This window comes from Phocoena sinus, chromosome X, assembly GCF_008692025.1.
Source record: "Phocoena sinus isolate mPhoSin1 chromosome X, mPhoSin1.pri, whole genome shotgun sequence".
NCBI lineage: Eukaryota > Metazoa > Chordata > Mammalia > Artiodactyla > Phocoenidae > Phocoena > Phocoena sinus.
Window position 1 is genome coordinate 36,055,985 of NC_045784.1, and position 238,335 is coordinate 36,294,319.

The window sequence follows — 238,335 nt, forward strand, 5'->3', positions numbered from 1 at the left end:
CTCAGACCCCTGCTCTCACACGCTCAGATCTTCAATGGGCAATTTATAGCATGGGCATTGCGAGTCACTTATCTCTGGTAATGGGTCTGCCTTTGCGTCAGTTGAGTATAGAGGATTTATGGACAGGTACTTTATCCCACTGTGGCCATCCTCCCCCACACCCCCAGATACATGGGCAGATGATAAAGCTGGTACAGTGTGCTAAGGATGCTCTAAAGTAGATTACTGGAAAGATGAGCCATAAGACACGCCAGGTTTCTCACTGCCCCATATGTCACACACTATTCAACCTTTACAGTCAGTCCTGCTGAATTACCATGGGACCATCCAACAAGAATGGTCTCAGCTGTCTCCACACAGATAAATAAGTATGATGTCTGAATACCATTCTGTCTGTGACTATATTTCACTTAGTTTTACCCTATGAGTTAGTCTTTGCAAAGACTTGTGGGGTTAAGCCAAGGGTGGGTGCTGCTGCTAGAAGAATTAATGACCGCAGAGTGCAGTTAGGTCAGTGTGGAATTGTCCGGTTGATCAATGGTAAAATACCCCTCTCAGTTATTACTTGAGAAAGACAGATGAATAGAAATGTGTCCTTCAGAGTCACTGGTGTTGATTTTTCAGACTCACGAGGATTCCTCAAAGCTGTAAGGATGGAAGCAATAACTTTTCAGTCACTGAAAATATACCCAGTATTTTACTTGGGTACTTCCCAAGAATACTACTGCAAAACAGTTTGTCACAGTCCAGATTTCCTGGGAAATCACCCAGAGACTGAGATTTGCATGCAGGAAGTTTACTGAGCAGTGCTCTCAGGATCTCCACCTGAGGGGCATGAGGGATGCAGAACTGGGCAGAGGAAATTTAACCGTGATGGTTGGTTGCAACCAAGGCCCAGAAGATCCCATGGGGAGCTCTGAAGCTGGGATGGTTCTTCAGAATTATTCCAGATTGAGATGAGGGAGGCAGGGCTTTGTATTTCCACATCGACTGGTCATTGGATATGGGCTTGCCCCTGGGAAGGGAACATGAGATAGGTATTTTCAGCTGAAGGCAGTCCCCAGTGAGGGAAAGCGGACAGCTGTTAGCTGCCAGCACTCCCAGCAGCAGAGGGGATGAGTGCTTCAGTGCCAAAGTGGGACGTTTGGGCATTGTGACATGGCACCCGCTACAGTCTACCCCTCGTGCCACTCAGATCCACTTGCTTCATAGTTGCTCCAAGTTGGGGAGCAACTCCAAGATTCAGGTGGGCTTTATTTCCTGGAAAAAACTTACCAGAAGAAGGTTAGTGAGACGAACTGCAGACCCAGGTACAGCAACTGACCCCAAGGTCTCAACTGATATTCACTGTCTCCTTTCTCCACTACCTATTCTAGATTCTCTGCATGCTTTGAGAGCAACTCTGTCAGTGTAGGTGACTCGTCTGTTAACATGATGGAGTCTCATCCCTGAGGGGTCTGAGCCCTGGTCACTATGCCCTTTTTAGGCCAGGGTGGCTACGTTTGTCCATATCCTATCAAAATTGGCCAAGGAAGTACCAAGAAGTACCCAAGATTATCATCTGAATGCCAAATATAATCCTCCCTGTCTCTGTTGTGTAACACAGCCCTACCTCCTCTTGAAGATCAAGGGCAATTAAACCTACCAGGAAAGTGACTCTTCTTGTTACCTACTTTCCTGTATGTCTCTAATTTTTTTAATTCCTCAATTCCTCTATTACTGCTTTCTTGCATATCAAATGGATATTTTCTAGTGTACCACTTAAATTCCCTTGTCATTTCTTACACTACATATTTTTGTTATTTTCTTAGCAACTGCCCTGGGGATTACAATTAACATGTTAAATTTATAACAACCCAGTATAGATCAATGCCAACTTAATTTCAATAGTACAGAAAAACTTTTCTCTGTAGAATTCCGATCCCCTTATATCGTTATTGTCACAAAGTACATAGTTATATACGATGTGCCCGTCAATATAGTCAGTAGATTTATAATTACTGTTTTATGCAGATGTCTTTTAAATCAGATAGGAAAAAGAGGAGTTACAAATACAAAATACATGGATAAACAACAAGGTCCTACTGTATAGTACAGGGAACTATATTCAATATCCTGTAATAAGCCATAATGGAAAAGAATATGAAAAAGAATATATATGTGTATAACTGAAAAAATACATTAATACGCACTGTTATATTAACACATTATTGACCGGAGACATATTAATACATCTGTTGTTACCCGAACTTTATTGACTGGAGACGTATCAATACATTTTTAGAGAGTGATACAATTAACATCACTGTGCAGAGTTGTTAGAGCTTAAAATTGAGCAAGGGTTCATTATAGAACTTATGATTGTTGTCGTCATTCACATTTTGCTCCGTTAGGTTTTTGTTCCAACCTTGTGTATATTATAAACATAAAATTTTCGGAAATGATGCATCATTAGGGACTTCCCTGGTGGTGCAGTGGTTAAGAATCCGCCTGCCAATGCAGGGGACACGGGTTCGAGCCCTGGTCCGGGAAGATCCCACATGCCACGGAGCAACTAAGCCTGTGCGCCACAACTACTGAGCCTGCACTCTAGAGCCCGTGAGCCACAACTACTGAGCCCACGTGCCACAACTGCTGAAGCCCACGTGCCTAGAGCCTGTGCTCTGCAACAAGAGAAGCCACTGCAATGAGAAGCCTGCACACCGCAACGAAGACCCCATGCCGCCAAAATAAATAAATAAATAACTAAATTTTTAAAAACTATGCCTTGTGAAATTTTGAGTGAAGAAGAATTTTTCGGTGAATTTTAGGCAGATACTTTCTCTGATTGTCCAAGCGATATGTATACATATACACTAGTGTCTCAGAAGGTGACAGTTCTTCAGAACATAGTTCTGATTCAGACGATGTGAATGTTAGACCAACAAAAGACAGAAAACCTTAGTGATTGATTCTGATATGGAAAGTGAAAACGAAACTCATGGTGCTGGAGAATGGTCCTTTGCTTCTACAGAAGAGTGGATTGAAGACAACATTTCACGAAAATTAGAAGACTTTACAGGTGTGGCAGGTGTAACTATTGAATGCAATAACCCACAAAGTGTTACTGAAATAACAGAATTAATTTTTGGCTGGCCAAAATAAAAATTGCTAGGCACAGGCGTTACTTTCCGCAAAAATCCCCTGGTCCATAATGAGTTAATTTGTATAGTTATCTTTACCACTATTCTTACTTCTTTGTGTGGATTTGAGTTACTGCTAGTGTCCTTTCATTTCAACCTGAAGGACTCCTTTTAGCATTTCTTGTAGGACAGGTCTCCTAGTGACAAACTCACTCAGCTTTTGTTTATCAGGGAGTATCTTAATTTCTCCATCATTAAAAAATTATATCAATTATTTTTATTCTTCTTCACAAGAATTTATTTTGGAAGAAATTTAGAGCACTAATTTTTTTTTCTTTTTCTTTTTTCTTTTTTTTTTTTGTGGTACGCGGGCCTCTCACTGTTGTGGCCTCTCCCGTTGCGGAGCACAGGCTCCGGACGCGCAGGCTCAGCGGCCATGGCTCATGTGCCCAGCCGCTCCACGGCATGTGGGATCTTCCCGGACCGGGGCACGAACCCGTGCCCCTGCATCAGCAGGCGGACTCTCAACCACTGCGCCACCAGGGAAGCCCTAGAGCACTAATTTTTGAGTATAAATTCTATTTATGAGAGAAAACACAGAATTCAGGTAGGCTTGGAATGCCCTTCGTTTTTGAAGGATAGTTTTGGTGGATATGGAATTCTTGTTTGGTAGTTTTTTTCTTTCTGTACTTTGAATGTGAATGTGCCATCTCACTGCCTTCTGGCTTCCATGGTTTCTGATGAGAAGTCAGCTGTTAATCTATGTCTTAGTGCATTTGGGCTGCTATAACAGAATGCCATAGATTGGGTGGCTTATAAACAACAGAAATTTATTTCTCACAGTTCTGGAGTCTGGGAAGTCCAAGGTCAAGGTGCCAGTGGATTCAGCACCCAGTGAGGGCCTATTCCTTCTTCATAGTCAGATGTCTTTTCACTTTTTCCACTTATGGTAGAGATGTGAGGGAGCTCTCTGGGGTCTCTTATAAGGACACCAATCCCATTCATGAGGGTTCCACTCTCATGACCTAATCATCTCCAAAAGCCCCAGCTCTAATACCATCACCTTGAGGGCTAGGATTTCAACATGTGAATTTCAGGGGGACACAAGCATTCAGACCACAGTAATCTTATTGAAGATTCCTTGTACATGATGAGTTTCTTCTCTCTTGCTGTTATCAAAAACTCTCTCTTTGTCTTTCAACAATTTGATTATTATGTGTCTATGTGTGGATATCTTTAAGTTTATCCTACTTGGAGTTTGTTTTGTTTCTTGGATGTGTATAGTAATGATTTTCATCAAATTTGGGAAGTTTGGGCATTATTTCTCCAAATATTCTTTCTGCCTCTTTCTCTATCTCCTCTCCTTCTTGGACTTCCATTATGCATGTTAGTATACTTGATGATGTCCCAATTTTCTCTTAAGCTTTATTGATTTTTATTTAGTCTTTTATTCTTTCTGTTCCTCAGACTAGGCAATCTGAATTGACACATTTTTACGTTTGCTGATCCTTTCTTCCACCTGCTTGAATCTGCTGTTAAGCCCCTTAGTAAATTTTCATTTCAGTTATTGTGCTTTTCAACTGTAGAATTTTTATTTGATTCCTTTTTATAATTTCTCTTTATTGACATTCTTTTTTTTTTTGTGAGACGTTTTTTCATGGTTTCCTTTAGTTCTTTAGACATATTTAAACTAGCTGATTTAAAATCTGTGTCTGGTAAGTCCAATGTCAGGGCTTCCTTAGGAACTGTTTCTATTATTGCTTTTTTTCTGTGTATGGGTTATACTTTTTGTTTCTTTACATGCCTCATAAATTTTTTTTTTTTTTTTTTTTTTTTTTTTTTGCAGTACGCAGGCCTCTCACTGCTGTGGCCTCTCCCGTTGCGGAGCACAGGCTCCGCATACTCAGTGGCCATGGCTCATGGGCCTAGCCGCTCCGCGGCATGTGGGATCTTCCCGGACCAGGGCACGAACCCATGACCCCTGCATCGGCAGGCGGACTCTCAACCACTGCGCCACCAGGGAAGCCCGCCTCATAAATTTTTGTTAAAAACTGGACATTTTGAACATTATAATGTGGCGACTCTGAAATTAGACTCTCTTTCACCCTGGGATTTTTGGTTGCTGCTTGTAGTAGTAGGTAGTAGTTGTTTGCTTCTTTACAGCCTTTTTTGAACTAATTTTTTAAAGTCTGTATACTTTGCTGTGTGTGGCCACTGAAGTCACTGTTCCATTAGCTTAGTTGTCAACTAGAATTGGAGAAAGATTTCTTTAAATTCCTAGAACCAAGAAACCAATAAAAGGGAAAAAAAAAAAGCTCTGTGTGTATGTTGGAGTACACTTTCAACACTCAGCCAGGTATCAGTAGTTTACAACTCTGCCTTAGCCTTCACTTCCGGCTTGCACAGAGCCTGAAGGTCACTCAGAGATCAGAGCTTAGAGCCTTCGTAGGTCTTTCCTGAGCATGCATACAGCCCTGGGCAGGCATGTGGCCTTCTAGCATCCTAGGAATACGTCAGAGCTTTTCAAAGCCCTTACTCCCAAAGCACCTCATTACACAACTTTTTCCTCCCAGGCTTTTTAGTTAGTCTGTTGTTTGTTTGCCCCAACTGTTATCTGTTGCCCCAGGCAGCAGTGACTAACGTAGCTGCCTGTAAATGTTTTCAACAAATGCCTCTGGTAGTCATCTCAACAGTGGGAGAGTTCTGAGTTAGATGAGATAAAGGCAAGCCCTTTGAGCTGGTCCTCCAGGAAGCCATCAGACAGGTCAAAATAAACAACCACAGTTCTTTGTGAGTAAGGTCCATTCTTCTGCCTCCAGTACCAACACTAATACTGGAATGTAGGCTGTTATCATCAAGGCCACTGCCATAATGGAGAGTAGGTGATAGGACCGGGGTTAGTTAAAATGTCACAAAGCTCACTGTTCTTATTGAGATTCAACCTGTTTTTCTTGACTAAGCATTCCCCTCGTTGCTACAATGTTTTTTTTTTTTTTTTTTTTAATTTGTAGCAGTACTTAGTGTCCAACAGAAACCACTCCATCTGTTAAACAACATCTGACTGCAAAAGCTTCTCTTACTGTCGGTTGATAGATAATGACATGGCACAGCCATTATCACCGTGGCAACAGTAATCGGAAACTATCAGAGGAAAATTGCACATGGTACTGCTGTCCCTTGAGCAGCCATGCCTCAGCTTCCTCTGGAGAATGCTTTCTCTGCAAGTCTGGTGTGCTCTAGGGTACCACCAACCCAGCACCGCTCCAAGACTACAGACCTACAATGTTTTGATTACTTTCCAGAGTTCTGAAAAAGTTGATTATGACAGTTTTTTTTCATTGCTTTCATGGAAGGATGGACTGTTGGCATTTGTTACTTTGCCATTTTTGCTAGCATTAGCCTTTAATATGGAGAAGTAGGCCACTTCTGAAGGCCCTGAGGGTTTAGGGGTATATGGCAGGTTAAGGTTTTGTTGATTGCACTGATCCATATGTCCCTATTTTATATCTCAGGGTCCCGCTCCTTCCCAGTCAGGGCCATGATCTTGGTACAGCACACCTGGAGTTGAGAATTTTACTTTCTCTAGAGCTCTGCTACTTTTATAATTAAGTCCTGGGACTGCTCTCAGCTTTTTCTATCTGGTGGCTGCAGGAGATAAGAGTCTCTTTTAATGCAGTTGGGATGGGACACTGATGGAAAGGAATTCATTGGCCTGGTGCAATGTCGCAGACATTTAAGACATACAGGGGAAATAATAATTATAAAGACTATAGAATTGAAAGGATATTTCTGAGAGCAATTGATTCATTGGAGAAAAACAATAAAACGTTGTGGATGACAAATCACCAATTAAAAGCAAAAAGTAAAAGCTATATATAATGATGCTAATAAATACAATAATACTAAAAACTACCAAAGTATTTCAAATGAAGTCACAAAAGGAGAGAAAAGGAAGTACAGAACTTGCAGAACAAATAGAATGTCTTCAGCAAATGATAGACTTAAAATTAAACATATCATTAATTATATTACATGTAAAGTAACTATATATATACACATATCCACCAAAGGAAAGAAGATGTAACTATATTCTCAAAGAAATAAGCTTTATGGGAAAAAGTATTACTAGAGATAGAAGAAATTTTATAAAGAATTTTTAAATGTTTGATTCACCAAGAAGATATACCAGTTTTAAGTGTGTATGCTTCTGATCAGAAGGCCCCCAAATAAAGCAAATCATAATTACAGAGGGAAAGCCCAAACCTTGATCATAGTGGGAAATTTTAACATACTTCTCTTAGTAACTGCTTAGTACATTGCAGACAAAAATATCAGTGAAGATACAGAACATTTGTAGAACTCAATTATCAAACATGACCTAGTAGACATATAAGGAACAATGTACCCAACAACTATAGAAAATAGCTTCTTTGTCAGCTCCAATGAAACAGTTGCAAAAATTGACTAGACTGGGCCATAAGGCAAGTTTCAACACATTTCAAGAAAGGGAGTATGTTCTCTGGCCATAATGCTTATAAGCTAGAACTCAATAATAAAAAGGTAACTTAAAATCCTCACAAGTTTGGATTAAGAAATATACTTCTAAATGACTAGATAAGACATTAGCGTGAAAATAAAACTATATTTTGAACTGAATGATAATGCTATATACCAAAACTTGGGAGACACAGCTAAAGCAGTACTAAAGCTAAGAAATGTAGAACCTTAAATACATATATTAATAAAGGAGAAAGCCTGAAAATTAATGAGCTGAGCACCCATATCAGGAAGCTAGAAAAAGAACAGCAAATTTCAACCAAAGAGAGTAGAAAAATGAAATAATAAAGATAAGAGCAGAAATCAATGAAATAAAAAGTAAAGATATAATAGAGGCATTCAACAAAACCAAGTGCTGGCTCTCTGAAAAGATTAATGAAATTGATAAATCCATGTCAAGGTTGACCAAGAAAAAATGAGAAAAGACACACATTATCAATATCAGGAATGAAAAAAAAAGGCTCACTATACATCCTTTAGATATTACAAAGATAATAAAAGGATATTATGAACAATTTTATGCCAATAAAATAAAAATTTTAGATTAAGTGTACAAATTACTAGAAAAATAAAATGTGTCAAAGGGATGCAAGAAGAAATAGAAAATCTGAATATTTTCATAACTATTGAATGAATTGAGTCTTTTAAAACTTTCCCATACCCCCCACTCTCCCCCGCCTCAACTCCAGGCCTAGGTGACTTCATCCAAGAATTCTACCATACATTTAGAGAAGAGATAATCCAACATTACAAAACTCTTCCAGATAGTAGAAAAAGATGTATCATTCCTATACTCCTCTGGTAAAGGCAACATTACCTAGATAACAAAATGCAACAAGAACATGATAAAAAAAGAAAATTTACAGACCTATCTTTCTCAAGAACATAGATGCAAACTATCCTAACCAAATATTAGCAAACTGAACCTAGCAATATAACAGGAGGGAGGACTTCCCTGGCAGTCGTGGGTGGGACTCCACGCTTCCACTACAGGGGGGCCTGGGTTTGATCCCCCGTCAGGGAACTAGGATCCTAGATGCTGCATGGCATGGCCAAAGGGGGAATATAAGAGGGAAATAAAAGGATAATGTACCTCGGGGCTTCCCTGGTGGCACAGTGGTTGAGAGTCTGCCTGCTAATGCAGGGGACACGGGTTCGAGCCCTGGTCTGGGAGGATCCCACATGCTGCGGAGCAACTGGGCCTGTGAGCCACAACTACTGAGCCTGCGCGTCTGGAGCCTGTGCTCTGCTATGAGAGGTCAGGACAGTGAGAGGCCCGTGCACCGCGATGAAGAGTGGCCCCCGCTCGCCGCAACTGGAGAAAGCCGTCGCACAGAAACGAAGACCCAACACATCCCAAAATAATAAATTAATTAAAAAAAAGGATAATGTACCTTAACCACATAAGATTTAATCCAGAAATGCAGTTATTATGATAATAGAATATCAGCCAGTAAAATTTACCACATTAACAGAAAAAGGAAAGGAAATCACACAATCTATTCTATAAATGAAGAAAAAATGATAAAATGCAACATTCATTTATTGATAAGAACTCTTAGCAAACTTTCTCATTTTGATAAACACGATATATAAAAACTTTATAGCGAAAATTATGCTTAGTGGTGAGATGTAGAAAGCTTTCCTTTGAGATCGGGAAAAGGATAAGTGTCCTTATAATGGTTCTAGCCATTGCAGCAAAGCAAGAAAAATAAATAAAAGGTATAAGAACTAGAAAAGAAGAAGTAAAACTGTAATTATGTGTAGATGATGTTACTGGGTACACAGAGTAGGAAATCCAAAATATTTCACAGATAAACTATTAAAGTTAATAATTAGCAAACTGCTGTGTACAGGGTCAATATAAAAATCAATTGTACTTATGTATACTAGCCAAAACCAGAAACTGAAGTTTGATGCCATTTACAGTAGCATCAAAGAAGATCAAGTACGTAGGAAAAAAGTTGTTTAAAAGGAGCGTAAGATGTCCTGCAGAAAACTATTAAACGTTACTAAGAGAAATTAAAGAGAAAAAAACTAAATAAAAGAAATATACCATGTTCTAGAACTGGATGGTTCAATACTATAGAGATGTCAGTACTCCCCAAACTGATCTTCATATTCAATGAAATTATAATTTCAAAATCCCAACAGGTGTTTTTGTTTGTCTGTTTGTTTTGTGGATCTTGAAAAATTGGTACTAAAATTTTATGAATATTCAAGGAGTCAAGAAGAGCTGTGGCATGCTTGAAGAACAGAGTGGGAAGACTTGTTCTACTGCATATCAAGACTTATTATAAATTGACAGTCATTAAGACAGCATGCAATTAGTAACAAGATAGAAAATAAACAAATATGACATAATAGAGGGCCCAGAAACAAATCTTTGCAAATATGGACATGATTTATGACAAAAGCAACATTGTAGAACAGCGAGACAAGGATGGTCTTTTTCAATAAATGGTCCAAGAGCAAATGAATAGCTATATTTATGAAAATGAAACTTGATCCCTACCTCACACCATGCACAACAATCAATTCCAGGCAGATTAAATACCTGAATGTAAAAGGCTAAACAATAAAGCTTTGGAAGATAACATATGAGAATGTCTTCTTGACCTTGGGGTAGGGAAATATTTTTTTAAATGGTACACAAAAAGGATTAATCATGAAAGGAAAAGGTTGATAAATGTGACCACATTAAAATTAAGATTTTCTCTTCATTAGAAGACACCATTACAAGACTGATAGGCAAGCCACAGGATGGGGGAGGATATTTGCAATTCACATATCTGACAAAAACCTCTGACTGAAGATATATAAAGAACTTCTACAAATCAATAAGCAAAAGACAGAAAAGCACAGTAGAAAAGTAGGCAAGAGATTTGAACAAGTGTTTCACAAAAGAGTGCAAATAAACGTTTGAAAAGGGGCTTAATCTTATTAGTAGTCAAGGAAATGGAAAATAAAACCACAAGGAAATACTACGACATACCCATCAGAATAGCTAAAATTTAAGAATGACAATCCTAAGTCTTTGCAAGGACATAGAACAATAGGAACTTTCATACACTACTAGGGGGGAGTATAAGATATAGCATTTTCAAAAATAATGTAACATCATCTACCCAAGTAGTTAATTATGTATTTTTAATGACCTTATTGAGGTATAATTCACATACTATACAATTCACCCATTTGAAGTGTACAATTCAGTGGGTTTTGGCATATTACATTATTACTGTTTTTGGAATTGTGGTAAGATATAAATAACAAAATTTACTGTTTTAACCATTTTTGAGTATACAATTCAGTGGCGTTATTTACACTCACAAGTTTATGTAACCATCATTGTCTATTTCCGACCTTTTTAAAAAGACTTTGTTTGTTTTAAAGCAGTTTTAGATTCACAGCAAACTTGAGAGGAAGGTGCAGAGATTTCTCATATCGCCCCTGCCCCGACATATGCAGAGCCTCCTCCATAATCAACATGCCCCATAGAGTGGTACGTTTGTTGCAATTGATGAACCTACACTGACACATCATCATCACCCAAAGTCCATAGTTTACATTGGGGTCCACTCTTGGTGTTGTACATTCTATGGGTTTGGACAAATGTATAATGACATGAATCTACCATTACTATATCATACAGAGTGGTTTCACTGCCCTAAAAATCCTCTATGCTCTGCCTATTCATTCCCACCCCTCCCCCAATCCCTAGCAACTACTGATCTCTTTACCGTCTCCATAGTTTTGCCTTTACAAGAATGCCATGGTGTTGGAATCCTACAGTATGTAGCCTTTTCAAATGGGCTTCTTTCACTTCATGAATATGGTAATATGGATTTAAGATTCCTCCATGTCTTTTCATTGCTTGCTACCTCATTTCTTTTTAGTGCTTAATATTATTCCATTGTTGGGATGTACCACAGCTTTATCCATTCATCTACTAAAGGACATATTGGTTGTTTCCAAGTTTTGGCAATTATGAATAAAGCTGCTATAAACATTCATGCACAGGTTTTTGTGTGGACATAAGTTTTCAACTCCTTCGAATAAATACCAAGGAGTATGATTGCTGGATCATGTGGTAAGAGTATGTTTAGTTTTGTAAGAAATTGCCAGGCTGTATTCCAAAGCGGCTGCACCATTTTGCATTCTCACTAGCAATAAATGAGAGTTCCTGCTGCTCCACATCCTTGTCAACACTTGGTGTTATCAGGTTCTGGATTCTGGCCATTCTTTTTATTTTCATTTTTTAATTTAATTTAATTTAATTTTTTTTACTGAAGTATAGTTGATTTACAATGTTTCAGGTGTACAGCAAAGTGATTCTGTTATATGTATGTGTGTATATATATACATATATATACACATATATTCTTTTTCACATTCTTTTCCATTATAGGTCATTACAGGACATTGAATAAATTTCTCTGTGCTATACAGTAGGTCCTTGTTGTTTATTTGATATATAGTAGTGTATATCTGTTAATCCCATACTCCTAACTTATCCTTCCCCTTCCCCTTTCCCCCTTGGTAACCATAAGTTTGTTTTCTGTCTGTGAGTCTATTTCTGTTTTGTAAATAAGTTTATTTGTATCATTTTTTTTTAGATTCCACATATAAGCAATATCATATGATATTACTCTTTCTCTGATTCTGGCCATTCTAATGGGTGTATGGTGGTATCTTGTTCTTTTAATTTGCATTTTCATGGTGACATATGATATGGAGCATCCTTTCATATGCTTATTTGCCATCTGTACATCTTCTTTGGTGAGTTGTCTGTTAAGGTCTTTGGCTCATTTTTAAATCTGGTTGTTGATTTTCTTATTGTTGAGTTTTGAGTTCTTTGTATATTTTTGCGTAACAGTGCTTTATCAGATGTGTATTTTTGTAAATATTTTCTCCCAGTCTGCAGCTTGTCTTATCATTCCCTTCACATTGTCTTTCGCAGAGCAGATGTTTGTGATTTTAGTGAAGTCCAGCCTATCAATTATTTCTTTCATGAACTGCACCTTTGATATTATATCTAAAAAGGCATTGCCATGCCCAAGGTCATAATAAAACTCTCTCATCACACCAAACCGAAACTCCGTACCTATTTAGCACTGATTCTCCATTCTTCCATCTCCTTAGCCCCTGATGACCTCTATGCTACTTTCTGCATCCGTGAATTTGCCTGTTCTAGATACATCATATAAGTAGAATCGTACAATATTTGTCCTTTTGTGTCTGGCTTATTTCACTTAGCATAGTGTTTTCAAGACTTATCCATGTTGTAGCAGGTTATCAGAATTTTAATTCCTTTGTACAACTGAATAATATTCCATTGTATAGATATACCAAATATTATTTATTCCTTAATCCATTGGTAGACACTTGTGTTGTTTCCAACTTTTGGTTATGGCGAATATGTGCTGTGAACATTGTAGCACAATGTCGGCATACTCTATTTGAGTCCTTGCTTTTAATTCCTTTGGGTATGTAGCCAGGAGTGGAATTGCTGGGTCATACGAGTACATTAATGTTTCAAGCACTTTTTACGTGCTTTACGTTTCACAATGAAAAGGAAAGCGAGAGGGGTGAGAAGACAAAAAGGAGACAACAAGCATAGACAAGTCTTGAATATTCTGCCTCCTCAAGGAAGCAGAGAAATGGGGCGGTAGCTGTAAGAGGAAGTAGGCTCAGGGGAAAGTTCTTTAGGATGGGAAAGATCAGAAACATTTGTATGCTAATGAGAGTGATGTAGTGATGTAAGAATAATTAATGCAGCAGAAATAAAGAAGAGAAGCCCCATCCTTGTGTGGATGAGAGGGCGTGGTGTTGGCTTGAGCCAGGAGCAGGGGACGGTCCATCCCAAGCGGCCGGGCCGATGCCGCAGACGTGGTCGCAAGGGCGATGTGGCGGAGGCCACACAAGTCCTCTTCCATTGCTTCAGTCTGCCCCATGAGCCGGGAAGCAAGGCCATCGGCTTTGAGTCAGGATGTCAGAGGAAGTATTAGAGATGGGAGGACAGCGCAGAAGGTGGGACCTTGTTACCTAGGAAGGTAGGAGGGCGGATGGACTGGGAAAGTATGGGATGATTGCTGGGCAGCATTTAGGGCACAGATGAAGTTCATGGTCATTAACTTAAAGTGGGTCCAGTCAGCCTGCTTGGAAGTTTTCTCCACGTGGGTGCATCTAGAATAGGTGTAGAGCTGCATGTGACTGGTTTGGTGTGGTGAGCACCATGAGGCCAGAGAGAGGTAGAAGCGGAGGGTTCTGCCCGGGAGTGATCGGAGTCATCAGTCATGGCGTCTGAACAGTGTAAGGAGGGGACAGGGACCATCCAGCGGAGGAGGGACAGTGGAAAGGTGGAGGGTCAATGACAATGGCAGTCAGGAGGCCTTAGTCAGAAAGAAGGATGCATGATGTTGAGGTGAGGAGGAGCTGCAGTTTTCGGGGATGAGACCTAATGTTCGGCTGGGGCAGTGAGGGAGGATGGGGACAAGAGCAGTGGAGGCGAGGAGGTCAGAAAATGGGGAGGCCAGGCTGGTGGAAGCTTCATCTACCTGTAGATGGACCTGGCTCCCTCTTGAATGAACACCCGTTTCCCCATACTGTCTTCAACGGCATCGACAGAGGTTAAGGGGAAGACCTGTGTATTTTGCCTCCCCCAGTAGGGGTTAGAGGGGGCTATGAGCCTGGGGCAAAGATCACACACTACCCCCACCTCCCAGCCCCTGCCCCCAGCCTTCTACCCCACTCTCGTCACCAGGGATCGAGAGGGGCCATCGAGGGTCACGTATTTATTGAGTACCACTGATACCTACTGTTTACTTACTATGTGGCAGGCATGGCGCTGAGTACTTCACATTTCTCCTCTCATTTAACCCTTTTAATAACTGAGGAAAATATGGTTCATTTGCCCATTTTACAGCTGAGAAAATGCAGACTCAGAAGATTTAAACCCTGGTCTGCTGATTCCAGCATCTGAAAACTTGAATCTGCTGGCTCCCCTGGTGGGCGATCTGGAGATGAACCAGCTCCAGCCCTTGATCTCGGGCGTGGAAACAAGTCATTGAACTCCGCTCTGCACGTTTATTCTTTCGCTCCACGTCCCCCAGGGCCTCCTCTCCCTTCTTGTACGTCCAGATCCCACTTTCTCCCTGTCCCTGAAACTAGGGTAACCCACGTCCAGTTTTGCCCCGGACTGAGGGTTTCCTGGGCTGTGAGACTTTGAGCGATAAAATCTGAAATGGGGACATTTCCGGGCAAGCTGGGATGGTTCAGTCTCCCTGGCTGCGGCTCACCCTCTGGCTGCTCCCCTCCCCCCCTTTTTTTCTTCTCCAGTGGTCTTGAAACCGCAGAACTCAGATTGGGACTTGAACCCACTATCTTTTAATTGAGATCACACACCTGGCCCCAGGACTCGCTGAAGTTCAGGTTCTTTATGTCTTACTGCAGAAGGAATTCAGTGAAAGGCCAAGTGATAGGTAAGAAGTAGATTTATTGAGAGAGATACACACTCCATAGACAGAGCGTGGGCCGTCTCAGAAGTCGAGAGCGGCCCCGAAATATGGGGTGCTTAGTTTTTGTGGGCTGGGTAATTTCACAGGCTAATAAGTGGGAGGATTATTCCAACTGTTTTGGGGAGGGGGCGGGGATTTCCAGAAACAGGGCCACCGCCCACTTTTTGGCCTTTCATGGTTGGCCTTGAAACTGTCATGGTGCCTGTGGGCGTGTCATTTAGCATATGCTAATATATTACAATGAGCATATAATGAGGCTCAAGGTCCACTGGAAGTCCATTCTTCTGCCATCTTGGACCTAGCTATTTCTAACCAGTTTATGTCGTATCCTCAAGGGCTGTGTCATTTTTTTTAAAGGTTGTGCCCTGCCCCCTTCCCTCCTGTTTCAGTTTTGCTCATTTCGTGCATGGCATTTGCTTGCCCGCCACTCTCTCCTTGGGGGCCACGAGTGCTTCCAGGCACCCTTTGGGAGCCCAGCACCCTGGCAGGGGGAGACTAGAAGTGCAGTGAGGGCCTAGAATGGGCATTTCTTGAACAGGGTCCATAAATGCCCTTTGGGTGCCCATAGTCGACCTGAATATCACCCCCAAACAGACACATCAATAAGCTAGAACATTCTGGGCTCAGCTGACACCTGGGGAGAAAAAAAAAGGGCAATCTCTCAGGTAGTTTCCCCATTCAACTCATTCATTCATTCATCAAATGCTTATTGAGCACCTACTATGTGCCAAGTTCTGCTCCAGGCAGCAGTGAACAAGCCGGGTAGAATCCCTGGCTTATGTTCCCTGGTTTTCCCAAAGCATTTGTCTCCCTGCCTGTCTCCTCAGTTAAAAAAAAAAGTGCCCAAGTGTTCCATATCCTTCAATTCCCAACACCTAGTACGGGATCTGTTACAGAGATGAGGTTCCATAAATGTTACATGAATGGCTGTTTGAATGAATGATTGAATGAATGAATGAGTGAGTGATGTAAGGTTCTCACATTAATGCCTTAAGTTCCATCCTGAGAGGTCCACTAACTTTGATAAGGTCTCTCCATGTTGAAGGCGGGTGTCCACGGGAGGGATAGTGGCCAACTGTGCTTAGTGGGTCTGGGAGGGGCTGAGGTGCAATGTCAAGGCGAAGGGGACTTCAGGGAAGCCTAGGGGGGCTGGACTTGCATGCAGCTCCCAGTCCCCCAACCCCTCGGAGGGTTGTTCTAAGGATCCTCTAGGGCAGTGGTTCCCAGAGAGGTCTCCTGACCATCCGCATCACCTGGGAATTGGTTAGAAATGCAAACTCTTGGGCAGCCCCAGACGGGCTGACTCAGAAACCCAATGGCTTTAACAAGCCTCTAGGGAATTCCGATGTGCTCAAAAGTTTGCGAAACACCGTGCTGGGTCAGCACTGGAAGAAAACCTTTGTAAGCGAGAAATTCTTTCTCTGCCCCGAGCACAGAATCAGGGGAGCGGGTTTCACGCCTGCCCGCTGGGTGCACAGTAGAATCACCTGGCCTCTTCCCAGACCAATTACATCAGACTCCTTGAGGGTGGGGGAGGCAGGCATCAGCAGCTTTTAAAACTCCCCAGCTGATTCCAAGCGCAGCCAGGTAGCCTATCAGAAGCCCCTAGAGGGCTTGTTAAAGCACAGCGTGCCAGCCCCCACCCCCAGAGCACCCGATTCCCTAGGTGTGTGCCGGGGCCTGGGGAATTCGAATTTCGAACAAGCTGCCAGGTGATGCACATTGTGAGATCCACTGCCCAGAGGGTTTAGATCAGAATAGAGATGTGTGGGAGGTGAGGGGGTTTGGGGAGAAATCCCAGCTTTCTCCCCGCCCTCCCCCCCCCCCCCCCCCACTGAATTAAACATAGGACAGTTTGGTCTGAACTTTGCTTGTAAGTGTATTTTCATTACACTTTGTCTGCGGGGGAGGGATGAGGTTGGTTGACATTTGTGGAGTAGCTGAATTGTGGTGTGAGCCACCCTCAGAGAAAGCAGGGATAATCGCCACCATCTCGGGAGATGCCCAGGAAAATCAGTGAAGAGGAATCGCCTTGACTAGGGTCTCTAGGGCAGCGTGTGGAGAAACCTCCCTGACTCCCTTACCTCCATCCCGGGCCTGGCCTCCCTGCCAGCGTTCTTTTAGGAGCAGATGCTTTCTTTCGTGATTTGATTCCACTGCTGCTTGCTCCCAAGCTCCTCTAGTCGGGAGGAGGAATAGGGAGTCAAGAGGCTCCCTATCTGGTGGGTTTTTCAGTTACTCTGAGCTCATTCATTCAACAAATGTACGTGGCAGCTCTCCAAGAGGGTACAGGGAGTTGTGTCTGTTTTGAGTTTCCTGCACCGAATGAAATAAAGCACTGCGAATACCGCCGGACGCTTCCTGAGCGCACCTCCCGTCTCTACTCCAGAGGTAACCAGCAAATGGAACTTGATGACTGTCATTTCTATACACGTCTGTATGTTTTTATGACCTCGCTGTGTGTCGCTACGTAAAGTTCGGTGGTTTGCCTAGAAAACCTTTGTACCTCCCTGTCATCCTGCTCTCTGGCTCAACCGTGTGTTTGTGAGGCTCCCGTCGTTGGCATCTGGGTCCTGCCTCGGGCGTGTTCCCTGCTGTTTGGCTCGCACAGTACGAGGGCAGCACAAGGAATTGATCTACTGCTAAACGCGGCCCGCGGGTATCTCACTGGATCCTCAGAGTAACCCTACGAGGTAAGTACTATTATTAACCATGCTTTGCAGATGAGGGAGCTAAGTGTGGTCCACGCACGGCTGGTGCATGTTGGGGCCTGATTCCCACCTGCGCCTGGACACCCCCCTCGGTGGGGCCTTGGTTTTTCCCATCCCTCTTTGGGGAATCTGGCTACTCACTCAGCATCACCTTTCACCCACTTCTGTGGCTGTGGGATCGATCCCAGTCCCCCGGCCCCTGAAGGCACTGCTTAAAGGGTGCGGTGAGGCACTTTATCATTCCTGGGCAGCACCCCTGGGGGAGGCTGGCCTTCGAGGGGGCTGCCTGTGACCTCAGGAGGCCCAAGGGAGGAGACCCAGAGCCCGGGCAGCTCTGGCCCTCGGTTGCCAGACCTTGATCCTCGTGCTACTCTCAGCTGGGACTTCCAAGGCCCATCTGCCCACAAGGCCAGGAGGAGGCCAGGGCTGCGCGGGGAGCAGGAAGGCTATCCCTGGGGAAGGCCTGCCTCTGCCTTCAGCTATGTGACCCTGGGCAAGTCACTTCCTTTCTTGACCTCAACTTTCTCATCTGCAAAATGGGGCCTCCACTTTCATGTCTGAGGTTCACGTCTCACATCCCTTCCAGCTCTAAAAACTTCTTGGTGGGGCTTCCCTGGTGGCACAGTGGTTTAGAGTCCGCCTGCCGATGCAGGGGACACGGGTTCGTGCCCCGGTCCGGGAAGATCCCACATGCCGCAGAGCGGCTGGGCCCGTGAGCCATGGCCGCTGAGCCTGCGTGTCCGGAGCCTGTGCTCCGCAACGGGAGAGGCCACAACAGTGAGAGGCCCGCGTACCGCAAAAAAAACCCAAAAAAACCCCAAAAAACTTCTTGGTGTCCTGAGCTGCTACAGAGATGGAAGGGGAGGCTCTGGGGTGAGCTCACAGGGTTTGAAGGTGAGGGGCTCCTACTGGGAGGCGGGGGCTTTGCTGCCCTATTTCTAAAGCGACTGAATGATTTCTTCTTAAAAGGAAGAAATCCCCTTGTCTTTTTTGGATAATAGTCTGTCAAGGGAGGTCCAGGGCAGGGAATCCAGGAGCCAGGGCGGCCGGCCATGCTGTGTAACTCGGAACCGCTAGTACTCACGTCGTGATGAATCAGTAGAACTCAGTGCTTTAATCACAATAAGAGGAGACAGCCCCGTGAACAGGGACTCCTGGGCAGACAGATGGAGCCCGCAGCAAAGGCGGACGAGGCCCAGGCCCGGGCTGACCTCCTCGCCTCAGGTGAGCGCGCGGAGGGAGAGGTGGAAGGAGGGGCCGAGCCCCGCCCCCGCTGCTCCGGGCAACATCACCGGGAAGCTGTTCCTCTTACAGGGAAGGGTCACCCTACCCACGTGTACAGGCTTACCCTGCTGACCCCCATGCAGCTGCCGGAGCGTGGCGCCCTCAGAGTGAGTTAGCTGCTCATCTTTTCTCCTTGACCATGGCCCGCATGACAGCAAACCACGTCGACCTGTCACCGCGGCATCCGGCATCCCAGCCCAGCGCCTGAGTGAGCGTGCGCTCCGCTAACATCTGATGAACGCGCCGATCTTCCCTGTACAACAACCCGCAGGGGTGGGGACGGCAGTTGGTTGTCGTTTTCCAGATGAAATGGGGGCTTAGAGAGTTACTGGCTCAGGTCTGGTGGCCAGATGGGGACAAAGCAGGTCACCAGCCCTGATAAATGACCCTGCCTCTCCCGAGACTCATGAGAAGTGCTTTAAACAGCCCCACGACAGCGTTTGCCCACGGTGGCTATAGTATTAGGGTAGGTGGCATTAGTCAAGGTAGCTGGGGAATGTTTGGGGGATCTTGAAGTGTGTGTGTGTGTGTGTATGTATGTATATGTGGTATGTGTATATGTGTATGTGCATGTATATGTAGTATGTGTGTGTAGTGTGTGCATATGTATGTGGTGGTACGTGTGTGTGTTTCCCAAGAAGGCTTTTCCTCCTTCCTCTTCCTTCCCCTTCACTACTCCATGGGCTCTGAGGATCGTGGCTGAGAGTTTGTTTCCCAAAACTTAAGGTGGTTGAAGAAATTCTCAGTGCCCTGAGGGAGCTTTTATTTTTTTTAATTTATTTTTATTTTTTCATTAAAACATTTTATTAAACTATAGTTGATTTACAATATTGTGTTTCAGGTGTACAGCTTCAGATTCTTTTCCACTATAGGTTATTACAAGATATTGAATATAGTTCCCTGTGCTATACACTAAATCCTTGTTGTTTATTTTATTTATAGTAGTGTGTATCCCATACTTTTAATTTATCTCCCCCTCTTTCCCCTTTGGTAACCATAAGTTTGTTTTCTATGTCCATGAGTCTATTTCTGTTTTGTGAATAAGTCCATTTGTATCATTTTTTTAGATTCTACATATAAGTGATATCATAATATTTGTCTTTCTCTGCCTGACTGACCTCACTTAGTATGATAATCTCTAGGTCCATCCAGGTTGCTGCAAATGGTATTGGTTCATTCTTTTTTATGGCTGAGTAATATTCCATTGTATATATATATATATACCCCATCTTCTTTATCCATTCATCTGTCGATGGACATTTAGGTTGCCTCCATGTCTTGGCTATTGTAAATAGTGCTGCTATGAACATTGGGGTGCATGTGTCTTTTTGAATTAGGGTTTTCTCTGGATATATGCCCAGGAGTGGGATTGCTGGATCATATGGTAACTCTATTTTAGTTTTTTAAGGAACCTCCAGACTGCTTTCCATAGTGGTTGCACCAACTTACATTCCCACCAACAGTGTAGGAGGGTTCCCTGTTCTCCACACCCTCCCCGAGGGAGCTTTTAGAAGCCAGTGCAAGGGTGAAGCACCAGGGAGAAGCAAAGAGGAAAGTGCGGCCCCCCACTGCTCCTGGCTGGGAGAGCTGGGCCCTCGAGAGAGATGAGAGAGAAGCCTGTGTGTCTAAGAGCTTCAGAATCAAGGCCTGTATGTTGGTTAATTGTAGGTGTCAACTTGGCTGGGCCACGGTATGCCCAGATATGTGGTCAAACATTATTCTGGGTTTTGCTTTGAGGGTGTTTCTGGATGAGATTAACATTTAAATTGGTGGACTTTGAGTAAAGCAGATTTCCCTTCCTAATATGGGTGGGCCTCATCCAATCAGCTGAAGGCCTGAATAGAACAAAAGATTGGCCTCTCCTGAGCAAGACAGAATTCTCCCAGCAGATGGCCTTTGGACTTCAATTGCACCATCAGCTCTTTGTGTTTCTCTGGCCTGCTGGGCCACCCTGAAGATTTTGGACTTGCTAGCCCCCATAATCTCATGATGTTATGAGCCAATTCCTTATGATCAATCAATCTCTCTATATACACATATGCGCACACACACACACATATATATACGTACATACATACATATATACCACACATCATATTGGTTCTGTTTCTCTGGAGGAAGCCTGACTAATACAGCCTGCTTCCTGCCAGAGCCTAGGTTGGCTCCAACATCCATGCCCCCTTGCAGGAGAGAGGCCTTATGCCCATATAACAGGAGGGAACTTAAAACATTTCCCGAAGCCACAGTTTTTCTGTAGCCTTGGAATTGGAGCAGCCCTCACCGAACTGAGCAGCTGGTCATCCTCTCTGAGCCCTCCCTCTTACTCCATCACCCGCCAGCTTGGCCCTCAGGCTTCAGAGCCTCCTGTTCTGCCCACCCTGCTGGACCGAGATGTTAGCACAAGGCACAGCTCTTCCCTGTGCCCTGGGAGCCCAGCCCCTTCCTTTTTGCCAGGGAGCATTTGAAGACATGGGAGGGCATTCTCTCTGGACATCCAGGGCCCAGTCACCCTCGGTTTTAGTCTGCTTGGGGTGCTATAACAAAATACCATAGACTGGGTGCCTTAACAGAAATTTATTTCTCACAACTCTGGAGACTAGAAGTCTGAGATCAGGGTGCTAGCATGGATGGGTTCCTAGTGAGGGCTCTCTTCCTGGCTTATGGATGACTGCTTTAACCCTGTGTCCTCACATGGCAGGGCAGGGAGCTAGAGGAAGCTCTCTGGTGTCTCTTCTTATAAGGTCACCAATCCTATTGAACCAGGGCCCCACCCTCATCATCTCATTTAACCTTAATGACCTTATAGGCCCTTTCTTCAAATAGTTACACTGGGGGTTAGGGCTTCAACATGCAGGTTTGGAGAGGGACATGATTCAGTCCGTAGCACACTTGCAGATGAATTCCTTCCCTTGAAAGCTTCTGTCTGGTCATCGACTAACAAGGATGAGCTCCCAGGGCTCTCACCTGGAGAAACAGGAAATGCCTTGAAAGGTGATCTGGGTACTTTATGCTAAAACCACTTGTAAAGCCCTAGTAAGCCCAGTCTGTCTCAGCTCCCACCCAGGGTTGCCCTCATCAGTCACACTTGTAGGACCCACCCTGGTGGCAGGTAAATCATTGGGTACCTGGTAGGTGCTGTGAAGGCCCAATGCAGGACTGGGGTTGGGGGGGTCAGGCTTAGGTCAGGGGTGGTTTTGTCAAGGGACTCAAGGTTCACACTAAGTCAAGGAGGAGTAAAACTGTGTGTGTGGGAGAGAGAGAGGGAGAGAGAGGGAGTGTATTTGTGGTGGAGGAGGGTGAGCTACCTGTACACAGACTCTTTAAAAGTGTTTTATGATGGATCTTTGTCCATGGGGCATTTTTCTTCCTAAGCTTTTCTGCTTGCTGGCTAAAACTTCTGGGTAGAGTTTCCAAAGGAAATACAGGATGCCCAGTTAAATGAGAATTTCAGATAAACAACAAACAGTATTTTCAGTCTAAGTATGTCCCATGTAATATTTGGGGGTATGGTTCTACTAAAAAAATTCTTCATTCTTTCTTTGGAATTCCAGCGTAACTGGGCGCCCTGTATTTTTTTTTTTTTTCCCTGAGCCACGCGGGCCTCTCACTGCCGTGGCCTCTCCCGCCGCGGAGCGCAGGCTCTGGATGCGCAGGCCCAGCCGCTCCGCGGCACGTGGGATCCTCCCGGACCGGGGCACAAACCCGCGCCCCCCACACCGGCAGGCGGACCCTCAACCACCGCGCCACCAGGGAAGCCCGGTGCCCTGTATTTTTATTTGCTAAATCTGGCAGCCCTACTGATGAAGGCTGGGTAGGCTACGTGCAGAAATGCAAATTGGGGAGTATTAATAGATCACGGGGCCAGCACTGTGACTTCCGCATCTAGGCAAGCAAGCCCTGGATTGTGGGAGGGGCTATCTACAGAGACCCGGGGAGGGAAGCCAGTGTACCTCAGCTCACACCTCCACTGCTGGATGCACCCCCCACCCTCCCCGATCCCGTCTCACTCATTTCAGGGTCTTAACTGCACAGCTCACTTTCCCCAGATGGGCTAGCCTTACCTGGTCTCCAGGTGACTGACAGCTTAAGACAGGCTGTTTGGACACCGCTTTTCAGCCCCGGGGGTTGGTAGACACCCTGGGTCATGTAGTTTCAAAGACAGTGTCAAAGCTGAAGCTTTTGTGGGGATCTCAGCTCATGCTACCTTTTAGGTAGACCCATAATGAGGATAAGTCCAAGGTAAGTCCCCCTGGGACCAAAGGGCATAGGGTGTGGCCTCCATGGGCTGGCAGATTGCAGGAGAAAGCACAGGCTTCAGCCTTTTGCTGAGTTGGGTTAGTCACTTTGCTTCCTCCTAATCTCAGCCTCCCCCTTTTGGGAAGAGGTTATGCAAATATCTTCCTTGGACAGCAGTTGTAAGACTTCAGTGGAAATGATATATAAAAAGAGCTTGGCGTAGTTTCTAGCTAATGGTGCCAAGAGAAGGTGAGCTGGGACCTCAGTGGTTCCAGGGGCTGATAAAGTGCTTGTCTAAGTCAGCTCCGGCTGACTTCCTTTAACCCTGCCTCCTCACACCAGATAGTGTCATTTCTCTCTTCTTCGAAGTCCCAGATTTCTTGAGAGAGGAGTCTACACCTCCTCACTTCCACTTATGGCACAGCTCACCACAACTGGCGTTGCCTTTTCCCAACACAAGGTTGCTAATGACCTTTTTATGGCCATGGCCAGTGGCTTCCACACAATCCTGTCTCCCAGAATAGATAGCTGTTGTAGATACTCATTGCTTGCTCACCTAGCTTCCATTCACCCTTCATAATAGCACCTAGATTGTCCTTCCCAGGCCCCTTTTCCTCCATTGTCTAGCAACCGTGAGATCTGGGAGGGAATGACCCCTCCAGGGGCGGGTCCAATTGGCCAAAGCCACTCAACCTGATCCTCTCTCTTTTATCACCGTGATTGGTTCAAGGGTGGGCATGGAAAGATGAAGAGAGACCAGGTCCTTGGTGATATCATTAAACTGCTGGATTAAACTTATCCTGAAGCCTATTCCAATCATGCACTACTTTCCAGTTGTGTGAGCCAGTAACTCTCTTCAAGGTTTACGTTAACATGAGTTGTCTTTTCTGTTACATAAAGGGTCCTTACCGACACACGTCTCCAAAGCATTCAATACTGTTGACTATCTTCTGCTTGAGTAATGGAAAACCCAAATGATCGTGGCTTAAATGTTTGAAGTTTTGTGGTTTTATTCTGTTTTCTTTGGGTAATAAGAATTCTGAAGGGACTTGGTTGCTAGCGTTTAGTCATTTCAGCAGCTCAAAGATGTCAGAGCAATTGTCTCTGCTTTCCCCTCATGATGCCAAGATGGCTTCTGCAGGTGCAGCCATCACATCCGTAGTCAAGACAGAAAGAAGGAGGGAGGGCAGGAGAAGTACCTGCACCAGCTGGCTTCTACAAATGTCTCATTGGCCAGCACTGCATCCCATGGTCGCCACTAGCTGCAAGGGAATCTGGGAAGGCATGGCTTTAGCTTTCTGGACCCTGGAGTAGAGGCAGGTTGGCTAGAGGAGAGTCTGGGTGGAGTTGGAGTGAGCCAACCTAGAGGCTCCTCCTCAAGGCCCCAGGGCTCCTTCGCTGAGCCCTCTTCCTCCTCCCACAGCCTCACTGTCGGACTCCTGGGCACCTTCTCTGGACCTCTGCTGTCTTGGGCAGGCTTATCAGCTGCTGGAGGACTCCAGATGCCTATCCCTGGGCCCACTCTCCCTCCTGTTCGCTCAGCCATCTGTGCATCCCCTCCACCTGATGTCCCGCGGGTGTCTAGCCCTTTACACAACCTCCCTCACATCACAGTTAAGCCTGGAGTCAACATCAGACTTCCCCGATTCTGTCAGACTTGCCCAGAGTCGGCTGCCGTACTCAGTATCCAGGACCTGAGAATCGTGCTGACACTTCTAATTACAGAAGGAAGGACAGCTACCTTCTAGAGCCTCACCGTTGGAGGAGAGGCAAGTTGGGGGAGGGCTGGTGCATCTGGAGGGAGAGAGTTTTGGAAGAAAGATTGCACTGTTGCCGTGGACTCCATTTCTAGTTTTGACTAAAATTCTCGTGAACCCTCAGTGTGATTTATTTTTTTTTTTATACACCTGCCCTCTAGGCTTCAGGGCCCTATAATGATCCCAGGAGCGGGCCTGTGATTTCCCAAGGCCTAGCCGGACCTTGTGGCCTCAGATGGTCCCCAACCTCCAGAGGGTGTGAGGGTAGCCGGCAGTATATCCCTGACCTTCCCTGACCTTGCTCGGAAAATAGTACAAAGTAAGCACACAGATGTGTTAAAAGAAAGGCAAGGGAAGGGGGGGGGGGTGGGCGGAGAGAGAGACACACACACACATGGCCGGGAGTGTAACCTCAGGTCACCTCCTTCTGTGGGCCTCAATTTCCTCTCCAGCAAAAGAAGGCTTGGATCAGATCACTCCCCAGGCCTCTTCTAGTCCTGACATTCTGTGATTTTCTAATTTCCTTCAGACTCTGGGGGCCTGCAGACCCCATACTAATGTGGATGAATAAAACATAGGCATATCCTAAAGCTCTAAATATCGCAAGTATTTGTTCTGGATTTGTTCTCACTTAACTACGTGGTAAGCAGTGTCCAGCTGGGGCTCTGCAGCCTCCCGTTTGGATTGTTCGAGGTTGGCCGGGCTCCCTGAGGAGGCCGATGGCGAGTGGCAGCCTCAACTGCAAACCCACCTCATCATTTCCCCTGCCCTTTGGCCTTCCAGGCCCTGGTCCCACCACCCGGGGGACATTTCCCTCAGATGTCGGCACTGGCACCTTCACACGTTACCTGTCCACCGGGATCCACGCTGGGAGGCAGTCTGTCGCCCACTGTAGTGAGACCCTTCAGGCGGTCAACAATGGCCCTCTGGAGGCCGCATATCCTATGTCTCTTCTGTGGGAACTCAACAGATATAACTGGGTTTCTTATTTTTAAGTTTTTTTTTAAAAATTACTTTTTAGAGCAGTTTTAGGTTTACAGAAAATACAGAGTTCCCATGTCCCCCTTCCCCCGCCCCTTCCCCTGTCATTAACATCTTGCATTAGTTGTGGTACGTTTATTACAACTGATGAGCCAATATTGGCCCACTATTATTTACTGAAGTCCTGATTTACATTAGGGTTCACTCTCGGTGTTGCGCATTCTGTGGGTTTTGCCAAATGGATAATGTCGTGTATCCACCATTACAGTATCGTATGGAACAATTTCACTGCCCTAAACACTCCCCGTGCTCCATCCATTCATCCCTTCCTGCTTCCCTGCCCACAACCCCTGGCAACCACTGATTTTTTTATTTTTTTTATTTTTAATTGAACTATAGTTGATTTACAATGTTGTGTTAGTTTCAGGTGTACAGCAAAGTGATTCAGTTATACATATATGTATATATTCCTTTATATATGTGTATATACACATATATATTCTTCAGATTCTTTCCATTGTAGGTTATTACAAGATATCAAGTATAGTTCCCTGCGCTATACAGTAGATCCTTGTCTGTCTCTTTTATGTATAGTAGCGTGTGTCTGTTAATCCCAAACTCCTAACTTATACCCCCTGTTTTGCCTTTGTTTGTTTTCTATGTCTGTGAGTCTGTTTCTGTTCTATAAATAAGTTCATTTGCAACATTTTTGTTGATTCCACATATAAGTGATATCATATATTTGTCTTTCTCTGTCTGACTTCACATAATCTCTAGGTTCATCCATATTGCTGTAAATGGCAATATTTCATTCTTTTTCATGGCTGAGTAATATTCCACATTACTCCATATGGTGTATATATATACCACATCTTCTTTATCCATTCATTTCTTGGTGGGCACTTGGGTTGTTTCCACGTCTTGGCTATTGTAAATAGTGGTGCTATGAACATTGGGATGCACGTATCTTTTCAAATTAGAGTTTTTGTCTTTTCCGGACATATGTCCAGGAGTGGGATTGCAGGGTCATATGGTAGCTCTGTTTTTAGTTTTTTAAGGAACCCCCATACTATTCTCCATAATGGCCGTACCAATTTACATTCCCACCAGCTCAACCACAGATCTTTTTACTCTATAGTTTTGTCTTTCCCAGAATGTCATATAGTTGGAATCATATAGCATGTAGCCTTTTTAGACTGAGTTCTTTCACTCCTAGCAATATGCATTTAAGGTCCCTCCATGTCTTTTTTGTGACTTGATAGCTCATTTCTTTTTATCACTGAATAATATTTCATTGTATGGATGAACCACTCAATAGATGTGATTTTTGATCAATTGGTGTTGGTAGAAAAGACCAAAAGTACAAGATGAACAGCAATCTTCCAAACACAGAGTCTGTAAGAAAGCTAGATTTCAGGATGGTTCTGGGTAATGCACACAGTGTGGCCAACAGAGAAAATCCAACAACCTGAGAGTTGAATTTTTTAAAAAAATATTTATTTATTTTTTGGCTGCATCGGGTCTTAGTTTCAGTGCATTTCAGCACGTGGGCTCTTCGTCGTGGCGTGCGGGCTTCTCTCTGGTTGTGGCGCCTGGGGTCCAGAGAGCATGGGTTCTGTAGTTGTCGTATGTGGGCTCTTTTGCCCCATGGCATGTGGGATCTTAGTTCCCCGACCAGGGATCGAACCGGCGTCCCCTGCATTGCAAGACCGATTCTTAACCCCTAGACCACCAGGGAAGTCCCCCTGAGAGTTGAATTTAGAGTATTAGCTATGAGGCAAATTACTTTTATTACAGAAAAGTTCTTTCTTAAATAATTGCATTTAAAACAGGATTCAATTCATTTTTCTACAACATCTTAGGCATGCATTCACACTGGAAATTATCTATACCATGTTAGATATTGTGCAAACAGGGACACTTTGGAGAGTAAAGGGGGATGCTATTAATAATTACGCCCAAACAACAGATGGAAGCCAGGACCATCCCAGATAATATATAGTCTTTCTATTTATGACTAGTATCTGTCTTCTTAAAATAGCCGAGGGGACATAGGATATTTTTGTGTTTCTCCAAAAGTATTCGACGATGTATGAGTTAAGGTTACACTAGTGGTGGTGACACTTCAAGGAGCAAATCTCAGTTTATTTTTCACTCACGTGAAGTCCAAAACACATATTGCTCATTGGTGGGAATGGGAGATTGGGCGGGGGGTGCTCTGCTCCATGCAGTCATGCAGGGACCCAGGCTGATGGAGCCTTCTGCCAAGTTCCATATGTGTCTTTCAAGTAGGGTGACCAATCATTGTCTGGGAATGAGGGGTTTCCTGGGGTGCAGATTTTCAGTGCCAAAACTGGGGCAGTTTCTGGCAAACCAGGACAGTTGGCCCTATTTCCTATTTCCAAGGTTGCCCTGAAGATTGACATCCAACTGATCGGGAGGGGAAGAGAGAGAGTGGAGAATGGCAGGCTTGTAGGAGCCAGACCACTCGTCACTTCTGCCTGCTTTCTGTTGGCCAGAACAGTCTCATGGCCACACCCAGCTGCAAGGGAGACTGGGAAATGTAGTCTAGCTGTGTGTCCAAAAGAAAAGAGAAATTGGTTCGGTGATGAGCTAGCTGTCTCTGCCATGGAGGGGAAATGAATAATGTCTTGTTTTACTCCTGGGCCCTCGGACCGAGATTGACTTCTTTCTTAGCTGGCATATGCCTGGGAGGGGTTAGTGCCCACCCCCCGCCATCTCCCTTTATAAATTTAAGTCTCATTTGCCTAGCAGTCAACAGAGTCAACTCTGAGTGTCCACATGGCCCAGGCCTCTGCTGATGGGCAGTCTGGAGCACTCTGGGGTTCTGGGGAGGTCAGGGGCATGGACTGTGGAGGTTACACCCGGCAGCCACAGAAACTCACTAGAAGGGAGTGAGGTTGCCAAGCAGGGAGGTGCCACATCGGAGGGTCTGGCTGCACTGAAGACTGAAAACGTGTGGTCTGTGAAGCCGCTGTGATACCTTCCAGCACCCATGTTGAATATACATCTAGCAATGTAATTAGTCTTCAACATGACTGCTTTTTTCCAGGCCAAAACCATCAGTAGATCATTTGGTGCAAGCCGAGCCTTTCCATGGCAGTTAGCACCCTTAACAACCCTTACCTCTCCTAGCATCCTTGAGAAGTGGGTTAAGGCCATTAGCCCCAGGCTGGAAGCTACCGTGTGCAGAGTGACACCACATGCTTGACTCTTGCAAGCTCTGTCCTCCCCTGGGTGCCCTTGATGCAGCCAGGGACTTGTCTGGAAGATCGTTTTCAGGTACTTGACTCCAGGGCCTCAGGCATAGGGGATCCCTGCCCTCCCTGGTGAGGGGGAGTTTGGGCCAGAAGCAGAGAAGGAAATGATGCTAATTTCACTCCTTTCCCCTCCTGTGGGAGGCAAGACTTGGAGCCAATGTGGGTGGTTGTCAACAAGACCCCCCAGGACAACCCCAGCTAGAGGGACCTTGGTTTCTGCAGCCCTCACCCAAGAGACCAAGGGCTGGCTCTTCAGAGCCTGGGCTTGTAACCCAGGCCTTTCCTTCCATAACTCTCTCTTTGGGTCAAAGACTTGGTTGACCACTGTGTTCGTTTCCTGTGGCTGATGTAACAAATTTGGTGGCTTAAATCAATTACCGCAAACTTGGTAGCTCACAGTTCTGGAGGCCAGAAGTCTCAAATCAGAATCACTGGGCTGAGATCAAGGTGTCGGCAGGGCTGCTCTCCCTTTGGAGGCTCCATGGGAGAATCTGTTCCTCGCCTCTTCCAGCTGCTGGTGGCTGCCAGCTTTCCTTGGCTTGTGCCAGCATCACTCCAGTCTCTGCCTCTGTGATCATGTGGCCTTCTCCTGTCTTCTGTACTCCCTCTCCGCCTCCCTTTTGTAAGGACACTTGTGATAGCTTTTCAGATCCGTCCAAGGTAATCTCCCCACCTCAAGATCCTTACTTTAATCACACCTGCAAAGTCCTTTTTTCCCCGTATAAGGTAACATTCCAGGGATTAGGACACTGACATCTTTTTTTTTCTGAAGGGGGCATTGTTCCACTTCCCACAGCCGCTATAGCACAGAATACAGTTGACCCTCGAACAAGGCAGGGGTGAGGGGCGCCAGCCCTCCCTGCAGTCGAAAAATCCATGTATAACTCTATAGCCGGCTTTCCATATACACGGGTTCCGCCTCTGTGGATTCAACCAACTGTGGATCGTTTAGTGCTGTAGTATTTACTATAGAACAAAATCTGCGAATAAGCGGACCCGCGCAATTCACACTTGTGTTGTTCAGCGGTCAGCTGTACTTCAAACGGTGTGAGACCCGCTCTGGGTATACGTGGCGGTAGTGTTCCGAACGCAAGTTCATGTGCCTAACGCACAGTGAGGCCGAACAAACCAAAATGTCAGTTTGGAGCAGAAGATTTATGGCCGGACCGAGCTAGGAGAATGGGTGCCTTGTGCTCAAGAAGGACATGAACTCCCCAGTGGTTTTCAGCGAAAAGCTTTTATAGGCAAAATCTGGGGGGAAGGCTGCAGGGTGTGTGACTTGCTTCTGATTGGCTGGTGGTGAGATAACAGGGCGGTGCTCCAGGAATCTTGTGCAGTAGGAGGGGATGGGAAGAGACCACCTGCTCTGTGTTGCTCCTGTTGCAGGAAGGGGGACCCCTTCCAGGGCCCGAGAGTGGGCTCTTGTCTAGCACTCGGAAATGAATTGTCCAAGGAGACACAAGTGCTGACAAAGTAAAAGACTTTTGGGAAGGGGCGCCTGGGAGGGGAGCAGTGGGGTAAAGAAACCCAGGAGAACTGCTCTGCCACGTGGCTTGCAGTCTCAGGTTTTATGGTGGTGATGTTAGCTTTCCGGGTTGTCTCTGGCCAATCATCTTGCTTGGTTTGACTCAGGGTCCTTCCTGGTGGTACCGGCATCTCTCAGCCAAGATGGATTCCATTGTGAGAGTTTCTGGGACGTTGGCAGGACATAGGGGCTGGCGTCTCCTCCCTCCTTCTTTAGGCCCCTCCCTAATTCTTCTGGGTTAGTTTTACAAGACATACTATGGACTGACGTCTCCTCCCTCCTTTCAACCCTTCCTGAATTCTCCAGGTTAGTTTTCAGCAGCAGCGCCGCGTTCTTTTTTTTTTTTTTAAAATAAATTTATTTATTTATTTTTGGCTGTGTTGGGTCTTTGTTGCTATGCGCGGGCTTTCTCTAGTTGCGGCGAGCGGGGGCTGCTTTTTGTTGCGCCGCGCGGGTTTCTCATTGCAGTGGCTTCTCTTGCTGCCGGAGCACGGGCTCTAGGCGCGCGGACGTCAGTAGTTGTGGCACACGAGCTTCAGTAGTTGTGGCTCGCGGGCTCTAGAGCGTAGGCTCAGTAGTTGTGGCTCGCGGGCTCTAGAGCGCAGGCTCAGTAGTTGTGGCGCACGGGCTTAGTTGCTCTGCGGCATGTGGGATCTTCCCGGACCAGGGCTCGAACTCGTGTCCCCTGCATTGGCAGGTGGATTCTTAACCACTGTGCCACCAGGGAAGTCCCAGCACCACGTTCTTTATCGGGACCTCTTGTTGTGAGACAACTCAGACAAGCGGTTATTGTCGTGCCTGGCCAAGGCGGGTGGGTTCAGTGAACAGCTCCCTAACACTCCTGATCTCATTTAATTCTTCCAGGGCCCTTTGAGTGGGTATTATTAGTTCCACTTGGCACTGTGAGACTCAGAGAGGTTAAGTAACTCAGTTAATGTAACACAGTGGGTAAGAGATGAAGCTGGACTTAAACAGGACTGTCTGACTCAAGAGTCCAGGTTTTTTCCATGGAAACACAGTTAAGTTCTGGAAGGGCTGGACTCAGTTGGAATGCAGAGGACCATGCGCGTTGATTTTCTTGGCTGTGTTGGAGAGTCTGGCCTTTTTGCCTGTGTGATATTCTGATTTATAATAGGAAATGTGTATTTGGTCGTAGTCCCCTTTTCTGGCACAGAACTCCTAAAACCCTTGGAGTTCCCTGGATGCTGAGAGCCATAATGGTGTCTTTTGTTACGTTAATGAAGTGACTTGGAGAAAGCACCTAAGGATGAGGTCTGGTTGCCAGGAGAGCCAAGGGAAGGATTAGAGGGTTGGAACTTGCAGTCCCATTCCCTGACCTCTGGGGATGGGAGAGGAGCTGGAGATTGAATCAATGCTCATTGGCCAATGACTCAATCAATTATGCCTATGTAATGAAGCCTCTATAAAAACCAAAAAAAAAAAAAAAAAGGAAGGACAGGGTTTGAAGAGCTTCCAGGTTGGTGAACACGTGGAGGTGTGGGGAGAGTGGTGAGTCCAGAGAGGACATGGGAGCTCCGCGTCCTTTCCCCACACCTTGCCCTATGCATCAATTCCATCTGGCTGTTCCTGAGTTACATCCTTTTAAAATAAACTGATGATCTAGTTAAGTAAAATGTTCCTCTAAACTCTGTGAGGTGCTCTAGCAAATTAATCGAATCTGAGGAGGAGGTCATGGGAACCTCCAATCCACAGCCAGTTGGTCAGAAGCATAGGTGACAACCTGGACTTGTGACTGGTGTCTGAAGTTGGGGCTGGGGGGGGGAGCAGTTTTGCAGGACTGAGCCCTTAACCTGTGGGATCTGAAGTTCTCTCTGGGTACATAGTGTCAGAATTGAGTTGAATTATAGGACACCCAGCTGGTGTCCGGAGCACTGCTTCGTGGTGTGAGGAGGTCCCCAACCCCACAAACACGTTGGAAACTGGGTCCAGGAACCCAAAAGAGTTGGCGTCAGGGAAGTGGGATTTGCTAGAACGGCCCTCGCCCACAGAAACCTGTAGATTGGGAAGGAAAGGGATGACAGGGTGGAGGTTGAGGAACCTTTGATTCCTACGTGGCCACGTGGTCACCCATGCTTTGGAGCAGCAGCTCTGCTGCAGTCAGTTACTAAAGATGGATCCAACTCCAAGGAAGCTGGTTCACTGGGTGCATAGGGAAGTACAAACTAATAAGAAAAGGGCCAAACACCCTCTTCCCTTGGCTGTTGTTATCTGTAGTTGCGAAAGTAAAAGTGAACGCTGGGTCTGACTTTGATGCTAGACCAAGCTCAGATTTCAGTGAGTCTGAGCTTGGCACTAGCCTCACAGCCGTCTCCCAAGGTGAGAATCAAAGTAGGGGAAGGACAAGCTCAAGAAACTATTGAGGGCTTCCCTGGTGACGCAGTGGTTGAGAGTCTGCCTGCCGATGCAGGGGACGCGGGTTCGTGCCCCGGTCTGGGAGGATCCCACGTGCCGCGGAGCGGCTGGGTCCGTGAGCCATGGCCGCTGAGCCTGCGCGTCCGGAGCCTGTGCTCCGCAACGGGAGAGGCCACAACAGTGAGAGGCCCGCGTACCACAAAAAAAAGAAAAAAAAAAAAAAAAAGATAAGGATTGACAAAAGGGCCAGGGTCCCTTACTTCGACTGCTCCCTGGGTACCCGAAGCCTTTTGCACAAGAGTCAGTAAACCGGTCAGGGGTGGAGAAGAGGTTTATAGGACCCTTAATACGGGAATCCCATGGACCCGTTGATGAAGACCTCACTCGAGCTACAGCCAGATTGAGAGGATATAGAAATGTAAGGGTGGATAAGGTGATGAAAGTTGGAATGTCTAAGCTGATGTTATGTAAAGAAGTTGAATGTTTTGTGGGAATGGCTATTATGTCTGGCTGGGGAACACTTCCCCTCCCTAGTGCTGTAAACTCCAAACCTGTAGATGAAGTCCTAAGAGAGGCTACGCTTAGGAACATAATTGATGATGGAATTAAGGTAAATGTTTGTAGGAGAACTGGTATGTTGGAACACGCTCTATGTGAAGTGGTGGTGTGTCTTTTACCTGATTGTGTCATGGGGATGGACATTGTATCTGACTGGGGAATGTTCCCCCCCACCGAGGATTGTAGAACAGAAGGCACGTAACTCCACTCCTCGAGCAATATTAATGGCACTTGCTAGATGGGAACCAGTAAGACTGCCTGAGCCCGCACAGCGTGGAATAGAAGCTGGAGTGCCAGCAGGGACAAATCCTCTGTGCCATAGCCCTAAGTGGAATGTAGACTGGGACTTACGGCAAGAGTGCGTGAGCACTCCCGGCACCAGCAGGGACTTGGAACTAGAGAATTCCCGTCTGAGGGCTATTTACTACCTTGTTATTGGGCATTATTAATTGAAGCTACCCCTATGACTGAAGGATATAAAATGATCTTGAAACCGGAAATACCCACAATGTCTCGGGTCATGTCAGAAACACTCTAACGGGGATGGAGTGCCCAGAAGAGTTCCAGAACAATATGGAAATGGGTCACACAGGATGTTGTTATTGGGAGAATGCAAGGAGGAGATAGGAGCAGGAAGCTTCTCTTCTCTTAGGATTGACTCTGGAACTGTGTGAGGAGCTGCTGGATTCTGTCGTCACTTGGACAGTGCCCTGTAAACAGCTCTCGACTGACAGAGAAAGAGCTGCTTGGTTTGTGGACAGCAGTTCCACAGTAAATGGACAACGTCCTTGATGGAGGAAGGTAAAAACAAATCAGCTTGGTGGGCTGAATTGCATGCTGATTTCCTAGCAGTGATGGAAGAATTGAGCAGTGGTAAAGCCCCTGTGTTTGGGTTTTTACTGACTCATGGGCAGCAGCCAATGGCCTGGCCATACAGTCAGACAGAGGGCAATGGAAACCTGGCCTATTAAAGGGATGCCCATATGGAAATCACTATGGGAATGTGAGGGGTGCATTAAAGGAGGACGTGTCGATGCTTGTCGGAAGAACCCCCTTCCAGGTTTGGGAGGTGACTGGAATCAACGAGCAGATATTCATCCCTGTGTGCTCGTTGGAGGTGGCCACCTGGGTCTGTGGGATGAGTGGACATGGGGACGCCGCAGCAACACGGAGATGGTCTGGATCTCCACGAAGTCTTCTTGTTCCCTCAGAGGCCCAAGATGCCAATGAGAGCTGTTCTGTCAGCAAGAGAGACAGAGAGTGCGGAGGGCTGCGTGGCAGATTCTGGTGGGAAGGCCTTGACCATAGCTGGCAAGTGAGGCTGAGGCTGGAAGCGCTGGGGGCTCCAAACGGGTCCTGACAGGCACGATGCTGACTCTGGCCTGGGCTGTGCATACCCGGCGGTAGATGCAAATGCTCAGGGTGTCAGGAAAGAACCCGAACACGAGATAGCGCGCCAATTTGGACATCCGAGCATCGTTTCTTCAGACCAAGGAGCACAATTCACCAGCTCATAATGTCCAAGGATGGACAGTGAGGTATCCTCCTCAGAGTTTGATAGAGAGTCAAAAGGGGCAGTTAGAACAGTGGTGGTCTATAACGGGGGATAGAAGCCTGAAGGGCTGGCTTCCACGCCTTCACGAGTGTCTGTTCACACGCACCATAAACATGAGTGAGGTCAAAGGAGTCTCCCCACTGGGTAGATCTCTCTGTTTTTCTTTCTGGTGGATCTGGGAGGAATGACTTACATTATTTCCACTTATCTCATTGGCTAGAACCCCATCATATGACCTCAGTCTCACTTCAAGGGAATTTGGGAAATGTAGTCTTTCTGTGACTCCAGAAAGAAGAAACTGCTACAGGATTTGGGGAACATATAGGATTATAGCTTTTCAGGACTCACCATTCTTGTTTATCTTTCCCCGCCAAGTGTCTAGTGCTCCCTCACTTGTCCCCTATGTCACCTGCCTCTCCAGATTTCATTTGCACTGAGGAATATAGATGACCAACAATAGCTTCAAACATGACCCCTCCTTAGAGATAGTTGCACATTAAAGCAAATTTAAGCTTTTGGCTAGAGGGCTAATTCTTTGATGTGGGAATTTCAGGCACGAGTAGGCCAGTAAGGGAAATATTTGGGGTTTTCTGAAATGACAGACTGGGCTTGTCCTATGTGCCGTCTTTTATGCCATTTTGCCCAGGCTAACAGTATGAGTGGCTGTGATATGAGATGCGCCCAGATCACTGAAGCATAATTTTCCTCTGTCTGCCCAAAGGTATTGATGTGAAGTGGGGAGAAATGATTGTCCACCCCAGCTGATGTGGAATCAGCTTTCAAATCATCCATCTGTCATTCCTCCCTCTCTCCTTCCCTCCCAGAGAATGAAAGAGGCTTAATCCAGAGTGGGTCTGTAATGAGCCTGGAGAGGGAATTGGGGAGGATTTCCCTGAGGTTCTGGGAAGACTGAGGTCTCTGTGTTGCTCACTGTCAGATTCTGGCTCACCCATGGCTGTCTCTGCGCCTCCCTCTCATTATGAGCACCCCTTTTGTTGGCTGCACCCATCCCCCAACACACATTCCAGCCCCGTGGTGCCTTTACACTGTGGCCACCTCGTTAGGCTGGAACTACATTTCCCAAAATCCCCTTCGCCGCCCAGTTCCATGGTTCCACCTTGGGGTTTGCTGCAGGAGAAATTTGCATGAGATTTGGAAGGCTGTGGTGAAACGGCAGCCACTTTTACACCCTGCGATTCGGTGTGAGCCAGGTGCATGGGAGCTCTCCCATGTTGCTGCTGATCTGCTGGCTCACCTTTTTGGCCCCAGGGCACAGCCAGTCCCTTAGGTTCTTCAGCTCTGGCTGGATCTTTGCCTTTGGTTTCTCCAGATCCTGGACCAAGTGCCCGTGCAGTTGTGGCTGACAGTGCCAGCTTTTCCTGCAGGTGACTCATACCGTGGAGGTTAGAGGCTGCGAAACGTGGATTCTGGCTGCCATGGTGGGTGCCGGCTTACCTTTGCACGGCCTCACACCATCCTCCAAGATGGCCCCCAGTGAATCTCGCCTCCAGGTATTCACACCCTTGAGCCATCCCTTCCACATTGTCCTGGTTTGGTCTGTGTCACCGATATGAGTATGGTAGAAGTGATGGCATGTCACTTATGAATTAGGTTATAAAAGACACTGCACCTTCTGTTTCAGTCTCTCTCTCTTCCTCCCTCCCACCCTCTTCTCTGAGATCTCTTGATTTGGAGAAAGCCACCTGCCATGTCAGGAGTAGACCTATGGAGAGGCCCATGTGGTAAAAGGGCCTGTGAGTGAGCCATGCCCCAGTCAAGCTTTCAGATGACCACAGACTCCGACTGACACCTTGACTGCAACCCCATGAAGAGACCCTGAGCCAGAACCATTCCGCTAAGCCACTCCCGGAGTCCTGACCCTCAGAGACTGAGATAATAAGTGTTTGTTGTTTCAAGTAACAGAATTTTGATGTGATTTGTTACACGGCAATAGATAACCACCACCATGTCCATCTTTTCATCCCCACTACTGGCCTTGCTGCATTCAGACCCTCCACCAGACTAGTCAGTGGTCTTACATGGGCAGTTTAATCAGCTCCCACAATAAATCCCTTATTCTGTATCACTCAGTGGCTCTGCTTCCTTGATCAAACCCTATATGATACCACAAGGAACTAATAGGAGAGATCCTCCAGTCTTTTCATCGTTGGTTTGCCCTGTAGCAGAGGTTCTCAACTTTTGATCAGAACCACCCAGAGAGCTTTAAAAAAAAATACCACTGTCTAGGTCTTGTCTCCAGAAATCCTGATTTAATTGGTCTGAGGTATGGCTTGGGCATCAGAATCTCTTAAAACTCCTGGGTGCTTTTAATATGCAGACAGGGTTGAGAACCACTGACCAGTCCTGCCAGGTCCCCACTTCTCCATTCTTCCTTGAACCGGGGCATGGGCACCCAATCTAGGCACCTATGGTGACTTTTCTTTGGAGACTGACACCTAGAAGTAGGGGCCATAGGAATCTTTTCACTGGTGGAGTTTTCACTGCAGCAAGACTGAGTTGCCAGGGCAGCAGGGCAACGTGGCAGTGGCCTCTGGGGTCTGGTTCCGGTTTTGTTTTTTTTTTTTTGCGGTACGCGGGCCCCTTGTGGCCTCTCCCGTTGCGGAGCACAGGCTCCGGACGCGCAGGCTCAGCGGCCATGGCTCACGGGCCCAGCCGCTCCACGGCATGTGGGATCCTCCCGGACCGGGGCACGAACTCTCAACCACTGCGCCACCAGGGAAGCCCTTGGCAATGATTTTTTGAATCTGACACCAAAAGCAAAAGCAACAAAAGCAAAAATAAACAAGTGGGACTACATCCATAGCTTCTTGATTCCATTTTTCTGCCGTGATCAGGGGACCTTTAAGTTCTGTTCCAATGCTGAGAGTCTGGATCTGGGAACTAAATTTTATATTAACTCCCCAAATGACCCTAAGAGTACCCAGCCCTTCCATGGGCCTCAGTTTCCTCATCTGTCAAAGAGAGGACTGTGTTAGGTGTGCTCCAGACCCTTTGTCTTGGGTTGGGTTGCCTGGAAACAGGCTCTAATGTGATGTGTGTGTAGGCTATTTCTCGGGGACTCCCTTTAGGGTCAACATGTAAGAGAGTGAGGGAAGCAGGATTGGGCAGAGGAGGGCCCGAACTGTGATACAGTCACGACAGAGGCCTCCCATGATCCCCTGGGAGCCTTGGAACTGGTGTGGTCCTTCAGGGTTGTCACGAATTGAGGCGAGGGGGTTGAGCCTTTGTACCCCCAATCAACCAGTCATTGAATGTGGTCTGCCCCCAGGGAAGGGGAGTGTGACTTTGAGTGAGGCAGTTCTCTTGGGCTGAGGGCAATTCCTGGAGGGGGATTTAGTCGAGAGCTGTCAGCTGGAGGAATGAGTGTCTCTGTCTTGCAGGGGGGCGGGAATCCGAGCAGGATACCCTACTGAGTGCTACAGCCTTCCAGTTGGAAGATTCTGTGACCATATCCCTAACTCCAGGGTGATTGGTGGAGAACAGGGTGGACTTCTTACTCCCTTTGGCTAAGCATGACATCAGACACCCCAGGAGAGTAGCTGAAAGGTTCCAGGAGACCAAAATCTTGATTAAAGCACAACTGCCCCTAAAACCACCCTCACCATTTGCAGAGGGAGAGCCAGAGGGAGGTGTAAAGTCAACTTGCTTCAAAGAAGCAAGGCCCTGGGGAAAAATTAAAAGCCACTCCTGATGGAAGGAATGGCTTCCCGAAGGAAAGTCTACCAGGTATAACACTCAACTCCCTAGAGTACGGAAGATAACGGGGCTGTGGTCGCCATGGTAATGGCATCTCAGATTCCAACTGAATGAAACTACTGGCTGGCCTGTCAACCACCCAGCAGCTGCATTTCCAGTGGGAACCAGTCTCGGTGCTGGGCAGGGGCAGGGAGGAGAGACCACCTCATATGTGCACACAGTGGGCTCGTGGGGGCCTCGATGCTCATATGTGTGCCTTCACATATATGATTCTTTATAAGGGCGTCTGTGCACACGTTTGTGGTCCTGAGTGTGGAAAACCAAGTCCAGCTGTATTTGTGTGTTGGTGTGGAGGGTGAGGTCTGCGTGTCACATCCCCGCCCATAAACTACAGGCAGAGCTGATGACTCCATTTAAGGGGCATGGTTTTAGGGCCTCTTTGCCCTTCTTCAAAATATCAACAACTACCATTGTCCACTCAGCATTAGAAAGCCATTTCTTTGAAGAAATTTTCTACCTTCCACAGTTCTTTTTAAAACACAGATAATTAGCAGCTACCAATCCACCAAGAATGGCGGGCTTCCCCAAAATATAGGCGAAGAAACAGAAGAAGCTGGACCTAGCTTAGTGCCTCTCATACATATTTGTATACATTTATGAACGTGTGAATATTTGAATAAATGGAGGGAGGAGAGGGGCAACCAGGAAAGACAGTGGTCTGATGGGGGAGTGGAAGGGAATGGAATCGGTCGCGATCCATTTCCATTTCCAATTCAGTTCCGTTTCTTGAGCACCTGTGTCATGCTAGACATTGAGCGGGGGGCCAATAGGGGGGAGTAGGGCCGATTGGGGCCCTACCTCGGCAGCTCAGAGTCTTTGGGGGATGGGGGCTCCTTCATGGGTTTCCCTGGCGCCGGCTCGAGACCACAGTTCTTTATCAAGGCTGGAACCTCAGCCTCCTTCCACAGCCTTCCTGGGCCTGGGTGCTGATTTGTCCCCTGTCGTGATCATAGTCTGTGCCTGTCTGGAAATTTTCAGCCATACCCCTCTACTAATCCCGTGTCTCAGTTGCCTGGCCCCAGAAGCAGACAGCAGGACAAGGACAATGACTTGGACACTGGGCAATCAAGACACGGAGCGGGGGCTTCCCTGGTGGCGCAGTGGTTGAGAGTCCGCCTGCCGATGCAGGGGACACGGGTTCGTGCCCCGGTCTGGGAAGATCCCACATGCTGCGGAGCGGCTGGGCCCGTGAGCCATGGCCGCTGAGCCTGCACATCTGGAGACTGTACTCAGCAACGGGAGAGGCCACAACAGTGAGAGGCCCGCGTACCGCAAAAAGGGAGGGAAGCCAGTACAGGGTGTGTGTATTATGGGGCAGGTCTCACTGTGGGCAACTGGGCTTAAATCCCCATGGGGACGTCTGGGACACAGTGGACAGCACCCCTCTCAGAACTGTCCCAACTGAAGGGCAAGGAAACTGGGGTGATTCTCCACCCACACCTGTTTGTCCTAGGCCGAGGGCTGCCCCTGGGAGACTACTCCCTGTGCTCGCAGCCTGCCCCACTCACCAGCCAGGGAAAGCCCTTTGAGGAGAGCAAGCGAATGGCAGGTGCCACTCCGTGGCAGTTGGCACGGACCGGAATGATCAACACCAACGGGAGAAGGGTGGGGCATCACCAGCATCTGCTACACCCCGTGTGGCCCTTCCAGCGGTGTGACCAGGCCAGCTGGTCCTCCTGGCCACAGCTTAGCAGGCCCCGTGGTGACAGACTTCAGACCTCAGACCTGAGCTGGGTCAGGGCCAGAGAGTCAGGGCTTCTGAAACGTTTGTGGACGTGAACTGCCTGGACAGCCTCTGCCAGCCGCAGGCTGCAGATCAGGCAATCCCGCTCAGCAGGGAGCTGAGGCCCCTCGCTCATCTTGATGCAAGCTCAGACTGTGGCCTGTCGGCCCAGGGCTTTGGTCCTCAAGAGACATCATCCCCTCCTCTCCCCTTCCATCTGCTCCTGATTGCAGGCCAGGAATCCGCCCTGGATGCTGACAAGCACTCCTGGCTTCTGCTTGCTCGAGCCCCAGCCCCTCGTCTCCCAAGGACTGTTTTGCACTTGGCCTTGTCACTTGGTTGAGGAAAAGTCCTCTGGCTCCTGTGCCTGCCGCCTCCCTGCTCTGAATGGAGGGGAGACCTTCCCTTCCTAGGTTATAATCAGATCCACCCCCTGCAAGCCTCCAACTAATGGAGTAAGGATGGATGGAGGAGGGCGAATCAGAAGGTTGGGGCTCGGGCAGCACCCCCTCGGCTTCATCTCAGGTTGCTAACTAACTTTCCTATTCTGTTCTGCTCAGATTCCCACCCATTTCCAGACTCTCTGGACGTTGAATTCAATTCAACAGCTGTCAGAAGACTTTCTGTGAGTCCGGGACTGTTCCAGCCTGAGGGGATAAGAAGGAAGTCAAGATGAGCCCCTGACACTCGCAGGTTGGAGGTGGGGGGCACATCCGAGCTCAGCATCGCCGTAAGTGATACGTCTGGTTTCTTTGGCTTTTGACCTGCCTGGGCCAGAGCTCAAAAAACCCTTATGACCTGGGAATATATTGGGCTTCTGAGCACCAGAAGATGGGCCCCAACCCAGGTGAATGTTCAGCCTGCAGTGGCCTTGAGCTATCCAGAGGTGGAGCCTCACGTCAATGGGGAATTTCCGTAGGAGCCCTTTGCGACAAGTGCCCTGTTCACCAAGGCGGGGAGGCGAATGTACAGTCTCCAGCAAGGTTGACAGGGAATGCCGGGCTGTTTCACAATCTGCAGGCACTGATGTGTTGCCCCCTCTGGTCAGTGTGTGGTCTCTGTTCGGCAGTTTTTGGGGATTTTTTGCGGTACGCGGGCCTCTCACTGCTGTGGCCTCTCCCGTTGCGGAGCACAGGCTCCGGACGCGCAGGCTCAGCGGCCATGGCTTACGGGCCCAGCCGCTCCGCGGCACGTGGGACCCTCCCGGACCGGGGCACGAACCCGCGTCCCCCGCATCGGCAGGCGGACTCTCCGCCACTGCGTCACCAGGGAAGCCCTGTTCGGCAGTTTTGATGATGCAGTTGCTGCTATATATCCCCCCATGCTTTTGCAGATGCTCTAGCAAGATCTGCCTTTCCTCTCCCCAAGGTAAAGTAAGTGGGCTGCCTTCTACCTCTACCATGTGGGCTCCTGCCACTGACCCCCAAGAGAACAGCTTTGCCCACAAGTAAACAGTTCATAAAGGAACCCCCAACTTTTGTTGGTTGTGAAATAAAAACTGCTCCGACTTCCTTGCCACAAAGGTCTGGCCAATATTGCATTAAGGGCAGATAATCGTGGACTTGGAAATCTCTTCACGCACCCTCCTTCCTCTCCTACCAAAGATCAGACCCGCAAGATCAAGATCTATGGAGACAGGAAACTCAGAATCTTTAGGAAGCACTGTAGAAGGGGGAAAACATTTATATTTCTTTTGTACAACTTTCCTTCCCCAACCGAGCCCCGCCCCACACTATGCCTTTCCTGGTGCCCATGCTGAATAATTTTCATAGAGCTTTCACAAACATCATCTCATTCCCCTGCCCAAGCATATTGTGAGATCTGTGGAGTGAACATTATGATTCCCTTTATACAGATGAGGTTACGCGGTGAGCCTCAGAGAGCCCAAAAGACTTTGCCCCAGAGTAGATACCTGTTTTAGTTAAGATTCGGTACAGAGACTCAAAACAGCTGTGGCTTAAACAAAATGAAAGTTTACTCTTCTTTCCCATTAGAGTCTGGGGGTAGGCAGCTCTGTTTCGCAAAATCATAGGGACTAAAGATCCATCCTTTGTTCTGCCAAACCTAGCATGTGGTCCTCACCTACATGATCCAAGATGGCAGCTCCAGCTCCAGCCATCACATTTGCATTCCAGGCAGCAGAATGGAAGAATGGGTGAAGAATAAAAAGGGGGAAAGAGAAACATGCCCCTTCCCGTTAAGTACATGTCCCCAAAGTGGCACTCACCACTTCTACTTTCACTCTATAACTTAGTAACATGGCCGTACCTAACTGCAAAGAAGGCTGGGAAATGTCGTCTTTGTTCCAGATGATCATGTGCCCAGGTGAAAATTGCGGTTTCTATGTCTATGAAAAGAGGGAGAACATGTATTGGGGGATAACTAGTTGTTTCTGCTACAGTGACTTTGCCATCAAGGGGAGAAATCAGCTTTTAAATCGGATTTTTCTGACTCTAAATTCTGCCTTCTTTCCTCTGCATGCCATGTGGTATCTCTTATGTGTAGTCTGATTCACAGAATCATAGAATTTCCTCACCGAGGAGTACTTTGTGGGGTCCTTTTATTTTCCCTTGAGTGGATGCCCGAATTAGCTCTAAAATTGCCTAGACAAATGGCCACTGCCTCTCTGGAATATCTCCTAGCCCAGCCCATTTGGGACTGGCTCTGATTGTTAACAAAGATCTTTCTGTGATTGAACGCAAACCAGTTTCCCTGGTCCCTCTGCCCATTGGGCCTCATCCTGTCCTTCTGTACCTCTCAGAGAAGAAAGCGTCTACTCCTTCCTTCCCTCTCCTGCAGAATAGCTCTTCAGAGGTTTGAAAACAGACCATCCTAATCCTCTTGAGTCTTCTCTTCTCCAGGTTAAATATTCCATGTTCCACTAACCAGCCCTCGGGTGGCCTGGTGTCCACCATTCTAGACATCCTCCTGTTGATGGAGGCTCCTTCCCCTGGACATCCTTCTCTAACATGATGACTTCCACACTAGGACACACTCCACAAGGGCAGAGGGATCTCCCTGAAGGCCAGAGTATTCAGCCCTCAACCACTCAACCACTTCAGCAAAAGGGACTTGTGTGGGGTAAATGCAGGGACTGTTAGAGGTCTCATTTAGTGTTCACACTCTAAATTCTCTGTGAAATGCATGGTGGGGATGGGGCCAGGATAGAGGACCCCACTACTCTGACATCTGGGATGCTCGTTCGGGGCTTCTTTAGTCTCTGAGATTCTAAGTGTTATGGACTGTGTATCTGTTTCCCCCCAAATTCATCTGTTTAAAACCCTAATCCCCAAAGTGATGACATTTGGAAATGGGGCCTTTGGGAGCTAGTCATGAAGATGGAGCCTTCATGGTAGGATTACTGCCCTTAGAAGAGACACAAGAGAGCCCCCTCCCTCCCTCCCTCCCTCTCTCCCTCCCTCTCTCCCTCCCTCCCTCCCTCCCTCCCTCCCTCTCTCCCTCTCTCCCTCTCTCCCTCTCTCCCTCTCTCCCTCTCTCCCTCTCTCCCTCTCTCCCTCTCTCCCTCCCTCCCTCCCTCCCTCCCTCCCTCCCTCCCTCTTCTCCTTGCCATGTCAGGAAACCAGGAAGAGGGTTCTCACCAGAACCCACCATGGTGGTACCCTGATCTCAGACTTCCAGCTTCTAGAACTGTGAGAAATGTCTGCTTCAGCCGCCCAGTCTATGGTATTTTGTTTAGCAGCTCGAGCTAACTAAGAGATTAACAGCTGATTTCACATCAAAACCATAGAAACCAGAAGGCAGTGAGATGGCATATTCAAAGTGGTGAAAGAACAAAAAGCCATCAACCAAGAATTCTGTATCTGGCAAAACTGTCCTTGCAGGAGGAGCACAGGCCCAGGGATGACATCTGGATGCTTGTATCAGTTAGGATTGAATTTGCAGCAGGTAACAGAAAACCTGGCTATCAGTGGCACACAGGATAAAGGTTTTGTCTTTTTTTTTTAATTAATTTATATTTATTTATTTATTTATTTAGGGCTGCGTTGGGTCTTTGTTGCTGCGTGAGGGCTCTCTCTAGTTGCAGCTAGCGGGGGCTACTCTTCGCTGTGGTGCATAGGCTTCTCACTGCGGTGGCTTCTCTTGTTGCAGAGCACGGGCTCTAGGCGCGCGGGCATCAGTAGTTGTGGCACGTGGGCTCAGTAATTGTGCCTCGCGAGCTCCAGAGCACAGGCTCAGTAGTTGTGGCGCACGGGCTTAGTTGCGCCGCGGCATGTGGGATCTTCCCGAACCAGGGCTCGAACCTGTGTCCCCTGCAATGGCAGGCAGATTCTTAACCGCTGCGCCACCAAAGAAGTCCCAAGATTTTGTCTCTTGCAACAAAAAAATCCAGGTCGGCATGATGGCTCCACCATGTTGTCAAGGACCCAATCTCCTGTTTTCTTGACTTGCCATCCTTAACATGGGACCTTTATCCTCATGGCTGCAAGATGGCTGCTTCTTGGGATTGCAGCTGTATTTCAGGCAGGAAGAAAGGGGAATGCAAAAGCCAAAGATGTTTTTAAAGGGGAAATATTCTCTTTTCCCTGGAAGCTCCAACTTGTGAGTTTTGTTGATACCTCATAGGCCAGAACTGGGCCACCTGTCCTCTGCCCAGCTGCAAGGGCAGCTGGGAAGAGAAGCATTCTGGTTTTCCAGCTTCTGTGGTCGAAGATGATGGAAATCTTTTTGTGAATGATTTGGGGTGGCCATTCCAGTGTGTGCCATAATGTTCTGCAAACTAGAGGAACCGGGCTCAATAGCTTCTTAACTCCTTTCCAGCTGGGATTGTGTGGGAATGGGACTGGTAAGAGGCTGCATGAACTAATGGAAAAAACACTTTAAGGGCTGTGTCATTGTAGATTCTGGAGTTTGAATCCCGGCTCTGCCATAACAAGCTGTGTGACCTTGGATAAGTCACTTAACATTGCTGAGTCGCACTTGTTTTGTGTGTAAAGTGGGGATAATAATACTCACTTGTCAAGAGTGCTGTGAGAGAGTCATGTGTCAAGTTCCTAGCACAGAGGTGGGCCCACAGTAGGTACTCATCAAAGTAGTAGATGAGTCCAGCTGAGTCTGACTGGTGAGTTCCTTGGGGAGCCAGGTTCCTGCTTAAGCTTCACTCAGGACCAGGAACTGCCTGCTCTCTCCCTCCCCCCACCCCAATCACAGTCACTGATGGTGACCGGGAATGATCCAGATCATGCTGGAGTGCCCAAGGGAGCAAACTAATTGGTCCGGGCAGAGATCCTTTGGATCCCCCAGGGAGGCAGCTCAGCATGGATAGAGGCCACCTCAGTGGATATTAAACATTCACCAGACAGTAGAGTGCAAATTGCGGGCAAGGTTTTAATCAGAGCAGGGCTGGTGGGTGCTGAGACCATGCAGATGAAGTACAGCTCTGAGCCCGAGGGGCCGCCACTAAGGTGGCATGGGGAGGGGGTGGGACCCTGAGCCAGAGATGCTGAGGGCTTCCCCCGTTCCCACTAAAGGTTGAAGTCCTCCTGCCACGATTCTGGCTCCCTTGGCCGGGACGACTTACTTGGCTGATCTGAAGGAGGCCTGGGGCCTTTGATGACACTCGCCATGACTCAGGGCTGAACGAGGCTTGGAAGCACTCATTGAGCTGCTTGGGCAGGGCGAGCTGGGGCTCTCGTCTGCCTTCTGAGGACCTATGGCTTGGGCCTTGTTGTGGGCTGCATCGTGTCCCTCCCCCAATCCACACATTGGAGCCCTAACCACCGTTATCTCAGAAGATGACTGTATTTGGAAATAGGGCCATTAAAGAGGTAATTTAGTTAAATGAGGTCACATGGATGGGCCCTAACCCAGTCTGACTGGTGTTGTCCCTATAAGAAGAGGAGATTAGGACACATATAGAGGGAAGCCTATTTGACAACACAGTGATAAAGTGGCCACGTACAAACCACCAGGAGAGGCCTTGGAAGAAACCAACCCTGCCGACAACTTGATCTTGGACTTCCAGCCTCCAGAACCGTGAGAAAATACATTTCTGTTGTTTAAAGCGCTTAATCAGTGTGGCAGTCCAAGCTCGCGGATACAGGCCCCTACAACCCTGTTCCGTGCTTTCATCCTGAAAAGAAGAAGGATGCCAATTTGAGTTGATTGGCATTCGTCATCCATCTTCTTACGTCTGTAAACTACCACATGCACCGTCTCTATTATTATCAGGAAATGTTAATAATAATAGCCAACAGGAGCTGACTGTGGCTAATAGTGGGGTCTGGAGAGTGAATATTTTGGAAGACTCCCTTTAAGAAAAAGAACACAAAATTGCAAATACAAAACCTAGTATGAAAGTAAATGTTTAAATGTGAAAAGAAATAGCAGGTTACAAAATTTAAAGGCTCACAGAGACCTCAAACTTCATAAAATCCAGAAAAACTATATAATATTTTTAGTAATTAACCGTCTGAAATACTTTTATGATTCCTTTTTCTACTTTTCGGGGCTGCGCGGCTTTGATCGTCTTTTCATATGGTAATGATTTTTTAATATCTTTTTTATAGAGACAATAGAAAGATCATTCAGCCTTTCCTGTAGCCCGCCTGATCTCCTTTTAACAAAATTGTTAGCAGTGTCGTAAAGTTTCTTTTAGGTTCACAAGTTGTCATTGGTAATTAGTTTCCATTGTGGTGGAATCACAGAGGAGCATTTTGAAGCATCTGCAGATCTCCTTTCAGTTTGTTTTTGCTTCTACCGAGAGGCTTCTGTCTTCCTGTCCTACTTGAATGTTGGTATGATCAGTGTTCTAAAACAAAATACAACACTGCATTATTGAGTATACCCCTGACAGAAGCAAATTTTCATCTTGTCTAGGCATCAGTGAGAATGGGATTTGTCACTTACAGTTTTCCACGTCTGAAGACTGGAAGATTTTCCACAGACTAGCTTCTGGCACCATACATTTCAAGCTTTGTTTCTCTGTACTACCTCCATAATTTTGGAGGCTGGGAGCCATAGGATACTGGGACAGATCGTATTTTCCAAAATGGACGCAACGAGGTCTCCCATCCCACATGCTCTTCTTGTAATGGGATATTGACATTCCTCTCATTGAGGCATGGGGTCCGTTCTCCTTCCCCTTGGACCTGAGTGGATCTGTGATTATGGCAGAAGTGATACAACGTGACTTCCGAGGTTAGGTCATGGAAAGTGATACAGCTTCTGCCTGGCCCTCTTGGGACACTTGGCCTTGGAACCTAGCCACCATGTTATGAGGAAGCCCAGGCCACATAGAAAGGCCACAGCCAGCTGAGGTCCCAGCCAACAGCCGGCATATACTACCAGATATGTGAATGAGACACGTCCAGATGATTCCAGCTCCCAGACTTCGAGCCACCCCAGCTGACACCATGTGAAGCTGTGACAAGCTTCCCCATCCAGTGGCAGACTTGTGAGCAAGACAAATGATTGCTGTTGTTTTAAGCCAACAACTTAAAGTCTGGGGTGACTTGCTATGTCGCAGGAGACACCCAGGACGCACACAATTATATCGTGAAACGACCCCTGGCATGTACCACCAAGTTACAATATGGGGCAAATCAGCCCAGAGGGAGTGTTCCCAAAGACCATTTCTACTCTGCCATGTGTGAGGGCTAGCACCCACTTTACATGGAAGTGGCTGCAAATAGTATATACGTATATCCCTAAATAAAGACTAATTGTATCCTCACTTCAGCTTCCCTTCAGCCCGATCCCAAATATACCCATGGCTACTCTTACACCACCAGACCCAATGGGAGGTGTGATGAAAGGGAAGTCGCACTGGAAACAGATGGTGGTCTGTACAGAACATACAAGTGCCCTACTCTACCTGAGCCAAGCTTGGAAGGGGCCTGTGTAAGTGAGGGGCCCGGAAAGTCAAGCTTTTAGGTTCACAGGAAATCTACTTCTGTAGGCAAAATTTCTTGAACGCTTATAAGTGCTACCTGGGCTAAGCTTTTTACATGAATAGTCATATTGGAGCATAGATCAAGACCCTATAGGTGGGTACTGTTCCTCCCGTTTTATAGATAAGAAAACAGAAGCCCAATATAATTCAAATATGTCCAGGATACACTTATTGAGCACTTGGATTTTATAACTAATAACTGTGTATTATCTTACATTGTACAAAGGATCTGTACATCTATCCTGGGTGTTATACTTACAACAACCCTCCAGGCGCAATTCTTACATCCATTTTATAGAGAAGCACACTGAGGTGAGGTACTGAACTGGTATTGTGGGGAATATGAAGTATAAGATGCATTCTTTTTTTTATAAAAATGTTTATTTATTTTATTTGGTTGTACCAGGTCTTAGTTGCAGCAGGCGTGCTCCTTAATTGTGGCTCGCGGGCTCCTTAGTTGTGCTTCGCCGGCTCCTTAGTTGTGGCATGCGAACTCTTAGTCGTGGCATGCATGGGGGATCTAGTTCCCTGACCAGGGATTGAACCCAGGCCCCCTACACTGGGAATGCGGAGTCTTAACCACTGCACCACCAGGGAAGTCCCTGAGATGCGTTCTTTACCCTCAAAAGTCTGGGCTCCTCAAAAGGGATAAGAAATGCTTTTAAGGTGGAAAAAGTAACCAAAGATGCTGGGGATGATAGCGTTATGTGAGGAAGGAGTTCTGCAACACTGGGTAGTGGGAAACAGGCCTAAGAAGTGGTATCCCACTCATGTGAAAGTTGGGGATCGCCTTAATGCTTCACCTACCAAGGATGAATTTCTCCTTCTGGTGGACTGATGTGCCCTCTTTGGGTGAAGTCATGGATAATTAACAAACATTTACTAAGGGCCCTTTGGGCATAAGACCCTGAACTAGTTTCTGGTCTTACGTTTAAAGAGCTTAGAGTCCTGCTGAGAAGAAAAGCCAAGTAATAATAATAAATTAGCTACCATTCCAATTGTTTGAGAATCAGTCACCCTGCTAGGCATTTCCCCCCGCTCCATACAATCTTGTGGAGATGAGAATTACTATTCTCCTTTTTAAGAAGAGAGAGAACTGAGAGACTGTAATTTGCCCAGATCCACAGATATTAAGTAGCAGGATGGGGATTTGAAGCAAAGACTTCTTGTCTCCCTGCCCACTCGCTTTCCACTCTGGTTAATGCTACAGAGTTCTAATCTAGAAAGGGTCCAAAGAGGTGGCCTAGCAAGCCAGAGTGGAAAGGGCAGGAAGGCCCTTCATCTGGTTCTACAGAGAAGATAGTGCCTTAGACACAGAGGGTGGGGTCCGTTTACCCTGGTAGAGAGACGTAGGGAGGACACTGGCGGAAAGGAGGCAGCATGAACAAAGGCAGAAATCGATAGGGCGTTGGTCGTAGTGCACAAAAAGGGGCTTGAGCAGAGCATGTGTAGAGATGATGGGAGATAATTTATTCTTATGTATTTGATAGGGTTTTTTTATTGCTACTGTAAAATGTACTTTTTTTCATTTTCCACTTTTTGTTGCTAATATACATAGAAATGCATCGAGTTTTGCATATTCACCTTATATCTCATGACCTTGCTAAGTTCATTTATCAGTTCTAGTAGTTAGTTTGTAGATGTCCTTGAATTTTCTACAGACACAATTATATCAGCTGAGGACAAAGACAGTTTTACTTCTTTCCAATTTGTATGCTTTTTCGTGCTTTGTTGCACTGGTTAGGACCTCTAGTACAGTGCTGAGTAGAAGTGATGAGAGTGGACATCTTTGTCTTATTCCCAATCTTAGAGGGGAAAGCAATTGGTATTTCATGGTTAAGTATGAAGCTAGCTGTAGGTTTTTTGTAAATGCCCTTTACCAGATTGGGAAAGTTTTCTTCTATTTCTAGTTTGCTGAGAGGCTCTACCATGAACTAGTCAAGCCTTCTTAAAATGTATAGCCTGGTCTCAGTTGTGCTATGAGGGATTAAGGAGGGTCATGACCTTTCATTCATTCGTGGAGTGTTTATTGACTTGGGTCAATGGTCTTAGTTGGGAGGTAAGGGAGACAGACAGCAGCAGTCATTCTCAGAATATGGCCATGTCCAGCTGAGTGGTAATCTCTCAAGGTCATCAGCAAGTAGGGAGAGCTGCATGGTGACTAGAAAGGGCAGAGCAGAGGGACCAGAGAGACTGGTCCCAGGGCACAAATAAGGCAGCACCATGGGAAAGTCTAGAAATAACTGGAGCGTATGGGAAATAGGAGTGCTAATTCCCAGCATTAGCCCCATTTACAGGTGAGGAAACCGGTGTACAGGGGGACTAAATAATTTGCCCCAGGTCACGTAGTAGTAAGTGGTAGAGCTGGCGTTTGAACCCAGGCAGTCTGGCTCCAGAGCCTATACTTTCAACCACTGTACCATCCTATCCAAACCATGATCTGATTGCTCCATCCTTTACCTCTGTTCCCCTTTGAATAGAACTGATGAGCAACCCTGTCCTGATGGTGACAAATGTCACTGTCTTCACTCTGCTGGGTGCAGCTCCATTTGTCCTGAGGACCCCAGGCTAGAAGGAAAGCCAGGATTGGCCTGGACCCAGCAGGGCCCCTCTGCCTATAGCAGTGCAGAGATTCTGCAAGTGTGGGTGGCACCTCAGTTTCTGGATTGGGTGTTTGTCTTCAGGGTCAAAGTCAAGCTTGCTGAGGGGGCCAGGTCTCTGTGGAGGGTTAGGGGCAAGGCTGTGTGGAGCCAGTCTGCGGGGAAGGGTGGTTGACCTAGGTTTTCATTTTATTTTGAAAACTTTTCCTTCAACATAGCCCTGTCAAGGGATGATTCAGCTTCGAGGTGAACGTGTTTGAAAACCTTCAGATCTAAAAGCCTCCTTTTCTTCTGTCCCAGCATCTCCTCCTCTGCCCAACCTCTTTGTTTCCCCTGATTGGTGTCTCTTATTTAATAATGGGCAGTGGACCCCCTGTAACCCTCCTGATAAATGGCTATGCCTATTCCCATCTGTCCCAGGAACCTGAGATCGGAGACCTTGGAAATAGGGCTTGTCCGTCCATTACCTTATATACAGATCTGCCCCCCTGAAAGGCAGTGTTTCTTGGACGTAAAATGTTTATTATGCCTTATTGTACCTCTTGTGAAGAGACTTGCTTATAAAACTTTGTTGTGATCTACTATCCCCCCATCGCTTTCTTGTAGATTATTTCTGCTAGACAATTCAGCCAATGGGCTGGAATTAATGCAAACCGGTTTTCTCCCTAAAGCGTCGGCGCAGCCTGCCCCATGGGACTGAGCTGTTGTAGACAGGCTTTCTCTGCCACTTCACCCGGGGCATGTGCGATTCCAGGGGCCCCGTGGTTTCCTGAAAGTGGAGGTTAAGAGCCAGCCCCTCCGGCTAAAGAGCTGACTAACCACAGCGCCACAGCCAGGGCTGAGCGGGGAACATTTGGACCTGGAATAATTGCTTATGTAGTTTTAATTGCTCATTTATCACACTAACAGGCCCAGAGTACTGATCGTTCGCGACGTGCTCAGTAATTCAAAGAGCAGGGGTGAGGTCGGGTGATGAGGAGTGGCGGGGTGAAATGAGGTAAAGGCCGAAATGCACGGCACCAGAGGCTAGTGGGGAGGCAGTGGCTTGTCCCCTTTCTGACACGGAGCGAAGGCTGTGTTCCACACCAGCATTTCACAGTTGTTGGTTTGAACCCAAGAGCAACTGTGCTCCCAGCTCCCCGCGAGGAAACCCAGTCCCTGGACAGCACTCTTTGGTTTGCAAAGCACTTCCACCCATGTGAGCGGCATGATTTGGGCCCCCAGTTTCCAGGTGAAGAAAAAGAGACTCCATAACATGCTTTGCCCAAGACCACGTGGCGGCCGGCAACTGGTGGAGTTAAAGCCCAGACCCACATCTTGTCATGCCAAATGTCTGGCCCTTTCTTCCTTCGGGACAACAAAATATGGGGTTTTCTCTCGGTTGCATTGACATTGCTGCAGTTGTTAGATTCTGGAATGAATGTCCAGTGGTCTAGGGAATTTATAATAAAATACAGATTCCCGCGTCCACCTTCAGTAAGCACGGCAGGGTTTCCAGGGGTGGGAGTGGGGTCTGTGTTTAAGAAATTCCCCAGCCCAAACCCCACTCCCACCCCCGGCAGCTCTGACGATTGTCCAGGGCTAGGATCCTGTTCTCAAGGACACGCCATCGGCCCCAGTCCTCCTTCGAAGAAAAGCATCACGGCAGGTGTCTTGGTTTGCGTTCCCCCAGAAACAGATTCCGAGTCAAGGATTTGAGTACGCAACAGTTTATTTGGGAGGTGAAGGAAATGAGACAGGGGAGGGAAGGCAGAAAATGGAGGGTACGTCATCAAACAAGTTACCTCTGTGGGCCACACGGCCTTAATCCGATTGGGGACATCTAGAGACAACGCAGAACGTGCCTCGCTGTCATCACACCCGACTGTCCTAGGAGTGAGAGTGTAAATTCTCTGTCACTGTCGCTTTCAGCCAACCCTGCAGGACAGAGCAGACTCCAGCCCCAAGAGAAAGTCCTCAGGCAAAAGAGACGAAGCTTCTGGCATTTGTGGGTTCGGTTAGCGCGCACTACAGTGGAAGGCCCTCAGGGATACAGGCAGGATGGGGACAGTGTCCCTACAGCAAGCATCCTGAGAGCCCCTGCCCCCAACCAACTGTGCCGTTCATTCAATTTGTGAATTGAAATCGTATTAGCGTTTCCCCTAGGAGTTATTGATGGATTTATTTTCTTCCTCGGTTTCTTCTTATCCTCCCACTAATGGGGATGATCCTCCGGCCCTAAAAGCCAAAGGAGATGTAACCACCATTACTGGCAAGAAAGCAGTGAGAGGGAGCTACAGAGAACCCGAAATCTGTGATGTGGTCTATTCCTTCGAACAGCAATTCAAGAACATCATCCTTGTACCTAGCAGGAGACACAGAGGGATGATGTCGACATGTACAACCTCCTCCAGAAAGTGAACCTAGGGTTATGCCCTCAACCTGGCTTGGTAACTATAATTTGACAGCGTTCTTTCCCTCTCAAGAAAGCACACTGGAGTGAGAGCACACAAGTGAGTGAGAGTGGTGTTATTTTAGGGATAACCTGGAATGTATTCTAATTTGTTTAAGCCAATAATTTGAGATTTATGTATTTTTATCATTAATGACAAATTTTGTGCATGGCAATGCACGGCTGACAGGGACCTATTCATTGAGAACCACTCTTCTGCCCCATCAAAAAGAAATGTGTTTGCTTTCTTTTTGCTTCAAGGGCTGCAAACTCGCTGGAAATGGTTTATTTGCACGCATGGCTAACTTCCCATCAGTTGATCAATAAATCAATCAACAAATATTGATGGAGTGTCTACATTGTGCAAGGCATTGCGGGGATTTATTGTAAATACAAACGTGGCCCCTGCCTCAAAGGAGCTCACAGTCTAATTGGGGGCAAGATCTGTAGATGTGAAAAGGGAACCTATAACGTAAAGCCGCATATAAATGTTGAACGAGTGGTGTACACTCATTGATTGGGCTTGGAAGAAACCAAGGAAGACTTCTTGGAGGAAGAGTGATTTGAGCTGGGCCTTGAAGGATAGGTAGGAATTTCACAAAAAGAGAACAATGGGAGGCATTGCAGGCAAAAGCAGCAGTGCCAAGTTAGGAAACGCCCAAGGCTTGTTCAGAGCCGGTGAGGGAGTCTGCCTGGCCACAGTGGGGCTCATAGGTGGGACAGGCACTGTTCAAGCTTGTTGGACAGCCTGGAATACTGTTGTGTCTCTCTCATTGAAAGACACGCCCAGTCTTCAGTGTTGGAGCTTGGTCACGGCTATGGACTGAATTGTGTCTCTCCAAAATTCATATGTTGAAGCCTTAACCCCCAATGTGACTGTATTTGGAGATAAGGCCTATAAGGAGGTAATTAAGGATAAATGAGGTCATAAAAATGGATCCTAATCTGATAGGATTGGTGGCCTTATAAGAAGAGGACAAAATCCCTCTCTCTCTTTCCTTCTTTCCCTCCCTCTTTCTCCCTCCCTCCCCCTCTCTCCCTCTGTGCTTGCACTGAAAAAAGGCCATGTGTGGACACAGCAAGAAGGCAGCCGTCTGCGGGCCTTCACCAGACACCGACCCTGCTGACACCTTGGTCTTGGACTTCCAGCCTCCCGAACTGTGAGGAATACATTTCTGTTGTTTAAGCCACCCAGCTTAATGAAAGACAGGTGCCCCCTCTCTCTACCTAATGAAAGACAGGTGCCCCCTGGTATGTTTATTCACGCTCCAGACAGGTTCCAGCCAGGGTCTGTGGAGTTGGCAAGGGTCCCAGGGCCTCCCTGACTCTGCCCACTCCACTCCACCAGGGTGGCCTGGTGTCTGCCGCCCTCTCTGGCACCTACGAGCCTTACGCAGCTGCAGTCCTCTTCACATCGGGGATGTGCTGGAAGTTCAGGCTGGGTTGACCTGCCCCTCGCCCCACATCCCTCCCCAGGCCATGCTCCAGGAGGGCTGCCAGATCTAGTGAATAAAACTACAAGACAGCTAGTCGCATTGAAATTTCAGATAAATAACAAATAATTTTGTCACTCTAAGTATATCCCACATAACATTTGGAAATACTTATACTAAAATATTATTCACTGTTTATCTGAAATTCGAATATAACTGAGCATCCTTAATTAATCTGACAGCCTTCTGTGGGAGGGCTTATGACCACGCGTGGCCAATCAGGAGACTCCATGCTCTGGGTCACAGTGGTTGGCTTAGGGCTAGGCGTGTGACCCAAGGTGGGACCCTTCTTTGCAGACACACACTGGGACTTCTGTTGGCGCCTCGACCGAAACCTCCCAAGCCGTCAGGTTGAAGGAAGTCCTCCGGCCATGGGAGGCCTCCCCCAGGGATCCGCCTGTGTGACAACCAAGTTCACGCAGAAGAAGATGGAGCTGAGGGAGAAAAAAAGGATGCCTAAAGACAGTGTTTGATTCAGTGTCACCCCCTTGAACTGCAACTAAAACAGGAAGTGGTTTGAGTTGGGAATTCTTCACTCAAAACTGACTCTGAGTTCCGGTGAGATCTCTGGGGCGAAGTCGTTGCGGGTCCACAGGACCCAAACCTGACTCAGTTCAGAGGGACAGCTGCTCCCGAGACATCCGCATTTAGTCCCTGAGAGAACAGGGATTCCCTGGCCCAGAGGGCAATGAAAAAGCCCAGCCTGCTCCAGGGTGTGGCCCTGAGGTGCCACCTCTGTGATATGATCGCCATCTCTGCCACGCTCCAGCCCCCTTGCTGTCAGCTGGCAGACGAGCCCTTTGCTTCCCACGCCCCTCACATGGTCTTTTCTGCTTGTCCTCCCCTCACGTCTAGCTCTGATTTCTTTAGACCTTCTTTGCTTTTTAAGTGAGACTCACCAGCCATGTCTTTCTGTTCCCTCCCTTCCTTGTTTTTCGCTCCACGCTCACTTCTAAGAGTACAGACTCTCTAAACCACTGAGGGCCTGCTGATTTATTCTGGACACCTCCTGGACCGGGCTAGAAATAATGGAGCTGGAAGGACATGAGGGCTGATCCAATCCAACCCCTTCACCGTCCCTATGTCATAGATGAAGAGACTGACGTTTAGAGTGGTTGAATCACCAAAGGTTTCATCATAAGTTACAGGGAGTTCATAGAATAAGAGGAAAGCCATATCGTTTAGGGGGAAGGTCCCTGGGTTTGGCTTCAGAAAGCCTGTATGTTCATTTGGGCTGTGTCACAAATCCTTTAACTTCTTCATGTCCATTTCTCCAGCTTAAGAATGAGCTGAAAAACCAGTCCTGTTGACCTCATCGTGAATTCCGAGGCCGACAGAATTACAAAATGCCGAATGAATGTCCTAGACAAAGGCTGCGCGGTATTAACGTTATCGGTGTTGCTGTTATTTAACGAGGCTAATCCACCAGTGCAGGAAATGAGCACACATCACGAAATTAATTATAGATGTTTTTTTTTAATGACTGTTTATACTGAAAGGAAGGCCTTGTATTTGCTGCACAATTTCAGGATAAGTCGTGTTTTGGAAAAATATTAATATTCAGAGCTGTGTTGATTAGCTTCACTCCTGTTGCTAAGCAACAGGGTCTTTGTAGCCTCGGCCCTGTTGGGATTTTTCTAGGGGTGGGGGCGGGGAAGGGGGTGGGGGGATTAGAGGGAGGAAACTACATTACAGTAAATTATTCCGCTGGTTCAGCCAATTCCGAAGTTGCTGCAAAAAAAAAAAAAAAAAAAAAAAAAAAGACTCCTTTAACGACCTACGTGATGATGCTAGTTGTTGGATGAGGAAAACCAGAATGCGACCCAGAGCTCACCACTCACCCATGACTTGAGTTTCAGGTTTGGCAAGACTTGTGTTTACTAGATCAGGGCTGAACCACACACGGCCCAGGGCTTACCACCACTGACGTTCACCATGGTTCAGCAAGGGCAGCCTGCCAGCGCGGAGATCAGGGTGTCGTGAGGCTGTGTGGAGAGACTGCCCTGCATCCAATGATCCGATCTCATTCAGTAGCTGCTGGGACCTTTCAGTCAAATTCTGACACTTGGATAGGGACCATGCTGGTGCGAGACAAAGAGTGCATTTCCTGGACCAAAGCAGAGACTCATGAATATTTGAAATGCACTGAAAACCCAGGACAGGCTACGTGGAAGTATCCTACAGGGCACCTACTGTGTGCTCGTGCTTTACAGGGTTAGCTCATCAAATTCCGGCACCAATGCTAGGAAAGATGGAGTATCGTCCCCATTTGGGGGACTGAGGTGCAGAGAGATTAAGCAGCTTGCCCCAGGTCACAGCAGCTAGCACGGGGCAGAGCAAGGATTTAAACTCCAATCTTTCTGTGTCTGGGTGCCACGTACCCACTTGACTAGGCTGCCTGTCCCTTACCCGGCTGCTTGGGGCTGGGAAGGGCCTGGAGAGAAAATCTTGGGCCTTTGCGTGAAGTTGGCTGGTGGCTTCTGTTAGGTCGAGGCTTGCCCAGTGAGTTTCCGATTTCATCACAGATCCTTTTATATGCGGTACTGTTCCAGTCACAGTTGCTGCATTAATCACTCCCAACTTAGTGCCATAATACAGCACCCATTTTATTATGTTCACGGATCTGTGATTCAGAAATTCTGGCCAGGGCTAGCTGGGCGATTCCTCTGCTTCTCGTGGCATCTACTGAGACCACCCTGTGGTGGGTGGGCTGGGTCTGGAGAGTTCTAGATGGCTTCATTCACGTGTCTGGTGCTGTAGTGAGGACAGGCCGTCACCTGGAGCATCTCCCCAGCACGGCATTCTCAGGGTGATCGGACATCTTACGTGCCAATCGGTTCCCCACAGCTACTGTCCCAAGAGATCCAGGTGGAAGCTGCACGGCCCTTTCTGACCTAGCTCAGAAGTCACACAGTGTCACACATGCCATACGCTATTGGTTGAAGCAGTCACAAGCCCACTCAGACCCCAAATCTTGATTGGAGAGGTATCAAAGAATTTGGGGACCCTGTTTTAAAATGGCTCCAGGTACCAAGTTCCTCATTCCAGTGAGAAATGGAGTCAAAAAAACTTTGGGTGCTCCCAAAATTGTGGAAATGTACGAGCAATGGAAACTTCAGTATTCAACACTGCAGTCTTGTTCCTACCGATGAATTAATAAAAGGTAGGCTAATAAGAGCTTTTGTTTGTTTGTTTTGAATTTTATGATCAGACGTAGTCATCAGCTGAAGAGCCTATCTGGCTGACCGGCAAAGTCTCATTTGTAATTAGTGAGCCATTTGCATACAACGTGTTTATGACTTTTAAAAACCTTCATTCCACCGTGATTACAGTTGAAACATCGGCTTGGTTAGGGAAGCCTTTTCTTGTAGAAATCGGATGAGATCATGATGTAGTTGAAAGATACTTTGGATATTCTATTGAGCTCCGTAATCCTATGCTATCCTATTTCTCATTCCTTGATGCTCTGTATGAGGTACTGCGCAGGGGACATTTTCTAAACTGAAATCTTGAGATGCGCAAGACCACGTATGGCAGACAGTTCTCCAGTATACTGCCTCTCCTTCTCACGGTGATCAAACCCTGATTTTAAGCTAGGCACATGGCCGCCTAGAAGAAAAACTACATTTCCCAGGCTCCTTTGCAGGTAGGTGTGGCCATGTGATTAAAATCAGGCCACTGGACTATGAGTAGAAGTATCATGTGGCAGCTTCCAGGAAACTTCCTGAAGAGACGGTTGATATTTAACCATTTCTCCTTTTAGTCTTCATCTCTTGCTGCCTGGAATGTAGGTATAATGGCTGGAGCTCTAGCTACCATAATGGACCATGAGGACAAGGGCTTCACCTTAGGTATGGTGTAATGGTAAGCTGGAAGGTGCCTGGGTTCCTGAGGTCTTCTTAGAAGGGCAGCCATTCCCACGCTGAACTGCCTACCTCTGGACTTTTGCAAATGAGAAAGAAACCTCTATTACATTTAAGCCACTGCAAGTTTGCGTCTCCTTTGCTTTTAGCCAAACCTAATCCTAATTGATACAGTGTCTATCCCTAGCGAGCTCACAATCTAGTGAGGAGACATAATTATGCTCAAAGCAGAATGAAATAAGTGGCTTAATCACAGAGACTTTTGGCCTAAATACAGGATTATGGGGTCACTTCCAATTATGAGAAATGCACTTTTGATGTTGAAATACTGGAATTTCTAGGACATCTACATGGTTTAAGGAGACAGTGTGACAACATGTTTGAATTTAGGGCTAGCCAAGAAACTAGAGAACAATGGTAGCTATATAGCAAATGCCAGAGCTACAAGGGAAATGCTGTGTGAGCCCTAAGAAAGGAGCCAGGGTTTCTGATGAGGAAATCCTACTCAGATCCATGGAAGAAGAAGTAGAAATTTGAACTTGGCCTAGAATTTGGGGTTGGCATTCTAAGCAGACAGACGAGCAAGAGTGAAGGCCAGGCGATGTGAAAAAGTATGGAGAGTTTGTAGAAGGGGCCACGAGGCTGGGTGGGAGACCAAGCTGGAGAGACCTCTTTGGTGAGGAGGACCAGGATTTTTCCCAGCTCTCTCTGCCAGGCCTCGGGCAGCTGTGTGGGCCTGGGACTTTTGGTGTACGGTGCGTGTCAGGGGTTTTAGTAGCCATTCTCCTGTGAAGGTTCCTTTGGCCTCTTGTAGCTTTTTTTTTTTTTTTTTTTTTGCGGTACGCGGGCCTCTCACTGTTGTGGCCTCTCCCATTGGGGGGCACAGGCTCCAGCACAGGCTCAGCGGCCATGGCTCACGGGCCCAGCCGCTCCGCGGCATGTGGGATCTTCCCGGACCGGGGCACGAACCCGCGTCCCCTGCATCGGCAGGTGGACTCTCAACCACTGCGCCACCAGGGAAGCCCCGGCCTCTTGTAGCTTTTATCCTTTTGAGTTAATTTTTGTGTATGGTGTGAGATAGGGGTCCAACTTTATTCTTTTACAGGTGGATATCCAATTGCCTTTGCCCCTTTTTCCCACTGTCTGGATCGAACACTGAGGCCCCTGATTCATGGGACGAGCGAGCACCACAGATTTCAAGCGAACAAATAGCAAGCATGAACAGAGGCCAGTCCACACTCTCAGCGCCGTTGTTCACTTATTTTGACCTGGGCAGGTTAATTTTAAATGTTGATGATCTCACCCCCAGCTTATTCTGATAAAGCCCCTGCTGAGCATTGAGCCATGGGAAGGAGTTCCTGGAAGCCCAAGTCTCCCTTTAAGTGCCTCTCCCCAGAAATCTTTTCTTTGGAGTTGGTGAGGTTTAGCAGGCATGTGGATTAGCAGTGAAGATTAGCACCGTCCTGCTGAGAAGATGGCCAGTTGCCCAGAGTCTCGGTCCAGAAAGCCTGTGGTAATAATCTGATGTGGGATGAGGACAGGAGACATCATAATGAGATTCTTAAAACCCAGTTTTCAAAGACCGAGGTTGGTTGTTTTTTTTCTTTTCTCAATTTTTAAACAATAAAAATAAATAAAATGTTCTCGTGTATTAAGATGTTAGGGGAGTTGATGCACCAAAATCTGGCTTTCTGAACTCCCTCCCTCCAGGGAAATTTAAAGGGCAAATGGTAAGGATAAGGAGCGAGTAAAGACAAGCAGACCATGCCTTGAAATGTTGGTGTAGATCACTCTGGATTTATGTCTTTGATCCATTTTTGGTTAATTTTCATGTATGGTCTGAAGTAGGGAGCCAACTTCATTCTTTTGCATGTGGATATCCAGTTATCCCAGCACCACTTGCTGAAGAGACAATTATTCCCCCATTTAGTGGTCTTGGCACCTTTGTCAAAAACCAACTGACCATAGATGCATGGGTGTATTTCTGGACTCCCAATTCTGTTGATCTGTATGTCTGTCCTTATGCCAGTACCATCCTGTTTTGATTGCCGTAGTTTTGTAGTAAGTTTTGAAATTGGGAAGTGTGAGTGTGAGTCCCCCAACTTTATTCTTCTTATTCAGGATTATTTGGGCTATTTGGAGTCCCTTGCAATTCCATACGAATTTTAGGATCTGCTTTTTTATTTTTGAAGAAAAGGCCATTGGAATTTTGATAAAGATTGTATTAAGTCTGTACATTGCTTTGGAGAGTGTTGCTATTTTAACACAGTTCAGTCTTCCAATCCGTGAACATGGGATGGCTTTTCATTTATTTAGGTCTTCTTTAATTTCTTTCAGCAATGATTTATAGCTATCAGTATACAAGTCTTGTACTGCCTTGATTAAACATATTTCTAAGAATTTTATTCTTTTTGATGCTATTGTAAATGGAATTGTTTTCTTAATTTCATTTGTGGATTGTTCATTGCTTGTATACAGGAATACAACTGATGTTTGTGTGTTGATCTTGTATCCTGCAAGTTTCCTGAATTCACATCAGTTAAAGGGCTTTAAAATTATAGAAAAGCCCAATTCAACCTGGCTTGAACCATAAGAGAGATTTATTGGCTCACATAATTAAGAAGTCTAGTGGGCTTCAGGCCAGGCTCTGGCTCCATTTCTCTGTACTTCTCTCAGTTTTATCCTTCTCTAGGAATTAGACCTGTGCTCAGATTGACCTCCCTCATGGTTGCAAGATGGTTGCTAACAGAAACTGGGTCTGCATGCTTCCTCAGTCACATCCAGGGAAAGGGAAGAAAAAACATTTCCTTCCCTCAAAAGTCCTGAGTGTCTCTTTGATATGATCATCACTGCCCCTGTGACAAGAGAGATGGACTTGCTCTGATTGGCTTAGGCCACGGAGGTAGGGATGGTTTCAAACTCACCCAAACTGCATGGTTGCTACACAATGTGGCGGGGCCAGGGGAGGTGGCGGTGGTTACTAAACAAAGGGAGATGGTTCTTAGAGGAAAATCTCAGGGCTGTTAGGAAGGGGGAAAAGACAGTATCTGCCAAACCTATGAAATGTGTATAGTGCCAGGCAGCATTCAAGGAATATTTGTTGAATGAATGAATGAATGAATGAGAAGCTCCACTAGTGTTTTCACTGATACACAGTTCCCTAGGGCTGTGGCAGCCTCTGTTCTGTTGATGGCCAAACTTTCAGTGTCTGGAGACCCCCTACTGAGATCCCAGGCTCTTCTACGGGGAAGAGAGAGCTCTTTCTAGGGGCTCCATAACTTCTCTGATTGCCAAGCAGCAAGACCCTGGTAGAATAGACCTGGAAAACTGAGAACGCCGGGAATCCACATATTCAAAATGAGCAGGGTGGGCCTTGTGGCTTCATGGTGTGACTCTGAAGCCCTCGTCCACAAATTGCTCCCCAGGCCTGGTGCCTGACATTCTGCCATTAGGAACTCACTCCTCCAGTTTAAGAGACTTATTTACCTTCAAATCTCCCCCACTCCCCAAACTGGGGCTTTTGTTTGCGACAAAACATCTTAACCATAGCAACACTGATGTACTCTGAAGAGTATATTCGGCAATAGAGCATAACCTACACCAGAGGAACAGAGTCAAGGATAGGAGTCCCAGGAACCTCAGGTCCTGAATTATGAGAACTTACTTTTCTTCCTAGATATCCAGCTTGAGTTTAGTCTCATCAGCTACAGACTCAGCCTCTTCTCTACTTAATACCAAGCTCCATTGTAGCAGGAGGTATTTTCCAAAGATAGTCACAACAGTAGCTCCTGTCCCACGTGCATTTCTAGATCCTTGCCACTCTTGCATCTGTAGGTGGAGTTTATGACCCTTATCCTTGAACCTGAGTGGGCCTTTGTTACTGCTTCAACAAAACAGAGTGTGGAAGAAGTGAGGCTCTGAGACTTCAGAGGCTAAGTCATAAAAATGTAATGTACTCTTGCCTCACTCTCTTGGGACACTTGCTCTGGGAACCCAGCTACCATGCCGTGAGGAAGCTCTAGCAGCCCATGGAGAAGAACCATGATTCCCAGCCCACAGCCCCAGCTCAGCTTCCAGCCAACACCCAGTTCCAACTTGTCAGTCATGTGAGAGAGCCATCTTGAAAGTCAATCCTTGTGGTAGGGAGCATCTAAGATGGAACCCAGCAGTGGTATTCTTACCCTTGTGTCAACTCCTCCCCCTTAATGTAGACGAGACCGAGTACCTAGCTTCCATCCATCAGAAGCGATAGGATGACACTCCCAAGACTAGATTATAAAAAGACTGGCTTCTGTCTTGGATACTCTCTCACACTCTCTCTTTCTTGCATTTCTTGCCCTGGGGGAAGCCAGCTGCCATGTTTTGAGGCAGTCCTGTAGAAAGACCCATGTGGTGAGAGACTAAGACCTGATGTCAGCCACGTGGGTGAGCTTGGAAGCAGATTCCTCACCAGCCAGGCCTTTGGAAGAGAACCCAAATGCAGCTAGCAGCTTGACTGCAATCTCATGAGGCACCTGAAGCCAGAGGCACCCAGCTAAAGGAGGCACCCGGCTAAACTTCACCCAGGTTTTTTTTTTTTTTTTGCGTTACGCGGACCTCTCACTGCTGTGGCCTCTCCCGTTGCAGAGCACAGGCTCCGGACGCGCAGGCTCAGCGGCCATGGCTCACGGGCCCAGCCGCTCCGCGGCATGTGGGATCTTCCCAGACCGGGGCACGGACCAACGTCCCCTGCATCGGCAGGCGGACTCTCAACCACTGCGCCACCAGGGAAGCCCTCACCCAGATTTTTGACCCACAGAAACCCTGTGAGGTTATGCATGTCTTCTTCTTTTTTAAAAAAAATTATTTATTTTTAATTTATTTCTTTTTGGTGGTGTTGGGTCTTCATTGCTGCACGCGGCTTTCTCTAGTTGCGTCCAGCAGGGGCTACTCTTCATTGAGGTGCGCGGGCTTCTCATTGCAATGGCTTCTCCTGTTGAGGAGCACGTGCTCTAGGTGCTCGGGCTTCAGTAGTTGTGGTTCACGGGCCCTAGAGCGCAGGCTCTGTAGTTGCGGCGCACGGGCTTAGTTGCTCCGCAGCATGTGGGATCTTCCCGGACCAGGCCTCGAACCCGTGTCCCCTGCATTGGCAGGCGGATTCTTAACCACTGCGCCACCTGGGAAGCCCCTGTACATGTCTTCTTAAGCTACTAAATGTTGGGGTAAATTGTTAGGCAGCAAGAGATAACTAATACAGTCCTCTACACCCTAATCAGGTCAGCCCAGCTGGCGCTGCATGGAGGAGAGACAAGGTGTCCCCACTGAGCCCTGCCCAAATTACAGAATTGTGAGTAAAATAAGTGATTGCTGGGTTTTTAACCCACTAGGTTTTAGAGTCGTTCGTTATGAGACTATGGTGAACTTCTTCTCATTGGGAGTTATAGGACAGGTGTCGGGGAAACAAAGCAACAAACAAACCAGGCCTAAACATTCATCTACTGTAGCCTAGTGTATTCGTTTGCTGAGGCTGCCATAACAAGGGCCACAGACTGGGTGGCTTAAACAATAGAAATTTATTGTCTCACTGTTCTAAAATCTAGAAGTCCAAGATCAAGGTGTTGGGGCAAGGTTAGTGTCTTCTGAGGCCTCTCTCTCTGGCTTACAGATGGCTGCCTTCTCCCTGTGTCCTCACGTGGTCTTCCCTCTGTGCCTGTGTGTCCAAATTTCCTCTTCTTATAAGGACACCAGTCATGGTGGATTAGGGCCCATTCTAATGGCTTCATTTGAACTTAATCACCTCTTTTAAGACCCTATCTCCAAATACAGTCACATTCTGAGGTCATAGGGGTTAGGGCTTCAACACAGGAATTTTTGGAGGGCACAAGTCAGCCCATGAGACCCAGTCAACCCAGTTCTTTGAGAAGGTCCTCAAAGAACTGATTTTTCAAGAGATAAAATGTGTCCTTCTCTCTTCTTGCTGAAGCATTTCACAATGGGACAATTGTGATAGCCTTCCCAAAGTTCTTTTTTTTTTTTTTAATTCCTTTGAAAATTCTTTTGCCTTTAGGAGAGCAATACCTAGTAATACCGCTGCTAGTAATTCCTTCTGCCTCTCTCCCCACAGGTTTCTGGGCTTCACTATGGCAGGTCCAGAGCCCTCAGTGGACAGAGGCCCACGGCAGTCACAGAACCTATAGCAAAGTCTCAGGCAGACACACGCCCCTGGTGGATGCAGGCCTGTGGCAGACGCAGGCCCACAGAGGTCACAAAACTTCGAGCAGACACAGGCCTTTGGCAGTCACTCGGCCCAGCGTCCGGGCAAACACCGACTCCAGGGGTAAAACACGGGGCCCACCGTCCTAGTTTCGCGGTGGGTCTAGTGAGGCCAGAGGAACTGATTCCTGGCCTCCTGGCCACTTAAGCACTTGCCGAGGATTAATGACCACAGGAGGGCTGCTGGCCTGGGGCGAAGCAGAAAGCTGTGACCCTCAGCTCAGCATTAACTCCATCGTTATTAGGCCAGACACTTCTCCCCAGGTTGTTTTCTGTTTTCCTACAAAATGGAGGGTGGGAAAGAGGCAAGTTTTTCCACTGTGGGGCATTATTCTGCTACAGCAGAGCTCTGCTGCTCTGGGCGAGGGACGCTGTGATAAAAACCGTGAGGCTGGGGCTTCCCTGGTGGCGCAGTGGTTGAGAGTCCGCCTGCCAATGCGGGGGACACGGGTTCGTGCCCCGGTCCGGGAAGATCCCACACGCCGCGCAGCGGCTGGGCCCGTGAGCCGTGGCTGCTGAGCCTGCGCGTCCGGAGCCTGTGCTCCGCAACGGGAGAGGCCACAACAGTGAGAGGCCCGCGTACTGCAAAAAAAACAAAAAACCGTGAGGCTGCTAGTCAACAGAGACTTTTCCTGAACAGAAGCCTTCTCCGAGGTGCTTCTGGTGTGTCCTGTTTCCCTCTAGCCCACCTTTCTACACGTTAGCACGACCATAGGGCAGGCACTGTGCTAGGTACTTATTTTTCTCACGTGGCTTGGATTTACACTGCTTCCAGAAACCCTGCGAAGACCTTCCCCTCCACCCTTGTCCCCACATGACTCAAAGGCCTTGTTCCCACATGACTCAAAGGCCCCTCCAGGTAAACATGCTTTCCTGGAGGTTATGGTACTTTTTCAGTCCGGGCAGGTGAGGTGAAGGAAGGAAGGGCTCTTGGTGGCTTCTTCCCACCTGGGCTGCCTTTGTCACGGGGTGAGAGGTGTGTGTTCAAGGCGCAGAAAGGCGGCCTCCTTCCACTGATTCTCGGCCTGCTTTCCTGGCGAGGTTTGCCCGTCTGCCGTCCATGACACGCCCTGCCAAGGAAAACAAAGCCGAGGGTCCAGCAGAGAAGCCACTGGGTACAGAGTAGAAGCCTCTAAATAGCTCTTCAGCTCCAGTCTAAACCTCAGAGATGTGACTCTGGGGTAGGACAGAGGCTGCTGTGGAGCAGAACTGGGACAAATAAGTAACAGTGCAGGGATTCTGTAATTCCACTTAATCGCAGGTTTAGAAGAAAAGTGGCCTTCGTGGGAGACTCTCAGAGTGCCCCGTGGTGGCAAGGCCTCATTTTACGGGGGGGGGGGGGGGGTCCCCCGAGTCCCCTCCTCACAGGGGGCTGGGCCCCAGCAGCGAGAAGGCCCCTGTCCCAGGAGGGCTGGGTGGCCGGCGGGCCTGCAGGCCTCAGCCCCATCCTGGCTGAGGCTGGAAGATCCTGATTAACATGAAAAGGGGACACCTCAGCTGCTGGCTTTCTGGGCGGCTGAGGGGGAAGGTGATCGTTCTATCACTGTCTTTCTTGGCCAATTAGATGATTCAGCATATTCCCGGCCTCTCTCTTGGCTGAGGTGATTTATAGTGAGCTCTGCGGGACTGACTAGGGTGAGTGACGGGGAACAGGGGCCCATCCTCTGTGTGCATGTGCGCGCGCGCACACTTTACACATCACGTACACAGCACCAGATGGGGGTTGTGTGAGAGCTGAAAACATTTGGAGGCCTCTCACAGCCACTCTGCTGGCTGACAGTTTCTACTGGAGAAATTCTTCTCTCCGGAGAAAATATTTACCTACGGGTATCTCTTCAAGGAAGGAATGAGAAGGAAGGCAGGATTTTAGGGCGTTGTCCACTCAGCTGTTATGAGTTAAGAGCTTCAGGGAAACAGATGAGGAGGTGCTTGCTCTGAGGGAGGTGGGAAGGACTGAGCCGCTTGGCCTCTGGTGTCTAAGCTCGCCTCTGTGCTGGCTGCAGCAGCCGGTGGGCCTGATGCCGGGGCGGAGGCTGTGGGCGGACACAATGGGAATGTGTGTATACATTTGGGATGTGCCCAAGATGCACATCTGCAGCGTCATTCAAGCGTTTCTTATAGACGTTTTGATGGGTTGCTCTGGGTAATTGCTCTAATATGCGGCTCTGTCCATCCTGGGGTGCGGGTACATCTTGTATCTACGGAACCAAGATGGTGAGGGAAGTGGTGTTATGTCTCTTTTTATTTTTAAATAAATTATTTATTTATTTATTTATTTTTGGCTGCACTGGGTCTTCATTGCTGCGCGCGGGCTTCCTCTAGTTGTGGCGAGCGGGGGCTACTCTTTGTTGCGGTGCGCGGGCTTCTCACTGCCGTGGCTTCTCTTGTTGCGGAGCACGGGCTCTAGGCGTGCGGGCTTCAGTAGTTGTGGCACGCGGGCTCTAGAGCGCAGGCTCAGTAGTTGTGGCGCACGGGCTTAGTTGCTCCGCGGCATGCGGGATCTTCCCGGACCAGGGCTCGAACCCGTGTGCCCTGCATTGGCAGGCGGATTCTTAACCACTGCGCCACCAGGGAAGCCCCTGGTGTTGTGTCTCGAGGGGCAAGGAAGCCGCAGCTTAATCTTCCTGGAGGAGTCAAAGATGGATCAGGATGGGATTTTTGGCCGCTGTGAGGACTGGCTGTTTCCATCTATGTGTCTTTCCCCAAAACAGAGTCTCTAGCTTCTGTAATAAACTCTTCATATCACACATAGAACAGTGACCATCGCCAGCCACCCCCTAAGTCACCCATTGGAAATGTGAGGGTCCTGACCAGCTATCCCCTACCATCCTCACTAGCGTCACCATCCGTCCCATCGACATCCTCTCCCCCCATGCTTATTAAGTACATAGGATGTGCCAACAATTATTCCAAATGCTTTAGAGACCTCATTTATCCCCCAAGACAGTCCTTTGGCAATACTGTTAGCATGCGATGGTTCACTGCAGGTGTCCCTGGGCCACAGGGGGCCTTACGTTTGCTCAAACATTATTCTGGGTGTGTCTGCAAGGGTGTTTCTGGCTGAGGTTAACATTTGAATCTGGAGACTGAGTAAAGCAGATTGCTCTCCCCCGTGTGGGTGGACCTCACCCAATCAGTTGAAGGCCTGACTAGAAGGAGGAGGCTGAGTAAGAGGGAACTTCATCTGCCTGACTGGTGAGCTGGGCCGGTGGTCTTCTCCTGCCCTCAGAGTGGAACTTATACCATCAGCCCTCCTGGGTCTTCAGCTTGCTGACTGCAGGTCTTGGGACTTCTAAGCCTCCATAATCATGTGAGTCAATTCCTCATAATAAATCTATCTCTCTATATATGATATGTCCGGATAGCTATATAGATTTTATATATATATATATATATATATATATATATATATATATATATATATATATTCTATTGGTTCTACTTCTCTGGAGAACTCTACTACATAACCGCATTTAATGCATAAGGAAACTGAGGCATGGAGAAGCGAATTCGTTGCACGGGGTCTTACTTAGGAAGTTAGGATTTGCACCCAGGCAGGGTGACTCCAAGGCCCTCCCACCTAAACCACTATCTCTCCTGCCCTCTGGCTCCTCAGCTTCTGCATATTCAAATAAGTCCTCAGCGTGGAGAAGCATGGGTCCCTGGGCCTGGCCAGTAACTTGTGCCCCTTGCCCCATCCAAACCCCCCGGGGCCTCATCATGGAAGGATTAGTGAGAATTCCTGAGGTCTGTCTTGCCGCATCCTGGGTTCTCCAACCGCAGTCACCCTGAGAAGCCAGGCGATGTGGTGAAGCAGGAGGTGAGAGGGGGCTCGTGTCCAGCTAGCCATTGCCTTGTCATGGGGCCTTCCCCGTGTGCCTCTGTTTTGTCAGCTGGGAGAGGGGAGCTGGAGCCTCCCTGATCTCGGTGGCCCCTGAATCCTGAGATCCCGCAGGGCTGCGGCCTTCCGGATGAATCATTAGGCAGCCCGAAGTGACCACCTCGGCCATTTCTCAGCCCGAGGGCTTGACAGGAAACTGCAGAGCAAGGAACATGGAGGCTGACAGTTCAGAGTCTGCAGCCACCCTCGGCCCTTCACTGGGAGACTTTGGGCAAGTTCGTTAATCTCTCCCAGGCTGTTTCTGTAAAGTGGGGCTGATGCTACCGAGTCCGGGGATGGCAGCCGTGCTCACAGCAGGTGAGGCCGGCACCGCACTAAGATAAGTGGCTGCACTGTGGTCTGTGGTACGTCCTTCCTTTCCTGACTCGATTTATGTCAACATGGCTCATTTTCCCAGCCCGAGGACCCCAGGCGTCACTCGTTTCTCTCCCCTTCCCTTTCGGGAACCTGAGAAAGCCTTGAGAACACGATGGGAGCCGGCTCCTCCCTTCAAGAGTCAAGCTTACTTCCTCTCTTGATTTGCTCCCCCTCTTCCTTGTTTCCTGGCCCTTTTCCCTGATTCCTTTCATTTTCTCAACAAGCAGTTGCTAAGAAGCTCTCTACATGTGCATTTATGCTGTTTCTTTCAAGGTCACGTTTCCACCAGCTTTCCGCATGTGAAGCAAACAGCCTTCCTTCTTCTCAGCCTGGTGTCACGTGGCTGCTTAAAGCAGAGAGGAGGGTGGGGGCCGCCTCTACAAGGCTGTGTGTGTGTAGATGCAGAAACCCACATATGTAGGCTTGTGTGCCTATGTGTGCAGGGATACATGAGTGTATATCTAGGCACCCACATGTATATTTGTGCACGCGTGGACATCCACACGTGTGTATGCGTGAGCACGTGTGGACACTATGTACACGTGTGTGTGTGAGGGCACCCATGTATGCACCAACACCTCAACACGGTTCTCTAGCAGATGCACAAGTGAGTCTGATAAGTTTCTCTTCTCACCCTGCCCCCAAAGTATAAGATTGCCAGTGCAAATCAAGGCGTCTCTACTGGGCTTGAAGGAAGTAAGACGTGCCTGGGTAAGATGAAGTATCCGTTGCAGACAATTCTCTATTCAACTCAAAACCAAACATTTTGAGATGTCGCCTTCTCCCAGCTGGGGAAGAAAATTCTTAAGTCAATCAAAGAAACCAAACAAGGTGGGGAAGACATACTGGGTTCATGGATCAGAGGACTCAACGTGGCAAGGATGCCAATTTCCTCTCAAATCAATCTACATATTTAATACAATTCCAATCAAAACCCCAGCAGGATTTCTTGCAGGTATAGACAAGCTGATTCTAAAATGGGTATGGAAAGGAAAAGGAAATAAAAGAGCCCAAAAATTTTGGAAAAAAAAAAGAAGAAAGTTGGAACAATCATACTACCTGATTTTAAGACTTACTATAGAGCTACAGTAAGACAGTGTAGTATTGGCAGAGGGATAGACACAGATCAATGGAAGAGAATAGAGAGTCCAGTCATAGACCCACCAAAATATGGCCAATCGATTTTTGACAAAGGTACAAAGCTATTCAGTGGAAGGAGGACAGTCTTTTCAACAAATGGTGTAGGAACAAATGGTGTAGGACATCCATAAGCAAAAAAAAGTGAACCTCAACCTAAACCTTACACTTTATACAAAAAGTTACTCAAAATGGATCGCAGGTCTAAAGGTAAAGTGTAAAACTTATAAAACTTTTGGATGAAAATATAGGAGGAAATCTTCATGATCTAGGGTTAGGCAGAGTCCTCACACATGAGACCAAGAGCGTAATCTATAAAAGAAAAATTGACGAATTGGACTTGATCAAAAGTGAACGCTTTTGTTCTGTGAAAGACACTGTTAAGAGAATGAAAAAGCAACCTACAGACTGGAGAAAGTATCTGCAAATCACATGTCCGACAAAAGACTTGTATACCAAACGTGTAAAAGAATTTTCAAGGCTTAACAGTAAGAAGACTAACAGCTTAATTAAAAATGGTCAAGAGACCTGAACACTTCATCCGAGGATAACAGATGGCAAATAAACAGAAAACGGTGTTCAACGTCACTAGCCATGAGGGAAACGATGAGATACACGCTACCTACCTATCAGAGTGGCTAACATAAAAAAACATCGGCCATAGCAAGTGTTGATGAGGCTGTGGAGCAACTGGAACTCTCGTAGGTTGCTGGGAGGAATGTTAAATAGGACAGCCACTCTGGAAAGCGGTTTGGCATTTTATTATAAAGTTAAACATACAATTTCCATACGACCCAGCAATCTCACGCCTCAGTTATTTACCCAAGGGAAGTGAAAATCTATGTTCACGCAAAAATCTGTCCATGAATGTCCACAGCAGTTCTATTCATAATCACCCAAAACTGGTAACAACCCAAATATTCATCAGGAAGTGAATGGTTAAACAAATGGTGATATACCCACATGATGGAAAACTATTCAGCCACAAAAATAAGTGGCTTATTGATATACTCAACTTAGATGAATCTTAAAGGCGTTCAGTTGAGTGAAAGAAGCCAGTCTTCAACTGCTTAGATGCTGTATGATTTCATTTGTGTGAGGTTCTGGAAAAGATGACACTATAGTGACAGGGAATGGATCAGTGGTTACAAGACATTAACGGTGGGGGAGAGCTTGGCTACAAAGGGGGGTAGCACAAAAAATTGTTTGGCATGATGGAAATGTTCTATATCCCGATCGCGGTAGTGGTTATGAGAATCTATACACGTGTTAAAATTCACAGAACTGTACACACACACACAGACACACATACATTGAGGGACGTCCCTTAATGAATTGAACACCCTGTACCATTTATGTACTTGAAGGAGTCACGATTTCTTTCCTCTTTTTTTTTTTTTTTTTTTTTTTTAACTTAGTGGTTTATTTTTACTTTATTTTTTTTGGCTGAGCGGCATGTGGGATCTTAGTTCTCCGACCAGGGATTGAACCGGTGCTCCCTGCAGTGGAAGCGCGGAGTCCTAACGACTGGACCGCCAGAAAAGTCCCAAGGGGACCATATCTTTTAATCCTAAGTGGGCCATGTGGTCTCTGGAAGAACCAGCGTACTTATGGACACATCAGAACAGAATGTTTGAAATTGAGACTGACCACAGGACACCCAGGGCCCGCGGTGGTCCTGCCCTGACAGTGTCTCTGGCTGGCCAGTTACCCCGCGTGGAAGCTGCATCTGTCCCCTTTGGAACCCTCTTTCTTGCCCTCCCCCCACCCCCTCAGAAAAGGGGATAGCCACGGTGGAAATGCGACTCCTGATAAACAGATAAGCAGACGAGGACTGGCAGAAATTAGGCTCCTCAAAGCAATCAGGCTGAAGATCAAACAGAGATTTAATGAAAATTGAAAATCCAATCCATATTACGTAGCCATTAAAAATGACGTTTACCACGAGTTTGGAATAACATGAAAAATGCTTGTATCACTACGTTGAGAAAGAAAAGAGCAAATTACAGAATTGTGGGTACAGTTGATCACAATTATGTTTTAAAAGACGTATAAGTGGGCTTCCCTGGTGGCGCAGTAGTTGAGAGTCCGCCTGCCGATGCAGGGGACACGGGTTCGTGCCCCGGTCCGGGAAGATCCCACATGCCGCGGAGCGGCTGGGCCCGTGTGCCATGGCCGCTGAGCCTGCGCGTCCGGAGCCTGTGCTCCGCAACGGGAGAGACCACGACAGTGAGAGGCCCGCGTACCGCAAAAAAAAAAAAAAAAAAAAAAAAAAAAAGACGTATAAGTAAAAAGACTGGAGCTAAACATACCCTGATGCTGGCAATGACTGACTTTCGGTGGGAAGATGCACCTCCCCCCCACCATTCTGTACTTTATAGATTCCAAATATTTTCTAGAACGACTGCCTACATCTAATTTAAATTAATCTTTAAACTTAGAAAATAGGATGTTGGGACTTTATATTAAAAATACAATTTGGAGCACTAGTGCTATATGAGTAAGTGGTCAGATATTTATTTGGTACTTATCAAGTCCTGAATCCTTTGCACAATTAAACCGTCACTGCCAAGTCCCCAACCCCCTCCTTGGAAAGCCTCTCCAACACACACAATGTCATCGTCTGTGCACTGCATTCGTGACCAAGTGCCTTATCGAATAACTAAGGCAAGCTCAAGGATCTGGCACCAACATCATTGACAAGCCAGCTTCCTTTGGACAATTTCCCCAAGACAGACATCCTCTAATAGACCCACGCCTGGGCCGCAAAGGGCCCCAGTTAAAACTCTGGTCTCTGCCATCAAGTTGCAGGCTCCTTGTGACTCGGGCTCAGCCTCCCTCTATTCTAGCCCAGCCCCCAGAGCTCATCAAACATGTCCCCTTTTGTGTCTGGTGGCCCACTCTCTCATCGGCAGCTTCCCCTGATTGACAGAGCCCACCTGTCAATCACAGGCCCAGCTGAACGGCCTTTGAGGAGTTAATGTGCCTTCCCTGACATGGGCATTCTTCCCCTCGGGGCTAAGACCTCTCCCAGCCTCCCCGCTATGCCCCCGGAGTGTCCTGCAGGCCTCTCACAATGCCTGGCCGCCTTCATTAGCCCTGTGGGCCTCCTGGGCCCCTTCTCTGTGCGAGGTGTCATTCACACTGATCCCCGCCCTCCAAATTCAGTGTTAGGCCACCTGACCCCTGTCAGCAACAATTTCTGTGACACGACTCAGTGTGGGAAAGGCCAGTGACACTTTCTAGACAGATCAGGCCCCACTCGGCCTCCTTTCACCCTGCCCATCTCCTGCTGCCGCGCCCTCATGCGGCGGCCCAGATGGCGACTGGGTAGACTGCTGGGGCCCGCCTGGAGTGCACGTCCTCCTGAGGTCTGCTCTTGAGTCTCAGGTCCCTGGAGAGGAGTCTAGAAAGGACTTTATCATCCCTTGTTAACCGCAAAAGTCGGCACCAGCCAAAGCAGGAGAAGCAGGCATGGGGCTGAATCCGCGGTAGTGGAGGGAAATCCAGCTAAGCCCCAGAAAGAGAGGGAGGGGGGCTCAGAGCCCCTGCTGGGCAACAAGAAAGAGGGGGTAGAGCAGAGCCCAGAGTGTCAGAGAGAAAGGGAAGGAGTGGGAGGAGGGGGGAGGGGGAGGTGCAGAGGGGGAGGGGGAGGAGACCAGCTTTGCGGGCAGGCCACGTTCTGAACTGGCAAGAGAGAGTTGCCAAACTCCAGAAGCCTCCCGGTCTAACTGGGAAGACAGTTGAAATATACTGTGGTTGAGTGCCCTAAAGGGGGGAGATATAGGCCGTCATGGATTCCAGAAAAGGGACTCGTCCTGAACCAGGTGTTGGGTGATGAGTAGCAGCTGGCTGGGCAAAAGAACAGGGAAGGGTATTCCAGGTGGAGGGAACAGAAGGTGTGAAACCACCCGCTCTAGGGTTCTTCCATTTTCTCCCAGAAGCACCTTCGAGGAGCTAGCCTGGGAACTTGGTACCAGCTCCCCTTTCGTTTTCTACCTAAGATCATTGGTGATGAGCCCACGTGCCCCGTGGGTTTCTGAGCCTGGGGGTCTCGGATATTTTGCAAAAACCTCCCCTACCCCGTTGGATGGTGTCACTATTGCCAAGTAGCAAACCACTCCGAAGCCTGGTGACTTAAAACAAGCATTTTATGCTGATCACGGGTTCGTGGGTCAGGAATTTGGACAGGGACAGCGTGTCTCTGCCCTACGATGACTGGGACCTCAGCTGGGAGATTTAGAGGGCTGGGGTGACACAAACGGCTGGGGGCTGGAATCATCTGGAAGCTCCTTTAGTCACAAGGCTAGCACCTGAGATGACTTGAAGGCTGGGCTCAGAGGGGGCTGCCAAACTGCATGCAACATCTAGGATGCCTCTCGTGTGGCTTGGGGTCTCACAGCATTGCGGATGGGGTCTGAGAGGAAGTGTCCCTGGAGGTGACACGTAGAGAGAGAGGGTCTTGATGGGGAGACCCAGGTGGAAGCTTCATGGCCTCAGCTGACCTCGCCTGGGAGGTCATTCACTTCCGCTGCGTTCTGTTGGTTCCAAGTGAGTCACTGGGCCATGTCAGATTCAAGGGGAAAGGATGTCGATGCCACCTCTGGATGGGAGAGGGGTCAAAGAATTGGCAGGCTTGTTTAAAACCTCCCTGAATGATGCCTATGGGCTAGTTCTGTCCTCTGTCAGACACTGGAGGCTTTTTGTGATGGCAACATTAAAAAAAGACACCCAAGATTTCCTAACAGTGCCATTGAGGGGTTTATTAGGGGCAAAGCCCGGATCGAAGAGTCACACATTATTTGAATGACAGCTTGAACCATGACAGCCATCAGCAGCAAGTTCATTCCAGAGGGAGCTTAATGCACACATCAGCTCGAATAAATGTCTGTTCCATCCGTCGACGGGAACAGCAAATGCAGAGGGTCGTGTACATAGGGAAGGGAGGAAGCGCTTAGAAAAAGGGAAGAAGTAAAGCAGCTATACTCCAATAAAAATTAATTTAAAAAAGAAAGAAAGAAAAAGGGAAGGACAAGAGAGGCATTTCACTAATTAGCAAGATGGGAGAGGTGCTCCCCTTTCGAAGACCCGTTCATAAAAGAGCCGTAGGAGGGGTCAGAAAGCGTTCAGGCTTTCAGGCTTGGGCAGCCACATGGCTTTAGATGGGTCACTTTGGCTTTCTGGTCTCTGTTCCCTCATCTGGAAGGTGAGAAGACCAGATGAAGTTCTGTGAGGTTAGTCTAAGGTTACTCTGGATTTTAACAAAAAGGAACGGCATCCAGTAGGTCCAGGGTAGTGTGGCTAGTACGGGGGCCATCCTTCAGTTCAGAGGGCTTCGCCAAGCCTGCCAGCATGGTCCCGGGTAAGAAATCAGCCAAGCAGAAGCTGGGTCCGTGCCCTCGAAATACTGCATGTTTGAGGCCCCAGGCAGAGCAGACAGAGGCCCCAGGAATCCAGCACCATGGTTTCAGGGTGTGTTTCCTTTGTGAAGAATCCCATTACAGGGCACTGTTGAAATTGACATTAAAAAGAAGAAAAGAGAATTCCTCTGTACCTTCCATGCAGTTTAGGGAGCAAAAACTTGGCAATTATTCTAAGCTGGCAAAAGAGCCATGTGACAGATGATTTTTAAAAATACTGAATGGAGTTCCTTGACACACCCCAGGTGGAATCCGGCCAGAGGTTTCCTCCATGTCTGGATCAGCTCCCTCTTGAGGCTCCCACACAGGATCCTGCAAAGCCAACGGGGACCGCAAGACCAATACACCACTGGCACCTTCTGGAGGCCTGAGGAGTCGATGGAGCCATATGCAAAAAGGCTGGCCCCATTCTCCTAGCCTCAGGCTCTGAGTTCCAGGTCAGAACCTGGGAGAAAGGCAGAATCTTGGCTGATGAAAAAGGTCATCACACAAAACGGATAGGAGGAGGGGAGATTTGCTCCCAGCAGGGTGGGGACCAGAAGCCCGCCCACCTGGCATTTCCTAAGGTCCCTCTGCCTCTGCAGATGCCCAGGTTTCCTCCCTGTGGAAGATGATATTTTCTAACAAGAGCTCTCATTCATCCCAAATGCTCTTTTACAGTGTAAGGTGGAGGGGGATCTATGTCCCCTCCTCCTTGAATCTGGTGGCCTGTGACTACAGCTGAAGTGACACTGTCTGACTTCCGAGGCTAGGTCATTAAAGGCCATCGAGTTTCCTCCTGGTTTTCTCTTGGGATTCTGGCACTTAGAACCCAGGGACCATGCTGTGAGGACACCCAAGACACACGGACAGGCCCACGTGTAGGTGTTCCAGCTGATAGTGCCTGCTGAGGTCCAGGCCAAAAGCCCCCGGATGTATGACTGGGGGAGCCTCCAGGTGACTCCAGGCCCCAACCTTTGAGACAGGCTCAGCCTTCAGGTCTTCCCAATTGAGGCCCCAGCCATTATGAAGCAGAGACAAGCTGCCCCTGTTATACCCTTTCCAATTTCCTGACCCACAGAATTTGTAAGCAAAATAATATGATGTTGTTTTAAGCCAGTAAGTTCAGGGCTATTTGTTACACAGCAGTAGTAACTGATATATCTCGGAACTGGCTGTAAACCAGTATTTCTCAAACTGTAGTCCTTGGACTGCTTACAACAGAATTGTGGCTGGGTGGCAGGGAGATTGCTAAAATTGCAGGTCTTGGCCCCCCAGACCCAGGGAATTGGAATTTCTGGTGAATGGGATCAGAAAATGGATGTTTAAAACAAACACCTCCACGTGATTATTCTTAGGTATACTGGTGTAGACAACACCATTAGTGCCGGGTTAGGGAAACGACCTTGAAAACGATTGTCTTGGTTGTTGTTTGGACTGCAAGTTACAAACCAACTCTAGCTAACTTCAGCTCCGAATGAGACTTTCCTAATAGGGAGGGTGGGAGGGAGGGAGACGCAAGAGGGAAGAGATATGGGAACATATGTATATGTATAACTGATTCACTTTGTTATAAAGCAGAAACTAACACACCATTGTAAAGCAATTATACTCCAATCAAGACGTTAAAAAAAAAAAAGACAGCTGACATGTATCCTTTGCCCCCTTTTCTACCTGTCCTCCATTCTGCTGGCTGGAACGTGGACTTGGAAGCTGGAACTGGAGCAGCCATCTTCGACCAAGAGGTGACCTCGGGAATGGAGACCATGCACACTTGAGTGACAAGATAGTAGGAACCCAGATCTCTAAGGACTAGGTGGAATAGGGCCGCCTTACCAGTCCTGGGCTTCATTCTTCGGGACTTTTGTGCGTGAAAGAAGGAAACTATCTTGTTTAGGCCACTGTGACTGGTTACTGTTACTTACAATTGAAGGTCACCTTAATTGGTGCACATAACAAATGCCATGAGAGGAAATCTCTAAATGATTTGGTACCTAGGGCCAAGGGCTGAATGAGGACTGCCAGGGTCCCCTAGAACATGGGTCTAGAACAAGCTGAAGTCAGGTAACCCTCCTAGGCCTCGAAACACACCAGGAAAAGCCGGCTGGGCTTCAAGCTCTTTCCACAACCCATGGGGTTGTTTAAGACATTGCTGACAGGCTGGCTGCTGTTTCCAGGCTCCCCTGAGGAGCTAGATATCATCCATCAAAGCCAACTGGATTCTAGGTGCCCAGGAGAGACTGAGGTCTCCTGGTGGCAGGTGCTAAAGGTCTAGCTTCAAATTTAGGTTTGTGCTGAAGACCTCATTAGGGCTGAACTTTCATCTAATGAGTCTAATATTTGTTTATAATAAAGATACCATTTAATGAGCGCTCCCTACATGCTAGGCAAAGCGGTGAGCACTTAGCACACATGATTTCATTTACTCTCACAGCAAGTCTATACAAAAAAGTTTCTCTTAGCAGCAGCATGAGAAAACAGTCTCAGAGGGGTTACAGGTAATGAGCCCAAGGTCACACAGATAGCAAGCAGAGGAGCTGGAACTTGGACCCAATCTCGGTGATTCCAAAGCTCAGGGGTTAACATTTCAGTGACCTTCCGGAAACCAACTCTCTTCCCTTCCATCTGACTGGAGCCAGTTCTCCAAGCTGGCACACTTCCTCTCCCCAGGGGACAGAAACCTAGGACACTCCCAAAGATCTGGCAACTTCTGCCTGGACGGGGTTCTTTAGCAAGGCCACAGATGAAAGAGAACATGCTGGAACAGGCTCGGGCAAGAGGGCAATGCCTCTGAAAGGGGTTTGTAAGGTTTCGTTGGTCCAGGGCTCAGAGAGGGTTGGAGAGAAAGGATTATTGGCTCAAAGCCACCGCAGCCACCTGTGCAAGGAAGCTGGGTGGGTGTATGTTTGTGTCAAGCATAATAGCGAGCGAATCCAGCCAGGGGTAACTGCTCTGGGGAATTTATCAATCTTGGAAGCATCCCTGCTTTCATGTGAATGATTACTAATTGCTCATTCTAGAAAGCTAGAAGCCCCTCTCTCCTCTCACCTTTACCTTCACCCCACTCCCCACCTCAACTTCCTGGCTTGCAAACCACCAATTAGGAGGCAAGCTGCTAATTAACACTAATTAACAGGGCTACTTAAAGCAAATGCTATTTAAAAAGCCAAGTGTTTATTCCCGAGTTAAATTGGAAAAGTCATGCCAAGTTTACGCGGCTGCCCTGATGTCCTTCCATCTACCACCTTTCTTTCCAGACCCTTCCTCCTCTGGCCACTGCATGTATCACTCTGATGTGTCTCCTGAAGATGGACACCCTGCCTCTCTGGGTGGCTGTCGTCGGCTGCCTTCTCCTGGAATAAATGCTTTTGTGGAAGCAGAGGACCTTGAGGTCAGTCTACTGAGGATGGTGGTGGTGTTGGAAAACCTCACGGGGTCTTCTGAAGGTAGTCTTGGGGGGTCTGGGTCTTGCAGTCCAATCTGGACACCCTCATCCCCAAACCCTACTGTGTCCGTGAGTTTCTATACATCCGAATGAAGTCAAATCAGAGACATCCACGAAATGTTTCTGGCTGTCCAGGCACATGGAAGAATGGCACTTCCTGGCCTGCTGTGGTTGAGTGGAGCCATGTGACCAGTCATGGCCAATGAGTTGTGAGCAGGAGGTGACCCTGCTTTCCTTTGCCACTATGGATGGGAATATTCTAAGTAGCAGCCCATCAACCGGTGTCCTGGAGTGAGGGCAAGAAAAAGCAAGACCCTCAGCCAACCCCAAATGGGCATATTGTGTGTGTGTGTGTATGTATGAAAAATGAATCTTTGTTGTGTTAAGTCACTGAGAATTTAGGGGACCATTTACTACTGCACCAGAGCCTAGCACTTACCATAGTGGTCCTTAACCTCTTGGTGTTTTGGGTCCATTTTCCAGTTTGGGAATTCTTATTAACATACTCGAAGGGATTAGGAATCTCACAGGACACTAAACAGGTCTACCGTGGACACGAGTAACTCCCTACTTCAGTTTTTCAATGTCTTTACGGGCACCCACAGCTATGACTCTTCAGCTCTGCACCCTTGGCATTAGTCAGTGCTCACCCATTGCAGATAATCACCGTTTCCTCAGAGCTGGCTTGCCACACGCCACACCTCCTTCTCATGCTTCTAACCGCAATGCCTGACCTGCTTAGAACCGTGTTCTGTCTGACATGGCGCCGGGAGAGTTTCATTCTCCAGCGTTACTCACCTGTAACGTGGGAACACACCTCTTCCCCCAGGCAACAGTGGCTACCCAGTACACTTCCAAGCAAGCGATCCCAGAGATCACAGGAAAGAAAGGCTCCCGAACCAAGATAGAGAGCTCAAATCACACAGGATTGTGAAGCCGTTGAAAATACAGTGAGACACAAAGAGAGGTGCGGCAGATTCAAACACTTAGGACAGGGTACCAGCATCCTGCATCCTGCATCCTGGGGCGGGCAATGCTTTGTCTTTCTCTGCTGCCTCCGCCTTCCCCGCTGACGGTGTGGGTATGAAACCACAGTTGAGGTTTGAGGTGCACAGAAGTCTGGAATGTGCCTGGGGCCAGTGTCGCACTCATGCTCAATTGGAGAGATGCAGAGACGGCATGCCCGGCCATGGCTGCCCATCTCCAATTAGCCCCGGGGAGCAGCCACGGTTATTTGCATTTCTTGGACACCTGGGGCCAGAATGAGTGTTACCAAAGGGTGGCTGAATACTGAGTGCCTCATATGCCTCATGTATATTTAGTTTATTATGAATATTTAGTGCCTCAGGTGCCTTAAATATATTTAGCGCCTCATGAATATTTCGTGTCTCTTGTATATTTAGTGCTTCATGAATATTAGGAATCTCTTGCCCCTTCCACCTCTTTTTATCTCTGTTCACCTATCTGCTCTACGTCATCTGCCTAACATCTATCCCTGGTTACGAACTTACTTATCAGTGACATTTTATCCAGCCCGCTTGTTCACTTGTCTTCCGTGGCAGACTTGGATATTCTCAAACAGTACGGCCAAAACACATTACGTCAGTTGTAGCTAGAGCTAAATTGTCTGTCTTGGTCAGAATTTTCTTCTATGACGTCTACGGGGTGCTTCAGCCCACCGCCCAGGCACTTTCGAGGCGTATCTACACAACCAGCCAGCAAGGTTGGCCTTCTTACGCTTACTTTCCATATGGGGACTTTGAAACACAGAGAGGTTTAGAAACTTTCCAGAGGCCACACAGCTCATAAGAAGCACAGTCAGAACTGGAACTCAGATCCATTGAATGTTCTCTGACATCATGTTTTGGGGCTTTCGTCTCCACAGGGAGCTGGGTGATGTTCTGCATCAGCTTGATGCTTCCCATCTTATCGCCTCCACAGCTTCTACTAGGGTCCAAGCTGCTAGCACCCCTTCACCGGGCTACTGCCATACCCAACTCAGCCTCCCCTCCCCCTCCCACTAACCCAATCTATACACGGTTTCCAGAAAACAACACACATCTGATTACATCACATCCTCACTTAAACTCTCCAATGGCTTCCCTTTGTTTTCCAAGTAAAGATCCATGACCTATAACTTACTACAAGGTCAGCATGGTCCGGCCTCTGCTGACCATCCCAGCCTCTCTCTCACACTGTCCCCCACACTGTCTTCTGGCCACACACCGATCCCCTATCAGTTCTCAAATACGCCATGTTACCTCCCATCACAGGACATTTGCACATGCTGTGCTTTCTGTCTGCAGTGCTTTCCCCTTCCTTCTTCATCTAGTTAATGCCCACTTGTCCTGATATCTCAGCTTGCATGCCCCTTCCTCCAAGAAATTCCCCTGACGCCTCTAGTCTAGGTCACTTTCCTAATGTACAAATTCCTTCCCTGCAGAGGACTGGTGTAGAGGACTGGTGTCAGTTTACCATTATATTTGCATTGGTGTAATTATTTACTAGCCTCTTCCGTGACCTGCAAGTGCTCTGAGATCAGTGACATTAGGCCTTTGCTCCCCACTGTATCTCTAGGGCCCTCTCTATAGGTATTTGTTGTTGTCAATACAGATTATTTTCCTGGGGAAGTTGCCAGAGCCCCTGCCTCAGCTCATCCTCAGCTAGTAGCCCCTCTCTCATGAGGGAGAGGACTACCCCTTTGCCTTACCTGGAATCAGAATTGATGGCCATCTGTGTAGTGTGACCTCAAGTGTTCTCAGAAGTACCCTCCCTCCCATTACTCTGCTGAAAAGTTCCATGACAGAATCATGCCTTTGGGATGGAGTCTTCTGTGAAAATACAAATCCCTCTGAGAGAAATTTCACATAAAGCCGTAGGACCTACTGACCTACTGTGTGCCAGAGACTATACCAGGCACTTACCGCCCATAATTCATGTTAGTTATCTCTTGCTGTGTAACAAATTACCTCCAAACTTAGAGGCCTAAAACGGCACACATTCATTATCTCACAGATTCTGTGGGTCAGGAACCCAGGTGTGGCCTAACCGGGTGCCTCTGGCCCAGGGTCTCTTGTGAGGTTGCAGTTAAGGTATCAACCAGAGCCAGAGGCTCTCCTGGGTGGTGGTTTGGGCGGGGAGGGGGGGTGTCTACTTCCCAGCTCACCCACGTGGCTGGTGCCAGCCTCGGGTCTTCACTGGCTATTGGCTGGAGATATCAGTTCCACACCACCAAAGGCAGCTCACAACATGGCAGCCGGCTTCCCTCAGAGTGACTGAGCAAAAGAGAGGGTGGGCAAGATGGAAGCCAAGTCTTTCTATAGCCTAATCCCAGAAGTGACGTCTCATCATTTCTGCCATATTCTATTTCTATTCGTTAAAACTGAGTCAACAGGTCTAACCGACACTCAAGGGGAAGGGATTACACAGGGGCGTGAATACCAGGAGATGGAGGTCGTGGGAGCCATTGGAGAGGCTGCCTACCATACATTAGTTCTCATTCTCCCAGCAGCCTTATAAGGGACTTTTGCCTTCATTTCAAAGGGGAAAAAGCTGGTTCAGAGAGGGTAAGTGTGATGGTTAGATTTTACGTGTCAACTTGGCTAGGCTATGGTGCTCAGTTGTTTGGCCAAACCCCAGTGTAGATGTTGCTGTGAAGGTATTTTGTAGACATTATTAACATTTCCAATCAGTTGACTGTAAGTAAAGGAAGTTACCCTTGATAATGTGGGTGAGCCTCATCCAATCAGTTGAAGACGTTAAGAGCAAAACCAGTTTTCCCAGAGTCTCCAGCCTGCTGGCCTGCCCTGTAGATTTCAGAGTCAAGACTACAGGGTCAATGTGGTATATATATATATATATATATATATATATATATATATATATACGATGGAATATTACTCAGCCGTAAAAAAGAATGAAATAATGCTATTTGCAGCAACATGGATGGACCTAGAGATGATCATACTAAGTGAAGTAAGTCAGCTGGAGAAAGACAAATATCATAGGATACCACTTATATGTGGAATCTAAAAAAAAAGTGATACAAATGAACTTATTTGTAAAACAGAAACAGACTCACAAACATAGAAAACAAACTTATGGTTACCAAAAGGAAAAGGGGGGGATACATTGGGAATTCCTACTGGTACAATAAGTTTTCCCAAGTCATATCGTTGGTAAGGGGCAAAGCAAGGAGGTGGAGAAAGAAGTTGAGAGCATAAAACAGTCATTCAATCAACAAATATTTACTGAGTAATGTGACAGATCATGTTTTCCAAAGATGGCCACCACAGCATATCCCAACCCTTATGCTCTTCTTATAATGTGATGTGGGAACTTCTCCCATGAAGAGGTGGGCTCTATGTTCTCTTCCATTGAATCTGGGTGGGTGTGGAACTACACAGAAGTGACCCTGTTTGATTTCTGAACCTTTGTCTTAAAAGGTGACACCACTTTTGCCTACCCCTCTTGAGATGTTCACACTTGGAATTTGGCAGCCATGCTGTGAGGCAGCCCACGCTACCCCACGAGGAGAGAGCCGCTGCTGAGGCCATGTGTAGGTAAGGTGTTCTGGCTGACAGTCCAGCTGGGGGTTCCAGCCAGCATCCAGCATCCACCACCATATAGGTGAGTGTGCAAGCCTTCAGACGGCTTCAGCACCAGCCTTTGAGTCTTCCCAAGAGAGATTCCAGCCATTCTAGAGTGGAGACGAGCTGCCCCTGCTATGCATTGTCTGAATTCATGACCCAAAGAAACCTTGAAGGGTTAAAAAAAAAAAAAGATTGCTGTTGTTTTAAGTCGCTAAGTTTAAAGGTGATCTGTTACACAGCCATAGATAACTGGACCAGGCCCTGTTGGAGGCCCAAGGGATACACTGGTGAGTAAGATGGAGCTGCTCCAATGAAGCAGCTCAGCTTTGTGTTAGGCAGCTCGGGCTGCTATAACAAAATACCACCGACTGGAAGCTTAAACAACAGATATTTAGTTCTCACAGTTCTGGAGCCTGAGAAGTCCAAGATCAAGGTTACAGCCAATTCAGTTCCTGGTGAGGACTCTCTTCCTGGCTTGCAGATGGCTGTCTTCTTGCTGTGTCTTCACATGGCAAAGAGAAAGAGAGAGATCCCTCTGGTGTCCCTTATTATAAGGGTACTAATCCCATCGTGAGGTCCCACTTTCATGACCTAATCACCTCCCAAAGGCCCCACCTCCAAATACAATCACATTGGATGTTAGGGCTTCAACGTGTGAATTTTGGGTGGACACAAACATTCAGTCCACGGCAAGTGTACATGCCAAATGAGGGAGACAGTCCATAATCACATAAACAAACAGGTAAATAACCTATCAACGCCACTGAGAAAATAAAACAGGGCCATGTGTTCTGGAGGTACTGCTCAAGCTAGAGTGGTGAGAGAAGGCTTCTCGGAGGCGGTGCCATGTGGGTCGAGATGTGAATGATGGGGAGAGGCAGATGAGCAAAGAAGAGGGGAAAGGCATTCCCAAGTGAAGGGACAGCAAATTCAAGGCTCAAAAACAAGGCCAAACTTGAATGGGGCTCTTTGAAGGATGTCAGCAGCTGGGAGGTGGCAGAGGGCAAGGGGTCCGGTGGTGGTAGGTCCCACTGCCTGAGGCAGGGATAGAAGACTTCATTGGTTGAGAATAAAGTGCCAGGACTCTTTCATGTGTCCCCTCACAGCCAACCTGTGGGTGGGCGGGTTGTGAGGTGTGTGGCGGGGGGGGGGGGGGGGGGGGGGGTTGAGGAGAGGGGAGCACAGGGCAGATCCAGTACTCCAGGAAAGTGGATCCTGGGAGGGGTCAGCGCAAGCGGCATCAGAGTTGGTCCAGCCCTGCCCAAAGCCTGCCCTGTGCCGGCTGACCTCCACTCTGGGGTGGGAGTGGCAGAGGGATGCTCGCGAATATCAATGGACTCTTTCTCCTTTCAGTAAGCTCAGCAGAACCCTGGCCTTTGTCTGGGGCCCCTGCTCCCCGGGGAGATCTCATAAAGGGCCTCGAGCAGCAGGCCAGAGCTAAGGATGGGGCAGTCCGGGCTGTCCTCACAATGGCAGGGTGAGGAGGTTAAAGCCTGGTGTCAGCTGCTCAGAATCTTGTCCCCGGGGCTTTTCCTGCTTTTGTCGTTTCTGGTCATAGGCTTGTGATATTTGATGGGGGCCTCTCTGCAGGTAACTACAGAACTCGGGTAGGGGGCAGCAAGGCTGGCCTTGGCCAAGGCTGCAATGGACTGGTGAGCTGCACCGGGGCTGGGACACAGGGGAGGGATCTGAAGCCCCCGACTGCACAGTCTCTGGGCTTTCAGACTCCCAGCTCCATGGGCTCCATGGGACTCATAAATTTGTATCTCGCATCCCCAATATCTCAGGCAGGGAACCCGCGACTGCCTCATGTTGTGGACGATTCTTGTTCAGCAAGTGTGGTGGGGTTTTGGGGGAAGGAGCTCGCCATGGGAAGACACTGCTGGGGGACTGAGGCGGCTTCACACCTGGACTCTCCAGGAATGGTGAGTGAATGCACTAAAACTGCACATCCCCGTCAACGGGGATATATATATATATATATATATAAAACTAATATGTATTATATCATATATATGTTATATATTATAAAATATATAAATAATATGCTTTATTCTTTATAATTTAAAATATGAATATTTCTAGATTTATTTCTATATTTATATTCTATACAGTATAAAATTCTATACAGTATAAATATATAATATATAAATATATTATATACAATGTAAATATATTTCTATATTTTATATTAAATATAGAAATTTAAATATTTATATAGTATATATAAAATTATAAATATATGATTATATAATCATATCTTTTTATATATTCTTTATATACAAAAGAATATATAAAGACTTCAATAACACGAGTGAATCTTACAGACATCATTCTGCGTGAAAGAAGCCAGAGTGAGATGCTGTGGGATTCCATTTATAATAAGTTCACGGGCAGGCAAAACCGATCTATAATCAGAATAGCTAGAAGTCAGAATAGTGGTTCCTTATGGGGGCATCGATGGGGCGGGGCATGAGGGAACCTTCTGGGGCAGGTGCTGGAATTGTTCTAAATCTTGATCTAGGCAATGGTTACGTATGTCTCTACACACATATAAATTCATTGAGCCGATCATCTAGGATCTGTGCACTCTACCATATACATGTTACACTTCAAGAAAAAAAAAAATTGAAAGTTAGAAATGACCTGTCCAATGGGAGCTCTGCTACCTGCCCCCGCCCCCAACACGCACCCTGCTGCTGAGAGGAAAGTGCTGAGTGCTAATTAGCCCAGGGGCTGTTGTAGGGACTCTTCAGGGAGCCAGGTTCCAGCTGTACTGAGGATTTCAAGCCTCATTCTCCAAAGGAGCCTTTGGCTGGCACCTGGTCCCTCAGTTCAGTTCTGTTCCTGTCCACAGCACTTGGGCTGCAGCGGGTGGCGTGGGGAGGCTGCCCTTGAGCACAGCGGCCGGAAAGCCCTTGGCCCAATTACTAAGCCTCCTCTCAGTACCTCAACTCACATAGGCAGGGGCCAGGGGCCTAGGCTGTCTTCGTGGTGCCACCTTTGCTGGTGTTTTCTCCATCACTTCCTCCCCGCAGCAGAAAGCTGGCTGTGGCTACATGACCACAGCCTTCCCCTGGGAGCTCCTCACTTTGCTAGTTTGGCTTCCTGAATACCAGTACCTATACTTTGCTGTTTTGATTGAATATCTGGAGTTTCTCCGGCCTGGCCGTCCCATTTTGAATTACCTTCCCTTCCATGTAATCTGCCCACCGCAGACACAAGTCCACAAACAAACGCCTCTCCAGAAGGGACTCCAGGCTGACCTGTTCCTGAGTAGTCTGGGGGAGGTCCTCAGTGCTGCTTTGCATCTTGAAGCCAACGGGAAGTGAAGTACTGAAAACTGAAGGCATATGGGTGAATGACTCACTCGGCAAATGACCTTTCCCACTGGCCCTGCAAGCTAGGGCAGGACTAGGAAGCAGGGAACTTTGTCCAACCCACCTGACATTTGCAAGGGCCACGGATACCAGCGCTCCAGCATCCTTGAGAGGGATGACGGAGATAGGTGGTCTTCCTCAAATGTCTCCTCAAAATTGACCATCTCACCCCTGTAAACTCACCAGTGTGGGATTCCGTGCAAATCTAGAAGTATTGATCATGAGATACCTAAGAAATACGAGACACAGTTCCTGGTGCTGGAGCGCCTCAACATTTATTGAACGAGAAAAACGGATAGATGACTTCCAATGAGCCATGGAATGATTGAGCACACTCACGTACCTCCACTGTCTCTCCCAAAGCCCCCGCTAAAATGACAGTGCTGGGATTTTTAAAGAAGGATCTAAATCCATAAGGACAAAAAAATGAGAGAAGAAAATTACAGCCCTTGAAAGACGTCATCACATTTGGGAAGCCAGCAGGCAAATGGACGAAAGGTAATTGACTCAGCGGACCAGAGAATGCTGGAAGCCAACGGCCTGTGGTGGGTAGAAGCTTCAGGAAGCAAGCTGATTCGGGCAGCAGAACCCGGGAAAGTCTGAGGAAATGGAGGTGCCAGGTACTGCAGAAGGTACAGATAGGCTGAAAACAGGGTTGTTTGCACGTCTGTTGAAGGAGCAGTGATGTCTCACTGCTAGGTCACCTCATGCCCATCCCCCACTCCACGAGAGCCTGAGGTTCCCTCTTTGGAGAGACTGAACAGGAAGGACTCTAGACTCAGGACCCCATGCTCAGTTGACTGCAAGGGTGCTCTACTGAAAGCAGGAGGTGCTGTACTGGAAACAGTTAATAAATGATTATTGTCATCTTAAGCCACTAGGTTTGGGGGCAATTCGTTATGCAGTAGTAGATAACTAATAAAGAAAATAAACGATGAATCCGCAAAGTAAACAATGAATCTAGGATTTAGAAAACTGGAGATCCTAAATATTGGAGAGGGGCGAAATGAATTCTCACTTGGATGCTGAGGGGAGATCCCAGGGGTGTCGCTGAGCAGCAGAGGTAGAGTGGAAGCCAAGCCAACCATTGTAGGAGCATGCAGGATCCTGGGACAGGGTCTCAAAGAAAAAACACCAAGAAGCTGAGGAGTTTATTTGAATGTATCCAGAAACTAAACAAACAAAAAGGGGGTAAGAGATAAATATTAACTCTAAAGACAACAAAAGTTTGTACAGTGAAGGACATGTATTCCAAGCATACTACATGACATGGCAGGGAGTACATTTCCATACTTATAGACACTGAATATTGATTTAACAAAAAAAAGTGATATAATGTTATTAGGATAATAGGGGCAAGAGACAGTCTAGGGATGAGGAGAGGGGAGTTAAATTTGATTTTCAAGTAAAACACCAATGGTGGATTTGTTTTCTAGGGCTGCCAATAACGTACCACAAATTGAGTGGCTTAAACAACAGAAATGTATCGTCTCGCGGTTCTGGAGGCTAGAAGTCCGAGATCGAGGTGTCGGCAGGGCCGTGCTCCCTGTGAAGGCTCTAGGGAAGGATCTGTTTAAGGTCTCTCTCAGCTTCCGATAGTTCCTTGGCTTGTGGCAGCATAACTCCAATCTCCACACAGTGTTCTCCTTATGTGCATGTCTGTGTCCAAACTTCCCCTCTTTAGAAGGACGCCAGTCATATTGGATTAGGGTCCACCCTAATGACCTCATCTTAACTTGATCATCTGCAAAGACCCTATTTCCAAATAAGGTCACATTCACAGGTACTGGGGGTTAGTACTTCAGCATCTTTTGGAGGGGACACAATTCAACCCATAAGAGATGGTAATGTCTAAGGTTAACGTATCAAGAAATAACGGTATAAGCAGGTTATTTAGAAATAGGAAGGTAAATATGAAGACAGATTAGAGAGTGGAAAGTGGTTCCTTGTGGGTGGCAGAAATTGAGGTCGAGCCAATGAGGGCTGCTGCTTTTTCTTTTTTTTTCTTTTTTTTTTTTTTTTTTTTGCGGTACGCGGGCCTCTCACTGTTGTGGCCTCTCCCGTTGCGGAGCACAGGCTCCGGACGCGCAGGCTCAGCGGCCATGGCTCACGGGCCCAGCCGCTCCGCGGCACGTGGGATCCTCCCGGACGGGGGCACAAACCCGCGTCCCCTGCATCGGCAGGCGGACTCTCAACCACTGCGCCACCAGGGAAGCCCTGCTGCTTTTTCTTTATGAGCCTGAAAGGACTGCCTGACTATTGAAAACATGCACATTTCTCACCCACCTCAATTATCACACTTAGCACGTGTCATTGCAATATGATTACTCATCTGTGGTCCGCACAGGACCATAAATTCCTGCAGGCTGATAACAATCATAGCCAACATTTATAGAATGCTTACTGTGTGCCCCCACGCCCCACAATATTCTAAGCAGCTCACAGCGGCCCTGTGAAGAGGTATTGTTATTACCCACCATTTCAGATGGCAGAACTGAGGCACAGAGAAGTTAAGTAATTTATCTAAGGTCACACAGTTAACTTGAAGAGCCTGGATTAGAAAGGCAACACTACTTCTATTTCGGATTCCTTTTGGCATTCCCCATATTGCTGAGTATGGAGGCACACGACCGTAGGTACACGATATCTGTTAGAGGTAGGAAGAAGGGGGTGAAGGGGCCTCTTTGTCTACTTATCTTTTTTTTTTTTTTGTCTGCTTATCTTTGATGAATGTGTGGTTGTCCTTTCTCCCAGGCCAGCCAAGTCTCATTACGTCAGCACTCCGTGCTCTCCTCTTAGGGAAGGTGTCTGCCCTCATGCCCTCCCATCTGGGTCGCCATATTCTTTTTCATCTAGTCCATCCCACTCCATGACTGCAGCTGATTGGGCTAGAAAGGGCCCCTGACCCCAGACCAGCCAATCAGAGGCTGCTCTGGGAGCCAGAGTGTGGCGTGGTCTGGTGAGGAGACAACTTGGTCAGTCCAGTTCTTCCTCCTGGGAAATGTTTCACTTAGCTGCACAGAGAATCCAAGCCACTCAGCCATGGACAGAAGGCGGCATCAGTCTTTTCAGGGTTGGTTAAGTTGTGAGAAGCAGAGAATGACTGATGGAGGGAGAACAGAGAGAAGCAGGACCGAGTCACAACCCCAGGAGAGCCATAGAGAAGATGCCTAGGGCTCCCTCAGTGCCCTCAGGCTGTCCAATTTTTGACCTCATGTTGCCTCACAAGCACCCCCCCGTTTTTTTGAGATGCTTGAGTCTCCTCCAATCTTGTAAACAACCCCCATTGTCTGTGATGGCCTGTGTCTTACATCTGGGCATTTCTCCCTCCCAGATGTTTTCCTCAACATATCTTCCTCTAGTTCACTCTTCTTACCTTTTTATTGCCCTCCCTCCCCCTCTAGTGCTCTGGCTAACCAGACATTACATTTTTACCGTGCATTGTTTTTAATAAAGTCATGGACTGTCAGCCCTGTGAGGCACCTTTTAGATCAGTGCTATCCAATAGAACTTTCTACGATGATGGAAGTGTTCCATATCTGTGCTGTCCAAGACAGCAGCCACCAGACACACGTTGCTATTAAGCACTTGTAATGTGGCCGGTGTGACTGAGGAGCTAAATTTTTTAATCTATTTCATTTTAATCAGTTTAAATTTAAATAGCCCCACGTGACTAATGGCTACTGAGTTGGACAGTACAGTTGTTCCATCTTCTGATCCATTACCTCTTTTTACAGATGAGTCTCTTCTTCTTGTGAGTGTAAGAGCCGTATTCCAGTGGCTGCCTCCTCAAGTCACCCCCCAGCTATAGGACACGGCAGCACAGGACTGGGGTGACGGGCCCCCGCTGAAAGTCAAGCGGTCGCATCCTCGGAACAGCAGGCCCAGGTAGACCCTCCGAGGCTCTCCATGCAAGGGCCTGTGTGTAGCGGGGGTTGAGAGACAAGTCAGGTGACTGGGCTGAAGCAGGACGTCATAACCTCAAGTTTAGGGCCACCTCTTTGATTTGGGGGACTTCCTCAGAGGTGGTCGATGTGTTAGCCCCTGGGACAGAAATGAGCTAGGTGATTTCCGAAACGGCTTTAGCTGGACTACGTGGCCCAGATGTGGCCACGTGACTTTGCTCTGGCCAATGGCAGGTGAGCAGAAAAGATGGACGCCACATCCAGACCTGGCCCATAGAAATCGCCCGTGTGCTCTTTCCCCTTCCACACCTTGGTACAGATGAGTCCAGCAGAGCTACAAGATGGAAGGAGCCTGGGTCCCTGAATCACTCCTGGAGAGGAGAGCCTCCTTTCCTTCGGGAATACCCATTTTGGACTTTATTTCAGTGATAATCTTCCGTTGTGGTAAGCCATTGCACCTTGGGGGTGTATCTGTTGCAGCAGCCAGCATTTCCCTGACTGTTACACCCCCAGGAAACAGACTTCCTCCTGAACGGGTCCTTATGTTGTGGATGGTGGGGACTGGGGTCGCTTTGGCAGTGCAGTGAGGGTGATGTGGTCTTGTCAGTTGCCACCTGAGATCTCGGACCGCAGTGATGCTCGGCGCCTGTGCTGAGCTCAGAACTGACTGAGTCTGGGCGGGGCCTTCCTGATCCTCGCAGCCTACCCTCTGTGTAGCCGTGGGCTGATAGACTCATGCTCCCCTTGCTCTCCTAGGTCTCTGAATGGAGGGTCTCTAACTGATGCCCATAAGGGAATGGAACCCTTCTGGGAGTGCAGAGGCCTGCAGAACAACCTCTCTGAGGAGCTGACAGCCCTCACCCTCCGCGTGGATAATACACGGACCATGTGAGGCTTCCCTCCTCCAGGGTCCGCAGGCTGGACCAGTGGGTCTCAGTGTGAGGGACAGGGAGCCCCTTAGCGCCCAAGAGCTCATGTGACTCATCCTAATGTGAGCAGCAAGGAGAAAGTCAAAGAAATTGGAGTCACGATTTAAGTGAGGTCTACGGTGGGTATTTCTTGGCATAGGACGGAGGAGCCTGGCCAAAATTCCCTGCCCAAACTTCCCAGCTCTGAGAGTCACGGATGAAGGGCAGAGACTTTCCGCCTCGTTAACCAAACTAGGGAATACAAGAGGAAGATCAGGCTTGGGAGGGGAACTGTTGAGACCATTTTGGAGCGCACAAAGTTTGAGGGGTCAGTGGGGTGCCCACATAGATGCTTCTAGCAGCTGCATGGGAACGGGGACCTGAGGGGGCCGGATCAAGGAGCAAACTTGTGTCTGGAGACAGGTGATGATGGAAACCACGGTGAGGAAGGGGACTGTCGAGAGAGCTAAATGCAGGGCGGGAGGAGAAGAGACGTGGGAGAAAGGGGTGTCAGAGGAGCCACGGTGGGAGAGTGTGAGGGAGGAAGGAGAGGACAGCCAGGTGGGGCAGCGAGAGGACAGGAGGGCAAGGGGCCTGGAAAGGCCATCGCATCTGGTGACACGAGCTCATTGGCGGCCCGCGAGAGCGAAAGTTAAACCCAGAAGGACACTCACTGGTTGGCAAGGGGAAGCCAGGTGGAGATTTAAAATTTATGGCGGAGAGTCTGCAAAAAGGATAAATCGCCCCATCGGGACTGGGAGCTAATTGTATCACGTGGTGTGCCTGGGGCAGGGATGGTCTAGCGGCACAAAATACAAGCCCACCTGCACAAGCTTCAGTGAAAAGGGAGAATTTATGGGAAGAATATGAGGCTATCTCCAAGATCCAGGGACAGGAAGTGCATCCGGTCTCTGGGGGCAGGAACCGGCCACTGGGGAGCCAGCAGGAACCTGGGCAGCTCCATCCTCTCCTTTCTCTATCTCTGCTGCTCTGAGGTCTCTGACCTCTGCTTTCCTCCTGGACGGCTTCTCTCTTCTCTCTCAGCTTTTTCTGTTGCTCTGTGCACACAGTGGAAAATGGCTGCCTCAGGTGGCCCTCCTGGTCTGTTCACTTCCTTCTCCTCTCGGCTCACACTGTGCCTGGCGCAAGGCTTTCAAGCAGCCAACAAAAACTGCCTAGAACCGCCAAGGTGTCCCAAGGCCCTGGGGGAGCACCTGATTGGTCCAGTTGGGTCACGTGTCCATCCCTTATCCAATCAGCTGTAGCCAAGGGAGGGTCTTGTGCCCCTGGCCCCTCAGTGGGGGCTGGGGAGCAGCATCTTTGGGAAGGCGGCTCAGGCAGATTCTCGAAGAGGAGAATGCGGTGGCTGTCATACTCTGATGTTCCAGACAGGCTGCAGGCCCCTGAGCCACCTGGAACAGAGAGAGACTCCTGAAGTCAGGCTCCACTTTAATGATGGTCAATCAACATGGAGGCCGTGAGGGATGGGGCGTGTGCACCCACAGACAAGTAGCAAATGCGACTTTCCTGTGCTTCCTTTTTCCCCTCCATCCCACACACACCCAAGCCCAGGGATACAACCCAAAGAGCTCATCAGGGCCTCTCGTGACATCCAGATTTCCCCAGGCTCAGCTCTCATCTTCTTGGTTTCCTTCCACTACAGCTTGAGATGAGAAGAGCTAACTCGGAGGGGGCTGCAGGAGAGGGGGGCGCAGTACTTGCCCTGCTTGGAATGGCCCTGACTCCACAGTACTGGGTCAGGCAGAGTCCCAACGGGAAGCAGTTGGGATAGTTTTGACGAGTATTTACATACAAAGGGACCGTCCACAAAGATGTGTGTGCTGGGGAACCACAGGGATAGCACAGGAAGCAGAAGCTGTTAGCAGTGGTGGTTTTTTTTTTTTTTTTTTTTTTTTTTTAACCACCCTGGGTCCAGAGGTGGGTAGAGAAGGCCACCTTAAAATGAGCAGGGACCTTCAGTGGAAGGGTCAGTCAGCCCAAGCAGATTTCACAGGGAGGAAGTTGGGGAATAAACCTTCACCTCATTCTCCTCCTGCCCTCTGAGTTCTTGACGGGGCCTCGCTGTTGGCTGGAACTGGCCAACGGAAAGCCACTGGGGGGGCATCAGTTCGCATCAGCGAACTCAGGTTGGAATCATGAGCTGGGTAGTGGGTTGGGTGCTGGTGACAAAAACGAAGGAGCAGAGTGGCTTGCCCTGGAGGAGCCCACAGTGTAGCGCGTGAGCCATGCAGAAGCAACATCTTTCATTAACCCCCAAGCCCAGCCATGACTAGCAGATGCAGTACTTTTTTTTTTTTTTTTTTTTTTTCTTTTGGCTGTATTGGGTCTTCGTTGCTGCGTGTGGGCTTTCTCTAGTTGCGGCGAGGGCGGGCTACTCTTTGTTGCGGTGTGTGGGCTTCTCACTGCGGTGGCTTCTCTTGTTGTGGAGCACGGGCTCTAGGCACGTGGGCTTCAGTAGTTGTGGCACATGGGCTCAGTCGCTGTGGCTCACAGGCTCAAGAGCGCAGGCTCAGTAGTTGTGGCGCACGGGCTTAGTTGCTCCGCGGCATGTGGGATCTTCCTGGACCAGAGCTGGAACCCGTGTCCCCTGCATTGGCAGGCAGATTCTTAACCACTGCGCCACCAGGGAAGTCCTACATGCAGTACTTGAAAGTTGACCAAGTGGTTTATGTGCATTGTCTCATCAGATCCCCTCAACAATCCTGTAAGGTACACTGTATTATCTTTCCAGTTTTACAGACCAGGCTCAGAGAGGTTAGGTGACTTGCCCAAGGTCACCCAGAGGGTATTGGTGGAATCACAGCTAGGACTTCAAGTCCATTTCTACTGTCATTTGTACCCTGCCATCCACGGTCAGAAGGCCTCTCAGGCCTGTTCCTAGCTGGGCACGCTGTCCAGAATTGGGAACTTTGACTTTCAAGAGGCTAAACAGCTGAGCGGGAACCAGAGCAAACAGGAGCCAGAAATGGCACCGAGGAACTCTGTGGAACATAGGGCCCCCTTGTTTTCTGCTGCCACCTCCTGGGTTATCAATACCCTTCCATCTGTTCTTCTCTGCTTCAATTCCAAGCAGAATGGGGGTGGGGGGTGGAGGAACGCCCTCCCTACTCATTGCAAAACTGCATGATAATTTTGAAGATTTTTTTTTTTTTTTTTTTTTTTTTTTTGCGGTACGCGAGCCTCTCACTGTTGTGGCCTCTCCCGTTGCGGAGCACAGACTCCGGACGCGCAGGCTCAGCGGCCATGGCTCACGGGCCCAGCCGCTCTGCGGCATGTGGGATCTTCCCGGACCGGGGCACGAACCCGTGTCCCCTGCATCGGCAGGTGGACTCTCAACCACTGCGCCACCAGGGAAGCCCAATTTTGAAGATTTTTAAACAGAATTCACTTAAAAAAGAAGGGAAATTCTGACACATGCTACAACATGGATGAAGCTTGAAGACACGCTAAGTAAAATAAGCCAATCACAGAAGGACAAGTATTCTAGGATTCCATCGTTTGAGTAGTCAAATTCATAGACGGAAAGCAGAATGGTAGTCGCCAGGGGCTCGATGGGGAGGGGAGAATGGGGAGTTAGTGTTTAATGGGGATGGAGTTTCAGTTTTGCAAGATGAAAAAGTTCTGAAGAGGGATGGTGGTGATGGTTGTACAGCAACAAGTGGACTAAATGCCACTGGACATTCAAAATTGGTTAAAATGGTAGATTTTTTGTTATGCATACTTTACACAATTTTAAAAAATTGAATTTGATAAACATTTAATGAGCCTCTACTATGTGCTCTGCATTAGGAATTCAAAACCAGAAAGCATCAGCCTTACCTTCAAGGTTGGCCCTGCCGGGCAAAGTGACGGAAATGAACTCAGTGCAGTGTAGAAAGTGCAGTAATACAGTGTGGGCGGGATGGGGGGGGGGGGAGGTGAGCCCAGAGTGGGGAGGGGCTCCATTGCTGGGGGGCTGAGTGAAGCCTTCTCCAAGGAAGAAGTCTCCGCCAGGTTTGCCAGAGACTGAGACGGAATCAAGGTTGGGCAGGAAGTGGAGGGGCTGGGGACACACAGAACACTCCAAACAGAGAAATAGCACGAGGGAAAATATAGAGGTGTGAAATAGCATGCTTTAAGCCTCCTCTCCTTTCTTCGTTGGGATGTAACTAAACTTGCGTCCCCCTCCCCCCTTTTTGTTTTACTTTTTACTATTAAAAAAGAATCTTTTAAAATTGAAGTATAGTTGATTTACAACGTTGTGTTAGTTTCAGGTGTACAGCACAGTGATTCAGTTATATAGATATAAAACTGCATCCCCTAATTCTACACCGATCGGTCTATGAAAGCGCTTCTCAAACCATCTCTGGTGAAAAACGTGTGTGTGTGTGTGTGTGTTTAATTTCCAGTCCCTCACAAACTGATATTTGCGGCCCTACTATGTACGATGATTATGGAGCTTATGCCACATGTCACTCACCGTGGAAGTTTGAACCCACCTATTTCCTGTTCAACAAGAGTCCACTGATCACCCGCTTGGATGTCGCAGCAAGGTCAAGTTGCCTTCAGGCTTCCAGAATGGTTACTCTCAATTTCTGTGCTTTTTTTTATTGTGGACAAGCACTGGTCCACGGACCACACTTTGAGTAGCACGGGTTTATAAGATGGCGAATCCCTTAAAGGGAGGAACCATTTCTTTATATTTTATGCATTCTTTGGATTTGTAGCAGGCCACCCAAAAGATGTCCTCTCCTTTTCCAGAAAGGGATGCCTACCTATTAGTTTTCCCTGTGTTTTGAATTTGGAAAGTTCTGCCAGTATTAAATACTATTATTATTATTAGCTTTGCGCCCACTATAGTGGATGTCATTTAATTAGAACTGCATAATAGGCAAATCTGCCTTAATAGGCTGGGATGTGGCTAAGAAAACATTTCGCGTCTGTGTCTGCATTCTCTGTTCTGTGGCCATCACATCATGTTCTCTGGCAATGGGTCATTTTGGAGACCTTGGGCAGGGTTCAGGGCAGGTTATTTGGCTACTGATTAACACTTAATTAGCACCTTTTTCATGTAGCACAGCAGTGACTTTGTAAATTTAAAAATTTCAGGGGACCACTTAATGTGGAATTAAAGTACAAGTGCAATATTTAAGACGCATGAAATTGTTTTACGCATTACGGCATTAACTAGCTCTTAATTTATGCAGTGCATGCCAGCGAAGGGCAATTAAAGTGTAGCAGGGAAAAAAATTATAGATCTCTGTGTTGTCCTGTCTTTTCCTCTAACGATGCTTTTGAAGGCTTTTGCTACGTTCGTATCTCAACTCCTATTCTAGATTTAGGAGTAAATGGTAAGTTCTGAGACTTGTTTGCCCCACAGGAATTGGCATGATCTTTAAGCTGAAGCTACCTCTAACCATGATGTTCCTCTAGGGCCCAGAAATCCACTGTGGCCTCAGTGATTGGTCCAGGGATAGGCACATAACCCCACTATAGCCTTTGGGATGTCAGGAGACGTTTGCTGGAGTTTATGGGAAAGTGAGGCTAACAGTGTCTTCCTTCGTAGTTGCTGGAAAGAGTGGTTCTCCTTTCCCCGGTCAGTGTGGTGTGAGGATGTGAGGCTGGGAACAGTGGCAGCCATCTTGTAAGCACTCTGGAGCTGCAGGGGGAGTCATTGTTTGGAATTTGGCCATAAATCCAACACCATGGGAGGCCATATGGCAAGATGAAGGGAGACCCAATCCTGGAAGAAGCTGTGGCCTCTCCCGTTGCGGAGCACAGGCTCCGGACGCGCAGGCTCAGCGGCCATGGCTCACGGGCCCAGCCGCTCCGCGGCATGTGGGATCTTCCCGGACCGGGGCACGAACCCGCGTCCCCTGCATCGGCAGGCGTACTCTCAACCGCTGCACCGCCAGGGAAGCCCTGACGTCTGGACTTTTGAATTATATTGGAACCTATAAATATACTGCATATTCCCACCTCCCTGCCTTTATTCCTGCTGCTCCCTTTGACTAGAATGCTCTTTCCTTCCTTCTCCATCCTTCAAGTCCAAGTCCTAATGCCACACGTCTAAGAAGCCTTCCTCGAGCTGAACCATGCTCAGGATGGCCAGAACCATGCCCCCCTCCTCCAGGATGCTAATGCCCCTCGCTTGAAATTCTCCTTCTGCAAGGAGCACACACTGCCCTGAAAAGCGTGAAGCTGCAAATGTGACTCTCCATCTCCCTTGAGAGGACCTAAGCTCTTTCTTCCGCCCCCAGCATTAGTGTTGCACCTGGCACACTGAGTCCGCAGAGTGCTGCAAACCCGTTCCTAGAAAGGAATGTTAGTGCGTAGTCGGAAGAGGAGAGAGTGCGTACGAGCATATGCTCTTCTTAGCTAGAGCCAGTAGGAGAAGAAGAAAACCTGGGTAAATGCTGCAGCTGGGTGGATTCCTGGGCCACTGCAGCTGCTGAGAGCCGGCAAGGACTTGCGATATGAAGGAGGAGTCAGTTACGAGCCAGTCAGAATATTTGTCTGTCCCTCTGTTGGTAACTTACACAGACGGATACAGTCTCCAAGTACAAAGTCGAGGGCTAGGAAAGTAAAAGTTTCCCCGTCACCTCCTCCTTCCCATACTCTATGTCCTCTTAGCAGACGGGGAGCTGAGCTGCTCTGATCCTCCTCCAGCCACTCGGAGTCTGGTCAGGTGACAGCCTCACCGTCCAGCTAGCGCTACAGCGCTGGTGGTGGCTCCAGCCGACGTCTGAGCAAGCTGGTGGCACTTGCGGCTGGCCATTAACGCCAAATGGGGCTCCTCTAATGGGCTCCCTTTGCTGGGAGCTGTTCAGATCTGCACTGGCGCCTGCCGGCTCCCCCGCCCAATCCTGCTTCCACCCTGCTCCTTTCAGGGCTGTTTCCCCAATAAACCCTTGACACTCCTGAGTCCATCTTACACCTGTTTCCCAAAGAACCCTCCCCAGAGGTAAAAACTGCTGACTCTTAGGGGTGTATTCTTCCAGCCATTTTTTTCCCTATTCATTTATGTACTTGTGTGTACGTATACCACCTAAAGATTTGTTATAATTCATTTTGTTTTTACATAAATGGGATCATACTGTGTATGTGAACTATTCTACAATTTAAAACAATGTAGCACGTCTTCATAAACAGTAGACATCAGTGCACGTAGGTATGTCTTTTTATTTGCTGTATACTATTCCACAGTACGGCGAGCCCATTGTTACTTAACCATTCTTTTTTTTTTTTTTTTTTTTTTTTTTGCGGTACGTGGGCCTCTCACTGTTGTGGCCTCTCCCGTCGCGGAGCACAGGCTCCGGACGCGCAGGCTCAGCAGCCATGGCCCACGGGCCTAACTGCTCCACGGCATGTGGGATCTTCCCGGACCGGGGCACGAACCCATGTCCCCTGCATCAGCAGGCAGACTCTCAACCACTGCGCCACCAGGGAAACCCACTTAACCATTCTTATACTGATGGATATTTGGGTTTTCTAGCTTCTCTTATTAATAATGCTGCTAGGAGCGTGCTATGAGTGGATTTCAAATAATAATAGCAATAAACTGAACACTATTCCAGACAGTTTATAAACCTGTATTAACCAAGCCTTTTTTGTGTTCTGATGCTTTGACATCTGGGGCTTTTGCTGACCCTGGAGGGACTGCCCCTCCCAGGATTTGCCAGTTCCTAGAGATAGTAAACAAACAACTTGTCTGAGTGTACCTTTCAAATGCAAACCAACCAATCCAGCACCTGCATCCCTCACCCTGTCTGACTCTCACACTCCAGGCCACTATCCCCCTGCCCTGATCAGACAGCTAGGGACAGCCCCAGTGCCCTGGAGCCCACTGAGATTATTCCAACTAGCCAATCCTAAACCTGCTTACCCTGCCTTGCCTGTTCCTTTTCACAGAAACCACGATAAAGGCTCTTGCCCGCCAGTTCCCGTTCTCCCTCTGCTTCCCGGCCAACCCCAGTGCTTCCCCGTGTGCCCCTCCCCCCGTGGCCTAGCCTGCCCCCTCCTCTTGGGATTTGTAAGTATAACCAATTATCTTCTCTATGGCCGTCATCTCCTGCTCTGTTGGCATCACCAGGCCTGAATAACAATAAAACCTATGGGGCCTCCGAAACAGGAGGACCTCTCATTGGCAAGGTGGAACAAACATTTTCTTTTTCTCCCGAAGGTTCCAGAATGCTTTCACTTGTGAACCCTTTCTGGGCGAATGGAAGTGCTAAATGTGCTGGGTTACTTAGGGCAGACACAGAAAAGAACTTCCTGCTGAAGGCCTCAGGAATTTACCACTCACCAGGGCACGGCTCCACCCCTCGCTAAAGGAGGCCACGAGGTTCGCCCCTCCCCCGCAGGTCCCTGCAGACAGCTGAGGTCATCCTCACCTGAGAAGGGAGGAGCGGTGGGATTACCGCCCTCTCCGTTGCCCTGGGGCTCTGGGCCCGGTGACGCGAGGCGTCCTGGCGGAGGCTGGCCCATGTTCGCAGCTGCCTGCCGGGAGCCGGAGCCTGTCAGCTCGAGCGGCAGCGAGGGAAGACGTTTCTGACACAAAAGCCCAGGGGAATCCGCGGAGGAGCTGGGCTGTCATTACTTATTAACAATGGGCCTGATCCCCAGCCGGGCAGGCCCGGGGAAATAGCCTGTGGGGAGGCCGGCCTCCCCGCTACGAGGTGAATTAACACTTTCAGGGCAGGAGTGAGCTGTTCGGGGGGAGGGGGTCAATTGTCACATTTTTGCATGTAAGAGGGGCCATCCTTTACATACGAGGGGCGCGCTCCTCCTCATCTTCCCCTCCCCCTCTCGGTGTCCTCATTCTTCTCTTCCGTTCTCTTGCCCCCTATGGTTTTAAGCCGGCAAACCCACAGGATGTGGGAGACTGCGCTCCTAGGGAAAAGGGAGATTTGAGCCTGCACGCAGCCAGAAACCTGGGGTTAACGTCCTGAGAGAGGGCCCGCGGAGGCCGGGAGAGGCAGCTGGAGCTGGCAGCTCCTGGTTGCAGACCAGGAAAGGTCAGCAAACTAGCTGGTCGTTAAAGCTGGTTATTGCCTATTTTCTCCCCCCGAGGGGTCCTGGGCTCCGGTGCCAGCACGCTCTGTCCCGGCTCCGCGATCTCAGGCGGGCAGAGCCACCCACCCGTGGTGTTGCAGGTCGGGTTTCCTGGGGAAGCAGATGCCGAGACGGAGATTAGCATGCGGGACATTTTGTTAGCATTCTAGGATCAGCACCTGGAGAAGGGAGGGGCTGGAAGCCGAAGCCAGCAAAGGAGGAAACTGAACTACAACGGTAGCCCGACGGAAGCCTCGGCTGACCCCACAGGGAGCTCCGGAGCTGGGGTGACCCTTCGGAGTGGTTCGGAACTGGGCTGGAGGGGTGAGCCTCCGGAGGCTGGCGTGGGCTGCTCCAGAAGCCGGCATGGCCCCGGGCAGGGCGGTTTCTTCAGCCTTGGGGAAGGGCTGACAGCTGAAGTCAGGCTGCAGGCAGCCCTCCAGCAGCCGAGGGTGTAAGTCCTTCCTTCCGGAAGAGGGAACACAGCCGCTACCATCACCCTGCCTCCCCCGGAGGACGGCTGAACTGAGGTTTCGCCAAATCGCAACGGGGGCATTCCTCAGGATTCCTGCCTCCGCACAGAGGCCAGCCTGGCCTCCTTTCCTGCTGCATCTCCTCCCACCTCTCCTCCCATGCCTCTTTTCTTCCCTCTTCTCCGCAGGGGCTATTCCAGAGGTTTTCAAAATTTTAAAGGCCGTCCAATCCGGTGGGCCAGCGGAACTGCCCTAATTGAGGCCGAAGGTCAGGGAGCCCCTCCCTCTGGCCACCGTTGTCTTGCTATAAAACACTCTAATCTGTAAAAAGCTGGCTGGCTGAACCCAGAGCATTTTTTTCCTTTCTAATTGGGCGGTTCCAAACTTCACCACAGGGGGTGCTAAATTGTCACGGGCTCTTTTATCTGTGTCAACAGGAGCAGGAAACGTACAGTTGTTATGTGTCTGTAATGTAAATTCCGTGTCCGGATGTATGTATCTGTTCGGTTTCATCTACTTTAGGAGAAGGTAGTCGGCCTAATTGGGGACACGCATTTAGGAATAGTCGGCCATTTTATCACGAGTCCACGCTCCAGAGCCCCCCAAGACCTGAGCTTCAATCAGCACCAGAGCTCTTGTTCATTAGTATAAAGGGCCTTAGAAACGAGTTCCCACTGGCGGAAGCAGCTCGAGGCGGGGGGATTGGTCAGGAACAGGAGCGGTGCTTCAGCTCTTGCAGGTGCAGACCGGGAAAATCTGGTGTGCTCCGTGGTTGGTTCTCGTAGGAACGGCACCATGGGCTTGATTCTTAAGTGGTCCTGCGTGCATCTAGCAGCTGATGTGGTGGATTGTGCGCGCCTGGAGTCGGACTAGAAGGTTAGAGAATCCCGCTGCAAGACTTTCCTTGCATTTGCCTCAGGCAAACTTTCCTGAGAGGCGGCTGCTGGAGCTTTTAAAGGATGGAGGGCTGGAACGTCACGGAATTCACAGAACCAGTTATATGGCTGCTTTGCGTAGCTTGTTCAGAACTTGGCCTGAAGACTTCCTTTCACAATATCCTGGTGGCATGGTGTGGAGAGAGGCCCTACTCCCTCGCCCACCTCGAAAAAGGTACAGAGACTTACCAGAAAGAACCTAATGGGGTTTTTTGCAAGACCAAACTGGCTTAGGTCAATTAGCGCCAGCCTAAAACTCCACCCCAGATACTCTATAAAACCTTAATCAGCTGTGAATTTCCACCTTCTCACATCAATAACCACTGTACCTCCATATTTTCTCACGGTATGTATAATAGGGGTCTAATCCTTGCGTCCTCTGTCATAAGTTGTAAGGACTATATATATTGTGTTCCTAAACCCTGCCGAAAGAGGTTGGATTCACAAATTGGAGACTTATGTCTTGGGGTTGGGGGGAGGTTAAAAAAAAAAATCAGTGCTCAGAAGTGTCCGCAGCAGGGAGGCCCCTGGTGTTCCTTATCAGCAGAAGCGTTTATTAAGGGCCGGTGTGCACCGGGACCACGAACTGCACTGCCACGTGTCTCCACGTTTCTAGCTCAGATGAAGCTTGACTAGGAGCAGTGTCCATCCACACATGGATCCTGCACACAGTCTGATAATCAGTGCACAACTCAGGTGAGGAGATTAGATTAGATCATTAGATCTGACGGCTCGGAATGCTGGTTGCCTGCTGAGGAAGGGAACCAGGGCTGTGATTTACGTCCTCAACTTGGGTTAAATCTTCTCTCCCTACAGCCTGGTCCTGAGGGGTGGAGAGTCAAAGTCACCAGGAAACAGAGGGTTCTCAGCCAGCGCTATTGTGCTCACCTGTATCAGGTAAGCCTCAATGCTCAAGACCTTAGAGCACAACTTTGGTTCTGAGTGTCTTTCCGTCCCTTTAGTGGACAAAGCGTTTTCACTGTCAATATCTGGTAGGACCTTTACAGCTGCTGAAAATGTGAGGGTTGCAGGGCAGACAGCTGCATCTCCTTGAGCTCATCAGTAGCTACCTCCCTCGTTGCTTGCTGATGGAAGTCCAGATTTTTCCTGATATTGGATGGCAGTGTGTTCATGGAAGGCAATCTTAACCCCAGATGATTCATAATTACCCTAAGCCAATCATGGTACAAACATTACTTCTTTTTTTTCTTTTTTAAGAAAATTCTAGTTGATTTACAATGTTGTATTAGTTTCAGGTGTCCAGCACAGTGCTTCAGTTATACGTATATATCTATTCTTTTTCAGATTCTTTTCCATTATGTGTTATTACAGGCTATTGAATACAGCCCCCTGTGCTATACAGTAGGTCCTTGTTTATCTATTGTATATATAGTAGTGTGTATATATCAATCCTAAGCTCCTAATTTATCCTAATTTATCCCTTCCCCCCTTCCCCTTTGGCAACCATAAATTTGTTTTCTATGGGTCTATTTCTGTTTTGTAAATAAGTTCATTTGTGTCATTTTTTTTAGATTCCACATATAAGTGATATAATGATATTTGTTGTTCTCTGTCTGGTTTACTTAGTATGATAATCTCTGGGTCCATCTATGTTGCTGCAAATGGCATTATTGCGTTCTTTTTTATGGCTGAGTAATATTCCATTGTGTATATACGCCACATCTTCTTTATCCATTCATGTGTCGATGGACACTTAAGTTGCTTCCATGTCTCGGCTATTGTAAATAGTGCTGCTATGCATATTGAGGTGCATGTATCTTTTCGAATTAGCATTTTCGTCTTTCCCGGATATATGCTCAGGAGTGGGATTGCTGGATCATATATGGTAACTCTAGTTTTTTTGCAAACATTACTTCGTGATGATTTAGTTTAGGGACGTCCCTGTCCGGGCCAATAGAGCTTAACAGGGATTCTGGTGGGGGGGTTTCTCAGAAGTATTTTTCTCCTCGAAAGAAGAGAAATGCTTATGGAGATTGCTGCCACCATCACCCATCCACGTTCTACAGCTTTCAGATGCTGTTGTAAGGATATGAGCTATTGGAGCAGCAGCAGCCATTTTGTGACTGTGAGGGGATGATGGAACAGAAAGGTAGAAAGAGCCTGGCTCCTTGATGACCTCTTTGGCCATCAAACCCAAGACCACCTGCCTCTGAGCTTCCTGTCATATGCAAGATTAATATACCCTTATTGTTTAAAATGCTTTTTATTGGCTACACTGCTGAGAGCGTCCTAATGGGTACGATCCCCATTCAATAGTTTAAAAAGTTAGGCGAGATTAGGTCATAGAGTTAATTAGTGGCAGAGAGGGGCCTAGAATCCAAGGGTTCCAATTTCATCCAGGGTACTCTTCTCTACCTCTGAACTCTACAGAGTCTTAGGGAACCCCGGGGTCCTCCTCAAGGCCAAGGGTGCCGATGATTAGGCTCTGTGCCCCTGTCTCTCTTCCTACGCCCAAATCAGAGCAGCATGGCTTTTATCTGATTTATCTTATTGGCCTCTCACTAACATTCTGTTTGAAACAAAAGACTATGAGGCTTAAACTTACTTCAAAACCACTGTCCCACCCCTTACCGTTTACAACAGCGGCGAGCTCTTTACACCGCCAGAGTGGAAATTGTAAAGAAAGTGTCTTTTCTAAGAGGAAATGTGGGGAAGGGGGGATATCTTAGCTCCCAGGTTTAAGCCCAGAGATCCTAGCAAACCGCTCACTCACATGCTTGCACGTACAAGCCACAGACGCACACACAAATGCACTTCTGAAGCACGTGCATGCAGACGCACTATTCACTTGACTTTTCATCCTCTTAGGCGCTCTGGAGTTGTAAGGCAGAATGAGACGCAGTGAGGCTAGCACAGGTGCTGGGGTTTACGGAAGCCCCCGGAAGGCCAAGCGTGAGCAGAGAGCTCCTGCCTTGGTTCTGGAAACTGCAGCAGGCGAGGCCACACTTGTCATCTGGTCTCGTCCTTGGCTGTTCCAGACTCCAGGGCCACCTCCATTCTCGAGACCCAGCTTGTCTTGACTTCTACCACCTGCTCTCAAGGTGCCCAGACTTGGACCTGGGCACTTCGATCTGATCGGGTGGGCTCCGCGCCACACCACATGGGCCCACCAGCCCCGCTCGGGCTGGACAGAGTTCTCAGGCAGGATGCTTCATATTTTTCTGGGGTGCCGATTCCTGATCCAATCAGTGGTAACAGGGTAACAGAGTTAAATGACACAAAACACAGGTAGCAGCTTATGCAAAAGGAACCTGGCTCTCCTTAAAATGGGGTTATGAGCATTGCAAGTGCCTGACATTTTCTCAGCACCGGTGCAGCCTCCCGAGAACAACTGGGAACTGCCTTCCTCCCCTCTCTCAACTCCTCTATGCGCCCCCTCCTTCCCTTCCCTTCCTTCGTTCCTTCATTCAGGAAACATTTCTTCATTGCCTACTGTTCCCGTTATCTATTGCTGTGTAATAGACAATCCCCAAACTTAGTGGCTTCCAAAGGAAACCATTTTATTATATCTCACAACTCAGAATTCAGGCAGGGCTCGGCTGGGCAATTCTTTTTTTTTACTTTTAATAAATAAATTTATTTATTGGCTGCATTGGGTCTTCGTCGCTGCGCGCGGGCTTTCTCTAGTTGCGGCGAGCGGGGGCTACTCTTCCTTGCGGTGCGCGGGCTTCTCGTTGCGGTGGCTTCTCTTGCTGCGGAGCACGGGCTCTAGGCATGTGGGCTGCAGTAGTTGTGGCACACGGGCTCAGTAGTTGTGGCTCGCGGGCTCTAGAGTGCAGGCTCAGTAGTTGTGGTGCACGGGCTTAGTTGCTCCACGGTATGTGGGATCTTCCCGGACCGGGGCTCGAACCCGTGTCCCCTGCATTGGCAGGCGGATTCTTAACCACTGCGCCACCAGGGAAGTCCCTGGGCGATTCTTTTGCTCCTCCTGGCATCGCTGTGATCACTCAGTGGTATTCGCTGGCTGCTTGGCTGGTCAGGAAGGTCAAGGTGGACCATGACGAGTGCCTGGGCAGGAAAGCCTAGAACGTTTGGGTCACTGGGCTGCACTCCTTCTTTATGCCACTCCGGACCCCTCCAGTAGGTGAGTGTGACTTTGTACGTGGTGACTGTAAGAGTGAGCGCTGCAAGAGACAGGAATTGGAAGCTGCCGATCTCTTGAGGCCTGGGCACCAAAATGGGCACAGCATCCCTTCTGCCGTACTCTATTCGTCAAAGAAGTCACAAAGGGGCTTCCCTGGTGGCACAGTGGTTGAGAGTCCGCCTGCCGATGCAGGGGACCTGGGTTCGTGCCCCGGTCCGGGAGGATCCCACACACCGCGGAGCGGCTGGGCCCGTGAGCCATGGCCGCTAAGCCTGCGCGTCCAGAGCCTGTGCTCCGCAACGGGAGAGGCCACAGAAGTGACAGGCCCGCATACCACACACACGCACAAAAAACGAAGTCACAAAGGCCACCCAGATTGAAAGGGGGTGCAACAAGAGCCTAGTCTCTGTCCTATCTGTGGGAGGAGTGTGAAAGCATGGGTGGCCAGCTTGAATCTGTCACCTCTCCTATCTGCTGGGAATCGTGAGAGATGCTGTTAAGTAAAAGAGCGAATAACACGACTACTGCTATTTCGTTCCCTTTTTCCTTCCTCTGGGTTAAGTCCAGATCTGGGGGTAGACTTTCCCATTTCCCCAAGTTACTCGAGAAATTCTGCTTGACATCGTAGTGGGGGTGAGTGCAGCAGGAAGATGAGAGACAGAATCTGGGCAGCGCAGGGCTACTCTTAGGAGGTCACGTGGGCTGGGGTGTGAGATCCAGGAGAGAAGACACTGCAGCTGAGATGACCGTGGCGAGGAAGGGCGTGCGGGGGTAGGGTGGCAAAGAGGAAGGCGCTGTGGCGATCCTCGGGAAGGGAGGACCTTGACGTCTGAATCTGAGTTCCTTCTAAAAGCAGAGCCTGAAAATGAAGCCTTGGGTGCAGGGAGTTCCTTTGGGAAGTGACCCCCAGGAAGCACGGTGAGGGGGAGGGGAAGGAAACCAGTGAAGGGTGAGCTGAGGGGCAGGTGGGCTTCTGGGGCTCAATCGTGCTGGAGCCCCCGGGAGACTCTGCAGGAGCCACTCCAGAGTTGTCGACTGAAGAGCAGCGAAGCTGCGCTATGTATACACCAGATTCCTTCCGTCGTTGATCAAGGGTTGATCCTAGTGTCTTAAGCTTCCAGTACTTTTGCCCCACTCTGCACTGGTGACCATGCCAGGATAGTCACTGTGTCCAGGAGCTGCCTGTTGGTGGCCTCCAGGGTGGCTATGAAGGTCTGCCGAGATGGTTTATGATGAGAATTCCTAGTCCCTTTGCGTGGGACATGGACAGGGCCTCTGCCTCACACGCCTCCAGGGGGCGCCCGTCACATTGTCTTTCATGTGAAGGGTGCCTCCCTGGATGTGCCCTGTAACCCCCCCTCCTCCACCTTCCCACGAATTCATCCTTACAACCCACAAGGCCCACGAATGCTTTGGGGGCCAGCAGATTCTCTCTGAGGTACGTAACGAATGCCAAGTCCTAAGTCAGGGTCGGCTCTGGGCCAAAACAAAGACGCTGATGGGGACAAGTGGTGCATGCGGTTACCCCGTACTGGTCTCCGTGCGGCACAGAGTCCAGGAAGAAGGGGAAAGAAGCACCTTCACAAACACCAGGCCAACCTCTGGGACCCCTTTTCGTGTTTTCCAGTGCTTAAGAAACACATGGAGTACTTAATCCACTGAGGGCAGACCAAGTTAGCAGGTTCGTTCACCCTTTGGGGAGAAAGTGACTTGACCCCTCTGAGTTTGTCTCCCCATCTAGAGTCATCTCTGAGGCCCCTTAATACCCTAGCAGGCTGTGATCTGTGATTCTACAGGGAAGGAGTGAGACGATGCGTCTCAGTGAACACTGGGAAGTTAAAAGTACTGTACAAACTGAAAGCTTTCATGCGATTGTAACTGTTATGGCAACACAGAGAGCTCTGTGGAAACAGCCTCCACCTCGGTTTATGCTCCTCCTGTAGGAGCCCTGACCCCACGCTCCATCACCCTGCCTCCCAGACTCCTAGCAGGATCTCTGTGTCCTTGGTTACTCCTTGAAACCTATGTTGAGAGACTCTGCCTTTCTAGTGGTCTCTTCCTGACAGGGGAAGAGGGCACCCCAGACCCCTAGTTCATCCATATGCCCTAGGATGCCTCGGGCCACACCACAAAGGGCCCATTCACCAGTTCATGCCCATTACTGCATTCTGCGTGGACTCTGATGGGCGTGTTGAGACAGGCAGGCCTTTTTGTTCCAATTGCCCTCGGTTAGGGGGCCTTTTCCAAGGCCCTGATTCTAAAATTATCTCTAGACTGCCTCCTTAGGATGCTCTTGGCTGCGGGTGACAGAAACCCCTAAGACAGGAAGAGCTCCAAGATGATACTTCAAGGCTCCTCTCCTCTCCTCTCTAGTCTTCTCAGCTCTGCCTTTCTGGGTATGTGTGTTCAGTTTCAGCCTCCAACTGGTCCCAAAAAGGCTGCTGAAGTTCCAGGCATCACATGCAGGTCCACAATCTCTAATAGCAAAGAACAGGCCCTTCCAGCCAGAAATGATATTCAAAATATTCAGCAACCAGTACAGCAGGGTATGGACCAGTGGGAAGAAACTCTAGCTATACTGGCATGGGCCTGCTGAATGTCAGTGTTTCCAAGGTTGCTTCTGTAAGAGGAAGGAGGGCCCCCACCAGAATTAGCTCATAGCTCATTGGCCGGCAGTGGATCACATGACCCCACCAGTTTCTGGGGTTTAGAATGGTAAAGATTTTGCCATGAATTGGGGATGGAATCCCCTTTCTTTTCTTTCTTTTTTTTTTTTTTTTTTTTTTTTTTTGCGGTACGCGGGCCTCTCACTGTTGCGGCCTCTCCCGTTGCGGAGCACAGGCTCCAGACGCGCAGGCTCAGTGGCCATGACTCACGGGCCCAGCTGCTCCGCGGCATGTGGAATCTTCCCGGACCGGGGCACGAACCCGTGTCCCCTGCATCGGCAGGCGGACTCTCAACCACTGCGCCACCAGGGCAGTCCCCCATGTATCTATACTTTTTCAAATTCTTTTCCCATTTAGGTTGTTACATAACGTTGAGCAGACTTCCCTATGCTATACAGTAGGTCCTTGTTGGTTATCCATTTAAAATATAGCAGTGTGGGGCTTCCCTGGTGGTGCAGTGGTTAAGAATCCGCCTGCCAATGCAGGGGACACGGGTTCGAGCCCTGGTCCGGGGAGATCCCACATGCCGCGGAGCAACTAAGCCCATGCGCCACAACTACTGATCCCGTGCGCCTAGAGCCCTTGCTCCACAACAAGAGAAGGCGCCGCAATGGAAAGCCCGCGCACGGCAACGAAGAGTAGCCCCCGCTCGCCACAACTAGAGAAAGCCCGCGCGCAGCAACGAAGACCCAATGCAGCCATAAATCAATCAATTAATCTAAAATATATATATATATAGCAGTGTGTACATGTCAATCCCAAACTCCCTATCTTCACTCCTAAATCTTGAGTGTGATTCTCCAAAGAGCAAAGACATTTGCTTACATAATCACAGTACAATGATCACATTCAGGAAATTGAACATTAATGCAATACTATTATCTAACACAGAGCAGATATTCACATTTCACCAGTTGTCCTGAAATTGTGCCCTTTAGTGATTGCTCTGCTCCAGGGTTTTATCCAGGATCACATGTTATTTCCGGCCACCTGGTCACTTCACTCCCGTTCAGCCTGGACCAGCTCTCAGCCTGACCTTTGTTGTTCCCGATACTGACAGTTTTGAAAAGTACAGCCCCTTTTTGCAAAATGTCACTCCGTTCGGGTGTGTTTGATGTTTTCTTATGGTTAGATTCAACTGAGCATCTTGGTTTTGCCCCTTTGCTGCTTTCTGCAACTGAAAGTGGGAGAGCCTAGGATAAGGTTCATCGAAGAGGGCTTGTGACCAACCAGAATTTCTGCGCAACTGCCTGCCTTTCTACCTCTCCCTTGCTCACACCCCGTCTCCCCTTCTCCTTGGGCTTAATTGATAGGTGAATTAATGAATGTTTGGCCAGGCGGGGGGAGGCCAGGAGGCTGTTGAGAGCCTGCAGAGCTTGCTTTTTAGGTAAGGTGGGGATGAGTCTGCCAGCAGCCTTCCAGTGACAAGGGCGTGATGGATTTCCCCCCATTCTTTTGATATCAGTGCTTTTGTTAGTTTGCATTTTATTCAGTGCCTTTTCTCTCGGCAACTCAAGGCCTTTCGCAGAGTCTTACGTAACGAAAAATAATTCTGCAAGGTAGGCAGGCCGGGCAAGGCCACAATACGTAAACCACATTCCTTATACACACACGCAGCGGCCTTGCTGGGGCCCATCTGTGTTGTGGCAGCGACATTTGTGGCACTTAGAGACCATAAGGGAGCAAAGACATAGGCAGAGGGGGATGCGGTTGCCTTTGCTAAGCCCCAAGGAGGCCCCTCTCCCTGTGCTTGGGTGACTGACTCTTGAATAAGAAAAGGGGGGACTTTAAGAGAGAGAGGTAAGGGAGGGAGGAATGATCAAAAGGAAGGAGTCAGTACATACAGGAAAAGGTGCTCAACAACCTTGGTCATCGGGAAATGTAAATTCAAACCACTCTGAGATCATAGTATACCCATCAGAATGACTAATACGTCAAAACTAATACTAAGTACCGGTAAGGATGGGCAGCGACTGGAACTTCATAGGCTGCTGATTGGCTAGAACTTGGCACAGCCATTATGGAAAACTGAACGGTAACCACTAAACCGACCAGATTCTCACCCTATGACCCAGCAGTTTCCCTCCTGGGGAAATACCCACAGATGAGTACATACGTTCACTAAAAGACCTGCAAAATAACGTTCATCACACTATTCCATTAGCCCCGAACTAGGGACTCCCCAAATGTTCATCAGAAGTACAAAGGATAAATAAAGTGTGGTGCGTTTATGTTGTGGGATATTATGCAGCAGTGAAAAAGGACAAGGTACTTCTTTGTATAATATATAGGCACTCTCATGTACAGAATGTGGAGTGAAAGAAGACAGGCAATAAAGACCGAATTCTGCATAATTTTATCTACATAAAGTTTAAAACCAGGCTAAAGTAATCTGTGGGGGCAGAAATGAGAAGAGTGGTTACCTACTGACTGGGAGACATGAAGGGGCCATCTGGGGTGCTGGTAACGGTCTGTATCTTGACCTTGGTGCTGAAGAACACGTGAGCTTACTTTGTAAAAATTCATTGAGCTGTACACTGATGACGTGATACTTCAAAAGAGTTTACAATAAGGCAGGGAGGAGGAAGAGTAAGGGAAACACAGATGTGTCTCTGTTGGCGAGCAGGTTGGATTCCACTAACTGTCCTTGAATCCATTTGTTCCTTTATCCAAAGGGACCACCACTCACTCCACCTGTTTGTGGCAGCAAAGGTAGTATACCTTTTTATTTTCTGGCACTTAGCTTTCCATCAAAGTTTGTGGGCCAAAATTTCAGAAGCAGAGAAGCTTCTATTTAGAGCAAGGCTAAGGGCATTAGCGATTTATGACTTCATTCATTGATTCATTCATTCAGCCATCAAAGACAGGATGAGTTATGTGATTCTGGAAGCCTTTGGCTAGAACTATTCATTTCTAGATGTCCTCTCATCAGCAACAGGACATTTCAACCCATCTGGGGAAAAAGTCAGAGGTGGGATGGGGACTTTAAAAACTGCCTTCTAGCCCATGTTCCCTAGATTTCTGAACTGGGAGGCTAATTCCTGCCAGAGTGGAAGATGACAAGGTAGTGACAGCTTTGAAAGAGGGTGTACTAGTTTCCCAGGGCCCCCATAACAAAGTACCGCAAACTGGGTGGTGTCAACAACGGAAATGTCTTGTCCCATCGTTCTGGGGGCTAGAAGTCCAAGATCAAGGTGTGGGCAGGGTTGGTTCCTTCTGAGAGTGTGAGGGAGAATCTGTCGCAGGCCTCTCGCCTAGATTCTAGTGGTTTACTGGCAATCTTTGGCGTTCCTTGGTGTGTGTCTGTCTCCAAATTTCCCCTTTTTATAAGGACACCAGTCATACTGGACTAGGGCCCACTCTAATGACCTCATTTTAACGTGATTACCTCTGCAAACCTTATATCCTAATAAGGTCACATTCTGAAGTCCTGGGGGGTTAGGACTTCAACATACAAGCATATCTCATTTATTGCACTTCGCTTTATTGTACCTCACAGATACTGTGTTTTTTACAAATTGAAGGTTTGTAGCAGCCCTCGGTTGAACAGTGCCATTTTTGCAATAGCGTTTGCTCACTTCGTTTCTCTGAGTCGCATTTTGGTAATTCTTGCAATATTTCAAACTTTTTTTTACTGTTATTGTATTCATTATGGTGATCTGTGATCAGTGATCTTGGGTGTTACTATTGTCATTGTTTCGGGGTGCCACGAACCGCACCCATGTAAGATGGCGAACTTAATCGATAAATGTTGTGTGTGCGTTCTGATTGCTCCACTGCCTGGCCATTCCCCCATCTCTCCCCTTCTCCTTGGGCCTCCCTATTCCCAAGACACAACGATATCAAAATTAGGCCAATGAATAACCCTACAGTGGCTTCTAAATGTTCAAGTGAAAGGAAGGGTCGCATGTCTCTGACTTTAAATCAAAAGCTAGAAATGATGAACTTAGGAAGGCACGTCGAAAGCCAAGATAGGCCGGAAGCTAGGCCTCTTGCATGAAACAGTTAGCCAAGTTGTGAATACAAAGGAAAAGTTCTTGAAGGAAATCAGAAGTGCTACTCCAGGGAACACACAAATGATAACACAGCAAACAACCTTATTGCTGATATGGAGAGTGTTCTAGTGGTCTGGATAGAAGATCAAACCAGCCACAATATTCCCTTAAGACAAAGCCTAATCCAGAGCAAGGCCCTAACTCTCTTCAATTCTGTGAAGGCTGAGAGGGGTGAGAAAGCTGCAGAAGAAAAGTGTGAAGCTAGCAGAGGTTGGTTCATGAGACTGAAGGAGAGAAGCTGTCTCCAGAACATCAAAGTGCAAGGTGCAGCAGCAAGGGCTGATATAGAAGCTACAGCAAGTTACCCAGAAGATCCAGCTAAGACCATTAATGAAAGTGTTTACACCAAACAACAGATTTTCAGTGTAGACAAAACAGCCTTCTATTGGAAGAAGCTGCCATGTAGGACTCTCATAGCTAGAGAGGAGAAGTCAGTGCCTGGCTTCAGAGGACAGGGTGACTCTCTTGTTAGGAGCTAATGAGGCAGCTGGCACCTTAAAGTTGAAGCCAGTGCTCATTTACCATTCCGAAAATCCCAGGAGCCTGAAGAATTATGCTAAATCTGCTCAGCCTCTGCTCTATAAATAGAACAACAAAGCCTGGATAATAGCACATCTGTTTACAACATGGTTTACTGAATATATGGAGCCCACTGTTGAGACCTACTGCTCAGAAAAAAAAGATCTGTTTCAAAATATTACGGCTCATTGACAGTGTACCCAAATGCTCTGATGGAGATATGCGGCGAGATTCATGTTGTTTTCATGCCTGCTAACGTAACATCCATTCTGCGGCCCATGGATCGAGGAGTCATTTCGACTTTCAAGTCTTATTATTTGGGAAATACATTTCATGAGGCTCTAGCTGCCACAGATACTGATTCCTCTGATGGATCTGGGCAAAGCCAATTGAAGACCTTCTGGAAAGGATTCACGCCACGGACACCCCAACCTTCAGCTACTACCACCCTGATCAGTCAGCAGCCGTCAGCATAGAGGCGAGACCCTCCACCAGCAAAAAGGTTACGACTCACGGGAGATTCGGATGATGGCTTGCGTTTTTGGAGCAATGACGTATTTTTACATTAAGATATGTGCATTTTTAAAGACGTGCTATTGCACCACTTAACACATTATTGCCCGGGGGATTTTTGCAGAAACTAACGCCTGTGGCCGGCGATTTGTTCTGTAAGTGAATATTGAAACACCCGCGTCTGAGTAAATATCAACAACTTTTTTTGCACTTAATGTATTTATTTGAAACTTTGCACATGTCTTACTAAAGCATTCTAATATTTCGTTAGAGTGTGATAGGCGGTATAGCAGGCACCTCTGTGCAGGGAAACAGAACATCTATTACAAATATACCGTGTTTCACTGTGCTTTCCCCTGGAAGAGCAGACTCTAAACTTTCTGGCGGCTTTTTTTTTTTTTTTTTTAGTCCTGTGGGTATTATTTCCTCTAGAAGATGTTCATTTATTTTACCTGATGGTCGACAGGGTGGGTCTTTGCAGGGGGCTCTTTCAGAAATGCCACAAGAAGGACCAGGTGCGGGACTACCACTACGTTCACCAGGATTGTCAGTTACCCATTCTCTAGCTACTGCTAACAAGAATTGCTTGTAAGACTTTTTATTCTGTGCACTAAGACTCCAATAAATTTTTTTTTTTTTTTTTTTTTTTTTTGCGGTATACGGGCCTCTCACTGTTGTGGCCTCTCCCGTTGCAGAGCGCAGGCTCCGGACGCGCAGGTTCAGCGGCCATGGCTCACGGGCCCAGCCGCTCCGCGGCACGTGGGATCTTCCCGGACCGGGGCGCGAACCCGTGTCCCCTGCATCGGCAGGCGGACTCTCAACCACTGCGCCACCAGGGAAGCCCAGGCTACAATAAATTTTAAACGCATTGAATACACCACAATTAATCAAATAGAAACCCACTTTCTTATACCATTTTTGAGTTTTCCAGAGGATATTGAAGTTTGCCAGATATTGATCAAATCGAACAACTCCTTTCACATATTTATTATACTCTAATATACATGTGGGCTTAGTTATCTGATGGCCAGTCCTCCTGTCTTCCTTTCCTGTAGATGCTGTGGAGGCGTCATGAATAATGTCGCCATGCGGACTAACCTCTTGTCTTTCCATATAAGACGAATCACTTCTCCCTTCTGTAAGAATGTCATTTCTCCCCTCTGTAGATTTTTAGCTTTCTCCTTTAATTGGTTTGGTAGACCACGACTCTCTCTTATAGTCCCACAAACTCTGGTTTTATTTTTCAACAATATTTCAGACGTGGACACACTGTTGTAAAGATTGTCTGGTTAATATGGTGCCATGAACCAAGATAAGGTTGTAGGACCGATAATATTGTTTCTTGCAGTTTCTTTCCTTCACCCGTGTAAATCTCAAGGTTGCATATATATCCAGTTTCACTTTTGCTAAGCACCACTGACCCAAATTCCATACCTTGTAAGTTTTCCGGGATTATAGGTTTTGAATCTGAGTCATCCTCTCCACTTTATCATTGCCTCCTCAAGTGATAGCCTTGTTTGGGTATATAGATCGATTGAAATTTTGGTAGAAAATAATACAAAAGAGATTTAACTTTTGAAATTCTGTCTGCAGGAAGTGGAGCTTCTGAGTTATCGTTAAAGTGAAGAAATGTCATTATTTGTTTGAACCTTCCTCTCGTCATAATCTTTGGAAAGGTAGGTGTTTCAAGTAAGGGATCAGTCGGCCAATATTCTTTCCAGTGTGACTTTCTTACTTGTCCCATCAAAATTACTAATCCAAGAAACTTCTCCGTGTCACTATTGGTTACATCAGTCCATTTTAAAGCCTTATCATACTTTTTATATGATTTTTCATTGTGTTGGTGACACAAGTTTGTTTGAGAAGCGACCAACTTGAAAAAGCCGTTCCCAAAATTAATTCTGTTGTTTCACTAACACTTTGCAGGTTATTACATTCAATAGTTACACCTGACACACCTGTAAAGTCTTCTAATTTTCGTGAAATGTGAAGTCTTCTAATTTTCAATCCAGTCTTCTGTAGAAGCAAAGGACCATTCTCCAGCACCGTGAGTTTCATTTTCACTTTCCGTATCAGAATCAATCACTAAGGTTTTTTGTCTTTTGTTTGGTCTAATATTCACATCGTCTGAATCAGAACTATGTTCTGAAGAACTGTCACCTTCTGAGATGCTAGTATATATGTTGCTCGGACAATCAGAGAAAGTATTGGTATCTGCATAAAATTCACCAGGAAATTTTTCTTCACTCCAAACTTTGCGACGCGTCATTTTTGAAAATTTTACGGTAGCAAACTTGCATTTATAGTATACACAAGGTTGGAACAGAAACCTAAAGGAGCAAAATGTGAATGATAGTGAGAATCATAAGTTGTATAATGGACCCTTGATCAATTTTAAGCTCTAACAGCTTCGCATGGTGATGTTAATTGTATCACTCTCTAAAAACGTATTGATATGTCTCCGGTCAATAAGGTTCGGGTAGCAAAAGATGTATTAATACGTCTCCGGTCAGTAGATTGTTAATTGACTATAGTATAGTGTAAACGTAACTTTCATATGCAATGGCAAACCAAAAATGGGTGTGACTTGCTTTATTGTAATATTCACTTCATTGCGGTGGTCTAGAGCCAAACCCAAAGTATCTCCGAAGTCTGCCTGTATGTTTTGGTGGGGGATACAATTTAGCCAGAGGGGATGACTCCATTCAACACTGTCCTTCCCTGTCCCTACACTGTGTCTGGCTGATGAGGGACTGGTAGCTTCTTTTTCTTTTTAAATTTAATTTTCATTCTATATTGGAGTATAGTTGATTTACAATGTTGTGTTAGTTTCAGGTGTACAGCAAAGTGATTCAGTTATTCATATACATATATCCATTCTTTTTCAGTTTCTTTTCCCATATAGGTTATTACAGATTATTGAGTAGAGTTCCCTGTGCTATACAGTAGGTCCTTGTTGGTTAACTATTTTATATATAGTAGTGTGTATATGTTAATCCCAATTCGTAATTTATCCCTCCTCCCACCTTTGGTAACATAAGTTTGTTTTTGAAGTCTGTGAGTCTGTTTCTGTTTTGTAAATAAGTTCGTTTGTATCATTTTTTCAGATTCCACATATAAGTGATATCATGTGATATTTGTCTTTCTCTATCTGACTTACTTCACTTAGTATGGTAATCCCTAGGTCCATCCATGTTGCTGCAAATGGCATTATTTCATTCCTTTTCATGGCTGAGTAATATTCCATTGTATTGGACTTCCCTGGTGGTGCAGTGGTTGAGAGTCCACCTGCTGATGCGGGGGACACGGGTTCGTGCCCCGGTCTGGGAGGATCCCACATGCCGTGAGCGGCTGGGCCCGTGAGCCATGGCCGCTGAGCCTGCGCGTCCGGATCCTGTGCTCCGCAACGGGAGAGGCCACAGCAGTGAGAGGCCCGTGTACCGCAAAAAAAAAAAAAAAATTCTGTTGTATTTATGTACCACATCTTCTTTATCCATTCTGTCAATGGACATTTAGGTTGCTTCCATGTCTTGGCTATTGTGAATAGTGCTGCAGTGAACGTTGGGTGCATGTATCTTTTCGAATTATGGTTTTCCCTGGATATATGCCCAGGAGTGGGATTGCTGGATCATATGGTAGTTCTATTTTTAGTTTTTTTAAGCAACTTCCGTACTGTTCTCCGTAATAATTGTACCAATTTACATTCCCACGAACAGTGTAGGAAGGTTCCCTTTTCTCCACGCCGTCTCCGCATTTATTGTTTGTAGACTTTTTAATGATGGCCACTCTGACCAGTGTGAAATGATACCTCATTGTAGTTTTGATTTGCATTTCTCTAATAATTAGTGACGTTGAGCAGCTTTTCATGTGCTTTTTGGCCATCTGTATGTCTTCTTTGGAGAAATGTCTATTTAGGTTTTCTGCCCATTTTTTATTGGGTTGTTTGTTTTTCTGATATTGAGCTGCATGAGCTGTTTGTATATTTTGGAGATTAATCCCTTGTTGGTTGCTTCATCTGCAAATATTTTCTCCCATTCTGTGGGTCGTCTTTTTGTTTTGTTTACAGTTTCCTTTGCTGTGCAAAATGTTTTAAGTTTAATTAGGTCCCATTTGTTTTTATTTTTATTACTCTGGGAGGTGGATCCAAAAAGATATTGCTGCGGTTTATGTCAAAGACTGTTCTGCCTATGTTTTCCTCTAAGAGTTTTATAGTATCCGGTCTTACATTTAGGTCTTTAATCCATTTTGAGTTTATTTTTGTGTATGGCATTAGAGAATGTTCTAGTTTCATTCTTTTAATGTAGCTGTCCAGCTTTCCCAGCACTACTTATTGAAGAGACTGTCTTTTCTCCATTGTATTGTCTTGCCTTCTTTGTCATTGATTAATTGACCATAGGTCAATTGACTTGCCTTCTTTGTCATTGATTAATTGACCATAGGTGTCTGGATTTATTTCTGGGCTTTCTGTCCTGTTCCATTGATCTATATTTCTGTTTTTGTGCCAGTTCTGTTTTTGATGACTGTAGCTTTGTAGTATAGTTGAAGTCAGGGAGCCTGATTCCTCCAGCTTCATTTTTCTTTCTCAGGATTGCTTTGGCTATTCGGGGTCTTTTGTCAGTAACTTGTTAAGCATGTGGGGAGGGGAAAATGGTTGGCCTGAAGAAGAATTAAAGTGTCCCCCAGAGAGAAGGAGGAAAAGCTATGGAAGCATCATCATGGCTGCAGGCACAGGCTCAGAAGCCAGGCAGGTTTTGGTTCAAATTCTGGTTCCATGTATGGACCCCCACTCTTATTGTATGACCTTGAACAAGTTAAAGTTAGGTTCTTTAAGCCTCTGTGTCCCCATCTCTAAAGTTGGGACTCGACTTCCCACTTCCCAGGGTAGTCCTAGGGCTCAGCTTCGATCGTACATGTAAGGTGGATTATGCTGGGCTTCATGCCGGACAGCACATAAGACAAGCGAGGAGTTATTGTTTGGTCCTGGAAGAGACTCAAGGAGGGCAGAAACGTTCAGTCGGGGCTGTAGTAGCTGTGGAGAGAGCAGTTTTAAAATGATTAACCATTTTTTCAGTGATTTAAGGCATATAGGGGTCTGTTTTTTAAAATGCAAACCCCGTAGAAGGGTTCAAGGTGAAAAGGGCCTCTCCGCAGTATATGCCCTAGGCCTTCAGGCCCACATCCCTAGAATTTTTTTTGGTACACAGATGGGACCACAGCAGATGCTATCTGTCGTACCCACTCACCTCCCCTGGATCACCCCCACCCACTCCCAGAGGCACCTGCAGACATTTCGATCAAAGTTTACCTCTTCCTGTATCTCTCTGCATCAGGATGATGGCTGGCCAAGGAGATATCTGCTGGAACTTGGGGTTGGCTGGAAGTAAGTGTCCAGGAATGAATGCCCCTCGACCAATGAAGGACTGGAGTTGGTGGATAAATACCCCAGCTTCCTAGCCCCTTGGTGGCGTGATCCTGAGGCACGTTCCACACAGACCCTTAGAGGGTCCCCACGGGACTGAGCCCCAGATGCCTACAGCAGGAACCCACTCACTGATACAGCCTTTATCGGCATCCCCCCTGCCCTGTCTTGCCTCCCTCTTCCTCACTGTGCTTCCTGGATCACCTCCCAAATAATGACATGTGCCCAGATTCTTGTCTCAAGGTCTGCTTTGGGGGAAATCCAGCGAAGACTGGGACAATACTGTCGCACACTGGTCTGCACGGAACATTCTTCAGCCAGCAGTATGGCTCCCAGGTCTTTTCCCATCAGCACATACTGAAGGTCTGTTTATCATTCGAAAGTCTGGGTGCGCCATATTTAATTTAGCCAGTCCTCTTCCGATGGACATTTAGGTTGCTTCCAGGTTTGGCCTGTTATGAACAGTGCAGCCATGAGCAGCTCCGTGCACGTATCTTTCTGCAAATGGGCAAATCGATCTGAAGGATTACTTTCTAGAAGTCCAATTGCTAGGTCAAAAGCTAAGGGAACAGTTTAGCTCAGGACCCAAGGGTGGAGCTGGAGTTCAAGATTGGAGGTGACAGCAGTAGAGTGGCTCAAGCCTGGGGACACTGTTTGCAGTAAGGAACCAGCATGCCTGAAGAGGGCCTGCCCGCCAGGAGATTCTACCCAAGGGTTTCTGTGCATTTGCAGGGGGCTTCTGTGTGCTCTTTATGCTGGGTGGTGGGCCCACTGCGGCAGAAGGGGCTTCCCTTCTGCTTCCCCTGGAGTCAGTGTTTCCAAGAAGAATCCCACCGTCCGTTTCACCTGCCCACAGCCCGCTGCCACGTTCATGCCATATAGTTGTTTCTCGAGCCAAAGTCTCCATTATTCAGACGAAGAACGACTTGTTTTGAGAGAACGCACTTCTGAGATCTTCCTTCCGGCTGATGAAATTAATTTTGAAGGCAGGAGGAATCGGGGAGGAGGCCAGGAACGAGTCCACAGCACACGCAGGGAGTGTTTTCTATAATGTGGTGGCTCTTTCCACTCGTGTACACTTACAGCCTGTGCAGGAAACAAATTTTAAAAGCATCAGAATACTTCTTTGTTCTCCTCTCGAGTTATTTTCTGGCTGCTGGCTCCCTACTTGATCTCACCTTAAGATGCAGAGAAAGGTGCCCCAGACCTTGCACTGGGGACTTGAACTATCAGAGAGATGAGACGACCGAGGCTGGAAGCAGCAATGGCAACCACTGCTCGGCAGGTCAAGGTTAAGGGCAGAGAGGAGGGAAAGGAGTACTCTTTCCCTGTCTTTTCCTTTTTCTTCTCTCTCTGGTTTTTCCTTTTCATCCTCTTTGTTTCCCTTTGTCATTGGAGGCGGGGAGCAGGGGCAGAGACGACACACACCGCACAGCCGGGACTCATGTGGCCTTAGGGGATGTTCTCTCAGCTGCATGGGGACCATCCCACTCCTGGAGCTGTGAGTCATGGGGTCTGGAGAGGGAGGTGGCAAAGGGAGCTGGTCCTCCCTGGCTGTCATCAGACAGCCCACAGTTCTCTTCCTTCATATCCAAGGGAAGCCACTGTGGCTGAAGTGTGGCTGAGGAATCTCAGACGTGCATAGTCTCCAGGTGGCTGCAAATCCCGCCCCTCCCCCAGCTCCTGCTGCCCGTCTTTCGCGCTCCTGACTCCCCCGTTGAGAAGCAGTAGAGCAGCTGGGAACGGGGACTCCGGAGCCGCACCGTCTAGGCTAGAATCCCAGCACTGCCACTGACCAGCTCTGAGACCTTGGACGAGTTACGTAACTGCCCGTGCCTGTTTCCTCCTCTGGTTGCTGTGAGGGTCAGTGTTTGAGAACTGATTCTAACAGTGCCTGACGCATGCTCGGCACTGAGTATAAGAAGTGTTTGTTAAATTAAAGTGGTGGTGTGGCCCCCTGGCCTGTGAAATGTAGCAGCCTTGTACTGAAGGTTTGGAGGTGATGGTGGGCAGTCATAGGACAGTGAAGGACGAGAAGCCACCTAAGGACGGACACACCAAATCTACAGCTACACGTGGAACCGTTTCCTCAGAAAGCTAGCTGAGCGGCTCTTTCACGTCAGCAAACCAGAAAAGAGCCACATCAAGGAGGGAAGGACGGGACTTCCCCGGCAGTCCAGTGCTTAGGACTCTGTGCTTGCAGTGCCGGAGGCCTGGGTTTAATCCCTGGTTCGGGAATTAGGATCCTGCAAGCCGTGCTGCACAGCCAAAAAAAAAGGAGGGAAGGAAAGGCTGAGACACACTGTCACCATAAACCCCACCCTGGCATGGCGACCCACCATCAGGAGGGAACTCACAAGCCCGGAGCTTCTCCCTGAGGAGTGAAGGGTTTAAACCCCACATCGGGAACCCCAAATTTTAAGACCCGCACCGGAGGTATGAGTCCGCGAAACACCTGGCTTTGAATGCCTATGGGGCGCGCGCATCCACGAGACCCAAAGGTCCATAGCAAACCGAGAAAGAGCTCTCAAAGGGCCCATGTGCAGAAGGAACTTCAAAGTGAATGTCGCACAATATCCTGGCTGACTGCCCTCATTAGGCATCCAACTCTGGCCTCTGTCACCTAAGCCTCCGAGGGCTGCAGTTTTGCAGTTTACTTCCTCTCCCTTTTGAGACCTTTCTCCCTCCAACTCTCTTGCCCAAGCCTGGAGGAGTCTCCGCCTGCCTGCGGAAAACTCAAATTTCTCATCTCTCTGGTCCCAGAGCAAGTTATCTCCCTGTGTTCCAACTTCTCCATTCTGGGTGCTGGCCTGCTCTGGTCCTTCTTCGTGAAAACGTTGATGTGTTTTCCTGAGCAGAAGCCCCATCCACCCTGGGTCTCCATCCTTAGTGACCTATACGTGATCTTAGTTAATCCTTATGATGCTGAGTTCCGCTGTTACCCATTTTATAGCTGAGTAGATAATGACCTAAAGAGATTGTCACAAAACCACTTGGTCTAAGTGGTCTAATGGAGCTAAGGTTCAAACCCAGCTCTGTCTGCCTGCTCCTAACCATATAAGGACCCCGTATTGCCTTCCCATCCCCCAAAAAAACAATTTTAAAGGAGACCAGAATTTCTGTGCCTTACTCTCTGAGTGACCCTAGGTTCCGCTAAAAACACTATTGCTCCTACCACTATGCAAAACGGTATGGCGGTTTCTCAAAAATTAAAAATACAACTACCGGCTGATCCAGCAATTCCACTTCTGGGTATTTATGCAGAAGAGTTGAAAGCAGAGAAGAGAGATTTTTCACACCCATGTTCATAGCAGCATTATTCACGGTAGCCAAGAGGTGGATGCAACCCAAGTGTCCAACAAAGGATGAGTGGATAAACAAAATGTGGTCTGTCCACACAGTGGAATATTATTCAGCCTTAGAAAGGAAGGAAATTCTGCCATGTGCCGCTACGTAGATAAACCCCGAGAACGGTATGCTAAGTAAAATAAGCCAATCCCATAAAAACAGACTGTATGATTCCACTTGTATGAGGTAGCTTGAATGGTCAAATCCGTAGAGACAGAAAATAGAAGGGTGGTTGCCAGGCACTGGGGAGGAGGAGAAGAGGAGTTATTGTTCAGTGAGAACAGTTTCAGTTTTGCAAGATGCAAAAGTTCTGGAGATCTGTTGCACAACGGTGTGACTCTGCCCTGTCCCCTTAAAAAATGCTTGGTCAGTTTTCTGTGATGTGGTCTTTACTACAATTGAAAACTCTGAAAAATTAAAAAGAAAATTTTAAACATGGCTGCTTCTCAAATGCTCGACGTTTAACCCGCTCTCTGACCCTGCGTGGTTCTTTTGAAATCTCCTTTGGAGAGCACAAGTCCTGGACCGATAGATCTGACTCTACTGGGAAATTGCTAAAGCTTGCCCAGGCCATCTCCAGGCAAAATGTTTCTTTACACCTGCTCTGCCCAACTGTGCCGAGTTCGGAGAATCTTAACACGTTGGGGGTGTCAAGACCCTCTTAGAATGTGATAGAAGTTGCCACCCTCTCCCCACCTCCACACCCCGAATGCACACATGCAATGACACAAATCATTTTCCTCACGATTCAGAGGATTCCTTGATACCCTGGGGCCTCTCCATGGTCTTTGAAGGACCCCAGAATGAGATTCCCTGTGTCTCGCTCACATCACAGCGCCTCCCCTGATGGGTTCAAAGATTTCATTGTTAGTCATCTGCCTTCCCTCTCGGTGAAATCAGGGAAAGGGAGAGCTTCTTATAAAAAGGTTGCATGTGGCATCTCATTCTACCAGAACGGTGTTATATTATCTGTGTGATAAGTCACCGTAAGACATCTCTATGTGTACAGAGTAGTGTGTGTGTGTGTGTGTGTGTGTGTGTGTGTGTGTGTGTGTGTGTGTAAGTATAGCTACTCTAGGGGCAGTTAATTAGCATTTGGAAGAAACTAATCAGGAACCCAGACTCCAGAAGTGGCTACTGAAGTACTTCACATCTCCAGATCTAAATCTACACCAAAAAAAAAAAGAAAAAGGGCTTCCCCGGTGGCGCAGTGGTTGAGAGTCTGCCTGCCGATGCAGGGGACACGGGTTCGTGCCCCGGTCCGGGAAGATCCCACATGCCGCAGAGCGGCTGGGCCCGTGAGCCATGGCCGCTGAGCCTGCGCTTCCGGAGCCTGTGCTCCGCAACGGGAGAGGCCACAACAGTGAGAGGCCCGCGTACCACAAAAAAAAAAGGAAAAGAAATAAATTGACACCAGAAAGACCTTTAATTAGCACAGGTATCTTAGAAATATCAAGAAACATGGTTTAAGAACAAGGTCCTACTGTATAACACAGGAAACTATATTCAGTATCTTATAATCAACTATAATGGAAAAGAATCTGAAAAAGAATGGATCTATGTATACGTATAACTGAGTCACCTAGCTGGACATCTGAAACTAACACAACATTGTAAATCAGCTATACTTCAATAATAAAAAAAAGATTATGGGGGGACTTCCCAGGTGGTGCAGTGCTTAAGAATCTGCCTGCCAATGCGGGTGACACGGGTTCAAGCCCTGGTCCGGAGAAACTAAGCCTGTGCACCACAACTACTGAGCCTGCGCTCTAGAGCCCGCGAACCACAACTACTGAGCCCACGTGCCACAACTACTGAAGCCCATGTGCCTAGAGCCTGTGCTCCGCAGCAAGAGAAGCCACCGCAACGAGAAGCCCGCGCACCGCAACGAAGAGTAGCCCTCACTCGCCGCAACTAGAGAAAACCCGCGTGCAGCAATGAAGACCCAACGTGGCCAAAAATGAATGAATGAATTAATTAATTAAAAAAAGATTATGGGCTCCTGACACCCTCAGCACGGTGCTCTAATCTGGAGTTCCATTTGGCCTCCTATCGTCTTCCCATGTCCAGAGGACTGTGGTGCCTGATTCCCCCAGAAGTTTGGCTGACCCCACCAAGAGAGTATCACTGCATCTCCGTCAGAAGGACCCTGTGTGCAGAGTGCATATTGGAGCGCCTGCAGATGGAGTGGGTGTTACCAAGCCTGCAGGAACAGGTTGTAGCACTGTCCTTGTACCTGCTTCCTAATAATCATCATCCACCTGGTCAAATTCCACCTGAGGTTTGCTTTCATTCTAACATGCCACCTGGCAGTGGGTGATGAGGAAGGACAGGTAGAGCCCCAACCGATTTCCCTGGCACATTTCCTGGCAGCAGGATCAGCTCGGGGACGCCCACCAGCTGTCCAAGTTGGATGAGACTTTGCTGTATTCAGGAATTACACCGTGTCATTGGGACTCAGTTTCTCCCTCTCTCTCCTCCTGGCCCTGGCTTCATTCTTAGATTCCCTGCTGATGGCAAGATGGTGGCAGCATCTCCTCATATGTACTCTGGTTCAAGTTTGGCATGGAAAGTAATGAGGATATTTTCCTGAGAGCTCTAATGAAAGTCCCCAAAGTGAGTCTGATTACCATTTTGACCTGACTTGCATCAGGTAACCATCCCTGCCTGATCCAATCACTGATGCTGGGGAAAAGATGTTCTGATAGGCTGGGCACGAGTCACATGCCACTCCAGGCAGGGGTGTCAGCTCCCCCAGAACCCCATGGCTTGAGAGTAGTTAGGGGTGAGTGGTGGGTGAAAAGCTGCCCACAACTTCTTTGCCACTCCTCTCATTGAGAGGTAGAGTCCATTTCCCCTGCCCTTGAATCTAGACCAGCCTTATGCCTTGTTTTGACCCCAAACATATGGTAGACGTGACACTGTGTAAATTTCAAGGCTGGGCCTTACGAGATCTGTGGATTCTGCTTTTGCTTGCTTGGAACACACCCTCACAGAATGCTGTGAGGAAGCCCAAGCAGCCGTGTGGAGAGGCCCACGTGGGGGAGAATCTTGGAGCCCTGGCCAGTATCCCCAGCTGATCTCCCTGCCAGTACCCAGCACTACCTGCCAGCTGTGTGGGTGGAGCCATCTTGGACGGTCCAGACCAGCTGGGCCTCCAGACACCACAAGGAGCAGAAGAACCACCCAGCTGAGCCTAGTCCACTCACAGAACCATGAGAAATAATGGTTATTGTTTGAAGTCATGAAGTTTGGGAAGAGTTTGTTACACAGCCATTGACAGCTGATACAGAGTGGCCCCCCAGTTGAAAATCAGAAGGTTTTCCTGGAAATTAAGTGAGCGAATACTAGATGGACAACAAACAGGAGTCCACCACAACCATCTACTCTGTGTAGTCAGCTCTGCCTGGCCCTTGATGGACTGAAGAAAACACGGAATTTTCCATAGCAGCGTTCCAGTGTCTGCTCACCAGTTTTGTCAGTGTCCAGAGGCAGTTGCTGCAGCAGCTGGGGAAGCTTCCTGATTGCAAGCTCACAGCTCCAGCAGTGGATTTTTTTTTTTTTTTTTTTTTTTTTTTGTGGTACGCGGGCCTCTCACTGTTGCGGCCTCTCCCGTTGCGGGGCACAGGCTCCGGACGCGCAGGCTCAGCGGCCATGGCTCACGGGCCCAGCCGCTCCGCGGCATGTGGGATCCTCCCAGACCGGGGCACGAACCCGTGTCCCCTGCATCGGCAGGCGGACTCTCAACCACTGCGCCACCAGGGAAGCCCAGCAGCAATGGATTTTTAAATACAGCTGCTCCATTGGTGGCTCCTGGCCTTCCCACATGTGACAAAGATGGTGGCTCCCCTGGCAGGTCAGGATTGCAGGATTCTGGGAGTCATTTCTGGAGACCCAGCCTAGAGTTTTCACAACAGCCCTTCTGTAATGGGTTGGATGGTGGCCTCCCAAAAGCTCTGTCCACGTCCTAATGCCTAGAACCTGTACATGGGACCTGATTTGGCAAAAGAGGCTTTATAGATGTAATTAAGTTAAAGATCTTGAGATGATATCATCCTGGATTACCTAGGTGGGCCCTAAATCCAATGATACATGTCCTTATAACAGATAGAGGAGGAGAAAACACAGAGGAGAAGAGGGCCATGCGAAGACAGAGGCGGGAGTGATACAGCTACAAAGAATGCTGACAGCCACCAGAAGCTGAAAGAGGCAAAGGATTCTTCCCTAGAGCCTCCAGAGGGAGCATGACCTGACCTTGATTTCAGACGTCTGGCTTCCAGAATAGTGAGAGGATCCACTTCTGTTGTTTTAAGCCACCCAGGTTGTGGTCATTTGTTATGATGGCTTCAGGGAACGAATACACCTTCCAATGATTTTGTAAGCACCGGCTCTCCTGTATTAAATCCCTTTCTGCATAAAATACCTGGAGCAGTTTCTGTTCCTTGCACTGAACCCTGAGTGGTACAACTCCTTTCCCATCCTGTCAATGGAAGCCAGAACGCATATGGTGAATAGGACCCAGGGACATACTTAGATTTGAGGCTTATAACATTGTACCATCCGTGGTTCTGCCGGCAGCCTCACAGGCAGGTCTATTTTTTGGGCAGAGCTCACCTCTGCCAAGAGCCCAGAACCTTCGCAGTCTGGGAATACGGAGCCAGGCGGGACCCAGTGATGCCCGCCTCTCTTTCCTTTATCCCACGGAGTCCAAAAAGAGCTGGAAGCCACCACAACAGGGTGGAGAGTCTCTACCCAAATGTCAGTAAGAGGCTCCATCCACAGTCACTTCCTAAAGAACAGGCGGTCTTGGTCTGCTTTCTTTCTCCATACCGCAACTCTGCATTTCAGCAAGTGGAAGATGTGGGTGACTCTGAATCTGTGTGTCTGTGTTTCTGTGTGTACACATGTATGCATTTCTGTGAGTTTTTTGTGTTTGGTGTTTGGATGTGTGCATGTATTTGTGTGTGCATATATAGGTATGCGTGTGTATTGTATGTGTGTGTGTATTTATGTGTGTGGAGGGGGGAGTCGGGAGAAGTGGTGCCCGTGGTAACTGTTAACATCGTACACTTGGGGGGCTGGAGGTGGTCTCTCGCTGCTCCTTGCCACGGTGCTGTTAAAACGACATTGCTGTGGAAAAATCCTTTCGTTCTGCAAGCGTAACCACGAAAACCAGGATGGGCGAATTCTGCTCCGTGGGAACTCATGGCATCTGCTTCATCCTTGGAGCTCCTAAGCCAGAGCACTGCAGCCCCTTGTGGCCATTGTGTTGGGGATCAAAATAAAAACCATGGAATTCTTTGCCGGTAAAAGTGACATCACCACGATGCTTCTCGGTACATTCTCTGTGGCGCCTGTGTTGCTGGTTAGTAAGTTCACATTTTGCACCTGGAGCTGTTCTAGCCACTGGCTGGACTGAGAGAAGTCCATCCCCATCTGGGCCTCTAGGAAGCTCTTGACGTGATGTGGTGCCATCGACACTGGGTGAGGCAGGGGACAGGGAAGATGCCGGTGACTCAAGCAGCTCTGTCCCTCCTGCCTTGAGCCCAGGTCTTTGGAAATGGGGCTTCCCGACCAAGCCCCCACCTTGGACGTGGGCTCCCGAACGGAATTCGGCTTCCATGCTGCCTGCTTCGTCCTCTGTCTGCTATCGGAGGGGCCCTGTGATTTCCGCATGACTTCAGAATCCTGACTCTGAACGCCCCTCATGGGGTCTGGGGCCCGGCTGCCCCCACCCTTCTACATCCCCAGTGGCACAATCCGTCGGCCAGGCCACGCCGGGCCCCTGCCCAGCTGGCTATCCCAGTATTTGTCACTGCTGCTGCCGCTGCCGAGGCTGAAGCGTCTAGAGCTTGGGGCCTGGCCACGCTCACCGTCCCATCTGTATAGTCCCCAGCCCTGGTTCTGACAACTGCTTTGGCAAAAGGCCCATATCAAACTTCAGCCTTCAGATCTCTTCAAATCCCCGCCCACTAGCAGGGGTGCTCCCGATAGGGCAGTGTTACCCGGAAACCATCGCCACGGTGCCAAGCATCGCCCAGGGCTAAGTGAGCGCCGTGACCCTGGGGCTCAGCCAGCCGAGGCAGCAAAGCCAGCCTTTCCAAGTGGGTTCAGAGGAACAAAAGGCAAGGAACAGAAGCCGAGGGGAGGGCCGGGGGCTGAGGAAGGTGGGAGGGGGACACCCTCAAGACCCTCACTCTTGCAGGAGAGGATAATTAGCGGCAGTGCTATTAGTTTTTGAGCGCTCACTGTGTACTGAGGGCTGGATGTGCGTCTTCGCACCAAGCCTCACAACCACATGAATTATTCCTGCCCGTTAAGGCCACCACGACGGATGCTCTGCTATGGATTTCTCAGACCTGTTGCTGGCCAAGGTCCCCTGGCCGAGTCTGGATGAGTCTGGAGCTTGGGGACAGACACAACTGGTTCCGTCCCTCCTCCCCACCCGGCTCTGTCTCCGCTTGGGGGTGCCTGGGCTCTGGCCCCTGTTCCCCTCCCTCCTTGAGGCTCAGAGCATGATGGTTGCCATCAGGGCCAGGGCTCGAGCAGCCTCTGTGCTGATTCCTCTGTCATTCATCACACAGGGCTCTCTTGGATGTCTGCGTTGAGAAACAAATGTTTTTCCCCTTTAGTAAATCACGTGAAACATCACACATGGGGACAGCTGGTTAGAACACAAGCTACTACTTTCCTACAAGGTGAGGACCCTGAAGACACAAAATGTATGCAGGGCCGTGCACGGGCAGTGCCCGCCTGCCAGCTCAGCATTTCCTGGCTTCCCTCCCCACGCCCCTCTACCTTGGGCTCCAAGCCAGCTGGGCACCGTGTCTCCCTCCTCAGCCCTTGAGGAAACAAGGTCATCTTTCTGGTTGGTTACCCAGCTCCTCCAGGTGCCTCCCCAGTATCTCGGCTTGATTGGCTTCTCCTCTCTGGTTCTTGAAACCAGGAATCTCCCCAACATGGCTCCTGCATCAGAGCTGGGAAGTAGGGGGACAGTGGTGTATAAAGCAGTGTTGGGCTGTAGACTAATCGTGCTATTGGACCCTTTTTTTTTTTTTTTTTTTTTGCGGTACGCGGGCCTCTCACTGTTGTGGCCTCCCCCATTGCGGAGCACAGGCTCCGGACACGCAGGCTCAGCGGCCATGGCTCACGGGCCCAGCCGCTCTGCGGCACGTGGGATCCTCCCGGACCGGGGCACGAACCCGCGTCCCCTGCATCGGCAGGCGGACTCTCAAACACTGCGCCACCGGGGAAGCCCTATTGGACTCTTTTATAGCCTCTGCTCTCTGGGTTGCTCTTTCTCCTCTCTGTCTTCAAGCTCCTAGACCCAGGCTCCCAACTTTCGAAAGCTGCTCTTACGAATACCTTTTGTGTCAGTCATTTATACCTTAGTATGAAGTTAACAGTGAAGTAATTCTCTCTCAGGAGGATTTGCATTTGAATCTTTCTGGATGGAAATCATTCTGCAATGAGAGATTTGTCCCCATTAAAGGGATTTTGACTCATAATCTCATAAGGCAGAGAGAGAGGCATGGGTGAGGGGGCGGGGCACAATGCTTCTACAGACTGAGAATCCTACAACTTCGTCCCCCTGTCCTGTTTCCAAACTGTCTAGCTTACGCTGACGTCTTCCCTCCATGCTCTCTTCCTCTCTCCCAGCTTAAATTGATCCTGGGGTTTGAGAGGTTTTGTTGACTCGCCTTCGTGATTCGTGTAAGAATCATAAGATTTCAGGTCTGGTGGGAACTTGGAGGTCAAATAATGCAAGTCTGTAGATGAAGAAACAAACTCAGACTGAGGGAGAAGTGAGATGCCCGAGATCCCGCAGCGAGTTATAGCAAAGCCGGGACCAGACCCCGGCTTCCCTGGCTCCTAGCAATGTCCTTTGTACCAAGACCCAGAAATAACTCTCAGCCAAACACTGGTGCTCTTTGCAAAGTGAAGTCCAGGCAGAAGCTGTCTGCTTTGCTGAACCACAGAGCGTGTACCAGGGGTCTGGCCCTTCCAGGGTTAATGACACAGGCAGCCTTTGTGTGGCTTGGGAGGAATGTTCCTAGAGGAATTCGGTCTAGAAGAGGAGGCCCAGGGAGCTCTCCTTATGGCTGCAGGGTCGAGCAGAGCTCACTGTTTTCACCGTCCAGACAAACACTTCTCCTCAGTTTTACAACAGGGGGCTTTAGCTTTGTTTTCCAAGCAGCCCAGAGCCCTTCATGCTTCCAAAACAGAGCCACCGTTGGCTGTACCCACCAGGCCAGCCTTCTTAGTTACTTCCTCCTCACCAGCCAGCACAAGGCCCCCTCATCTATTTGAGATCAGCCTTGGCCTAAATTTGCTTGGAATTGATCTCAGAAGTACAGGCCAAAGGCAGAGGACCAGAATCAGTATGTAGTCTAGTGGATTAGCAGACACTGGCAACAGGCAACCTGAGTTCAGATCTCCCCTCTGCCACCTCCCAGCTCTGTGCCTTTGGGCTGTTTGCTCAGGCTTGCCGTGCCTCAGAATCCTCCTTTGTCATTGACGTTCTGGCACTGAAAACACATAGAATTTAAACGCTTAGAACGGTGCCTGCACATAGTAAGTGCTCATTTAAAGCGACCCGTAATGTCTTTGGCGCCTCCCCTCAGAACCTCCCAGATGTCTCTCCCCGGAAACTAAGCACTCCGAGCTTTGGTTTAAAGGGGTTGGGGGGGTACGTTAAAAGGAACCTGTGTGGAAATTTCTGAGATTTATCTGAAAAATTGAAATGTACTGGCCATACTCATTTCATCTTGACATTGGGCTAAGCCAAACCAAGAAAATTAATAAGATGAACAAGTCCTGCTGTGATACGGGGAGAGAGAGAGAGAGAGAGAGAGAGAGAGAGAGAGAGAGAGACAGACAGACAGACAGACACACGGAGAGAGGGAGGGAGAGGGAGAGCAGAAGAAGGTGGAGTGCAGGGTTCTCCCCTGCCCTGCCCCCCTTGAAATTAACATTATTCTACATCAGGTCATTGTTCCATAATTGTTTGTTTTGTTTTGTTTGACGTGGTCTTTGTTTCTAATGCACAAGTTAGTGCTGAGAAACCAAATAATGAGGAAAAGGACGTGTAGCGCCCTGGGGGAGCCAATGCTACATAAATGTTTTAACTTTCGAACGAACTTGAATTCTGTGCACACACTGCCTTCATTCTCACCCTTTAGACTGTGCGGCACTACATCTGGGTAGCTCTGAGCTGGCCACCAGCGTGGCCCAGAAACATCACCTCTTCCCCTTCTGCAGGCTGGGTATTGATTCTCAGGGACGGCTGGGGAACCGCTGTGCAGAAGCTGCTGTCCAGGCTGTTCTGAGAGCCCCAGTGGCCACAGTTTGGTGTGTATGGGCTCGGGGCAGATTGAGCAGCCAGCTGTCTGCAGCAGGAAAGTCCCTTGGCCGAAAAATATATCCCCTACTGTCCTGTGGTAGATGCCTGAAATTCTACCATTAGCAATGCATTCCTTTGGGTATGCCACACCATTCTCGGGCCACAATTTTCACGTAAAAATGCCCCTCAGGGGAGTAACACGTGAAGATCCTGACACTTAGATGAAAGAGTGTTTCAGATCATTCCTGAGAGGGGAGGTGAACATTGGCTATCTTGCTGGTGGGGGAGTGGCTGGGGGCAGGGCAGAAGGAGTATGGAAGAAGGGGTGGGTCATGGAGCACTGAGGGCCAACTTGGACCACTGGGCCGTTGTAACACTTTAAAAACGTGACCTTAAAGTCTTTGACACTCCTTCCAGTGAGAGGTGGGGTTTATGGCCTCTCCCCTTGAACCTCTGAGGCTTTTGGTCATAAAAGGCCACACAACTTTCTCCTGGTTCTCTGGAACATTCGCTTTTGGAACCCGGGATCCTCAGGTGAGAAGTCCGACTACTCTGAGACTTGATGCTGGAAAGCTCACTCCGAGACCGACCTGCCAACCAGCCCCGCCAAGGTTCTAGATATGTGAGGGAAGCTTCTAGAACAATCCATCTTGCCAGCTGAATGCCACCGAGAGACCTCCCTCAGGGCCTCCAGAAGCAGAAGAGTTGTGCAATCAAACCCCACCCAAATTCCTGACCTATGAAATTGTACAATATAAGGAATCAGTTGTTTTTAGCCACTCGGGACTGCAGTAGTTTCTTCTGCAGAAGGAGCTAACAGGACAGCCATGTTCCAGGAACTGGCCTGACAAGAGTCAGTGTCACAGACAGCTGATATAGATGCTTCCGGGAACTGGCGCCGGTAGGGGTGGAGCTGGACTCACCCATAGAACAGCCTGATCCATCAGAAATCAACTACCTCAAGTCCCTGGAAATAATGCCGAGCCCACACTTGAGGCCTGAACCTTCTAGCCCACGACAGGCCATTATCTGCTAGAGCACAGAACCCTCTGCAGATCCAGGGTTGGGAGCAGAAGACTTCGGGGAGTCCTTCTCGCCCTCCTTTACAGACAAGGACGTTGACCTTCCAAGATTAGAGGCAACCTGCAGCTCCCCTGGGGTCCGTGACAGGACCTGGTGTCTGGCTCTTTAGACCCCTAGAGGGACAGTGTGAGGTTTGGTGGGAAAAGCATCGGCGTGGGCTCAGAAGCCAGAAAGGCCTGGGTTCGAGACCTGGCTTCTTCACCTCTTGGCACACACAGGAGTCAGGCCTCTTATTTGCAAAATCAGCAGGTTGGGTTTCCAGCCCCAAGGTTTTCCATTTCTGACCTGGGCGACCTCTGGAACAGAGCTGTGGGCTAGGGCTAGGACAGGAACTAAAGTAAAGCCATCAAAAGTCCTCCAAACCAACCACAGCCAATCCTGATGGCGGCCCCTTAGAATCTGTCCTCCAGATGGCCAAGGACCATGCATCCGGGGCGGGCCTCTTGAATAAGGCATCCAGGGATTCCAGACCCCTGACTTCATCTAGAAGAGGGTGAAGGGATGGAGGGAGCAAGGGGCCTGAGCCATAGAGAAGGCTCTGTGTCCCCAGCCCGCTAACCGCCACGGGCCACGGGGTTCAACACACTTGCCTCGGAGTCCCCCATCTCAGGGCCAGGAGCTGAGTAATTATCTTCTAACTCCTGCGGGCGCCTGCTGAGAGCTTGGCCTGCGCGAGGCCGGGAGCAAGCCCTCCGGCGGAGGTCCCCGTGCGCACAGAGGACCCTGCTGGTGCGCACAGAAACTGGGAGTGCCAGCGCCGTCGGGGCCGCCGCTGCGCCTGCTGCAGGCTCTGTCCCTTCAGACCTGTCCTTGTCCTTCCCTGTGGGCTCTTTACTCACACGTGATCGGCTGAGGATTTACTTGGCGCCGTTGCAACATCCATCTCTCAAGAACCTCAAACGGAGCAAAAGTCGTCATAATCCCCAGATTCTCCCTCTGAGTTCCTGAGAGGAAAGGAATCAACCTCCCGGCCTTGGAGACTACAGAAACAGGTTCAGAGAGGGGCAGACTGATCCACCCTCCAGTGTTGGGGCCAGGACTCCCCTTCCCGCCCCACTCCCCATTCTGTTCTGGCCCTTAGAGGATGCAGGAGGCCCTGGCCGTATCCATGCTCTCCCTCAGCCCCTGGGCGCCCCAGCGCCCGAGGGTGGGCCTGGCATGGCCTCTGCCTTCGTGCTGGCGCGCCCCGGGCCTCACCTCGCTTTGCTAAGCCTCCACGCTCTGTCGAGTCGGGCCCAGCTGTCACTGCTGTGGCCAAGCCTTGACACGGAGCGGAGCGCTGAGGTTTGTTTTTATTTTCCGTTTCCAAGGCTCCTTCTCTCCCAGGAGCAGGAGGTGCTGGGGAAGCTGTAATTTGCTAAACAGGCATTAATCTTCACATCAATCCCGAGAGGCAGGTAGAGCTTCTCAGTCAAAACACACAGGGTTGTGATTAGACGTGGCTGGCAGGATAATGCGCAGAGATTTGCACCTCCCCGGCCCAGCACCGGCTTCCCCCACCTGGCAGCTGGCGACCTCGCCCCTGGGCTGTGGCCCACAGAGAATGTCGTCTTCGCAGAAGGGCAGGAGAGCCAGGCGTCAAGACCGTTTCACTGGGGCCCGGCCCCTCAGTCTTTCTCCACCCCTCCCCTCTTGGACAGGGTCTAGAAAAAGCGGCATGGCCTTGGAGGAAGGCAGACCTGGGTGTGAATCTTTGCTCTGTCACTTTTTTCCAGTCAACAAATATTAACGAGACCCTGTTATGTTCCTGGCACTTCGGGGTTCTGGGAATACATTGATAAATGTTGGGGTTTCAAGAGGATCAATTAATAACAGTCCTTTCTTCTCCTCCCGGCCAATTGAGAAATAGACATGGAAGTCCGAAAGGCGGAGTTCAGAATGTTCTTTATTACAGAGAAGGCTGTATTGGCACATGGGGCTTGAGATCTGTCACGGTTGTCTTGCTGACACTGGCCCCAGCATTGATCTGACCCGCTCAGCCACGGGAAGGGCTAAGGCCCACAGGGAGCAGAGATGATGTACTTCTCTGGGTGGGCTGTGGTCCAAAGGGAACCCACAAGGTGCTGAGACCCCCGGGGCCTGGATTCTTTGCTCCAACTCATCGAGTAAGTCACTCGCTTTGTTGGGGTCCCCCGAAGGTAGCCCCTGAGATGAGGATGTGAGTGCATGGGGGGTATTTGGAAAGGGGCCGCCAGGGAAAATGGGGAGGGCATGTAGCCACGGGCCAAGAGTCACAGAGCCTGGCGTGTGCTACGTTCTCAGGAAATGATCATTCTGTTCATCCCTCAGGCCGCAGGCAGGAACGGGTGACCCTAGGATGTGGCAGTCTGGCTGCCTCACCATCCTGCTGCTTGGGGAGGCGGGGCGGGGACAGGGGATATTAATGGCCATGGAGGTGGGGGCACCTGGACTCCCCTGCCCCTGACCAACAGTGACAGGGCAAAGATGAGGGTGCAAAGGACAAAGGTGGGGTCATTGGCAGGGAGCCGCAGCCCCTGCCTGTGACTCGAGGGGGAAATACGATTACTAGATGATTCTCAAGGACTCCGTGCTCCATGATCTTCCCTCTAGTTCCCAGGTCTGGACTTCTGTGACCCCAAACTGCTCTTCCCTTAGTGCCAGAGACGCCACAGCGGAGATGGGCACACACGTGCACACACAGGTATACATGAATACAGACACGCACAAACATATACGCGTATACACATGCGTGCGCACTCAACACACGCACAAGTTATCCACATTCGCAAATACACACGTTCTCACGCATGTGTACAATGTAGGCAACACACACGCACGCACGCATATTCGTTCACCCGCACATACTTTTTCTGCTGGTTTCTGTGATCCCATCGGTCAGGAAAGGTCTTAAAGGGCAGCCCTGGGGACGTGACCTCTTCAACAGGAATCGGCCTCGGTCGTTGTGACCGTACCCTCCCTTCTACCCTCACCTCCTGCCCTCCCAGCCCCCAAGAACTAGTCAGGAGGTAGGCCCGGCGCTGGCTTCAGCCACGTCTCCCACAGACTCACAGATCCGGAGGTGTCCAAAGTGAGGGCCTCTTCCCTGGAGCATGACCTGGCGGCCCAGCCGCTGTGTTGGGGCCCCCTCTCCCAGGTCAGGGGCTCCCCCATTTGAGGGAAAAGTGAGAGCAAGGCTCAGGGCCAGGCCTTCGCTGGACAGGACTGGTGTTCTGGGCTCCAGGCCAGTGCTCACCCACTAGCCCTGCACGTCTTCAGAGCACACTCGGAGGCCAACGTGTCTGTCCACCAGACCAGGGCCACTGCCTGTCTCTGCTACTGGACAGGGGCTGTGGCTTCAGCACAGGCAAACCGTGCTAGGTACACTCCCACCTTATCCAATGGGTAGGTCAGCCTGGCACAGAAAGGCCCTCTGGTCCTCGTGGCCAGTTTGGCTTTAGCCAAGAAAAGGGCATTTCTGGGGGCTGGCGGTTCTGTGGACGGCCGAAGGTCAAAGGGAGAGAGATTGTGGTCATTGAGAGAAAGGGCGCGGGGCAAAGGAGCTGTTGCTTTTCGAACCACGGACACTGGTGTCTCATCCTAAGTGAGCAGGGAGGGGGTCACCTTTTTCTAGATCTGACTATTTTAGGTTTCCTCTCCTTGAGTGGCTGCAGTGGGAGCTCCCTGTGTTTTTCTCGCTGGCAGCGGGTGAAGCAGAGATGGAGTCTGGAACATGCCAGATTGGTCCACGTCGGGGGTAATGTTCATCAGCCCGGCAGGAGGGGAAGCCACCCAGCCTGGGCGCTGGCCCAATAACCAGCTACCTCCCAGGGCAAGGGGTCTGCTCTATTTGCTTGCATTAATCTCAACCCCCAGAGAAGCCTCCCCATCCATTAAAACGAACTTACAATCTGGGGACTAACCTCTAGTTAGAAACAAGTTCAAAGCTTTCTCAGTTCTGCTCGTAACTCCCATCATCAAAAAGCCCCCAGAGGGAATGGAAAGAAAGCTTAGTTTTGCTGGCGAGGCATTGTTCTAGGCTGGGAATCAGCCCGACAGTAAACCACGAGTGGCCACCTGAGACGTGAGGTCCACACGGTCCCCCAGTGGTCCCTGGTTAGAATTGCACCCCAGCTGCCCCAGCGGGGACCTGCCCAATGGCGTTGCCTTTATTGGCTGTGCCCCATCCCTGGCCCGTGGCCTGTGGTCAGCCAGGACGCTCTGCTTCCGGAGACCGGCTGTTGGCTGGAGCAAAGGGCTACCTGCACCATGGCTCTGGTCCTCCAGCAGGCTGGCTTGGGCTCGATCACGTGGCGGCCAAAGATTCCAAGAGCAGCAGGTGGACAGGCACCACTGTACAAGTGCTTTTTAAGCCTTGGCTTACCGTACTGTTTGTGACTTGCCAAACCAAGTCAATATCCAAGTTCAAGGTCGGTATGGGAGGGCACTACCAAAGGGCAGGGAAGAATTTGGGACCAATTTTGCAATCTGCCCATCACAGGCAGGGGGCGCCACCCAGCCTAGCGAGGAGGGTCTACTGGCACAGTCTTCCCCGGGCCACGGCCCCTTAGCGTGCTGTGCACTTATGCCGGCCGGAGCTGTGTCGGACTTATATCCCCAGCCCCAGATCAGAGCACCGGGCCAGAGTGTAGAAGAGGCTTGTCGAGTGCGTGGTCGGATATTGAATGCACATTGCTTCTGGCGGCCAGGGGGCCGGCAAGAACACTTCCGCCTCATCCCACCTCTCCAAAGCCCTCTATGGCCTGGGGTCCTCATTGGGTGTCCTTGTTCCAGACCGGGGACAGCTAGGGCTTGTGCCGACAGATGATTACTTTCACCTCTCTCTTGTGAAAAATGGCCCATGTTTAAGGATTCATAAAACTTAGAGAATGCATCACTGAGCCTATAATGCCGTGAGAGCTCCATGTAGGGAACGACTTAAAAAGAAGATTCATCAAACTAATTACCTCTCCCCCCGCCCCCACCCCCACCCCGCCCCTGTTTCCGCTTGGCCTGCTCAGAAAGATGTACAGCCTCATCGGCTGGGCTGCTTCGAAGCCAAACTCCCGGGCCTGCTTGTGTGGGAGGGACAGTGAAAAACCCTAGCCTCAATCTTTCTCCGGCTTTCTGGGCAGACAAGAGTTTTTCCTGCTGATTCATCTATTCCAGAAGCAAGGCCAGGACGCCTAAGGAGTGAGGGGAGGGATGGAGGTGGGGGGGGATACTGAGAGCAGAGCAGAAAGGCTCTCTGTCATCCGTCTCTCTGAGGCAGATTCTACACATCCCTGTATGATGCCTCCTGCCGTGTCCCCTGGACCACCTCTGGGTTCGCCCGCCACCGTGATGGACAGTGCCTGAGCCTGCCGACCGCTTCCCACCTCAAGTACCTACCTCTCCCTCTCTGCCTCCCTGACTGGGGCTTCCTGTGGAGGCTCGGGAGCTTTCTTGGTAGAGGGCAAGCCTCAGTGCTGGGGTTTGACACCACCAGAGGCAACCCCAGCTGGTGGGGAAGGAGAGTCTGTGGATAAGTACTCCAGCTTCACAGCTGTAGTGGGCTGAATGGTGGCTCCCAAAAGGTATGTCCACCCGGAACCTCTGAACATGAGCTTCTTTGGGAAAAGGGTCTTGTAGACATAATCAAGTTAAGGATCCCGAGATGAGATTATCCTGGATTATCCAGGTGGACCCTAAATTCAATGACAAATGTCCTTAGAAGAGAAGTGACAGGGAGAAGACACACAGAGGAGAAGGTGACGTGAAAACAGAGGCAGAGATTGAAGTGATGCGTCCACAAGCCAAGGAGAACCAAGGAGTGTCAATAGTCACCAGAAGCTTGAAAAGAGGCCTGGGGTGGATTCTCCCTCAAAGTCTCCAGGAGGAAGTGACCCTGCTGACACCTTTATTTCAGACTTCTGGGCTTCATATGTGTGAGGCAATACATTTCCGTTGTCGTAAGCCACCCAGTTTGTGGTACTTTGTTACAGCAGCCCTAGGACACTAATACAGATGCCCTCAGTGGGGTGGTTCTGAGGTGTGTTCAAAACAGTTCCTAAGAGGGTCCCCAGTGGGATAGCACTCATCGATACTCCCTTATCAGCTCTTTAATCCGTCCCTGTCTCACTTCCCCATTGCCCTGTTGGGGTTTCCTGGGATCGTTTCCTGCACCCAAGTCCCTGTCTGCTTTGGGGAGAACCCAAACTCAGGGCACACAGTCCCATACCACTTATTCCTTCCTTAATTCATCCCATCACCATTTATAAAGGAGACAGTGCAGAGAGTGGCTGTAATAGACCAAATAATGGGTCCCCAAAGAAATCCACATCCTAATTCCCAGAACTTGCAAGTGGTACCTTATATGGCAAAAGGGACTTTGCAGATGTGATGAAGTTAAGGATCTTGAGATGTAAAGATCATCCAGACTTACCCAAATAGGCCCCATATAATCATAAGAGTCCTCCTAAGAGGGAGGCAGGAGGCCAGAATAGTAGGAGGAGGAAGTCATGTGACCCTGAAAGCAGAAGTTGGAGTGACGTAGCCACTAGAAGCCAGAAGGAGCAAAGAACAGATTCTCCCTCCGAGCCTCCAGAAGCGACCAGCTCTGTCACCACCTTGATTATAGCCCCGTAACACTCATTTCAGACTTTTGACCTCCAGAACTGTAAGGTGATAAATGTGTGTTGTTTTAAGCCACTAAATGTGTGGTCATTTGTTACATCAGCGGTAGAACACTCATACAGTGGTTAAGAATACAAGTATTGGGATCGGGCATAACCAGGTTGAAGTCTTGCCACTCATGGCTGTGGACCTTGGGCAAGTTACTCACCCTCTCCGAGCCTCAGTTTCCTTAGAGGTCAAATAAGGATAGTCATTCCTGACGCTGCTGTTGTGTGGACCACAGAGGGTGAGTGGTCGAGTCACGGCAGTGCTGATAATTCACCGAACATTTACTGTTAGTCACTCACTGTGCTCCACCTGTCGGAATACAAGGTCAAATAGGACACAGTCCTTGCCTTTGGTAAACAAAATGCAATTCTGGTCGTTAAAGGGATCACAGCCTAGAAGCATGGATGAGACAACGAATGTCTGTGAAAAGGGGATTTCTAAGCCCTAGCCCAAAATGGAACACAGGTGTTCCTTGGCACCTTGGGCCACAGCAGATGGGGCCTCGGAGCTGCAGCGTCTCCACATCCCCCGCCTTGCTTCAAAGGCTCAGTGGTACTAGAAGTCATAGTCGTAAGAGCAGTGGTAATGGTAGTAATAATTACTATTGTTACCGGAAGGGGGACCCCTTCTAGGGCCCAAGAGTGGGCTCTTGTCTAACACTCGGAAATGAATTATCCGAGGAGACAAGTGTACTGACAAGCCAAAAGGCTTTATTGGGAAGGGGCGCTCAAGGGGAGAGCAGGAGGGTAAGGGAACCCAGGAGAATGGCTCTGTCACGTGGCTCGCAGTCTCAGGTTTTATGGTGGTGATGTTAGCTTTCCAGTTGTCTCTGGCCAATCATCTTGCTCGTGCCCACATTTGGTCTGACTCAGGGTCCTTCCAGGTGGCGTGCGCATCTCTCAGCCAAGATGGATTCTAGAGTGAGGGTTTCTGGGAGGTTGGCAGGACATATTATGGGCTGGCATCTCCTCCTTCCTTTTGGCCTCTCCCGAATTCTTCTGTTTAGTTTTTGGTGGCAGCTTGGTGTTTCTTATCGGGACCTCCTGTTGTGAGACAGCACATGCAAGCGGTTATTATCGTGCCTGGCCGAGGTGGGCGGTTTCGGTCGGTTCCCTGACACTATCGCCACAGCTCTGACAGCACCAGTGCCCGCCCTTGGGCTCCAATGTGCTGGTGGATGCTTGGCCTCCCATTTCAGAAACCCTCCTCATCGTCCCAGAGTCGCTCAGAATGGCAGCCGTTTGGGGTTCCTGAACCCAATTCCAATGTGTGTGTGTGGGGGGGGAGGGGTTCCCCCACACCACCAACAAGCAATTCTCTGCGACACCAGCTGGGTGTCCTATAATTCAACTAAATTCTGACACCATCTACCCAGAAATAGCGTCAGATCCCACAGGTTAAGGGCTCAGTCCTGTAAGACTGCCCTCCCCCAACTTCAGACACCTGTCACAAGCTCAGGTTATCACCTGTGCTTCTGAGTAACTGGCTACAAATTGCAGGTTCCAATGTCCCCCCTCCTTGGAATTCAGGGGCCAGTCCCAAGTCCAGGTTGTCACCTGTGTTTCTGACCAACTGGCTACAGAATGGAAGTTGCCATGACCCTCTCCTTCCTTGGGTTGGATTAATTTGCTGATGTGGCTCACAGAACTCAGAGAAACATTTTATTTACTAGATCACCAGTTTACTCTAAAAGGCTACAACTCAAGAAGAGCCAGATGGTAGAGATGCATAAGGCAAGGTGTGGGGAAAGGACATGGAGCTTCCATGCCCTCTCTGGGCTCACCACTGTCCCCACAACCCCACACGTTCACCGACCTGGAAGCTCTCCGAACCCCGTCCTTTTGGGTGTTTATGGAGGCTTCATTACATAGGCACGATTGATTAAATCATGGGCCATTGGTGATTGATCCAAACTCCAGTCCCCTCCCTTCCCCTGGGGTTGAGGGGGATGAAACTGAAAGTTCCTACCCTCTAATCGCACGGTTAGTTCCTTTGGCAACCAGTCCCCATCCTTGGGTTACCTAAGGGTTTTCTAAAAGTCACCTCAGGAACATCACAAAAGACAGCTTTATTGCCCTTAGCACAGGAAATTCCAAGGGTTTTAGGAGCTCTGTGCCAGGAACCCTTCGGAGACCGAATATCTATTTCTTATTATAAATCACAGTATCATAGCAGCCATGCTCACTGCAAAGTCTGGGCTCCCTAGTGCCCTGGAAACTCTGCCTCAGCTGAGGCATGCCTTGCGTGTGGTGTGGGGGGAACATAGAAAGTTCCATATGGAATTTAGAACTGCTTCTTCTCTCTCGTCTTGTTTTCTCTGGTCAGACAGCCACCTCTTCCCTGCCCAGTGAGTCTTCGATGTGGCCCCTTGGAGAGCTGGGGCTTGGAAACTACCTGGTGCACAGTGACGCTTGCCCTTGGTAAATGAAATGAAGTTGTCACCTTAAGAGACAGCGCAACCTTGAAGCAGGGATAATGAAACCGAGCAGAGTCCTGTGGGGCCTTCCTGGGTACAGAAGCCCTTCTCTGTCCCCTGTTTCTTGTTTGTAGAGAAAAGAGTTCGGTCTCCTAGGCCTTCCCTGAGTTCCAGAGGGCAGGCTCAAGCAGTTACTAATTAGGGAAGTGGGAGAACTCAGAAACAAAGGAAAAGCAGTTAAGCAAGAAAAGTAATGACAATAGTTCAGCAGTAAAACAGAGTCCTAGTTCCTCCTCTAGGGATATACATAACAATCTGACACATATCTTTGAGTTGTTCTGCGGAAACTAAGACCCCACCCAGATGGAGGAGGGTGACTGCATGCTGACCACAAGCACGTAGATCCCAGACTGGTTGGAACCAGAAGGTTGGTGATTAAGATTCCTGAAACACCACCCTGTTACCTCACCACCAACCAATCAGAAGAAACTCCACAAGCTGCAACCCTCACCCCAAATGTTACCTTTAAAAACCCCTCCCCGGAAGCCATCGGGGAGTTCTGGTCTTTTGAGCATGAGCTGCCCATTCTCCTTGCTTGGTGCCCTGCAATAAATGCTGCACTTTCCTTCACCAAAACCCAGCACCAGTAGATTGGTTTTGCTGTAAGGTAGGCGAGTGGACCCAAGTTTAATTCAGTAACAACAAAACAACGGCACCAGTGTCTGTGAAGAAGGGTCCCCAAGGCACGAGCCAGAGGGATCCCTTCTGTCTGGAATCAGGCACGGCAATGTAGAGGAAGTAGCATTCGCACTGAAGACACACAGGGACAGGGGCAGGGAGTTCTGGGAGCTAATAGCAGGAACAGAGGCGGAGGGGGGAAGGGATTTGCAGAGCCCCAGGAAGGAGCTGTCCCAGGTGACCTCCTCTGTGTCTGGTCACAGAGGGAGCCCCCTGAGCCCATCTCCAATCCTGGCCTTGCACACTCAAAGCCCTGGCCACGCTCCACCATGGCAGCAGGAACCGTTTGAAAGCCAGCTGCCCAGACGGGCGAGTGGCAGGGCTGGGGGCCAGGAGGAGGGGAGCACCCCAGGCAGCCATCCCCATTTTGCCTGGGGCTGGTCTTTCTTTTGGGGTAGGGGGGAGGGGGGATGCCATGGAGGTCTGCAGGAAGGAGATACTCAGTACAGTGACTATAGGACTGGAAGTGTCCTTCTGTCCGTACTTGCTTCCTTTCCCCTCCCCTTCCCCGGTGGGAGGGAAGGTCAGCCATGAGTCAAAAGCTTTCCAATTGACCCAGCAATTGTTGCAAGTTGTCCCCATGGAATACCTGACACAGGTGAGCTCGTTACAGTGTAGTTTATAATAACGAAAAATTGCAAATGACCTAAATGAACCTTAGGAGGTACATTTAATAAATGATAGTGTTTTCGTATAACAGAACACTGCGGGGCCATTTAAAAACTCAATGTTGATCTATTTTTATTTTGGAAAATACTCACGATCCATTATTAAGTGAATAAAGCAGTTTTTGAATTAATTCATATAGCACATCCTAATTTTGTTTAAAGGTATCTGTTTATATTGTAGACATTTGCAGAGGTGAAATTTGATGAGATGTACACTACCCTGTGTTAACGATGGCAATCTCTGGGTGGGTAGAACTTTGGATGATTTTAGCTTTCGTTATGTTGCTCATCTATGTTGTTGGTTTGTGGGGTTTTTTAAAAACATAGCACAATGCCACTTACATCATTTTATTTATTTTTTAAAGTTTTAAATACTTTTTATCGAAATATAGTTGATTTACAGTGTTGTGGATTTTTTTGGGGTTTTTTTTGGCTGCACTGGGTCTTCGTTGCTGTGCGTGGGCTTTCTCTAGTTGCAGCGGTGAGCAGGGGCTACTCTTCATTGCGGTGCACGGGCTTCTCATTGTGGTGGCTTCTCTTGTTGCGGAGCACGGGCTCTAGGCATGCAGGCTTCGGTACTTGAAGCACGTGGGCTCAGTAGTTGTGGTTTGTGGGCTTCTGTAGTTGTGGCTCACGGGCTTTAGAGTGCAGGCTCAGTAGTTGTGGCACACGGGCTTAGTTGCTCCGTGGCATGTGCAATCTTCCCAGACCAGGGCTCGAACCCATGTCCCCTGCATTGGCAGATGGATTCTTAACCACTGCGCTACCAGGGAAGTCCTACGATGTTGTGTTTGATTCAGGTGTACAGCTAAGTGATTCCATTATATCTATATATCTATATATATAATTTATTCGTTTTTAGATTCTTTTCCATTATACGTTATTACAAGATATGGACTCTAGTTCCCTGTGCTATATAGTAGGTCTTTGTTAGTTACCTATTTTATATATACTAGTGTGTATATTTTAATCCCAACCTCCTAATTTATCCCTCCCCCTCCCTTTCCCCTTTGGTAACCATAAATTTGTTTTCTATGTCTGTGAGTCTACTTCTGTTTTGTAAATAAGTTCATTTGTATTATTTTTTAGATTCCACATATCAACAATATCATATGGTATTTGTCTTTCTCTGTATGACTTCCTTCACTCAGTATAATAATCTCTAGGTCCATCCACGTTGCTGAAAATGGCATTTCATTTTTATGGCTGAGTAGTATTCCATTGTGTATGTATACCACATCTTCTTTATCCATTCATATGTTGATGGACATTTAGGTTACTTCCACATCTTGGCTCTTGTGAATAACGCTGCAATGAATGTTGGGGTGCATGTATCTTTTACAACTTCTGTGATTTTAAAGGGCAAGGGTTTCTTTACCTGTACTTCCTCACTTGTAGCGGTATCTTGCACCTCCTATCTAGGCCGTGTGAGCTCCCCAGGGAGAAGTGTCCACAACGGGGGACACTGAGAGTCCTGGATTGATGGGGTGTGTGGTCAGGACGGCCCACAGAGCTGTGAGACAGAATCCCAGCTCTCGTGAAGGAGGGTCATGGTGGTCACTGTTGTCTGAGAGGCAGGACCAGGCCATAAACTCAGAGGGAGGCCCAAGGGCAGAAGGCAGAGTCTGGAAGGAAGGGCAGGGCAGGGGGCCCAGGGCAGGGGGCTCAGGGCTGTGGCCAGTCGCGAGGGCCAGAGAACTCCATCGTGCCCGGGTCACGCTGGGGCGCTGGGGCCTTAAAGCAGCCACACAGGCCCCGAACAAAGAGCTGCTCGGTACTCTTTGAGCTTGGCACCGTCCTTCGCTCCACGGTGAGAAAGAAGGAGTTAACATCTGGAATCTTCCGATGGAAGCCGCACTCAGAGCGCACGAAGCCACATTTGTGAAAAATGGGCTCAATTTCATATTTGGAGAGCAATGAAATTGAAATCATTTCAAATTTTAAATGCCCAACATATTGAGACCCACCCTCTGATAGATCTTCCAAATGAGTTTGCAAGCTCTCCATGCCCAGTTCCAGGAGGGGATTCACTTCCTTGCCAAAAATGTTCCTCTCCTTGAGTTGGAAGACAAGAGGCTCCGGGCTGGCAGGTCTCCCTGAGCCTGTGAGCCCTCGGTGAGTTGCCGAGCGAGTGCCTTCTGCACGGGGCTGGAGGAAGAGTTTTCCTTCCTCTCGGGTAATGAATTTGATCGAATGGGACTGTCTGAGTGTCCAGATAGCGTGGTGATAGGCACCCCATAAACACAGAGATAAACAGGTAGAGAGAGATGGAGGCAAGCATAATTTGCTTCTAAGTGCCTTCTTACTGGTATAAAAAAAGCAAGAAAATAAAGTGGCTGGAGGCACTTGCAATACTAATGTAAGGAGGAGATTAAGTGCTAATTACGGCATTAAGGATAAATGAAAAGGATGTACGCGGAGGGGGCAGGGGTGGCAGAGGTTGCGGCTACCCAACCATGGCCCCGAGCTGCACCCCAAGGTCATCTGCAGTCAGTTCCCACATCACCTCCACTTCCTGTGACTCTACCAAAAGACATTCTCTAGCTCAGCGGGCATGCATGGCTTGGGCTGGGAAGTGGGAGCAGCCTGGGTGAATGGCCCCGGGGTACAGGAGTGACCCTCAACCGATGAGAAATGGGAGTTGAAGAACAAATACCCCAGCTTCCTGGCCTCTCAATGGAAGGCTGATTCTGGGCGTCTTCCGTGTAGTTCCCCCGTCCTCCCCCGCAAGGGGCACCCCGGCAGCATTGCATCCCAGTTGCGCACAGGACAGTCCACCCATTAACAGACCTCGATTGGCTTTCCCCACTTCCTTTCTCACTTTCTCACCCAGTCACTGTGCTTCCCGTCATCACCTCCCAACTCCCAACCCGCACCTTGTCTCAGGGCCCATCTGCTTTGAGGACAACTCAAATCAAGACAGGAGGTTCGGCACCAGCTGACCAGTGAACTGGTCAGAAGTCCAACCTGACGCTCGCACACAGCGTCAGCAATGGCGCGGGGCCCGCTCTCAGAAAGACCCCATGCTCAGCTGATGCCGTCTTGAAATTCTTAATCATTTTATCTTTAAACCTGTGTTTCGGGCTTCCCTGGAGGCGCAATGGTTGAGAGTCCGCCTGCCAATACAGGGGACAGGGGTTCGAGCCCTGGTCCGGGAAGATCCCACATGCCGCGGAGCAACTAAGCCCGTGCGCCATAACTACTGAGCCTGCGCTCTAGAGCCCACGAGCCACAACTACTGAAGCCCGCGCGCCTAGAGCCCGTGCTCCGCAACAAGAGAAGCCACCGCACCATAACAAAGAGTAGCCCCCGCTCTCCGCAACTAGAGAAAGCCTGTACGCAGCAACGAAGACCCAACACAGCCAAAAATAAATAAAATAAATAAATTTATTGAAAAAAAAAACCCTGTGTTTCATAAGTGACATCTGATGGGACACTGGAGCATGCATGCGAGCAGCACAGATAACACTGGCTGGCAGCTCTGGGTCTGCAGACAGCCCAACCCAAGCGATTCCCTCGTGACCCGGGGTGCTCATGCACACCTCCGGGCAGTCCAGGTCACCGCAGAGCCCCAGGGTCCAGAAGCAGCAGCTGTGGCAGAGCAGAGATGAGGGACTCCGTGTGGGGTTAGCCCTGGGACCTGCGGTGGGAGGGCAGCTTGCCTGTCAGTGCCTGGTACCCATCCCTGCGGCATCTGTACGAACATTAACTCTCCAGTCTGAACCCCTGGACAGGAGCTGCCCAAGCTCAGACAGTACACTTTGTCAGTAAATTTTTTTTAAATAAATTTTTTAAAATAAATTTATTTCTTTTTGACTACGTTGGGTCTTTGTTGCTGCACGTGGGTTTCTCTAGTTGCTGCGAGTGGGGGCTGCTCTTCGTTGCAGCGCGAGGGCTTCTCATTGCAGTGGCTTCTTTTGTTGCGGAGCACGGGCTCTAGGCATACGGGCTTCAGTAGTTGCGGCACGCGAGCTCAGTAGTTGTGGCTCACAGGCTCTAGAGCGCAGGCTCAGTAGCTGTGGCGCACGGGCTCAGTTGCTCCGCGGCATGTGGGATCTTCCCGGACCAGGGATCAAACCCGTGACCCCTGCATTGGCAGACGGATTCTTAACCACTGCCCCACCAGGGAAGTCCTGTCAGTAATTATTAAAAAATAAAGGTATACACATGGATGTTGCAATAAAGCATATCAGTGAGCTGTTAGAGTTTTTCAAAGAGTTTAGAATCCCAAGGTTTGAAAACCACTGCAACATTGCATGACAAATACCCACAGGCTCAGAAACAGAAATTAAATTTAAAGATCATCAAATTCAACACAAAAGAACACGATTTTCATAGGAAACTTTGGATGAACCAATTATTAACAAAAAGGACAATTTTTAAATTGTTTTCCTTGTAATTGAAGATCCAGTAATAGAATACATAAACAGGCATTTTGAATTATATATAAATCATGAAGCCACTTTCAATTTCTTCTGTGACCTGTACAAGTTACAGGAAACGTCAGACAAAATATTAAAGTGCCTTGTATAAATTTACATTTAAAATTAAATTCAGACTTACGTGAAACTGATTTGTATAGAAATTTTTTTAGAAACTCTTTTAGTAAAAAAAAGTTCCATCAGAATCATCGGCTCCAAATATACTGAAATTTTTAAATTTCAAAACATATTTTGAAATAATTGATTAGATATGTATCCCAATATTGTCACAGCCTATGAAAATACTCTTAACAGTTCTTGTAACAGTTGCATCAGCAGAAAGATCCTTTTCAAAATTAAAAATTACCAAAGTTACCTGCAATTTCGCATTTGCCAAGAGTGACTGGTGTTGCTTTCAATTTGTATTGACTGAAAATGGAGTTGCTAAAAGTATACATTTTGATGACCTAATAAATGAATTTTCAGAAAAGTGAGCCAGAAAAATATCAGTCAAGATATCACATTAGTAAAGTATTATTTTTTGTACCAGATAATGTTATGATACCGAAAATGTTACTGTTTGCAGTTTGTACGTTTATATTGTTATTCGTGTATCACTGTTACTCCTATTGTGTTTTATAAATCATAAAACAGTTTTAAAGGAAAAAGCTGTATATTTTTGTAACTTTAACAGTACTTTTTCCCTGCCTTTGGAACAAGGGCCCTGCGTTTTCGTTTTGCGTGGAGCCTCACGGGTTATGTAGGCAGCCCTGCCTACCTGGCTTGTTTAGGCCTCCAGGCCTGACACTGACCTTTTTTGTTTCTTTGGTCGCTCCGGGTCTTAGTTGCGGCAGGCGGGCTCCTTAGTTGCGGCTCGCAGGCTCCTTAGTTGCGGCTCGCGGGCTCCTTAGTTGTGGCATGCGAACTCTTAGTTGTGGCGTGCACGTGGGATCTAGTTCCCTGACCAGGGATCGAACCCGGGCCCCCTGCATTGGGAGCACGGAGTCTTAACCACTGTGCCACCAGGGAAATCCCTGACACTGACCTTCTCTCTTTTTTTTTTCCTGTTCTGAAATTTTAAAAAAATTTCTTTTAAATTGAAGTATAGCTTACGTACAATATTATATAAGCTACAGGTGTACAATACAGTGATTTGCAATTTTTAAAGGTTCTGTTCCATTTATAGCTATTATAAAATATTGGCTCTATTCCCTATGTTGTACAGTATATCCTTATAGCTTATTTTAGACATAATAGTTCGTTCCTCTTAATCCCCTACCCCCTATCTTGCCCCTCCCCACTTCTCTCTCCCCATTGGTAACCAGTAGTTTGCTCTCTATATCTGTGAGTCTCTTTTTTGTTATATTCACTAGTTTGTTGTACTTTTTAGATTCCACATATGAGTGATATCGTACGGTAGTTGTCTTTCTCCGTCTGACTTATTTCACTTTGTATAATGCCCTCCAAGTCCACCCGTGTTGCCGCAAATGGCAGTATTTCATTCTTTTTTACAGAGGAGTAGTATTCATTGTATATACGTACCACTCATCTGTCGATGGACACTTAGGTGGCTTCCATGTCTTGGCTATTGTAAATAGTGCTACAGTGAACATTGGGGTGCATGTATCTTTTTGAATCACGGTTTTCTCCAGATATATGCCCAGGAGTGGGATTGCTGGATCATATGGTAACTCTATTTTTAGTTTTTTGAGGATCCTCCATACTGTTTTCTACAGTGGCTGCACCAATTTACATTCCCACCAACAGTGTACGAGGGCTCCCTTTTCTCCACATCCTGACTTTCTCTCTTCTTAATCCAGCTGCGTCATGAGGTTGGCATTAATCATAACAAGAGGTAAACTGTAAGGACTGCAGAGAAAGGAGTTCTTGGACCTGAGACCTTCCTGAACCTCTGCTTCACAAACTAGGTCTTTGTCATTCAGTCTTTGGCTGCAGGCTTCCCTTGGAAAGGAGCATAACCTTGGGCAAGGAAGTTCACTGTACGTGAGGATAATGCCCACAAAAGGACACGGCTGTGAGCCATCAGTCACGGGGGCTGGGTAGGTTGGTCCTAAAGGGGGATCTGGGTAGAACAGGACAGTATTCCCCTCAGTCCGCCCCTTGCACTTCATTCACCTGCTTCTTATAATGAGTTGACTCCCCTTGAGAAGAGCTTGTCCAGCATTCTGGGGTCTTACTTTCTGGGAAACTTAAAAGAAAAGGGTTAGTAGGACAACTATAGCCCCTGCTGCCGCTGCAGTTGATTTTGAAGCCATAGTTAATGATACTTCCCCTCCACCACCAGCTTTTAGAGATTCCCCTCAGCTAACACCCCTGTTGTCTAGTTGCCTTTCCTGGTCAGGTGATAAAGACCCTCATCACTGAAAGGTCTGAACCCTGGGTTACCATGGCCTTCTTAGGCTGTGACTGCTGTACTTGTCCATTAACCATAACTCTGGACATGAAGGGCACCGAGAGATTCCTCAGTGGATGACTTGGGAGCCAGATTCCTCACTGTCCTGGTTGTGTAGCAGCAGCTGTCTCCTTCTAATGATCCATTACCGCTGCCAGGATGGTGATGTCTTTCTTTGCCTACTAGTCACTTGGCGTAAGGAGCCCAGCGATTGGGAGACCATTGAATCTTAAAGTATAATGAGAACCATACTGTGCCCCTGAGGTAAGCATTTCTCTTCTGAGAACCAGACCTGTAGATCCATATTATGGGGACTGCACAAATTCCCCACGTGGATCAATGGGATTGATATGAATCGGGACACTGCTACTTCTATCTCTTGGTTCCTGGATCTACATATCCTAACTATTGGGGCTACAGCAGCAAAACGATAATCATCGTTGATTTAGAGTATGGACAGTGTCCCGAAGGATGGCATCCCACCCATACAGAATATTTTCTCCAAACTGGGGCATCAGCTGCACCATTCACAGGCCATTCCTCTGCCTTATGGTGCCAACAGCTTCCGAGTGGTGCAGTATATGATAGAACCAGAGCGTCCCGTGGTTAACGTGGGTTGTGTGCCCACTGTCATGCCTCACTTGCTGTAAAGAGGGTCCCCCTGTCTGAGGTGATGGTGTGTGAGATGGCATGTTGGTGAATCCAGTGCTCCGTAAGCCCACAGGTGAGGTGCTTGCTGAGCCCCTATAGTCAGGAAAGGTCAACTCATCCCACAAATACCTGTTGATCCCAGTCAAGTTGAATCATTGCCCTTTCCAGGGTGGAAATCAACTTGCTACCAAGTGGTCAGCAGGCCTCTTTGAGGAATGGCGCCATATTGGGAGTTTAGCATTGCTCTCTGTTAAATGACAGGTTGGACATTCAACAGTGCCAGTAGCTAAATCAGCCTTAACGAGAGAGAGCGATTGGGTCCATAAATAACCTCCGTCCCTGCTGCCATAACTACTTCATTCACACACCTATTATGCCATCGTGCCAGCACTGGGGTGGCCAGTGACAGAGGATGGCTGATGTCAACTGGCAGAGTCATTCTTTCTACCTGGTTGTTTAGTGCCTCTTCTGTGGTTGGTGCTCGCTGGTGAATATTTATGTGTGACACAAATATCTTCATATTTTGTGCATACCCCCGTAGGTCCCTCCCTCCACATGGCTCTTCCCCAGATTTGTTTGTCCCTGGTCCTCTAATCTTTCTCCTTTCTGGACCCTGACCAACCAGCCCAGCCATTTGCCACTGCCTATGAGTCTATATATTTTCTTACTTCAGGCTACGTCTCTTTCTGCCCAAGGTGAACTATCAGGTTCCTCAGCTAGATCTCTGCCCATTGAGAGGATTTCTCCTCACTTCTGTCTTCAGGGCCGCCCCTGACTGAGGCTATAACGTGGCAGCCCCCCATTTGGGGCTCACAACAACCTACCAAGTTGATCCATCTGTGAGCCAACCTCAGCCTTGTCCATTATCCATCAGCTGGTCATAAGGGACCCCTACATGTCGCCCTGTGAGGTCAGCTGAAGGGAAGATGCTGGTGCAACAGTGGTGGATGACGTGGCATCTAGATCACCTGTTCGTGCACCTTACTTGTGCTCTCTGCTCCCACTTGTATCCAACCCAGCCTCGGCTCATAATGGGTGGTTATGGTCACATGTTCACTTGATGTCCCATATTTAGAGGCTCCAGCTCCATCAGGGCCCAGTAGCATGCATGGAGCTGCTTTCTGAATGGCGTGGCACGGCCTTGCTCCAGAAGCTGGCTCTAGGCATCTGCATTGGTGATCTTCTGTCGGGGCTGGCCATAAACTCTATCCAACATCTTTTCCCACTATACTTATCTCAAGTATCAGGCCTTATAGTCTAAGAAAGAGGGCTGCTGGCACCTCAGCCTGACCTTTCCTGCTCTGGGTCCCACACAAAGCTGGCAGCCTTCTCTATCACTCAGTTGATGGATATCTCCCGAGGAGGCTTAACAAACATGGCACTCCTTTCTTAGTGGTGGGACATGTGAAATGCCATAAGTTTGTCTTTGACTTTGCAGGGGATGTCCCAGCATGCCCCAGCTCGCTGGGTCCCTCAAACGTTCGCTGGTGTGGTAGGGCCCTAATTTTCATAGAGTCTATCTTTCACTTTCTGGAGCTCATGTGTCTTATCAAGACCTCCAACATACCACTTCTTGCCCATCTGGTAAGATCAACGTGACGCCAGCAACGTGGTGCACCCATGTGATGTTTTGCAGAATGTCCAGATGGTCCAGAGCCCTTCAAGTTATGAGAGACGTTGGGAAAGTTAACATAGCTCTGAAGCAAGACCATCCGTGTCTACTGTTGTCCATCCCACACGAATGCAAGCTATTAGAGATGGAAAAGCCAGATCCACGGCCACACACAAGTGCCAGAAATAAAGACTGAGCAAAGCAGCTGCAACTGGGGCTGCGGCTCGATTGCGTGATCTTCTCTCATTCGCCACGATGCATCCAGTTCTTTTAGGGGCCAGACTGGTGAATTAAATGGGGCTAGTTGGGGACTCCCCACCCTGCATTCTTTAAATCATGAAATCATGAAATCTTTAAATCATTAGGTGGCCCTAATCTCTGCCATCCCCCTAGGATGCGCTACTGCTTGTGATTTACTATTTGGCTTGGTGTGTGAGGGGGCATTTCAGAGTCTTCCATCTTCTTACTGTGGTAGCCCTTACTCCGTAGGCCAAGAAACCAATATGGATGGGGGTCCTGCTAACCACTGAGTATATCCATTCCAATTAGACGCTCAGCGACCAGAGAAATGACCACTGGGTAGGTTCATGGACCCAGTGGAACCACCATCAGGCAGACCTGGGCCAGAGCTCCATTTATTCCCTGGTCCCCATGTTCTTCCCATGCTAACAGGGGGCCCACGGTGGTGTCTTATGTCCCTGCTATCGAAGTTTATACCCCAAATCCTTAAAAAGTCTGGGTAGTCTCATTTTTCTAAGGCTCTGTTACCCAAGTAAACGGCCACAGGACTCTTCAGAAAAGGAATGCGCCTCAACCAGTGAGAGGTGGAAATTGCTGGATAAGTCCCCCAGCTTCTTTGCTCATGGGGGACAACAGTTCTGCTCCACCTTATCTCACAAAGAGTCCCCAGTGCCATCGTACCCAGTTGCTCACAGAGGTCACCCACTGTAGAGCTCACCCTTGGTTGGCCCTCCTTCCTGCCCTGTCTCACTTCTCCAGGCCATCACTGTGCTTCTTGGCACCTCTTCCCAAGTGAACTACTTGCGCCTGCATCCTTGTCTCAGGGTCTGCTTGTCAGGGACTCACACTAAGACAACAGTGCAGAAATAAAGCAACCTGAGAGGTCATCCGTCTCCTCTTGACCTTTAGGTACTTCCGGTCTGTTTGCCCAGTTCTGCAGAAAAGGTTCCATCAGCTTCTACAGTAACCCAGTTTAATTTTCAGTTCTCATTGTCAGCCCTTGCTTTTTATTCTCAACCCTCAATCCCTCCCGCTGGAATTTAAAACCACTTCATCATCTTCTGATTTTTTTCCCCCCTTTTTCTGAGAGATGGAGAATAGCTGACCACCGACTTTGGTGTAAAAGCCCCTTATATACTTGAGTGTGGGTATTCGTCTTTACTTCTCCAGGCTTAATAATCCAAGTTCTTTGAAAGAGTGCCCATCAGTCCCGTTTGCCAGGCTTTTAATCATCCTTGCAGCAGTAAGCTGTCACCCCCAGCTGCTCACCATAGACCAGCCTGCAGGCTTCTGGAGACCACCAGATGCGTGTTTTGACCTGGAGAAGTTCACAGGAGGGGAGGTACCCCAGCTGCTGTAAATCACCTTCTCCCTCACCTCCTCCCCAAAGCCAGAGAACAAGCCCCAGCTTGCTGTTGAAGGCCATAAAACTTTTCTTTAAAGGGCCCCTTTGTTGGGCATGTTCGTTGTAGCTGGCGTGCAAGTCCACTGAGGGCCCATAAAACTTCCCCAGGCTTTGTGCAGGTGACCCCACGTGCCTGCGCCTTAGCAATCCCACCCTTAAGCCCACAATGAAACTGCTGCTGGGTTCACCCAGAGGCACACGGGACTCAATTTACCTTGTGATTTGTTTGTTAGCTTTACAAATGGCGTTTGAGGCCAGACAACCCCTCCTAACCCTGATGACTTGCGAGATGGAAGCCCAGGGACGTCCCAGGGAACTGTCGGGGCTCTGAGTCTCCAAGGAGATTTCAAAACAATTACCCTCAGGGAGAAACTGTGGCTGCCCGTGAAGGATGAGGCAGCCTCCGGATGCAGCTGGGCTCTCCTGTCTCCAGTGGGCAAAGGTATTTTGCCTCTTACCCTCACCAGCATGGTCCAAGGCCCGCTTCCTTAGAAGCCCCAAGGCCGTCACCTGCTCCCTGACGATGAATCCACTCCAGCGATCCCACCAGCCTTAGTGAGTGAAGTCCAAGAAAAGCCAATCAGCTGGGGGATGACACTGACCTCACGCATAGCTTAGCGGTTAAGAGCACAGGGCTTCAAACAACCCAAATGTCCATTCGCAGTAGAATGGATATTCGTACAGTGGGATATAAAAGAATAAAGCGTGAGAGTAGTTCTTAAAAGTTCTCGTCACGAGAAAACAAATTTTTGTAACTGTGTAGTGACAGATGTTGTCTAGATCTTATTGAGGTGATCACTTTGCAATATATACAAATATCAAATCATTATGCTGTACCCCGGAAACTAATATAATGTTATATAGCAATTATACCTCAATTTAAAAAATCAAAATGCATTTTTTAGAAAAGAACAAAGCATGAATATACACAGCTACATGGATGAATCACAGACATCCTGCAGAGTGAAAAAAGCCAGACATATGAGTAAATACTACACGTTTCTATTTACATGACGCTTAAAGAGAGGCAAAGCTTAATCTACGGTAGTAAAAGTCGCAATGGCAGTTACCTCTGGGGGGCAAAGGCGGGTGGAATTAACTGGAAAGGGACATAGGAGAGCTCTCTGGGGGGTGATAAAAGTGTTCCAGATCTCGGTCTGAGTGCTGGTCACATAGGTATATACACATATAAAAAAGAAATTGAGCGCTTAAGATCTGTGCTCTTTCCTGCATGTAAATTATACATTAGGATACTACTGGGGAAAAAGCCCCAATTTCTAACCTACATAACTATGAGCTAATAAATGGCTGTTGTTTCAGGCTGCTAAATTTGCGGTCACCTGTCATAGAGCCATAGAAAACTAATACACCTCGGTTCTAACATTGGCCCTGCTTCCAGTTTACTGGGTGACCAAGGGTATGTCACTTACCCTCTCTGAGCTTCAGCTTCCACAGTTACTGACAACAATAACTCATCGCCTGCCTGCAGGATTCATGTGAAAACCAAATTACTTAATGTACGTGAAAACATTTGCGAAGTCATTAAGCAGCTTATAAATGGAAAGTTTATTATTGTCACGTTCAAAATAAACCCCCAACTTCGACCACAGGAAATGGTTTAGAATCAACCAGCCCAGGGCTGATAAGCCCCTATTTTGTTACAGGCCCTCAGCCGTCATGTCGGCTGGATGTGGACCTGTACTTAGTGTTGGATCTGGTGAGCTTGGAGAATAAATGATGTCAAATTCACTCCCGAACGCTGCCACCCGTATGTCATTTTGTCTCTGCTCGGATATGATTCAGGCAGATGCCTTCATGTTTATTTACTATTTTCTTTACCTTCCCAAAGTAAAATACATAGGGATTTAATTTTCACTTGCTAGAAACTTCTATAACTTCTGAAACCCTGCAGCTCTCCCTCTGACAGGAAACTATCGCCCTGTCATATGACTCTGAGCTAGCCCCGAATCCTGTGGCTGTGGCCTTCTTAAAATATTATTATCACTGTATCTTTGTTTACAAGTTAAAATCTTTAATGGACTAAAATATCTTTCACTTACAATGATCGAATTAGAGCATAATACTTCATCCATGAATCCGTTCTTTTTTCTTTAAATTTTTTTCATTTCTCCTCCTGGCCTTTTCCACACGTGTGCCTCACCCTCCCCGCGTGCTCCCGGTAGAGTTATAGTGTACTTTTGATTGGATCACTATTCAGTGTTTATCTTATTAAATGTCTCAATGTTTGGTAAATATTTTATACAGCTGATCCATGTAGTGAATTATGGTTATTACTTTTTTTTTTTGCACAGTCCTTCCCCTGGAGTTAATAGTCATCTGGCTTTTGGGTTTCTTAGTTTTCTACATATTTATCAGTAATGCAACTGTAAACTTTGCCGGATGTCTGAATCGGCTCTGAAGATATTCAGACACATCTAGGATTCGATCGATTTCATTGGAAAATCTCTCTCCTGGAGCCTTCTGATCTGCCCCGATCTGGATGGGCTGCCCTCCAGGCCTGATACATAAATGATTTTTAGTGTTATTTTTAGTGTTTTATTGAGCGCTTATTATGTGCCAGGCACTGTGACATTTGAAGCACACAACAGTCCTATGAGGTTCATATTTGTACGCCCAGGACACTAGGTCTTAAAGAGGTTAAATAACCCCATTAAAAGATGGGCTAATAAGTGGAACGGCTGGATTCCAGCTCAGATTCTCACAAGGCTAAAATCAAGGTGTCGGCCAGAGCTGTAATCTTGCCTGAAGCTCAGGGTTGCCTTTCGGGTTCATTCAGGTTGCTGGCAGGACTCAGTTCCTTGCAGCTGTAGGACTGAGGTACCTGTGTTTTTGCTGGCTGTTGGCCAGGGGTTACTCTCAGCTCCTAGAGACTGCTTTCAGGTCCTGGCAATGGAATGGAAAATCTCCCTGATACCAAGTGTCTCTCAGGTGTTGTATCCTCCTCAGTACCAGGAGCCCAGTTCCTTTTTAAGGACTCACCTGTTTAGGTCAGGCCCACCTGGGATAATCTCCCCCCAAACACACACTTTTTTTTTTTTTTGCAATTTAGGCAAATTTTCTTAACTTATAGTGTTTAGTATTTATTTTGTTTCCTTACTTTGGTTTTCTTCTTCAGGACTCCCATTCCCTTTATTTTGTATCTTTTTGCCAATCTGAAATATCTGTCACATTCTCTCAAATCCTTATCTTCTTCATTACTTTGTTTTTAAAATAAATTATTTATTTTTGGCTGCGTTGGGTCTTCGTTGCTGCGTGTGGGCTTTCTGTAGTTGTGGCGAGTGGGGGAAACTTTGCTGCAGTGTGCGGGCTTCTCGTTGCAGTGGCTTCTCTTGTTGCAGAGCACAGACTCTAGGCGCATGGGCTTCAGTAGTTGTGGCACGTGGGCTCAGTAGTTGTGGCGCACGGGCTTAGTTGCTCCGCAGCATGTGGGATCTTACTGGACCAGGGCTCAAACCCGTGTCCCCTGCATTGGCAGGAGGAATCTTAACCACTGTGCCACCAGGGAAGCCCTGTATTATTTTTTAGATTCCACATATAAGTGATACCATATGGTATTTGCCTTTCTCTGTCTGACTTATTTCAATGTGCATAATATTCTCTAGGTCCATCCACATTGCTACAAATGGCAATATTTCATTCTTTTTTATGGCTGAGTAATATTCCATTTTACATTTATACCACATCTTCTTAAGCCAGTCGTCTGTTGATGGGCACTTGGGTTGTTTCCACGTCTTGGCTGTTGTAAATAGTGCTGCTGTGAACATTGGATTGGATGTATCTTTTCGAATTAGAGTTTTCATCTTTTCTGGATATACACCCAAGAATGGGATTGCTGGATCACATGGTAGCTTTATTTTTAGTTTTTCAAGGAACCTCCATACTGTTCTCCACAGTGACTGTGCCAATTTACATTCCCATCAACAGTGTAGGAGGGTTCCCTTTTCCCCACACCCTCTCCAGCATTTATCAATGTTATTTGTAGAGTTTTTGATGATGGCCATCCTGACAGGTGTGAGGTGATACCTCATTGTGGTTTTGATTTGCATTTCTCTAATAATTAGTGATGTTGAGCATCTTTTCATGTGCTTGTTGGCCATCTGTGTGTCATCTTTGGAGAAACGTGTATGTAGGTTTTCTGCCCATTTATTAATTGGGTTGTTTGTTTTTTTGATATTGGGTTGTATGAGCTGTTTGTATATATTTGTCAGTTGCATCGTTTGCAAATATTTTCTCCCATTCCATAGATTGTCTTTTCATTTTGTTGGTTCCCTTTTCTGTGCAAAAGCTTTTAAATTTAATTAGGTCCCATTTGTTTATTTTTGCTTTTATTTCTTTTGCCATGGGAGACTGATCTAAGAAAATATTGCTATGATTTATGTCAGAGAATGTTTTGCCTATATTCTAGTCTGGGAGTTTTATGGGGTCATGTCTTATACTTAGGTCTTTAAACCATTTCGAGTTTATTTTTGCATATGGTTTGAGGGAGTGTTCTCATTTCATCGATTTACATGTAGCTGTCCAGCTTTCCCAACACCACTTGCTGAAGAGACTGTCTTTTCTCCATTGTATATTCTTGCCTCCTTTGTCATAGATTAAGTGACTGTAGGTGTATGGGTTTATTTCTGGGCTTTCTGTTCTGTACCGTTGATCTATATGTCTGTTTTTGTGCCAACACCATACTGTTTTGAAAACTGTCTGTTTTGTGTAGTACTGTCTGAAGTCTGGAAGGGTTATGCCTCCATCTTTGTTCTTTTTTCTCAGGATTGTTTCAGCAATTCTGGGTCTTTTGTAATTCCATATAAATTTTAGGGTTGTTTGTTCTAGTTCTGTGAAAAATGTCCTGGGTATTTTGATAGGGATTGCATTAAATCTGTAGATTGCTTTGGGTATGGCCATTTTGACAATATTAATTCTTCCACTCTGAGAGCACAGGTTCTCTTTCCATTTCTTTCAATCATTTTCAATTTCCTTTATCAATGTTTTATAGTTTTCGGCATATAGGTCTTTCACCTCCTTGGTTAAGTTTATTCCTAGGTACTTTATTTACGTGATTTGCAACAGGATTTTTCTTTTTTTACTTTCTGATACTCACTATTAGTGTAAAGAAATGCAACAGATTTGTGTATATTGATCTTGTATCCTGCTACCTTACTGAATTAATTTATTTTAATAGTTTTTGTGTGGAGACTTTAGGGTTCTCCATATAGAGTATCATGTCATTTGCAAATAATGACGGTTTTACCTATTCCCTTCTAATTTGGATACCTTTTATTTCTTTTTCTTGTCTGATTGCTGCGGCTAAGGATTCCAATACTATGTTGAATAGGAGTGATGAGAGTGGGCATCCTTGTCTTGTTCCAGAATTTAGCAGGAAAGCTTTCGGCTTTTCATCATTGAGTATTATGTTGGCTGTGGGTTTGTCATAAATGGCCTTTATTATGTTGAGATATGTTCCCTCTGTACCCACTTTGGTGAGAGTTTTTATCATGAATGGATGTTGAATTTTGTCAGATGCTTTTTCTTTGTCTGTTGAGATGATCATGTGGTTTTTGTCTTTCCTTTTGCTAATGTGGCATATCCACTGATTGATTTGCATATGTTGAACCATTCTTGTGACCCTGGAATGAATCCAACTTGATCATAGCGTATGTTCTTTTTATGTATTGTTGGGTTCAATTTGCTAATATTTTGTTGAGGATTTTTGCATCTGTATTCATCAAAGATATTGGCCTGTAATTTTCTGTTTTTTTGTAGTGTTTTTGTCTGGTTTTGGTGTCAGGGTGATTGTGGCCTCATAGAATGAATTTGGGAGTCTTCCTTCCTCTTCAATTTTTGGAATACTTTGAGAAGGATAGTATAAATTATTCTTGGTATGTTTGGTAGAATTCCCCAGTGAAGCCATCTGGTCCTGGACTTTCGTTTACAGGGAGTTTTTGTTGGTGTTGTTTGTTTGATTGGGTTTTTTTTTTTTTTACAGATTCTATTTCACTTCTATTGATCAGTCTGTTCAAATTATCTATTTCTTCTTCAGTCAATTTTGGCAAGCCGTATGTTTCTATAAACTTGTCCATTTCTTCTAGATTGTCCAATTTGTTGGCATATACCTAACTGTTCATAGTATTCCCTTATAATTTTTAAAATTTCTGTGGTATCAGTTGTTATTTCTCCTCTTTCATTCCTTATTTTGTTCATTTGGGTCCTTTCTCGTTTCTTCTTGGTGAGCCTGGCTAGAGGTTTGTCAGTTTTGCTTATCTTTTCAAAAAAAAAACAGCTCTTGGTTTTATTGATTTTTTAATCTCTATTTTATTTATTTCCTCTCTGGTCTTTATTATTTCCTTCCTTCTGCTGACTTTGGGTTTTGTTTGTTTTTCTTTTTCTAATTCTTTTAGCTGGTAGGTTAGGTTGTTTATTTGAGATTTTTCTTGTTTCTTAAAGAAGGTCTGTGGCACTATGAACTTCCCACTTAGAAATGCTTTTGCTACAGCCCATAGCTTTTGTAAAGTTATGTTTTCATTTTTGTTTGTCTTGAAGTATTTTCTGATTTCTTCTTTGATTTCATCATTGTCCCATTGGTTTTTTAGTAGCATGTTGTTTAGTCTCCATGTGTTTGTTCTTTTCCCGTTTTACTTCCTGTGTTTGATTTCTAGTTTCATACCATTGTGGTCAGAAAAGATGCTTGAAATTTTCTATTCTCTTAAATTTGTTGAGATTTGTTTTGTGACCTAGCACGTGATCTATCCTAGAGAATGTTCCATGCATGCTTGAAAAGAATGTGTATTCTGGAGTATTTTTTTTTTTTTTTGGTTGTAGTGTTCTGTAGATATCAGTTAAGTCCAACCAGTCATTTAGGACCTCAGTTGCCTTATTGATTTTCTGTCTGGATGATCTGTCCATTGATGTCAGTGCGGTGTTAAAATCTCCTACGATTATTGTGTTCTTGTCAGTTTCTCCCTTTATGTCTCTTAGTGTTTGCTGTGTATATTTAGGTGCTCCTATATGGGGTACATATATGTTGACGTGTGTAATATCATCTTCTCGTATTGTTTCCTTTATCATTACATAATGCCGTTCTTTGTCTTTCTTTATGGCCTTTGTTTTAAGTCTACTTTGTCTGATATGAGTATCGTTACCCTCGCTTTTTTGTCATTTCTATTTCCATGAAATGTGTTTTTCCATCCCCTCACTTTCAGTCTGTGTGTGTCTTTCACCCTGAATTGAGTCTCTTGTAGGTAGCATATTGCAGATTCTTGTTTTTTCATCCAGTCTGCCACTCTGTGTCTTTTGATCTGAGCATTTAGTCCATTGACATCTAAAATACTTATTGATAGGTATATACTTATTGCCATTTAAATCTTTGTGTTCCAGTTGTTTTTGTAGTTCTTCTTTGTTCATTTCTTCTTCTTTTTGTTTTTCCTTTTGTGGTTTGATGATATTCTTTTGTAGTATGCTTGAGTTCCTTTCTTTTTGGTTTTTGTGATTCTCTTGTTGGTTTCTGATCTGTGGTTACCATGGAGTTCAAGTATATTGACCCATAACTGTATCTACTTGCTTTAAACTGATAGTCATTCAAATTCAAACACATTCTAAAAGATCTACATTTTTATACTCTTCTCCCCACATTTTGTGATTTTAACATCCTATTTTACAACTTCACGCTTATCCTTTTGCTGTTTATTGTAGTTTAAACACTTTTACAAATTTTTAATTGTTTTTAAATCTATGTACTGTCTTATTTAAGTGATCTTCAATTCTTACTATATATTTGCCTTTCTTCTTGTGGTTTTCCCTTTCCTATAGATTCTTGCCTCTTTTCTATTTAGAGAAGACCCTTCAGTGTTTCTTTTAGGGTAGCTTTAGTATTGTTGAGTTCTTTTAGTTTTTGCTTGTCTGAGAAATTCATTTTCTTTCCTTCTATTCTAAATGATAATCGTGCTGGGTAGAGTATCCTGAGTTGCAGGTTTTTCCCTTTCAGGACTTTGAATATATCGTATCACTCCCTTCTGGCCTATAGAGTTTCTGGAGAGAAATCAACTGATAGCCTTATAGGGGTTCCCTTGTAACTGTCTCTTTGTTTTCCTCTTGCTGCTTTTATTTATTTATTTATTTATTTATTTATTTATTTATTTATTTATTTGCCATGCTGCACGGCTTGTGGGATCTTAGTTCCCAGACCGGGGATTGAACCCAGCCACAGCAGTGAAGGTGCCAAGTCCTAACCACTGGACCACCAGGGAATTCCCTCTCTTGCTGCTTTTAGAATTCTCTCTTTAACTTTTGCCATTTTAATTATGCTATGTTTTAGTGTGGGTCTATTTGGGTTCATCTTTTGGGGGATCCTCTGTGCTTCCTGTTCCTGGATATCTGTTTCCTTCTTTAGGTTTGGGAAGTTTTCAGCCATAATTTCTTCAAATACATTTTCAATCCCCTTTTCTCCCTCTTTTCATTCTGGAACCCTTATTATGTGTATGTTGGCATGTTTTATATTATCCCAGAGATCTTGTATGTTGCTTTCATTGTTTTTTCATTTGTCTTTCTGTCTGCTGTTCTGACTGGGTGATTTCCATTCTTCTGTCTTCCAGATCACTTATTTGTTGTTCTATGTCATTTAGTCTGCTATTCATTGCTTCTAGATTGCTTTTTATCTCGGCAGTTGAATTACCTATTTTTTATTGGTTCATCTTTGTGGTTTCTAGTTCCTTGTTACAGTGATCTGTGTTTCTATCGATAATCTTTTTAAATTCTGTTAGCATTTTTGTTACCACCTTTTTTAACTTGGGTCTGATAGACTGGTGAGCTCTGTTTCATTATTTGTTCTTTCAGGGGATTTCTCTTGCTCTTTTCATTGGGAGTAGGTCCTTTGCCTTTTCATTTTACTTAGTGTTCTCTGTCTCTAAGAATTTAGGAGGAACAGTTACCTACTGTGGTCTTGAATGGGTGTTTTTATGTGGGAGCATTCCTGCATAGACTGTGTGTGTCTTATGTCTTTGGTGGGAGGGCTGGTTTTGATATGGACGCCAACCACGTCTTTCTTCAGGGTGTGCTGGCTGTTATCCCCTCGATAGGGGGTGTGGTTGGTGTGGGGGGAATTAAAGCCTATGCAGGGTGTCCGGCAGGACTTCTTCTCTGCTCTGTAGCTGTTGCTGCCCTGTCAGGGGCAGGGTCTACTCCCCAGTTGTTGGAGTAGAAAACCTGAGGGTCAGGTTCAATCAGGCTCTGTTGTCCTTGAGTGCATGCCCTGGCCCAAATAAGGTGATTGCTGAAGCAAGTGAGGCCCGTGTGCTCACAGTAGACCTATGCGCCACCTGTGTAGGCATCTGCACCTCTGCTCAGAAGCAGCCCAAGGTCACATCCTGTCCCCTGTTTTGTTCGTCCCAGATCTAGTGCAAGGCTGTGGTGTTGAGTAGGCCGGGGCTGCAGGGTCGGGGCATTGTGGCTGCAGGAACTGAGGTGGCTGTGCTTCAGCCTGAGATCTGGGCTGCCTCTGTGGCAGTCTCCTCCCAGGACCTGTCTGTTCTAGATCCAGTGCTAAACTGCAGTGTGGAGTGGGTGGAGGCAGGGTGCTCTGGCTGGGACACTAACTCTGCTTGCTCCCGAGCTTGCTGACAATAGCTGTCGCCTCGCCACCCACCCGGACCGCACCCTAGGCCCCCCAGGCTGTCTGTGTGTAGCTAGATCCACTCATTTCCCGGGGCCTGGTTGGCCCAGATCATCAAGCTGTGGTGTAGAGTGAGCAGGGCTGGGGTGTTTGCCCCATCAGATCGGGGAGTGTGGCCAGGCGGCAGCCACCAACGCAAGGCTTTTTCTGCCCTGATTGTTGGAAAGCCATCATGTGCACACTCCTCTCAAGTAGAGTCTAGGCTTCTCCAGCCCTTCTGTCTGTCCCATTGGTCCTCTCAGCAGTCAAGGGGGTGTGTCTCCTCCATGCAGAACCCCAGGCGTGGGATGCCCAGATTGTGGCTCGACCTGCTTGCTCTCCAGAGTGACGGCCCACCCATGTAGACCTTCTCTTCCTTTCTGATCCCTCCTAGGAGTGCAGGTCCCAAACCAGTACCTTTTTTCCATCCTACCCAGTTACGTGGAGATTTTTCTTACAGTTCGGTTGTATAGGAGTTCTTCTGCCAGTTTCCAGTTAGTTTTCTGTGAGAGCTGTTCCACATGTAGATGTATTTTTGATGTTTTTGTGGGAGGACGTGAGCTCCACGTCCTCCTACTCCATCTTGAGCCCCCTCCTAATCTCCCTTTCTTAAAGTCAACCATGCAGTGTGGTACGACCTAATCATTACAATGATATGTCACCATATTCATAAGTCCCTCCCACACTCAAGGAGAGGGGAATTCTACTGACTGAGGAGCCCTGGGGGCCATCCCAGAATCCCGCCTATTGCAGAAAGTATACTGGAATAGCATTCTCCCCACCGTAGTGAGGTTTTTCTTGACCACTCATTTTGAGAGTTCTATGCCTATCCAGGGTTTTGGAGAAAAAGACATATATCACTATAAAATCTGCCTAAAGGGATGCTTTTGGGCTGAGGCATTATAGCTCTCCTATTGAGATTGTAGAATGTGTTTGCTCATTATAGCAAAGATTTGTAATATAACTGGGGGTCCTGTTTGTCCATTGCAGATTTTGGTAGCCTGAGTTTCTTAAAAGGATCATTCACCAGAAATAAACCAGTCACAAAATGACAAATTCTGTACGATTTTACTTTTTTGAGGTATCTAGAGTAGTCAAATTCATAGAAGCAGAAAGTAGAATGGTGGTTGCCAGGGCCTGGGGGGAGGGGGAATGAGGAGTTATTGTTTGATGAGTATGTAGTTCCAGTTTTACAAGATGAAAACATTCTGGAGCTCTGTTACATAACAACGTGAATATACTTGACACTACTGAACTGTATACTTATAAATGGTTATGATAGTAAACTTTACGTCATGTGGAGGGTTTTTTTTAACCATGGTTACAAATAAAAATAAATTTTAAAAAAATCATTCACCAAAACTTTTTGTGATCTGAAGTATGAAAGAGCTCTCAAAAGCAGCCTTGGGATCAGGAAAAGTTACTAGAATGTCATAGTGCATGTGGAGGATTTGTGTCCTCGACATCCATCCTACCCTCCTTTTCTGTGCCTTCCTGTACTGCAGGGTGTGGGAAGCTAGTGTTCCGAGTGTGAATTGGATTCTACCCGTTTGATACTCTTGTGGATTACTTGGAGGGTGGGAGTGAGGCTGAGGCCACGACAAGCATGGTCGTAGGGCAAGTAAGTTCCTGCAGTAGTTTTCCAGTGCCCGACACTAACCCCATGAGTGTCAGTTGTCAGTTGTGGCAACAGCATACAAGTCTTCCTGACCCCTGGATCACAGCTAGAGCATCACGCTCTTGGAACCACCAGTCCCTATACAGCCTTCAACCTTTCTGGCTGAGGTCAAGGTAGAGTAGCTCCCCTGGCAGGCCAGTCGTTCTGGGGTATCATTCTGAGAGTCGGTCCTGGAGGGCCAGCCCAAAGCCTGAACCTCCCATTCTTTTTTTTTTTTGCTGGGCCAGGTCTTAGTTGCGGCACGTGGGATCTTCGTTGTGGCACGTGGGATCTTTAGTTGCGGCGTGCGGGCTCTTAGTTGCAGCATGCGGGATCTAGTTCCCTGACCAGGGATCGAACCCGGGCCGCCTGCATTGGGAGCGCAGGGTCTTAAACCACTGGACCACCAGGGGAGTCCCGATCCTCCCATTCTTACAACCATTTTGCAAATACCCAATACCCTGAATTAAATCCCTTTCTGCTTAAAATGGCTGGAGTGATTTCTTTTCCTGCAGCTGAACCGTAAGTGTTCGTGATACGTGATGATCAGGCCAGTGGATGTTTTGGAATTTGATCATGCCATCATGTGAAGGTTTGGTGGTACCTGATGGAGGCCTTCTATATAAATGGGGCTTTGGCGGTTATTCCCATCTGCCCCGCTTTCGCCCTGCTCCCTTACGCTGGGCCTCAAACCCAGCTGGACCTCTGCTGCTGCTGGGCAATGCTTTATTTCTGTCCTTTCCCTTTTGTAGCTACTGGAAAACGTTTTTCCTCTTGTCCATCCGCCTGCCTGATTGTAGCAGACTCTAAGGCTCTCCACCCAAGGCATTTCCCCCACCTGTTCCCTGCTAACAGAATCCAATTTTGTTTGGGCATTAGGCAAAGATCTCTTAACTTCAGGTAATATGTTTTATGATGGGTTTGTGACACAGTCTTGGCTAATAAGGGGGAGTCTCCTGGGAAGCTTCTCAAGAGAATGTTTCTTCCTGACAAGAGGTGAGAGTGAAAGAGTTTTCTCATTGCCTGACTGTCTGTGACTCTCTCTCCTAAAATAAACACTTGATGCCTGGAGCCACGGCAGACGTGTTGACACTACAAGGTAGCAAGCACGGGGAGAAAAAGTCAATAACTAAGGATGGCAGGGCAGAGTGGCTGATAGAATCGGTGCCTCCATACAATCAATGAACCATGGACACACCTTGAAACTGCCCACCTCCAGACTTCTCGCTTGCTAAGCAGTAAGGGCCTTTGGGATATAAGCCACTATTAGTTGGATTTGGGGGTACTTGAAGCCAAAACCCTTCCTAACTGATACCTCCGGCCCATTCCTGATAACTCTCAGCAGATGCCCTTCCTTGCCTTTGAGTTTATAGAGAAAATGAAGTCCCCTTCCGGCCCACCCCCACCCCCTGACATACAAGATTTCTTCCTCTGCTCTTGTCTCATAGCCAAGGGCCTCTTATCTGATCTGAGGCTAATCTCTCCCTTGTGTTCTGGACACCAGCTCCTCTGCAGGGACCTGGGCAGTCATCTTTCTCTCCTGCATCTTCCATCTCCTGCTCTCCCGTGGCCCCTTTCCATCTGTGGACTTGAGCGAGCACCCAAGGCTGCGTGTACTGGACTGGGTGGACATGTCTCATCCTAATCACCAGGTAACTGCTCCTCAAGGGCCCCTTCCTGGTCCCCTGGGTGAGGCCCCGGAGGTGAAAGAAGCAAGAGGCTAAGGGCTTGGAACTGTTCTCTGACCCCAGAGTGAGCGGCTGCCCAGCTCTGGGGATGGACTGTGGGGTACTCGGGCCAATGCCCGCTTTCCACTGCAAGGCTTTTTTTTTTTTCCTTCTGCCTTTTCTCCTTATGTTTATTGAGAGCCTATTTTCTTTATCTTTAAGGCTTTTACAGCTTTGTATTTTTGCCTCGTTTTAGTATATTCTGTTGTTATGATTTATGCTACTTTTACTGGCTCTTTACCCTCAGCACATAAACATGTTTAAGTTTTCCACAGCTTAAAAAAATAAAATAAAAAACCCTTCCTTGACCCTGCATTCTCATCGAGTTTCAGCATCCTCTCTCTCTCTCTCTCCCCTCCCCCCCGCCCCCTTCTCTTCGTCGTGAGCTCTTTGGGAATCCTCTGCGCGCACGGTGTTTCTTCACATCCCACTCAATCCTTAACTCTCATCTCCAAGACAGGAAACTCAGCCCAGCCTTGCTTAGCACAATGGGGGTTTTATTGGCAGGATGCTAGGAATCTTGCACGACTGTGGGAAGAAAAGAAGGAAAGGGATGCAGCTGGGCCACCAGATCCCCTGGGACATTTTTCTGTGGCCCTCACACTCTCTCTCCTCCCAGCTTCTTTTGGAATGATGTCATTCTTTCCTCCACGTTATGCCCAACTGCTCCAGACCCTTCTACCCCACGGCTCCCTTTAACTCCAGTTTGAAAATCTCAGGGAAGGATTCTGATTGGTCCAGCCTGAGTCAGGTATCTTCCCATGGATCAATCAGCCATGGCCCCAGGAGGCAAAGTCCCATAGCTGAGACAAAACCTCAGAGGAGGGGGATTGTGAGCCAGCTTCTCAGCTGGCTTCTCCCTTACCAGCAGCATTTGCTTGAAACTCCTCTCATGCACCTCTTGGTGCCCCACCCACGTGGTACAGGCCTTACCTCTTCATCCCACTGCTGACATCCCGCTTCATGCCTGAAGCCATGAGCTCTGCTCTGCCCGTATATGAAACAGGTCAGCAATGCTGAGAGATTATGGCACCTCTGGCTGGCTCAACCGTGACCCTCGGGTGTAGAACCGGCCCAGCTTCCTCGAGAGGGCAAATGTGGGGGCCACAGAGATGTGCCCCCAGGTCCCCTTCAGGGAGGGACTTGTGGCCCCATTGTCAGCAGAAAACCACCTCTCCCCAAAGGCACTTCCTGGGGTAGCCGGCATCCAATGATTGGTTATTTCATCCACCGTGGGACAACTCTGACAGGCTCTACACGCTTCAGCACCTCCCATAGGGTCTGTCCAGGTTTGCCAGGCCAGCTTTGCAGTTCAAGCCCTCCCCCGTCCCAGTCCCACTCTCTCCCCCTCCTTTCACTGATGGCGGTCCTAGGAACTATCTCACATGCCAAACTCCATTTCGGTTTCTGCCTCCAGAGAACCTAACCTGTGATAGATACCCCTGAGCTATGTGTCTCACACCATCTCCCAGGGGTCCCTGTGGGATTGAGCACCAGTTGTCCACAGTGGGAACCAGCTTGGTGATGTTCCCTTTATTGGCCACCTTCCCTTTCCCATCCCACTTCCCCACTGCCCATAGTGCCTAACTCTCCTAAAATCTACTTCCTCTCAAGTCCTTGTGTCAGGGACAACCCACACTCAGACACCAGGATTATTGTGAAGTTTTTGCTAAACACAAGAATCCCAGCCTTTATCTGCAACATGTATCACTGTGACCATGAGCTCTTCTTGAAGTGCTTTTCTCCCTCAGCTTGCTGGGTTTCTTGCCCCCCTTGCTGCCCACTGCTTTGCCCACCCTTCTTCCCCTGGCCACCCCAGAATTACAGCTTGGCTTCCTCCTAACACCCAACACATCCCAAGGGAATTCAGACGGTCCCCTGAAGTCGACCATCACTACACAGGGATGACCTACCCTGCCTGTCTCCTGCCCAGATCTCTCTCTTGAGCTCTGGACTCAGATGTCCAACTGCCTCCAGGCCATCTCTACGTGGCTGTCCCACAAGTGCTTCAAATCAATATGGCAGAAGTAAATTCATCACCTTTTTAAAAGCCAGCTTCCCCTCCTTACATTCCCCTTTGCATCAAAAAACATCACTGTTTTTTTGTCCCCAAAGCCAGCTATCTGGGAGTCACCCAACCTCCTACCCATCTTCCCACTGCCCCATTAGCACTTGTCCTGGTGCCAACCAACCTCCCACCTTCAGTCAGTCTCCCCATTCCCAGGCTCTGCCCTCCATTAGCATGTGACCTCGAATAACTCATCAAATCTCTCTTAGCCTCAGTTTCTACATCTGTAAAATGGGCTACTCATATTAGTACCTATTCTCTTAGAGTTGCTGCGAGGTTTAAAAGGTATTGCACGTACAAAATGCTTAGAAAAGTATATGGCACATAGTAAGTACTCAATGAGTGTTAGCTTTTTATTATTGTTTTTGTTTATCCTTCTAAAGGCCTCATCAATTTTCATCTTGTACTGTAGCCACTTACATGCCATCTTTAAATACCCTGTCGGTTTGCAAGATTCTTGGGGGCAGTGCTACATCTTATTTATCTATCTATCTGTCTATGACCAATTTCCCTCTCCTCCTACTTCCTGTCAGCCACACTTCCCCTCATATCTGGTAGCATTGGAGCAGCTAGGGGAATTTATTCTTATATCCAGCTGAGAGGAAGTTGAGTGGGGGGATGTATTTAATTTGGGTTCAGTGGGATATTTTGTGTGTACAGTCGATCTTCGAACAACGTGAGTTTGAACTGCAAGGATCCACTTATACACAGATTCTTTTCATGCTCCTACATTTGCTATCTGAGGTTGGTTGAATTTGCACACGTGGAATCCACAGATAGGGAGGGCCGACTCTGGGACTAGAGCATGCATGGATTTTAATATCCTCTGCTGGCCCTGGAACCAATCCTCAGAGAATGCCTTGGGCCGGCTGTATTTTTAAGATATCACTAGCCATCCCAGTGTAAGAATAGCTTCCAGGGACAGTCTCACCACTCGCTGGATTGACTCCCCAGGTGATGTAACGTGAAGACTCAGGCCCAGAGGTTGTATCTCAATGTAAACGTGGCCTATGGTACGCAGAACCAGAAGCGTACAGGTAGTGGCGGAGAAACAAGGTTCAAAAGGCATGGAATCAGAAGCTACTCTGTGGAAAACTCTTCCAATCATCAGACGAAAAATTCTAAGCAGGGGCAAGTTCTTACTTATCCCTAGATAAAAGAAATTCTCTCCCGTCGGGAAAATATTCAGCAAGGCAATGGATACAATTACGAATGTACCATATATTCCTTTTTCCTTTCTCGTGGAATATATGCGGAAGAGAATTTATCAGAATTCTTGCAGGGGACAAACCCATAGCGGTACAACAAGGAGGTCTTTGTGTGAAGTTGCGTGTTTTATCCACCCCAGTGATTTGGCCCACATCTTAGAGTATCCGATGCCTCTTGTTCTGATGAAGCCTGGCAATTCCAGATGAAACCACCCCACGACCTTACACATGTGTGTGCCATCACCCCCGTTCTGGTACCCACCACACACCACAGACATTTCCACAGCCAGGCATGCTGGGAGGTATCTTTTGACAGAGGGAAGAGCGAGCCAAGTAAAAAGGGCTTTGGTTCTATCACGTAATAGAGCTGGGACTTGAAAACCACAGAGGTGAAACGGTGGGGCAAATTCAATCAGCCAACTCCCACTTTGGGGACTGAGGCACAGGAATGTTTGGCAAATAGAAAAAGGGGCGGGGCGGGGGCGGGGGAGAGACCCAGAAGAGGCTGCAGTTCTGGGCTTGACCACAAGATGGAGGTAAAAGAGTGGTCCCTCCATTCAGTCAAAAACTCATTAAGAGCTAATCAAGGTAAAGTGGGTCTTTCATGTTCCCCACCTGAGCCTTCTCACCTTTGCCAAGCCTCACTGAACTTACTATTTTTCCATTCTTTTTGGTTAAAGTCGTCACAAATCTGCGTTTTTGTTTGTTAACTCAACTGTAGCCTGCACATCGTCTTCTAGACATCTTCCCCTGCTTCTTATGGTTAAGGATTATGTTCTTATTAACTGTTATTAGAAGAATTTTCTGACTCAGAAGTTTCAGGACTTAAAGCTATAGTCTTAGTTCAATAATTGCCTGATTATTTGCTGCTATGCTTGGAACTTTCATTACCTGGCTTCTAATTTGCATGCACTTCTCCACACCCCCAAGTCGGGGCTCTGAACAGAGCGCTATCTGCAACACCAGCCCTCATTCCCGTCTGTCTGAGAGAGATATGGTTCCATCTATTTTTTACTGGGGCCCTGTGAAGGCTGAATGACTCCTATGTTAACCATAAAAAAAAACCGGAGCAACTTGCCTAAGAAAGACAATGATAGAAATAGAGTCAGGCTTCCTGGATCCAATTCTGCATTTTCCAAGCTGGCGGTGGCCGCTGTCAGCCCCTTCCCCTGCAAGATTTTGGCAGTCCTCTAGCCCTTTAGGCCAACACCATTAGCTCAGAACACATCACACAGAAAGCATGGGACAGTGACCAGAATTCACCACCTTCTTGATTTCTTTTGAGAGCTTTGCCGTTGCTGAGGGCTCTTGACCCAAACGTGTACTTGGCGTATTGGTGAGGGCTCTTGCTGGAAAACGATGCTAACGATGAGAGGGTGAAGAGTACAACTCAAGAGCTGCCATGCTGTCATCCTGAGTGCCCAGATGTGTGCGCTTCTCCAGTAGTTGAGGCTACAGTGTTCGTCTTTGATGAGTCGTAAGCTTTCCTTATAGTGATGACGCTGCTGGCTGAGATTGGAGATGACATCTGTGTGAGAGGACACAGCAGATCTGACTGGCCCAGAGTCACAGCAGCTCTCGGCTGCACCTTTAGTAAATCCCCTCGTTCCTTGACTGCCCCAGGATTGACAGATCCCGTGGGACAACAGGCGCTTTTTCAAAGCAGGTGGAGGGAGCAGGATCAGAAACATCCTGGCAGGTTTCCCCTGCAAAGTGCCTTTCTGGCTCTAGATCGTGGTGGTTCTGTTTTGCCTCGTAGAAGTAGCCCGCTCTGGACAGCAGCTTGGTTCTCTGGTTGGGCAGAACAGGTGAACCAGCTCTAGACAAGGAATTAGGGGACCTATGTTCAGATGCCAGCTGTGTGACTGCGGCATCCCCCTTCAGGAATGAAGGACTTCTTCCTCCCAGCTGAGAGAGCCTCTCCAGCCAAGGCCACACTTTTCCCAGGTAGCCCACCTCCAATGACTGATTGCCAAGGGGGCACGAAGGCTCAGCCCTCTCGCCGCACCTTCAGAAGGCGCCAAGTCTCATTCTATCTTTCAAACTCCCTGTAGAGTCGCCTAAGGCTTCCCTGAAGTCTGCATCGCAGCTCAATTTCTCCATCTGGCCGCTCTTGCCTTCTCCCCTCCCTTCCTCAGGGCTAGATCCCAAGGGCTCTCCCTAGTAAACCTCCTGTACCTTAAACTCCGTCTCTGAGTCCTCCTCGTGGGGAACCCAGCATGAGGCAGTGACCTTGGGGAAGGCAAACACCCTTTCTGTACTGTGCTAGGAGGCTATCCGAAAGCCCCGGAGCTATGTTCAGTGCCACTCCCAGGGTTCCCTTGGTGGTCATCTTCGCAGCTGCCCGCTACAGCTCCCACCAGCTCTTGGCAACTAGACCCACCAAAGAACCCAAACTTTCAGAAACCTGAGAACCCGAGCACATATGGAAGCGGCAGCTCATCGAGGCAGGTTAGCGGGCAATGCTGGGATCCTGTAGCTCTCAGCCCTAATTCAAAAAGCGCTGCTGGGCTTCCCTGGTGGCGCAGTGGTTGAGAGTCCGCCTGCCGATGCAGGAGACACGGGTTCGTGCCCCGGTCCGGGAAGATCCCACATGCCGCGGAGCGGCTGGGCCCGTGAGCCATGGCCGCTGAGCCTGCGCGTCCGGAGCCTGTGCTCTGCGGCGGGAGAGGCCACGGCGGTGAGAGGCCCACGTACCGCAAAAAAAAAAAAAAAAAAAATCGCTGCTATATGATATAACTAAGGGGTAATTTCCCCATTCGGTCCCTCCAACCTGGAGACAGGCCTGGGAGGTTCTCCACTCTCATTGGAGGTTGTCCATGTTGACCTTTGCTCTCTTTCTTCTTCTAGGGCGCCCTGCCCAATAGAAATCAAATTCAAGTTACATCGGGAATCTTCCATTTTCTAGGAGCCACACACACAAAAGGAAAAAGAAACAGACAAAACTGATTGCAGTAATATACTTTACTTAAGCCAATATATCCAAAAGATCATTACAACATATAATCAATCCAAAAATAATTATTGAGGTATTTTCAGTCCTTCTTGTTCATACTGAAGTCTTTGAACTTTGGTGCCTATGTGACATAGCACCTCTCAGTTTGGACCGGTCACATTGTAAGCATCCGGTAGCCACGGTGGTGACAGTATTGGTCACAGGTTATAAGTGACGGGGGTTGCAGAAGAAGGCGGATGAGGATCTGGGATTTCGAGACTGAGCGCTTCTGCTTCTAAGGCTTATGAGTTTCTGAACTCGAAGGTTCTTACTGGCCTTCACTTCTTATTGCTCCATAAATTAGGGATCATGCTATATCTGCCTCCTAATGTAGCGGTGAGACTTTATCTAACAAGCTAGCATCCCTAAAGCACCTGGCATGCCTGTACATTATTCAGAAACAATGGGCTTCTTATGGCCCCCTCAACCTCCACCTGCAATTAGCAATACCGGCCAGGACGGACACTCGTGTTTGAAAGCAATAATACGTAAGACATCTTTATTTTGAGTTTCATTTGTGCACCTCATACAAAGTTTTGACCAATTTTCTAATCCCAATCAGGAAAGGAAGCATTTGGAGAGAGGTAAAATGTAAAACGTTTAATTAGATGCCAAGGATTGAAAATCTTGATTCAGAGCCCGAAATGGCTAATAAGGTTTTATTGTTGCTATTACTTAGAGGCTTTATAGAACTATAGGCTTGCAGAGAGCTTTTCAGTCACTTGAGAGGATCTAAGTTTGTTAACAGTGAGATGAAAAAACGTTCTATTCATCAGGAGAGACAACATACATAATATCTTAAGTATTTAAGAATTACGACCCTGCTATGAGAACTCCTGAAATTACTTCTACGTGGATGCAAGAGATTCTCGTTAGAGGTACAGGACATTAATGCAGATACCAATGTTATTACCCTGCTGAGTCTGCAAGGGTGAACTTTTGCAAGTCAGGAAATAGAGATGTTTCTAAAACAAACATTAGCTGGCTCTCGTTACACATATGGAGCTTTTTGCCCACGCGTGATTTTTGAACATTTTTCTAAAGGAGCTCTTAGGGTTTTATGGGTGATTATATTATAAAATCGTACATAGTTCCAATGTGGCCTAATTTATGACTGCTCTGAGTCACCAACATCTCCCAGGATTCCACCGTTGAGGCTGCTGCAGTTGGAGACAAATTTGCACCAATTCCTCTATAAACATTATCAGTGGGGCGGCCTGGGCTGGAAAGCATGTGAAAAATGGATCTCCCCTTCCTGTGTGTACCAAAGGCAAATTCAGGCCCTCTAGACTTTTGACTATATCAGTGAGCTTCTACTACAGCAACGCCACCTAACAACTCAAAGCTCAGTACTTAATGCAACCAGATGGCTGGCTAGGTAGCTCTGCTGATCTCAGCCGGACTCACTCATGGCTAGCTGGAGGCTGATCGCGGCTGGCCTCAGTTCCTCTCCACTCCACATGTTTCTCATGGTCCAGCAGGCTAGCTCGGGCATATTGTCGTGGAGATGGCACATACCCAAGAGAGAGCAAGCTCCAATGGATGGGCCATTTTGAGCCTCTGTGACATGCCTGCTAACAGCGCATTGGCCTGAGCCAGTCACATGGCAGAGCCCAGCACCCAGGGATGGGGTAGATCCAGCCACCCACTGTGGGAAGGCACGGCAAAGTCACACGGCCAAGGGCCTGGAGGAAAGGAGGGGTGAGAATTGTGGCCGTGTGAGCTACCACAGGTGAGAATGGATTCGAATCATTTTCTTGGAAAGAGAAGGCCAAAACAGTAAATGCCATCAGTGTATACATCCATTTTGAGAGGAAAGGTTTTCAACTGGCAATACCAAGCTATGCCAACCTACTCCCCATCCCCACCTCTTGGAACAGTCCTAGGCCAGAGGCCATGGGAAATTTTTGACTACGCTCTAACGGGTAACTTGCTTTTCAAGTGTACTTCTCCCTAGAGGACACGTAGGTGAGTAGCCCTCAGCACCCCGTGCCTGTTTCCTTATGGTTACTTGCACTTCCGGCCCCAAGCACTGTGCAGAATTCCACGTCAGAACGCAAGAGAACAGGAGTTACAGGCCCCTGCGGCCCCGCGTTGACCAGGTTTGGGTGGTCGCCACACATGCTGAGGAGAGACCCTGCTCCCTGCCATTAGGCAGGGCGTCAGCTGGCCCCGTGCCAGGCTAGCGTTCATGCCCATCTGTCAGGGTGGCACCTGGCCCTCTTCTAGAAACAGATGGTTTCAATTGATCTTTCCTTGCCAGTCTTTCCTGCATGAACACTCCAAACGTGCCCTGCTTCATCCTGGAACTTAATGGGATCCTCACATGCTCTAGTTTCCTGTATCGTTTCCCTGGGAGCCAAATTGTTTTTCTTTTTTTCAATCTCTTTTTTTTTCTTTAGTTTTTACTTTTCTGCAATAGTAGGATTATAAATGGATTTGTATATACAGAGGGGAAAATCAATAACCTGTATTTTCTGGGACAAAATGTAACCTCGCAGCAAAGCACCGACAATTATAAAAACCTCATTTGTTTTTCCATTTCACTGATCTTGACGTACACAGCTCACCTCATATTCCTAGGCCGAACTGACTTTGGCCTCCCTGGATGTCAGAGGCTTGGCCTGACAAAACCTTTTGACGTGAGACAGAAAATATGCAGGCGCATACCCGCCACACCCTCAGCCTCAGGCTGACAATTTAGTGGCCCAAGGACAACAAGGGATTTAAATTTTATTTTGTTTTTAAAGGAAAGGCGTGAGTTAGGGCAGCTAAATATTACAGATCTTCCAAAGGCAGGATTGCACCTTGGCCCTGAGGCTCTAGCCTGGGAGGGGACACTTGCCCCTGGTGACCTGGCCCAAGGACAGCAGGGAACTTCCCCCAGTGCTTTGGCCTTCTGATCTCGCCTGCAACCCAGCCTGCAACCCAGCCCGCAGAGGTTTAGCTTTAGCCAGCGGAGCTGCCCAGCCACACCCAGCAATGTACAAATCCCAGCCGAGGTCGGGTGCTTCTCCTGCCACGTGCCTGAGATGCCACCATTTGGGTTAAATAAAAGGGGGCGGAAGACCTTACAAGCAAACACTTCAATATGCATGGAACAGCTGTAGTCAATAGAAGTAGAGTGCAAGCCACAGAGATAATAACTCAAGATCTTCTAGTACAGCGATCCCCAACCTTTTTGGTACCAGGGACCAGTTTAGTGGAAGACAGTTTTTCCACGGAAGGGACGGGGTGGTGGGGTGTTTCAGGCGGTAATGCGAGCGATGGGGAGCGGCTGTAGATACAGATGAAGCTTTGCTCGCTCGCCTGCCGCTCACCTCCTGCTGTGCGGCCTGGTTCCTAACAGGCCACTACCGGTCCGCGGCCCAGGGGCTGGGGAGCCCTGTTCTAGTAGACACATTGGAAAAAAAGAAGAAACAGGTAAAATGAATTTTAATAAGATATTTACTTAGCCCAATATATCAAAATATCATTTCAACATCTAATCCGTAGGAACAGTTGTTCATGAGACATTTTACATCCTGTGTTGTGTTTTAAGTCTTCGAAATCCGGGGTGTATGTTACACTGATAGCACATCTCAATTCGAAATAGCTATATTTCACATGCTCGGTAGCCACATGTGGCTGGTGGCCACCATATTGGACAGTGCAGGTTAACAGTTAATTCTCAGGAAGAGAATTAAGGGACTGGGGGATAGAGATGGCCACCTTACTTTCACCCGTAAACCCTTTTGCACTGTTTGAATGACATGCCAAGTATGTGGACCACATATTTTTTTAAAAAGCCAGCACACCCTGATATTTTTTTGATTGATGACTCAATGTCGGCAAGCAAAAGGAAAAAAAAGACACATTCCTACACAGTTGGTGGGACTGTAAGCCCATACCACTGTTCTTGGGGGGGGATGGTTAGGGTCAGTGTTAGGGTTTCCAGAGAAACAGAACCAATAGGAGGAGAATATATATATATATATATATATATATATATATATATATATATGTCTATGTGTATATATATATTCATTCGATAGTCATTGAAATTACATTTAAATGTGTTTTTATTATGTCAGCACTGTGCTATTTGCTTTTAATCTTCACAGAAACCTCAGGGTAGAAAGTGTTGGGGATTCCGTTTTACAACATGGAAACTAGCTAAGGCTCTGAGAGGTTCAGAAACTGGGGGCTAGTAAGAGGTGGGACTTGAGTTGGAACTGATTCTCTCTGACTTCAAAGGTAGTGGACAGAGATAGGGAGAATGAACACACAGGGGCCAATAAAAGAGATTTATTATAAGGAACTGGTTCACGTGATTCTGAGGCCGAGAAGTCCCATGGTGTAAGCCCCAATCCCACGGTAGAAAACCGATGTTTCAGCTCACATCAGGCAGAGAGCCAGGCTCTCCCTTCCTCTCTTTTTTTTGTTCTACTCAGGCCCTCAATGGATTGGATGAGGCCCACCCACATTGCAGGGAGAGATGGGTCCTGCTTTACTCAGTCTACCAATTCAAATGCCAGTCTTATTTGGAAACACCATCACAGAAACACCCAGAAACATTGTTTAACCAAATATCCAGGCCCTTCCAGGGCCCAGTCAAGTTGACACATGAAATGAACCATCACATCTACTTCTAGAAATTTATCCTAAAGAAATGACTGGCCAAGAGGGCCCCTGTATTATGGACCAGGAGGTACATCTCAGCATCTGAGTTCTTACTGGAACATTGAAAACATCCTGAATGTTGTAAACAGATGTGCAGTGAAATTGCACCCTCTGGAGGAGGTGGCTTCTAAAGACAGGCAATGAGAGAAAATCACCAATAGACAAAATCGCCCTTGAAAATAACTTGGACGGCAACATGCTGGAATCTCAACGCTAAATCCTCCACAGCAAGGTCCCTGTTTCTCGTGGTGAGTTCCTGCTATAGTAGTTCGCTAGCGTGTCGGGGCCATACAGTGTGAAAGAGAGGTACCCTCGACACTGGTATCACTTAACAAGATTGGAGAGGCACATTTCAATTGAAAGCAACTGAGGAAATAGATTTGTGGCTTCCGTGTGAAGTTCATTCTTTGAGTGAACCCGTGGACCAAATCGTCTCTATTTTTTTTTATACTATATGATTCTATTTATATAAACTTTGAAAATAGGCAAAACTATATCAATGGCATTAGAAATCAGGAGATTGGTTACTCCCAGAAGCATTAGGGGAGGAGACTTCTGGGGTGCTGGTAATTTTCTGTTAATCTTCGCCTCTGTTACTGGAACTGTTTTCTCTTGCTCTGGGAAGGTATAGCGTTCAGCTGACATACTTTAAAGGGGTATAGGTGACTCTGTTGCATATTGACGTGAAAATATAAAGAATGAAGTATGTAAGGGGATGCCCCCAAATGTCATGTTTTTATCTCTAGGTGTCAGGATAGCAAATTACTTTTTTCTTTTGTCTTTTTCTTTTCATGTGTGCGTGTGCACGCATGTGCGTAATACACTTATCTGTATTTTTACCTTTTTCTCCGATGGCCGGACTGAAGGTGAATTTTGTATGAGTTCGTAATAGAAAAATAATAATTTTGTAAGCCAGTGCTAGCCCACCACGGGGTGATCACCCAGGCCGGAAGAGTCGCAGGCCCCTCTGGAGTCCCCTGCCCTCTAGGACCTCCTAAGAGGAGGCCATGATGTAATCTGCTTGAAGCACAAGGTGACGCTCTCGTGGCTGCCACATTCAAAGGGATTGGGGCTGCTTAGAGCCGGCGCTGGTGCTTACAGATGCCCCCGATCCTGCTGGGCCCCCTGAGGAACAGAGCTCCCCTGCCCTAACTCCAGACCACTACTGCCTGGGACACAAAAGAAATTAGAAATGTCTCTTGCAGAGATGGCTCCCCACCCTGGGGACCCAGCTTCCCCGTCCCCTCCCTTCAGGGCTGTGGTGGCACTTCGGCGGCCACCTTGTAGCTTGTTAGCCACTGTGGATGGTCACACCCCCAAGTGAGCTCGCGCAGCTGAACCAGCAGCCTTAGCACAGCAGGAGGGACTCGGGCAACCACAGGGCATGTTACCAGAAGAACACGCGTAGCCTGGCAGCCCTCACTTAGGTACAGGTTTAAAGCATGAGACGATCCCCTTGCAGGAGCTGACTGTCATTTCCCGCCAGCGGGCCCCAGCCTCGAAACATGGTAATGAGAGTCACTCCCAGGTCCTGGCGGCTCCTCGCCCCGCACCCCGCCCCGAACAGGACCAGGAGGGTGAGGCGGTGTCTCATCTAATCTGCGTAATCAACCTCCAAGAAGGCAGTGCCACAACTACATGGAAGATGAAGGAAGCCAGGCGAGGGGGGGTAAATTAACTCACCTAAGTGTTGGGTATTGGGTTCCCAGGAAGGAGACGCTGAGACAGAGGTGAGCACATGGGATGTTCGTTAAGTCTCCTGGAAAAGGAGGAGAAGGAAGCCGGGGACGGAGGCCAGAGGCCGAAGTCAGCTGTGATGCAGGCCCCGTGGCAGCCTCAGCCACCCCCAAGGGAAGCTCTGGAGCGAGAATGGCCCTTCAGAGTTGCCCCAAGATGGCCGGACTTTTCTACTCCAGCAGCCGTCAGTCAGTGGATGGGGACCGCCCCAGCAGGCCGTGACCTTGGCGAGGTCTCTGGAGCCAAAAGGAAACCTTGAAAGGCTGAGGGCTGTCTGCCAATAGCGCCGCAGATAGCAGCCGGGGTGACGCATCCTTCCTTGAAGGGGGACCTGGACCCCTTCACATCACCGTGCCCACCACACCAAGGCCACCCAGCTAATGGGTGATAGAACTGCCACTGAAAGCAAGCGATCCGATATCTGCCGTTTCTGCCCGGCTACTGAGCTAAATGGCCTCCTCTGGGCTCACACAGCCCTGGTCCTCTGCCTGGACTGGGTCTTCTCTTAGACCTAGAAAAGAGGGAGCCCCTTCTGGAATCTAGGTAACAAGGCTGTTCCAGCAGCCCCTGCCTCCCCCGCCTCCACCCCTTCCAACAACTCCATTACTAAGGCCATGGGATCTTTCCATTTTTTCCCCAGCTGTGTCAGACAGTGCAAGGTCCTATCCATTTTGGGCCATCCTGCCCTCTGCCGTCCCCATCACCACCTGCAGCCCCGCTACATTCTTCAGCAGTTTTCAGATGGGCTGTAATTATCCAAAGGAATTCTATCAAAACCTAAGGAGATCCTCAAGGGAAACGAAGAGCGTTTGAGGTGCATAGTGACACTAGAAAGTGTGGTTTCCTCATCTTGTGATAGCTTACCAGGCATCAGGAAGCCGAATCAAAATCCTGCTTCACCGTCTTCCCTTCTCCCATCTCAGATTTTTACTCACCACCCCCCTTTCCCACCCTTCCCCCTCAACCCCCAGCCACACTAGGGCCGGGGCTACTAAGCCACTCAGTCCTGTAGCCCATCTGGAGGTGAGTGACACAGAGGACAACCCACTCTCTCCCACCCCTCCTTGGGGAAGGGCTGCTCCTTGCTTTGGAGAGAGCAGGATTCTGGGATCCAGACACACACACAGCAGTGTTTTGGGAACAGTGGTCTTGCTGGCTAGAGGCTGGACAGAGAGGAGTGGCTGGGGAAGAACACTGATGTAGGAGCTGATGGGCGAAGGGCACAGGAGAAGAGGCAGAAATGGATCACAGGTGGAGAGTGATGATAACAGCCATTGTCAGAATCCCACTCTGTCCAGCCTGGTGTTTTCGTTTGCTAGGGCTGCTGTAACAAAGGACTACACACCGAGTGACTTGAACAGCAGAAATGTGTTGTCTCACCATTCTGGAGGCCAGAAGTCCAAGATCACGGTGTTGGCAGGGCTGGTTCCTTCTGAGGGTGAGAGGGAGAATCTGTTCCAGGCCTCTCCCCTAGCGTCTGGTGGTTTGCTGACGGTCTTTGACGTTCCTTGGTTTGTAGAAGCATCACCTCCATCTCTGCCTTCATTTTCACATGGCCAGCTGCCTATATGCATGTTTCCACGTCCAAATTTCCCCTTTCCTTGAGGACACCAGTCATATTCCTTTCTCTTAATAAGTTTCTTTTCTTTTTAAATTTATTTTGGTTGTTTTAGGTCTTCGTCGTTACGCCTGGGCTTTCTCTAGTTGCGGCGAGCGCGGGCTACTCTTCGTTGCGATACGTGGGCTTCTCATTGCGGTGGCTTCTCTTGTTGTGGAACACGGGCTCCAGGTGTGTGGGCTTCAGTAGTTGCAGCACATGGGCTCGGTTGTTGTGGCACGCTGGGCCCTAGAGCACACAGGCTTCAGTAGTTGTGGCACAAGGGCTCTAGAGCGCAGGCTCAGTAGTTGTGGCACACGGGCTTAGTTGCTCCACGGCACGTGGGATCTTCCCGGACCAGGGATCGAACCTGTGTCCCCTGCATTGACAGGCAGCTTCTTAACCACTGCGCCACCAGGGAAGTCTCCACCAGTCATATTTGATTAAGGCCCACCCTAATGACCTCATTTTAACCTGATTACTTCTATAAAGATTCTATCTCCAAATAAGGTCACATTCTGAGGTTCTGGAGGTTAGGATACCAATATATCTTTTGGGGTGAGGGGGACACAATTCAAACCATAACACTTTATTTATTTGTTTGTTTGTTTATATATATATATTTGGCTGTGCCAGGTCTTAGTTGCGGCACTGGGGGATCTTCGTTATGGCATGTGGAATCTTTACTTGGGGCATTCAGGAACTAGTTCCTTGACTAGGGTTCGAACCTGGGCCCCCTGTATTGGGAGCATGGACTCTTAACCACTGGACCACCAAGGAAGTCCCCACAACACTTCCTAATTCCGAACTTAGGGACTTCCTCGGTGGTCCAGTGGTAAGGAGTCCGCTTTACAATGCAGGGGACGCAGGTTTGATCCCTGGTCAGGGAACTAAGATCCCAAATGCTGCAGGGCAACTAAAGCCCACGCGCCACAGCTACTGAGCTCGCGTGCCTCAACTAGAGCCCGCGTGCCTCAACTAGAGCCCGCGTGCCACAACTAGAGCCCGCGTGCCGCAAACTACAGAGCCCTCACGCTCTGGAACGCATGCGCCACAACTACAGAGCCCACGCACCCTGGAGCCGGTGCGCCACAAGTAAAGAAGAGAAAACCCGCACGCCACAACTAGCGAGAAGCCCGCACACCACAATGAAGAGCCCGTGCTCCGCAATAAAAGATCCCACATGCTGCAACTAACACCCAACACAGCCAAAGATAAGTATAATAAAAAAATAAATACATCTTAAAGAAATAATTCCAAACTTAGACTGGGCATCTCTGGGTTTTGTCTGCACAGCATGCCTGGCCATCTTCTTCTGGTAACAGCATTCCTCTTCCTTATGAGTGAACCCTTCCTTTCCGTGCAGCTGCCAATGATGTGACTTTGTCCTCTCATTACAGGGATGGACATATGACCCAAGCTGGCCAATCAGCAGACTCTCTCTCTCCTTCTCTGTCTTTCTATGTTTTGTAATTTTTTTTTTGTTTTTGCCACACCATGTGGCATGTGGGATCCTATTTCCCTGACCAGGGATTGAACCCATGCCCCCTGCAGTGGAAGCATGGAGTCCTAACCACTGGACCTCCAGGGAATTCCCTGTTTTGTAATTATTTAAGTGAGTTAGGAGAGAGAGAGAGGGAGAGAGAAAGAGAAAGAGAAAGAAAGAGAAATTGGGGATGTTCCTAAAAATTAACCCAGGCTCAGTCTGTTCATTGTATTTGCTCTTTCAGAGAAGTCTTCCTGATAACATGCCTGAACTGTGACAAATCTAAGGCTGCTGTGGCTAAGGAAACAGTCTGGCTTTGAAGCTTGAACCCCAACCTCCTCATTAGCTAGCTGGGGGACTGAGGAGTTTTCCATGTCTCAGTTTCCTCATGTATAAAACATGGTGACAACAATGCTATCTGTCTCAGAGTATTCTGGCAAAGATCACACGTGAGAATATTTTGCATGAAGCAAATTTCTATACAAATGTTTGTCATTGTTAGAAAGGTAGAAATCTAGGACTAGGAGAGCCAAAGAATAAGAATTTGTTAGTGTTTAACCAGTCCTGACTTAGAGCGCTGGCATCACACTTGCCTGCCACCCCTCTCCCCTCGGTCTTGCAGTTGGGCAGGGCCCACTGAGTTGTGAGCTGAAATTGACAGGTGTCACTTCCCAGCCCAGAGTCAATGTGCGAGAGACTGCACAAGGGCATGAATCCAGTGGGGTGAGGTTCATTAGGCATCACCAAATGGCAGTCTACCGCAGTGGTCAAACAGTCATTCATTTATTCATGCATTCATTCGTTCGTTCATCAAATCCTTTTTGAGCACCTTGCTTGAGCCCAGCACTGTGCTAGGCCCTGGGGATGAAAAGACAAATAAGCAGGGTCATTATCCTCAAGGTGCTCGCTCCAGATGTCAAAGGGGAGGTAGGTGCAAGCAAAGAATTGCAATATAGTGTGTTCATCCCTTTAAGAGAGGGGAGCACTGTCTGGAGGAGGCCAGAGAGGGCTTCCTGGAAGAAGTGACATATGAGCTAGCTCTTAAAAGGCAAGTAAGTGATTGCCAGGCAGACAGGGTGCTGAAGAGTTTTTCAGGCAGAGGAAGCCACGTCTCCAAGGACACCAGAGGTTGTAGAGGTTGTGGAGAGAGGTTCAGAGTGGCTGGAGCATAGGGTGTGTGCAATGTGAGTGCCAGTCTGAGGCGTTTTGATTTGATGCCAAAGCCTGGGGAACCAAAGGAGGTTTTCCAACAGAGAAGCAGCATGAGACAAAGTCTTTCTAGGAGAATGACTCTGGTGGGAGGGTGGAAGATGAAGCAGCAGGGGAAAGATTGGGGGCAGGCCAAGGAGAAGGCCACTGCATGAGTCCTAGAAAGGGATGATGAGGCTCAAACCAAGGTATGGGTGTGAGGATTGAGGGAAGAGACCAGATTCCAGCAGAATTCTGGGATATAAGAAATTAGATATTGAGATGGGAGGCTGAAGATGACTAATTCTGGATGATTGGTCTGAGTTCTTTAGACAGAGGTCTGGTGTGAAGAATACCAGTCTGTCAGGCCTCCGTAGCTTGATGGGAATTTGTTTATTCTAATTCTCTGCTTCCCAAACAGTTCTCTGGTCTGTAGTTTGGTCTACTGAGGAGATAGACCCCTCCTGCAACCCCAGAAGAATGTCCTATGCGGATCAAAGGTTTGTGTTCAGGACCCAGAGAGGAATATCTAGTCAAAAACATAGCTTTCTCTTACCTCCAGTTCTGCTGCTAAGAAATTAGGTCTCAATTTCACTTTTTAGCTGATGCTCTTCCTTCTGAAACAGATGGGTGCATTTTCTCCTCTACATATAAGATTGTATGTGGGGTGTGAGGGAAAGGGGAAGGTAACACCAGGCTTTGGGTTTGAGCAACTAGAAAAATGGAATTGCCATTTATCGAGATGGGGAAGCCTGAGGGAGGAGCAGATTGGGGAAGGTAGGAATTTAGTTTTGGATGTGCTATAGTTGAGATGCTATTAGGCATGCAAGTGAGAAAGCAGTTGAAGTTATTAATACAGACTTGCAAGACATTACCCAGAATGCAGCAAAGAAAGAAGAAAAATATGAAAGAGGGGTTACTAGATATGGAGGACAGAATGAGGCAGTCTCATAAATGTTTGATTGGAGTCTCAGAAGGAAAAAAAATAGAAGAAAGGCAATATTTGAGGGGATAACAGTTGACAATTTTCCAAAATTAATGAAAGATATGAATCTTCAGATCCAGAGGGCCCAACAAATTCAAATAGGAAATCCACATTGAGACACATTACAGTGAAACTGTAGAACCAAAAAAAAAAAAAAAAAAAAACAAAAACCAAAACGATTCTAAAAGTGGCCTGGGTGGAGGGGAGGACAATTACCTATAAAAAAACGACAATTGGAATATCAGCATAGTTTCCAACAGCAATAGTAGAAACCAGAAGACTGTAAAATGCTCCTTTAAAAAAAAAAATATATATATAGGGGCTTCCCTGATGGCACAGTGGTTAAGAATCCACCTGCCAATGCAGGGGACACGGGTTCGAGCCCTGGTCCGGGAAGATCCCACATGCCGTGGAACAACTAAGCCCGTGCACCACAACTACTGAGCCTGCACTCTAGAGCCTGCGAGCCACAACTACTGAGCCCGTGTGCCACAACTACTGAAGCCCGCATGCCTAGAACCCGTGCTCTGCAACAAGAGAAGCCACCGCAGTGAGAAGCCCGCGCACTGCAATGAAGAGTAGCCCCTGCTCGCCTCAACTAGAGAAAGCCCACGTGCAGCAACGAAGACCCAACGCAGCCCAAAAAAATGAATAAATAAAATAAATAAATTTTTTAAAATATTAAAAAAATTATATATATCACATACCATGTAATTCATTCTTTCAAAGTATGCAATTAAATGGTTTTTGTATATTCATAAAATTGTGCAACCATCACCACTAATTCCAGAACATTTTCATCACCTTAAAAAGAAACCCACTGGGGGCTTCCCTGATGGCGCAGTGGTTGAGAGTCCGCCTGTTAATGCAGGGGACACGGGTTCGTGCCCCGGTCCGGGAAGATCCCACATGCTGCAGAGCGGCTGGGCCCGTGAGCCATGGCCCCTGAACCTGTGCGTCCGGAGCCTGTGCCCCAAAACGGGAGAGGCCACAGCAGTGAGAGGCCCGTGTACCGCAAAAAAAAAGAAAAAGAAACCCATTGGGAATTCCCTGGCGGTCCAGTGGTTAAGACTCCATGCTTCCAATGCAAGGGGTGGGGGTTCAATCCCTGGTTGGGGAACTAAGATCCCATATGCTGCACGGTCCAGCCAAAAAATTTAAAAAAAAAAAAAAAAAGCTCACTGCCCATTGGTAGTCACTCCCTATTCCCCTCTCCCCACAGCTCCTGGCAAGCACTAACGTACTTTCTATCTCTATATATTTGCCTATTCTGAACGTTTCATATGTATGGAATCATACAATATGTGGTCCTTGGTGACTGGCTTCTTTAACTTAGCATAATATTTTAAAGGTTCATCCACATTGTAACATGTATCAGCGCTTCATTCCTTTTTATGGCCAAATAATATTCCATTGCATGGATATTCTACATTTTATTTATCCACTTGTCAGTTGGTGGACATTTGAATTGTTTCTGCCTTTTGGCTGGTAGGAATAATGCTGCTGTAAACATTCGTGTGCAAGTTTTTGTGTGGACATATGTTTTCATTTCTCTTGGGAATCTACCCAGGAGTGGAATTGCTGGGTCATAGAGTAACTCTTGTTTAACATTTTGAGGAACTGCCGAAGTGTTTTCCAAAGCAGCTACACCATTTTACATTTCCACTAGCAATGTATAAGAGTTCTAATTTGTGTTCACTTCAGCAGCACACATACTAAAATTGGAATGATTCAGAGATTAGCATGACCCCTGTGCAAGGACGACATGAAAATTCATGAAATATTCCTTTTTTTTTTTTTTTGGCCACACGGCTTGTGGAATCTTAGTTCCCCAACCAGGGACTGAGCCCAGGCCCTTGGCAGGAAAGTGCAGAGTCCTAACCACTGGACCACCAGGGAATTCCCTATTCTATATTTTTAAAAAAGAGTTCCAATTTCTCCATATCCTTGTCAACACTTGTTTTTTTGATATTTATTCACTTATTTATTTTGGCTGCACTGGGTCATTTGCGGCACGCGGGATCTTTGTTGCAGCATGCAGAATCTTCAGTTGCGGCGTGCGGACTCTTAGCTGTGGCATGCATGCAGGAGCTAGTTCCCCAACCAGGGATTGAATCCGGGCCCCCTGCATTGGGAGCATGGAGTCTTACCCACTGGACCTACAGGGAAATCCAACACTTATTATTATCTTTTTTAATTATAGCCATGCTTGTGGGTGTGAAGTAATATTTCATTGTGGCTTTGACTTGCATTTCCCTCATGGCTAATGATGTTGAGCACCTTTTCATGTGTTTATTGATCATTTGTATATATTCTTTGGAGTTGTGTCTCTCTAAATACTTTGCCTGTTTTTTTTTTAACGTTTTTATTGAAGTATAATTGCTTTACAATGTGTGTTAGTTTCTGCTTTATAACAAAGTGAATCAGTTATACATATACATATATCCCCATATCTCCTCCCTCTTGCGTGTCGCTCCCTCCCACCCTCCCTATCCCACCCTTCTAGCTTGTCACAAAGCACCGAGCTGATCTCCCTGTGCTATGTGACTGCTTCCCTAGCTATCTGTTTTACCTTTGGTAGTGTATATATGGACTCTCTCACTTTGTCCCAGCTTACCCTTACCCCTCTCCGTGTCCTCAAGTCCATTCTCTAGTAGATCTGTGTCTTTATTCCTGTCTTGCCCCTAGGTTCTTCATGACCGTTTTTTTTATTCCATATATATGTGTTAGGTTTTTTTTTTAACATCTTTATTGGGGTATAATTGCTTTACAATGATGTGTTAGTTTCTGCTTTATAACAAAGTGAATCAGTTATACATATACATATGTTCCCACATCTCTTCCCTCTTGCGTCTCCCTCCCTCCCACCCTCCCTATCCCACCCCTCCAGGCGGTCACAAAGTACGGAGCTGATATCTGTGTGCTATGCACTTTGCCTGTTTTTAATCAGGTTGTCTTTTTATTGAGTTGTAAGAGTTCTTTACATATTCTTGATACTAGACCCATATGAGGTATATGTTTTTCAAATATTTTATCCCATTCTACGGGTTTTTTCACTTCACTGATGGTGTCCTTTGAAGCACAAAAGTTTCTAACTTTAGTGAAGTCCAATTTACCTATTTTTTCTTTTGCTACGCGTGCTTTTGCTGTCATATCAAAGAATCCATCACCAAATCCAAGGTCATGCAGAATTACCACTATATTTTTTTTCTAAGAGCTGTATAGCTTTAATTCTTCCAGTTAGTCTTTTGATTCATTTTGAGTGAATTTTTGTATACGGTGTGAGGTAGAGGTCCAACTTCATTCTTTTGCGTGTGGATATACAGTTGTTCCAGTACCATTTGTTGAAAAGATGCTTCTTTCCCCATTGAATTTTCTTTGTACCGAATGCTATCTTTAAAGTGCTGAGAGAAAATAACCATCAACTTGGAATTTTATGCCAAGATAAATGATAATTCCAGAAGAAAGGTGAAAAAATGACATTTTTAGAAAACAAAAACGGAGTTTTACCAGCAACTGACCTTCACTTAAGGAACTCCTTAAAGGATGTACTTCTGCAGGAAGGAAGGAAGGTCTGAGACTCAAGAAGGAATATTTTAGCAGCAGCATCTGTCATGCTAGAAGAGCAACCCACATCCGCAGCCACAGCATCCTGAAACCCACCAGACAGTCACCCCCAGAGCCAGGTTCTCTGTGGCAAGATTCAGGCTCTCTTTTTGTGCTGCACGTATTCCTGGGTAATAACAGAAAACTCGAATGACCCCTGGCTAGCACACTAAGGGATCACAAGGAGGGTGGCTTGCAGAGGAAGCCTGCCAAAGCCCAGCTAGCAAATTGCTTATCTCCAGGGAGGCGAGAGAAACAGATCAATCAGAACCCACAATCAGAGATGAGTGGTGGGTGGTCTGTCCATCTGTGCAAGCACACCCTGTGAGCCCTGTGAGTTGTAAGGAGATGGCATCTCTCCCTTCTCCAAGCTGCCCTGGGATGCTTGGAATCAAGCCCCGTTTCCACTTCTAGGTGGTAAAGCCCTAATCAGGCACAAACCCTGTGTCTGTCACTCCCTCTCCTCCCATCCCTTCCTCCCACCTTACTGTTTTCTTCCTCGTTTATAATACAACACTTGATCTACTCTGATCACAAACTGAGTCACCTTTCTAAAATATTTCCTACACAATCCAATGGTATTTAATACCAGTAGAATGGACCTTATGTGCTGTGATCACAAATCAGACAAACCATGTGAGATTTCCAGAATTCGGTTGAATATCATTTTAATATCTGGAAGTATTGAGTGGTCCTGATACCATGAAAGAATGCAGAATTCCTGTAAAGTTCAAAGGTCTTTATACATAGGCAGGAAAATATGAACGTACCTTTTAAGAGTTCAAGAAACAAAGACTCTAGTGGGGTACTCAGCCTAGGGGGGTGCTTGCTGAATTAGGTGAGAAAACTGAAGAATTAGGTAATGTCAGGGACCCATGACCACCCCTTGGAGTTATAGAATCATTGACACAGCAGCTCTAAATGTCAATGCAGATTCTTTTTGCAACCTCAAACATGCTGAGAAGATGATATAATGGTTTCCTTAGCGGGTGTGAGAGGACTTGCCCTGCTCTCTGCCTTTCCAGAGCTCATGTGTGGCCAAAATTTCTGGTCAAAAGTAACTTAATTTCACTGGGATGATAACCTTGTTCCTTAGCGGATAACATCTTTTGACCCAGCAAAGATTTCAAATTAACTTTAGAAATGTTTAAAAGTAGCCCATATTTTCTTATAAAGAATCTTGGCAAATCAGGCATTTTATGTACTTGTAATGTTTAAGAAGATTTAGCCTATTCAAGTAAAAGCCATGTGATTCTAACTTAAAATATGTAACTGATGTAGACTTAGAATTTTAAGTTGAAATTGTACAGTCTTTGTATGGTACCAGAATATCCAGGAAATTTTTAAGTTCATTGGCTTTGAAAGTTTAATTTGTTTGCAATGTTATTTAATAAATCTAAGAGAGTCATGTACCACAATGTTCATTGCAGCACTATTTACAATAGCCAGGACGTGGAAGCAACCTAAGTGTCTATTGATAGATGAATGGATAAAGAAGATGTGGCACATATATACAATGGAATATTACTCAGCCATAAAAAGAAATGAAATTGAGTTATTTGTAGTGAGGTGGATGGACCTCGAGTCTGTCATACAGAGTGAAGTAAGTCAGAAAGAGAAAAACAAATACCGTATGCTAACACATATATATGGAACCTAAAAAAAGTATATGGTTCTGAAGAACCTAGGGGCAGGACAGGAATAAAGATGCAGATGTAGAGAACGGACTTGAGGACATGGGGAGGGGGAAGGGTAAGCTGTGACGAAGCGAGAGAGTGGCATGGACATGTATACACTACCAAATGTAAAATAGATAGCTAGTGGGAATCAGCCGCCTAGCACAGGGAGATCAGTTCGGTGCTGTGTGACCACCTAGAGGGGTGGGGTAGGGAGGGTGGGAGGGAGATGCAAGAGCGAGGGTATATGTATACATACAGCTGATTCACTTTGTTATACAGCAGAAACTAACACAATATTGTAAAGCAATTATGCCAATAAAAATGTTTTTAAAATCTATTAATATTTGAGAATGTTCTGTTCATTCATACAGGTGAAGTACTTTAAAAGGAAAAAGAATATATTAAGTTTTGATGCAAGTCTCAAGGGGCAGGTTATGACTATCATTATTGGTCTCTTACCCCACAGCCATTCTCTCACAAAATCCAGATTTTTTTCATTCATGGAAGGCTTTTCGACTCAGGAAAAGCTGGGCCCCTCCCCATCCCAGGAGTGGAGCTGGGGGTGAATCCTGGCGAATCGCAGTAATTCCATTCCCCTTGCCTGGCACTGGTTCAGGAAAGGAAGTGTGATGCAATTTTGACCAAAGATTAAGATGGAGAAGTCTGCTGGGAGGCTTTCCTTTCAAAGAGGAGCACAAAGAAAGAGATAAGACTCCTCCCTTCTGGCCTTGGAATGTTGTGTGAGGATGTGATGCCTGGAGCTGATACAACCATTTTGTGAGCATGAGGGGAGGCACCGACAACTGAGGATGACAGAGTGGAAATGTGGAAAGAGGCTTGGTTGCTGAGCCTCCAAATTAACCAACCATCGTAGAATATTTTAAAAATACATTCTCCTTACTTGTTTTTTAAAGTTTTCATTCAGTCCATGTTTTAGTAACTCTTCTTCCTGTTTTAAGGATTCCCTTTCAGTCACCATTAATCTTGCATCTTCCCCTTCCTACATAAACATATGCTTATTCTTGCTGATTTAGGTGAGGGAAAGGATATTTTCAAATCTCCAAAAGATAGAGGTATTTGGGCTGTTCTTTTTTTTTTTTTTAAATCGAAGTATAGTTGATTTACAATGTTGTGTTAGGACCTATTTGTTCTTGTTACTTTCTAATTTTATTGTATTTTATGGTCAGATAATATGGCTTATAGGATATCTTTTGGGAAATATATTCAGATTTTCTTTGAAAGCTAAGTCTTGGTTAATTTTTATAAATTTTCCACAGTTGTTTCAATAGAATATGTATTCTCTGTTGGGCACAATGCTTTATCTATGTCTATTAATTGTTGAGGCTGGGGACATCTTGAAGGCTTCTTTGCTTATATGTCCAATACCGGAACTGGGAAGACTTAGCACACCTGGCAGCTGGTATGGCTGTGACCCTCGGGCATCCCTCTGTCCCTATATGGTCTCTCTGCATGGTGGTTTCAGGGTAACCGACTTCTTATATGGGGGCTCAGGACTCTAAAGACATGTGTTCCAAAAGGGATAGAATTAGGCAGAAGTCTTACAGGCTTTCGTGATCTAGCCTCAAAAGTCATGGAGCATCACTTCTGCCAAATTCTATTCATTAGAATCGAATCTCTAAGGGCAGCCCATGTTAAAAGAGAGGGGAATTAGATTCCATCTCTTAATGTGTCCAGGGATTTGTAAACCTATTTTAAAACCACACCACACCAGCCTAACGTGTCTAAAGAGCAGAAAGGACGTGGGCGTGTGTTTCTGGCCCCACCTCCAGCCCCTCGGCTTTTGTTTGTAATCTCTACTTGCCAGCATCTCCCAGGCTTCCGTGTCACTTCTTTTTTTTTTTTTTTTTTTAGTTTATTTATTTATATTTGGCTGCGTTGGGTCTTCGTTGCTGCGCGTGGGCTTTCTCTAGTTGCGGTGAGCGGGGGCTACTCTTCGTTGCAGTGTGCGGACTTCTCACTGCAGTGGCTTCTCTTGTTGCAGAGCATGGGCTCTAGGAGCGCGAGCTTCAGTAGTTGTGGCACGAGGGCTCAGTAGTTGTGGCTTGCGGGCTCTAGAGCGCGGGCTCAGTAGTTGTGGCTTGCGGGCTCTAGAGCGCAGGCTCAGTAGTTGTGGCGCACGGGCTTAGTTGCTCTGCGGCATGTGCCATCTTCCTGGACCAGGGCTCGAACCTGTGTCCCCTGCATTGGCAGGTGGATTCTTAACCACTGCACCACCAGGGAAGTCCCCATGTCACTTCTGTAGCCAACTCTGCCCTCACTCCAAACTGTTGCCCCTCTGTTGTCATGCTTGTACTGTGTAACCTTCCTACTTACTCCCCTTTTGCTGAGCCCTGTTAACCCCCAGAACCATGAGGAATAATATTAAAATGATTGTTGTTATTTTTTTTTAAACTGAGGCTCAGAGAGCTGAGCATTCTTTTCTTTTTTAAAAAATTTACTTACTTGGTTACGCCAAGTCTTAGTTGCAGCAGGCGGGCTCCTTAGTTGCGGCTCGCCAGCTCCTTAGTTGCGGCATGCACGTGGGACCTAGTTCCCTGACCAGGGATCGAACCCAGGCCCCCTGCATTGGGAGCACGGAGCCTTAACCAGTGCGCCACAGGGAAGTCCCAATTGTTATTTTAAGTCACTAAGTTTTGAGATGATTTGATAGGGAGCAGTAGGTCACAGAAAACCACTGTCTTATTTTGAAGGCTGGTTTCCTAGCACAAAGGTTAGAGGAGGGACGCTATCCTGGTCATTCGGAAGGGATGAGGTCCCAAGTGACTCCACCCCCGTGAGGCTGTACATTCCTTCAGCTGCAACATTTTGGCCAAGACTAAGAAAGCTTATGTTTGTGACAGTATTTTCATGAGCCCAGCACCTTTCTTGATGCTTACTGCTTACTGCAAAACTTAAGAATGAACAGACTTCTGCCTGGAAGCTTTGAAGTTGAGTCTCTTTTTTAAAATTGTGGTAGGAACACTTAACACGAGATATACCCTCTTAAAATTTTAAGTGCACAATACAGTATTGTTAGCTACAGGCACAATGCTGTACAGCAGAGTTCTAGAACTTCATCTTTTTTTCTTTTTTTTTTTAAGCTGTGCTGCGTGGCTTACGGGATCTTAGTTCCCCAACCAGGGATCGAACCCGGGCCCTCGGCAGTAAAAACGCCGAGTCCTAACCACTGGACTGCCAGTGAATTCCCTAGAACTTCTTCATCTTGTGTGACTGAAACCTTATATCCATTGATGGACAACTCTCCATCTCCCCCTCCTCCCAGAACTGAGTCTTAATTGAATTAATTTTTTAAATCAATAAAGCGTAGGAAAAATATATCCCCGTTTTATGTTTAACAAGTATCTAATCTCAACAGTAAAGTAGCCAAATGTATAAACTTCACATTTCTCATTAAGAAATTCTTGAAGTTTGAGACCATAGAAGACCAAAAAGTATATGCTGAATAATACATTTTCACAATGAATTCTTCTGGATGCCCACTATTATTGCCAATAAGAGCCCCAAATAAATGTGAGTTAAACCACAAAGAAGGATGGCAAATTTTAACTAATTTCAAAGCTTTCTTTGAAGACTGAGGACATTAGAAAATATCGAATGTGTTTTTTTAATTTTTTTTAATTGAAGTATAGTCGATTTACAATGTTGTGTTAGTTTCAGGTGTACTGCAAAGCGATTCAGTTGTACATATGTATACATATGTATTCTTTTTCAGGTTTTTATCCATTATAAGTTATTACAAGTATTGTAGATAATTCCCTGTGCTATTCGAATACATTTTTAAAAATAAGACAAATTACAAGATGATAGATTTGGTAATAATCCTGTCTCTCACTTGCCTTTATTCACCCAGGCATTCATATTTAATACATACTCTTTGAGTGCCTAATATTAATAATAATCAACTTTTTTTTTTTGGCGGTACGCGGGCCTCTCACCGTTGTGGCCTCTCCCGTTGCGGAACACAGGCTCCGGACGCGCAGGCTCAGCGGCCATGGCTCACGGGCCCAGCCGCTCTGCGGCATGTGGGATCCTCCCGGACCGGGGCACGAACCCACATCCCCTGCATCGGCAGGCGGACTCTCAACCACTGCGCCACCAGGGAGACCCAATAATCAACATTTTTGAGCCTTTTTATATATCAGGCATTATACTAAAAGTCTGTATAGCATCTTGTTCTAATCCTTTTAACAGCCCGTGGGGTAGATTATTTTTATTCCTGTTGCACAGATGAGGAAACTGAGGCAGAGAGAAGCTAGGTAACTTGCCCAGTTACTAAATGGCTGGGCCCAGATGGGAGCTCTGGCCGTGTGCCCAGGACTCTTCCTTTGAACCTCTACGCTCTGCTGCCTCCATGTGCCCAGCGAGAAACTCAGGCACTGAGCCGGAGAGCTGTTTAAACAAGCTCTTCACTTCAGGGAGCTGAGGAGATCAGAAAGATCAACCTAGCCCAGGAACAGACAGTATAGATGCAAACTTGGTAGGACAGGTTTTACCAGTTTGGGGTTAAATAAGTTCACATGGCCTTTGTTTTTTTAACTTTTTTTTTTAACATTTAACATTTTCAAACTTACACAAAAGGAGAGAGATTAGCAAGCATAAAGAACCCCCAAGTACCCATCACCCAGCGTGATTAGTATCCATTTACGGCCAATCTTGCTTCATCTATACCCCACCCACTTTTTCCTTCCCCCACCTCCTCCCTACTGAATTTTTTTTGGCTTTATATATAAGCTATTGTATTTATTTTTTTAAGTTTATTATTATTATTTTTGGTCATGCTGTGTGGCTTGTGGAATCTTGGTTCCCCGACCAGGGATTGAACCGGGGTCCTCGGCAGTGAAAGTGCGGAATCCTAACCACTGGACTGCCAGGGAGTTCCCTAACCCATTTTACTTTTTAAAAAATTGAAGTATAGTTGATTTACAATGTCAGGTGTACAGCAAAGTGATTCAGATATATATATATATATATATATATATATATATACTTTTTCAGATTCTTTTCCCTTATAGGATCCTACTGAATTTTTTGAAGCAAATCCCAGCCATCATATTCTTTTATCCACAAATACTTCAAATCCACAAATACCTATCTTTTAAAGAGAAAGAATCCTTGTGAACATAACCGCAATACCAATATCACTCCCAAAATAACTAACAATGATACCTTAAGGTCATTCAGTCTGTAGGGGAGGAAAATCATTTTCCCTCTACCCTTCTGGGTTCTTGGCTGAGGAACCCCCCTGTAATAAAAGGCAGATTAACAGGAGAAAAACACAGAGAAGTTTAGTAATATGCATACCTCCTGTGTACATAGGAGAGTCCCAGGAAAACCGAGTAACTCCCCACAATGGCCCAAGACACCACCTTAAATCCCATCTCCAGCTAAAGACAAAGGCAGTTGCTGGGGGGAGTCAGTTATGGGAGATTATCAGGAAAAGCACAGTCAGCAAGGGGAAGGGGACTTCCCTGGTGGTCCAGTGGTTAAGAATCCGCCTTCAATGCAGGGAAGCAGGTTCCATCCCTGGTTGGGGAACTAAGATCCCACATGCAGTGGGGCAACTAAACCCACGTGAGAAAATTTCTTTCTAAAACTAGAGAGAAACCTGCAAAGAAGAGACCCACGCGCCGCAACGAAGACCTAGCACAGCCAAAAAAAAAAAAAAGAAAAGAAAAGAAAAGAAAACAAGGGGAAGGTTGTTACCCAGATTTAGGTCCTTACCTTCTCCTTTGATAAGAGTTTGTAAAGATTTAGGCCATCCTTCTCTTGCTGGTACAGAGAGGGAGACACCCTTATACATGGGCATTTCCCTTATAAATATCTCTTACGAGAAGGTAACTTCTACTCTGTTTTCAGAGTTCTTCCTATGACTGCTCTTTCTTAAAAATAATCAGTCTAAAATAATTTTTATGCCGAAGAGACATATTTTGGGGTGACAAATTCTGCTCCCCTTCAAGTCACTGATATATTCAAATTAACTGCTTGAGTGTTCACATACCCAGATTAATAAAAAGCCCAGTTTCTCTCTTGGGGCCCCTCTCCTGATAAATTATCCAAGGTGCCAGTCTGGTGCCATCCTAGCCACGCTTCAACACCTGGAGGAGAAAGAACTAGAGAAATCTGAGCAGTCCCCCAGCAGGCACCATCTTTACTGCCATGGCTGCCCCTGAGTTTTGCTGATGAAAACCAGTGGTCTGGTTCAGTCCAACCACCCTAATTCACTGCGAGTCCAGCTCTTGTCCAGGCCCCAGAGGCTCTCCAAGGAAGGCCAACCCCCTCCCTTGGGGGGACCCTGGGATAAGATGCCAAGAGCTGGATCCCAGTATATGGCTCTTCACTTGCCCCTGACACACTCGGCCCTTGTTTCCACAACAGACCTGGGGGCCCGCAGGCCCAGCCCCACCCCTGACCAGAATCTACCTTCCCCAGCAATGGTCAATGCCAAGGTGTTGAACCTAGTCAAGCTTCTTCCTTCTTGGTGCACTTCCCCAAGAGTTCCCATGTCCCCTCCCCAACCAGCAGCCCCCCGCCCGGACCCTCTGAACCCATCAGAGAAGGGAGATTGCTCAAAAGTGAAGGACTCAAGCCAGTTCCCTATAATCTCAGGAATCTCTTGAGTGCCACACAGTTTGCTCTGGGATAGTCTCTGCATACCAAGGCCTCCTGGGAGAGGCCATATCCAGCCACAAAGAAAGGTCTTGTTATACCCCTCCCCTGAGCTATCTGTCACCACGCATCTACATAGCTAGGAGAGGTGGCTTGAGGACCCCTTGGAACCAAAGTCAACACCAAAGTGACCTGCTGCCTCCCCCTACACAGCCCGTGTTGTTTCACCTTCCTTTTGTTTGCTTTTTACTTTTCGTCTTGTTCATTTATTTTTCAAACAGCTCATACATTTGCATGGTTCGAAATTCAAAAGCTATCAAAGGATATATAAGAGAAAGTCTTCATTCCACCCCTGTTCTCAGCCACCCAGATCCTCTGCCCAAAAGCAACCGATTTTATCAGTTTCTTGTGTTTCCTTCAGAAATATTTGTATGTCCATACAAGCCAATATCTCTCTCTCTATGTGTGTGTGTGTGTATATATATATATATATATATATATATATATATATATATATATATATATTCCCCTCCTTTTTACATAAATGGTAGCATACAATACACAGTGTTCTGCTCCTTGATTTTTTTTCACTTAACAGGATATCTTTTCCTTTTTTTTTTTTTCTTTTCACCTAACAGGATATCTTTACAATCAATCCATAGGGCTTTCTGCTCTTATTACAGCTGCAGAATATTCCAAAGCATGAATGTACTGTATGTTATTTAACCGAAAGTCTTCTTTTTTTTTTTTTTTTTTTTTTGCGGTTCACGGGCCTCTCACTGTTGTGGCCTCTCCCGTTGCAGAGCTCAGGCTCCGGACGCGCAGGCTCAGCGGCCATGGCTCACGGTCCCAGCCGCTCCGCAGCATGTGGGATCTTCCCAGACCGGGGCACGAACCCGTGTCCCCTGCATCGGCAGGCGGACTCTCAACCACTGCGCCACCAGGGAAGCCCACCGAAAGTCTTCTAATTGGTAGACTTTCAGGCTATTTGCAATCTTTTAAAATTACAAATAAAGCTGTACTGGATAAACTTATAAACAGGACCCAGACAGCTTTTAACAAGCAACTTCTCTTACCTAGAAACAAATTAAAATCCCAACTAAGGAAGCGCCTTGCTGTATAGGGTAAAGAATGATAAAGTACTCTGGAGGATCAGAAAAGATAGAACGTACTTTTGGCTGCCTTGGGCCAGGGGAGAAAAGGTATGTGGAGTGGGAGGATGAACTCTGCAGGAGGGGAGATTACAGATGAATTCATTTTGAAAGAACTAAGTCACATTGAACTGTGTATAGAATGTATGGTCTAGAGGGGGGAGAGTTGTTATTTCAATTTAAAAAAAAAAACTCCTCTAACTTAAAAACTCCTGTATTAGCATGGCATTATAGGAATGGAAATATCAGGCACTCCAAAATAAATTACAGACATAATGCAAAATCTGACCCAGTTCTTAGGAACACAGACTATAAAACACTATAACAAAGGCCAAAATCCATAGCAAATCTCCATTGTCTCAGAAAACAGCATTTAAAGAAGTCCTTCCCTGTTCATTCGTGTTATCACCGGTAAATGAGAATAATTGTCTTCCTGCCCTTTGTCATTAATATATGCTTGCCACTTCTTGGCAAATGTCTCTGGTTTGCTTTTTGGTTGGTGGGTGAAAGGTGAGTGGAATGCAGTTACGGTAGCAGATTTTCCCACAAACAGGCAGTGCAGACATAATATCTTTCCACACTGCACTTGATGCTCTGAATTATTAATTAGGACGTTAAATATATAGCTCAGTGCATGAGGTTATATTTAACTCCATATACTGACGATCTGAGCTTTGCACCTTCCTGGGTTTGAAAATTAGATTCTGTAACAACAGGATTTCTTATGTTTGTTCAGAAAATCATACCCGTAACAAGGGTGGGGAATCACTGTGAGCAGACCCAGAGAGGTGAAAAGTCAATTGAGGTCCTGGATGGAATCCCCAAACAGGAACTGGGAAAAGAACAACGTCCATTATTAGCTCCTTGGCACTTTACTCCCAGGTTCCATCTTCCAGAAAATTCTGTTTCAAAGCACTAGAAAAGACCTGGGCTTCCACCAACCAGACCCAGGTTCTGATTTGGATTCTGCCAAAACCGAAGATACAAAAATAGGGGGTTAGGGCTTCCCTGGTGGCGCAGTGGTTGAGAGTCCGCCTGCCGATGCAGGGGACACGGGTTCGTGCCCCGGTCTGGGAAGATCCCACATGCCGCGGAGCGGCTGGGCCCGTGAGCCATGGCCGCTGAGCCTGCGCGTCCGGAGCCTGTCCTCCGCAACGGGAGAGGCCACAACAGTGAGAGGCCCGCGTAACGCATAAAAAAAAAAAAAAAAAAAAAAAATAGGGGGTTAGATCAATAAATTTGGGTGCATCCCCTCAATGAAATAGTATGCAATTATTATGTTAAAAAAATCTATGCAAACGTTTTGTGAAATGGATGGCACTGCAATGTTTAATGTAAAGGCAAAACATTAGAAGCATTTTTTTTTTTTTTTGCGGTACGCGGGCCTCTCACTGTTGTGGCCTCTCCCGCTGCGGAGCACAGGCTCCGGACGCGCAGGCTCAGCGGCCATGGCTCACAGGCCCAGCCGCTCTGCGGCATGTGGGATCTTCCCGGACCGGGGCACGAACCTGTGTCCCCTGCATCGGCAGGCAGACTCTCAACCACTGCACCACCAGGGAAGCCCCTAGAAGCATTTTAAATGTCTGTTGAAATGGGTTTGGGAAAATAAATTATGATCCATAATGTTGTGAACTGACCAAGGTCAATTTGGTCAGGTAGTCTTACGAGGCTCTCTTGTAACTGCCATTAGTCCAAGGTAGGTGAGGCCTACCTATTCCCCACCTAGCCACCAGGTTGTAACAAGAGCAGGTCTCAGGCCCAGATAAGCCAGGTAGAAATTAACAAGCAGGCCTAAGCAACAGTGGTACAACCTCTTCTGTGTACCCAAAGGAGTCCCAGCTCGGTCCTCGCATGCAAGATTCATTTAAAGCGGAGGCTACAGCACCCTAGAAGCAGGATTCTATTAGCTTTGAAGGCATCGTCAGGCAACCAGAAAATCCAGATTCATGGTTGGACAAAGGCCCCCTTAGAGATCTAGCCAGACGTGCCCCTGAGCACAAGCTACATGCCTGCCCAGATTCAACTGCCCTGTCTGTGCAAGTTCGGAGAGTGGCTCTAAAATAGTTCAGCCAAGCCATATACCTTGAATACTTCTCAATTCAACAGTAAGAGCCCATTGGGAATATCCGTTGTGTAGATTCACTTGAACAGTCACTCTGCTAATTAGCAGAATCTAGTGTTGATGGGAGGTAAAAATAGATGAAGCTCGTGGAGGGGGACTTTTCTGGTTAAAGTTGGCCGCCGCTCCTGGAGTGGGAATTCCTGTAAAGAGCAGCTCACTGGCCCTGAAAGCATAGCTTAAACTAAATAACACACACTTTATAACACACTGCCCGTCCTTAAAGTAAATTAGAGACATCATAACACAGACAACAGAATACTATGCACCAATTAAAAAGAGTATGACACATCACTTCCTGCTACAGCAAGATAGCTAAACCATTTTAAAGTAAAATAAGCAAGAATATATAACACGATTTTTTAAAATTAATTAATTTATTTATTTTTGCGGTACGCGGGCCTCTCACTGTTGCGGCCTCTCCGGTTGCGGAGCTCTGGACATGCAGGCTCAGTGGCCACGGCTCACGCGCCCAGCCGCTCCGCGGCAGGTGGGACCTTCCCGGACCGGGGCACGAACCCGTGTCCCCTGCATCGGCAGGCGGACTCTCAACCGCTGTGCCACCAGGGAAGCCCTGAACCCACGGTCCGGGAAGATCCCACATGCCGCGGAGCGGCTGGGCCCGTGAGCCATGGCCGCTGAGCCTGTGCGTCCGGAGCCTGTGCTCCGCAACCGGAGAGGCCACAACAGTGAGAGGCCCGCGTACCGCAAAAATAAATAAATTAATTAATTTTTAAAAAATCATATATATGATTAAATAGGTATAAAGGAAAGTCTAAACAGATATAAAATTTATTGTTACCCCTAGAGAATAATTAGCAGGAAGAGAAGGGGGGACCTTCCATTGTTTCTTTATGCATTTCTGCGTTTTGAATTTTTTATGAGTATGTATTACTTTGATAACATGAATTTTAAAACTTAAAGCTTGTTAGAAAAGGATGTTGGGGAAGAATAATTATGTGGAGAAATGTTTATAATATATTCTTGGCTAAAATACATTAGATAGTATTATATTAGATATGGCAGCCATTGTCTCCTCATCTGTGTGCAACCCCCCTGTTGGGGATTGTATTTTCCAAAGACGGTCACGCCAATAAATATGCCAACGCACAAGCTCTTCTTCCGGTGTGACTTTGACAGGCCTCCGTTGACGGGTGGGGGTGGGGGTGGGGGTGCTGCGTTCCCTCCCCTTGAACCTGGGCAGACCTTTCTTGCTTTTTTTTATTAAAGTTAACAATTTTTTAGTTTTTCTTACTGTTTTATTTATTTATTTGTTTGTTTATTTATTTATGGCTGCGTTGGGTCTTCATTGCTGTGCGCGGGCTTTCTCTAGTTGTGGCGAGCAGGGGCTACTCTTCGTTGCGGTGCGCGGGCTTCTCATTGCAGTGGCTTCTCGTTGCGGAGCATGGGCTCTAGTCGCGTGGGCTTCAGTAGTTGTGGCTCGTGGGCTCTAGAACGCTGGCTCGGTAGTTGTGGCGCACGGGCTTATTTGGGCACCCGTGTGGGATCCTCCCGGACCAGGGCTCGAACCCACGACCCCTGCATTGGCAGGTGAACTTGTAACCACTGTGCCACCAGGGAAGTCCCTCTTTTTTTTTTAATTTAATTTTTATTTTATATTATAGTTGATTTACAATGTTGTGTTAGTTTTAGGTGTACAGCAAAGTGATTCAGTTACACATATACATATGTCTGTTCTTTTTCAGATTCTTTTCCCATATAGGTTACTACAGAATATTCAGTAGAGTTCCCTGTGCTATACAGTAGGTCCTTGTTGATTAACTATTTTACATATAGTAGTGTGTATATGTTAATCCCAAATTCCTAATTTATCCCTCCCCCCACCTTTCCCCTTTGGTAACCATAAATTTGTTTTCAGAGTCTGTGAGTCTGTTTCTGTTTTGTAAATAAGTTCATTTGTACCATTTTTTTAGATTCCACATATAAGTCATATCATATGATATTTGTTTTTCTCTGTCTGACTTACTTCACTTAGTATGATAATCTCTAGGTCCACCCATGTTGCTGCAAGTGGCATTATTTCATTCTTTTTCATGGCTGAGTAATATTCCATTGTATATATGTACCACATCTTGTTTATCCGTTCCTCTGTTAATGGACATTTAGGTTGCTTCCATGTCCTGGCTATTGTAAATAGTGCTGCAGTGAACACTGGGGTGCATGTATCTTTTCTAAATATATATATGCCCAGGAGAGGGCTTGCTGGATCATATGGTAGTTCTATTTTTAGTTTTTTAAGGAACCTCCATACTATTCTCCATAGTGGCTGTACCAATTTACATTCCCACCAACAGTGTAGGAGGGTCCCCTTTTCTCCACACCCTCTCCAGCATTTATTGTTTGTAGACATTTTGATGATGGCCATTCTGACCAGTGTGAGGTGATATCTCATTGTAGTTTTGGTTTGCATTTCTCTAATAAATAGTGATGTCGAGCATCTTTTCATGTGCTTTTTGGCCATCTGGGCAGATCTTTCTGTCTTCCTTGACCAAGCAAGTGATGTGATGAGCAAGTGAGCAAGGAAGTGATTGATGCTCACTGACCTTCCAAGGCCCGGTCATAAAATGCAGGATGGCTGCCACCTGGCTTTCTCTCCCTCTTGGGACACACACTTGAGCCTTTGGTGTCCTCAGCCATCATGTAAGACATCTGGTTACCCTGAAGCCACCATGCTGGAATGATCATGTGGACATCTTTTCATGTGGAATGATCATATAGACATCTTTTCATGTGGAAAGATCACGTATCAATAGAAATAGAGAGAGGAAGATACCCAGTATGCCCATCTGTGCCAACTCCCAGCTGTTTGAGTCTTCCCAGTTCAGGTGTCAGACACATGAGTGCAGAAGCCTTCAAAATGACCACACCTCCAGCCACCATCTGACGGCAGTGGCATGAGAGATCCCCAAGCCAGGACACCACCTAGCTGAGCTGCTCCCAAATTCCTGACGCAGAGAAACCCTAAGAGATTATAAAAGCTAATGATTTGAAGCCACTAAATTTGGGGGCTATTTGTGATGCAGCAGTAGATAACTATGACACCCCCTGAGAGAACCTGCCACTTCCTCAGTCTGGGAGGGGAAGCCCTAGGGATCCATTGGCCCTACACATACCACCAGTGACAGGACCCCTGGAGGCTGCCTTACCCGGGCGCGGCTTCTCTGTTTTTCTCTTCCGGAAATTTGCAGCGTGAACACCAACATTGAGCCTCCTAGCTTGAAGGCACTAGGAACTTCAGCTTCAGTTTGTAGCCTGTGTCCCAATCTTCAGAGGACAGAAGAAGGTATCAAACACTTAGAGAAAAGCAGGAAAGAGAGAGACCTCGTAGCCTTGAAAAAGGAACCTCCTTTCCTGTTTTTCTGTCTTACTTCTGATGCTCTTCCTTGGTTCTTCCTTGAGACACCTTTATAACCATCATCATCGTCACCTTTATTATTATGGCTAAGGATGACTGAATGCTCACGCGCCAAGTTCTAAGTGCTATATGCATATTAACTTTTTTTTTAATTTTTAAAAATTATATATTTATTTATCTTTGGCTGCATTGGGTCTTCGTTGCTGCGCGCGGGCTTTCTCTGGTTGCAATGAGCCGGGGCTACTCTTCGTTGCGGTGCACGGGCTTCTCGTTGCGGTGGCTTCTCTTGTTGCAGAGCACAGGCTGTAGGCGCGCGGGCTTCAGTAGTTGTGGCACGCAGGCTCAGTAGTTGTGGCGCATGGGCTTAGTTGCTCCGTGGCATGTGGGATCTTCCCGGACCAGGGATTGAACCCGTGTCCCCTGCATTGGCAGGCGGATTCTTAACCACTGCGCCACCAGGGAAGCCCTATGCCTATTAACTTCAATCGTCGCGTGACCTATGGGGTTGACACCACAATTTTCCACATTTACAGATGAGGAAACTGAGCCCTGAAAGGTCAAGTCACTCGTCCAAGATCACAGTCAGTTGGATAACAGGAACTCTTTATCCAGCACTGTTGTTATATACCCTTACATCCTACCAATAAAGACTCCCTGTTTTTGTTAAGGTCACTTGCAAACAAATCACTTCTGATCAAGCCAAATATGTATGGAAGTGTTCCAGTTTGGTAAAACTTGATACAAATAGACTTAACAGGAGTCCAGAGGGAAGGATGCAGTGGTTGCAGGAGATAATGCGATAGCTCCAGATACAGGTGCAGGTCAGAACTGCAAGTCACCGGGGCTTTCAGGCTTGAGGCTCAGCTGCTGGTTGAGATGCAGAGCACTGCGGCGGCTGCGCAGGAGTGGAGTCAGGGTGGGGCTGCAGACCGAGACCATCCATGCTCAGGCCAAGGCAAATTTAGAAGACGATGGAAGGAAATGAATCAAAACTCCAGTTGGATTAGGTTAAAACTGAGGGAATCTGAATAAAGTATGGGCTTTAGTTCATCATAATGTGTTAATATTGGTTCATTAGTTGTGACAAATATACACCAAACTAACGTAAGAGGTTAACAATAGGGGAAACTGGGTGTGGGGTATGTGGGAACTCTCTGTGCTATCTTTGCAACTTTTCTGTACACCTCAAACTATTCTCAGATTTAAAATGTACTCAAACAAGCAAACCATCTGTAACTAGAAGGCCGAACCGGGCACCAAGAGACAGTCTGACAGTGAACAAAAGTGGAAGCAAAGACCAGAGCAGGAGTCTGAACACCGGGTGGGTTAGGAACACGAGGCTGAGTCTGACCTGCCCTTCTCTCCCCAGCCCTGGGCACGCCATCCAGCGCGCACTGGAACTCAGGACGCTCAAAATGTGTGTGTGTGTGGGGGGGGGGGGGATGGGGGTGCATGCCTGAGGGCAGTGATGGGGCAAAGCCAGGCTCCCACGCTCCCCTCTCGGCTCTCACTAATCTCACTAACAACCGGGAGTGGGTCAGTGCAGGACGCCCCCACAGGCTGCTGTGTGCAGAGTTCCTGGTGTTGCCCTCTGAGGTTGAGGGAGGGTATCTGGAGACTGGAGATTTTTCATTCATAACTCACCACATTCATAAGGAAGGGGAAGTAGCTGCCACAGGTGATGGGAGAAGAGGGAGCACAGTTGGTTTCCTGATGCTGGTAATGGATCGGTAATGACCAATGCACACTCCTGAGTCTAGACTCCTTCCCATTATGGGCAGCAGGATGGATGCCCAACAGCGGACTGGAGCTACGGAGGGCGGGGAGGGCGGGAGATAGGGGCTTGAAGACTTTTGCTGGAAGCTTTAAATAGTTATGGGGGTGGGGGAGGGAGAGAGGAGGCAGTGACTGGGTCAGGAGAAAGGATGATTGGGCAGGTTTTGGGGGCCCAGCTGAGAGCCAATCCCCAGAGGTAGGGAAATTTCCACAGCAACAGTCAGCAGCCCGTTATAGGAAGAGAAGGCGAGCAGCCACGTGGTTCTGGGGTCTGGGTTTTGTCCAGTAGTTCCAAGAGAAGTCCTGAGAGGCAGGGAAATCAGGCCGTAGTGAAGAGAAAGAGGGAGGGGTAGTCCATGGGCCCAAAGTGGAATGAGCATGGCAGAAAAGATAGAAGGGGAGGGGCTTCCGCGCTTCCACTGCAGGGGGCACGGGTTCGATCCCTGGTCAGGGAGCTAAGATACTACATGCTGTGCAGTGTGGCCAAAAAAAAAAAAAAAAAGACAGAAGGGGAGTCAGTGGGGGAAATAGAGGACCAAGGACCTGATTAGGTGACCAAGCATCCCAGCCAGCTCCTGTCAGCTTCAGAAGCTGCCTTGCAAACAGTTGTTGCCAAAGTATGGTCTTACCTTGTTCTTGCCTTTTGTAATTATCTGGAAAATGAACTTACTGTGATCACTTCACTAGCAGAAGATTCCCTTATACACTTTGTGTATGACTAGAAACCATCATTTGTTCATCCGTTCATCCATTCATCCATTCATATATCCAATGTTGAATGTTTACAATGCGCTCTGTCAACACTGGGCCCTGCTAACTTGGAGCTGAACCATATGAAAAGAAGCTTTTCCCCCTTTCCGCCTTCATATGGGATGTAAATTCTCAGGTTATTTATTCAGGGTTCATCTCCAAGTTAGCACGACCCAGTGTTCACAGAGCACACTGCAAACACCCAACACTGGATATATGAATGAATGAGTGAATGAAAAAATTAAACAACTTCTATTCGTGTTAGTTTAAATATGCTCATCTACTAGGTGCAAGCTGAGAATACTCTTAAAATATTTTAGGTGTAATTTGCCTACTGTAAAATGCACGGATCTTAAGTGAACAGCTTGTTGTGTTTTCATCTATGTATATCTCCCGTGTAACCACAGTCGAGATCAAGCTACAGAATATTTCTATCACCCCAGAAAGTCCCCTTGTGTGTCCCCTTCTCAGTCTTATCTCCCTCACCCTCAGATTACGAACATTCTGACTTCTGTCGTCATAAGTTCAGAGGACACGGTGCTTTTGGTTAGGTTTTTCAGGGGGGTCTGGAGAGAAACTAACCCAGTCACTGAAGTCAGTATCCAGTGGCTCAGTGAGATGAAGTGCCCACTAAAACTTGGAAATAAGATTGCGCTCTGTCTCAGTCAGAGTTTAATCAGGAAAACAGGTATGGCGAAGACCATGGAAGGGGGTTGGAAGCTCTCACGAATGGAGAGGTATGGTATGTGCAGTCAAACCCAAAGGGGGCTTATTACAGTGCCCTGTCAGTCTGACACAATTATCTAGTCTGCCCAGTGGGTGTGTTCCAGCTGCGGAGATGGGTACCACAGAGCCTGATTCGTTAACTATTTGCTGTGGCTTCACACTCACCAAGTTGATTTTGAGTAACTAGGATTCCCGCGTCACTTGCATTTTTGGAGAGAAAACACTGACCAGGTTGTCATGAATATGCAGACTACCACATACTTACATATGTCACAATGCTATTTGCAACTTTAAGAACTTACGACTTTATTGTTTTGGGTCAATGTCACAGTGTCAGATTCCCTCTGGGACACTGACAGAACTGTTGTTCTCAGGCTGGGAGGCTGAAGCCTGGATTTTGCCCCGTGGTGAATTCCCGTAGCAGATACCATCTCTAAGATCTCTTGTAAGACAGCGGTTAACATGCCAGCCGTAACTCTGGCCTTTCTTTGGAAACTTCCACCCTCATTGAACACGTTGGGTAAACACAAGAATCTCCAAACGTAAGTTGAAATCGCATACAAATAATTCCTACCAAGTCAAAGGGAGATAACGACTCCTCAAGATTCAAACGAGCAAACTAGATTTTAAAAACCTTTTTTATTGTAAAATATAACACACAAACGTACAACATCAGTGTTCAAAATGTGGATAATAATGAAATGAACGCTAGTGTAACAACAGCCACCTAAGTCATTAAGAAATGACCAGCATCCCCAGATCTTCCTGCATGTCCCTTTTAGATGTATCCCCCTCTCTCTGCCGCCCCATAGGTAACTTCCATGACACTTTTATGGTAATCATTTCCTGGCCTTTCTTTATACTTTGACCACCAATGCTGCATCTCTAAACAGCATACTTTCTTTTTGTGTGGTTTTGAACTTTATATAAATGGAATCATACTGTTCATTTCTTATTTCTATATAATATAATACAATATAATATAAATGTGATATATAATACATAATCTGTTATTTATATTTATTCCTTTTCATTATGATATAACATGCCATTGTATGAAACATACAATACCACAATGTATTATCTAGCCTACTGTTAATGGATATTTAAATTGCTTCCAGTTTGGGGCTATTATGAACTGTGTTGTTATGAACATTCTTGTACGTGTATTCTGGCACATGTAAGTGCATATGCCTATAGTATTTCTTCCAAGGAATGGAACTGCTGGGTCATAGGGTATGTATATCTTCAGCTTTAATAGACAAGGCAATGTTTTCAAAAATCGTTGTACCAATTTATACTCCCACCAGCATGTTATGAGAGTTTCAGTTGATTCGCATCCTTGCCTACACCTGGCATGGTCAGACTTTTAGGCTTTTGCCAATCTAGTGGTGTGTCGTGGTATCTCGTGGTTTCAAATTTGCGTTTCCCTGACTACTAATGAAGTTGAGCATCTTTTTATATAGTTGCTGGTCTTCCCTATTTCCTCTTCTGCAAAGTATCTATTCAAGTCAGTTGCCCGTTTTTCTATCAGGTGGTGTCTTATTGATTTGTAGGAGTGATTTCCACTTTCTGGATATAATTGATCTTTTCCCATTTTGTGACTTGTATTTTCACTTACCTTATGAGTTTTTTTCTAATCGACTTTATTTTTTAGAACGTTTTAGATTTAAAGAAAAATTGAGAAGATACTACAGAGAGTTCCCATATACCTCACACTCAGTTTTCCCTATTATTAACAACTTACATTATTAGTACAGCACATTTGTCACAATTAATGAACCAATATTGATACATTATTCTTGACTAGAATCCATACTTTATTCAGATTTCCTTTTTCTGTTGCAGGATCCCATCCAGGATCCCACATTACATTTAGTTGTCATGTCTACTTAGGCTCCTCTTGGCTGTGACAGTTCCTCAGACTTGCCTTGTTTTTGATGACCCTGATAGTTTTGAGGCACACCGGTCAGATATCTTGTAGGATGTCCCTCAATTGGGAGTTGTCTGATGTTTTTCTCATGATTAGACTGGGGTTATGGATGTGGGGAGGAAGGTCACAGAGATTGAGTGCCATTCTCATCCCATCATATCAAGAGTATGTACTGTCAACATGGTTTGTCACTGTGGATGTTGACCTTGATCACCAGGCTGCAGTAGTGTTTGTCAGGTTCTCCTCTGTAAAGTTATTCTCTCCTTCTCTCTCACTTTTCCATTCTGTATATTGTGTCTTTTGAAAAGAAATCCTTAATTTTAATTTAGGAGCCCTCCACAGGGCTCCCTGATGGCTGATTTGCAGGGACCAGACCATCTCACAGTGGTCTCTCTGGGATCACTCAGAACTTACTGCTGGAATTAATAAGGGGTGGAGGGGGCAGAGTTAGGGAAGCAAACTATATTACATATTCTTTCAAATCTTCTATCTGGACCTCTCCTTTGGGAACTCAAGAACCAGGAATTTGACATTTTTGTTTTCTGGTTCTTCTCCAAGAGTCCTCCCCTCAGGGCAATGGATGGCTGGAGTCTTGGCTATTTGGCCTGGGAGGAGAGGTGTGGCAAGAGTCGGGGAGGAGGTTCTTTTAGGCTAACACATGGGTCATTACTTCAAATATTATCCTGCCACACACATATCCACCTCGAAATGCTTCAATGGAAAAGTTAACTGCACATCACCGGTTGTTTACTGAGCGCTAAAGATTGAATCAGAAGGGCTGTGTTCATAAAGCAGAACTGCTGACGATTCAGAAGGTGACCTTGAGTACGCATGCCCACCCCCAGGTTTCAATCTCTCAGTCTATGAAACAAGGAGAAAGCTTCCTACAGCGTTTATCCTGCTGCATTTCAAGGCTATAAGGAGCAGCAATGCCCCTTTGAGACCTCAGATGAAAAGGGGTCTTAGGTTTAAAGGATAAGCTGTTCACCCTTAGCTCAAAAAAGGATGTTATTTCTCAAGACATAGAGTATGAAAGATTGTGAGATTTTGAGGTTTTCTTGGGGGTGGGTGGGAAGAGGCAGGATTTATTTTATGTTCCAGTCTATTTATAATATTTTCAGTCTACTTCAAATTAATAGAACTAAGAATGTCCTAGAACTCTTTGAAGAACGGAAAAATTCACTCCTTTCCCTGTTTCTTAGGCTGGATGAAATTGCAGGAGTTGTGCTCCACTTTTAGCTGATTATTTAGACAAACGTTTTCAGGGCCTTTGTCTAGAACCTGTTCTACAATACATAGCAAGATGCACAAAGAATGAAATTTTAGTTGATGTGAAGAGAAATGATTCCATCGTGCTTGAAAATGAATTTTTAAAAAATGATTAAATTCTTATATTGATATCTATTTTTTTCAAGCCAGTCATTTTAGAGTTGTTTTGAACTTAGCTGCTTTAGATAGTTTTGGTAATCTAATAATTTCACATTTCTAATGAAAAAATATCCCTTCCCCCTTCAGATTTCTTTAAAATCACATTTGTGTAAATTCTCCCCCGAAAGAACGCAAATTCGAGAGTCCAAGGGTTTTCTGAAATTGAGTGAGGAAATCCAGATTCCATTCCCTAAACTGAGAGTGGCTTTGGTAAGCATAGGGGTTCTAGACAGTTCAAACCTGAGTATTTTCCTAGGATACCTGAGAAACTGCTGGGGTCACTGCTTTCAACCCACTCTCCTTTTTTTCTCCCTCTATTAATCCCAAGAAGAAAATGGAGATTGGAAACTGAGGAAATAGTAGGGCATTTACCCCCCAACAGTTTCGTCTTGCATTTGTGCACTGAACAGTGCTCAGACACCTTTCAGTGGCTCCCCATTTCCTACCAACTGAAGCGTGGTTCTTTTATGTAACATTCAACATCCTCAATAAACATGTCCCTAATTGAAATTTTTAGCACTTTGTGCCCCTCTTCTTTGGTTAAACTAAACATTTAATGCTTAACCTGATGGGTTTTCTCCCTGTCATAGCTTAGTTTTTGCTACCTGAAAGAACCTCCCCATCTCCTATCCTTGCGTGCTGAAACCACATCCATCTTTCAAGGTCATTGGCTGGGACATCGTTTTCTGACCACAGATGATACACTGTCATTTCTTGCTTCATATCATAGGCTTAATAATAATAATAATAAAACCCCATAAGATGTGAGAAGGGAGGATCCTGGTCAAATTATTATGTCTAGCCTTCGCGTAACACTGAGTGAATGGATGAAGGAAGTAATTAATGTAATTAACTCCTGGTAGATCAGGAAGTCTTAGATAGGGTTGCCAGATTTAGCAAATCAAAATGCAGGACGCCCAGTTATGTTTGAATTTCAGATAAACAACGAATCCTTTTTTTTAGTATAAGTATGTCCCATGGAATATTCACATGTTTATGCTAAAAAGGATTCGTTGTTTATCTGAAATTCAAACGTAACTGGGCGTCCTGTAGTTTATCTAGCAACCCTACTTGGAGTGCAGGGGTTTCCCGAAGCGCCTGGCTTCCTCCCAGCAGGTGCTCAGCATCTGTGTAATTGTCATAGCGAAACCCAAACCAGCCCTGCAGCTTCCACAGCTGCACCCGTAGCGGGGCGACGCCACGCGACCGGGACAGACAGACACCCTGGTTGGAGACCGTCGCTCGAGACTGGCGAAAGGGTCCGCACCCGGGAGGCAGCCCCACCCTGTGGGCTCCCTGGACCCCTCGACAGGTTTCGTCATCCCCCCCAGCCCCCGACCACCCTCCCTACCCTCCATCCCGTGACCGGTCGTCACGGGCCAGGAGAGGAACTCCCCGGCTCTTCGATCGCTGCCTGCCATTGGCAGGGCCTTCCATCCATCACGTTAGGCTCCGCCCATGACGCTGACGTTTCCCGGGCTTCGTCTCTTCCGCAGGCCGCGGCGTAGCTGGCGATTGGTGGAGAAGGCTGCAGCCGTCCCAGAGGAGGCGAGGACGGGGCGGGCTTAGGGAGTCGGGGCGAGCCCGAGCTCGTCAACCACTCGTGCGGCGGTGGTCGCTGGCGTCCCGGCGGCCAGCTCCGTGTCGCCCTGCACTGCTGCGGCCGCCGCGGAGCCATGGCTGTGTTCGTCGTGCTCTTGTCCTTCTTGGTGGCGGGTGAGGCCCTGGGCCGCGGGACTCGGGGGCGGGCGCGGGTGGACGGCAGTGGGGCGGATGCCGCAGTGCGGGCAGCTGGCGATGGCCTCGGCCCAGCCGCCTCCTTCTCCGCCTTCTCTCCGGGCCGGCCTGTGGCGGCGCGGCCTGGCGGGCTTGCTGGGGCCGGGCGGCGGGGCTGGGCTGCGTGGGGGCACCTGAGCCGGCCTCCACCCTTTGCCTCTTCGAGAAAGGCGCGTCCGCCTGTCTTGCTCCAGCCTCTTCCGGCTCGGGAGGCGCTTCGGAGGACGGGGATGCATTTGTCAGTCAACTGTTGAACTGTAGCCCTCTGCGAAGAAGTGAAGGCAGACTTCTCAGCTGCCATCAGCTGCTGCTTTTCTTTGCATTTTTCTGGTGTCTTCATTTCTAGCGGTTGTCATCAGTAATTGGTGAAATCTTCCCACTCCCCCCAGTGTTTCAGGATACGGAAGTTGGAGGTGGAGTAATTGTTTTTGTATGATTATTTCTCAAGGAGAATTTAAAGTTCCTCTCAGTAGTTTGCAATAGTTCCCAATTTTAAGGATTTGGAAACTAAGATGTGAGTCACGTTCTTAGGGTCACATGTCAAAAAATGGTAGTTTTCTCCGTGGAACCTAGGTTCCCTAGCATTCAACAAGGGGAATGCACGTCAGCTCATAATTGGCCTCTTACCGTGCATCATGTAATTCGGTTAATTTTACACCAATCCTTAGAAGAGGATATCACCCTCGTTTTACAGAGTGGTCAAGCCTAGATAAATTACCCAAACAGCACACAAGTAGTAAGCCGCAAAGCTGGGATTGAACTCAGATCAGCTGGTTCCAAAGTGTGGGCCTTTCCCATTATACATGTCGTGGCACAGGTGTGAGAATGTGGGAGTGATGGGGGCAGGGACCGGGGGCACAGTGGTGAACAAGAGGCCGAGTTGAGAACAGTTTGGAGGAATGGGTCCCTGTTCCCCAGTGTGTCGATTGAAAACCTAGACGTTAAAAATCTGTAGGACGCCTGTGCCGCTGCTCTGTGAGGTGCTGAGATGCCCCACTTTGGGAATGGTGGTTTAATTCTACATGAGGGTACAGACCTTTGATGTTTTTGAAATCTGCGGGTTTTCTCCATCCCTGGAGGTGCTCGGTGTTGTGTGTTGACGATAGTTACACTTACTTCAATGACCCCTAAATTTTAAGGTTGTATTGTACCTTTCGTCTCTGGCTCTGTCAAGGTCGTTCTGATCTATCTACTCAATTTCTTTGGGGGAATTTTTTATTTTAAGTTTTGAAATTTAAAGATCTTCCTTTTGATACTGATTTAACTGAACATCTCGCTGAAATTCCATGTTTTAATGTTATGATTGATGTGATTTTGATTCAGTGAGGTTTAGGGGTTTTTGTTAGGTTTTGGTCTGAGGCAAAATAATTGCTTCTGTGTATGGTTTGAACCTGCTTTCTTAACTATAATAGTCTAGTTCATACAGATCAAGAATCTGATCCTGTCAGCTTCTGCACTGCATGGTCTTGTCAGATGAGGTTAAATTACTATTTTCCACAATGACTAAATGTGATTTAATGGAAAACATCTTTAAGAGATCTGACTTCTCTATTTGAGAAAAAAAATATATAAGTCCTTTAAAATGGTGTTACCAAACCAGAGACCAGGGGAAGGGATCTAGGGTTATGAATACCAGGTCATGAGGAGTATTTGAAAAAAATTCAGATGTTTAGCTTGGAGAGAAAAGGCCAAGGGTGAACACATGGAATCTGAAGGGATGTCATGTTGAAGAGGCATTCAGTTTGGTCACTGATGCCCCAGAGGTCAAAAGTAGGACCTGTTTATTTTTTCACTTGTTGATTCCATCCCCATTCATAGATGACAGCATAGTATGGTGGGGAGTTCCCAAAGAGGGGAAGGATTCTTACTTAACCTCTCTCTCAGACTGGGGAGGCTGGGGCAAATTTCCCTAGGCAGGGTGCCTCACAGGCAAATGTGTGAAAGGTTGGGGTGGGAAGAAAAGGCATTTTTGACAGAACAGTATGTGTAAAAGCACAGAGGTGTGAGAGCAAAAGAGCGAATAGTTTGGTGGAGCTGAAACGTATAGGGGTTAAGTTGGGGAGATCCCAAAAGGAAGGGTGGTGAAGTGCTTTGGGTGTTACATTTTAGATTTTGTTTCAAAGGCTCCGGGCATCGAGTGAAGGTGGTTGAGCTGCAGGGTGAGTGTTCAGATCTGTAGTTTGAAAAGGTGCTGGGAAGGCTGGCTCTGAGAGTGGCATGACAGGTCATAAGGCGGCCAGTTCTGTCAAGCCTCGGGAGGGCCTGAAGTGGGGAGGGCCTGATGAGGACCCTGGGCATGGAGGGGAAAGGGTTGTGAGATAAGAAGAACAAAAGATGGACAGAATTCATTGGTTGATTAGCTGTGGTGCTGAGGAAGGATTTAAAGATGACTAATTCGAGCAGCTGGGTGGAAGGTGGTGTCATCCTTTGATACAGAGAATGTAGGAGGCGTGTATGGAAAAATGGTGAATTCGGTTCTGAACCTGTTGAGTTTGAAGGACCCATGGGACTTAGAAGGAAATGCTCAGCTGACTGTGGGGTATGTAGGCCTAAGGCTCAAGGGAAATCTAGGCTGAATATAAAAATCTGGGAGCCATTAGTGTGTTTTTGGTGTTTGCAGTCTTAAGGAGTAGATGGGCTCAGCCAGGGGGAGACTCCATTGTAGAACAGTGTAGAATAGAAAGCAGTGAGGGTCAGAAATGGAGCTGCAGATCTCCAAAGTGGAGTGTGCCCAGTGATATTGGGACGCCAGAAGAATGTACTGGAAATGCCATTTGTCTCTTATTTTCTCTCTCTTTCTTTTTTTTTTTTTATAGTAATGGTCAGATATTTTTGTAGACTGTCCCTCAATTTGGGCTTGTCTGCTATTTTCTCATGATTAAATTGGGAAGAATACTAAGGTGTGTCATCCTTTTAAAAAATTTCTATTGTGTGTGCTCTGTAATATATTATGAATATATATTTTATACTACAAATGTATACTTTATAAGTAAATATATGTATATTGGGAATACTTTCAAACTTTATACTGAAAGGGTTGAAATCTCAAAAGTTTGGACGTCACTGCTTTAAAGGATGGGAAGGGGAAGAAACTGAGGAGAAAAGCCGCCAGAGGGATTGGAAGGAAAACCAGGGGCCCGGGCTTATGGAGGCCAAGGCAGGAGAGTTTCAAGGAAGGGGTTGTCAGTATTAGTTGCTTTGGGAAGTTACATAAATTGAGGGCTGAAAATTGTCTTTGGGATTTGGTGAGTCATTTCAGTGGCATGGTGGGGTCAGAAGCTGTGGGTTAGGTAGCAAACAGGAGATGAAGAAGTAGCAGAGCCAGTGATGGCTGACAACTCTTCCAGGATTTTTCGTCTGAAGGGAAGCAGAAGTAGGTGGAGGCTGGTAGGACCAAAGGAAGGGTTTTGTGGTTTGGATTTTAGAATGGGAGCACCCTACGCGTATTTTTATGCTGAAGCGAAAGAGCCAGTTGAGAGGGGAAACGGCTAGTGCGACATGTGGCTTCATTCATTCAATCAACAAGTATCTATTGAGCACCGGTGTGCCGGGCACCGTTTTCAGCCCTGGGGATATTGTGTGAACAAGACAGACGAAACCCCTGCCCTCGTGGAGCTCTTTTGTACAGGGCCAGCTTCGTATGCCCCAAACCATATAGCCACCTAACTCCTGATACATCCTCTCTTCCAGAATACAGACTTAATAAACCCTGAATGAATAATTCAGTAGGTGAATGAATGAAGGTCCCTTGAAGGCTGAACCATGGGATATTTTCAACCGGAGGAGGGACACCCCTGCCAGCACCTGGAAGGAGAGGAGATAAGGATAGGGGCTTGTGCAGATAAACTTGTGATGGGGAGAGGAAGCAGGAAGCTGGAGGGATTCCTGTGCTTTCTCTTGAAGCTGGAGATGAGGGTATCTGGTGAGACTGAGTTGGGAGTGATAAAACTGGAAGTTGAGAGAAGTTGGGAAGCCAACTTCTTAAACTTTTTAAAGGATTAGAATGTTGGGACAATGGAGATGATTGCTGGCAAACGTAGTGCTGAGGTGGCATCCCCATTCACTGGTCATATTCAGGTAGAGGATGGGTGACTTTCAGGTATCCCGGAGATGCCTGCGTGAAGCAGCAGTTTCTCAGTGTAGGAATCCTTGTAAGGTTTTCCGAAGCTCTAGGCTGCTGAAGGACTGTTGTACAGGTGTGGAAGTGGATTCTAACTATAAAGTTGAGGCAAAGTAATTTAGTAGAGGTCTGCTGGGGTCGAGTGAGTAGGGCTGCATCTCAAACAAGGCAATCTCCAGATCCAGATATTGTTCTTGAAGTGTGTATGGTATTCAGAAAGTATGCCTTCCTTGCTGCCCCATTTTCCTTAGAGTTTGCAGTTAACTACTACTTCAGCGAACCAAGATGTCTGTCGTTTACAAACTGCCACTCCATCCTGCTAATTTTTGTCTGCCTTCGGGTAGAGCAGTTTGGAAATTCCTGCTCTGGTGGCTGTGCTGAATGAAACTCGTAACTCTTCATGTTGTACCAGCACCATCCTGAGGCCTTTTATTTACTGTCAATACCGCAACACCAGAACATTTACTGTTGCTTCCAACGTTATTCCCATAGCCTGTAAGTGGTGCTTTCCTTAGGTCGAGAGAGTAACAGTGATGCTTTGTTAAAGTCTAATTTTCCCATACTAGGCATGACCAAGATTTGTTTTGGACTTGGAACTAATCTTTTCATAGGAACTCGAAAGTTTCCATAAGTTACTTGTCCTTGTGTAATCTAGACATCATTGGGTTAACTCACGATGGGTGAAGAAGCAAGATACCTCATCCTTAGCCTTGGAGGGCCTATAACATAGTCCCTTGATTCTCATTCTCACCTCTTAATCCCAGGCTCCATACCCCTAGACTAGTTGATTTTATTATTACAGAATACCTTTTCTCAGCCTCTTGATATGTGCATTGGAAATACTATGTCCTGGACTTTGTTTCTAGAGTCTGAAGTATTTTACATTCTGACTGGTAACGTGGACCCCCCATTTGACAGTACTCATTTCAGTAGCTTTGCCTGTGGGACATAAGGGAAGCTATGATCTATCCTAAGGTATACTAACCTGCTGAAGTTTTGGCATGATATACTAGGAATTTTATGAATATGAATTTGCATTTTCAAGAGAGGATCGATGGTAGAAATATTTGCTTGTTTATGGCTGTGTTGGGTCTTCGTGGCTGTGCGTGGGCTTTCTCTAGTTGCGGTGAGTGGGGTCTACTCCTCGTTGTGGTGTGTGGGCTTCTCGTTGCAGTGGCTTCTCTTGTTGCGGAGCACGGGCTCTAGGCACGCAGGCTACAGCAGTTGTGGCACGTGGGCTCAGTAGTTGCGGCTCGTGGGCTCTAGAGCGCAGGCTCAGTCGCTCCGCGGCATGTGGGATCCTCCTGGACCAGGGCTCGAGCCCGTGTCCCCTGCATTGGCAGGCGGATTCCTAACCACTGAGCCATCAGGGAAGCCCTCGATGGTAGAAATAATTTACACATTTCAAGTTTCTTTTCTTCCTTTCTGGTCTGGGCCAGGGTTTTGGTTTTGGTTCTTTAAAAATGTGGAGAAATGCTGCTGATTTCTAATTCTTGCCAAATTGCCACGTGCCCATCTGTAGGAAGGCACCTAGATCATTAGGAGAATCTTGTTTCATAGTTGTAACTTTGTTACAGCAGAATGTATGGACTTAAATTCTTACAGTGATACTTTGAAAAAGAATTTGTTGATGTTTAGGTTTTAGCATTTTGTCCAATCAAAATTTAGTATGCTAAAGTCAATGGAGAATGGGAAAGTACGTATTATATTTAATAATTTTCAATGTGGGTACAAAAGATTTATGATGGTGATCATTTATTAATCTGTTTTCCTTTCAGGTGTCTTAGGGAATGAGTTCAGTATATTAAGATCACCAGGGTCTGTTGTTTTCCGGGATGGAAACTGGCCCATACCAGGAGAGCGAATCCCAGACGTGGCTGCATTGTCCATGGGCTTCTCTGTGAAAGAAGTATGTGTATTTTAAAAAAATATTTGGAGCTGCTTGTGCAAGCATTTTCGTTGATTTCTGCTAATATGCCAGGAAAGCAACGGGCAAACATAGGTCCAGATCACAAAAGGAAAAAGCTTATTTGTAGTCAGGGAGATTTTGGATAAGTGTTCGAAGCTCGGTTATGAAAACAAATCATTATAAAAGATTAACCATGTAATCGTTTATTCATAGTAGTGACGTTCTTTTGTTATGTAAGAGAATGCATCTGTCCTACTATTAATAGGATGTATAATTTTATTGTGTTTTTCCAGTACACGTGATAGATTTGTGTCTTGGTTCAGGCTGCTATTACAAAGTACCATAGACTGGCTGCTTTATAAACATTTATTTCTCACAGTTCCAGGGGCTGGAAGTCTGCGATCAGGGTGCCAGCATGGTAGGGTTCTGGTGAAGGCCCTCTCTGGGTTGCAGACTGCCAACTTCTTGTCGTACCCTCACATGATGGAGAGAGCCGGAGAGAGCCCTCTGGGGTCCCCTCTATAAGGGCGCTCTAAGCTCATTCACGAGGATTCCATCCTCATAATGTAGTTACCTCCCTAAGGCCTCTACTCCTAATACCGTCATACTGGAGGGATTAGGATTTTGCAATATGAATTTTGAGGAGACACGTACATTCAGTCCATTGCAATTTTTTATGAATGATAAAATGTATATGCATCTTACCTGAATTTAGGAAAATAGTGTGGTCAGTAGCCATAACCTTTTGTAATAACTGGCTGCTTACATGATTGTTGCGTAGGGGGCCTAGGTCCAGTCAGTATGAGACATTTTATAAAGCTCAGGGCTGGAAGAAAGGAGATGGCGTTTGCTCTATCTTCCTGTCTCCTCCCACTTTAAACTTTGGTGCTTTTGAGGTGGTCTCTAGATATCATCAATCACTCAAAGGAACATTCTTCCTAGGTCCTGAGTGCCCTTGAAACCAGAAGCAATGCGTGGGAGCTGCCTCTCTGCTGGGCCTTTGGGTGGAGCCCCTGCGTTCCTTGCGTGAACCTGATGGGTTGTTTACATTTAAGGATGAAATTTGTACCTAGTTCTTTACAAACTTAATTTTGACTACAAATGGCTGTCAAAGTAACCTTTAGAAATAATTATTAATAAACTACTGTGAGTTACTTTCAGCAGGAATTTTATTTATAAAGCACTTAGTCTAAAGAGAATGTTGTAATGGTAGCCTTGCTGTGTCACTGTGAAAGAAAAGTGATGCTGTAGGTAAGGGCAAAGAATGATGTGAGGGAAGAAAATGTCCGTGGTTATATGGAAAAGAGAATGTTTCGTAATCTGGAATTTGAAAAGTACCTACATTTTGTTTATTTGCCTGCTTTTTTCCACAGAAGGTTTGAGATGACTTATTATTAGACTTTATTGTTTCAAGTCTGTAGAAGTTTAAGGAAACGAAGAAGGTAGAAATCAGCATCCTCAATTAGGAGATTGCAACTACTGCTTTAAATAAGACATTTGCTGTCCCTGTGAGTTTTCATTGCCAGTGTCATCCCAGTACCCCGTAATTCTGCTTGTTAGATGTTATTAGGGAAATGGTTTCCTGAGTTGATAATGGGCACAGTTTCACACTTTTCAATGTGTAGGACCTTTCTTGGCCGGGACTCGCAGTGGGTAACCTATTCCACCGTCCTCGGGCTACCGTTATGGTGATGGTGAAGGGAGTGGACAAGCTTGCTCTACCCCCAGGCGGTGTCATTTCGTACCCTTTGGAAAATGTGAGTATTTATTATAAAGAATTAAAGGGATGCATTTAAAATTTTGTTTTGTCAGCTGTCGTTATGGATTGTGTTCTAAGCACTCGTGGTTTTTTTTTTAATGCACTGATAGTTTTTTTTTTTTAATTATATGATGGTTGTAAATTTATTGAGACTTGGCTGTTTGCCATGGATGAGAATACTTTCTAAGGTAACAGGTAGAGAAATTGGCCCACTCTCAGAATAGTCAGAGGCTCAAAAAAGAGAAACCGGTTGAGGGTGTAACCTGCTGACATTTTCTAGGGCATTATTTCGTCACCTTCCCTTCAGAATTTTATCATTTTTGTGTAAGGAGACTGGAGGCAGTTTTGCTCTCACTTATCCCTTCACTGGCCTTTCAGGCAATATGGCTGACTGAGCTGTTGTGAGAGGCCATCCTTCTACTGTAAGCATATAGAAGTCACCAAACATCTTTACGTGTATCACTAAACTCGAAAGCAAGCAAGGGGTACACACAGGTGCCAGATACGAATAGAGAATCCAAAAGCCACAGTGGTGAGCAGGAGCTGAAGGTGAAATTGTGTTCCCTACAGAAAGCCTGGGGCTATAAAATGCAGTCTTGTTCTTGAAAGGAGGACTATTAAAACCCCAGCTGCCCCAGGGCTACCATGAAGGAGCTGGGTTGCCACCCTTAGCTGTGGGGCCCAAAGAGCCCCCCTAAGAGAAATCGGAACTATGGGCGTGTGCTGTGCATTCACATGCTCCAGATTCACACAATCCACCCCACACAGACACCTCCCCAGCCCAGGGCTCCTTCGGTAAAAAAGAATTGAAGAGGAGTTGAATTTACCAAACACTTGAAGGAAAAAAATGCCATGAGAAAGTCAGCAGGTGCGACAAACAGAATTCATCCCCCTAGAGAACTACTAAGATAACAGACCGGCCTCAAAAAGAGATTTAAAAATACATTAAAATTGTGAAAGACTTAAAGGAAGGGATAGAAACCAGAGGCAGTTAAAAGATATTTTTGATATGTGGTGCTTTCATTTTCACTTAAAAATATTTTGTAATTTATACTGATTTCTTTAACCCATGAGTTATTTAGAAGTGTTGTAACATATGGGTCCTTTCAAAATAACTTTTAATTTTTCAGTTTCTAATTTCACTGCATTGTAACACTGGTCTATATGATGTTGATTTTGGTGGTGGGGGATGTTTCACACTTTTCCTGTGGTCTAGTATAGATTATCTCCAAGCACACATGACATGCTTACAAAAAATGACCATGTACTAGGCCACAAGGCAAATCTCAATGGATAATAATCAGTATCATATAAACCACCCTCTCTGACCACAATGCAGTTAAATCTGAATACAGTAACAAAATGATACCTTAAAAAATGCTTGGAAATGGTAGAAACAAACACAAGAACGACTCCTCAGGTTTAGAGCACACTGAGGTAGACTAAAGCCAAATCAGCACCTAAATATAGTGAAAAATTGAAGAACTGTCAAGGACGCTGATAATCTTGCCAGAGAGAAAAGACGCTGTCATGACAAAGGAGTGAGAGCAAAACGGTAGCAGATTTCTCATCATTGCCATTAGGGACCAGAAGCGCAAGAAAGGAAAAGCAGGAATTGCATAGTATGAAGCTAGGCTGAGAATATTGTTTAAGTAGTTATAATGATACAGAAATGAAAATTATAACTATTGGGAGGGTGGAGAGAGAGAGTGCTTGTAAGGGGATAGGGCTGTAGTTGGTAATGTGGGAGAGCTAGATCCTCATTTTCTATAATGGGCGATAAATACATAATGCCTAAAATTAAAAAATCAAGATGGAGTAGTATAAACATTATTTAGAGGTGGTGGTAAAAAGAAAAGGGAAACAAAAGATTTGAAGGTGAGTGCTATAAATAGGTACTAAGGATGTAATGTTCAGTCAGCATGATGACTGTAGTTAACGCTGTGTGATACATGTGAAAGTTGTCAAGAGGGTAAATTCTAAGTTATCACAAGGAAAAAAATTTTTCTTTTTTGCTTTCTTTTTTTTGTATCTGAGATGATGGATGTTCACTAAACTTATTGCAGTAATCGTTTCACAGTATATGTAAGTCAAACCATCATATTGTATACCTTAAAACTTACACAGTGATGTATGTTAACGGTATCTCAGTAAAACTGGAAAAACTAACTCGAAGTGAGGAAGAAAAAAGATGGGGGGGGAAAGAGAGTACCTCATAGAAATAGGAAATGGATGCGCAAACTTATCTTCCATAGAAAGTCTTAGATAATTGTCTCTTTAAACCGCATGTATATATCTCTTAAAAATTAATTTTTTTTTTTTTTTTTTTTTTTTTTTTTGGCGGTACGCGGGCCTCTCACTGTTGTGGCCTCTCCCATTGGGGGGCACAGGCTCCAGCACAGGCTCAGCGGCCATGGCTCACGGGCCCAGCCGCTCCGCGGCATGTGGGATCTTCCCGGACCGGGGCACGAACCTGCGTCCCCTGCATCGGCAGGCAGACGGCCAACCACTGCGCCACCAGGGAAGCCCAAAAATTAATTTTTAAAAAGCCAACAAGAAAAGATAGCTGGAATAGACACAGTCCTAAATAATTCATTGGTTGAGGAGAAAATTATGGTGGAAGTGTTGAAATTATTTGGAACTGAATATCACAAATGTGCCATATATTTAAAAAATTGTGGGGTACAGCTAAAGTGGTAAGAAGAGGGAAAATTTATAACCCTACAGGCACATGTTAGATAATTTAAAAGATTGGAAATTAATGAGCTAAAGAAACCAGAAGAATTTCAGAGTAAATGGAAGGAAGGGAACAATAAAAATGCAAGACGTGAAAAAGATACTTTTAGTCTTCGCAAAGATTATTAAGTAGCTGCTTGTGTGATTTCTGTGAAAATCACTGTAGAAGATCTCTTTTAAAACCGTATACATGGGGGCTTCCCTGGTGGCGCAGTGGTTGAGAGTCTGCCTGCCGATGCAGGGGACGCGGGTTCGTGCCCCGGTCCGGGAGGATCCCACATGCCGCGGAGCGGCTGGGCCTGTGAGCCATGGCCGCTGAGCCTGCGCTCCGCAGCGGGAGAGGCCACAGCGGTGAGAGGCCTGCGTACCGCAAAAAAGGGAAACAAAACAAAATGTATATATGGGACGTCCCTGGTCCAGTGGTTAAGACGCCGCGCTTCCACTGCAGGGGGCACAGGTTCCATCCCTGGTCAGGAGACTACGATCCCATAGGCCACACAGCACAGCCAAAAAATAAAAATAAAGTATATTAAAAATCCAATATGCCATTAAGATTTTCATTAGCCTACAATCCAAAACTAAACATTTAAAAAGAGGTCATGTTATTGCTTGACCCTGACTGACTGCTTCTAATCCTTTTAGTGGCAGTAGGTGGAAAGATCTAAAGCTCTGAGGGAAAAATCACCCCCCCCCCCCCAAAAAAAAAGCCTTAGAATTCCACTTAAAGCTTCTATTTGATTAGCTAGCTGTTATCATTAGATTTTCAAGTCCTGTAGATACAGAATTTCCATTTTTCCCAGGACAAACATGTGTATCCTTATAATGAAGTAGAAGAAAACAGTCATGGGATTTTGAGCATGACCTTTTTTCCTTTTATAGTATAGCAGTCTATATAATTTTTTCTTTTCCTTCACAGTTTGGCGCTCACCTGACTCAGTAGCTTCTCCAATTTGATTGCTAGGAACACGTTACCTTTAATCTTCAACTTTCCTGCTGTGTGTGCCACTGAGGTGAAATGAGGCTGGAGAGTTTGTTACATGTTCTCGTATTCCTTCCAAAGCCCAAGGGAGTGAAGTGTGTGCTTGCAAAAGGAGGAGCGCTTGTGGCTGACTCAGGGAGCTTGTAACAGGACGCTTTTGCAAGCTGGAACTCTTCCCCTTCTTCAGTTACTCATTAACTTATTTTAAGAGGATTTGGGGAAGAGCTAATATGCATCTTGTGCAAGAGTAAAAATAGATTACACTTCACGTTTATTAATCACATTTATTTCTGCCTGGCCCACGTTAACGAGCTACTTATACACATGAACCTTTTAATAATAGTAAAGGGAATTACTGGGGAAAAAAATCACTGTACGAAATCTCCATTAAAACAAAAACATTACTACTGTACTGCTTGTTGTAATAATATTAGGAATAAAGTAAGTTTTTGAGGGGAGAATTACCATAATTTATTTAAAAAAATAATGTGGGGCAAAAACAGGTCTATGGGAATAGACGTCAGAATTTGGGTACCCCTGGGGGTGGAGGGAGTGGGGAGAGAGGCTTGTAGGGCGCTGATGTTTTGTGCTTTGACTCCAAGATCTGTGCACCATATTATGTGTATGTTGCACTTTAATAATAAATTCACGGAAAAAAGTACATTTTATCACAATTAGCTATTTCGGTTTATTAATATCATGTGTTCCCAAGATAAATTTCACATCAGAATTCTTGTGACATACTTTATGCCTTGCCTGAGTCTTCCGTCTGTCTGAAGACCAAACGCTACATCTTATAAACATTTTTAAAATTCTGAAATGAAAAACGGTCTCTTTCAATTATATTCAAGTCTTCAAATTCCTTTGACCTTCTCTTAAATGCAAGTTAATACATTATCATTATTGTAGAATATACGTTCATTGTGGCACATTTTATCAATATTGAAACCAGATGTATTGCTGCTTAAAATACCTGAATGACCACCAGAAAATGGTCGTTAATGGTCGTTTGTGGAAGGTAATGTTTTGTCCTTTATTTTGCACGTTTTTTCTCATATAGGCACATTTGGAGACACAAACTCATTGGCCCACTAGGGGGCTGTTTAATCTTCTTGTGCCCTCAAAAGGGCTCTTTGCGTTTGGATATGATTTTTTGAATTTCCATAGAAAATGCTGGTACTTATTTTTTAAGGCTCCTTTTTTAATACTATGTAAATGATTTTTTCTTCCCATTTTGGTTCTGATAATAATTAAGATCTCACTATTAAATTTCAGGCAGTTCCTTTTAGTCTTGACAGCGTTGCAAATTCCATTCACTCCTTATTTTCTGAAGAAACTCCTGTAGTTTTACAGTTGGCTCCCAGTGAGGAAGTAAGTGTGTTTTATTTTAAATGCTTTAAAAAATAAGCTTTCTTTATTTAATGAAAATTTGAAACTAATTTTATGAAAAATGCTGACAGACCTCTGTATATTGGAATTAACCTGTAGAATGTAACAAAATTTTGGATTCTTGCAGAGAGTGTACATGGTGGGGAAGGCAAACTCGGTTTTTGAAGATCTCTCAGTAACACTAAGACAGCTCCGCAATCGACTGTTTCAAGAAAACTCCGTTCTCAGTTCACTTCCCCTCAATTCTCTGAGTAGGAACAATGAAGTAAGTAGTACAGTTATTGAATGAATAAATGAACATCATTAGTAATTTCCCATTTCTTGCGCTCCTGACTTTAGAGCAAACTTGAATGAAAAGTTTTGCAAGTTTATTGCTTGCTTGGAGTAGATTCTTTTTTCCTTTAGTGTAATTTTTAAAAAACGAATCTCGTGAATGAATTGACTCTGTTTGTGAGCTGATCTGTAGTAATAAATAGCACTACATTCTAGCGCAAGGGTTGCCACCAATTAATCCTGACAGGCCAGAAATCACAGTAACTGGTTGGTAGAGCTGTGTGGACCTGGTAATGTGGGAGCCATTATTCACTGCCACTTTTGACGTGTTGCCTCATTTTTCTAATTCATTCTTGACTGTACAGTGGAGGGCACCACCCTTACTTTTGACTCCTGTATGCCAGCTTCACCACCTGTTCATGCCCCCTCTTAACACATGGCATGCCACCTTCGTGGTAGCCTCCCTTCTTCACCTACTCTGGATGACCAGGACCACCACCATCTTTTATTCTTCAAGGGATGTGAGCAAAGTAGGCTATTGGCAGGACCTCGTTGCAGTGCGCCAGAATATTCTGATGCCCTGAGGGAAAACCAGTTTAGAGTTTAGATGCTTTATCACAGCTTTATCAAAAATAAAGCTGCTGGGCTTCCCTGGTGGCGCAGTGGTTGAGAGTCCGCCTGCCGATGCAGGGGACGCGGGTTCGTGCCCCGGTCCGGGAAGATCCCACATGCCGCGGAGCGGCTGGGCCCGTGAGCCATGGCCGCTGGGCCTGCGCGTCCGGAGCCTGTGCTCCGCAACGGGAGAGGCCACAACAGAGAGAGGCCCACGTACCGCAGAAAAAATAAAATAAAATAAAATAATGCTCATTTCTTTCTGCTCTCTGCAGGTTGATCTGCTTTTTCTTTCTGAACTGCAAGTGCTACATGATATTTCAAGTCTGGTAAGTAGGCTTCTCTAATTTTTCAGTTCCATTTATTCTGGTTCCAGAAGACATTTCTAGAGAGTCCTTGAATGATAGTGAAACCAGTCAGTCAGAAAGTTTATGTGCCCTAGATTTATGATTCCATGGAAGTTGAGAAATCAGCGGTGGTGTTGGGAAGTTTGAACTCATCTCATGTTAACAAATTACTTTGCATTTCTACCTTTAGGAGGGATAGTAAGTATTAATACATCTTCCAAGAACACAGGCTTCTGACCTGTTGATTTCTTGTCAGACATCAAGACTTAAACAGTTTGGACTAATAATGCAGTCGACCAAGTCAGGAAGGGAATATAGGGAATATATATGCCTGTAGTGTGTGTGTGTATATATATATGTGTGTATATATATATATATATATATATATTTTTTTTTTTTTTTTTTTTTTTGGTGAATGACTTTTTTAAAAAAAACCCTCCTATGATGAAATAGAAAATCTTACCCGTGTGCTGTCTTCTGAAGTTGTTGCCCAAACTCTCAGTGGGGTTGGTTTGGGGAGTGTGGAAGTGTAGTGCTGGTGGTGTGGGAGGTGACTGCTCTGTGAGCACTGATGGCTCGTCTCTTCTGGGATCAGTCTGGTCCAACCATCTGCTCTCTCATACCCTGGCCCGTACCTGAGGTTTTTAAACTAAGAAATTTTTAATTTTTAAAAGAGCTTTTATTATAACTGCTCCTAAAAATGAGATTTGTGTCGGATTTGTGTTTTATCAGAAACTCCCATTTTAACCAGTTCTGTTTGCCACCGTTCTAGACTATTGTGGTACCCTGGGGTGTTTCTGCCTAGTTTAGTTAGGTGTAAAACTCCAACTGGCTGGCTGTGTTTGACAATACTTCTCATCTATTTCCTTTTGTTGGTTCTCCTAAGTTGTCTCGACATAAGCATCTAGCCAAGGATCATTCTCCTGATTTATACTCACTGGAGCTGGCAGGTTTGGACGAAATTGGGAAACGTTACGGGGAAGACTCTGAACAATTTAGAGATGCTTCTGAGATCCTTGCTGATGCTCTACAAAAGGTAAACCATCAATGAATGGGGTGTGAGCAGCAGTTAGAGCATTTGACTTTTAGGGAGAAATCTGCTTAGTGAAATACTATTGATTGAAGTCTTTTTACTCACCTTCTTTGAGGGCCCTCTAATTTCAGTGACCGAGGATGGAGTAGGTCACAGGTGTATGTTGGGATGTCTGTCTTTCTGTCTTTTTTTTTTTGGCCTTGCCGAGCGGCTTGCAGGATCTTAGTTCCTCGACCAGGGATCGAACCCGGGCCCCGGCAGTGAAAGTGCCAAGTCCTAACCACTGGACCACCAGGGAAATCCCAGGGATGTCTCTGGTAAAATATATCGAACATAAATTTACCATTTAACCATTTCTAAGTATATACAGCTCTGTGGCACTAAGGACATTCACATTGTTGGGCAACTGTACCACCATCCATCGCCAGAACTTTCAGCTTCCCTGAAACTCTGTCCCCGTTAATCCCTATGAAGTAACCGAAGGAGAACACTTAGCACAGTACCAGACATTTAGCAGATACTAGTAAATGCTAGTTTTCTTCTGCCCTTGACGTTATTCACCTGCAGCTCTTCAGTGAGGCTTCATAGTTAAATCTCTGTAGATGTTTGCAATCAACCGGAGACGACAAAGATTTCATTTTTCCTACTTCCCTGCCCCCAACTTATACACCAACAAGTTCAGTGACTACTCCTTTCTGGAAGTAATTTTATTTTGAACGTTTATATGTTGAACCTTAACACTTTTCTGAGTATTTAAGACTTGCCTATCTTAAGACGCAGTGTATTTCATGAGCCGGTAGGTTAATTGTATTTGTTCTTGTAGTGCACAGAAGCTTTACAAAAGTTTTAAATAAGTATGTGTTTTGAGATTCATAGTAAGGTCAGTAACTCTTCAGTTTGCAGATGACATGTACAATCTCTACGGTGGGAATGCGGTGGTGGAGTTAGTGACTGTCAGATCGTTCGACGCATCCCTTGCGAGGAAGACTAGGACTATCCTTGAGGCAAAACAAGCGGTGAGTACGTTTTTAGATTAACTCTAAAAACCCCATTAAATCCTGTATCACTCGTGGGCAGTATGAATGAGCAGTCAGTAAAGCCGAAAAAATTAAAACGTAGGTTTCTTATTCACGTAGGTATGTGTGTTTTGCCAGTGATGCTCAGTTCTTTGGGGTCGTAATCAGATAATGCGAGACTTTGTTAGGGATAAAAGCAAATGTGTCAGAGCCCATAAGGTAATTCAAATATGGGTATTACAAGGAGACCTCAGAAGTTAACGTGAGGGAGGGAGTGGTGTGGCGCTCTCAACTTGTGGAGTCTGCTTTTCTCAGAGGTACATTGTCTTTGTGGTACATACAGTCTCCCATTTTCCGGCTATGTACGCTCTCTGTTAATACAATTTTTTTGACCTGGATCTTGCTTTGATTTTTAAGCATTTAGAGGATCATAGGCAAGGGTGCCAGCCCTAGTAAAACAAGCGTGTGTGTGTGCGCACGGCCAAGAATATTACTTACAGCTGGCTTCATCTCTCAGAGCAGGCGGCTTCCCAGTTGTTTATGGACACTCTCCTTTGGGGACACTCTCCTTTGGGTCCATTCCGCAGCCTGCACCCTCCTGTTTTACCAATCGCTGTGTGGGACTTCGAGTGAGATGCTCAAAGTAATGCGTGCGTTCGAGATCATCGATAATCTAGATGTGACTGGTTTGCTTGCGATCGTCTCGGAGTGGAAGGACCTCTGTTTAAGTACAGCATGGCAGGCTAGACATAGTGGATAAAAAGTAAACACCCTCTTGAATGCACAGTTTAACTCTCAAAAAAGTAAGGGAAACTCTTTAAGGAGCAACTAAAGAAAGGGAACTGGAGAACTGTGTTAGGCTGTCCTGGGAACATTTCCAGTTGGGTTACCGAGCAACTGGCTCTCTGTGGGGAGTTGGAACTGATGCCTCCCCGTGAAGCTGGGACCCTGAAAGGGCCGTGCCCGCAGCGAGAGGGCAGACTAGAAAACAGCCTGCCTGCCAGCAGAAGGAGACAGGAAGGCAGTTTGGGGGCTGTGCAGTCGGGGTATGTGCTGGGGGTGGAATGTCTCCTAGGGAATCCTTAACCACAGGGCCACCTTTACGTGGGTTTGAGGCTCAAATTTATACTATCCGCAAGTTCTAGGAAGCCCCAGGCCAAGAAACGGACACAAACCTCAGCCCCAGGCTGGTAAGACCAGTGGCTTCCAGCAGAAGCAAATGTAAAACCTCCCCGGCAGGACACACCTTCCACACACAGCATACAAAGTATGTAACGTGTAATACTGAAGAGAATACTTGTTCTTCCGAAGCTCCCTCCCGCTTGTCTTATTCCCTTACCCTCCCCACCTAGAGGTAATTGCTCTCCTGAATATTACGTTAACCATTCCCTGGCTTTTTCTTTACAGTTTTATCCTTAAATAATGTTTGGTTTTGCCTGTCTAGAATCATACTATATGTATTTTACTCTGAGCAAAGGCTCAGTATTGTTTTTAAGAGCCATGCAAGTTGATAAATACAGCAGTAAAATGACCTGAACTACTCTATGTTCCACTGGATGTGCCACAATTAATTATCCATGCCGTTGATGGATATCCTTGCACATGTCTCTTGGTACGTTCCCCAGGGCATGAACTGGCTGGATCACAGTATACTTACATTGTCAAGTTATCGGCGTTGCAAGCAGTTGGAGCACTATATATACTTCCACCAACAGTGTGCTTACCTTCTCTGTGAAGGCTCCCCCTTCTTGGTTCCTCCTAATATAAAAGGAGCTCTTATGCCACTTACTAATATAGTTTGTTAGATAAATGAATCATAGCTAGCAAATTGGGATAATTTCCTAACTTAACATTCTTCCCTCTTGCTTTCTTTATTGTAGAAGGACCCATCAGGTACCTATAACCTCGCATATAAGTATAATTTTGAATATCCAGTGGTTTTCAACATGATACTTTGGATAATGATCGCCTTGGCCTTGGCTGTGATTATCACCTCTTACAATATTTGGAACATGGATCCTGGATATGATAGCATCATTTATAGGATGACAAACCAGAAGATTCGAATGGATTGAACTTTCCTTATGCCAACTTAGAAAAGGGGTTTGGAAATGTTTTCGTTATAATAAATCTCTCTCTTAGTGTAAAGTAGATAGTATGAAATTATAAAAAAGCAGATTTGTGTTCTCTATTTTGTGTGCCTGTGATGCTTAGAGTGAATTACAGCTGTGTGATATAGGTTCCATAATATGCTCAAATACTATGATATACCATTTAATATAATTAATTTCATTCCATTTAATATTTGGAAACGTGCACTGAAATAAATGTATATTTATTTCATATAGGACAGTTTGTGTTGGGAAAATGCACTGAATTTGAAATGCTTAACTTCCTTCCTTACATAGCTTACTTCCTTACATAGGACAGGTGAAAGTGATAATTGGACTGTTGTATACTATGAACATGAACGTCTTACTGTAAATACCTCTGAAACGAGTAAAGGTTTTTAACTTCAAGCAGCTCTAAACTATGTATGTGCTTGTATAGTCACTTAGATTTGGACTCCCATCTGATTGACAGACTATAGCTGTTTTTTTAACCTCTTCTGAAAGTTTGGTGATCCGAATGGTCAGGTGTGGATATTAAAGATACAGATACTACATTGAGGTAAGCAGGAGCTAGCTTTGTGGAGTTACAGATGCTTGGAATTACACACACAAAAACATTTGGGGGACATGGTGGGGCAACAGTTACTCTGGTTGTTCTAAGTGGAAGGAGATGCTCCCTACTTTTCATGTGGAAGTGGACCAATGTCTATAAAGAGTGGCAAATAAAGTTAATAATAATAATAAAGTTAATAATAATGACTCCAAATTTGTGTCATTTCAATATTAGGTCTATTTCAATATTAGATCGATTTTATATTGTAAAAACCTAACTGAAAAGGGTTTTAATCTAATCAAAATTGGCTGTTTTGTTACACAAACTGTTTATTCTCACTGCCTCCTGAGACGCATTACCAACATGAGGAAGACATTTCCATTACTATGCTTGTTACTGAATTTATACAGAATATGTGATAAATTCACACTTACTTAGACTTACTTCAGATAGGGAAGGCTTAAATTTCCTTCCCAGGGGCAGGGCAGCACAACTCTAAAGTAACTTAGCTACATAATCCTCAAGTTTAAAAATCTAACTGGGTAAGCTGTAAGAATTTAAAACTGTACCCCTTAAGCCTTTACCTTATTAGTTCTTCATACTCTACAATCAATGAGTTGTAATATTCACCTTTTGGAACCCTACTTGGGTTTAGTATTAGCTCCGTCTGCCTCTTCTTTGCAAAGAACATCAAATCATTTCTAAATAACCTGCGAAGACAGAGTCTATTTAGCTGCATTTTCTACCACTACTGCAGGACACCGTTGACGAGGAAATTTTTGTTTTCTTTTTGCCTCTCACTGAACTATAAATAGTGAAGCTGATAACTCCACAGGAAAGAAAAACTAATGGCCCTAAAATCACTCAAGTGTTCTCCTCCACCACTACCCCCTGCCAGGTTTATGAGGGTGAGGGCATTTTCAGCAAACACTCTGACCCCCACGGAACCCGACAGGGCCTATGTCTGGGGAACAGGGATCTACAACGCTGCAGAGCAGTTAAAATTCATTCTTCTTTCACAAGTTTATTATATAAATATTGCCACAGAAGTTAGATTGTTATGATGAAATACGAAGTAAACCAGTGCCTTTGTAATTTAAAACTGATGAGACTAAGTTCTAGGAGAAGGAAAAAAAATCAACATGACAGCACTAATCCTTACAGGGTAAATGGCATCAGCACCCTTCCATCTGTGGTAGGCAGAAAGCAATTAATTAAAATAAATGTTCTGCCAAGATTATTATACCTGTTGCTGATGATTTGCTCTTAAGTCTAATTTGTTCAGGAACATAAATCATGATGTCAAGCATTTGTGTGAGAGGCAGGAAAGTCGGGCTTATGGCAGACTATTCCACTGACACTGAAAGAGAAAACCCGGTCACTTTTATATCTAATGGGTGGAATATTCTAGGTTTATAAAATATCTGAGATTCTACACGTGGTAGATGCTGCTTATGGCCTAATTCTGTTAAGAATAATAGAAAATTGATTTTTTACTTTCTTTGGCTGTCTTTTGTGAAGGAATGCTATCCTGAATCCATTTTCACTGGTACCAAATAGTATGGAAGCCATAAACTTACTTTTCAATGGGTGATCGACCAGCCATTTCCAAAACGTGCAGTGGCATCAGGCCTTCCAACCTTGGCTTCAGGTAGGTTTCTTTCCAGCCTTTTCGTGACAGACTATGCAGTGGTTTCCTGGAAAAATAAGGCGTTGTCAGAAAAAGGCATTAGTTAAGAAGCACCGTAACTGATGAATTTCAGTTATCCGATTTGCCACTTATTAGCTGAACCATCTTGGGCAAATCCCTTAATCCTCTCTGAATCAAAGTTTCTCATCTATATAATGGGGATGGTAATACTCCAGGTTTGTGAAAGTCAGCATTCAGTGGGATAACATGCTCAAAGGTTTGTGAATGCTTAATACAAACTATAATAATAGTACCAAATTCAAGGAACTCTGCTTGGGCCCAACATTGTACCACTGATATGTACTGGCTAGTTTCTTGGTTGCAAATAATAGGAACAAACTTTGGTTAGTAAATTATGTCAGTTGTCCTACTCTAGTGACCTTTTACTGGACCCAGATGCAGTTCAGGAGCGCATTTCGCACTTAGTTGTCCTGTCTCCTTAGTCTCAGTTCCCCGACCAGGGATTGAACCCGGGGCCCCAGCAAGTACCACTGGACCACTGGTTCACTTTTGAAGAAGTAATGGCCAGTGATTTTATAGAATGTCTCTCCATAAAATTGTTGGTTTGATATTTGCTCATGATGTCAGGAGGCACATGATCTCAATATGTCTAATCTTTGGTGACATTACCTTTTTTTTAAAACTCTAATCCAAGAAATAAGAGAAAAATTTAAATCTACATATTGAAATGGCCCACCATGTACTTCAGAAAATTGACGTTAATCTATCAACTCTGAGACACATCTCACTAAAATTTTAGACTTTTAAGACAAAAGATCTTCAGGGCTTCCAGGCACAAGGTCAAATTACTTATATGAATAAGAAAATTTGCCTAGCATCAGACTTCTCATGTGTAATATGCAAAGTACTGCGAGGGCGGAACAGCATCGTCAAGAAACCCAAGGAAAGAACGTACAAGCCCAGAATGTTATATCTCAAACCATGGCTATAGAAACCAAGTTTCAGTTTTGAACCACTCTTAAAAGACACAAAAATAGACAAATGAAAAGACATCTTTTTGAATAGAAAAACAACATGTATATCAGTCGGTGTGCTCCAGAGAATATATGAAAAATACATATACGCATACACACACATATATACATGCACATTTATTTTAAGGAGCTGGTTCATGTGATTGTGGGCACAGGCCAGCAGGCTGGAAACTCAAGCCTGTATTTCTATGCTAGACTTGAGGCAGAATTCCTTTTTATAAGAACAGTCATATTGGACTAAGGGCCCACCCTTAGTACTGGGCCCACTCCAGTATGACCTCATCTTAACTACTTACATCTGCAACGACCCTATTTCCAAATGAGGTCACCTTGTGTGGTACCAGGGGTTAGAACTTCAACACATCTTTGTGGTGGACAAAATTCAACCCACAACAACGTCATAAAAATGTCAGTTCTTCCTAAGTTAATTAACAAATTTAATGTGATCCTAATGAAAATAAAAACGTTTTTATGGAGCTAGACAGGTTGATCCTAAAGTTTATACATGAAAAACTAAGAGAACAGTGAAAAGGAAAAGTTACAAGGGTGAACTCTCTACCAGATATTAAAACATAAAGCCTCTATGATTAAAAAGTATGGTTTATGCTAACGCATATATATGGAATCTAAAAAAAAAAAAAAAGGTACTGATGAACCTAGTTGCAGGGCAGGAATAAAGAGGTAGACGCAGAAAATGGACTTGAGGAAATGGGATGGGAGGGTGAAGCTGGGGCAAAGTGAGAGTAGCATCAACATACATACACTACTGAATGTAAAATAGTTGGCTGGTGGGAAGCAGCAGCGTAGCACAGGGAGATCGGCTCGGTGCTTTGCGGATGACCTACGGGGGTGGGATAGGGAGGATGGGAGGGAGGCTCGAGAGGGAGGGGATATGGGGACATGTGTATGCACATGGCTGATTCGCTTTGTTGTGCAACAGAAACTAACAGTATTGTGAAGCAATTATACTCCAATAAAGATCTATTAAAAAGAATAAAAAATAGGGCTTCCCTGGTGGCACAGTGGTTGAGAGTCCGCCTGCCGACGCAGGGGACGCGCGTTCGCGCCCTGGTCCGGGAAGATCCCACATGCCGCGGAGCGGCTGGGCCTGTGAGCCATGGCCGCTGAGCCTGCGTCTGAAGCCTGTGCTCCGCAACGGGAGAGGCCACAACGGTGAGAGGCCTGCGTACCACAAAAATAAATAAATAAAATAAAATGTTCCACTAAAAAAAAAAACAGTATGGTATTGAGGCACTGATAGACAAACCAATGGAATAGAACAGAAAGTCTAGAAATAGGCTGAAGTACATACAGAAATTTAGTATATGGTAGAAGTGGCATCTCAAATCACTGGGCAAAGGTGAACTTTTGAATAAATGTCGGGGCGACAGGATACCCATTTGGGAAAAGATAAAACTAGATCCCTTATCTCCCAGCACACGCAAGAACAAACTCCAAATGGGAAAAGATAAAACTAGATCCCTTATCTCCCAGCACACGCAAGAACAAACTCCAAATGGGTGAGAGATCTAGATTTTAAAGAGAGAAAGAAACCATACAAGTATTGGAAGAAAACAGGGTGAATTACTTCAGTGGCCCAAGTGTAGGGAACAGCTTTCCCAACTTGACTCAAAACCCAGATGCAATGAAAGAAAAGGTTGATAAATTTTACTATCTAAAAATACAATTTTTTTCTAATTTTATTGAGGTATATTTTGATATCATATAACATACCTATTTCAAGTGTACAATTCAATGATGTTTTAGTAAATTTACCAAGCTGTGCGACACTGCCACAAATCGGTTTAGAACCTTCTCATCACCCAAGATCCCTCATGCACATTTACTGTTGATCCCATTTTGCACTCTGATCCCCTGAGCCAGGCAACCACTACTCTACTTTCTGTCTCTATATATCTGCCTTTTCTGGATATTTTATATAAACGACATCGTATAGCATGTGGTCTCCTGTGTCTGGCTTCTTTCGTTGGGCATCAGGTTTTTGAAGTTCATTTATGTCATAGCATGTATCCATAGTTCCTTCCTTTTTATTGCTCAACAGTATCCCAGTAACGGATAGACCACATTTGAAATGCCCGTTCACAGTGTGAGGCTATTATGAGTAATGCTGCTAAAAACACCACAAAAGAAGAAAATATTTGCGACATACCTCACAGATAAAGTACTAATATTTCTAATATAGAGAGAACTTTCAAAATGAGAGGAGAGAAAAGTCCAAAATTCCCATATAGAAACAAGCCAAAGACATGAATTGACAATTCACCTAAAAGGATAGTAAAATGGCCCTTAAACATGTGAAAAGATCCTCAAATTCACTCATAGTAAGAGTGCAAATTAAAACTACACTGAGAACATCAACTAGGATGGCTGCGATCAAAAACAGAACAACAAGCGTTACTGAGGCTGCGGAGACATTGGAACCCTCATACACTGCTGATGGGAATGTAAGACGTTGAAGCCACTTTGGAAAAACAGTCTGACAGTTTTTCAAAAGACTAAACATGGAGTTACCATATGACCCAGTCATTCCACTCCTAGGGATCTACCCAAGAGAAGTGAAAACATACAACCACATAAAACAACCCAATCAAAAAATGGGCAGAAGAGCTTAATAGACATTTCTCCAAAGAAGACATACAGATGGCCAGTAGGCACATGAAAAGATGCTCAACATCACTAATTATTAGAGAAATGCAAATCAAAACTACAATGAGGCACTACCTCACACCAGTCAGAATGGCCATCGTTAAAAAGTCTACAAATAACAAATGCTGGAGAGGGTGTGGAGAAAAGGGAACCCCCTTCTACACTGTTGGTGGGAATGTAAGTTGGTGCAGCCACTATGGAGAACAGTATGGAGGTTCCTGAGAAGAGTAAACACAGAATCACCATATGATCCAGCAATCCCACTCCTGGGCATATACCTGGACAAAACTCTAATTCAAAAAGATACACGCACCCCTACGTTCACAGCAGCACTATTCACAATAGCCAAGACACGGAAACAACCTAAATGTCCACTGACAGATGAATGGATAAAGAAGATGTGGTGTATATATATATATATATATATATATATATATACACACACACACACACAATGGAATACTACTCAAAAAGGAATGAAATAATGCCATTTGCAGCAACATGGATGCAACTAGAGATTATCATATTAAGTGAAGTTAAAAAGAGAAAGACAAATAACATGATATCACTTACATGTGGAATCTAAAATATGGCACAAATGAACTTATCTACAAAACAGAAACAGACTCACAGACCTAGAGAACAGACTTGTGGTTGCCGAGGGGAGGGGAGGGGAGGACTGGGAGTTTGGGGTTAGCAGATGTAAACTAGCATATACAGGATGGATAAACAACAAGGTCCTACTGTACAGCACAGGGAACTATATTCAATACCCTGTGATAAACCATAATGGAAAAGGATACAAACAAAGAATGTCTACATGTGTATAACTGAGACACTTTGATGTACAGCAGAGATGGGCACAACACTGTAAATTAACTATACTTCAATTAAAAAACAAAAAAACCCAAAAACCTTGTACACAGATGTTCACAGCAGCACTATTCACAATAGCCAAAAAGCGGAAACAACCCAAATGCCCATCAGCTGATGAATGGATG

At 46.8% G+C, this 238,335-nt stretch overlaps 1 protein-coding gene and 2 non-coding genes across 8 annotated transcripts; 2 read left to right on the forward strand and 1 right to left on the reverse strand.

Moving 5' to 3' along the window:
• Positions 1 to 6,125: 6,125 nt before the first annotated feature.
• LOC116748177 lies at positions 6,126 to 6,400 on the reverse strand. Its single transcript, XR_004348190.1, has one exon.
• Positions 6,401 to 101,462: 95,062 nt separating this feature from the next.
• Positions 101,463 to 232,179, forward strand: ATP6AP2 (ATPase H+ transporting accessory protein 2). 6 transcript variants are annotated; one of them, XM_032619070.1, is made up of 12 exons: positions 101,463 to 102,043; positions 103,814 to 103,894; positions 116,449 to 116,531; positions 116,782 to 116,902; positions 219,044 to 219,174; positions 220,800 to 220,931; positions 225,924 to 226,019; positions 226,165 to 226,302; positions 227,198 to 227,251; positions 228,156 to 228,305; positions 229,199 to 229,318; positions 231,199 to 232,179. In XM_032619070.1, exons 5-12 carry the CDS (start codon positions 219,154 to 219,156, stop codon positions 231,391 to 231,393), a joined length of 906 nt encoding a protein of 301 aa, XP_032474961.1. In that variant the 5' UTR covers positions 101,463 to 102,043; positions 103,814 to 103,894; positions 116,449 to 116,531; positions 116,782 to 116,902; positions 219,044 to 219,153; the 3' UTR covers positions 231,394 to 232,179. The 6 variants fall into 6 exon arrangements, with proteins under 6 accessions (XP_032474961.1, XP_032474957.1, XP_032474959.1 ...); XM_032619066.1 differs by lacking the exons at positions 101,463 to 102,043; positions 103,814 to 103,894; positions 116,449 to 116,531; positions 116,782 to 116,902 and adding exons at positions 212,914 to 213,085; positions 230,464 to 230,585; XM_032619068.1 differs by lacking the exons at positions 101,463 to 102,043; positions 103,814 to 103,894; positions 116,449 to 116,531; positions 116,782 to 116,902 and adding exons at positions 212,914 to 213,085; positions 229,841 to 229,968 and having other exon boundaries at positions 231,199 to 231,837.
• LOC116748243 lies at positions 187,890 to 187,993 on the forward strand. The gene has a single exon (XR_004348250.1). It is a non-coding gene; the product is annotated as a U6 spliceosomal RNA (small nuclear RNA).
• Positions 232,180 to 238,335: the final 6,156 nt, after the last annotated feature.

Coding starts and splice junctions, on each gene's coding strand:
- ATP6AP2 (XM_032619064.1), top strand. CDS start 213,046: ATGGCTGTGTTCGTCGTGCTCTTGTCCTTCTTGGTGGCGG. Junction 220,932..225,923: donor TTTCGTACCCTTTGGAAAAT/GTGAGTATTTAT, acceptor ATTAAATTTCAG/GCAGTTCCTTTTAGTCTTGA. Junction 226,020..226,164: donor AGTTGGCTCCCAGTGAGGAA/GTAAGTGTGTTT, acceptor GGATTCTTGCAG/AGAGTGTACATGGTGGGGAA.